Source organism: Dermacentor variabilis, chromosome 4 (genome assembly GCF_050947875.1).
Source record: "Dermacentor variabilis isolate Ectoservices chromosome 4, ASM5094787v1, whole genome shotgun sequence".
NCBI classification, from domain to species: Eukaryota; Metazoa; Arthropoda; class Arachnida; order Ixodida; family Ixodidae; genus Dermacentor; species Dermacentor variabilis.
The window spans coordinates 205193594-205470867 of record NC_134571.1 but is presented as its reverse complement, the minus strand read 5'-3'; the positions used below and the strand labels follow the sequence as shown (position 1 = coordinate 205470867).

General features: G+C 46.7%; 3 protein-coding genes, 1 long non-coding RNA gene and 2 pseudogenes across 10 annotated transcripts; 2 read left to right on the top strand and 4 right to left on the bottom strand.

Annotated features, from left to right (window-relative positions):
- Nucleotides 1-41237: 41237 nt before the first annotated feature.
- On the bottom strand, nt 41238-43237 carry LOC142578507 (uncharacterized; annotated as a pseudogene).
- Nucleotides 43238-67005: 23768 nt separating this feature from the next.
- LOC142578139 (uncharacterized) lies at nt 67006-126339 on the bottom strand. 7 transcript variants are annotated; one of them, XM_075687547.1, is made up of 11 exons: nt 126191-126275; nt 122353-122454; nt 119440-119562; nt 96188-96277; nt 95228-95326; nt 92328-92426; nt 86111-86209; nt 85723-85882; nt 83467-83604; nt 77374-77465; nt 67006-67243 (listed from the first exon to the last, which is right to left on the bottom strand). In XM_075687547.1, the coding sequence occupies exons 2-10, from the start codon at nt 122383-122385 to the stop codon at nt 77389-77391; spliced, it is 918 nt and encodes a 305-aa protein (XP_075543662.1). In that variant the 5' UTR covers nt 122386-122454; nt 126191-126275; the 3' UTR covers nt 67006-67243; nt 77374-77388. The 7 variants fall into 7 exon arrangements, with proteins under 7 accessions (XP_075543662.1, XP_075543658.1, XP_075543659.1 ...); XM_075687543.1 differs by lacking the exon at nt 122353-122454 and having other exon boundaries at nt 126176-126339; XM_075687544.1 differs by lacking the exon at nt 122353-122454 and having other exon boundaries at nt 126191-126339.
- LOC142580076 (uncharacterized) lies at nt 107717-110650 on the top strand. The gene is made up of 9 exons (XM_075690846.1): nt 107717-108206; nt 108284-108461; nt 109299-109331; nt 109410-109463; nt 109552-109593; nt 109677-109727; nt 109932-109973; nt 110048-110125; nt 110208-110650. Exons 1-9 carry the CDS (start codon nt 108080-108082, stop codon nt 110458-110460), a joined length of 858 nt encoding a protein of 285 aa, XP_075546961.1. The 5' UTR covers nt 107717-108079; the 3' UTR covers nt 110461-110650.
- Nucleotides 126340-147277: 20938 nt separating the features above from the next.
- LOC142578506 (uncharacterized) lies at nt 147278-225716 on the bottom strand. Its single transcript, XM_075687885.1, has 10 exons — nt 225248-225716; nt 224372-224617; nt 219378-219485; nt 206452-206596; nt 195726-195883; nt 165063-166129; nt 164140-164270; nt 158528-158671; nt 153941-154078; nt 147278-147385 (listed from the first exon to the last, which is right to left on the bottom strand). Exons 6-10 carry the CDS (start codon nt 165538-165540, stop codon nt 147278-147280), a joined length of 999 nt encoding a protein of 332 aa, XP_075544000.1. The 5' UTR covers nt 165541-166129; nt 195726-195883; nt 206452-206596; nt 219378-219485; nt 224372-224617; nt 225248-225716.
- LOC142578505 (uncharacterized) lies at nt 166393-171136 on the bottom strand (annotated as a pseudogene).
- Nucleotides 225717-234897: 9181 nt separating the features above from the next.
- Nucleotides 234898-236394, top strand: LOC142580075 (uncharacterized). The gene is made up of 2 exons (XR_012827558.1): nt 234898-235047; nt 236262-236394. It is a non-coding gene; the product is annotated as an uncharacterized LOC142580075 (long non-coding RNA).
- Nucleotides 236395-277274: the final 40880 nt, after the last annotated feature.

The following is a 277274-nucleotide window of genomic DNA, read 5'->3' as shown; positions in this document are numbered from 1 at the left end:
AAGAATTTGGAATAAGAGTTAAGGGAGAATGTCTTAGTAACTTGTGATTCGCTGATGTTATTGCCTTGCTTAGTAACTCAGGGCACCGATTGCAATGCTTGCTCGCTGACCTGGAGAGACAAAGAAGAAGGGTGGGTCTAAAAATTAATCGGCAGAAAGCTAAAGTAATGTTTAGCAGCCTTGGAAGGGAACAGCAGTTTACGATAGGTATCGAGACACTGGAAGTGGTAAGGGAATACATATACTTATTGCAGATAGTGGCCGCGGAACCGGATCAAGAGACTGAAATAATCAGAAGAATAAGAATGGACTAGGTTGCGTTGGGCAGGCATTCTCAGACCATGAACAGCAGGTTGCCATTATCCCTCAAGAGAAAACCAGGTAACAGCTGTGTCTTACTATTACTGAGGTACGGGGCAGAAACCTGCAGGCTTACGAAAAGTGTTCCACTTAAATTGAGGACGACCCAACGAGCTATGGAAAGAAGAATGATGGGTGTAACGTTAAAGGGGGGGGGGGGGATAAGAAGAGAGCACATTGGATGAGGGAACAAACGGGAGTTGAGATCTTAGTTAAATGAAGAAAAAGAAATCGGCACGGGCAGGGCATGTAATGAGAAGGGAAGATAACCGACGGTCATTAAGGGTTACGGACTGCATTCCTAGAGAAGGGAAGCGTAGCAGCGGGCGGCAGAAAGTAAGGCGGGCGGATGAGATTAGGAAGTTTGCAGGAACAACATGGCCACATTAGCCCATGAACGAGGTAGTTGGAGAAGTATGGGAGAGGCCTTTGCCATGCAGTGGGCGTAGCCAGGCTGATGATGATGATTAGGACGGTGATAATGTATGTATGTGTGTGTGTGTGTGTGTATGTGTATGTAGGTATGTATGTATGTATGTATGTATGTATGTATGTATGTATGTATGTATGTATGTATGTATGTATGTATGTATGTATGTATGTATGTATGTTTCTAACCGTGTTGCCACCTACCTGGGTCACTGGGTAGCTCTTGGTAGAATGGGTACCACATCGGACTGCTGCTGTGCTGAGGGAATAGGGCGCGAAACCGACCATCTGACTAGCTTGGATCCCTGAGTATATGTGGCAACGAGTACATATGTGCCGCTCTTCAACGAACCTATTGCACGCCGACACTGTAGGGACTGAGTAGGGACTGCTGTTCAATGAAACTCTTCGACGCCCACTTATAGCACCGAGTATGCGCCACTCGGTCTGTGCTGGTCTTCAGTGAACCTCTTTGACGCCAAGTTGGATCACGGGGTGCGTGCCGCTCTTCAATGAACGTCTCGGCCGTCAAATTCGGTAACGAATGACGCATATAAAATCAAGATATAATCAATCTCTGTTCCTCTTATTTTCAGGGCTCCTCGTTCACTCTGTGCAGCTGAAGAATACCAACAAAGGAAAATAAAGCAGTTAAACGTGACCCAATCTTTCAACCTTAAGTACAATAAACGACCTATGAGAGCAAGTAATGTACAGTGCGAATGGAACAAAAAAGGCGGCAAGATATATAGGACACTGCGCTCTGACCTGTCTCTAATTTTTTTTTCTGTTGTGGCATCAATGGGAGTTCTTGAATTAACACAGCAAGCTGAGCGAGTTCGTGAATGAACAAGTTCCTAAGGGTGAGTAGCGCAACCCGGACGAAGGAAAAAAGGAAGGGAAAGTTGCGAGCGCAGATTATAACTATTGGTTTATTTTTTCTAAACAATTTAATAAATATACAGCGAATGGGACCATGTGATGGAGAGACGCGTACAAGTGGTGAAAGGGTATTAGCCTATCTTGCCATTCAAAAACTTCGTTTCTTCATCCTGTAGAGAGATACAAGTCTGGCTGACGCAAGCGCTTGAGTTGACATGCATGAAGTAGGCTTCCACAATCTCGCGGTTTATTTGATTTCCACTTTTATACATTATTTCGGTTTTTTCCAACCGAGGTTTGCATGGTCAATTTCGACAATGCGCGGCCAGGTTCGAGCCTGTTGCATTCCTGATCGCAGCTTGCTGCTCCCTAAAGCGAATGTTAAGAAAGCGTCCTGTCTGCCCAAAGTACTTTTTGCCGCACGAAAGAGGAATAACGTACACCACTCCCACCGAGTATGCCACGAGCTGCCCCGTGTGTTTGATACGGCGAATGGCCTTGGACACCTGCTTAGGTCTATTCACGCTATTGCAAATCTTGTTTAACGATTTTTTTGCTGAAAACACGACTTGAACACCATATTTTATGGCTGTCTTTTTTAAACCATGCCCCATCTGATGTACATAAGGGATGAGTGCAGACTTTTTTACCATTTCGATCTGTTTCTGGGGTGCTTCCTTTTTTTTTTCTTTTCTTCATTAGCCCTTCACATTCTGATACGACAATGTATTTTGGAAAACCGGCCTTCTCTAGATGATTACGTTGTTGCGAAAAGCTGAGATTGGCGAGGTGGTGGCATGACTTTCCAAGTGCAGAACCTAAATATGTCATAGCAATGCCTCTTTTCAATAGCTTTGAGTGTGCCGACGCGTAGTTTAAAGCTGGTTTGCTTGTCCTGGGGTTATGTTGCCAACAAATATGTTGTACTGTTAATATTAACTCTAAGTCCAAAAATTGAATTTTATTATTAGTCAGCAGCTCATGAGTACACCCAAGACCCATTCCTTCTTTATCAAAGGCTGCGAGAATAACGCCAATATCTTTGGAACTTGTTTGCGAGTGGATAACTATCAAGTAGTCATCAACAAACCTAGAGCACTTGATCATTGTTCCCGCCAAGACGCTCTCGAGTGCCCGGTCAACGGTGCCGAGAAAGATATCGCTAACGTGCCACCTGAGAGCCGACGCAGACCCCCTGCGTCCGAATAATAACTTCGTTATCCCAGATAACGAACGTGGAATTTAAATAAAAAGCCGAGAGTTCGAGAAATGACCGAAACGGAACGCCACTCTCATTCCTAATCTTTAACTCATCGTTATCCATAATGAAATCTTTGATTGTCTTCATCAGCTAATTTCTAGGAAGGGAATAAAATAAAACTGTCACGTCGACGCTTAAGGCTGTGCTTGCTGGATGCACCCCTTCTTATAAAAACTTAACGACTTCTTCCGAGTTTTTACTTTGAATGGGTCGTCTACCCGGAGCTCTGTTACGTTCTTCTGACGATAACCAGACACTACGCGTTCCCAAGAGTTTCTCTCAGACACATTTTTGCGGAAAGTTTGCTCGGGTTTATGGGTTTTATCGTAAAGAAAAGATCAAGGTTCAACCCCTGACTTTTGTTTACTGTACTAGACAGAAGCTTCAGGTTCAATTCCAGACAATTTCTTTGCTTGATCTTTGACTTTCTTAGGTTCAACGTGTGCCTTCTTGAAGCTTTTTTTGAAGCGGTAGAGGTTTTCTCAGAAAAGTGCCCTTCCGTTAGGAGGACGAAGTACCCTTCTTCATCAGTCGTCAGTACTTTCACTTGGTTTCCTCCTAAAAGGTGCAGAAGGGGTTGAATCTTTTGCACTCTGCCATTCGGGTTTCCTTGAGATTTGACGAACACGTCAAAGCACTCAGGAATGCACCTGAATTGTTCTTTTCATCTTCTTCTCCTACATGCCTGGACACTGACCTAACGGCGGCTGTCTCATTGGCTCGGTCTAGGCGCGATTCTGGCCACAAATCGGGCCGCGCATTGTCGAAGTTGTCCATGCAAACCTTTCTTTGAAGAAAACCAAAATATTTTATAAAAATGGAAATGAAATCAAACGTGAGATTGTGGAAGCCTACATGATGCATGTCAACTCGAGCGCATGCGTCAGCCACACTTCTATCTCTCTACATGATAGAGAAACGAAGCTTTTGAATGGCATGATAGGGCTGACACCCTTTCACCAGTTGTACGCGTATCTTCATCACATGGTCCAATTCTCTGTGCAGTTAATCGCTTGTCAGCAAAAAATAAACCAGTTGTTAGTCTGCGCTCGCATCTTCCACTTCCTTTTGTGCTTCGTCCGGGTTACGCTGCCCACTCCTAGGAATGAATATGGGAGCTTTTGATACGATATAAGTGAACTTTTTGCACGGCCGGTCTGTAACGCGCGCCAGGAGTTTGAGCGGACGCCCGCTCGATACCGGCCATGGGTAGAGCTGCGATTTGCTAGACGCGTTGGCCGCAACGCCGCCATGCTCCTGGCTTTGGCGTCTCGCCCGGGACATCCTCCAGTTTCTGCTACCGAGCACCCGGAGGTGTAAGGACCTTCCTGACACCTCATTTGCCCGAACCTGCCGACCACCGTTTCACCAGGGCATCATCTTTGACCAGCCACGGGGCCGCCGAGCTAAGCCCAACGCTCGGCGCAACGCCACCTCGCCCGCAGCGCGCAGCTGCACCTAGCGCCGCACCGGCATCCACTGCGCCGGCACTCGCTCCCTTTGCCTCGAAGCTACCGATATGAAAAGTATAGTCGACGGTACACTCATCTCCCAACAAGAATTTGATGACGACCCACCCCTCCGGACCCGGATGCTCCAAGCCCACCTGCGGCCTATCCAAAGGAAGCCGTTTCAGCCACGAACGCCCACCTCAAGTCCGCCATGGCACCCCCGCCATCGCTGAAGACTCACCGCCTGCGCCGCCACGTCCCGCTGCCTCGACTCGCAGCGGAAGACTACAAGATCGTCTTCCGCCCTGGAGGTGGCCTCGACCTCCGCACAACCACCAATGGGGCCCTCCTTGCTTCACTCTGTTCTAGCACCAGCGTTGAGTACGCCGCCGCCCGTGGCGAGGACTGCGTACGCATAAACCCATACAACTCTTTCACCTTCAGTACGGCCTCGGAGCAACGCACCCGGCGGTACGCGCATACCTCTGAGCTGCGTCTCGCCACCCAGCTGTACCCACTGCGCGTTTATGTGGCCGCACCCGACAACGCCCTCCGCGGCATAATCTACAACGCCGTGGACAACCAAACCAAGAGGAGATAATCGAGGACCTGCAGGCTATGAATCCCAGCAGCACTTACGTCATCGCCGATGCAAGGCAGATGGGTCGCACCCGGTCCATCCTGATCACTTTCGTCGGCACGAAAGAACTCCCTCGCACCGCGGTGTTCAACTGCGGCCTCTTCATCTGTCACCCCTTCCACCCCAAGGCTGAAGCTTGTGTCAATTGTTGGAGCCATGGTCACCGTTCCGAAGTATGTACCAAGCCCAGGTCTGGACGCTACCCATGCTGCGGAGCTGTGCACGCAGCTAAGGACTCCCTGGACTGCACTCCTAAATTCATCTTGTGCAGGGGCACACATGTCACGGGGTGCCGACCGTGTAAGCTCCGCTTCGAGCGGGAAGGTCCCTCCCCACTCACATCCAGTCCCAAGTCAACGTCATCCAACTCAGCGCAGTCAACACCAAACGCCAAAGACTCCCGATAATCCCGCTCCGGTGTTGATCCAGCTCCCGATCAAGCCAGGACTGCAGCCCCCGCCACCGCTCAGTCTCATTTCCACTCCTCCAAGGGGCAAGACACCCCATCAACTGCTTCCCAGGGGAGCTGGCAATCGCAGCCTCCCACACCCGACCCCGAAACAGAAGAGCTCAAATCTCAAATCACAGCCCAGAGCAACGAGATTGCTCGACTAAAAGAACAGCTGCGGGCGCTGGTGCGCGCCCCCACCTCCCCACATCTTCCTCTCGCCAAACCTCATAACCCATCGCTGACCCTCCCCCACCACCACCACCTATGTCCCCTCCTCTATGTCCCCACCTATGTCCGCCTCCTCTTCGGCCGCGTCTTCTCCTGCCGCCTCCCCCTCCCGCAGCCCTCCACATAAGAGGCGCTCCTCTACCACACCTGCCCCCACCCCGGAGATGGAGGCTTTCATCCGCCACACGGCCTCCTTCCTCAAGGCACATAAACGACGCCTCATGGCCGCCATTACAGCTCTGCGTACGGACACGCAGACCTGGATGGCTCAAATTAACTACCGCGTGGCCAAAATTGAGGCCCGCCAGAGTTCCCTCGACGCCGATCTTGCCCAGATGATCATTAATGTCTCATCCCTCCTCCCTCATCCTCATTTCCCAAGCACCCTGCACCAGCAGGGGCACCCCGGCCTCAAGATGGCCAGACACCCCCCGCGCCTTAATTTCTAACAGTGGAACTGCCGCGGCTTCCTTGCAAAGCGGAACACGCTGCAGCTCCACCTCCAAAACATCCCTCCCTCCGACCTCCCCGCTATCATCGCCCTTCAGGAAACCTTCTCCCCAGTAAAACTACGTGACTACACAGCTCTCACCCTGCTTCCCCTTCACCTCCGAACGTTGCCACGCTACTTCATCGCGCCTACATTGCATTCGAGCATCCGCTCGACGTTCCAGAGTGCACTCACCTCTTCTTGGAACTCCTACCGCGGCGGCGGCAAGATGCCAGCCTTCTCGTCCTTAAAGGGAAGCTGAAAGGTTTTCCAGAAAAATTGAGTGAACATGTGTACATAATGGTTTTCAACCCTCCGAATTCGATTATCGTATCGAAATTGAGCGAAAGAAAGCGCAAATATATTTTATTTCGACGAAAAGTGCAGCAGCGGACACGCCCAGCTCGCACGTCTCGTTTCCGCCTGCGATTGGTCGGGCGCCTCGTGACGTCAACTCTAGTGACCGACCGCTGCCGCTACACATGAAGCGCAGTGCCAGGTAGTTTGGTGCTGTAATGGAAAATTAGGAGGCAATGGAAAATTTAGAGAGGCTGCGTTTTTCTGAGGAGTTCGGGGTTACTCCCTACATGTACGAGCCGATTGCGAAGAGCCGGCCTCTCAAGAAGCAAACGATGCTGGTGCGAGCAGTGCTTTCGACGCGAACGAAAGCGAAGTCTTGGGATCTCCTCGTGTTGGAAATGCTCTTTGGTGAGTATGTTTTTTTGCAAAGCGATCTAGTGATCTCGCTGATCTTTCGCCGATCTAGTGAGCTCGTTTCCGGTCAAACAACTGTAGTGTTGTGTTCCTGCATGCCTCCTCGTGGAACGTAAGCGGGGATGCGATCGTCGGCATTTGTGCACTGTCCAAAGCTGTCGGCAATCTACAAAGACGGTTTAAACGCGTGAAAAGCTTCCCGGTTCATGCAGTACGTGTAGTGACCTTCATCTGTGCGCCATCCGCACACTACTCGTAACCAAAGTCGTAAAGGCGGCGAATTCCGTCGGCTACGTGAGACGGTCGGTTTCTCGCTGTGCGCGAGAGAAGGGGGGAGCGTTGCGTCCTGGCGTGCGCCGGCTTTCCAGCACATGCAAACTCTACATTTGCACTGCGTTATGGTAGCTGCATGCAGGCTGTTTTACAACACACGTGCAAATAGAAAATTTGCGGCGCTTTGCGACGAAACCTGCGTCAAGGGCGGGAGATAAACATGCACCTTCCGTTCAGCGTGCTAACACGAGGGAGCTCGCAGTAAATCAAAATCCAGGTTTGGGCGAGTTCGTGTATTCATAAGGCCTTCGAACACCAGTTATCATCAGTCAGTGCGCACTCGTGCCGTCTTTGTTTTCTTTGCTCCGATCTTTTCGCGCTGCGTTTAGAAAGCCTGCTAGTGGCAAGTAGTCCTCTCTCATTCTGTGGCCATATACAGCAACTGCGCAGGCCGAATTGCAGGGCTGGCCGTATACTACCACTCTACATACACGCAGACGCACCAACAAAGGAATGTAGGGTCGATCGAAGCAGATTACGATTGCACGCACGCAGAAACAAGCACGGTCAGGCACGGTCGCGCAGACTGCAAAGGAACAAAACACTAGAGTTGACGTCACAACACCGCGGTTTCCGGTCTCCGCTCGCATCGTCAGCGTCAGCAGCAGCGCGCGGCATTCGACGGGGGGCGGAGCTACAGCGCAATTTTAACCGACGATTACGTCGCTCCTAATTGAAAAAAAAACCCAAATTTTACCTACATGGTTTATAAGGTTCCCGCATCCGTATATGAGCGTCTTATTGAATTCGACAGACTATTCAGCTTCCCTTTTTAATGCATACAGCCCTTACCGCACTACTGCAGCTCCCCTTCTTCTCCGCAATGCCATATCACGCGTGAGCCGGAATGCGCTCCTGCTTCTTGGGGATTTCAACGCTCATCACGCAAGTTGAGGCTACCCCAAGAACTGCAGGAAAGGACTGGCGTTATGGACCTTCGTGCAGAACGAACAGCTGTCCGTCCTTAACGATTTCTCGGAACCCACCTACATTGGCTCCAGCGTACAACGGAACACTAATCCGGGCCTTTCCATCTGCAAAAATGTCCCGGACGTGGTGTGCACGAGCACCTGGGTCTCCCTCGGTAGCGGCTACTATATCCTGTCCGTCTCTTTCTCCTTTCCCGCCCTATCTTCCTCCCGCATACGCCTGGTGCAGGTGGTGGACTGGGATCGCTTCCGCCAGTCACGGCAACAGGCCTCCACCTCCATCTCAGACCTTTCTCAGTTGACCACCAACCTGCTTCAGGATGTGTCCTCTGCCACCTCCACCATCCCCACCCCTCCTCACTCCTACACGGCTGATAGTCGCCTCCTGCACCTCTGGGAGGCGTATCACTCCCTGCACCTCCGCTGGCTTTCCCAGAAACACAACCGCTCACTGCGCCTCGGCCTTGCTCGCCTGGCAATGGACATAAAGGAGAACTGCTCCTCTCTCACCAGACAGCAGTGGGCGCATGGCTGGTAACCTCAGGCTGAGGGATAGATGGGCTCTCCTGCGTGTCCTCCTTGACCCATCGCATTTCAAGGCCACGCACCGCAGGGACATGACGCACCTCCTTCACTCATATCCACTCTCTGATTCCGGCTTTCTTCTTGCTCTTCGTGATCGTTATCTCTGCACCAACCCTCCTTCCTCTCTCCCTTCCTACACCGGCAACCCTAATTCTGCGCTCGACGCAGATATCACCCTCGGCGAGATTCGTGCTGCGCTGCATAAGCTCCGCGCGACCTCAACACCGGGGGCCGACCAAATCTCTAACAAGGCTCTCCGTAATCTGGATACCCCATCCCTCGAGGCCATCACTGACCTCTTTAGCAAACATTGGCATGAAGGCACTCTAAGAAGAAGAAGAAGTTTATTTTACCACATAAGTACACTGATATATACAAAGCGGTAGGGATGGCAGGATAAAAGCTGCATAACGGCAGCTTGACTAGTGCCACCTCCCCATGAACAACAGGCGGCAACATGGCAAGATATTCGTAGTACATACTTGTGGCAGGGTCAATATATACATATTCACAGACGCATATACACACACACACACACACACACACACACACACACACACACATATATATATATATATATATATATATATATATATATATATATATATATATATATATATATTTTTTTTTATTTATTTATTTATTTTCAATACTGCTGCTCTCCTTCGAGAGCGTGGCAGTTGGGCAGTACAATAATTCAGCTGTACAATGCAAGGAAATCAAAGTATAGATTATACAAAAAGTAAGAAAACGACATAAGCAGTGCAAGTTATACATAGTACTATACAAGTAAACCATGATAAGATTAAACGTAACAGTAAATAATAAAAAAAAGATGTAAAAGAGCAAGATGCTTTATAACAAAAGCACAGATATTACTAAGGGCAAGTAATAAAACAGAAATAACTAATAAACTACGTGTGTTAGGGAATCATTATGGCAAACGAATAAGCTGTCGAAAATTAGAGTATTTATTAAAATTTCCTAACAAATAAAGCAATCTGTGCCGGTGTCCCTGCATGCATAATAGGTACTGTTATTCACACACAGTTTTTTCTATTTGTGAGATAAATTCGGATAATGATTCAATGTTGGTGATAGTAGGATGAAGTTGGTTCCATTCTGCTATCGCGAGCGGGAAAAAAGAATACTTAAATGTGTCATTTTTGCATGTGTATTCTGTCAATGTGTGCGCATGCTTGTTACGTGTAGGTCGAGTTTCGGAGAATGAAATGTATCGGGAGGCATCTATTCTGTAGTTATTTTTTAGTAGTTGAAACAAGAATTTTAGGCGAGCGTGTTTCGCTCTTGTGGATAGCGTTCGCAAACCGGACTGGGTTAAAAGATGTGTTGGCGTGTCTGTACGTCTATATTTGTTATGGATGAACCTCACAGCTTTCCTTTGTATTAATTCTAGCTTACTTATGTTAGTCTGTGTATGCGGAAACCAGACTGTGTTAGCGTATTCGAGAACAGGCCTTACAAATGATGTGTAGGCTAGCAGCTTCGTTGACTTGGTTGCGAGCGCCAGGCTTCTTTTTAAGAAAAATAATTTGCGCAGCGCCTTTGAGATTATATTACTGATATGTTTGTCCCATTTGAGCTCCGAGGTTAATGTAACGCCTAGATATTTGTGTTCTACAACTTTGTTAAGTGGAGTGCCATTAATTGTGTAAACAAAAATTGATGATACCGTTTTCCTGGTTACAGACATGATCGCGGACTTTTGTATGTTTATTTGCATCTGCCATTTGGAGCACCAATCAGCTATGTTAGCTAGAGAATCATTTAATTTAATATGATCATTGTAATTGTTAATTTCTCTGTATATGACGCAGTCGTCTGCGAATAGTTTTATATTGCAATTGATGTTAGCTGTGATATCGTTAATATAGAGTAAGAAAAGCAATGGTCCAAGCACTGACCCTTGGGGGACTCCGGATGTTACTGCGACTGTGTTAGAAAGCGTTTTTTCGTAAACCACAAATTGCGAGCGGTTACTTAAGAAACCTTTTATCCAAGCAGAAAGTTCTCCTATACCAAAAACCTTTTCAACTTTAGCTATTAATTTGCTGTGACATACACAGTCGAAAGCCTTGGACAAATCGAGTAGAATCAAGTCAGTTTGACCGCGGTTATTAACTGTAACAGCAAGATCGTGGACTAGTTCCGTTAGTTGGGTTACTGTCGATAGACCACTGCGAAAACCGTGTTGGTTGGGTGAGAAAAAATTAATGCGCTCTAGGAATACGGTCATGTGTTTTAAGATTATGTGTTCTAGAAGTTTACATGACGTGCTCGTTAGTGAAATGGGTCTGAAATTTGAAGGTAAGCAGTGTCACCTCCCTTGTGGATCGGGATTACCTTTGCAATTTTCCAATCATGAGGTAGTTGCGAAGTCTTAAGTGATTTCCGAAAGACTAGGCCAAAATATTTACTGCACCACTCTGCATATCTTTTGAGGAAAGTATTAGGTACGTCGTCAGGGCCACTACTTTTCTTGGGGTCAAGTTTAAGCAGTAGATTGAAAATACCGGCATCCGTAATGTCTAGTTTAGCGATTTTCGCGTGATGTTGCGTTGCAAATGGGGGAATAATGTTATCATCTGTAGTGAACACTGACCGAAAAAAATCGTTATATGCGTTAGCCTTAGCAGTTTTTTCTTCGGGAAGAGAATGTGATGTAGCATTTTTATTAGTACGAAAGTAATTCCAGAACCTCTGAGGGTTATTAACAAGAAAATTAGGTAGTTTTACATCAAAGTAGTGCTGTTTAGCACGTTTAGCTTTAAGCTTGAATTCCGCGATGGCATCCGGTAATTTCTGAATTCTGGATTCTCCACAACCTTTTGTTTTTATTGCCCTACGTAACCTTTTCAAACGTCGCTTTGCTTGAATAACTTCTCGCGTGATCCATGGATTATTTTTTGGAGGGCGCCTTGTTTTTGTAGGAACGTAGTGAGTGATGCAGTAAAGCACAACCGATTTGAAGTGAAACCAAAGGGAATTTACATCTACTGAAGCATCGGAGCCAATTTCTGAAAAATGCTGGAATTCATGAGCGAGGTGCATTAGTATGCTGTTATCGTCAGCGTTTTCGAAGTCTGTTACTATAGATACAGAAGAATGAGTGGTTATGCTGCCACCAAGAGGCACGATGCACACTGGTACGTCGTGGTCTGATATACCATGAATTACATCAGTTTTTATGCGATTTATGTCGAAGTGGTTACTGAAAAAGATTAGATCTAGTATGTTCCGAGTATTTCCCTGTGAGCGGGTGGGGCATGAAACGATCTGATGAAGATTGAAGGTTAGCATGAGGTCAAACAATGCATCCGAAGCTGATGATGAGTAGCACATACTATTCCAGTTAATGTCTGGCAGATTAAAGTCGCCCAAGAGGACAACGCGGGAACCAAACACGTGGCGTTCTATGTAATCATGAATGACACTGATAGAAGCATCATCAGAGTTTGGGCTCCGATAAACACAACCTATGAATATGTTTGTGCCGTCACAAAGAAGTTTACAAAAAATGGCTTCTGCGCCTTGTACCTCTGGAAGGGCTATAAAGGAAAGACCCTTTTTTATCAATAACGCCACTCCACCACCACGTGTGGGGCGGTCCTTCCGGACCACAGAATAGTTGGGCGGTGCGAACTCGTGATCAAAAATATCAGGTGTGAGCCATGTTTCTGTTATGGCTGCTAGGTCAGGTTCATGATCAATTATCAGACTTTCAAGTGATTCCGTCTTGTTGATGACGCTTCTTGCGTTCACCGTGAGGAGTGTTAGTTCGCTAATTTTGCAGTGCGACGAGTAGTAGCTCCCTTTTTTGCTTGGTCGCTGGACGCACTCGCCGCCTTTCCTGTACCTGCAGTAGCTACTTCTATGCGTTTTTCATTAAGTGGTACCTTGTCCTCTTTCTCATCGCTCCAAACATATGCTCGATTATTTATATATAGCTTATCAAAGACAAGGGAAACTTTCTCATTTCTTTGTCGGTTTGTTTTCGCACTGTTCCAAAGTTTCCTTCGAGTATCGCGTACGCGTTTCGAAAAGTCTTCTCCAATAGATAGGCCTGTATCTTTAAGTTTGTATCCCCGTTTTAGTATTGAAGATTTGTCTCTTGAGTCAAGTAGCTTAAGAATTACAGGCCTAACCTTGTTCGGCGCTCCTCTACCAATTCGGTGTATACGTTCGATTGCTACTGGTTTTAATTCTAGAGTATCTACAATTATGTTTTTGTTCACCGCACTTTCAAGTATCAAGGGTGTCTCTCCCTCTACCTCCGGTAAGCCATATATTAACAGGTTATTTCGCCTGCTACGATTCTCTAGATCGTCGATTTTTTCTTGCATGTCTTTGATAAGAATATTCATGTTTGCTATTTGTTCTTGACAAGAGTCGACCTTTTCTTCTAGTTTTGTTAGTAGGTCTAATTTCTTGTCCATTTTAGCCAGGCGACTTTCCTTAATCTCTTTTATACCCGCAGCTATTTCCTTTAATTGTTGGCTGATTTCAGGGCCTGGATTCGTCTCAATGTCTCCGCCAAGCAATAAGAGTTCATGTACATGCATCGCATGCTCAATCACAACAGCACAAAGCCGTGGGCACGGCAGCACAAGCAAAAAGGGGTCATTTGAGCGGATACACTTTCCATATCGCCTCCTCACCTGTAGGATGAAGATAAGCGGATTGTTAGCTGACCGCATTCCGTGAGTGCCACCGTGCCCAATGGCTCGGCCTTGCTTGAGGTGGTCTTTTATAGCTGGGTTGAGTGGTGGCGCTGGGCACAGGTCATGCGCACAGCCCATGCTCCCAGCGTCCGCGCAGGTGGATGACGAGTGATGCAGCACGGGGTCCCATGACTTGAGCGGCACGGAATCTCGTTGTAGGTTGATAGCGGTGGCATTCACGACGCATGTTGTTCCGGCTTGTCCTGGTGGCTCGAAACTCGGACCGGCATAGAGCAGCAGTCCGGGCACAAGCTGTAGGATGAAGATAAGCGGATTGTTAGCTGACCGCATTCCGTGAGTGCCACCGTGCCCAATGGCTCGGCCTTGCTTGAGGTGGTCTTTTATAGCTGGGTTGAGTGGTGGCGCTGGGCACAGGTCTATATATATATATATATATATATATATATATATATATATATATATATATATATATATATATATATATATATATATACGCATACATGTATGCAAGAAAACCAGAAATGACAACTTAAAAATAGCAAAGAAATACTTTTCAACCGACAAACCAAAAAGTTAATTATTCACAGAAATTTTTGCAGTAATGTGCTCTTGGATATATGGCGTATGTTTACATCATTTAGACTATATTTGTTGAGTGTAGAGGGAAGACAGTAGGAGAGTGCTTGAAGGCCATAGTTAGTCCGAGGGCGCGTGACTTCCCAGTGTTCCGTATATCGATTTAGGCGAAAAGAAGGATTCCGCTGCAAGTTCGCGATGTTTATGATATGTTTAGTACCCTTAATCCTGTCACGTTTAAAAGAACACATAAGTTGATACTCGTAAAGGTGGTCTACACGTAAAATCTTGAACTTCCGGAATATGTCACGCGTATGTCCATCGTAAGGTAAGTCTGAAATAGCACGTAAGGCATTCTTTTGAACTGAAACTAAATTACCTAATGATTTCTTAGTACCATTTGACCACACCAGTTTACAATAGCGCAGGTGAGAAGCAAATAGTCCGTTATAAACCTCTGGCATCTGCGCAACATACCTAACGCTTTACTAAGTTTATTTCGTAAGTAATCGGTGGGGTGGCCCCATAGCATCAATTCATGAAAGATAACACCCAATGTTTTTGCTGTAGCGGAAAGTTCTATTTTTGTGTCATTGAGTGTGAGGCATTGGGTGAGATCACAAGGCGTGGACTTCGCTCTAAAGAGGACCGCTTTTCTTTTGGAGCAGTTTAACTGGAGAGAATTTTTTACAGACCAGTTATATATCTTGCGAAGTATTTCATTTGCAAAATTGATGAGTTGATCCTCCTTAGTTCCTGAGAAGAATAAACTAGTATCATCTGCGTAAATAATATATTTAATCGAAACATCAATATTAACAATGTCCATTTATATAAATGATAAATAGAAGTGCTCCCAATATGCTACCTTGAGGCACACCTTGCTTAATAAGTTTAAACGAAGATAATTTTCTATTTATTGATACGCATTGCTTTCTGTTGGTTATGTAACTTCTAATTAAATCTAGAACTATTCCGTGTGTACCATAACAATTCGAATTTTCTAATAGTGTGCCATGGTTAATTCTGTCAAAAGCTTTTGAGAAATCAAGGAATACTCTCAATGTTAGTTTCCTCGCCTCTATATTTTTCAAAATTAGTTCCTTTTGTTTAAGAAGAGCAGCTTCAGTCGAGCAGCCTGACCTGAAGCCATATTGACATGGTGTTAAAACAGAATACTTGTTAAAAAAGGCAGTCATCCTAAGGAGAATAATTTTTTCTAAACCTTTTGAAAACAGTGGAAGAATTGAGATTCGTCCATAGTTACTTAAGTTTTCCCTTTCTCCGCCTTTGTACACCACAGCTACCCTTGCAATTTTCATCTGTGGAGGAAGAATGCCAGAGGTTAAGGAAATGTTGTAAATGTGAGTGAGGCAAGGGGTGAGCAGGTCAATAACAAAAGGAATTGGTTGTATTTTTAATCCGTGCACATACTCACTTTTATATCGCCTAAAATTTTTGAACACATTTAAAACCTCAGTGTCATCAGTCTCATCAATATACAAAGAATGTTAAGGGGACTGGGCAAATACGTCAAGGCATCTTGATCATAAGTGTTTTCAACTAGAGAGGCAGAGCTTTCATTATATTTATTGGCGAGTGCTTCATCTTTAAGAACCTCATTACCAACCTTGAGCTCTTTAATAGTACTGGCGGGTCGCCTTGATGATATAACAGAATTCAGCTCATTTCAAGTCTGTTTTGCATCAACGATACCATCGAACATGGAGTAGTAATAGTCGCATTTAGCTTGTTTTTGCAGCTTAGTCAGGTTATCTCGATATTTCTTAAACTTCTTCAACTCATCTGGGTCACGGCTATTCAAGAACGCATGGTACAGCCTATTCTTTTCTTTTATCATTTTGATTAGCTTAGAGGAGATCCATGGCTTGCGAGCGTGTTTAGGTTTTTTTACGTGCCTGTAAGGAAAGTGTTTTTGGTATACTGTGCATACGATCTTAATGAAGCGGTAATAGGCGCTATCAGGTGATGAAGAGGAGAGTATGTCATCCCAGCTCAACGAGCTTATTTCGTCACGAAAGCAAGAAAGAGATTGTGAATTAATGTCTTGGAAATAAATGGCTGATTTCACCGGGTGCCTCTGTTTAATTTCAGCCGTAGTAATTGGGCAAATTGGCAAATGATCACTGATAGCGATACTTATTGCACCATGGTGTAGTAGGTTAGCAGAATTTGTTATGAATAGATCTATCAAGGTGGCTGTAGCAGCTGTAATGCGAGTTGGGGTAGTTATAACATTTGAAAGGCCATGCGAAAGAAGTAGATTTGACAGGTCAGTTTGTTTGCTAGTCTTTGTGAGCATGTCAATGTTGAGGTCACCTCCGAGTACTAATGTATAATTATTTTCATTAACAAACGAAAAGAATTCATCTAAAAATTGAAGAAAATTGTTGATGTTGCCGTCAGGAGGTCTATACACAACAGGAAATAGAGAGTTTTCAAATTTTAAACACAGAATTTCAATGTCTTCACAGCATCGAGACCATTCATCAATATACTGATAGCTGATACTTGTTTGCACATATATGCATACACCGCCGCCTCTAGTTTCTCTATTTATGTAGGCCACATTATACTCATCAATATGCACAATATCGGTGTCGTTGCGGTACCAAGATTCAGCCAACATAATGACAGAAAATTTAAATTTAAATTCATCTAGAAAATTCCACAATTCGTCTTCTTTAGAACGGGCTGACTGTATGTTCATATGCAGGAAACTCAGAGTCGATAGGCGCTGATGCGCAACACGCGTGCTTAATTCAGAGGGACTAGTACATTTCAGAGCCATTTTGAAACTTAATTCTCAGGGAAAAAAAGACAGCCATTGCAATGTAAAACAGTGCCGTTGGCATAGACGAATAAGATGCTATATATGCAAGACCAACTGCTGAGGAGAATATTAAGGGGAATTTTAATTTTTATGTGGGTGACGCCCTCAACCGCAACACTGTAGCAAGCAAGAACAAATGAGTGCAACACTGATGTACTATAGACTCTAAATTGTACAATATTGGTCAAAATGTTAACGTTCATAAACAGAACTTCTGTTTCCGACAGTAGTTTAGAGCTCACATACATAAAGACACTATCAGGCGCATTTGCTAGGTACGAAACCACATAGATTCGGAAAATGTGCGTGGGTGTCTGAAGAATCGCGCCGTTAACTGTTCTCAAAAATATCGAGAAAAGCAAGAAGAACCATAGGTTCCTAGATTATTTTTGAGCCATTCTATCTGTTGGCACCATGACATAAGTGGCTTTGAGTATGCAAGAGCGGGTAACCTAACGCACCTTGTCTAGGTCCGAGTCACAGGTAACATGTAGGACAGGCGAATTTTCAGACTTCCGCATCAGGATCTTTCCCTGTGACACCCACACAAACTTCCATTCTTTTTCTCGCCTCAGTTGTCGAGCTCTACCCAATAGACGCTTGTTTTCAACGCACAGAGGCTTATTGCAGGGGCGTAGCCAGGGGGGGGGGGGGGTCTCATGGGGCTTCAGCCCCCCCCCCCGTAATTTTTTTGTGCTGTCCATGCACCGCCGACCAAAGCAACCTGCGGCGCCGGAAATTATTCTGGATTTTGTCTAGAACGTCTTTTTTACGCTCGAAAAGCCATTTCACCGCGAAAATTGCGAACTCGGGCTGTATTTGGCGGCAACGCTCATGCACCGGGAGTAACATAACGCAAGCAGCCCCATCCGAGCTTCCAGTTTCAAGGATGTTTTGATGGCGAACGGGCTCGCCGCGGCATCTCGCGGAGGCCGCGGAATCTACACTGTATCATGGAATCTATGGAGCGCGTGGATGTCAATTTCGAAACATTATGGGTATAAAGTTCTCATAAACTTTTGATGTGAAAGGTGCATTGACATTTCCAAACGTGTGCTTTAGATATTCAATTACGGAACTTTGTAAGTTTAATGTTCCCATAATAATTTGACGCCAAAGGCTCATTAACTTTTCCAAAGTCGTACATCGGGCCATACAACGAGACAAGCCAAACCAACGCACTATCAGACAAGTTGACAAAGCCCGCAGCGAGGCCCCATGAGACGAAGCGTTGTGGTGGTTCATTCGTGCCGTCATGTAACATAAAAAAATGTCAACATTTTTTTTTCACCGGCGCCAAAGCATCCAGTGAAGGCACTAAAGCCAGCCAAGGTAACTACGTTCTTATTTAGTTTTCTACTTTGACTTTTAATCGCGAGGACACTTTGAGCTTCTTCAATTTTTTTGTTCTCGCTCCCCTACCCGCGGGCTACCAGAGCCAGCCAGAGCGCATGCGTTTTTCTCGTGTTGCCCCGACCACCGCGCGGCGCACTTCGGTGCGCGTTCGGTTTTCTCTCGCCGAGTGCATTTTCACTTGGCAGAGTTTTGGACGCTTTCTAGCTCGCAGACGAGAAAAAGAAACAATGGTCGCTCGCCGCCATCACCGTGGGGACTCGACGGATTGCACCGCGTTCGCTTGAGCGCAACCTCTGCAGAAACTCTTGTCTCCCCGTTGTAGGATACCGAGCAGTATGCGCATGGTTAGTTAGCCACATTAGTTGCCCAAAGTAGGCATTCGATTGTGACCAAGATACTTTCCTTTGCGTCTTTTTTTTTTCATTACGGTGCCCCCCCCCCCACAGAAAGAAAAAAAAACGTTGCGGCGTAGTAAATTGTCGCATGGTGAAAGTTCTATTTTGTTACTTATTTTGCGGAAAGTAATGTGCTACGGAACGCTTCAGCTGCCGGATACTCTTATTACATTATTGCGATAGCAATTATATGGACACTCTAGGCGAATTCCTGCCGTCGCCCTCATGTTCCGCATAAAGTCCAAGGCCGATAACATCGTGACCGCGCGCCGCATGCTGTAGGTGCGAGTGAAAGCGTGTGGGGGGTGGGGGGATGGGTGAGCCGACGATGGTGGCTCAGTCTTGTGTGCGCAAGGGGGAGAAAAGTGAGGAGCAAGCGCGCCGCCTTCCGTCGCGCGCGATACATCGGGGGGAGTGGATGGAATGGGGCGGAATCTAGGATTCTGTGAATCTGTGATTGCGCAACATGTTTATTTGCCTTGTTTGACCCATTATATACCGTGCCTTTTTCTTAGATACGTAGATTTATTGGAGACATATACATATGTTTAAATATCTTGTTGCGAGGTTTTGTGCATATGTGCAGTGAACTTTGTTTCCAGTGGCACTTGTTTTGCCCTTTATCAAGCTGTATCTTTGCATTTGTACATTCCATTATATCTTCGCATTTCCAATGTACGAGGGCGAGTCAAATGAAAGTGAGCCGACCCACCCTGCGCGATTATGGTTCTGTTCATTATCTGCAAGGCCTCCACGTAGCACACAGACATCTCCCATTTACAAAAGTGACACGCAGGTATGAGGATAAATGTTCTTTAATGCGCTCATACACTGGATTGAACATGGTTGCGTGACGTAATGGAGCCCCAGAAGTTGAGCAGCGTGGTGCCGTAAGGATTTGACAGCTGAAGGTGCTTCCCAAAAAGAAATTAGTCACCGTATGGCTGCCGTGTACATTGAACATTGCATTTCATTGGCCACTGTGAAGCGTTAGAACAAACGGGTCAAAGAAGGACGTGAAAGTTGCAGAGACAATCTCAGACCGGACCAAAGCCCATCGTGCAATCACCTCTAACAAAATTGTAAAGGTAGATGAGCTGATGACACAAGAACGGAGGATAAGCATCGATGAACTGGCAGAGCGTGTGAACATCAGTCACGGTTCGGTTCACCGTCTCAGTTCACGCCATAATTCATGAACATCTCGGTTATCGGCTTTTGTGTGCGCAATGGATGGCCAAGATTTTGAACCACTGCCAGAATACAGAGAAGTTCGGCGCCGCCTTTACTCATCTGATCCGGTATCACAATAAGGGTGACAATTTCTTGTCTGCAATTGTGATCGGAGACGAACCATCATACCACTACTACGAGCCTGAAACACGACGGCAAAGCTTACAATGGAAATATTCGAATTCACCACCCCCAAAAAAAGCAAAGGCCGTCATTCCGCCGGAAAGGTGTGGTTGACTTTTATTGTTCGATCATCACGGGCCATTACTGATAGAATTTGCTAAATCGTAAGAGACTATCAATTGTTTCCGATATTATGAAACGCCGGATCGGCTGCGTGTCGCAATCAAGAACAAACTACGTGAAAATTGACGAATGGGGTCATCTTGTTCCACGACAATGCCCGTCCCCACGTAGCTGATGTGGCTAATACAAAACTGGCAAAGTTCAAGTGGGAAACGCTGCAACATCCGCCATACAGCTCAGACCTGTTGCCTTGCGACTTACACATCTTGGGGCAACCGAAAAAACAGCTCAAGGGACCCAGAATTTGTCTCGGACGATGACGTGAACGTCAGTTCCAGACGTTTTGAAGCAACAAGCCAAGGAGCTTTATGAGACGGGAATTACGCGACTCGTTAGTCAATGGGACAAATGTCTAAATGCTCATGGAGGCTACGTTTAAATAAAGTACCCCGTTTGTCATATATTCACATTAGCTCACTTTCATTTGACTCGCCCTCGTACATTCTGCAGAACTCCTGCTTTTTACATGTGCTCCCTGTTGCGACTATAATTTCGGTGCAACTACTCACGATACACGACCGGTGACAGCTGTTCCTGCGTAATACAGTGGAACAAATGACAAAGTCATTGAGATTTTTCACTGACCGTTGCATATGTACAAGAATATAAACAAGGATCTTGAATGACAAAGTTTCATTAACATATTTGTCCTCAACGTGTTCATTTCATGGCCTTTACATTTTTCATATCAGCGGCATGCACTGCTTTGCTGGTTTCGAACTGATGTAGTTATAAAGTTCGTGTTATATTTTCTTTACTTACTAAATAGACAAAAAACATGGAATTATTGACATCAGTTATGTTGCGCACAATTTTTGGCACATAAGAGTATAATATTTTATGAAAAAATACATATTTTACTTGTATTGACAGTGCGTAGCGTTCAAGAAATCGTTTGCAGCATCTTTGGCAATTACAATGCGGTTATTATTCATGTATATGATCCCTAGGCAAATTGTTTAAGAGGAAGCTCTGGCTCGGGCCCAACTCCGACGAGATTAAACAGATTTAGATACGTAAAATACAGAACCACTTTTCTGAGATAACTCCTGAATCGCTTTTAATGAAATTTGTTACATTTGAGAGAGTAAGTTAAATTCTAGTGTCTGTTGGAAGCGGAATGTTGATTTAGGGCCCGAACTTTGTTTAAAATATTTTGAAGACTCGAAACTCCGAAAAAAATAAAATCATGAAGTTTACAAATTAATAGCTCTGCATCAAGAACAGATATCGCGGTTCCGTAAATGGCATCCATTACACTATTCAAAGCGTACAAATTCAATCTGTCTATTTGTATCTTACGTGATTTCGTTATGTTATGTACAAGGGTAGCGCAAAAGCTGTATTTTCACAATACTTAATTTTTTTAGACTCATGTGTAACATCAATTTTGTCCGCTGTAGATGTACTATTATGTGCAATTCACAGAATGGAGATATCAGTTTTCATTGCTGATTTACAGAGTTGTAAATTTCATTGTTTAGTTTTCTGAAAATTTTCGATTTTTGCCACTTATCAATAAAATATTGACGACCTAGATCGGAAATTCGAAACAAGCAATCACTAGAATTTAAGTTTTTATTTTAAATGCAACAAACCTCTTCAAATTTGGTGCAGTGGTTGCCGAGAAAAACGAATTCTCCTTCTACATGCATTTAGATAGGAGCATCCGACCTAATGTTTCCTCGTAGGCCGAGCTGCATTGTTAGCCCCCCCCCCCCCCCCCGAACGAAATTTCTGGCTACGCCACTGGCTCATTGATATATACAGGATTACTCTCTTCAAAGCCCAGGGTCCCAGTGCTTAACTTAGCGGTTCGCGCAGCAGAGAATACTCTGTCTCGTGCAGACCTAGTCGAAAACTTTATGATCACATTTGGTTTGTTTTTATCTTTAGAAGGGACACGATGGTACTACATCAATGTCGTTGTCCGTGACACTTGTGCCTATACATGTGGCAATTTGTCCAACACTTCTTCTCAGATCTTCGTTTGCAACTAACGGCAGTCCTTTAACCTCAAGGTTCATGTTCCTGCTGTATTGTTTCAGCTCAACTATTTCTCTCTTTGCTTCTTTCAGTTCTTTACTTAGTTGCTCATTTTCTCTTTCACATCACTGATTTTCAGCCGTCACTGCAGTCAGCTCACGACGGAGCGCGTCAACATCCTTCTTGAATTGTTCGAAACCATCGTTCATAAAGCCAATGGAGTCGCGAATGGCTCCAAGTTCACAGCGAATCTCTGTATTGGAGTTAGCAACACCACTGACGACATTTCTCATGTCCGTCGCAAACGCCTCAAGCTTAGCTGTCAGTTCTACCAACACTTTTGTGACTTCCTTTATAGTACCTGGCTGCTTATCAGCACGAGACTTTGCGACATCGCGCAGGCTTCCAGAGCCAGAACCCTCCATAGCCTAAAGGCGGCACAGATATGGCATATACGACACTATAACCAGTAGTCACAACAAGGTAAAAGCACTACAAGACTCGTGGCAGCAACAGCGACGACAGGGGAGGAGCTATGCTACAGCACAGAATAAGAAATGGCACCAACCAGCAAAAATCCAGACAAGTTGATTAAATGACGTGCGTACGTCGCCGCTGCCGCTGCCAGAGTGAAACCAGCTTTCCAGTGAAAACACCGCCCCCAAGACAGAAGCGACAGAAGGCCGTGGTTACAGTACAGTCACGCAGATGGCGGGACACGCAGAACAGTCCTGGTCCTGGTAAAGGCAAATGGAACAACGGTGAGTTGCTCACGTAGTCTTTTTTCTTGAGGAACAAACAGGCAGCCACGGCCCAGTTCGGATCCTCTTACAGATATCAGATGAAGCGCCGGCCTCTGCAAAAATCCAGACAAGTTGATTAAATGACGTGCGTACGTCGCCGCTGCCGCTGCCAGAGTGAAACCAGCTTTCCAGTCCACTCTGACTTCCGAATGGACCCACGCTAAGGTAACTTTCACCCCCACCCTGGCAAGCCAATAGACATCCAAAATATCCGCCCCATTTTCCTCACCTCTTCTCTCGGTAAGCTTTTGGAGCACGTTGTTCTCGACCTCTTGCGGAACTTTCTCGACGATATCCACCTTTTCCCCGATTCTATGTTCGGCTTTCGCCCTTCCCTTTCTACCCATGACGTCATGCTCCAGCTCTCCAAAGAGGTTCTTCACGCCAAGCGCATTCGTGCGGTCTTCGCACTGGACAGGATGAAAGCATTTGACAACGTCCTCCATTCCGCCATCCTAGATGCTGTTTCCACCCTTAACGTGGGTCCTCGCAGCCACGGTTATGTCACGGCTTTCATTGCCCGTCGCACGGCTGAGATCTCATTCGGCCCTTTCTCTTCTCCAAATTTCACCCTTGGAAATCAGGGGACCCCCTAGGGTTCCGTCATCCCTCCCCTCCCTTCAACATCACTCTTTTCCCCATGGCACGCGCTCTCGCTGCCATTCCTAACCTGCCCATGCTTTCTACGCCGATGATATCACCCTCTGGGTGACCACCGGAAATATTGGAGAGATGCAGGCCGTCCTCCAGGCGGGCGCGGTTGCCGGTCATGCTCGCGCTGTCGGGCTGGTCTGCTCCCCGTCACAGTCGTTGCTTCTGCTCCTCCCGGCTCGAGGCACGGCCCCCACCTCATCCCCCACCCTTAGCATCATTATTGACGCTCACCCCGTCCATTCTGTCTCCTGCCTCCGCATTCTGGGTCTCCTTCTCCAATCCAACGGCAAACACACTGGCCTCCTTTCCCGCCTAACTACCGCTGTCCACCAGACAGTTCGGCGTGTCGCTAACCGGCCCCACGGCATGCGCAAGCACGACCTCCGTCGTCTTGTCCAGGCCTTCGTTCTCAGCCTCTTTGTCTACTCCCTCCCCTATCTCTTTCTCTCTCGCACCGAGGAAGACAAGGTGAACTGTCTCATCCGCCAAGCCTACAAGTAGGCCCTTGCGCTCCCCACCTACGCACCCACTTCTCGTCTGCTGGCGATGGGCGTCCACAATACTCTTTCAGAGCTTGTGGAGGCTCATCGCACGGCACAAGTCGACCGCCTTCCTCGCACACCCTCTGCTAGAGCCCTTCTCTCTTCCCTCCGCTTGACCCCTGTGTCCCCTGCCTGTGTAACCCACCCCTTACCGTCCTCTGTATTTTCCATGCTCACTGTCAACCCTCTTCCCAGGAACATGCAACCTGAGCATCACGCCGCCCACCGCTCTGCCCGCGCCTCCACCCTCTGGCGCCAGTACGGCCCACAGTCTAATGTTGTGTATGTCGATGCGGCGCCATACAATTTCCACCCCGCCTATGTCTTTGCCACCACTTCCCATACACTTTCTCCGCTGACCGTTGCCACTATACCTCCCCCACCTCCACTGCCGCCGAGGAAGCAGCTATTGCGCTCGCAATTGCCACTACCCCGGCCCGTTTCATACTCAGCGACTCCAAAGCTGCAGTCCACAACTTTGCGAAAAGTCGCATCTCTTCCTCTGCACTCAGCATCCTTGAGCACTCTCCTCCCGCTTCTCGTCGTATCCAATTCCTCTGGGTTCCGGCTCACGCGGGGCACCCTGGCAACGAGGCGGCAAATTCCATCTCTCGTGAGATGACAGACCGAGCTCGCCCCCTCCACTCCGGGATGGACACGCGTGACTCCCTCCTCACCTTCCATGACATCACCCTTCATTACTGCAACTCTCGCCTATCCCTCCCTCCCCCTCACAAATCCCTGTCTAAGCTCCAACAGAGCACGTGGCGCCATTTACTGGCCCACACTTTCCTCTCTCCTGCCCGACTTTCCCTTATTCACCCCGGTGCCTTCTCACTCAAATGCACGCTCTGCGGACACCCACGAGCAGACTATGCTCATATTTTCTATTCATGCCCTAAACACTATCCGCCTTCCTCTTGGCATGTATCTAGTCCGCAGCTGTGGGAGGCTGCTTTGGCCAGCTCGGAGCCGGATCTCCAGCTACGGCTAACGCTCTGGGCAGCGGAAGTCGCCGCCAGGCATGATCTGGTGGCCACGACCGGCAGCCTGAAGGCCACCCACGGAACGGCGGCATCCTAATTATCTTTTCATTTTTTGGCCTTCACTAAATAAAGTTTGTACCACCAGCGCCGCCGCTACGAGCCGCACTTCGCTCGACGCGCCCGATAAGGCCAGGCGCGTGTTGGTCGGTGTATACTGCTCGCATGTTCCAGTTCAGTGTAAACAAAACAACAAACACTGAAAATATAAAAGGACGATAATAATAATAATAATAATAATAATAATAATAATAAGTTTAATTACATTTGTAATAACCATCGTCGTCAATGCAGTGTTTTATTATGGTGCCCAGGAATAACTTGGAGCCTTCATACTGGTGCACTGAAAAAGTAAGATGCGGAAGACAAATGGGGTAGACAAGATGTCAGGAAGCCAAACATATATAGTAAAAAATAAATGATAAGGCGGTGGGCATAAGAGTCAATTAATCATACAACATGATTATTTTTACGTGTACAGAACACAGGGAAGCAGTGGCGTACCAACTATTTCTTGTGTGGGGCGGCGGCAAACTGCAACCGATCTGACTTTCTCTTCTCCCTCTCTCTTTCTATCTTCCTATATATATATATATATATATATATATATATAATACCCTTATTGCCACTAATCAAATCAGTACATTCATACAGGCCTGCCAAAGCCTTTGAAGGCTTCAGCGGCAGCGCCTGGCAGGCAGCAAAACCATACACGGTACATTAATAGACCAGTTATAATCAGCGAACTCAAGTATAGAACGCCAAAAAAGGTTATTAAAATTTATACAGTGTCTATGAAAAGCATTTTCATTGAGCATAATGAAACACAGAAGCACAGCAATGCGTGTGAACAAAAATGACCATGAGATAATGCATAACCATATACCAGTGTGACCGTCATGGTGCAAAGGCATTGCACAATCACATGCACGAACACAAGCAATAACGGTTAACAAAAGGAACAAATACGCCTTTACAAACACATACACCTTAGCAGTCTCTTTAACTTGTATTTCGTTTTTGCACAGAAGGTGCTGTGCGCTAATTTATTGAAGTAGATGGGCACATAATGGGCGCGGGATCTAGTGCCGTACCTTGCGGAAGAACGTGGCCTCCAAAAGGAGTCCCTGGGCCTTAAGCAACGGGAAGCTGTGTACGGAACTAGGAATTCACTGGACCAGAAGTGCTTTAAAACAACCGTTTGCATTAAAAGATCGTTGAAATTCGGCATCGAAAGTACTTTGAAACGGTCTGTGTCAGCATTCAGGCTCAGATCATATGTTCTTTAAGAGGGAGTGCAGTATCGCATATATTCTGTTGTGCCATGTAAATTGTTGTTCCATACCGGAGTAGACTGTAGCCTAAAGCATGTGTTATTGCTTATATATATACTGTGAACTCTCACTTGAGTGAGCTTCAACGGACCCAAGAAAATAGTTCACTTAACTGAATGTTCGCTAAACTGAATATTCACTAGGATATTGAACAGCATAGGTCACAGCAGACATCGAGTCAAAAGTGTGAAATGAAATTTATCTAGTTACGTGCATCAATATATACGAACCACGTAACAGTTACGTTGCTGCATATCTCATATCGAACAAAAAATTAAAGTTTCATTTGCACTAGTGCTATTAAAACGCAAGAGGTAACAAAACTGTCCGGAGAGTCGATGTATTTGTGCCCTTCCTCTGGCACAGTCTGTTGCTGAGACACGAAGTCTCGCAACTTTCCATGGTAGCCTACAGTCTCGGCTAGAATTACAGGATTTGAATCTGGCTCTGCCAGTGCATCCTCCTCGTCACACTCTTCTTCGGGACTACAACACTGGACTCAATTTCCAGATCTGATAGCTCAGCACAGGTGACCAGTTCACTGCCACTCTGCACATAGCAGCCGCTAAAGGGGTGATTTGGAGGTGGCGGGCGTCGGCTACGCCAGCGCTGCAGAGCTCAAAACTTCGTCGAACTGATTTTAAAATTGAGCCCGTGTCCGCTGATCAAGTTCGTTCAACTGAAATATTCGCTTTGCAGAAATTTGTTTCACTGAAAGATTTTTGCATTGAATGCATGGGGAAACTGCCGGGGATTTTGTAGAAGTTCGTTATTCTGAAATATTCGTTAAACCGACGTTCGTGCAACTGAGAGTTTACTATTGCTAATTACTGTTACAATAAGGCACAAAGGCTGTAAATGCGTATGTACATTATTTTTATATTTAACATAGACGTATTTATCAGTCGCACATGGTGAACCATGGGGCCCCAAAAATTATTTGAATTTCCATTTCATTGTTGAAACTACATAAAATCTCTATATGATACAGGTACAAAAGGCAGTGAGTGCCTGACAGCGGTTCCTCATCCCGCCCAGTTGCAGCGATATAGCGCATATAAAGAATGAGCATATGCTACAACTTTACTAATAAAACAGGGTTTGGGTACGGGCTACTTGGCACTCCATTGTACTCCAGGGACTACAACGCGTACGTAGACAAAATGAGCGCTTGTCGTCGTCGTTCTTTCGGTCCTTTAGGCTATGTGCGCGCAGTAGTCAAATTTACTAATTAAACAAATAACTGTACTGGTGTTTAAGTCTTCAGCACAAACTTATTGCTAGTTAATGTAACAGTATTGTTGATGTTGTACACAACGGAGTACAATCAACATGAATTACTTGTAATATTGACAAGAAAAAAAAAGGCCGCAGATGAGTGCGACCTTGGACAATTACATACCAATTTACAGCGAAGCTGTTTCTTTCGAACAGTTGCGATAAAAGTTTGTTTCCTGTAATTATGTAGCATACGTTAAAAAATTGTCCGTGTATATAACTGTTCCGTTTGACACCTTACCCGCGTGTAATGCTATGGAGCACTTCTTGTCGGAATGCTTCATAAGCCAGTAATTCATCAACGCACATGTTACCTCGCCATTACATTTACCATAATGTCCTCCCTCCCACCTTCCCTTCCTCCTTCTCACTCCATTCAATTTTCGCTAGATTTGACATCCGTTGAGTTCACAGTTCTCCCAGGACAGGGGGATAAATTCTGCTTTGTTCGTAAAGCACATTCATAAAGCTGCGGATAGCTTGCATGCGTAATTTACTGCACATGTCATAAATGTAATTCCCTGTCTTTGAAGTTTACCTATTGCCCATACCGGCCCCTTTATTTTCGCCAAAGTGTCTTGTTTAGTTCATTGAGGGCATCGCTGAAACCAACTAGGAACGCATAAAAATAGAGGGGAAATAATGACTGCTCAGTGCTCATTTGTAACACTTCTAACTAGACCAGAAACGAAAAAGTTTTGTCGTGCATTGCACTTAGCATGCCCCCCCCCTTCCCCTTTCCACGAAATATAAACCTGTTGCAACCAACAGCTATGTCGGGATACTGACCAGCATAGCTGATTTCGGCCATGTCACATGCTCAATACTTGAATAAGAAATATTTTACATAGGTTGTGTTTGATCCAACCGCATTTAACTTACCACTGAGTTTTCAGAGCGTACCACCAATTTTCGCTAAATTTTGTCTTGGTGGCGTTTATATGTTCCTGCCAGGGCAGTGGGCTCTATTCCGCCCCGCTCGTTAGACGCTCTCTAGATTGCTTCCATGCGTAATTTACTCCGAAAGCCCCAATGACCCATCTATTTTGAACTTACGGACCTATGCATCCCACATTAACTTGTCCTTACAATCACCAAACATAACGAAACTTCCTCCTTTAGTTCAGTGAGGACACCAGGCCAAACTAAGATATCAAGCATCAAGACGTAAACAGAAAAATGAGGGTTCAATAATTATTCATAACCCTTCTAAATAAGCCGGAAATGTTAAATACACGCGACACATTACGCTTATTATGCTGCCTTTCCTTCAAGGTATAAGATATCTGAAACGCAGAGTTCTCTTGAGACATTGGGAAACCTCGCTAATAGTAGCAGCGTGATACTTTCGCACACTTGCTTACAACTTTTTTAACTCTGTAGTTGATCAACACACACTTACTATGGCACAGAAAGTTGGCGTATTCCCCTTATGTTCGCAGAATTTGACCTAAGTTGTAATTATGCCAGTGCGGACGCTTAAGTATTACACCACTCATAAAACACAGTAATAACGCTATAGACCATTTCCATACGCATTCTACTGGAAAATGTGCATTTAACCCATTTGGAACATTGCCTACACATTGACCCCATACCATGCTCTTAATTTTCTCTAGATATAAATAAGATACCTTGTTTAGCCTGCCGAAGACACCGGAGAAACAAGCTACGAATCTCGTACGATACACGAAAACAAATGAGAAAACGAAGGTTTAGTAATTCTCTGCAACACTCGCATTTAAAGCAGGAAGGTGAAGGATTCTCAACGCACTGCGTTTAAAATTCTCGCTACTTTCACGGAATTTGAAGCCCGTATCTCCCGCAGTCATTTTAGGAGTACGAGAAACATTTTGGCTAGCGGCAGTATGACACCCTGCAACACCTCATTGAGTAACTTTCTACAACGGCCGTGATGAACCTACACTGAATAAACGTACATCGGTCGTCACTCAGAGCACTGCTTCGTCCGTGGAATCAATGAACACGGTGTCTTGCATAGTTCACCTAGAATACCGGGAAAAAAAATCTGAATGCCGCGTATAATGCATAAATACTGTGAGAAAGGGAGCATTCGGCAACTGTTTTCAGAGCACATAAGCAACCTGCACAGTGCAAATTTTCGGTACACGTCGCTAAAAAGTGGCCTTCATTTCTTCAGAATATGAAAAATCTGCTGTTTTTGCTTCTGCCGGGAAGGAAGTAATAGTGCAGCTTAGGAATGGTTGTTTAATTTTTTTCATTTCATTAACGATTATTCATTCATCATTTAAGTCTTTAATCGATCAATCGCTTTCGATGTAGGGTGCTTGATCGATTAATCTCCTTAATCTACTTTTGTAGGACCCTATTTCAGTCTTTGAGAAGTGGTAGGAAGTGTGAAACACATGTGTATATAACTTTTTAAAGACTAGATGTAGTTGGTACCAGTTTCTTTTGAAAAAATAAACAATGCACTTTATAAAATGGCACTTAGTGCACACTTAAATGAGATACACGGCACTACAGTGAATCCCTGTACAGTACAGTTAAACAAGAAGCAAGGAAAATGGAAAAATTGAGAGGTCAAGTCCAATTGAAGCATGCAAGAAAATGTAATATTCACAGGGGAAAAGAAAATTGCTGGTTTACGACTTCTAACCACATGCTCTTTTCTACAGAGCGAAGGAATGTCAATTGGCTGGGATGTCGGGGTGAAGCCGACACCTTTTTTTTAATGGCCTCACAGCCAGCATGCGAGAATAGGTGATCGGACGCTACAGATTTGCGGGAGTCGACGTGAAAGCCATCGCTTTGTCAAATACAGGCTCCAAACCGGCGCGCATGCTGCGCCACGTCTTTGGTGAACTGGGAGTGGCACACAACGACTCGGTTCGCCATAGAGTGCCTTTAACTGCGAGCGCATTTGAAGCCTTCGGGCGGCGTGAGCGGTGTGGGTCAGGAGAGGGCGGCAGCGCTCGGAGAAACGGCACTGCTGCAGCCCCCCCACAGCCACTGCGCTGTGGGTGGGGCGTTACAGTACGATTTGACAATTTTCATGCCGCTGATGTCTAACTCTCGAAAACAACTAATCGAATAGGTCTAATCCATTAAATCGTACAAATGAAAGGTGGACATCGGTGAAAATTGATCGTGTTGCGCGATACATTTAATCGATTAATCATTCATCAATATTACCAACCCTAGCGCGGCTCTTACTCAAAAACAGCCTGAAAATGAAACCGACAATATCAGAAATGACGCATGCTTATAAAATTCATTTAAGTCAGTGTTCTATAGAGTTCTATTGTTATTGAAATGGCCCTGCACGTACCACCAAGGTCATTTCCACAAATGTCTCCACGATAAGTTGTGACAACACAGTGAAATTCTACGGTTAAACATGTAAGACGTTTGCTTAGATTTTTGATTGTGATAATATACTGAGACTGCAACGCTATGTAGATTATGTCAGGACGGATATTGAATAGTTCCAGCATTCGATAATGCAACGATTTTATGCCGAAAGGCACGACAATCGTTGAGCGCGGCTAATAATTGTAATTATGGGGTTTTACGTGCGAGCGCGGCTAAATATTATATTTATCCAGACCTCTCCCCTCGCCCGCAGGTTAAATGTAGCAAGCCGATTCTGTTTTCAAATATGGTTATCATGGCCCAACCAAACAAACAATAAACTGTCCATGATGCATGTAGTGCAAGGGGGCGTTTGTTAGGGAGTTACCTAGCGTCATGCCCTCTCCACAACGCCAGCGCGTATGGCGAATCCCGCACGTCGACAGCTAAAGCGCGTCCTGAAGCGGGACAAAAGAAAATCCTCGCTGCACAAGCAGAGGATACGTAGTAAAGAAAAGCATTACTAACATGACCACCGTATTAAGAAAGAAAATTTAGCTTCAGGTGTAATTTTGTTTCACTTTCCAGCGTGCAGCCGAAAATGCCGGCTTTCAAAAGGGGGGGGGGGGGGACATGGCATATTTTGCTTCCCCCTGCACATTTGACAGCAAGGGGCAAGTGCGCCCCCCAACCTTGGTCGCCCGGTAAATACGCCCATGCAGAGACGGAACTCTGAACCCCAGGAAAGGCGTTTCTGCCGCATTTATTTCAACATGTTTGCAGACTGAACTCGCTATGACAGCTTTAGGCAAAATTATTTAACTTGCCTAAATTACGCATCACAACGTTCTGTTATGAAGCTGACCTGCCGAGTCGTATTGCTCGCGCAGAGTGTTCCGGTCAGCCTTGCCACGCAAGCGTGCGTCTAAATGTCGTACAAAAATCCCTCACGTGACCTGATACTAGGTGCCTAGGTGCCTAGGGACCGGATCATTTAGGGATTTTTGAGAAGCCGCGATGCTGGCGCCGAGCGACGCCGTGGCATGTTCGCCCTCGGCGTGATCGTTCTCTGGATCGCGCGTTGTTCAACATTGCTCATGTGATTGTGCGTGCTTTGCTTCTGTGCTGGTTGTAGGTTCTACGTTACTTGGCGGAAAGCCGTGAGTAGTGGCGGTGCGGCAGTGCGGCGTTGGCCTCGGTGAGCTCTCGCAGTACAGGATCTGCGTTGTGTCACCCGTGCTTTCTTGAGAAGCCGGCGGTGGTGACAATTGATATATCGAAGTGGCTTAGCGCCTCCGCAGCGAAGTTCTACGAACCGCGATATGGCCTCGCCGTGTACGACTTTGCTTAACGCGCATCGAGGGATGTGCTGCTCGCTACAAGTCATGTAAATGCGACTGCGTCGACCGCCCACTGTTCAGCGCTAAATGTGTTTTCGGTGTGCTCTGCTTGAAACGAGTGGTGCAGCGGGTGTGGTGGAGGAGCAGAGTGGCTTAGGGGCTCCGTTTGCGCGTTCAGAGACATGTGCTCCCGTCTTGGTCTCATTAGCGGCTTTCGCGGGATTGTGGTGTGCTAGCTCCTTGCCGAGTATGGAGTTTACAACGCTAACACACAGCATGTTCACGTTTTTCCGCGCTATATGATAATTGCATGAAGACCGAGTTGAAAACGAGGCATATGTCTGTGTTCGCTGCGTTTGCGTTGTAAATGACTTTCTATTGTGGAATTGCTGGCAGTCTTATTATGCAAGGAGTACGAACGTAAAAATATAAACATATTTCTGTGTGCCTGAAGTTTTCAATTACTCATAATACCCTTTACGGTTGATAAGTGGGCTACAGAGCCCGTGTGAATCAGCTACCTTTTGTTGCGGCGCTCTTCCGTGTGGTAGACTGATGCATGGTGCGCGTTTATTTCTGTACTGTTGTAAAAACCATTTGTTTATTCATTCAATACAAAAGTACTGCTTCTTCGCCGCAGTACATTTCAGTTACGCGGTGAAGCATACTAAAAGTGGGAGGGGGCCGCTATTAGCCAGCTTAATATGTCCACTTAGGCGACCTGAGAGGCGATGGGTGCGCGAGTGTATAATTAAAGAACTCTTATTATGTCCATTGACAGTGGCCCCTTTTAACTTTTAGTATGCTTCAACGCAGTACACTGCCTAGGCTTCACCGCGAAATATTGGTGTATTGCGAGAAAGATAACCCTAAAAAGCCTAATTATGCAGTGTTTCTTTTGTAGCTTGCTACACCACAATACAGGGGTGTAAGTAAGAGTCGTCTAGAAAAAGCATACTAAGAGTGGAAACAGCACATAGGTTTACACTGTGTTCATTATTTTCTATTGTGACATAATTTGCAAGTGCGTCTGTGCTCGTGGTAAGCTTCATTTACAAATATTTCTACATTACAAATTCATATTACAGGGAAGCTTACTAAAGCACATTTGCCATTATGGTACGCGTTATTCACCTTCAATGCAGGAGCACAATGCGAATTCTTGCCCCTGCTTTTGGCTGGACTGCACATGCTCATTGAGAATTGATAATAATAATAATATTTGGGGTTTTACGTGCCAAAACCACTTTCTGATTATGAGGCACGCCGTAGTGGAGGACTGCGGAAATTTTGACCACCTGGGGTTCTTTAACGTGCACCTAAACCTAAGCACACGGGTGTTTTCGCATTTCGCCCCCATCGAAATGCGGCCGCCGTGGCCGGGATTCGATCCCGCGACCTCGTGCTCAGCAGCCCAACACCATAGCCACTGAGCAACCACGGCGGGTATTGAGAATTGAGTCATTGTTCATAAGTGACTGGTACTTTGCTCTAAACTGGATAGCTCAAGTTGATATGGAAGTACAATTTTTATTAAGGCGACAAGATGTTGCCAAGATGGTTGCAGCACAGCTTTTTTTTTCTTCCAGGCACCTTTTCTACTTGAAGCTTCCATTGCAGTGTTTCGAGCCTCTTTGAACCAGCACATAGCGTGTATAAAAATTGGACACTGATTGGGAACATCACATAAGTTCATGCCTATCTATAGTAAAAAGATGTAGCACGACCAGACAAAATAAAAGAAGGGGGCGGCCTGCAGCAATACTAAGTGTTAAATGGTGCTTTATCCTTTCCCTTGAGTTTTCTGTTCTTATGGATCCTTCACAGTAACCATGCGAGTGCCGAACTTGAGTTGTTGGTTTCAGGTCTCATGGTTGTTACTAACAGAACAGTGTGATAAACGAACAAGGGCTTGGAGGCATCCATTCACCTTGCTTGCCTCATGGTGTTGCTTCATAAGTACCGTGAGCATCCAGGCCAACTTGGAAGGGAGGTTTGTTGCAATCGCTTTTGAACTGTATTACCACCATACTACCTGCATACTACCTGGTGTTGCTGGCTTCCATGACATGGGCAGCTTACGTGGACGGCGCGTGTGACACCTTGCCGCATCACCGCTCGTGGATACACCTCCTGTCTGCTGGCGCTGCAGTCAGCGGCTATATATTGGCGTCATCGGGCTGCGCAGGGCATATTGGCAGCAGCAGTGGCCACGGAACCTACGCTCTAGAAACCGCTACTGTACTTTTACAGAACTACTCTGCGCACGGAGGGATCTACGCTACGACACGTGCTGGTTTCACGCCTGTTCCATCGGCGCAACTGAGCTGCTGCATACTACCTGGTGTTGCTGGCTTCCATGACATGGGCAGCTTACGTGGACGGCGCGTGTGACACCTTGCCGCATCACCGCTCGTGGATACACCTCCTGTCTGCTGGCGCTGCAGTCAGCGGCTATATATTGGCGTCATCGGGCTGCGCAGGGCATATTGGCAGCAGCAGTGGCCACGGAACCTACGCTCTAGAAACCGCTACTGTACTTTTACAGGTTTGTGCTTCACCTTGCACGCTCTATTTTGATTTCCTCTTGTTGCTACTGCTGCTGCCAAAGCTTGTTCTTATGTCTGATGTCACGAAGTGCTCCAACTGCGAAGAGCAGTTGGATAAGACCAGTGATACCGTATCCTGTAGTGTGTGCGAGGGTGTATACCATACTGGCAACTGTGCAGGCGTTTCTGAGGCGACATTGAAATCGAAGGGCGAGGTATACCGAAACAACTGGAAGTGTCAACAATGTAGAGCAGGAAAATCCCGCACAGAAAAACTTGAAAAAACGGAAGTGCCTAACCTACAGGCTGTGTGGTCTATGCTTACAAACATGAATGCAAAACTTGATGAGTTATTGCCACTAAAAGAGACAGTAGACGGTATTGAAGCGTCAGTTCAGTTCATGTCTGATAAGATGACTCAGTTGTTATCCCGTACGGAGCAGAATGAACGTGACATCAAAGATTTGAGGATAAGAATCGTAAAACTTGAGGCAGAAGACCGAAAGCTGGAAAGTCTTACGCTTCAACTCGATGACCTCGAATGGTGAAATAGACGACAGAATCTTGAATTTCATGGCATTGCGCAAACAAACAACGAAAACCTGTTAGCTAAAATGAATGAACTAGCCGCCAAAAATGAGCTGCCACCATTATCCGAGAACGATGTGTGCACTGTTCATCGACTGCCGTCAAGGAAGGATAGGATTCCTGGTATCATCTGCCGATTCACGAATCAAATGATCAGGGATCTGTGGTGGTCCAAAAGGCGTCTACACAGCAGTACCAATGAAGAAATACGGATCTTTGAAAACTTGACAAAGCGAAACCGGGAACTTTTGAAGGACGTGAAGGAATGGGCGAAGAGTGCAGGTTATAAGTATGTCTGGCACAACAATGGCAAAATTCTTATCAGAAAGACTGACGGCGCGACCGCAACTGTTGTATCTAAGGCAAGTGAGCTTGCTAGGCTTGTTTGAGCCATTTTGCTTTTTATTTCATACCCTTTAGCTAACAATGGTTTCCGTCTCTGATACATATGTTATCCCTAGTGACTTTACGAGTCACCTTGGCACAACCTTTCTTAAGTCTCTCAAATGCCTCCATCTCAATGCCCAGTCAATTAGAAACAAAATACCTAGTTTAACTAACCTGCTACAACAATTAGACGTGACATTCAATGTCATTATGCTAACAGAAACCTGGGCTACGGATGATTCAGAAGTTCCTAGGTTTCCTAACTATCAAACATTCTTCTTAAATCGTGATACAGGTCGTGGTGGTGGCGTCTGTTTGTTAATTAATAGTGAACATGAACCTGAGCTCTTACCACAGTTTACTCGGAGCACAGCAGATTATGACGTTCTATCAATACTTGCAGAAAACTTTCTTTTCGTTGTCTGTTATCGTCCTCCTCAGGGTTGCAATCCTATTTTTTTCGACTTTCTTGAATCGTTGTTTTCTTTTGTCTCCAACAAAAACCTTACACTGGTCTGTGGTGGAGATATGAACATAAATATGTGTGCTCATGACAGTTCGAAGAAAAGTTTTGACTTATTACTAAAGGCTAGCGGGCTTTCTAACATGATTCAGCTACCAACGCGCATAACAGCTAGATCATCGTCCCTTATAGATCTGTTCATAACAAATGTTGGAAATAAGTTATCTAAATGTGGTGTAATTATCTCAGACATCAGTGATCATCTGCAGATATTCTTGTGTTTGAAAGGAAAGCTCAAAAATAGAGACAAACAATCATTCTCTTATCAAGCGATCACGGAGGAAAGCCTTCTCGCTTTTAGACAGCGTGCATCTGAAGCTCATTGGGATACTGTTCTTTCGGAACGTGACGCAAACCTGGCTTATCAGGACTTCCTTGCTATTCTGAAATCAATTTACGCTGCTTGCTTTCCCATAAAGACATTTAAGCGAAATAAAAAAACCCGCAAACCATGGCTCACACCTGATCTTCTGCTTAAGATAGGAAAAAAGAATAAACTCTACCATAAGTTTATTAGAACGAAGGAAATGAGCGACTTGCATATCTTTAAAACCTATCGTAACCGCCTGAACAAGATACTTAAGAAAGTTAGGAATGAATATTTCATAAATGATTTCGAATCAACTAAATGGCGTAGTGATCTTGTTTGGAAAAAACTAAACAGCCTCATAACTAATGATACAAATCCTAGAGCAATTACATCACTGAAAATAAATGGGACACATGTGTCCGACCAAAATCTAGCGGACGAGTTTAATAAATATTTCCTTGGTCTTTCTTGTGACAGAGACGTAAATAACGACTTAAATGACGTCCCACTGTTAGACAAAACGATATATCTTAAACCTGTGACTGAAGTTGAAGTAATGACAATTTTCACAGAGCTCAAAAATACTACCTCACGTGATATAGATGGACTACAAATACGGCCCATAAAATCAATTCTGGATATTATTTTGCCCTACATTTCTCACATTATTAATCTCTGTATTGCAAATGCTGTATTTCCTCATGGAATGCAAGTTGCGCGCTGTTCTGTACTTTTCAAGAAGGGAGATAGGAACCAGTTAGGCAATTACCGCCCAATATCCATACTTCCAATATTCTCAAAGGTATTAGAAAAAGCTCTTCACAAACAGTTTACAGAATTTGAATCCAAACATCATATACTCACCAAATCACAATATCGGTTTAGAAAGCACCTTTCAACAGAATTCGCACTCTTAGAACAGAAGGAATACATACTAAAACAATTTGAACATAACAGTATAGTCTTGGGTATTTTCATTGATTTTACAAAAGCGTTTGACCTTATAAATCATGTATTAATTCTCCGGAAGCTTGAACGATACGGTTATCGCGGGCACGCAGCATCCATAGTCAAATCGTATCTGGAATATCGCCGACAAGCTGTAAGTGTAAATGGCTTCATCTCACAAACTCTCCCTGTCCGCTGCGGTGTTCCGCAAGGAAGTATACTCGGTCCATTTCTCTTCAATCTTTATATCAATGACATCGTCAACGTATTTCCCCTCGCAAAATTTATCATATACGCAGATGATACAAGCATATTCTTATCCGGCGAAAATGCCAATGATCTAATAGATTCAGCAAACTGCATGCTCAAACACCTAGACAAATGGACACAAAAAAATGCATTGCAAATTAATGTGAGCAAAACAAAAGCAGTTGTTTTTCGGGCCAAGAATAAACAAATTACTCTGACAAAAGAAATATACTTTAAATCTTGTCCGCTAGAAATAGTACCCCAGTTTAAAACTCTAGGCGTTGTGTTTAACCAGCAGATGTCCTGGGACGATCATGTGGCCCACATTACTTCTAAATTATCACAAATAATTGGTCTGCTCTATCGCAACCGTGAAATCTTACCCTCTTGTGTTATGATGTTAGTTTATTACTCTTTATTTATTTCTCGCCTTAACTATTGTAGCCTTATCTGGGGAACTACAACACAGGCAAACCTGAACAAATTACTTGTATTACAAAAAAAGCAATGCGGATTGTTAAGAGATTACCGAGGTTGCATCATACAAGAGAAATATTTTTACAACACAAAATAGTTCCAGTAACAAAAATCTACGACTATCGCCTCAGCCGAAGACTTAAACAAGAACATTTAAACAAAACATCTTTTATTCAAGCTCTTTCAGGCCTGAGAAGGCGTGAACAAAGCTACAACACAAGAAATAAGGATATGTGGGAAATTAAAACATTTCGAACAACATATGGGCTACAAACGTTAGAACACCGGCTTCCACAACTTCTTAATGACCTATTGAGACAGGATATAACACTTCAATATGCCACATTTCAGACACTCTTGGCTTACTTTCTTTCCTAAACCTTTTCTTGTTATTTCTTTATGCAACTAAAGCCAAATCGTTTTACAGAAGTATGGTGTTACTCGGTGTTATTTCTGTTTTTTCTGTTAAAGTGCCTTTGCCATGTCATTGCATTGTGTAAACCATTAAAAGCCTTCTTGTAATATGTTTATATATTGCTCTGTAGTGTAATGTGACCGCCGTGGGCAGTGCTTCTTTTTGTGTATTTTCTTTTTTTTGACTTTGTATGCTACTGCCAAATAAGGGGGGCCGTTGCTCTCTCAAGCTGTTGAAAGACAGCTTTTACTTCGGTCCCCCTGCATCATCATGTATGACGTGATGGTCGAAAATAAACTTACTTACTTACTTACTAAACCAACAGTGCTCTCAATGACAGCTTTTGGACAGTAGAATGCTTGCACCCAAAAAAGTCGTAAGAAGGAAGCATTCAGGATGTGCAAAGGGGGCTTTTGAAGCTGGCAGCATTGCTGAAGGGGCTTTGGCCATCTGCCCTCTTTATGGATACACAAAGATGATTTCCTCTTGGAGAGGGATTGTTTCAGAGGTCGTTACATAGCAACAGTACTGGGTGTTTAGTAGCAGAGAAGCTTGTCTTTGCCTACTGTGAATAATCTATTCCTTCTCCAGTGACCCTGTCAAGTGCATACATTTTGGACACAATGTGTCCTCCATGCATGCATGCATGTTTAGCTTGTGAAGAAGTCTATTAACCTTAGCCACAAGCTGGTCCTTGCTGATGTCACCCAAGAAGGTATTGGGGAGTATGGCGATGCACACTTACAAAACCCTGTTGATACTAGTGAAACGAAATTAATGGACCTGCTATTTTTTGTCCACTCCATTCTCATTACTTACAATCAGCAGCTTTGTCCGAACAGAAGGCATATGTAGTTGGTCGTGCATAGCCTGCACACTAAGACTTGGCGTGTTATGAGCTTAGCATAGTATTTATATGTAAAAACCTTCTGATTTGTTGATGACTTCCTTCTCTTGTTTCACACTTTGCCTGATGAAGCCAGCAACAGGGTCAACCAGATGTTCAACAGCCTTCCCACTAGCTTTCCCAGTCTCCTTTACCAGGGTGCTGCTCATAGATATCTGTTTTCTTGACCTTGCGCTGCACTTCAACCATGGCCACAACTGGTAAACCTATATCACGCGGTCAAAAAAGTGCTATACATCATGTTGCTCCAAACTCGTGACATGTTCTACAAGGCCTTGAGGAACACCCTCATTTATTTACGCCCTCGTCATACTGTATGAAGCTTCACATGATAAGTGCGACAATTAACATCTGCTGGTTTTGCAGCGTTATTCCTGTCCAGCTTGCTGAAGGCTATCCTGAGTGTTTCAAGAGCAAAAGACCGCTGATGGACAAGAAGTGCATAAAACGGGGTCGCTATAACCACATATGTCACAAAATGAAGAAGGCCACTGAGTATACAGGCGGTTTACTTCATATCCAAGAAGCTTGGTTCTCCCTTCGCAAGTGATTAAACTCAACTTGCCCCGAATACATGACCTGTGACAAACTATGTGCCAGATGTCGTTGCCCCTGCAAAGCTGAAGATGTGTATGAGATCTTGACACCCCACATCGGCTTCTACACTGGGCAAACAGGCTACTATAAAAACGACTGTCTTTACTAATATGCGAATATGCTAATATGCAGGTGCAAGCCACTCTTCCACCAGGTGTGTGTTGTTCACAGAAACTGGAGCTGTACAAATGCATATAAAAACAATGATGTTTGAAAGTAGTAGAGTTGAACTATATTCTGCACAAGCAGTGCTCCCTGCAGCGCTGGTACCTTACAGCCACTATTCATGCCTGCACCACCATGCAAAGGCACTATTCTTGAATTATTAACTTCTATTATATTTATGGTGACCATATATTGCAAGTACATATCATCCACATTGTGTGCAATATAGTTAAATGTCAATTATGACAGCCATTCCTAATCTGAAATGCAACAAATTGCAATTCAAGGAGGCAAAAGACAGCCAGTGCATAGGATAAGTGACAGACTTCCTTATATCGAGAAAAAAATGTCCCATTTGTCATGCCACCAACAAGTCTTAGTGGGTATCAATCTTTCAAACTTGGGTGACAGAGGCAAAACTTAGCAAAATGCTACAATCGCACTGTAAAATGGCCTTGGACACAAAAAACCGACATCATATTGTACAGAATGAATGAATGAATGAATGAAACCACGTTTATTTCACATTAAAATGCGTCGAAGACGCTGCGGTGGAAAGAGGAGGGGTATTATTGGAAAAGGGGAAGGGTAAGGCTGGCTCCGTTTTATTAATGAACGTCCTGGAGGCAGCTAAGTGGGGGCGGCATGACGCTTGTGGGTGTCGCGGAGCCGATCACCGACGGGTGGTGCTGCAGGGTCCAGAAGGAACAGCAGCAGTGCTTGCCAGAGCTCGATGGCATGGTCCGGAGACGTGGTATCCCGGCAAGCCCAAGTCCGGAGAGAAGAAGGCCAGGGTCCCCGCTGTATGGTGGCCAGGGCACGAAGCCTTGGTGGGATGTAGAGGGGGCACTCCCAACAAAGGTGGTTTAGATCAGCACGACATGTGCACATGGAACAGAACCCACTTACGGGTGGTGGTGTGCCACCCTTGTGGAAACGGTTCAACAAGTGAGGAGTAAGGAGGGTGCTTGTCTGGATTCTCCGAAGCAAGACTGACTCTCGCCGTGTGAATACCTCCGGTGGAAGTGACGGTATAGAGAGTGGATTGCCCACTGCTGCGAGGTAGGCGGCACGTCGTTGTTTGGTCGCATGCTTGTCTGCCATTGGGTCTGCTACCTCAGGTGTGGTAGCTAGGAGAGGATAAGGATTATCGGAGGCTCTGGCTAGCGCGGTAGAGAGATGAGCGCGGGCCAGTCTATGAGCCTTCTCGTTTCCGGAGATACCGCAGTGCACAGGGACCCAGTGAATGGTAACATCGCGACCGCATTCGCGGAGCAGGCGTGCCTTGTGCCGGATCTTCTGCAGTACGAGATCTGTGTAAATAATATTAGCACATGCCCGATGGGCAGCCTGGGAATCTGTGTACACATGATGGTGAACAAGGTCAGTTTGAGACGAAGTTGCGACGGCCCACTCCAAATAATCTAGGATGGCCATTAGCTCAGCGCGGGTGCTGGACATTGCTTCTGCTGATATATGATGGCGGTGGTTCTGATTTTCATTTGTCTGGTCGTACCACGCAGTCGCATAACAGGTGTTACTAACGTCGTCTGCAGGCAGTGCAACGTCCGTGTATACGATATGTTCAGTCAAGGAGAGTGAACTCGTAGCCTTAGCATGCCTCTTGGCATATGCAAGGCGCCGCATTCGCTGAGTAGAGTCCATATTGAGAGGAAGTGGCCTGCCATCGGTAAGAGCCGTGATTTCCCACGGCGGCGTGTTGTTGGGAAAAATCGGCATTTTGTGGACGTCATACCTACAGAGCATGAGTGTGTGTCGCCCGGCTTTTGTGGCGCGAAGTCTGCTCTGATGTGTATAGATGTGCATGTCTACGAGCTCGGACAGGTTGTTGAGTTTGCTACAACTTTTAAGCGCTTCGAGGCTTGTGTACCTGGGAGTCCAGTTACAATGCGTTTGGCTTCGTTAAGTAACCGGTCGAGCGCGTGCATCTGTGTGCGGTTGACTGGATGATACGGCAGCCCGTACATGATACGGGAGACAAGAAAAGCTTGAGCGAACTGCCGCATTTTACGTTCGTTTACTCCACGGGTGCGGGTAGAGATTCTGCATAAAGCGTGCAGGATTTGTTTGCTGGTCTTCGTAACGCATTGGAACCAAGTGTTCACTGTGCAGTTCTCGTCTAGGTGCATACCGAGTATTCGGATAGCAGATTTCCGTGTGATGGGTTGGTCACCGATGTACAGTTTAAAAGACTGCTTTTCTTCCTGCTTTCCAAAGGTAGACCTGTCACCATGAATGACGACAAACTCTGTTTTGTCTGGGGCAATGTGTAAACCCGTTTCCGTGGCATCGGCGTGAATAATGTCGAGAGCTCGTTGTAAGACGTCCTCCTGCTCCCCTATGCACCCTTAATGCGTCCACACGGTGACGTCATCGGCGTACACCGCGTGTTTCAGGCCCGATATGTCGGCAAGGCGCTTAGGTAGCTGATGCATAGCTATATTAAACAGCGTCGGTGAAATAACCGAGCCCTGGGGGACGCCTACGTGGTTGGTTCATATGGCACTGGCGTCGTGACAAACTTCGACTTGGTAGCTTCGCTCTTCAAGGAAACCCGCTATGAAGATGTACATCTTCCCTCTGATGCCAAGGGCACGTGCTTTGATCATGATAGTGTTATGTGGGACGGAATCAAATGCCTTGTGTATATGCCACTGCGACAACGGCTCCTGGGTGCACCGAATTAGAGTCGAGGACATCCTGTTTTAGGCGGGCTAGCACATCCTGTGTTGATAGCCCACGGCGAAACCCGTACAGTGTAGGAGCCAAAAGGTCTCGATCTTCAAGGTACCACATCAAGCGTGTGTTGACCATGCTCTCCATTACTTTACAGACACACGAGGTCAAATAGATCGGACGGAGGTTGGATAAGGTATGTGGTGGTTTACCAGGCTTCGGAATGGGCTTGACCACCGAAAACTTCCAAGTGGAGGGCAGTATCCCGGTATCCAAGACTCGATTAAGTTCTTCGAGAAGAGCGTGCTTGTGCTCAAGGGGCAGATTGCGTAGATGAGCCACGCCCACCGCGTCGACCCCTGGAGCACTACGTACGTTAGCACGCTGCAAGGCGTGCTCCAGCTCGATCAAGGTGAAGGGGCTGTTAAAGGGACCCTGAAACGTTTTTGACGATTTTCGACAAACGTACTGAGTCGTTAGAGTAGGTCCTTCTGATCATTAATTGACACATCTAAGTGCCCCGCGTAAAGCGTGTAATTTATTATAAGGTTTTAAAAAAGCACATCGCTGCCGATCGCAGCACACTGCTCGGCGGAATTTTAAGCCGCCCCTACCCATATGACCGAAATCACCCATACGACGTCAGTGGGGCGAGCTATCCGATTGGCTGACAAGGGCGCGTGATCGATAATTTTTCCAACTTTATGGTAAACAAATGATCTTCGTAATAGTTGGAATGTTAGTTTATTTGTTTTTATGAAAAGAAAGTAACATAAAGAGAATGCACAAGAACAATTTTACAGTACACTTCAGCTCTTCCGGCACACAGCAAGTGTCGTCTGCTTGTGTTACAACGTACTCCATATTGACGAGAGCTCCGCGGTCAGAGTCGGTCTCAGTCTTTTCGCGGGCGCTATGATTCGACTTTGTTGCCTTGTGGACTGCAAACGTAGCGACTGGCAATGTGTCAAGCTGCGACATCGTGTCCCTCTGCAAGGCAGCGTACGAGCGAACTGGCTGCTGCGCATCGGGCTGCCGCTATCCGATCGGCGTCGGGATTTGCGCGTTTGTGGCCGTCACTTTACACCGGAAGATTAATAACGGAATAGCGTTTCGCGAGTACGGTATTAGGGCAAACGCAAGCGCAAGGGGACACAGTCTGGCCTCTTGACTGTGCCGTAACCGGATGAGCCATGAGATGAGCAGAAGGGCAAATGTGAATGGTCTGCACGGTGCAGCCACCTGGTGGCACAGAGCTCAACCATACACAGTAGCAGCAACAAAGTGTATTCTTCTTTGCTGCTGGTGTGTATTTTTCGCAGGAGTGTAATCATCAACACGTTGTTCTTATAAATGTTTAAAATGTTTTGCACCTGGTTAGAGCAACATTAGCGCTTTGTTTGGACGGTTAAGCGCTGCGCCAACAAGTGTATGGACCGTGCAGACCGATGAGGCCGCTCACGTACGTCTACGCTAAAGTTCCTTCATCAGCTTGAGTTTATGCCTCCAGTCATTTGGCGAAATGACCAGCTTGCCTGTGGTTACCGGAATACAAGACACTTTCGGTGCTACGACAGAATGCTCGCAACGAACGCTGCTTTGATAGCTCTCACTTGGGGCCGACGGCCAAGCCGCTAGCGGAGCGGTGTCGCGCGGGGGGGGGGGGGGGGGGGGGCTCCAAAACAACCGGAAGTGGACGATGTGACGTCGCATCGTGACGCAAAACCAGTGAAGGCGGAGCTTAGCCCCGCTCGCTCGGCGAACGAGTTGAGGAGGAAAAGCATGGCTAGGGAGGAAGGTAACTTCTAATCACTTGCAGCTCCATTAATACGTAACGCTTCACTTGAATTGTGGTGCGAATGTTCTACTTAAGCTGTACCCTACGCGTCCACAAAATTTGTCCGAACCGTTTCAGGGGCCCTTAAGTGGTTCACTATCTTCAGAATGTACATCCTTCTGGTATGTCGTGTCTGTGGGGCGAGACGTCTGCGGGAAAAACAGTTCAGCGGCCTGTTCGGCAAGTTCCTGAGCGCTGATGCCTTCGCGGAGGGCCACACGAGCCGCGCCGTTGTTGGTCTTACGCTGGCCGAGAAGGGAGCGCAGGATGGCCCAAACTTTGGACTTATGAGTCTGTCCATTGATGGATTCGCAAATTCCCATCCAGCGGTCTGACGCGAGCATAGTCGTATATTCTTCGATCAAACGCTGTATTTTGCGCAACCGTGCTTTTTGGTGAGCAGTGCGACCAGACCGCCTGTACTGAGCGAGTATCCGGTGCCTTCTATTCCATAAGGTGAGCAGATGTCTATCAGGCTCTGGGTGGACAGAGGGAACCCGTAAGTGTTTGGTGGCTCTTCGCTTCGCTACGCACAGCTGTGATACCAGATGGTCAATGTTCTTGGCAGGAGACTGCTGCGGCAGTAACTCGCGGTATTTGTCCCAGTGTGTTATGTGGCTTAGCAGTGTAGTGGCGTGTGACTTCATTTTCGGATTGGCGTGGCTTGTGCGAAAGCGTATGAGGATCGGAATGTGGTCGCTCCCCATGAAATCGTCCAGCACCTCCCATCGAAAAAGCTGCGGACGAGTACTCCCGGTAAGATCTGGTGAGGTGTCTGCTTGGTGAACTGTCTGTCCCAGCCTCGTGTGTGCTTGAGGCATGTTGAGGAGTGTCAGCCCGTACTCCGAGGTATCTTGCATGATGCGCCGACCGTGCGGGCTGCATTTGTTCTATCCCCAGGCGACGTGCTGAGCGTTAAAGAACCCGCACAACAATATGGTGTCTTGCGGATAAATCTTCTTAAAGTGGGAATTGATGAGATGAACGAGTGCCCTAGTTGCCTTATTCCTTGTGTTCTCGGGAACCACGTAGACGCAAAAGATTAGCATTGTACGCTGTGTTGAGACTGCTAACCGGCACGCGACAACGCTAAGAGTAGCGCTGCACCACGGTTGCGTGTCTAATTGCACGTGTGTAGTTCCCCATCGCACGTACAATGCTGTCTTGGTGGGTTCAGCGACTTTTACAGGCGGGGCGTAGCCGTCATAGCCGATTATGCTCAGCACAGGGCCGTTGACTTCTTGAAGGGCAATGACCAAGGCACTGGTGTTATCTCGCTTGCTGGAGAACCGGGTGATCATGTCAGCCCTCTTGTTAGGAAGAGAACGACAATTCCATTGCAGGACAGTTGCCCACGGTGATGAATTTGAAGAGCTAGACATGGTGAGGCTGTGTTGCTTCAGCAGCAATGAAGCTTGGTGGTACCCAAGGCGTACGCATTGCTGGTGCTCCTGCGAGTGTTGGAAAGGTTGTGCCAAAAGGAAGAGTGCCGGAAAGCATGATGATGGTGTGGACACATATTTCTATGGCCCTGTTAATAAGCTGTTGGACGCTTTGATGGATGGACTTCTCTATTTGCGCCATACGATTTTCAAGACGCCGCTCGAGATCGTGAAGTGTCGTTGGGGGAGGAAGATATGGATTATCGCTGGGAGGTGTAAGCACCGTTGAATGAGCTGGGTCCCTGCGAGTATGCTGCGCTACTCCATCTGAGGGTGGTTGCAGCGCAGAGGAAGAGAGTGTTGAGGTTGAGGGAAGCGCTGTATTATTGCTGGAACTGATTGTTAGGTGCGCGTTCGCTTGTGTAACTACATCCGCGAAGGTGCCTTTTCCGCTGGCTTCTGACTGTGCAGCTGGGGATACCGGTGGCCCGGTGTAGAAATTCTGGCGCGTTGCCTTTAGCCTGGGTCTAGATGATTTTTGTTCAGTTACGCTCTCGGCAGAGCGGTGCTGACGCCCCTCTGTCTGCCATTTCCTAAGTGGCCTTTGGGCAGCCGGCTTGCGTTTTTGTTCAATTTTCTTGTTGACTTGTCGTCTTTTTGGACAGTTTGTGGCTGTGGCCAAGTGAGAACCACCACAGCTATGGCACTTCGGTTCTGCCTTCGGGCACTGTGTTCCCGCTTCGTGTTGCCGCAGACCGCACGTAGAGCATCTCGCTGCCAGAGTGTTGGGGCACTGCTCCTTGTGGTGCCCGATCTTGTGACATATGTCATAAACTGCCACTCGTGCACGGTACGGAAAGACACGGATAGTAAATGACCGCAGGCCGACCTTGTAGGGTAGGCTGTTACCTTCAAATGTGACCATGGCAGTACCTTTGTCACCAAGTGGGCGTGCTTGCAGGATTTTGCACGTGCGGCAATGCAAGGAGTTCATTAGTTCCTCAGAAGTCATGTCTTCAGCATTTGTAATAATGCCTCTGATTTGATTAAGACCAATGGCTTCGTATGCTTGAAAGGGCACATCCTGTCCGCGGATTGGCAGGGACGCTATTGCGAGAAGTGCGTTGCGCACCTCGGGTGCGGAAGCGTCGACAGCGAGCTGATTGCTCTGACTTAAGTGGCGAACCGAGAACTCCGGTATTTGGTCTTCCTTATAGAGGCCGAGATGAGCCGAAATGTGGCGCTTTATGACCTTGTCTAAACGTATGAACTGCTCATCCATAATGCGGCACGGCTGCTTAGGCCGAAGGATGACGGTGTGTTGATGTTTACGCGGGGCACCTGAGCTCGGCTTCGCCGCGTCCGTCGTGCGGTTCTGCTTTGTCCGTCGAGAATGAACAAGTACCCAGTTGTCCTCTTCGTCCTGGCGACTAACGGGAGCAGGAGGCATGCGACGTGCGCCTCCCGCACAGGGGTAATCCCTGGGTATACTCGTGTACTGTCGTTCGGGCGTCAGCATGAGCGAGCCTCGTGCACGTTTTTCTCCATTCCGTGCGGTGGAAATGACGCGAGCTTGGTAAAAAGTATTCGCAGACTTGCCTTCAATGCCATGCTGTTCCTCTAGGTCCATGAGTGGGGCGAAGGGGTTGGTGTCCGGCAGCAGCAGCACCCTTGAAGGTATAACAGCGGCGGCCGAGTTCTTCGTTAAAGTCAGGGGCGCAAACTAGGCAGCCTGGTTGTCCGGAACATGTGGGTCCATGTCATCGGGCAGTGGTACATCGTTAGGGAGCACGGGCTGCTCCGGCGAGGCCATCAAAGCACGAAACTTGGACGAGCAGCGATAGCCGCCGGCAGCAGGCCATGCGGCGGTATCGCTGGCGGGTTCAGATAGCAGCGAGCCAGACAGCTGTTACTGCGAGCGGGTGGTGTCGCCGCGATCCTCTGGTTGCGAAGCGTCGATTGATGTAATCCAGCCAAGCGTGCATTCTGATTAACGGGTCAAAACCGATGTTGAAAGCGGGAGCCGATCTTATTACATGTTCTTCGATGCTTCTTCTTCCTCTTCCCCCGTACAGAATGAAAGGGCAAGACTCCATCTAAGAACAGTCTATGCCACCATGTACTTGACATGGTGTAAAAAATGCTAACAGGCCCTACCCATAAAGAAAAAGCAACAAACACGGAAAACACGTTAAAATGCAATGTGCAGAGTGTGAAAGAAAGAAAAAACAACCTAAAAAAGGTTTCGCTAAGTCTTTTAATGATTAAAATTGTCACACTGTCTCATCACTTAATGAACCTGCACAGCTGAAAAGGAAGAAAAGAAAGCCCAATAGCAGGGCCGCAGAAGATGTCGCCAAATAAGTATACTTTGCTTGCCAAGGATACCTGTGGTTTAGTTGTGGTCTGACTTTGCACAATAATTGTGTATAAGCTTTTCTTATTTAGAATGGTTTAGCGGATAGGGAAAAAATGACCATAAGAGCACCAGGTGTATGCATAGTCTACGCACAAAAAGCCACTGCTTTCTAACTTTAATTTTTTTCTCTACTAGTATTCATGAGTATTTAAGTGCCTTAATAGCACTGCTAACATCCTACTGCAAAACACAATATTGGGCAAGTTGTGGCATAAAGAAAATTGCAGTTTCACTCATAATGTGAAACAATGATGCAGTGGCTGGTGAAATATGTGCAGGAAGCTTACTTCATGCAGTGTTTGTTGAAGTGAACACTTGCCAATGCAAGTCGGTAATCTCCTTTCAAAAAGTAAAATAAGTAAGAGTCCTATTTATTTGTGGGAGTTGTGCCTTCCGGTGTTGAAGTGGAAAGACTCGGCTTTTCTTCCTTCTCTTTCATATCGGGACTCGGCCACTGGTCTACACCAAAACAACCCTTTAGCTTCTTACTGCTGAATTCGTTTTGGTTTTCTCAAATCTATATTTGGGCTACCCATTGCTAGGTCTCGCGCTTTGCTTGAGGAAAACAAGACACCAACATCTCCATCCAGTAAATCTGAGAAGCCAAGCACTAGAAGAAGATTAATGAAGCAGGTGCACCCAATCATTGCCATCACATGTAAGAAGAAAATTTAACATAGGACTGCCTTCACAAGTGGGAACGTGATGTGTAAGAACTTTAAGGTGTGGACGCCAGCTCTATATACAGTACGCAAACACTGAGCAGGTGTTAGCCAATCATGGCACCTGTTGGCTAGATCACGCTCTCCGGGATGAGTATTCACCACGACTGTACCTTCAGCAGAGTGGCTGAAATGTAGAATTGTGGATGGCCAATCTTTTGATCGTATGTTTGAATCCTCGCAGCCCGAGAACATTATGTGCAATATTCTAGCAAGAAATTTGGGAATTCCAGTGACAACACCAGTAGACATCAGAACAACCAAGGGAGTTAGCCCATAGCAGCTATTGCTGTAAAAAAACAATTGGCATAAGCACAAGAATTGAGACGGGCACACCACATGCCTTTGTTCTGGTAATGGTCGACTACTTTGGTGCTACAGTTAATGATTTCGAATTAGTTCAAGGAGCAAGAATTTAGCCCAGAAAAAATATACCCTTACCAGCTGTATCTAGTTGTCATTTTGCCTATGCAGCTTTATATAACCCTGTCCACACTTACCTAAAGCACATGAGTGGCATCCTGAAAAAGAATGAGCTTTTGATATTGGTTTGGAGAAAATTCATCTGTTTCAGCCTAACAGTATATACACATAATGCACATAGCTGCATTCGGTGTACCTTATCACCAACTGTTAAGTCGCCTCCTTACCTCATCAGCAAACCATTCCTGCAACCAAGTGTGCTGGTCCGGGTTTCACCTGCATTTCCACCTGTGCAGATCGCAAAAGTCTTTGGCTGTCTGCAGTACTTTCGTATTTCAAACGTTTGGTTGCATAAGAGGCTTTGGCGACACTGGAAACCCATGTACCTGGACAGGCTTCACGAAAGGCCACCAGTACCTCCTCGTTGCAGACTGTGCTCAACATCCTTCTTGGTTCGACTGTGACTAAGAACCCATACATCTTTCCTCCAAAGCGGCTGGCATTGGCGATGGTTTGATGCAGAAAGAGGCTATTGTGGCACATGTCAACCTTAGGTCAGAAACCAATCTGGCACAGGTGGAAATAGTCTTGTCTTTCCCAGATGGTGGTTCAGCCTCGCGAGCCATATTCCTCCAGTCAATTTGCACACTGTCAATGTGAGTGAGACTGATGAAAGGTTGGCTATGGTGTCAGGTTTCTTGCCTGGTTTCGGTAGTGGCATAAATGGTTAAGTGTTTCCACTCTATGGTAATTTCCAATATTGCAGATTTCATGTATTACAAGCAGTAGTGCTTGCTTTCTCGTTTCGGCAAGATTCCTAAACATCTGCAATATGACTGAATCTTTGCTACGTGCGCTTTAAGTGTTGACATGCTCGAGAGCAATGACAGGTTCTGCCATCGTCAAGAGGCTTTCCATTCCTTATTTGGCAAGTGGTCATTAAGGTGCGTACAAGTCTGGTGACGGCCAGAAGCAGTGAGGTGGTCATGGAAAGCATCTGCAGCTTGTTACTCAAATTTCTCAGATGTGCACTGAAGATCGAGGTAGCACTGAAGATCAATATTATTACACTATTTGGTTCATCCTGTTAGAGCCGAGAATGTGTCGCAGCTTACCGAGCCCTATGCTCTCAAATTACACGCAGTCGTCCATCCACTAGTCTTTGGTAAGTTTCTTAACATGACATCTTGCCTGCTCAGTCTTGTGCAGAACATTGATCAGGGTTTGTTGCATGTGGGCACAGTTCAAGTATACAGCTTGGCTTGCTCACCCCAAAGTTGCAGCAAATGCTTGTCAGGGCTGGATGTTGTCTCGGTAAGCTCTAGTTCGCATGTCGCTATTTTTACGGTGAAAAGAATGCGTGTTGCTAGCGATTCTTCAACACGTTCACATTCTGCAGACTCAAGTGCATCACGGAGATGCTCCCAACCTGAAACCCTGATTTTGTGAATGTGGCACATTTTTACCCCTTGGTCAAATGTTATATTCGATAATGGTCGCTGCCTCTTGTGGTAGAGTCGCACTGACACTCTGGATGAAGGCCCCAGTTGGCTTTGCTAGGTAAGTGTACTGCCCTTCTGGTATGAATGGCGGGTGTGGCAGTTGGGATAGTTGGTGTCCTTTGTTAATTTGAGGTCGGCGGTGTCTGCTTCGTCAAGGTGGCATCCTCTTGGCCTTACGTCTTTGCATCCCCAATGTGGGTGATGTGCATTTAGCTCACTTTGAGTATTCTGTGCCAGGGAAAGCAAATTTACAGGTGTCAAAGCCAAGTGAAGTCGCCTCGGATGTGGTGCCTGGTTTTGGGACCAATGCCAAAATGGCTTCCTTTCGCTGCCTTAGCCTGCAGCACACCGCTACACCTTTCTGATGAGACATATGTTTATTCAAGCTGTTCTTTCCTTGCCCTAATTCAATAATAGCCAATTTTAGGAGCTGCAAATCAAGCTGACTTCTGAAGACTGCCTAGTTTTTAGCTACTTCTAGTAGCTTATTGCTTGGTTAATTTTCCAGTTGGGCATGACATGCTTCGTGCTTAAAAAATGAACTGTTTCAAGAATTATTGGAGTAATATTAGTACAGGCAACTCTAACTGAGTGATCACTGTTTTCGTCGCAAAATGCGGCAATGAGCCACGCAGATGCTGTCACGACAGCGCAGTGTTTAGGTTGTATGAGTATAGAAGAAACAAAATTGCAGTTGTGAAGTTCAAAGCCCTATTTCTACAGCCTCTCTTTATACTGCTGACATTAGAGAGCTTTAGATTAGTGGATGCAAGCAGCATGCATAAACAAGAACCCTGTCTGGGTATTTCTGGGACCCATGTGGTTTGCATAAACAAGCAGCACACGTGTCGCTTGCATCCTCTTATCCAATATTATTTTCATTGTAAAGCAACCAATATCGCAATAAGTCTGATCAACCTGCATCAATTTGCTAGATATATTTCAGCACGTAAGGTGTGTCGGTTGAGTGTTTAAAGCACTTCACCGCTACCTTGGCCACTAGACTTGTGCTTGCCAGTATTACTTGCTAATCAACTCTTGAGGTGTTTACATTGCTTTTCTGTGCTGTAAACTTAGTCGGACAGTCCTCATAAAACTGTTAAAGTGACGGTCTAGACTGTTATATTGGCCATGTCATTCTAATACTGTTAGGTCTCACACTGTCAAAGCATTCGCAGCCTTAATAAGCTTCACCTCACTACACATATGTATTGCGGTGGGACCATTCACAATGTGCAAATAAACATACCGACAAATAGAGAGTTCGACAGGACCCGAGATTATAGTAAAGCGGGCGGGGCAATATCGCCAGGGCACGGCTCCAGGGTAAAGGGGACATCAAAGCTGGAACTAGGGCTGCCATACATCCCATCACCGCAATACACTGTTTGCTTCATCGCATTACACAAATGTCCTGCGATGAAGTTATGGCAGACGCATATACACATTCATTCGTTTCAACTTTGTACAGAACCCTGCGTCCCATTGCTAAAACTAAGAGCGCGAAAACGGGCCGAAATGCAGCTGAACATCACCGGGAACAGTATTAAGCTCCACCTCACTGTGTTTTTCGCGCCCGTAGTACCGATAGTAAACATCTCTGCATTTTAGTTCGTGGAATCCTGGCAGACCATGTGATGTCACTAAAGCTCCGTTATGTTCACAGCACTACGTGATAATTGCCGCAAAGCCCACGATAAAAGTAAATCGCATGAAGTCACGGATAGCGCACTAGCGCTGAACACGATTGAAAACATGCGCTGCCCTATTTCAAGGACGCGTGGACAGTTGTGAGAAACACCACCTTAAGCATTATATTACTTACGTAAGTCGTGGCGAAAAACACTTGCTATACCTCCGCCTACGATTCCCGTCAAGTAAAGGTGCATGTACGATGTGATGACGCTGCCGAAAAGGGGCGAACACGACGACGCTGCTGCACAGCGTCGGTTCGCAAATTGCATTGCCGAGGCGCTACACCACTTGAATATTTCAATCGTAAGCACCAATGAATTCTTCAGAAATACGGATGTCACACCACCAGAGTTCACCGAGACTTAAAGCCGACATGCCACACCACTGCTACTGCGCGACTTTTAGCCAACAAATACTCAACCCACAGCGGAGACACACGACCAGCGGTCGGCGTGGGCCGGAGATTCAACGCACGCCACGGCATCGCGGTTCGCAGAACTTCGCTGCCCAGGCGCTAGGCCACTTCGACATTTCAATTGTCAAGGAAGCACGGGTCACACAACGCAGATTCTGTACTGCCAGAGCTCACCGAGGCGAAAGCACAGATGGCGAAAGCCGCACTGTCGCATCACCACTACTCGCGGCTTTCCCGCTAAGTACCTACAACCAACACACAAGTAACGCAAGCACAATCACATAAGCAACGTTGAACAACGCGCGGTGCGCGCCAGCCGGTGAATGATCAAGTCGAGAACGAACACGCCACGGCGTCGCTCGGCGCAACCATCATGCCTTCTCAAAAGCCCCTAAACGATCCTGTCCCTAGGCACCTAGGATCAGGTCACGTGAGGGATTTTTGTACGACAATTAGACGCACGCCCTTCTCTGCCACTTCCACACGCAGCGCTCTGCTCCGTGAGCTACTATTCGCCGCTAGGACGAAGTATGGGATGAAAGAAACCTGGGCGGGTTGGTCCCAGCCAGCTCTTTTCGGTTTCGTGATGAGTCGATTTGAAATATGCACGTCTTATCTAAGCCTGAATGATATTAATAGAGGCGAAGTGAGTTGCGCTAGCTCGAGGGCTTGGATTAACGACCCCCTTTAGGCAGCACTTTCGTCTTATGCGTGTTTGCGAATCGGAGTGAAAGGCAGGACGGTAACATGCCTTCCTGAAATGAAACATTCGGTTTGACGGTTGGACAAGGGCCCAAGATACGAACCACCTTCAAGTTGGTATCAACTTGCAAAAGGGGAACTCAGATGAAACGTTGTCAAGCGGATAGGTTTTGAATTATCATAAGAATTTCTTTATTGAATTTTTTTTACCACGAAGTGAAAGCCAACTAATAAGCACTTAAATGTTCTGCATTGTTAAGATTTCCTATTAATATAAGGTTGCTGTCTCTTACAACCTCCTCAATTAAAAAGTAAGTTATGAAAAATAAATTGTTGCGTTAATTGTGTAAACGCACACGCAAAAAAATCCTAGTCCATTTCCCAGTATTCACTCAGTAAAGATGTAGCACGTCTATACTGTCACGTTGTAGTGATGTGAAGAACAAAACAGTTCCAAAAGAGTGAGTCACAAATATAACGCATAACGCGAGCTTGCGCTGGAAAAGAAAATAACACCCAAAGCACAACGATCGCTGCGCCCAAAGTAGTGGTTCCTTTGAATCTGATATACGGATTAAGGCATCGGTTCGTCAGAGTGGAATGCTCCTACACTGCAGCGCAATTTCGGGTCCTCAAAGGTGATGAGAATGTACTTGGAATGTACGCCCGTATTCGCTTCACGCGCGCAACGTGATAAGGTAACGCTCTTTCGCTATTGAATCCGTGACAACATACTGGATATTAGAAACACATGCAGGCGCATCTTGAGCTAACCGATAACCTTGGAACTGTAGTTACATGCTAAAAAAAGCTATCCCCCTCCCCTCCAAAAAAAAAACAAAGTACAGTTGCTTTGAATATTAGCTGAAACAGTGCTCGCGGTAGAAAGGGCCCCCAAGACTGCACCGCGGCCCCGACATACCAAAAGTCAAGAGCTAAACACTTTCTAATTGCTGGTATTTATCAAACTAGCATGTCGTGGTTCAATGTAGCCGTGTATTGCAGGGGCCAGTTCCACCACGGTTACTCTGTCGGAGCTCATATTTCACGTGACTGTACGTATGTCAGGATTAATTGCCACAAAATCACAGGATTTTCTTTTTAAGGTCTTTACATTAGGCAGCGAAAATATATGCAGCAAAACCCTCATCCTAATGTTGTAATGATTTTCGTTCTAACTTACATGCCCGCGAAGTTACACATGTTACAAAGTACTGAAGATATTTCCGACGCTTTCCCGCAGACAGCTGTTTTTATTCTTAATAAGGACGCCAGGAAACCAAGCCTGATGCCACCAACGCTCAGAAATCTAATCGGGAGCGCGCACAATGTTCTCGCACACCTTGCGTGATATACCATATAGCACTGAGGTACTTCTTGTATAATGAAGTATAGTCCATTGAAAAGGTAGAAGTGCACGGTTGAGCACATGTGCTTAAGCTCATAAACATGATTTGCGCCAAGCAAACCTGTCCAAGCTTTCACACATGCTTTATAAGAAGCCTAAAGCACAAGCAATATACCAGCTGCTTTTAACTGCACCAAACAAAACTATTAAACCAACACGAGTATTGCTGACATCATTTTATCATTCGAGTGTTCACATTGGTAACCTATGGATGCGGAGTAAGTTCAAAAGTTGTGTGCGTAACCCGCCGGGGTTGCTCAGTGGCCAAGGTGTTAGGCTGCTGAGCACGAGGTCGCGGGATCGAATCCCGGCCACGGCGGCCATATTTCGATGGGGGAGAAATGCGAAAACACCCGCGTACTTAGATTTACGTGCATATTAAAGAACCCCAGGTGGTCGAAATTTCCGGAGTCCTCCACTACTGTGTGCTTCATAATCAGAAAGGGATTTTCGCGCGTAAAACCGCATAACTTTAAGAAAACTTCTGTGCGTAATTAGCTAAGCTACATTAATTAAATTTTCAGTAACTGATCTTAGGTGGCTAAGGAAGACGAGCAGTTTGGAGCCCGTCCTCGAGATTATCTCGCCGAGCGCAGAAATTTTGAGTAAACATGCTTCTCCAAGAGCTAAGCGAACGAAAACTTTGCAATTAAAGGGGGCGAAACCATTTTCTCCTATCGTGTGACATAACCGCCCATCCCCGTCCAAAACACTGCTTTAACGCACCACCAAGATTCAGACTAAGTGCCATAAATGCATATGTTTTTACAAAGGACTACCCTCTTGGCGCAGACAGTTGAAACTTGTTGATATATTAAATAAACTCCTTCGATATATTAAAATAAAATGTTCTAAAATTTCGCCCACTCAGTTACGCATGTGCATTGTCATGAAGTTCCACAGGATGGTGAAGGTGCGATATCCAGAATTCCTGAGTAGGTAGAAGAACAAGTCCCTCCGAGCGGCCGCTGCGTCTTCGGTGAGATATTATTTTCTGTTTTCTTCGAAAAATCAGTGCTGTGTTGAGACTTCGCTGCTGTCCAGAGAGAACAGACATCCCGTGGAACACCTATGTGCTAAAGATCACGCATAACATCGCGTTGTTTTGCTGCGCTCCACAGCGCATCTACCCCTACCACGGCTCATAGTACCTTGCTGGTGAAGCAGCGCACAAACACGGACACAGTGGAGACAAGCAGGAATAGACGACACTCGTCGTCTAGTGTCGTCTATTCCTGCTTGTCTCCACTGTGTCCGTGTTTGTGCGCTGCTTCACCAGCAAGGTACTATGATCACTCACCAACTAGCCCAACTTTTCACGTTACTGAACCTACCACGGCTGTAGGCGGCAAAGAAAACCGCCACGAGCCACATGTCCGACAGCGCGTTTCTAGGCGCATGAGTGCCACAGAATCAGCGCCGCACTCGGAAGTGCCACAACACGCGCTTAATGTCATCAAGCCGGTGACGCTAGTTTAAACGCTGCCCTACCTTCCAGCACACCTTCAGTGAATATGACTGAGACAAGCGAAAGTGAAGTCAAGAAACCACGGGTTGACGACGACAGGACATCTACCTATGAGCGAAGCGAGGATGAAGACATAGACTGCGATGAAACGCCGTTCTCCTTGGTAACGTATAAAAAGAAGTGGCCTGAGGTAATTCCAGTTGTTTTTTGACCCACACAGGAAGGATGCAACTTCTGGCAAGTGAATCCAAACCGAGCTGTGTCGGAAATTGTCTCCGCGGCAAAAGAAAAGGTACAGTCATTCCGCGTGAATAGAGATGGAAGTTTCTTTGTCAACGTTACTTCAGTCTCATCTGCAAGACATCTCTGTCGATGAGCGAAGTGGCTGGTTTGGAAGTCAAGCCATTCATTCCGGCGTCTTATACCAAGAATTTTGGCAAGATACGCCATGTGCCAGTTGAGTATACGGAAGCACAACTGGTTGACTTCCTGAAGGATTTTGGCGTTACATCTGCCCGTCGTCAGGCGCGCTACAATCGCCAAGAAGACGGAGCGGTAGAATCACACCCTCTGATAACCGTCATTCTCCATTTCAGGGACGACAAACCAATGCTGCAACGCGTGCATTTAGGATTCATGAGTCATCCCGTCGAAGAATATCATGGCCCTGCTCTGAAATGGCACAACTGCCAGAGATTTGGACACCTATCGAAGAACTGCCGCAGTCAGCGTCTCTGCAAGATATTCTCTGAAGACCACAACCATTCACAGTGCAAGTCTGTGTGTCAGCCAAAGTGGGCCAACTGTGTCGGAAACCATACAGCTTCTTACTCCGGGTGCCCTCAGAGCAGAGCTGCCTCAAGGTAACGCAGACATGAATTGAAATACGGAAGGCTGCCTCCCCGCAATGCGCCCCGACCTAACTTTGATGCTGTAAGATGCACGCATCCAGCTCCCAACAAAGAAAAACAGCAAGGGCTCAATATGAACTATTCTGCTGCTCTAAAGCACTCAGGTCGACAACGTTCTGACAGCGAGCGATACGATCCACCTTCAGAGAATACTACTCATCTTGCCCAGGCTTCGAGTGAAATTCGCCGACATTCTCAGCAACGCCCTCTGCTATTGACACAGCAACCTCGTCTAACATCTGAAAAACTACCTCAGCATACGCCTCAACCACACCAGTCATCCCAGCGACCATCTCAGTACGCTCTTCAGCGACCTGATTCGAGCACACATGGAGCTTCAGCGTGGTTTGGTGATTACGCATCTTTACCCGTGGCACAGATGATGCTATGCTATTCACAGCTCTGCGTGCAATTCTCAGTGCCATTCCACAGGCAAACAACCTAACAGAGGTAAAGCACTGCTTTCTATGGTATCATTGGTGCTTCCACAACCACCAACAGCTCCACGGCAGGCTTACACTGAATAATCGTTACAACAATGTTTTCATATTTCAGTTTTCATGACCATCTAAGTAACTCATTGGGCGAAAATTTGAACTTTCAAAGTTTTGTGAATATAGTGTACGAGTCTTACAAGATCTACACAAAGCAAGTCATTGTTCCAAATGATTACTATGCAGGCGACGGGAAATATGAATGTCTAAGAGCAATTAGAATACGCGCAGAACGGGCTTACCGCCGCAGTGGAAAGCTAGATGACTACAAGATGGCCCAGAAAGTTCAGTAAATTTCGCGCAGACGCTTACAAAAGTTAGGTACGAGAAGATGGCGAGAATACTGCGCGTCGTTCTCTCCATTTACTCCAGTTCCCAGAATATGGTCAGTTGTCCGATCTTCTAGTGGTCCAGTTACCCAGAGCCATCCCTTCTGAGCCCTTGCCGTAGCTCGAAGCACCCCGGAAACATCTGTTGCTGACGAATTCTGCCAACTTATACCCAGACCAGGAATTCTGTTTACTTGCCTACAACTTGCAAGTTCGGCAACACTAGCAGAACAGAAGGTTGGTGCGTACGTTGTGTCACAACAATGTCACCTTGAGCGAACGAACCCCGAGTACCCCACAAGAACGGGTAACTCGGTCAACCGCGACACAACGCCAGATCTCACTTTCATCCGCAACGTTCCACGCTATCAGTGGAACAACCTCTTCGAGGATCTGGGCAGCGATCATCACATTGTTGAGACAACAATCGACACCCCATCCAGAGGACCCAGAAAAATGACGTACGTCGATTGGGACAAGTTCCGCGAGTTCAGACACGAACGCCGAACAGGCAACGAAACAATGGAACAATGGACGTCGCAACTAAAGGCCGACATTAAGGCGGCCACGAAGGAAATAGAGACAGATCTTCCCGTTCAAAGCATGGACAGCCGACTGGCCCACATGCTCGAAGCCAAACAATCGCTCACCAGGAGATGGAAAGAACAAAGACACAATCGACGGCTCAGGAAAAGAATTTCTTCCCTCAACCGGCTGATTGCAGAATATTGCACGCAACTATCTAACCAGCAATGGAACGAGGTGTGCGACGCCGCGGACGGCCGCATCAACAGCGGGACGACGTGGCACCTGCTCAAACATCTTTTAGATAGAACCAAAACCAAAGCGGACCAGGGTCGTACGCTGAACAAGATCATGCACGAGGAACTCAAAATTACTACGGAAAATGAGCTCATTGACCGTCTTGCCGACAAGTACCTCCCGCTGGCCAAAAATGCTAGAGGCACGACCGCTGATGCATATCGCGGCAAAGCCAACCCAGAGCTTGATCGGGACTTCTCAACCGAAGAGATGCGCACGGCGCTTCAGAACCTAAACAGCAAGTCAGCGCCGGGGCCGGATGGCGTAACTAACAAGGCACTTAGAAACCTCGACGAAACCTCAATCGAAACCCTCACAGAGGAAATCAACAAAATCTGGAGGAATGGGGCACTACCAGAAGACTGGAAAACGGCCCTTATCGTGCTCATCCCAAAGCCTGGCAAGGCGCCCAACATCAATAACCTCAGACCTATCTCGCTGACGTCTTGCGTCGTCAAGGTAGCCGAGCATGCGGTCCTAAACAGGCTCTCGAAACATCTCGAAGATAGAGATGTCTGCCCCGCAGCAATGATCGGCTTTAGACCCGGGTTATCCACCCAAGACGCCATGAAGCTCCTCAAGCATCAGATCATTGACGCAGACACGAGAGACGCGAGAGTAATCCTAGGGCTAGACCTCGAAAAGGCATTCGATAATATATCACACGACTACATACTCGACACGATCTCCAACCTCGACCTCGGCATGAGACTCTACGCTTATACAAAATCGTTCCTGAGCGACAGAACGGCCACCCTCCGTCTAGGGGAAATCAAGTCCCAGAAATACAAACTCGGAGGCAGGGGCACCCTGCAAGGTTCTGTCATCTCTCCGACGCTTTTTAACCTTGCGCTAGCTGGCCTAGGCAAGAAAGTGGATCAAATCGAGAACGTCAAATACACGATATACGCCGGTGACGTAACGCTCTGGGTCCCCGGAGGTAGCCTGGGATCAATTGAAAGCGCTCTGCAGGAAGCGATCGACGTGATCGAGGAATACCTCGTTCCCACCGGCCTGCGATGTTCGCCTGCGAAGTCGGAGCTCCTCGTCTACAAACCATCGAGAAGCGGTCCCAAACCAAAGAACGAAATCAGAGACACACACGTCGTTACTCTCAGAACAAAAGACGGAGGAACCATTCCACACGTCAGCAAAATCAGAGTCCTTGGGATGTTCATTGAGAGCAACGGCTCTAACGCCGCTACAGTGGAGAAGATCGCGACAAAGTCGAATAATGCATTGAACCTCATACGACGCGTAGCCAACAGACAACACGGCCTTAAGGAAGAAAATCTTCTCAAGCTAACACACGCCTTTGCGCTATGCCACTTCACCTACGAGGCGGCCATGCACAGATGGAAGGTAGCGGAGAAGGACAAACTCAATGTACAACTGAGGAAGCTAGTCAAACTAGCGCTGGGAATCCCCAAGAACACCGAGACAGAGCTCCTGCTGCAACTGGGGGTACACAACACACTTGAAGAAATCGCCGAAGCTCAAGAACGGGCTCAATGGACAAGACTCTCTGGAACCAAACCGGGTAGAGACATCCTAGCCAAACTAGGTCATGACACCACAGTAATCGAGAATCTATATCAAGGCGTTCCGACGGACACACGCAACTTTTACACGGTTCGCCCACTGCCGCGGAACATGAACCCGGCGCACCATCAACCCAGAAGGCTGGCACGCGGATCGTTCATCCTGCGCGAAATACGTGATAAGAAGATCCTAGCCTGTTTCGTTGACGCGGCACAGTACCCAACCAGGAAAGCCTTCGTTGCCACCACGATCAATAAGCAAGGTCAAGTGAGAAACGCTCTCACAGTCAAGACCCACAAGTCCGAGATAGCAGAACAGGTTGCCATTGCACTCGCGCTCACAGACCCGACTACCACCCACGTCTACAGCGATTCACGCTCGGCCGTCAAAGCCTTTCAGAAAGGAGCAGTTGCAAGACAAGCACTACAAATAATCAATAGATCCGCACCGCTGCAGCATCACAGCATCTGCTGGTTCCCGGCACACCTCGGAGAGATCGAGGACGCCCCTCGCAATCTCAATGAGATGGCTCACAGGAGCGCGCGAGACCTCACCTTCCGCGACGCCCCCTATTCTGGTCGTGACCATCCCAGCGAGAATCGGGACCCTCCCTCCACATATAACGAGATCATAAAGCACTTTTATCTAGACCGCAGAATATACAGAACACCTCACAATAAGCTCACCAGGCCTCAAGCCCTGACGTTCAGACTGCTTCAAACAAACACGTACCCCACACAGAACAGACTACACCACTACATGCCTGACCTATACAAAACATCATATTGCGAAAATTGCCATAGAACACTAGACGTACATCACTTGCTCTGGCCGTGTGGTCGGACCCACGCAAACAAGGATCAAGACTCCGCCAGGCTACAAGACGCATTACGCAGCACGGACCTGGCGGAGCAGCTCTGGGCCGTCCAGCGAGCCCACGATGCGGCCAGGGAGTTACAACTCCCGGTCCCAACGTGGGAGTAGCCCGCTCTATGGGACCTTGCGCCCCGTAGCTCGCAGGACCTTTCTATAAAGTTACTCCATCCATCCATCCATGTCACCTTGACTGCGAGTTTAGTTTAAATGAATTGTAATCTGCTCTTTCGTCATGTCGTACTAAAGCAACCGCACGCCCAGATGGTGTCACGTATGTGATGTTAAAGAACCTAGGTCCAGTAGGAAGAATGACTCTTTTGGAGATAGTTAATGATATCTGGATAAGAGAGACTCTTCCATATTCATGGAAATTAGCTCGGGTAATTCCAGTACTAAAACCAGGAAAGACTCCCCTTTGTCTTGCCTCCTACCGACCCGTCAGTCTCACAAGCTGTTTTTCCAAACTAATGGAGATGATAGACAGTCGACTGCTATGGTGGTCTGAACACACAAATGTGTTTTCCAAATACATGACCGGTTTTCGACAAAATAGGTGTAGAATGGATGCAGTATTAGACATTGCCGCATGCGTCGAACATGAACGATTTCGTGGAAATGTGACAGTAGCAGTATTCTTAGACATTCAAAGAGCATTCGTCACTGTAAGTCACATACACGTCCTTGCTGGTATGTTAGAGCTTGGCCTACACGGTCGAGCACTGCGGTGGCTATCAAATTTCTTGAAAGATAGAAACATATTTAAGGAAACAATCGAAGGAGAGAGTAATTATTACAACATCACGCCGGGCGTTCCGCAGGGCAGTGTTCTCAGTCCGTTTTTATTCAACTGTGTCATGGCAGCCTTGCTACAAAAACTCCCGTCTGGTCTACAGCATTCTTTGTACGCAGATGACATCTCCATATGGGCCTCTGGATCACATATACAAGACATTCAAACAACGCTGCAAGAGGGTCTTGATAGTATCGACACCTTTTTAAAAGAAAGAGGCATGAGTCTTTCATACGCAAAGACAGCCGTGCTTCCTTTCACTAGACGACAGCTGAATAATTTCCAACTTACGGTTAAAGGGCAAACTTTAATGTTTGTGAAAGAGCATAAAATTTGTAGAGTTATTCTTGACCGCCAGCTAACATGGGCTGAAAAGCAGACCAATGCAGTAATAAACGTACTTCGGCGACTCGCTGGTACAACGTGGGGGGGATCAGTCTCTTCACTATTACAGGTTCATAACGCACTCATAAAACAAAAAATTGCTTACTCGGAACCGATTCTCCATGGTTTATCGCAAACTTCTGAGGAACGTCTTCAACGTTTACTAGCAAGGGGGCTACGAGTGTTTTGGGGTTCCGCAGGCTACCTCCAGTTCTCTAGTGATTGCTGAAGCTCGTCATCCACCATTTCCAGTCATACGAACGGTTGAAACATACCGACATATTTATCGCCTCTTAACCCAACACGAGACGCATCCATTAAACTTCGCGCTTACCGAAAGAAACAAAAGCAACATTCACGGTGTTGTTCGAGAACATAAAGCGATATTACCAAGATTTAAACTATGCAAAGTGGATGTTAGTTACCCTCCCTTGATGCTAACATGTCCTAAAATAGAATTATCGGTAGACGGGATTATATCTAAGAGCGATATGTTCATAATAGCGGCACAACAACTGGCACTCTTCCAAATTTACTCAGTATATCCCCAGTATATCCACGTTTATACAGATTGTTCGTGCAATAAAAACTCCTCCACTTCAGCATTCGTCATTCCACATTTAGCGTTAGAGCAAATATTTAAATTATCCCGAGAGACATCTTCCACCGTGGCAGAACTGTTTGCAATCATGTGTGCTTTCCGTTTCATAACATCAGAAAAGCATTCGCAAGAATGGGTTATCTTTAGCGATTCGCAAGCCGCTCTCACATTACTGCAGAATAAGAAAAATTCTTTAAACAATGTGGGATCCAATGTGGGATTTCCCGGAGTAAATCTCAGTTGAAGTCCCGCGCCTGTCCTGTGTGTTTCCTTCTTTGTCCTTTGTTATTTGCGCGGTTACGTGATGCATTCCAATAAAGACCACCAACTAGCCCGCCTATCCCTGTAAAATATGTTCTTTAAACACTTTGCTATTGTATGAAACGCCCAAAAAACTTACAAAAGCAAGCGCGATGAACCACGTAATTGCATTTCAGTGGATACCAGAGCACTGGAACATTCCTGGTAATACTGCAGCGGACGCAGCTGCGAATCGGGCGCACAATAACGCAGAGACAACCAATCTTCCCCTATTGCGTAGCGAAGTCCGTCTGATCCTGAGACAGATTTCCTGTCGCCTCAGCGAAACTACTTGGTTTTATCAGCAAACTAAAAACTCAGAGTTATAGTTTATAGACCCATGTATAAACTTATCAATGCCGGAAAATCTAGGAGACATTAGAAAATTTGAAACATTGGTACACAACCTACTTCTTGATACTGCATTTACGAAACACTTCTTGTACAGGATAAAACGTGTCTCTAGTTCGCAGTGTTCTTGTGGCCATCTAGACGAAGATGTGCATCATCTTCTTCTCGAGCGCACAAAATACGATCCACAAAGAAGGGTACTGCAAGCAAATTTATTGATATTAGACAGAAGACCATTCAGTCTAAAAAACATACTTGGCCCATGCCCAACTGCGGGCCTTCAGAAAAGAGCACTTCTTTGCTCTGAAAAAGTTTTTAGAAGATACCAACATTTTGGGAAAATCTGAAGTTTCAGATGATCCGAATAGGCTAAATGAGTATTATAAAAGCTTTCCGTGGTTCATAACTGGTTTATTTGGTGATCACAACTTTTACGCAATATGTATAATTCTGTTCTGTACTTGCAGTGTATTACATGTGTTGTGTGTTTTGGCTGTTCAAAATATACGACTATATAATGCGTAAGTATACTGAACTCATGCATAAAACTTTGCGATTCATATACTGTTGGACAGTATATTTTTTATTCATGCAGTGTTCTACTGAGTGTCATATCTTGTGTCGCTATTCTCACTTTTTACACAAATTTGTTTCCTTTGCGAAGTGACGAGGAGTAGCCGGTGTCACCATAAAGCTGTCAACATCTTCTAATATTCATTTCAATAAAAAAAATCATGAGTATGTTCATTTACAAGGCATGATAGTCTTTTTTAACGTAACACAAAGACATGCGCATGCTTGTGGTTATGTTGTCCAAGGAATAAAATCTTATAATAAAAACGATCACTTAACAAATAAGCAACGCACTGCTACGTTTTAGGAAGCAAAAATGCAAAATATAATAATTGATGAGCCCTCCTGAAGAACGCAATACTGAAGCCAAATTTTGTGCTTCGTTGTTTCGGCCATCTGGTGGGAGACTGTCAAGCTCAGTCTACGTGGCGTTAATAAAGGAATCACGCAGCATGGCATCGAAACTCTGCCAGTATGACGCGGAACGATAGATGCGAGCGATTAAACGATTCGGCCACGGATTCCAAAGCTTCCGCACATAATATGCTCGGGTTTTTATAGATACCACATGAACTTGCATGACGGTGTTTCGCTTTTGGGAACAATGTTATGATATGTGTAGAAAGTCAAGATAGGCATCAAGCGAAACCTGAGTCTCCGGTCTGCATACATTGCAGTGGCTAGTACGGTAGACGCCGTAGTTTCATCACAGCTACCATTTTTGTCTGAAAAATTGAGTACAAATTTTCGTCGTTTCCATAGGTTTCTATTGCTGAATCTTTCACCGCTGTGGGAACAAAATTGTTGCTTGGCACACCGTGATCACTGCATTTGGTTTGTGTGGATTCTCTTCCAGAACATGTCTGTCACCTGCCTTTTTCAATAGTTGACCTGCAGCTTTTGCTTTCGCCAGAAACCCGCTCATTCTATTGAAAACGCGCTAGCTTCGTGCCAGGGCCGCTTAGAGCGCTAGTTGGTACGTGTCCAGAAAAGCTGGATACGGGAATTTGAATGTGCTAGCGAAATATGGACATAGCTTTACACCAGTTGTGTTGCGTGCGCCTTCACTTGAATGGCCTGATGGAAGAAGACGAAATAAAAATGAAAACAGGCATACATTGTCGTGGCTAGCAGCAATGGGGCTACTGAACTCCTTTTCTCGAATTCAGTGAAATACACATGCCAGATTCCACGCGGCGTTTTACAGCCAAGCTGTACAACTCTACCCTACAATGCATTTGTCGTGTCCGTGGACAAAAGGTCAACAAATCACAGCGAATCCGCGGCAGCACCGGCCATGCGGGGGAACACAAAAAAAGAACCAAAAAGCTCTCCTCCGGGCATAGTGTTGGCCGCAAGCGTTTCCCAGTAAAGATTACGGTTACATAAGATGCAGTTGCCGGAAAACAGTAACAAGCATACGGAGCAGGGAGTGACGTAACCACACTTTCAAGTGTAAAAGGAGAACCCAACTAGCAACTAATTTCATTTGTGTTCTGATAGTTCTGTGGAAGGCCACGCATAATTAGTACTCTCGAAGAGCAGTGTGAACCCGATGAGCCGCGGAAGGAAAGGCAACGTCACTATGCACAATGGCGTCCTCCTCTGGCTAGGCAGGACCCAGTTCAAGGCTACATCGCATTGGTCGTTCGAATCACGTAATAGCACGTAGGTTCGCTGGCCGCCCACCTTCACATCGTGGATTGGAGATTTTTCATTTCAGCCTGAGGAAGAAATAGCGGTCACACATTTTCAAACGCACGAACGAACTCGCAGGGGCTTTGCCCTTTATTACGTACGCCCGGAATCAGCGAGCTCAACATTACTATCGTCCGTCTGACAGCAGATCTACACGCAAGGAACTGTACTTTTTCACGGGATAAACATTTGAAGGGAGAAAAAATAAATATAACATCGAAGCTTTCTTGCCAGTCACCTTTTATGCCGAAACATATGTCTTGCCTCGAGAAGCACCAGCCTTAGGGTAGGCAATCTGCGAAAAAAAAAATAACGATGCAGGCAATAACGTTTCTTCTTGGAAGACGTACACGAAATGTTCTTACTAACCCAACGTACCTCGTAGAATAAATGGAGCGCTAGGATATTCGGATGGGCATACATGCAGCCCTGAGAGAGAGCTTCACCTCCAGGCCAATTCCACTTTCCTCGTTCGAATGCATGCGAAACGCTCAAACACACAAATTTGACACGCAGTTTCATGAACCTGTGTTGCATTTAATAGAAAAAGCTCATTTCTACAATGTTCTGAAAGCAAAAACTCCGATTAGTCACGTATTTCTTAAAGCAACCTGCCGATAGTCAAAAAAATTTTTGGATTTCTTGTAATATAATCGCAAAGTTAGCGACTCTGCTACGAAAACAGATATTGCGATAGTGGAAGCTGAACCACATTTGTTAAAATTGAACAAATACAAAACATTATTGTAGAGCTTGCAGTATATTGCTGCAAAGCGCAAGTTTTTCAAATGCTATATTCACAAATAAGTGTGATTTTAAGGAGCAGTCTGTATTTTACGAGTATATATATATATATATACTCGTATATATATATATATATATATATATATATATATATATATATATATATATATATATATATATATATATATATATATATCGTGCGCCGGCGGCCAAATCGCGTTTCTTCCGCTGAACGCCAGATAATCGATACCCTAATTGCCGAAATGCTGAAACGTAGCATAATCCGCCGAACCTCAAGCTCTTGGTCGTCACCTGTCGTTTTGGTGCGTAAGAAAGACGGCTCAGTGCGATTTTGTGTAGACTACCGTGCCTTGAACAAAATAACTCGCAAAGATGTATATCCACTGCCCCGAATCAATGATGCGTTAGATTCATTACAAGGCGCGGAGTATTTCCCCAGCCTTTATCTACGCTCCCGATACTGGAAGATACCCATGCACGAAGCAGACAAGGAGAAAACCGCCTTTGCCACACCCGATGGACTTTATGAATTTAATGTAATGCCGTTCGGCCTGTGTAATGCTCCTGCTTCATTTGAGCGGATGATTGACACCATACTACGGGGCCTAAAGTGGAAGACTTGCTTATGCTACCTCGACGACATCATCATTTTTTCGACCTTCCATCAGCACTTGCAGCGCCTCGACGAAGTCCTGACATGCCTCTCAGCTGCTGGCCTTCAGCTGAATACAAAAAAGTGCCACTTCGCCAGCAAAACCATTAAAGTGCTCGGACACCTTGTCAGCAAGGAGGGCCTTCGACCCGACAAGACTACCGCTGTCCTCCGCTCCCCCAGGCCTCAACGCGCGAAAGACTTGCGTAGCTTCCTTGGCCCACCTTCGTATTTTCGGCGCTTCATACGTAACTTTGCCAGCATTGCGGCGCCGCTCCATCAACTCCTTCCTTCTGAAGCTCCCTCTGTATGGTCGGACGAATGCCAAACTGCTTTTCACGCCCTCAAGCCTCCCTCACGTACGAACCTGTGCTTTGCCATTTCGACAACACCGCACCCACATCTTCTACATACTGACGCCAGCGGACACGGTATCGGCGCTGTCCTTCTGCAATGTCAGCAAAACTCTGAAGTACGTGTGGTTGCATACGTAAGTCACACCCTAACAGCTGCAGAGAAAAATTATACGATTACCGAGCAAGAGTGTCTCGCCGTTGTTTGGTCCGTCCAAAAATTTCGGCCTTATCTGCACGGCCGCCACTTTACGGTCGTTACTGACCACCACGCCTTGTGCTGGTTGGCGACGCTAAAGAATATATTTGGTGTACATGCTGGGCAGTCCCTTTCCTCGTACTGGAGCTCCGAAGTCGTACTTTACCATCTCCCGATGCAATGACTGAGGACGCCTCTACCTCTCAAGTCATACCCACCCCCGCGCCTGCCATGTGTGCTGGCGGGGTTCGTCAGCGTGGTGCTCCGACATTCAGCGGTGCTGCCGATCGCGATATCGAAGACTGGCTGTCCGAGTATGAACGCTGTAGCGCTCATAACAAGCTGGATGGCGCTGCCGCGCTGAATGACGTCATCTTTTACCTGACTGATGTGGCCAGCTTATTGTTTAATAATTATTAAGCCGAATTCACAACCTGGTCGGTTTTCACGGTAGCCCTCACTTCGTTGTTCGGTCGGCCAGCCGTGCGCAAGCTTCGCGCTGAGCACCGCCTGCGGTATCGCTGGGCATATTGCGCGCCGCTGTCGCCGCCGTGTAGGGTACTTTCATCACGTCGCGCCCCGCTTTGAATACACACCTCAACGACCAGAACACCGTCTTGACGCTGACCGCTTCAGACTCTTATTCACGTCGTGCCATCTTCAGCTCGCGTCGGCCGCCTTCACCTCGCCGCCGCTCCATTTCCCCCACGCTTCGGTGGTCCAATTCTCCGCTGAGGGAAAATTAACAGCCGTAGTTCCTGAGGCAAGAAGTGCGCTGTCGTCGAAATTTTCAAGGCCTCATAGTTTGCCCCCTAATGAACTCGCAGTGTTTATCGATGGTGTCGCGACCAAAGCTCTTGTCGACACAGGAGCTGCTGTTTCTGTGATAAGTGAACTACTGTGCCGCAAACTGAAGAAAGTGACGATACCGGTTCCTTACCTCTCCTTACGGACGGCGAGCTCGCAGCACGTTAAGCCTTTGGCCGCGTGCACCGCTCGTGTTGGGATTGAAGTATGTCGTCGAATTTGTCGTCCTCTCGCTTGCGTCGCATGATGTTATCATAAGCTGGGACTTCTTCTCCGAACATCATGCTGCAGTCGACTGCGCTCGTGCATAACTGACCCTGTATCCGTTCAGTACGATAATCGCAGACCCTACGTGCCCGTCTGCTAATGTGATTGTCGCTGCCGAAGTCGTCATTTCTCCGTTCTCGGCCGCCTCAGTGTCCATCCGCTGTGGCTCTATCACTGATTCAAGTGCTTTTTTTACGCCGTCTGAAGATTGTGCCCGTCGCTGGAACCTCGTACGTCCGTTTGCCGTCAATGAAGTTGCTGAAGGTTCTGGAGCAGTTTACGCGTGCAATCCCTTTCCCTGCCCTTCAACTTTATTACACAGCGAATGCCTCAGCCATCTGGACACATTATCAGCGACCACGTCGACGATATGAGGAAATGTGACGTGATTCCAGAATCCCACAGTTGGGCTTCTGCGTTCATGTTGGTGCGTAAAATGGGTGGTTCGATCAGGTTTTGCGTCGATTACCGTCGACTTAACAAGATTACACACAAGGATGTGTATCCACTACCGCGCAGAGTCCTGGATTGCCTTCAAGGAGCCGAATATTTCTCGTCGCTGGATCTGCGCTCCGGCTACTAGCAAGTGCCCATGGCTGAATCCGACCACTCAAAAACGGCTTTTGTCACCCCTGATGGTTTATATGAATTTAATGTGATGCCTTTCGGCCTTTGCAACGCGCCTGCAACTTTCGAGAGGGTGATCGACTCTATTCTCAGAGGATTCAAATGGCAGACCTGTCTGTGCTACTTAGGTGATACAGTAGTGTTTTCTGCAGATTTTTCCTCTCACATCACTCGCCTCGAACACGTTCTCGAGTGCCTGACTGCCGCAGGATTACAGCCAAGCTTGAAAAAATGTCATTTTGGCGCCCGCGATCTTACGATCTGAGGCCACGTAGTCTAGAATGAAGGCATCTTACCGGATCCTGCGAAGCTTCATGCGGTTGCCGACTACTCCAATACTTGCACTTTAGCTTCATCGGCTTGTGCTCGTATTTGCGGTGCTTCATCTGCAATTTCGCCTCCATTATCGCGCCCTAGACGCACCTTCTTGCCGGCAGCACTGACCTCTCGACTTGGAATCTCAAGTGTGATGAGTCATGTACAACGCTTCACCGACTCCGCACATCCCCTCCAATACTGCGTCACGTTGGTCCTACCACACCTACTGAAATCCACACGGACGCTAGTGGTATCGGACTTGGTGCCGATATCGACCAACGTAAGCGTGGCTTTGGCGAGTATGTTGTGGCATATGCCAGCCGTACACTAACAAAGGCAAAGTCAAATTACTCCCTAACGGAAAAGAAATGCTTGGCCATTGTTTGGGCAATCGGTAAATTTCGTACTTACTTTTACGGTTGTCAGTTTGACGTTTTCCCCGACCACCATGCCCTGTGTTGGTTATCGTCGTTGAAAGATCCCACTGGACGCCTCGCTCACTGGGCTTTACGCCTTCAAGAATATGATGTTAGTGTCATTCATCGCTCGGGAAGAAAACACTCGGACGTTGAAGCCCTCTCCCGTTCGCCGCTACCGTCTGAACCTGTTTGCTCAACCACTTCCACCTGCGATTCATCATCCCTTACCATCACCGAGATGCCGGCGGAACAGCGCTAAGGCACCTGGATCGCTTCGCTGCTTGACCATATATCTCGATCTTCCCCTGACTCGCCTTCACGCATCCTTCGTCGTCAACCTCCACACTTTGCCGTTCGTGAAGGCTTGTTGTACCGTCGTAATTACTTAACCGACGGCCCCAGGTGGCTCCTCGTTATTCCTCGTCATCTGCGCTCGGACATTTGCAGCGTGTTACACGATGACCCCCAGTGTGGCCACGCCTGCACATTCAGGACGTACTCCCGTCTTCGCCTACGGTACTACTGGCGCGACATGTATCGCTACGTTTGTCAGTATGTTCGGTCATGTCTTACGTGTCAGCGCCGCAAAAGACCTCCTCCCAGCACCGCCGCTCCTCTACAGCCATTGCCTTGCCCTGCCCGACCGTTCAACCGCGTTGCAGTCAATCTTTTCGGTCCTCCTCTGAACACTCCTGACGGCAATCGGTGAGTCATTGTCACCGTTCACCACCTCACACGGTATGCTGAAACATCGGCGCTGCCAACCGCCAACGCGAACGACGTTGCTTGCTCCCTTCATCGCGTCATTCTGCGACATGGTCCACCACGTGAATTGCTAAGCCACCGTGGCCGGGCGTTTCTCTAAAACGTCATCGAAGCCCTCCTAGAGGAATGTCAGATTGTAAATCGCACCACCTCAGCCTAGCATCCTCAAACTAATGGCATGACCGAAAGTTTCAATCGTACCCTTGCCGGCATGCTGGCGATGTACGTGTCCGACGATCACAGGAATTGGAACCGGATACTTCCATTCATAATCTGTGCCTATAACTCTGCCACCCAAGCTGCCAATGGTTTCTCACCTTTCTTTCTTCTCTATGGACGTGAACCATCATACTGCATAGACTCAATTCTGCCATACCGACCTGACGTTTCTGAAGCGGCTGCTTATGCAGAAGAATACCGTCAACTGGCGCGTTCGTTTACCACAAAAGAACAGAGTGTCGTCAAAGATCTCGCCATGACGCCTCTGCATCTACTGCCCACTATTCCCTCGGAACGCTGGTTTGGCTATGGGTTCCATCTACCACTCTCGACCTTTCTACTAAGCTCTTGTTCAAATACCACGGTCATTACAGAGTCCTAGAGCAAACGTCGTCCGTGAACTATGTCATGGAGCCGATCGAGCCAGCTCCCGACAATCGCTTCCGAGGGCGCGAAACAGTTCAATTCGCCCGGCTTAAACCGCGCAACGACCCGCCTGCGCTGTCTTCTGCCTAGGTCACCAGGTTGGCTCCTTTCTACCCGGGGAGTGTTGTACCGGAGCTCCAGTTCTGTGCCGGCACAGCGAAGGTTGACGTTCGTGTGTGTCTCGCTCTGTCGGTTTTTCGGGCTGTGGCTGGCTAGTGTTAGTGGCCCTTTTCCAGACGCTGTGTCCACGTTGCTGAGACGAACACGCCTGTTACAATATATATATATATATATATATAAAGGGTGTTATAGCTAACTTAAGCCAGAGTTTAAAAATATGCCGATACATTATAAGACGACGCGACCAAAAGCAAGTTGCTCATTTTTCTATGTAATGTGTCACGCTATATTTTGTATTTTCCTTAATGAGATAATTAGTCAGGATTAATTAACCAACTTCTGAAGCACCGAAGCTAGGAAAAAAATTCCAGTTAGAAAGTTGCGGAGCGGTTTGCATAACGTCCGATTATACGGTTTCTAACTTTCTATTAAGTATTAGTGTTTTTAAGCTTACTGCGGATGCCCGCGAAATAAAAAAAAAAACACCACGTGACATGCCCGCTTACGTGTCGTGGTTATCTTAGTGAATATTTTATATAATATTCGAAGTAATCTGATGGGTATATAATTTTTCAATTCTTTAACGCCTTCCTTTTTGTGGATTAGTACAATTTGGAATTCTTCCAGTTCTTTGGGACCTTTGAAGTCGATTGGCAGTTCGTATAAAGGGTCCCTAGTTTTTCAAGCATTATGTCTCCTCCATCTTTGATTAAATCGACTCGTAGTCCGTCTTCTCCTGCCGCTTTTCCCCGTTCCACGTCTTGCAAGGCCCTTCTAACTTCATCGCTAGTTATAGAAGGAGCTTCTATAACCTGTTAATTGCTACTTCGAATCGTGGCTGCTTTGGGTACAGTACAGGTCAGTATAGAATTCTTCCGCTGCTTTTATTATATTTTCTAGATTGCTGTTGATAGTACCCTGCTCATCTTTTAGTGCATACATCTTGGTTTGTCCAATGAAATGTTTCCTTGTCACTGATTTGAGGCTACGTCCATTTTTATTGCTTCCTCAGTCTTTCTCACGTAATAATTTCAAATATTCCTTATGTATCTATCTGCGAATTCTATCTGATCTCATGAGTCGGACACTTTAATTTTTTGTCGTTTCTTTTGATGTCCTTTGTTACTTGGAAGAGCTTGGGAGTAAATTTTTTTAAGGGAGAAAAACTTTTTGAACTGCGAAATCACAAGGTTGCGCGCTGCATCTCATGACTTCGCCTTCACTGCACAGTGTGTGTGTGTGTGTGTGTGTGTGTGTGTGTGTGTGTGTGTGTGTGTGTGTGTGTGTGTGTGTGTGTGTGTGTGTGTGTGTGTGTGTGTGTGTGTGTGTGTGTGTGTGTGTGTGTGTGTGTGTGTGTTTGTGTGTGTGTGTGTGTGTGTGTGTGTGTGTGTGTGTGTGTGTGTGTGTGTGTGTGTGTGTGTGTGTGTGTGCGCGCGCGTGTGCGTGCGTGCGTGCGCGGACAAGGTTTTATTTGGCGACTTCCGATTGATTTAGGGTTTGTGGGGTCTGGGTTTCTGGCCAATTCTGACTCGCAAATTATACGATTTGAGTCGTTTTAGCGCTGGTAGGACAAAGTACACACAGACGGACACATAAACACAGACACACACACACACGCACGCACGTACGCACGTACATACACACACACACTTGAGGGGGTCCCAGTTAACACGAACCAAGCGTTACACATACGGATCACTTCGCACGAATGAAACTAAGTCCACATTGTTCACAACCGAGTTGAGAAACAACCGGTAATTCTTTGTTAGTGACCCTCAATAAGATATTAAAATTAATTACCTAACTCATCCTTTACTATCGTAATTGACAAGCCGTCAATTCAGTAGTTTACTCGAGGGCGCTGATCTCTAATGCGGGTGCGTCCATAACCACTGGGTATTTTTTATTGCATCGCGGGATTTTTTTCTTCAGCGGAAAAAAGTTAAGCACGTCAACTTTATCTCCCTTAACACATCCCACTTCGATGATTGTGATAAGCGTCTACAGCTTCTTTATAAACGTCTTGCTGCTTAGGACCATAAGTAACGAGTTAGCGAAACAACTGTAATCAGAATCGAGTGCACCGATTAAAACTTTACTGGTGGCTTCTGAATTGGATTGTGAACAATGCGCACTTGCATTAGTATTGATGCTTGGACTAGTTGGTACACATTTCATCCTGGTGCACTGGTGCGAAAAAAAAAATGTACGCCACAAGTGCTTGTGGCGTACATTCGATGTGTCGTTGTGTCCTCTTTTTAGCACCATTGCATCAGGAATAAGTGTGCACTTAGTTTCGTTAGTGCCTAGTGACTTATCTTTAAAAAATACACGGCGTGGTTGCGTAGTGGCTATGGTATTGGGCTGCAAAGCACGAGGTCGCGGGATCGAATCCCAGCCACAGGACCGCATTTCGATGGGAACGAAATCCGAAGGCACCCGTGTACTTAGATTTATGTGCACTTTAAAGAACCGCGGTCCGTCCAAGTTTGCCGAGTCCCACACTATGGCGTGCCTCATTATCAGATGGCGGTTTTGGCGCGTCATCATCATCATCAGCTGCTTAAGCCTACTGCAGGGCAAAGGCCTCTCCCATACTTCTCCAACTACCCCGATCATGTACTAATGGTGGCCATGTTGTCTCTGCAAACTTCTTAATCTGATCCGCCCACCTAACTTTCTGCCGCCCCCTGCTACGCTTCCCTTCCCTTAGAATCCAGTCCGTAACCCTTAATGACCATCGGTTATCTTCCCTCCTCATTACATGTCCTGCCCATTTCTTTTTCTTGATTTCAACTAAGATGTCATTAACTCGCGTTTGTTGCCTCACCCAATCTGCTCTTTTCTTATCCCTTAACGTGTCACCTACCATTCTTCTTTCCATAGCTCGTTGTGTCGTCCTCAATTTAAGCAGAACCCTTTTCCCAAGCCTCCAGGTTTCTGCCCCGTACGTTAGTACTGGTAAGACACAGCTCTTACACACTTTTCTCTTGAGGGATAATGGCAACCTGCTGTTCATTATCTGAGAATGCCTGCCAAACGCACCTCAGCCCATTCTTCTGATTATTTCAGTCTCATGATCCGGATCCGCAGTCACTACCTGTCCTAAGTAGATGTATTCCCTTACCACTTCCAGTGCCTCGCTACCTATCGTAAACTGTTGTTCTCTTCTGAGACTGTTAAACATTAGTTTTCTGTAGATTAATCTTTAGACCCACCCTTCTGCTTTGACTGTCCAGGTCAGTGAGCATGCATTGCAATTGGTCCACTGAGTTACTAAGCAAGGTAATATCATCAGCGAATCGCAAGTTACTAAGGTATTCTCCATTAACTCTTATCCCGAATTCTTCCCAATCCAGGTCACTGAATACCTCCTGCAAACACGTTGTGAATAGCATTGGAGAGATCGTATCTTCCTGCCTGACGCCTTTCTTTATTGGGATTTTGTTGCTTTCCTTATGGAGAACTACGGTGGCTGTGGAGCCGCTATAGATATGTTTGAATATTTTTACATACGGCTCGTCTACACCCTGATTCCGTAATGCCTCCGTGAATGCTGAGGTTTCGACTGAATCAAACGCTTTCTCGTGACAATGAAAGCTATATATAAGGGTTGGTTATATTCCGCACATTTCTCTATCACCTGATTGATAGTGTGAATATGGTCTATTGTTGAGCAGCCTTTACGGAATCCTGCCTGGTCCTTTCGTTGACATAAGTGTAAGGTGTGCCTGATTCTATTTGCAATTACCTTAGTAAATACTTTTTAGACAACGGACAGTAACGTGATCGGTCGATAATTTTTTACGTCTTTGGCGTCCCCTTTCTTTGGCACGTAAAACCCCATAATTGCTTATTTTTTTTTAATCATCGGCCCATGTTAGTTGCTACACAATGTATATATATTTCTTGACTGTCGGCAACTAGTGCAAAACATATTGAAGGTTTAACTAAAAAAGAACACACATCGCTGCCAGCCTTTGCTAGGTTCTCTTTTATATGTAAGAAACATCTTCAATGTCGCTTTTATTGATGCCCAGAAAGATTACTTCACCGGTACCGTTTGCGCAGGACATTTCGACGTAATTACTAGTATATTACTCTTAGGCATGCATATTATTCATGCATATATATTCATGCATATATGCATACATATATGCATGCATGCATATATATTCGGATATTAGCACTGCGTCGTTTTCGCTTAACGTGTGGCCGAAGAGTTAACACTATCACGAGAGATGCAATGGCGCGTTGTGGGTTCGTAATTATGCCCCATGAATGCGCACGCGTGTAGGCGCGCACTTGGCTTCGGGCAGTCCACGAAGCCCGTGAATGTGGCGCACGCTTTGTATGCCACGACTCCACCGAGTGTAGTCTGGCCTGTCGTATACTTCCCCGTTTATCGCATGTTCTGCGCACTACTGTAGACCACCGAGAGAAGGATTCCTGTGCTTAATGTCTCAAACAGTGGCCGCGGGCCCTTACCTCTCGTATGGCTCTTCAGAGGCGTCCGCAGCTTGCCTGGCAGGAAGCGTACGGATTGGAGCCGCTGCTCATCCGAGCCCGCTTGCCGCAGACTGCACAGGCGAAGCAACAAGCTTCAATAACAGTGCTTGCGACTCTCTTCACTCGGCAGCGTGCAACAGCCGGACTGTATGCTGCAACGGTTTGGTCTACCACACCGGCGTTGCTAGAGCCCGCAGTTTGGCTTCTGTGAAATGAAACAGCTGACTCTGGCACTCGCCAATGCGTTTGCTCTGTTCTCTTAACGATGCGACGAACCCCGCTCCCCCTCAGCGCGAGCCGCACGCCGTCGTGCCCTCTGCCGCCGCTGCTCCCCCTCTCCACAAGAGGCCTCCGCTAGTGTTTCTCTCCTCCTCTTCTCAAGACTTCTAGCACAAATACAACGAACCACGTGCCGTCGAAAGTGCATATTAAACACTGACCTTCACCAGCGGCTCTTACGCGGCCGAAGGAGGCCGCATAGTCGACGACACGAAAATAACGAAGCTCCGTGTTGCAAGTTTGCATTGCTCAGTTTATTCGTAAATGTTGCCAACCTAAATCTATTGCTTTCATTCGATAACTACTTCTCTCGAGCGTTTGTCATACTGCGCATTTCGTCGCGATGCGCGGTACTATAATGTTAGTCGTCTTTTGAGTTGTCAGCTGGCGCACATTGGTTTTCCCGTGTTTTGTGAACTCAAAGGCGATCTCGCGTCACACATGTAACGATTTTAGGTTGCTAAACTCATTCGGTGGTGGATTAGCACAGTCATGAACTATTTCGTTCTAGGATGACTGTGCAGGTACGACAAAGGAAACAAAAAATTTCCTCTGCGTGCTACTTACGATCAAAAGTGGGGTACTCCCCGATCACTGAGTGGAGTACGAATGTTCCTAAGAGCTGGTTTTGTGTTCCTAAGAACAGCTCTGCGAGACGGAATATACATGACTGTTTAGTTTCCGGACATAGCGATCTTCTCTCTTTCAATGCTGTTTCCAGCGACGTAATAATCCGTACCCTTTTTCAAAAATGTCGCAGTTTCGGCGGCGAATCGCCGATTGCGATAACAGGTTAGCAGATAGCTATACGATTAGTGAGGGCAGTAAACTCCGTATAATCTTGTAAACATTCGCTAACTAAATTAACAATGGTAAAATGTGTAAGCGTGACTGAACGCCGATGTAGAAAGAAACAGACACACAGAAACAACGCTGCCTCTGTGTTTGTTTACACGTCTTCGTTCATTCGCGCTTGCACATTCTAATATGGTTGCAAAACAACTAACCCACCAGCGTGTTTTATCTGAATTAACAAGCACGGTGTCACGCGCGCACAGGTTAACATGACCACATCTTGCTCGATGAGCGCGGAAACGCCGTCAAAATGCTGGAGTGAGTAATCGCGGAAGCAGCAGCGATCCAATTTGCCTTCCTGTATCTTTCGCTTGAACGCGAACGAAACGTCGAAAGCACAGCGCACACGAAGCTACCGGTACTACGCGCTCTGCAAACATAGCGTACCGCTTTGAAGATGAAGCCAGCGCAGGCGCGCACTTTGGCCACTACGCAGATCACTTTCAAGATACGGTGCCCGCACGGCCGCGCCGTAAGCAGCAGCCCCCCCCCCTTCTCCCTCATCTCACCTGAACCCCTTGAACTTCGTAAAGTACCGCCACGCTTTGAAGAATGCCGCCTCCTCCTCGCGCGCTTCGGCCGTGGCCCACGCCGGGTCGCTATTGGCCTAATAGCATCACGTGTACCCTCGCGCCGTGCATCAGCGCCATTTTTGTTCGAGAAGCGTCCACGAAGTGGCGAGGAGCACAAATTGGCGCCGTTGCTACGCTCGAGCAGTGTAGGCGGCGCCACGGTCGAGGAGGGAGCGTGAAAGGGAGGAGAAACAAGGAGGAGTGAAGGCGGAGGAGGAGAGTGTCACTACTTTACGAAGGTTAAGGGGATTTTAATCTCAGCACCGTGCCTTGCGCACTACAGGAGAGGGCGCGCTTCAGGCTCGCATTTCTCGCTCGCACACTATTGAACAACACCACCTAGGTAGCTGGTCTTTCTTGGATAGGCAGTGGATAGGCGGCGGTTTCTTGGATAGGTGGCGTTGGATTTAGCTGCATTCGCCGGCTCACCCTCCCACGCTTTCACTCGCACACACAGCATACGGCACGCAGCGACCATTTTATCGCCCTTGAACTTTATACGAAAGCTCATGGCGACGAGAACGGCAGAAATGCACCTGGAGTGTCCATATAATTGCTATAGCAATAATAATCTTTTTGCCATGAATGCATGTGAAAAATCTTGCAACAGCCTAGAATATCCGATAGTTCGTTTGCTACTAATAGCGGGATGGAGGCAGTGAGAGCTTCGTTTCGATAGTTTGCGTGGCTTGAAATGTAACCAGCTTTCGCCGTAAACAGAACCAAATTCATTTAGCAGTCGTTGAACGAGAACATTTATGCACGCTGATCGTGGCAGCGAGCACCTGAGCGTCTGCAGCGTGAGCCTGCCATCCTTTGGCCTTTCTTTGTTTCTGCCTCTGCCTTTTTCTCTTACACGTGCGCAAACTGAACCTAACCTATTTGGCACCGAGACGTTTTTCAGTCCATGAGATAACGCGTGAAGATATGGGACTCACTACAGCGACAATCTAAGTTATTTTTCTGTAATGCAGTGATTTGGGCTTATTTCTCACTGTTTCTTTATTGCCGTCTCGGCTCTTTCCTAACTTGATTTATGGAGTGTTTAATTAAGTTCGTGGGATGCAACGCGTGTAGAGATCCGTTTAGCGAACCTGAAATGATAACCCACTGGGACGCTAAAACGAGGAGCTATCCAAACTGCTTCTGTTCCATTCCTGCCATTAGCCCTTTTTGCGCGCCACCGTCACTTCGTCTTTCTGTCACGTGACGTCGCGAAAACTGCGCAATAACATCGAAAATTTGATATGACGTGTACACACTGAATATGCATTATCATGCTTAACAAAAGAAAAATCATTTACGGTTCAACGCCTTTTTCGTCATGTGCTCTACTTCGTGATCAAGATTTTCGTGCTGCGCCCACTTCTCCTGTGTGTCACACCACGTGTTAAAACCGCAAGAGCTCACACGTAAGTGTGACGTGTACACGCTAAAGACGCATCAATATGCTGCACAAAACTTGTTTTAGAGTGCAGCTCATAAGCGTTGGTTCTTGCGTTGAGCGTCGACGTGCCTCGACGTCATCGGCGTAACCAAGCGAACGAGCAGAACGAAGGATGAAAGAGCGAACGCGGAGCGCAACGTCGTTGAAAAGCGAAGACAGCGCGAGGAGGAAAGCGGAGGAGGAGGCTACAGTGAAAACATGAGGCGGAAAGTGGAGAAGGACGGTATGACGAAAGCGTGAGAAGGAAAGCGCAGTGCCGCTCTGCGGCGATGTTGGCTACGAGATGGCGCCAGAGTAGCGCGCTTCTATTCATCGATGGCATGCGCCGAGCGTGTCCATTGATATCATATATGAAAACAAAGCGCTGCATTAGCGGAGGTCTGTTTGAGGCGGCTGCTGCGAATCACGCCCACGCGTCACCCACGCGCTGTCTCTCGCGATATCCCGATTAGCGAGGCAGTCGCGCCACACTGCTGAGATGCAAAACAAGAAGACAGCGCAGAGAGAGCCCTTTGTCGGTTAGGCTCCTAAGGAGCGTGGTGGGGAAGAGTAACCTGACAACAAACGTGCAGAAGTGAAGCAAGATCTTCTACGCTGTAGACGTGGGCGCTATCAAGTAACGATCGTTAAGTAGCGATGAGTGAAGAATAGAAAGGCGGAATGCTATATTCTCTTCGTTGTCGTTACGCTTCTAGGACTGTGAAATATGGCGAAGAAAAAATGTACCGTTGCGGCGAAGGATGCCACTACCATGCTTCGGGACGGGTTTCTACATCAAGTTTAGGGAAGCGTTCCCTAGTGGACTCCTTCGGAGTTGCGTTCGGAGGCAGGCAAGCGCTACCAGCGGTCGCGCGAGCACTTATGGGAAATGTGTGCATGCCGCAACAGCCGCAGAGACCACCCGGAGGAGGCTCGCACCTTCGCTTTGTTTCTGCACCATACGAGCACTTTGTCAACAGTCATATAACTCAAGTAAATTTGGCAAAGTGAAACATGTTATCACCTGAATCAAGCACGAGCTTCTTGTTTGTCTAGCTGCAACGGTCTCTACAGCCTCTCTGCGATTCCCGAATGTCTAGTATTCCAGCGCTGAGCCAGCCACCACCGGAGTGGTTCCAAAACTTGACTGTTTCTCACAGATACACTTGGAATCAACATCCACCGCTACTGCTAGCACACGCAAGGTGACATTGTCATATTTAAGGAAACGTGAGAGAGCACAGCCGGCCTTTTGTGAAATCATATACTTTGATTAGACAATGCACGCATCGTTTACATCGTAGGAAACGAAGGATAAGCTGCTATCACCTTTCATCGACATTGGCTGCAGGTGTTGCATTTTACCAACACGGTTGCGATTTCGCGTGTTTTGCCTCACAGCCGAACACATGGGGCATATGTTTGTCTCGGTGAAAGCGCATGCCCTCGGAGATAAATTGAAATGTTACGAATGTGCGAACAGACATGAACTTCCAAAACTCCAGTAGTGTTGGACGATTGCGTGATCGCACATTTCAGACTTACCTTTATCTTCCGAAACTGTCGGTGAAAAAACGACCCAATATCTGTTACTTTGGTACATTACATATACCACTTATCATTGTGTCATTTTGTATCTTTTAGAAAGTTTAGATGGTCCCAACGCAAAGGCGGAGGAGATACACGTGCTGCGTGCTCGGCTGCTAAAAGATAGCAGAGGCACATTTCTGCTGCGGCACAAATTCTTCTTCAAGGCGACAATTTCTTCTTCAAGGCGACATATGCTTTCCTCGCCACAGCATATATATACTGTGGCGAGGAAAGCATATGTCGCCTTGAAGAAGACAAGTCCACTTGTCGAAACGTTGGCTCCTGCATTCACCTTGTTCACGTTTTGCTCAGATGTACAGAAATTAACACAAGAAACTTGTACGCAGCAGGTAGAGACTAGGTCGAGGTGATCACGCCCATAGTTGTCACCTTGTTCACGTTTTGCTCATCGTCTTGAATTTCCATCTCCCGCATTCCTCGTCTTCTCTCTGGATTTCTGTACATATGGAGTTCTAAAAGCAACAACTCGTATAATTACCCAAAATTAGCGTGTATAGATAACTGTTTCCCGAAGGAGGTCTTTAAAAATCTGAACCTATTTTCATCCCTGAGCTATTCCACCTTATCTCCGATACTTCTTGGATAGTCGATGCCATGGTATCCAACTATATTTCTCCAGCCTGCTTTGTAAACTATTCTGGGTGATGTATGACTTGAATGATTTATTCGCAGCCCAAGAACCCTCAACATGGCGACGTTTCCGCATCGAATGTCACGGGGGGGAACAGCGGGTGCACTCGCCTCGACTACAGCTACATACGACCCCTGCGCACTTGAACCCTTTTTCACGAATGCACCTCGACTCGGAGCTCTTACACGAGTTCGTGACGACAATATGAGCGTACCATTAGAAACGGGCTAGGGACACATGTCGCCAAGTTCGTTCATGTAAACATTTTAGTGTATCCCTCCCCCCCCCCCCCCCCCCCATTGGCGTTGTCCTCCACCGACTGATGCACAGCGTCACCCCTCGACCACAGAGCACACTGCAACCCAGTGACTCCCTTGGGGGATTCCTGCGACGAGAGGTTCTACTGAAAAAGACATTCCTACACTTTAATGTAATGAAGTGGACGTCGGCACATACAGTTGCAAAGTGTTACTCTTGCCTTGTTACAAAATGTTCGCTTACTAATCGCCGGGGAGTGACGATGAAGCGCTGCGACCACCTTAGTGAAGTGGGCGCTCTGCCATCTGTCCTTTAGTTTGTTTGTTCATTTGTTTCCTTTTTGGTTCAGTTCTATTTGTTTCCTTGCTGTTCTAGTCGGGGTAGAGCGTCAAGTCGAGAAGGCGTCCTAGACCACGGCGTTTCAGTGGCGCCCCACTCACCGAGGTCTCGGACGATGCACCAGTCGCAGCACTCGCACTTGCTGTCGAATGGCGGCGCCCCAGTCAGGCACCAAGTGTCGTTGATCGGTCCGCACGCGATCTTCGAGCAGGACTCTTCCGAGCACTTCATGAAGTCATCTGAGTTTTCAAGGAGTGAAGACAACAGCCCGGGATTGCTGAGGTTGAGGGCATCTGCCTTACGCAAGCCATTGCCTTTCTTTGTTCTCTTTTTTAAAAAGCTGAAACGTTCGCTTAGATTCCTGTATTGCACCCGCGCACAGATTTTTTTTCGTTTCTTTTTCTAGTACTTAGCTTTCGTTTGCTTTTCATTTCATGCTTATGCTGTTTAATGTACGAGCGACTGGCGTAATCGCCTACATAAATAACAACAACAACAACAACAACAATAATAATAATAATAATAATAATAATAATAATAATAATAATAATAATAATAATAATAAGTAGAAGAAAAAGGGCAAAGACGTAGAAAGAGAAGTAAAACGCTAGGAAGAAGTACAAGGACATGGAAGTGCAAAACCCACTATCATTTAAGTTATACTAGACAAAGCGTTTGTGTTTTTCCAGAAGTTAAATACGACGGAAAGCGCCTTCCCAATGTTCTCTTTCTTTGCTCCAACTGTCTTCATCAACATAATTATCAGCCTATTTATGTCAACAGCAGGACGAAATAATCTCGCACCGAAATCCAATCGCCCTGCCTTGCCCTAGCTGAACCATCTTATTTGTGCCTGTAAATTTCCTTATGCCTGAAAATTTCCTGAAAAGATGCGTTGAGCGTACACGAGCTCGGGGATACAGTGCGCACGGAATCGAAAGTTTGTAAGGGATTAGAGGTATACAAAATTTTAGCGGAAACTGCCTGAGCGGCAAGTGTCCAAGTTAAGCGTAACATTATATGGCGGTGGGCGTCGTACGAAATGTGTTATGCGTGGCAATCATGCGTGTGGCGATTTGCTGATGTAGTATATGCGTTATTTACTTATACATGCGCGAAGGAGTACGATAAGAGATGCACATATTTATATGGCCGGACATATACATTCCGCACCAAGCCAACCTCCATATCATCATCGTCGTCATAATTTATTAACCCTTGCCCCTCCTCCCATCATTACATGATGGGAGAAGGGGCACAACAAGAACACAGACTAGTCATGATAACAAAAGTGACATGGACAATTAAACGCAAAAAAAATAGGTAGGACGGGCACCGGTGTGAGCAAGGTGATTAGGTTTGAAAAGTGACCGTGAGCAACCGCTTAAGTTAGGACCATCGCGCTCATTAGCTATTGACTGTGGCAGCTCGTTCTAGTGATCCCTCGTGATGGGCAACAATTATTTGTGGAATGCGGTGGAAGTTTCACACGCTCTGACTAGAGCGAACACTTTCACATGCTCGGACTAGAGCGAAAAAAAATTGGCGCAGTCACACGCGTCGCACTGTGAGTTTTAGAGGGCTAATTTCACACGATTGGGTGAGAAGGTGCACCACACGGGTGCAAGTACAGGGTAGTACAAGGATGACGATTGCTGAAGCGCGAAATCCGATGTAAGTAAAAGTTCTCGCTCAGTTTGCCTCACTCGTATTATACGTGGACGAAACTTTTTTCGCTTTCCACTATCCTCAAATCTCGCCTGGTATTTCACCATGCAAATCTCACCTCGTCTTTTTCTTTTTAGTCTCGCCGATTTACGATGCCGAGCAGCATGCGCATAATGGTCTGTGGACGAAGCCTTGCGCTTTCTTTTTATTCGGTCGGTCTTTGGTCGCGGCGTCAGTTGCCCAAGGTATACACGCGCTTGTGGCCAACACAAATGCCTTCCGTTTCGATCCTTTCATTCTGTATTGCCCAATCAAAAAAGCGTTTCTGCTGCGCAAGGGCTTGTTGTCACGTGGTCAAATTTACATTTTGTAATATTGCGTTCTTCTGCGACTGCCCAACCTTAACCCCTCTTCCCCCGTCGAACAAAATTTGTGGCTACGCCGTTGGGGTGAAGTTGTGGGGCTAGCGATGGTGGGTCGCTCGCTATAGTTTCGATTCTGTAACCGAGCCCTTCTTTGTTGCTGCGTTAAAGAATAATGCACCTTTCTTGTTTCTTTATAGTCGTGGGCGTTCTTTGGGGGAGCCCCTCGTTCACCGCTTCATTGGCTTATCGCATAATTGCTGCACAGTTGTGCAGACGTGTTTCCGTTAAGAGCGCATCGCCGGCCGTGTGCTCGGAGATGCTCACTCTTGAGTCGGTTCGTCCTCCAGGAAGGCACGTCGCCGCAGAAGCGCGGGCTCTTGAGGCGCCTCGCTGTTGCGGGGGTGCCGAAGGTGTACACCAGGATGACCGCCACGGCGACGGCGACGAACGCCATGGAGCACGCCAGGAACAGCAACACCGACGGCTGCGGAAAAGCCCAGGCTCAAAGACAGAGCAGGCACTGTCCGGCAACAACCTCAGATTCAATATACCCACGCCAAACTGGCAAAAATCTGTTCGAGTAGAGACAAGGACACCCGAAGACAAAATGAACGTTTAGTGAATGTGGCATGCGTGCGTGTGCGTTTACAATGCATACAATCTTCTCGCAATACATACTGATAGCCAACAATGAACGATCAAATGAGCTCACCTTCCTCTCTCGTGGCTCTGCCGCCGCTGTGTGCTGCTGCTGTGCCCCGTCGGCCGGATCCACAATCTTGGCAGCCCCTTGCCTTGAGTCAGGTGCTTCCTTCGCGTGAAAAACAGTGCTCCGTGTTAGAAGAGATGCAAGCAACCGTAATGCAATGACGCTAATGCTGAACTTTTTTTTTTTTGATAGAGCGATCAGGCGAAACTCCGCGTGGGGTGCACGGTGTTCTCCCGTGAAGGACACACTTGTATAAAGGTGAAGCACGCCCTCAAATCGGTGGGAAACAAATTCAGGTAGCTGGATCAGTTGATACAGTGACATCTCACGTTGATTCGTGGCCCTCGCCTGCACCACTCACTATCTCAATTGCCAAACCACGATTGTTCCTCCCGGGACAACGGGCGTTCTCATGAAAAACGCTTAGCAAACCTATGCTCACTCTCATTTGGCAAGCATGAACAGAGCCACACCATTAACCTCGTATTTTCCCCTAACGTAGTCTTTACGACTGATGCTTGAATCTTCACACAGTACTCAAGAATGCTGAAAATCACGCGAAGAACGTCGGAAACTTTGAGGAGAAGGGTCGAAGATACGCAACGCACAGGGGAAACGACCCAGAAAGAAAAAAGGAAACGGGATGAGACAAAGCAGTGACTTTAAACAAATTTTAATGATAGGTGACGTAAATATATTACATAACCAATACGCATTCTCATGTGCAGAAACCTCAGGGCTATGGAAATACATGAACAGACCATTGTGTGATAAGACAAAGTAGCAGAAGCAAGAAACGATTTAAAAAATTCTGGGTTCTTACGAGCCAAAACCACGATCTGATTATCAATCACGCCGTAGTGGGGGACTCCGAATTAATTTTGACCACTTGGGTTTCTTTCACGTGTACCCAATTCAGGCTACACGGGCGTTTTTTTTTTTCATTTCATTCACATCGAACTGAAGCAATAAATGAAACCAAGATGACAAAAAACACATGCGAGTTTAGAATTAACTGTCCCGAGACCCCACCGTTGGTTGGGTAGGGCCACGTTGGCATGGGTTAAAAACGTGAACTCATTATCCGAAAAATTCGATGTACGGTGAACAAGCACGCGGGTTTCTTAACGTGGCTATTTCCGCAGCCTGAATATTCTTTTTCCCTGGTTACCTGTCAATCACAACGCACTTATCACAGAAAGGCGCACGCCCACAGTTTCTGTAATGGAAGCTCAAATTGCCAGTGTTTTGCGAGGTATTCAAATGCTCGCGAAGTCTAACATTTAAACACCTGCCGGTCTGACCAATCTACCGCTTGCCGCAGTACAGCGGTAAAGAATGAATGACCCCTTTGCAGCGAGGGACAAACGGGCTTGTGGTGTTTTCTTTCCCACACTGTTTCGAGCGTCTTTCATAATAGCTGGCCCTGCATAAGCTGGAAACCATATAAGTTGCCTTAAAGACGACGCAGATGTTGGCGCTATTTGCGATACATTTTAGCCGATGCGACACATCGTGTATACACAGGATAACCATAATGCACCGCCTATTTCGGGTGCGTTCCGTCACCGATACCGCGGCGACCATCGCCGCTGCATCTTGCGTGAGTATTGCTACAGAAGTAGACACCGATGTTCTGCCTCGCCTCTGTTCTTGCGTCGTAACAGTTAGCGGGAGTGCATAACAGCTGCGAAGGTAACAATGATAGTTAGCTGTTGTACATGCCAATGAGAGTGGTGGGGGGGCTATATTATCGTGTAAGTGTCGAAACTGCCTTTGTTTCCTCCTCTCTAACCGTGGTCGATAGCGGAATGGCTGGAGATGGCGACGCTCTGTGAGCGGAGGATAAGAAGCCACGCTCGCCACATCGCGGACGGCTTCCGGTGCCAGCCTGACCAAAATTCTCTGGGTGTCCATTTTTACCCGAACTATTACCAAAAACGGCAAACAAGCACAGACCACCCATCTCTTACAGCAACTTTTTTTTCCGCCCGACGGCAGAGCATCGCGGGCGGCCATGTAGCCCGCCATGGTCAGCGTAAATTTGACGGTGATGATGATAATGATGATAATTATTATTATTATTCCTTATTGACATCTCTTCTTAATTGGTATGTCAATAAGTGGTCACCTCGACTACTTGAGATCATTGTGCGTTTCCCATATTGTAATCTGTCATTCCATTATATCTCGCACCTTTATTATGCCCCGTGACAATCCCGTTCACGTGACATGATGGTATAAGCATCCGCGATTTTTCACAATGACACAGACCCACATATACATTCCAATCGCCTCTTCCGATCGGCTCCCAGCACTCGCCGCATGCTGCAGAGATGGCGCTCGACAGCGCGGTCGTGCTCGCGCATGGACGGCGCAAGGAGGCTGCGCTCTGCGTGGCCGCGAAGCGCTGCGCGCGCAACAGCTCGCGGCTCCGATCGCGTCGCGTCGAACCGCGACGTGATCGGCGCGTCGAAACGTGAAGGGACCCGCCGGCGGCGCTGCGCCGATCTCGAGCGCCCGAGAAGCCTGCTTGCGCGGCGGCAGGGATCTTTCTCTCGCGCATGCACAGCTCGTCTCGCCTAACTCATCCGCGTCGGGACGGCGATGCATGCTGCTGCGGAAGTGGTGCTCAATACCTATGCCTGCCACGTTCCATATTCCGTGCCAGGCTTCAGGTACAAGGGTGTTAGGCGTGCTTTTTTTCTTCTTCTTATTTTATTATCTCAGTTTGGCACTTCGAGAAAGGTAGACAAGAGTAAACTATCGCACGTATTTCTAATCATCGCCACCCTAGAAACGCAGCTCGACAGCAGCTCAAGCGTTTTCGCCGAACATGTTTAATATACGCATAATGTACGCTCTGCAGAGTCGGCCGGGCGCTAGGCTCCTCTGTTTCATTCGAGAAACGTGACAAAGTCTAGACGAACCTTGTCATGCACAGTCGGCCACAAAGGTTTGCGGTGCAAAGGATTTCCGGCGGGAAAAGTTCAACTGCCGGGAAGCGCGCGCACGCTGCCTCGAATTCCCAGTACCTGTCAGCAGAAGTTTTTTTGCGACTTTCTTCAAGTTGAAAAGGACACGGCTTAACAAAGCAGGAATTCAAGCCTGTCGTGGAGCCCCTATCTCCTCAAGATTTGTGATTGACTCTACGATTCTTGTCTTTCTTTTTTTTATCAGTTTGCTTTTATTCAGAGGCTCTACTACGTACGTCTGGATAGCAGAGCTGTGCCGCGCAAAACGCAACGGGAAACGCGTATCACACGCAGCCCACGTGACCTAAGCAAGAGCAAACGTCACAAGCATCCACGTGTACGCTGTTACGTTGGGGCCGCCACTGGTGCTTTCCTGTGCGCTTCAACGCGCCCACGTGGCACTCATAAAAATGCTAGAAAAAGAGAGCAGTCATTTGCAACAAATCGCATTCCACAACAATGGGAAACAACAGAATATTCCACAACAGAATATCCGATCTGTTATACGACTAGTACAGTATAACCAGAAACACACGCAACAAAGTTCCGCAAGTTTTCAACCTTTTCATCATCATCATCAACGTCAGCCTATTTGTGTCCAATGCAGGGCGAAGGCATGTCTCAGCGATCTTCAATTGCTCTTGTCCTGCGACCGGGTTATGCCTGCACATTTCCCAATTTCATCAGGCCACGTAACTCCCTGCCATTCTCAGCTGCGGTTCCCTTCGCTTGGCACACACCATTCTGTAACTCTATTAGCGCACCGGTTATCTGCCCTACGCATTGCACGGACTGGTCAACTCCGTTCAGTCCTCCTGCGATGCCCGCCAGAATGTCGCTAATCCCCAAGCTACGCCTGTCATGTTTCATTTCAACGCTGCCCACAATTCCTGGTCCTTTATTTCGCAAGTTTCTTTGTTAACCTCCATGTTTCTGCCTGATGTCCTAGCACAGGCAGGATGTATCGATCGTGCATTTCCTTTTCAATTATAGCGGTAAGCTACCGATTATGGCTTGATAACGCACTCCCGCATGCGCCTCAATCCATATTTTATTGTTCTGCAGATTTTCTGCTGATGACCTAGGTCCCTTGAATAAATTTAGCCTAGATTAACGCACTCTTTTTCCGACTCTAGAGGCTGACTGCCAATCACAAATTTTCGTTATTTTGCTAGCCTAATGATCATTCGCTTAATCTCGCCGCCCCCTACCGCTCTCAAGTGTACGCGGTCTGGACGCGTGTTCATCTCTATTTCTTTCTATCTCTCCCTTCCACTCTCTTTCTATCCCCCTCCACCCTTCCTCCCGTGCAGGGTAGCCAACCAGAACGACCTCTGGTTAACCTTCCTGTCTTTCTAGGCATCCTTCTCTCTCTCTCTCTCTCTTGTGCATATTATTCTTCAGATCTGCTCTTGGTCTGTTAAGGTCTCAGTCATGTGTTGCAAGTCATCTACAGCATGTTACGCTAGTCAGCACCAGGAAATCGGGCAAACTGGTCAAAGCTGACCGTGTATAACTGTAGCACAATAAACACGCGTCACAAGCAGAGCTGGCACACACCCCATGTGGATGCCCATTGATCTGCTTGGTATCTGCATTTATTTATTTATTTATTTATTTATTTATTTATTTATTTATTTATTTATTTATTTGCGCCCTAGCTACGCATGTTAAACAGGCAGGAAAGCCATGTTTCCAAAGCCGCGTCCGACGGCTTTCATCAAGAAATACTTTTTTGCAAGATAGTTAATTCATACTGAAATTCTTAACATATTTGCGCGAAACAATCACCGTTACGTGCTGAAAGAATAGACATGATAAGAAAGAATGCGGGCTACCAACTCTTTATTTCTAGGAGATCCAGTAAGACAGCGTAAAGGCATGGTACAATTGAGCTACCTGGAGACAGTCCTTCTTGTTTAAAAAAAAAATTCCTTCATTGATGCACATATCTTGTCTGCCTACGACGCGTGCATAAAGGTCATTTCATACGAGCAACCCACACGTGTTTGCAATGGTGATAAAAATTTGCTTGTGACATCAAACAAAACTGCAGGAATAAGCAAATGCTATTACATAATGCGGTTACAAAACCCATGAAGCATTGAAAAAATATTTTCTAAAACCAGAAACTAAAATTCTACAACGAAAACGCAACGATTTAAAAGAAAACAAAATATGAGCACAAAGGCTTGTTCACAACAACACCTTGAGTGTGATCAGATCAAACGTGGCATTGGTGTAAGCACGCCATCGGTTTCATTGACAGAAAGATAGCCTTCCTTGACGGCCACGTTCGAAACTAATCACACTCAAGCTTTCCGTGTCAACGCGCCTTAGCACTTCAATTTTGTTTTCTTTTGAATTGTTTTTTAGAACTTGTCCCTAGTTTTATCAGATGTTTCTTTTTACATGCTTCATGGATTTTGTAACCACATTTAGGCCATGTATATCAGGGGTCGCAAGGAAAGTTTTATCACCACTGCAAACACGTATGGGTTGCTTGTATCAAATTATCTTTATGTACGCGCAGGCACACAAGATATGTCTGCCTTCACGTATCAATGAAGGAATTTTTTTTCTTTTTAATGAAGAGTTCTCTGCAGGTGGCGCAGTTGCATCATGCCTTTAGATTGACTTGCTGATCCTCCCAGAAATGAGCAGTTGATAGTCTACGGTCTTTCCATTTCATACCCAACGGCGATTGTTTCGCGCAGTACGTTAAGAACTTCTGTTCGCTAAAATTGCCGCATAGGAATCTGAGTAATGCACCGCACTATCTCGGATGCAAATACTAGTACTTGCACCTGGTATAAGTTTCCTGCATTAATCTGTGCCTCCGCTTCAAACAAATACTTTTTTTTGCTTTATATGCAGCTGTAGCTAAGCTGAACTTTCGAAGTGCCTTACGCAGCCGCACTATGCCTTTAGCGCGCGATACGCTCAGGAGGCAACCACATTCAACGCATTTCCGGCGGCGTAGCGTCACCCGGCACCCGCTCGTAAATATTGCACTGCGTATTCATCGCGCTGTACTATACCGATCCACGTGCATCCAACATGGTACGCAGAATAAGGCGGGCGCACCGAAGTACGCACTTCAGCTGGATACCTTCGCGCTTTATGGCGCAAAGTGAAGGAGGCAGCGCGCCGAGCCCCGCCGACGCCGCTCTCAAAGCGCGTCGGCGGTTACGTCGCCCCATGTGTTTGCCGCTTTAAAGGCGACCGAGACGCTTCGCCCGCACCTTTCCTCTCTCTGATCTGGACGGCGTCGCGGCAGGCAGCTTGGGCTCCGGTCCAACGCCGCTCTCCTCCGCCTCCCGGAGAACTGGACGACTGGCCCTCTGCGAACGGGTTGGACAGGAATCTAGAGCGCCAGTGCGGTTGGCGCGGCACGGTATCGTTACACAGCTCTACGAAACTTCACCGTACTTCTTTTAATAAATGAAAGCAGTCAACGCTCTCCATGCGAATAAAGCAAATGTATCCTCTCAGCCGCCATTTGGAGAAGCCTATTCAGAGGCAGGAAATCCGGCCTCTGTTTTCCCAGATGGGTAAGCCCGTTACTCTCGGAGGTGTTGGCAGACAGTGGCGCTGCATGATGTCACTCGGCCGGCAGCGAGGAAGCCAGGCTGGTGGTTATGCAGCCGTAGTGCGCTGCACGGAATTAAATTGTGAATGTGTCATTAATCGCGCAAGAATGACCTGAGGCCTTACTCAGAAGGTGGGGAGAGGAAAGAAGACACGTCCAGGATAATATTGACTCCGTAGGTCGGCTCCGATGACAAAGTGTTCACGGCGTGATTACAGCGCCGCGTGCAGCGAGTGCGAAGTACAGCCAGCCGTTGAGAACCCGCACTGTCTTGGACGTGCACTGACCACGGAGTCCGGCGAGCCTTGAACACTCCCAGAGAAAATGGCCAAAATTTACGCGGCTGTCCATGGAACAGTGCACAGAGATGGTGCGAGTACCGAGGAGCTTTAAGAGGAGCACTTCTCATAAGTGCATGCTGCTTGCCTTCATTCTTGAAGAAAGGGCGTTAACCGAGGGGCCCGGTTTTTATTAGTGATATCATCAGAAGCCAACAAACACTGGAACCAAGGACAACATATAGGGAAATTACTTGTACTTAATAAATGAAATAAAGAAACGATAAATTCATGAAAATGAAATTCGATGAAAAAACACCTTGCCGCAGGTGGGGAACGATACCACAACCTTCGCATTTCGCGCCAACGTCCGTAAGTGGTGGCACTGGCTAACACTTACCTCTTCGACTTCCTTCTCAGTTAGTTCTTGTGCCCTCATAATGTCCACAATGCTTTCTTTCGCCTTGCCGCGGCAACTGAAATGCCCATCTCCTGACAAACATCAAGAAGGTCCTGTATCCTGAGCTTCTCCATCGCGACCTGACGGCTCGTCTCTGGTTTTGCCTCTCAATTAGCTTTGCTTCCGAAGCCGGAAATTTATGCAAGGCCTGAAGTGAACTAAGACAAAAGCACTACAACCCTTTCAGAATACTTCAGCCATGGTCCTTAGCATTTACGTGTGCGACGAAGTCTGGCGATGCGAAAGGCAAACGTCAGGCACTCGCTCCTCCAAAGTATATAGCTGACGCGGGTGGTCTTCGTGGCTGCCGTTGAGCGGTGTAGTGGGCGTTATCTGGCCTCGAATCCCACAGCTTGCCATCCATTGTTGTGACTTCGGGGTGGAGGACGAAAGAGGACTCTTTCCGCAGACGAAGAAGAAACGAAAAACTGTATACAATATTTACAGATAGTGGATGATAGCGTACGGGTAGCAGTAAGAGCACATCACACCGACTGGGCAGCTGCAGGCGACTCTCTTCTCACAATGGGCCGGTTCTCCCTTAAATCCCTTTGGCGACTCCTCGTCGGCAGGAACCAGGCGGGGAAGGATGATGATGTCACCTGCGTCGAATTCTTGATTCGTCGCGGAGTTGGCTGGGTGCTTCTTGAAGTCGCCTCCTGGGTCGAATTCTTGATTCGTCGCGGAGAAGTCGGAGCTCCCGTCGCCTCACTGATATGCACGTGGTATGGCACAATAACGGTCACATTCCCGCCTCTGCTCTCGCAGTCATTCCTGGTACATTCGCTGTTCCTCGGGCGTGCGAACCACTCGCGGCCGCCCCATGGCAACGTCGAAGTGAAAATGAGCCTCTATCCTCATATATCCGCTCCGACACTGACAGGTGGTATCAGACACAGGTAGCTTCTACAAACGCGCTTTTGTGCGAGAGCGCTCTCTATCCTTTTGTGGTTTCACGTTGGAGCCAGCTACGTCACAGACACGTGGTTTCAGACAAAGAGAGAGAGAGAGAGTGAACTTTAATGAGCACCAGCAGTTTAGTCGGCTGGGCCTAGGAATTCCATGATGGGACGTCGAGGTCTTGCCTCTTTGCCACTTCGTAGGCCTGGTGGGTCACCCAGAGTTGGCCGTCGAGATGGGAGCTGTGCAGGGAGGCGTGCCATCTCGACGAAAGGGTCATAGGGTTAAGGTCTGGGCATTGATGTTTGCACTCCCATAGCATGTGGGGGAGTGTTGCTGATTGAGTTCTACAGATCTTGCACGTCTGGCTCGAGTAGATGTCGGGGTATACGATGTGATAGCGTGTGAGGGAGGAAAAAAATTAAATTATGCGGTTTTACGCGCCATATGATGTGACAGCGTGTGAGGGGGAAAAAATTTAATTATGGGGTTTTACGTGCCATAACCGCGATCTGATTATGCGGCACGCCGTAGTGGCAGACTCCAGAAATTTGGACCCCCTGGCATTCTTTAACGTGAACCTAAATCTAAGTGCACGGGTGTTTTCACATTTCGGCCCCATTGAAACGCGGACGCCGTGGACGAGATTTGTTTCAGACACAGGTGGTCGCTAAAACCGCGCTTCGATGCGAAAGAGACGGACGTTCTCCTTCCCTTTTTATTTTCGCGTCCTTACTTTCGGTTTCGCGCTCATGAGCGCGCCTTGTGGAGGTCTGCTCGCTAACAAACGGTTTGCCCTAGCGAAAGAGAGCTTCGCTGTAGAAAAAGGAGGCGAAGATGTCATTACGAAATATTGAAGCATTTTATAAAACACCCGGCATACGCATTCCAAACCTACGCTCAGTGCACGCGTACCGTCCTCGGTGTGGCTACCGACGGTGCGCCGGCGCGCTCTATGTACCGGCTGTCGCACGCTGGCCCTGTGTCCACAGGACCCGCTTGACGGATCTGCTGCTGCAATAGAGGAACACAATGTCCACTGTGTTACACAAACCAACTGACGAATCTGAAGGAACGAAGAAAATTTCTCGGGACAGGGCTGGCTGTTCGTAACGTGAAGGCGACCTATAGGCGTCGCTGTGGTGCACCAATAAGCTAGCGCGCGAAAGCCGCGCTGAAACATTATAACGGTAGAGTGAACGATGGCGCAAAGCTAGGCGGACGACAGAGAGTATGGCTGTAAAGTGGAGCTTGTATAGTATGTGTTGCCGCCCTTGCTTGGTGCCGTATGTTTAATTGTCATTACATTGCCTAACTTGAACCAATTAGCCCAACTCTGTACACTCGAGCAGCACTTAGGGTGAGCGAATTATTGACCAGTAAGTGAGTAAGATTGGAGTTTGGAGTGAACTTGTGAAATAAAGGCGCCATGCACTTTAGTTTTTTGGTGTTAAGTGCTTTGGCATCCAGTGTGCCATCGATGTCTCCACCAGCAGTGCGCATGAAGACGTCTCCCTAGACAGCAGCGTAAAAAGGATCGCGTTCGAGTGCAATAAGTTCATTCGAACACTAGGATCCGAATGTTGCTGTGTGCCTTGTTCCCACCACGCAAGACTAAGTTCGATCGAAGTAAGCTTCGACATCGGTGGGCAGGCGCCACCCGGCAAATATAAGTTTCGCGGTTCGTTGGGAGCAGATACATGGATTAGCTTTAATGTAAGTATAGTATATCTAAACCACGCGGTTCACAAGCTGGTTCTCCAGTACAGCCACAAGACCTTCGAAAGTTATGTCATCACGTACGCACTGCGTACAGCTCTGCACACTTGTTGATCACCATTCGGTTAATCGACACGAGTAGAGAAGAGCACTCACCCTGCTTTTCGAAGCTCGCTGCGGCTCAGCGGAAGGAGAGCACTCTTCATAAGGCGGGTACTGCTGCTCATAGCCAATGAAGCGGGGACCCTATTCAAGGCAAAAAAAATTCATTTCTCTAGTATCTCTGCACAGGTGGGCCACTGTTCCGCCATTGTTCCTCCATGTTCGCGTTTTCGGCCAATTAGGGAAGCCGTAGCAGCTCTACAGTTCAATCGGAGCGGACATGGTGGCGAATTCAGCAGCCTACTGTAATTAGCACACTGAATAGAACATCATCATCATCAGCCTATTTTATATCCACTGCAGAACGAAGGCCTCTCCCCACGATGTCCAATTACCTCTGTCCTGTGTCAATCGATTCCGACTAGCACTCGCAAATTTCCTAATTTCGTCGCACCACCTGGTCTTCTAGCGTCCTCTTCTCTTGATACCCATTCTGGCACCCTACGGTTATCCAACGGTTATCTATTCTGCGCATTACATGAATTGCCCAGCGCCGTTCTTTTTCTCCTAATGTCAATTAGAATATCGTCTATACCCGTTTGCTCTCTGATCCAAACAGCTCTCTTTCTGTCTCTTAAAGTTATGCCTAGCATTCTTCGTTCCATCACTCTTTGCGCAGTCCTTAACTTGTTCTCAAGCTTCTTTGTCAGTCTCCAAGTCTCTGCCTCATATGTCAGCATCAGGTAATATGCACTGATTTTACGCCTTCCTTATCAATAATAACGGTAAGCTTCCAGTCAGGAGCCCACGATGTCAGCCCTTTGGGATCCAAACCATTTTTAGTCTTCTGTGAATTTCCTTCTCATGGTCAGGGTTCCGTGTGATTAGTTTACCTAGGTAAAGGTACTCCTTCACAGACTCTACAGGCTGACTTGCCATCCTGAACTCATGTTCCCTTGCTCGGTTATTCTTCATTATCTTTGTCTTCTGTAAATTAATTTTTAACCCCACACTTACACTCTCCCTGTTCAGGTCCTCAATCATTTGTTGTAACTCGTCTGCAGTGTTGCTGAATAGGACAATGTCATCGGCAAACGGAAGGTTGCTGAGATATTCACCGTCGATCCTTACTCCTAAACCTTCCCAGTTTAATAGCGTGGATACTCCTTCCAAGCATGCAGTGAACAGCATTGGAGAGAATGCGCCTCCCTGTCTGACCCCTTTATTTATAAGCATCTTCCTACTTTTCCTGCGCAGAATTAAGGTGGCTGTGGAATACCTGTAGAAATTTCCCGGGTATTTACGCAAGCGGTCTGCACTCCTTGATTACGCAATGCCTCTATGACTGTTGGTATATCTACTGAATCAAATGCTTTTTCGTAATCTATGATAGCCGTATAGAGAAACTTATTGTACTCTGCGTATTTCTCGATAACCTGATTAATGACGTGGATGTGATACATTGTAGAATATCCCTTCCTGAAGCCAGTCTGTTCCCTTGGTTGGCTAAAGTCCAGTGTTGCCCTTATTCCATTGCAGAATATTTTTCTAAATATTTTATATAATACTGGGAGTAAGCTAATGGACCTATACTTTTTCAGTTCTTTAACGTCTCCCTTTTTGTGGATTAGTATAATGCTTGAATTCTTCCAGTTTTCTGGGACCCTTGCAGTCGATAGACACTTCTTATAGAGAGCCGCCAGTTTTCCTAGCATTATGTCCCCTCCATCTTTGATCAAATCGACTGTTATTCCATCCTCTCCTGCCGCTTTTCCCCATTTCATGCCTTGCAAGGCCTTTCTGAGCTCATTTCTAGTTATAGGAGGAGTTTCTGTATACCGTTCATCATAGTTTCGAATGGAGTACTCCTGAGTCCTCTGGGTACTGTACAGGTCAGTATAGAATTCTTCCGCTGCTTTTATTATACCTTCCAGATTGCTGCTGATATTACACTGCTTATCCTTCAGTTCAAGCATTTTGGTTTGTCCTATGCCAAGTTTCCTCCTCACTGATTTCAGGCTGTGTTCAGTTTTACGACTTCGTCAGTCTTTCTCACGTTATAATTTAGAATATCACTTATTTTCACCTTGTTGATCAGTTCTGACAGTTCCGCGAATTCTATCTTATCTCTGGAGTGGAGCACTTTCATTCTTTGTCGTTTCTTATTAGGTCCTTTGTTAGTTGGGGGAGCTTGCCTGCTGATTGCCTTGGTGCCTTGCCTCCCACCTCAATTATTGCCTCTGAAGCCAGCCTTGTTACGGTTTCATTCATTACCTCGATGTCATCATCATCATCATCATCTCTCTGTTCTAAGGCTGCATATTTGTTTGCAAGTACCAGCCTCAATTTGTCTGCTTATACCCTTACTGCCTCTAAGTTGATCTTTTTCTTCTTGGCCAATTTTACTCTTTCTCTGTTCAAATTGAGGTGAATCCTAGCCCTCACTAACCTAGGATCACTGCACTTTACCGTACCTATTGCTTCTACATCCTGCACTATGCTGGGATCGGCCGAAAGTATGAAATCAATTTTATTTGTTGTTTCACCATTAGAGCTTTTTCATGTCCATTTTCTGTTACTACGTTTTCTTAAAAGGTGTTCATTATTCTCAGCTTATTCCTTTCTGCGAATTCTACCAGCATCTCTCGTCTGGCGTTTCTAGATGCGACGCCGTAGTTGCGAATTGCCTGTTCACTCGCCTTATTTTTCCCACTTTTGCATCGAAGTCACCGATTACTACTGTATATCGAGTTCGCACTTTTCTCATCGCTATTTCAACGTCTTCACAAAACTGATCTACTTCCTCATCGTCGTGACTGGATGTTGGAGCGCTGGCTTGCACTACGTTTAATCTATACATTTTATTAAATTTGGTTTCGACTGCTGCTACCCTCTCATTAATGCTGTAGAATTCGTCAATGTTGACCGCTACGTCCTTATGGATTAGGAATCCTACCCCGTATTACTTCTTATCAGGATCTCTATAGCAGAGGACATGGCCGTTATTTAGCAAGGTATAAGCCTCACCAGTTCTTCTCATCTCACTAAAGCCGATAATATCCCAAACAACGCCTGATAGTCCTCAAAGAGTCCTGCTAAGCTAGCCTGTCCGGACCCATAGATTGTTAGCACCTTCTGCTAAGTTATGGGTCTGACCGCCGCCTTGGTCAGGTGCTCTGTAGCTGCTGAGGACTAAGGGCCGTGGGTTAATTGTCGATATCATCAGGGAGGTTGCGGTCGAACACTACACCAAGGAGACGAATTCCTGTTCTGGTGAGGGAGTGTCTTTGCTCAAGCTGAGTGGGCCTTCCTAATTTTGTTGTACCTTAATTAGTATAGTCCCACTCGCTCTCCGCATCTTTCGCCGGTGTCAGGCGTTACTGCAAGCCTGCAGATGTAGTGCACTGGTGAATGTCAAATTCAGATACACCATCGTGTATCTGAAAAAGAACAAGGAGAGATCATACACAACGAGAGAATAGCACAACGAGAGATCATATACTTTCTTCATCCGGTCTTACATGTCCTTTGCGCCAAATCATGGTTCACTTCGATTCCAACAGATAAAGGGTAACTCTGGCGTTTTTTAAACCATGTCAGGATAACGCAAATTTAAAATGGCATTGACGTGCCCTCTCACCGGTAGGTAGATACTCTTCAATAATTTGAGCGGGCTCGGCCGCAGCAAATCAGGCGGAATGCCGAACTACCCTTCCTGCTTTCTACCTCAGCGATGACCGGTGTTTATTGCTACTGCCCTGCCCACTGTTTGCTAAACGCACTTTCATGTGCTTTCCTTAGTTTGCCAAATATCTGTTGGTATGTGGTGATATATTGAGTCTGTTCTGATTGAAGAATAACTGTTGATGCAGCTGTTAGCCGGCCAAAACAAAATCTGTGCTACCTCGCAGATTGCTCAAGTCAACCAAAAAGAAAGAGGGGAAGAAATGACTACTTTAACTCAAAGAATGGACGGGATGGTACAGCAGCTTTCCTGCTTTAATAAATTAGCAATTCAAGTAAATGATATGGAAAAAGTTATTTCGGATCAAAAAGGTACATTAGCCTCGGACATTAAAGAAAGTAGATGACTTCTTACACGTGGAATGACGTGAAACACAAAAAGTTATCTACGAACTAAGAATCCCATAAATCACCAATAACACGACCCTGCCCGTCATTACGAATCCGAAACACAATCTGCAGAAGCGTATTAAACAAAATCGCTTGACTGAAAGGCTTATTTTCTCATAATCCGGATATTTTATTTCTAACCGAAACATGGTTGTATGATTTGGTCTTCGATAGTAAATTTGTGCCAGTTCGTTTCAATGTATTCTGGAAAGATCGCAGAGCTAGACGAGAAGTTTGCATTCTTCTTAAAGATTCTTTGAACCTTATTAAAATGCCTGATTTACCTAATGTCGGATCACTTTTCTGTAAAGCTTATCGCCGAAATGTTAAGTGCATTATTTGTGTTGTTTACAGGCCACCCTTCTCTGAACCTACCGTTCTTGTTGAATACCAAAAGTATATGAAAATTCATCTAAAACAAGGGGACCGGATTATATTATCTGGCGACTTCAACGTACAGAACACTGACTGGAACTCATTGAAAGTTAAGATGCAAAACGACAGAGCAGGCGAAGCAATTATTGACCTGGTCTACGACCTATAAAAATTGATCACTTTACTAGGATACAAGGCCCTACTGTATCTATACTTGACTTGTTTTTATACGTGGCATTCCTGCTGCTTGGGCTAAATGTGAAATTCATCCCCGCATCTCTCATCACCAGATGGTACCACTAGCGCTCTCTGGTGTTTCTGTCACTGCAAATCGAACAAACTGTGATTTTCCAAACTTTTCCACATCAGATGATGCTTCGATAATAGATATGTTGTCCTTGCATTTTGATATATTTTGAAGCAGTGATGCCTGTGTAAACAATCTCTGTGGCTATTTAAAGGATATTACATAATTTATCTACCGATTTGAGCCCAGTATTGTAAAAAATACGAAAAGTGACGATGATGATGCATGGGGTTTTATGGCGCGAAGGCCAGATATCGCCACCAAGTGCCATCAAAATACGAAGGTAAAAACCCTTGGAGAGCTCGGTCTACACGCTCAAAGAAAACTGAAAAGACTAAAAAATAAAAAAGTCACTCTAGCGAATTTGCCAATAAAAGAAATATCACCTTAGCCGTTCAACTTCAAGGTCAAGTTGCGAAAGATAAGCAAAATTACCATGGATTACTATGGCCGCATTTTATTTCGGCATCCCAAGAAAAATTTTGGCGATGGATTTCTCCTTCGTCATGTTGCTGCAAGGCCTTCGATATTTATGGCTCCATTACTCAAGACCCTTCAGAAATAGCAAACGCATTTAATGATCATATCGAATCTGTCTACACTAGAGACAAAATTTAATGCGAAATTTCAGCTCCTTCCTTCCGCCAATACCAGATATTGTCATTAGTGAACAGAGCATATTTAATATTCTCTGAAATAACGATATCGAAAAATCGCGTGGACCCGATGACATCCCGAATGAATTCATAAAGCGGCATGCTGAGCGTGTGGGAAAGTACAGTGAACCACAAACTTTTACGAAACACGACGTCTGACAACGCAGCTTAGGGGCGCTATAACGGAAAGCTATGCAAGCTTTTCTATTCCACTTCTGCAGTCAGCCCTGTACAATCGGGAAAAAAATTTCGGGCCACCGCCAAATTGCGGGTCTGTCCGGCGACGTCACAAAAACAGCGATAGATCCCCATCTGATCAGACATGTACACACAGATTATACATGATTACACAAAAGAAAAGAAAAATGATTATTTCTAATCCTGCGCCTCTTCGCCGTTAGCCTTCTGCCATTGCTCAAAAGTTTTCGGGCTGCACCTACTTCGCCTGTCTGTCACGCCATGTCACGTCACAAAACCGCCAAAGCTCATAGCGTCAAAGTGCTGTAGGCGTTAAAGATGCATTAATATGCAGAGCAAAACTGCTTTCTTTTTTTCTGCATAGCCAGAGACCGCCCCATTACGGAAGGAATACAAGGTGGCTGCCCGCCGATCGCTCAGGCACTGGCTACTCGGAGTGGCCGGGGAGAATGCATGTATTTGCGTATAATAAACATTCCTCGCGGTGCACTATAACGTTGTCGAACCCTGTCGGCACGTATGCAACATCGCTCTGCCAACTGTTCTTTGCTAGGGATCCGTTTTAGAGGCACTCTTAACCTCCCGTTGCACGCGGCCACGATTTTCGACCAGCCACTGCAATCTAAGTAAGAGAATACGGGGAAGCGCGTCAATCGCAGACGCCGGCACCACCATCCGCAACCGATTACCTATTTTCATTAGACAGTTTAGCGTATGCTGTATCATTGCGCACGCTATAAAATAGCGGGTCGTCACTACGCATGCGCAGAACGCTAGACGGCCCGTAGCGCATAGCGTACGCACCCTGTTTCTCAGATTAAGCGTTACCGTCTTTGCGTGGTTTGCGTAGTTTACGTAAAACATGGCGGTGGTCCCGGCGGCCCGCTTGGAATCGAATTTCGCATTGCTTTTTATAAAATTCATTTCGTTCGAAGCAAATGACTGTGTAAGCGGCTTTCACTCAGTCTCAGGCCGCTTCAGCGACGAAGTATTGTGGTATTATTGATAATCTTGTGGAGTTTTCGAGGTCGCTTCTCGTTTCCAACGAGTGGAAGCCTAACGAGAGAATTGGATGGATGGATGGATGGATGGATGGATGGATGGATGGATGGATGGATGGAAGGATGGATGGATGGATGGATGGATGGATGCTAAGAGCGTCTCTTTTGCAACGGGGCGGTGGGTTGCGCAACCATACTCTCGTTATTATATTGCTTAATGCCCTACCTAGGTTAAATAAAAAAAAAGAAGACCTCACGATGAATTCCCATAACCAATCTTTATGAACCACTGTTGTGAACTTTGTTTTTGCACGCCGCCGTTGTTTGTCGTTTCCCTACTACCACCAGTCTTCCCATCGCCTCTTACTAATCTCTCCTGTGGACATATAGAAATGAATGGATGGATGTTATGACCGTCCCCTATGAAACGGGGTGGTGAGTTGCGCCACCAAGCCCTTGCTATTATACAGCCTAATTTCCTCCACCAAGCCCTTGCTATTATACAGCCTAATTTCCTACCTAGGTTAAAAAAAGAAAAAAAGGAAAGGATAAAAACCCACGATGAATTCCCATAACCAACTTTTCTGACCCCCTATTGCGAACATTGTTTTTGTACGTCTCCGCTTTTTGTCGTTTCCCTACTTTTCTTCCACCAATCTACCTATCGCCTCTTACTAATCTCTAACGCGGACATATTTACTTTCCACCTGCTCTCGCTGAACGCAAGGGCTTCAAGAAGACCAGTGGTACCTAAATCGACCGCTTGGCAGATATCTTCGCCTTCTAATAAAACATGCTCCATCGTTTCCCTAGCTTTACCGCAGCAAGCACATGGTTCTTCTTCCTTCTTAAATCTCGCTTTAAAGTGCGTATTCTAAGGTATCTTCATCTCGCTTCGAGAAGTAATGAGCTTGCTTTTGAGTTTTCATAAATTGTTTCTTCCTTAATTTCGTTTTTTTCCTCTTAAGTAGTTACTGATGGCCGGTTTCGTTTCCATTGCCGCCACCCACGAGATTATTGCAGCCTCTCTGACTTTCCGCTAGACGTTCTTTGTTCTGTGTTAACCACCCTATATGCCGCATAGTTGCTGGTAAGCTTCCTAGTTCTTTTCCTCCACTGTGAATCAATGTTTTTCCTGTAAAAATATCTCAACACTCTCCCAGCCCATTTACTTTCTTCCTTAATCCTCAGTCGTTCATCATAATTAATATTACGGTGAGCTTCCCTCATTTCAAAACTTGTCCAGCCCATATCACCCTGCACAGCTTCATTTGTAGTCTTCTCGTGACCGCCCAATGCGAGGCGTACCACTGACCTTTGGTTGCCATCGAGTCCTTATTCTACAGATGATTTCCAGCAAACAACCTTATTTCCAAATGTAATTCCTCGAACCATTGTACATTTCCACATACCCCGGAGCACCTCGTACCTATTGTCTCCCCATAGCGCTCTGTGTCTCATTATGACTGCATTTCTATTCCCCTTTCCTGTTATTGTTCTTTTCGGTTTTTCCACATATCTATTGTCTTCATTTATTCATATACGAAGGTATTTATATTCTTTTACCCGAGGTATTTCCTGGCCCTGTAATGCCAGTGTCTGATTACCATAACACCTGATTCTTTAATGCTGAATTTCAAACCTAAATTCTCGCATTCCTGTCCACAGACATTAGCCAGACGTTGCAAATCACTTTGCTTGTTGCTGCTCTACTGCTGTACCCAAATGTTTATATGAGAGATTAGAACCGATATTACTTCCTTCTAGCGCCATCTCCATCCTCACCATGTACATCATAAACAGCAGTGAGGATAAAAGGCATTCCTGCCTCAGTCTCTTGTTGATATCAACTTTCTCGTCGCTCCTCGTCCCTTGTCATTCAGCGTAAACAGTATTTTCTAGGTAAATCTCTCTCAAAAGCTGTAGACAATTGTCGCCTAAGCCTTCCCCTTCCGGAATATCCCACAATATGTTGCGTTCTACGCACGTTGTCATACGCTCCTGTTGTGTATAAAAAGGCCACATATAACAGTCTGTTTTGTACTCTGGATATTTCAATAGACTGACTAAGAACAAATAAGTTATCTTCCAAACGCCTGCCTAATCTGAAATTATCCTGAAGTTCTCCGAAAATGCCACTATCGTTTTCCCATGATTGCAGCTTTAATTTAATTACCTGCATTGCTAACCTGTATATTACGGATGTAATGGTCAACGGTCTATACGAGTGAATTCTATCTTTCTCCCCCTTACCGTTATAAATTAAATTGATTCTACTTTATCGCCAACTGTCTGGTATTCGTCTATCTTTTAAAGTTTTTTCCACTGCTTTCACCAGAGTTTCCTAACTTATTGGTCCTAGTTCATTAATCAGGCTAAGGGGACTTCGTCTAGCCCTGTGGCTGTGCGCTTAGGGATTTTTTCTTCCCCTTTCTTCCAGTTGAAGTTAGTCAGCACCAGCTCCTTTTCCATCTGGTTCTCTTTCAAGCTCTTTTTTCTTCAAATAAAACCTCGTCATTGCCTTGGGAACATTCGGCTGTTGTTTTTCAGATGTAATTTAATGTCGCTTCCCCTTCCAGTTTGTTTCCATCTTCGCCTAGGATATGTGTTGTATTGTTGTTTGCTTCCGGCCTAATAATTTTATGTGGTTCCAAAATATCCTAGGCGCGGCCTTCTTTTTCTCACGTATTTCTGACAATCAACGTTCAATTTCACCTTCAATTTCATCTTTGCTTGAATCAGTATTTGAACCAAATATTTTTTTCTCCTGGTATATTTCCCATTTACTGGCTACTTCATCCTGCAGCAACTGCGCTTTTCTTGCCTGCCTGTGCTCTCGGGATGTTTTCCGTCGTTCGGCGATCGCTTCTCGTACTTCCCTGTTCCACCAGCTTTTCGGTTTCTTTTTTTTTCCTTTTCAACAAATATGTTGTTTCTATTTCCGTATTTCTGTCATTATTGCACTTAGAGGCTCACTATATTCTCACTCCTTACTTGGGCATTTGCCAAGTTCTCCCTCGACTCTTGTGGCTATATTTTTTCTTTGTTCAGCGTTGAAATTTGGACTGGCCATTTTGCATTCCTTGCTTTCTTTCCCAACTACATATCCCATTTTCAAAATGACAGATTTATGGTTCCTCCCTATGCTGCTATACCCTTCCTCGTCAATGACCATTCCTCTCAACATGAATTCCTTCTGTCACCAGACAACAATCAATGGACGATTGCCGGTTTCCCACTTCCCACGCGGTCTGCCCTTCAAACTTAGGCCCTGTATTCACCTTACAAATAGATGGATGGATGGATGGATGGATGGATGGATGGATGGATGGATCTTATGGGTATTCCCTTTGGAACGCGGTGGTGGGTTGCGCCACCAAGCTCTTCTTAATATATTGGCTAATGTCTAAATATATTAAAGGAGAAAAAAAGAAAAGGAAACAAAATCCACGATGAATTCCCATAATCAACGTTTCTGACCCCCTTTTGTGAACTTTGTTTTTTACATCTACGTTTTTTGTCGTTTCCCTACTTTACGTCCACGGCCAATCACCTCTTACTAATCTCTCTTGCAGACATGTTTACTTTCCCCTGCTCTCGTTGAACCCAAGGGCTTGAAAGAGGCCAGTGTTGCCTAAATCAACCGCTGGGCAGATATCTTCACATTCTAATAAAACATGCCATGACATCTCGAAACCTTCGAGATGTCAGCGCCACCTATGGGCGAAATCGGAAGATAGCAGCGACTACGACATATGGCCTCTGACATTGGAAGATCTTGCAGGCCAGCTTAAACTTATAAGCATGCGCTGCTTGGCGTGCGCTATTGGGGGCGATCTCTACCACTGGAAAAGCTAGCGCCGCCGTTAGCGTGACGTGTAATGAGGGATCGCGTGGACACAGTGGCCGCGTCGGCTGCTTTCGAAGCGCCGAAGCGAGCTGAAAACGAAAGTTTAAGGTTCCACCTGCGCCGCGGTTCTGACTAAGTGGTGAGGCTTTACAGCCTTTGGTGTCTGCTTGACAACATTTAAAAGTACCATGCTAGGTAGTGGCTGCCTTTGGAGGCGTGCAGCATGGTAGGCTACTGCTCGATGCCGCAGTGCTGGACGTACGCAACGGAGCCCGGTGTCAGCCTTAAGGCCAGAATACATGGAGCGAACTTTCACGACGAAGTTCGGGCGGCAGAAAATCTGCCACGCCGCGACGCCGTATGTTCGGCGGGCTGCGCTACATGTAGCGAAGACACGGCGGCCGCCTCCGGTGAGTCGCTGCGTTGTTATCGGTGTGGCTAGGCAGTTTAATTCGCGCTAAGCCACTACTTCAAGTATAGACGAGGCAAATGCGCTGTAGTGAAACACATGAAACAAAAAAAAGATCTTTAACGACAACTATTATCGCTTTTGAATTGCGGAACACTCTAAAAACGCGTAAAATTTTGTTTAGAAATGATTTCTAATGTTTTTTCTGTGTTTGAGACATTCATGTGCCGATGTAGTTTAAAGAAAGCGGCGATGCTATGCGTTGTAGCAACACTGGGCGGGTAAACAACTTTCGCCTTTCTAACTCCGCGGCTCTGTACTGTGGCTCAACGCGCGCGTGGCCGAAGCAAGCAGACCCGAAAGTAGCGCACATGAGCTTGTCTAACCATGGCTGTTATTAACTTATTAACCGCTTTGGATGCCATGAATACGAAAAGCGAGAGACCGGTGTGAACGATAGAGCGGGATCGGAATACGCGGACACGCGGGGAAGCCTAGCCGGAAGTGGGGGCGGATAGTGAGACCTGATTGGCTCGCTTTGGGGCGCCGCTCGTTTGACGCTTCCGGTATCGTGGCCGCCCGACGAACTTTTCTGCGCCAGCTGGATCGGCGGCGAACGACGTTTTCTTCGCCACCGCGCGTCGCGCTTATGGTACGTCCACACTAGCGACAAAAACGCGCGCGACACGCCGCGCGCGGCGAGCGGTGCTGTCGCGCGCGGCAAGATTCACGAAAAGCGGCAGCAACGCGCGGCAAACGCGCGAATGGGTGCGAGACCCATTTTTCGCGGCAGCCGCAAAACGACCACCAATCAGAAGCGAGCCGCTTTACGAGCCGCGCTGTTGTGGCGCCACCTGTGGCATGCGCTAAGAACCATAATCTATGGGCTCCGTGACACGCACGCCGTAAATCTCAGACACGCACGCCGTAAAATCTCAGAGGCCATTTCCAGTCAAGGGGGCTGTTTTTGTTAAGCCTTCCCACACTGCCACCGAGACATCGTCGAAGAAGTCGGAATGGAAGCGTTTTTGGAAACTGTGCGCGCCTATCCATGCCTGTATGATAAATCCAACGCCGACTTCAAAGATAAGGACCTGCGCGCCAACCGCTGGCACATTATCGGACAACAGTTTGGGATGACAGGTGAGTAATTGGTGAAATTTTCTTAATATTTCTGGAACATGTGTGAGCATGTCATTGTGTTTGTACATACCATGCAGGCGAGCAGGCAGCAGGGAAGTTTAAAAACTTCCGCGACCGGTGGCTTAAGATAGCGGTGGAGAAAAACAAGGCCTACAAGAGTGGTGCTCCCGGCAAGGAAGGGAAAGCCAAAACGGAGTGGACTTACTATTACATTCTTGACAGTTTTCTGCGGAAGACGCCATACTACGCGGAAAAGTAAGATGCACTTGTGAAGTCTGTTTCACCTGTGTTTCCGCTCGCACAGGTCTGGTGCATATATTGGAATATTTGCTCCCTGAGTGAATGTATGCTCGCTAGTGCATGGGTGCATTTACTACCGTATTCAGAAATGCGACTTAGCTTTGCCGTGGCTCACGTGAACGGCTGATGCGCCGAAGGAAACGAAATGGCCCTCCCGGGCATGTTCATTACAGACGATTCTTTAATCTTGTGTTGACCAAGTCCAGCCGCGACATTAATTTCTGAATACGCCCGCTCTCTTATCATAATGAAGAATGGCGCTGTACTGTTCGATACATTGAAGAGGCATGTGCCTACGCGCCGTGCCCGAGGCGCATTCGTGCGGCGCACGGCCGGACGTATTTCTGTATTTCTTCGTTAAATAAGGAGTTTTCATCCTAGAACACATTCATGCATGTCATTTTTACGTAGAAATAATAAACTCGGTTGCTCGCGGTTTTGTTTTCTGCCGGCCGTGCGCTCGCCCTTTCTCCATGTAAAAAGCGACTGCATTTGTTGCCACATACCTACCACTGCAATTTTCAACATTTTCCTGCCCCCGTCTGATGGCTGCGATATCCCGTGCTTGCAAACTCATATTTCATTGCTCTCGCATAGGCGGCATTATCGAAGCAGTTATTATAAAACTATTAAATTACTCTCACTTTTACGTTTCATTATTTTGTTGCTCGGGGGTTTTACGGTACGATGCAGGACAGCGTTTATTATTTGCATATAGCCGCATAATTGAGAAATGTTAACCTACGTGTGTGTATCGTGGAATACAACACTCGCTGTGTGGTTGCTTTCCAGATTAACCACAAATATCCCACTGCCACAAGATGGGTAGGTGCTGATCCTATATTTACCTATGTTCTTGAATGCTTAATTTAGGTGTTTACATAATGATTCCTGCCCTCACAGACACCTGCAGCAGGCTGAAGAGGCACTGTCAACTAGCAGTGCCGCAGGCGATTGGTATTTTGTTTCTTTCTGTTTACGTACTGGGACCTGCATGTGGTACTCTGACAAATATTCATTCAACATAGATAAATCTTATATGCAGTTGGCCCAGCCCATCGCCTGCCGAAGAAGTGCTGGATGAAATGTATGCTTTGTTACATTTTGTTAGCACTATACCATGTATCACGTCTACAAACTTCTGTTTATTATTTGTTGATGTCAATGCAGATGCTCTGGGAGAACACCTGTGTTCAATTCAGAGGATGAAGAGAGCTGTGGGTGGGTACTTGTGAATTTATTGTGAATGATCAATCATAGAACACACATGCATGAAACACACTTGCTAAATAAAATAATTTATTACTTACAAAGACGGATAATGTATTGCATAAATTGTCTTGCTGGCAGTAAAATGTTGTGCACCACATACTGGACGTTTCATATCCTGTTGTCTCATCGAAACACATTCTCTATGTATTTCAGCTTGCTCAGTCCAACCCCGACTGAGGCTGCAGCATCTTCCGGGTGAGCTTGTCTCAAGGCATGTTACATTGTATCTCTCTTAACAGATGATGTTTTTCTTTTCATGCGTCACCCAGGTCCAACAGTGGCACAAACAGAGCCCAGCCGCCAGCGCAGCCTTCCCAAGTGCGACTGTCCTCGACAGCACAGTCTCGGTAGCTCTGCTGTTCATTTTTCCTGCAAAACATTTTATGTGTGTGTTAACTCGCTATGAAAACTGCGGCATTGTCATTACAGTAAAAGAAGAAAGAATGACTCATTTGAAGAAGTTGTACAGGAAGCACTGGGTAGCTGCAGCAGCACACTGAACAGAATCGAAAGTACTAGGAAGCTTGGAGTACCCATGAACGAAAGCCCACCAGACGAATGCCAGGAGGCGGCCAACTGGATGGCCACAAAGCTGCGAAAGTTTCCCGCAAGGAAACGTTCAGAGATACTATTTAAGATCCATTCACTTATTTTTGAGGCGGAAATGGAGCTGCCCGAATGAATACCGTACTACATTCCGGCAATAAAGAATGCTCTCCAATTTGTGCAGCATTATTGTGAATTTTTCCGCCTACAAAATATGTTTTGAGCAAATGATTGAAAACTGCATCATTACCTGTATTCCCGCGCGGGTCACTATCCTCTCCTGCCATGGCACCCGTCCTTCATTCATAAAGTATGTTGCCAAGTGGTTGCGCATATCCATAGCTGTCCTGCAAAAGCAACAAAATGCAGCACCATCAGTGGCCAAACAAGGGAATCCTGATTGGGCATGCTTTCACTTGCGAGATAGTTTACCTTGCTGAATGATAACCAGACATAGTGATGAGGTCCCCCATGCCTGGCAGACTGTCATTGCCAGCTCTCCAGGATCCTTCTACAATGTTGCCTTCCCAGTCCTCATGATCAGTGAAACCCGGTGGGCTGTATGCAGATCGCGATTGCGGCGAACTTAGGAGAAAGTTGTGCAATACAACACATGACTTCACAATATTTTGTGTCGTTTCCTCCGATGCCCGAAATGGTCGCCGCAAAATTCTCCATCTGCTTGACATGATTCCAAAGGCATTTTCAATCAACCGTCTTGCTCGGCTCAAGCGATAGTTGAATGTTGCCCTTTTCAGGTACTCTTGCCGCTGAGCTGGGTCATTCCTGAACTTCTGCAGTTCTGAGAAAAAGGAAAACAGTACACCTCAAGCAATTCTTCATTTTACTATATGTGCGAAGTGGCTAAACCAGTGTTATCTATCGTGCAGACTTATATCTCACTGATTTATGTCAACTGAAAGGTTTGCAATTTACATGCAGAGTTCAATGTAGCTTTAATGAACATTATAGAAGGATCAGAACACCATACTTTACTTGAAAAGCAGCATAAAGAGTGTGTTAAAGGCAGAGATATCAAGTGGAAATAACTTCCAACTGACCTCGTCTTGGATAGGGCCTCATCATGAATGGCTTCAGTGGAAAAGCTTCATCGCCAACCATGTGGTATGGAATGGGACCTATAGAGCCAATGCTCCTAGGCTGAGGAATGCCCAGCAAACCCTTTTCCAGCACTTCGAGCAGAGGTGATCGCTGAAAGATCCCGCTGTCACCTTCACCGCCGTAATGGCCAATGTCTACATAGGTGAACCTAGAAGTAGACACACATTAGTACAATAAAGAATACACCCCTGTACATTCTCTATTTATTTTACAGTTGCCTACGGAATTGGGTGCTGAATTTGTTATTTTAAGTTTATAATAAACACAAAGTTTGCAAAGGCTTCTGTTGCAAATTGGAGCACACTGACAGTTGAGCTTGCTCTGGTGACATGAGACCTCTTGAGTGCAAGCTGAGGAAATCAACACAGTACAGTAAAGTTCCAAGCATTGAAAGAATTGACTTACTTGTAATGTGCATCACACACAGCTAGGAGGACCACACTGAATGTTTTCTTATAATTTAAATTCATCGATCCTGAGTTGTCTGGGCATTGGATGTGCACATGTTTACCGTCGATGCTTCCTATGCAATTGGGAAAGTGCCAAAATTCTTCCATGTCTGCAGCGATCTGAAAATAGCAAAGGCAAACCTATCACCCATACTACGTACTCGACCATTACAAACTCGTGATACAGAACGATGTCATATTGAACTATTGCACGGTATCCTTAGAAACCACTGCTATACCTTGTTTACTCAGATTTCAGACAACATAAATTGCACAGCTTCTCTGCTTACCTTTAGCCACTCCTGGGAAGTTGCCGGAAACCTTAAATATGTTGACTGAAGAACGTCCCAAAGGGCGGAAGTTGTTTGTCTGACAATTTCACATGCCGTTGACCTCCCTGTTAGAAAATTGTACGATAAGCTCCTGAAGGTGTCTCCGTTCGCAAGGAACCTGTAAAAAATTCATATAAACCTTTATTTTGAAATTAACACTCAACACTGTGCTCTACAATATATTATCTGGGTATTCCACACTAACAATGCAAATATAATTTCAATAACAACATAAACAGTTGGGCAAATAATTGCTGACTAGCCTGTTCATTTTCGCACAACCGAAAATACTGAATGATGATAAACTCGGGCTTGAGGTGCGAGAACAACGAACTGATAATGTGGCACGCCATAAGTAAGCGTGTGCGTGCGTGCAGAAGCGGGAGGGGGGGTAGGGGATTTTTGGTCGCCTGCGGTTCTTGAGCGTGCACCAATGCACGGGACAGAGGCATTTCGGTGCGTTGATTTCGCACTGAAACCACGGGCTGTGCGCTAAGCTTTCCGTGCGTAAATAGGATTCCATATAGGTGTCGGTACAAGTGTAGCATAGACATTCGGTATTCCTGCATTACAGAAAGAAATAGGATTAAAATAAATCTTACCGTATCGTCATTGCTAGTCGATCATGAGCAGAAATGGGATCCCGGAACGGTGTCGCCTGCCGCTCAATCAGGGGCCGCACGAGACCGAGCAAAGTGTCGAAGACACTCGGCGGCATTCGCAGGTAGCTACAAGAAACGGCACAATCATTTGTGAGACTCTACGATCTGCAGGTGGCACGCACCTAATAGAAGAAGTAGTTATCGATCCCACTTACTCTCTGAAGTATCCTTCGTCTCTCGCGCGCAGGCGGGGAAGCAGAGTACGCGCCTGGCCCTCGGTGTCCCTGTACCGCCATATAGGGCGCACCCAAAACCTTCTCGTCCGCTTTCTGGCACGTCGGCGACGCACAAGTAAAGCACAAATAAGTATTATAGTGTTCACAGTCACGAGTAGCTCCTCATCCGTATCCGACATGCCTGAGCGTGGTCGGCAGTGGCGCAAGAAAACAGACACTTCCGATGGAACACGAAATCGGCAGAACGGAGAGCGCGTTGTCACGAGAAGTATCGAATGGAACGAGACAGCGCGTGACTCCACGCGCCGTTGCCGCGTGCCGCAAAACGCGACTGTGGACATGCCCGCGCGCGTCTGCCGCGCGGGCGCTTGCCGCGTGCGGCGTGTCGCGCGCGTTTTTGTCGCTAGTGTGGGCGTACCATTACGCCGCCGGGCGTCGAACGCCGGCTATTCGTCGCTTATTCGCTCCATGTATTCTGGCCTTTATTCACACGTAGCCGCAGGGCAAGGAGCTGCGTGAAGCTTGGCTGGCGAAACTGGCAGACAGATATCGTCTACAACTCGGGTATGCAGCAAGCACAGAAGCGAGGAACATTTCTGCTACGGCGCCGGAACTGCGCGATGTTCGGTGAGCAGCAGAAAACGCGCACTGAGACGCTCGCCCACGCCCGCTGCCCGGCTAACGTCATGGCGGTTTGGTCTATGAACTTGTTGATGCTAGATAGTGGCAAGCTCACTGGAACGGATAGGGAGCGGTAAGACGCACATGAAGAAAAGGCATGGCATATGGTCATGTTTGTGTTATGAATTAATGCACTGGATTAAGAAAAAGAAGCAGAGGGAAATCGCACGGTGAGGAGACCGATAAACGTACAGTGCGATGCAACTTGAGAAATAATATTGAAATGTCCAAGAATTTAGAAGACAAAAAAACATTGAATCGTCGCGACGGCACATCACAGTCGCTGTAGGCGTCGACGTCTCTATAACGAAATTATTTTTGAAGAGTTCTGATAGCGTCCACGCAACAATGGTTGCGTGGACGCGAAATGCTCATATGATGCGGCCTAAAGCTCACGGCACGGTGCGAACACGCGCTCACACCGAAAGCAAAACAGTGTTCGCGGACATGCATGCAGACGCGCAGTCGGTCGCTTCGAACCCATGCGATCGCTGCATTGAGGCTTCATTCTGTTATGCCCCATTTGCTTATACAGATAAGCAGATACAGATACAGATATATAAGAACATATTTCACATAGTTTACTTTCAGCGTTTGCATACCTTGCACGCAAGATGCCGGTTTGGGAGACTCCATCGCGGCGACCGCGCGCGCAGTAGCGTTCACTGTGCGTATTCGGTAAAGAGATAGCATCTGTAAACGATTCTGTGCTTTCAGTTTGCCCAAGATTATTATATCGACAGTCAAAAACTTCCCTCGTTTTTAGAGTACCCACATAAATGTCCTGGAGGGCTGCCGCGTGGTGTTTTTATTGAGCGCCGTAAGCGAAACCTATGAGGGGCGCGTCGCGTGATCCCTCATACTACGCTTCCGACAGATGGCGACAAAAGCCCCTTAAACTTCATAAAGTAGTGCCACTCTCCTCCTCCGCCTTCACTCTTCCTCGTTTCTCCTCTCTTTCGCGCTCCCTGCTCGACCGTGGCGCCACCTACATTGCTCGAGCGTAGCAATGGCCCCAACATGCGCTCCTCGCCACTCCGTAGACGCTTCTCGAGCAAAAATGGCGCTGAAGCAAGGCGCGTAGGCCCACGTGATGCTATTAGGCCAATAGCAACGCGGCGACGGCCTCGGCCAGAGCGCGCGAGGAGGAGGCGGCATTCTTCAAAGCGTGGCACTACTTTGCGGAGTTTAAGGGGCTTTAATGGTGACTCCCTAACTCCTCGCCACCAATAGTTGCGTACGCTATACTATAACTATCTATTAGACAGTTTTAGTTTAGGGTACGCTATACCATTTTGTACGCTATAATATAGCGGGTCGTCACTGCGAATGCATGCGCAGATCGCTAAACGACCCATAGCGTATAGCGTACGCACGCTATTTCTCAGATTTAGCGTTAGCGTCTTTGCGTGGTTGGTGGAGTTCACGTGAAACATGGAGGCGGTCCCGGATGCCCCCTTCGAATTGGACTTGCCGTTGCTTTTGTAAAATGCAGTTCGTCCGTAGCAAATGACTGTGTAAACAGCTTTCGCTTAGTCTTAGGCCGCTTCGACGAGAGAGTAATATGGATAACCTTGTGGTGTTTTCGACATCGCTTCTCGTTCCCAACGAGTCGAAGCCTAACCAAAGAAATGGATGGATGGACGGATGAACGGATGGATGGATGGACGTTATGAGCGTCCGCTTCGTAACCAGGCGGTGGTTTGCGCCACCAAGCTCTTGCTATTATACTGACTAATGTCCTACCAAGGTAAAACAATAAAAAAAGAAGAAAAAAACACTATGAACTCCCACAACCAAATTTTCTGATCCCCTATTGCGAGCTGTACTTTTGTACGTCCCCGTTCTTGGTCGTTTCCCTACTTTTCTTTCACAAATCCTCCAATCGCCACTTACTAATCCCTATTGCGGACATGTTTATTTTTCCACTGCTCTCACTGAATGAACCCAAGGGCTTCAAGGAGGCCAGTGGTGCCTAAATCGACCGCTGGGTAGACGTCTTCACATTCTGATAAAACATGCTCCATAAACATGCTCCGTTTATATATATATATATATACAAATGAGATGACAGAGGGTTAACTGAGGGTCCCAATTTTTATTAGTCATCATACGAAGCCAACAAACACTGACACCATGTACAACATAGGGGAAATTAATTGTGCTTAATAAATGAAAATAGAGCAACGATAAATTAATGGAAATTAAAGTGGATGAAAAAACAGCTTGCCGCAGGTGGGAACCGAACCCACCAACTTCTTCGCATTTCGCATGCGATGCTCTACCACCAAATGGCCAACAGTCACCATATATATATATATATATATATATATATATATATATATATATATATATATATATATATATATATATATATATATATATATATATATATATATTGTCTTGCAGCATGACGAAGAGAAGCACCGGTTATCACATCGCTCAATATGGTGATTGTTGGCCGTTTTCTAGTGGAAGAAAGAATCCAGCTTTGCCGTTTCAGAAACCTAGACGACGCGTCCATTGGCAAACGAACAGAATAGATCAACGAGTGCTGGAAACAAGGAAAGATACCGCAGCAGTGGAAGACGGCACAAGTCATCCTAATACCAAAGCCTGGCAAGCAACTACAACTCGGGAATCTAAGACCCATATCTTTGACTTCCTGCGTGGCCAAACTAATGGAGCATGCCTTCCTCGCGAGGCTCACCAACTACATAGAAGACGACGACTTACTCCCAAACACGATGATAGGATTCCGAAGAAACATGTCTACACAATACGCCATGGTGCAAGTGAAGCACCAAGTAATAGACGAACCTGGGCGATCGCCTCGAGCCATCCTCGGGCTAGATCTCAAGAAGGCATTCGACAATGTGGCACACCAAACCATACTGCACCAAATCAGCAGCCTTGGCTTGGGCGAGCGGACGTACAACTATGTACGAAAATTCTTAGCGGATAGAGAGGCAAAAATCACGGTAGGAGATCTGACGTCAGAGAAAGTGCCTACTGGCAGTGCAGGCACACCGCAGCGATCGGTTATGTAGCCTATGCTCTTTTACCTGGCTCTGATTGGTCTTCCTAGCAAATTACAAAGAATCAAAGGACTTAACGACACAATCTATGCAGACGACATCACACTATGGATAAATGATGGCAGTGATGGATCGATTGAACAAAGACTACAAGAAGCTGTTGAAACAGTCGAGAAATGCCTAGAAGGCACCGGTCTAACATGCTCGGCCAAAAAATCTGAGTTGTTGCTGTACAGACCAACGCTAAAGGGAAGACCTCCCAAGAACTACAACACACAAACCTACAAATACATACAACTCATGACGCAAGATGGACAACCCATACCCAAAGTCGAGAAGATAGGGGTGTTGGGAATGATCATAGAAGCCAAGGGCGCCAACGGAGAAACTATTCGCAAAATCGAAGCCAATTCTCAGACGATGCGATTGATCAAGAAAATCACCAACAGGCACGAGGGAATGAAAGAAGCAAGCGTTATGACAATCATCAAGGCGTTCGTCATAAGTCAGATCACTTATGTGGCGGCATACTACAGATGGGGCGCCGCAGAAAAGAAGCTAGACGGCCTGATTAGGAATATATATAAACAAGCGACTGGACTCATGATAAGCACGAGCACGGCGAAACTCCTAGACCTGCATGGGACTGCACAACACGCTAGAGAAGCTCATAGAAGCGCAACGTATAGAGCAATACGAACGCCTCTCCAAGACGATGGCGGGCAGACACATCCTAGATAAATTAGGGATCCGCTACCCCACACAACACGGAGACAAACGGGACATGCCCAAGGAAATAAGGGCCAAACTCACGGTACCTCCTTTACCCAAGAATATGCATCCTGTGCACCACGAGGGCAGGAGAAAAAAAGCAGGGCAAAGAACATGGCGAAGAACTACGGAAGGAACAAGGACGCGGTCTTTGTAGACGCTGCACGTTACAAACACAAACGCAGCTCTGTCGCAGCAGTGCTTAAACACAACAGAGAATGCTGCACAAGCTTGACTATAAACACGACACGCGTCGAAACGGCTGAAAGAAGCGGCTATAGCGTTAGCCATAGCCTAAACCGACGCATAGTATATAATCAGCGATTCCCAGAGGGCAGTACGCAACTTCGCGAACGGCCGCATCTCAGCTGAAGCGCTAAACATACTCATAAAAGGCAAACCAACAAGGGAAGACAGGTGCGTCCAAATCCTATGGATACCAGCCCACACCACCGACTCAACGGGAGAGGACAACCCTAACGCGGCGGCACACAACGTAGCTCGAGGACTCACTTTCCGAGCCGCGACGAACGTAGACCCCTCGACAGGGCCCTCCGAAGTATGGGAATGGGAAGACAGATTGACCAGGTTCAGCGAGGTCACCAACCATCACCAGATGCAAAGATGCACTTATCCTCCACCCCATCCACAACTCAGTAGATCGCAAGCTGTCCAGTGGCGACAACTACAAACCAAATCATACAAGAGCCCGATACTAATGCACGCTATATATCCAGACATATACACAACAGATAGATGCAGAATGTGTGGCACCAGAGCCGCACTAGAACACATGGTATGGGAATGCCAGGAACTAATACAGGACAATGCGAGCGTAACCTCCGTCGACAGCCTCCGCGCGCGATGGCAAGACGCGCTGTTCAGCTCGCACCGAGACCAAGTCTGGGTACTCCAGCGGGCCAAGCAAGCCGCCGAGAGGCAAGAACTCTTGGCCGTAACCTCGGCGGGTGCCCCAGCCCACTAACTCGCCGGACGCGAATCGTTGTGATTCGAAATAAAGTTTTCTCACCCACTCACTCCTTTCTGGGCTAATGGTAGTGTATTCTCTGACGTCACAAACACAGGGCGGCCAGTAAAATGTCATACATTCGTGGGAATAAGTCAGGAACACGCAACGAGTCTTTAAAATTGATTTTCAGGGAAACTAAATCACTTGTAGCCACATCGTTTGGCACAGACAATCGAAGTGAAAAAAGAAAGGGAACGGATATTACAAAATTTTATTGAGGTGAGTGGACGTGGAAAAATCGCCTGAGTTGCCCTTTAAGCGCCCAAGTCTCGCGCGTGTCGCTTTCAGTTAAACGTGGCTTGCAGCGGCACCGGACATCTCCGTGTTATCCTTCTGAATTAGTTAATCATGGCATAGATGCTTCGGCATATACCTTTTTTGCCAGGCAAGAGATGACAGGGGACGAAATAAATTGCCGTCGTGCGAACAACGCCCACATCCCATGTGCTTGGCATTTTTTAATACCCCTTCGCCTTTCCTCATTACAGAGTTAGGCTCTTGGCAGTCCACCACAACACTTGGCGCTCCCAGCCGCCGCCTCACTGGCTCTGGAGTTGCACTGCTGAGCACAAGGTCGCGGGTCCGAACGCCGACGTATTTCTATTCTACGGGTCTCGAATGCAAAAAAACGTGCAGTGGATGCACGTTAAGGAATCCCAAGTGGCGCAAAATAATCCAGAGTCCACCACTATATATAATGGTGTGAAATATTTACGGCACACCTCATATTTCCATCGTAGTTTGGGCACGTGAAACTGCATATCTTTCTTTTTTACTTTCCGATGCCCCACTACGGGCCCGCACCTTCTCAACGGGACACTCGTGATACGCGTTTTGTGCGCTCGTGAGCCTACCGGTTTGTAACCCCTGGGAGCGGCGCTGCGTTGTGGTGTCGGCTGCCAGTAGATCTGGCCGTCGGCCGCCATGAAGCACTGACCGCTGGGCTTGTGATCCTCACCGCTCACGGCGCTCGCCCTCTGCGTGTGCAGAGAAAAAAGAAAGATTATGCAGATCCCACGCACTGTGGGAATCGACGTAAACGAAGCTTTCTGCACTAGTTGCTTTGATTGACGGTAATTAGAGGTGATGTTGACGGCGAAAGCTTAATTTCTACAACGTTTAGTTTAACACGAGTGTGGCGAGTTGATGTTAAACGTCAACTTGAGTGCACCACTGCTGTTTATCTGCGTAGTACACAGAACACACAGGGAGACGTGTTTGCTTGAGGCGTTCTTGTGCGTCATATTTTATAACCTCTGAGAGGCTTGAGCATTGTCATTTCCTCACATGACACATCGCATCGTGGCAGAAGCATTAAACATGAATTGGATTATGGGGCGCTGTACGGGCCAAAAGCGCAATCCGATTATGAGGCAGGCCGTACTGGTGGACTCCGTATTAATTTTGACACCGTGATGTTCTTTAACGTGTACGAAAATCTAAGTGCACGTGCGTTTCCTACTTTGCCACCGTCGAAATGCGGCTGCCGCGATTGGGATCAAATCCACGCCTTCTAGCAATCACACAGGCGCAAAGCTATCGCGGCGAGCACAGAAGTGTTGGTTTGACGGTGGATCACTTCCGTGGTGTTGCCTGGACCCTGTGGTGCGTTTTAATTAATACGGCTCTGCTTCTGCACGCCCTTCGTAATTGGTCCACTTGACATATTTGCAAGGTGTTTATTTTTAAGAAACAGCAGGAACGTACTGTGCCGTACCTTGCAGTTAAGCTTGTCCAGTTTCCCCGCAGGCACGGTCGTATAATAGTAGGGTTTCCTTGCCTCCCACGTCACCTCCACCCCCTTTTATGGGAACTGCCTCTTCTCCCCCCTCCTCTCTACACTTCTACCTCTGGACTCGCACGTTAGTAGAAGGGGAAGCGCTGCAGTTTCTACAATGCTTTTGAGGGGGGTCATGGATAATTACAGCTGTCAAGAGGCTAATGTGGCGACACCCAGGGAGCTCCAGAGGGCATTGGGCACATTCGACGTGGTGGGGTCCAAACGGGTTTTTCGCGCCACCTTTCCTCTGTGACTCGCTTTCGTCATGTATACAAAGGCTCTGAATCACCTGCCGACGCGGTGTACCAGACAGCAGCAGCAGTGGGAAAGTCGAAGGAAGAGGCAAAGAAAGCTTCCCTTTAAGCCCAGACCACACGTACGCTTGCGGACGCGCGCAAGCTCGCGTTCACGCGCCCACGCATGCGCCGACGGTGCGGCATGGCTCGTACGCGTCGAATCGCGGTGTGATCTCGGGGAACAGCTCCGCTCTGTTATCGAGCGCTTCGGTTGACTCGCGTCGGCGCGCCTAGCTACGCATCTACGGCGCGAAACGTTCATCTCTCGGTGAAGCAGATTTATATCATGCAAGAAAGTGGTTATTCTTTCCTTTTTACGCTGCTCTAACAGCTATAAAAATATTACAATTACGTTTATATACATTGAAGCATTTTGAAACACTGTCGATAACAAAGTACGAAGCGGTGCCTATCAAGGCGTCTGTGAGTGAGCCCAGTGAGCGCGCGCTGTCGCGCGTCTTTGTGGATGCAAACCGCCATTACTCGCGAGGCACGGCAGGCGCTAGGCGCGCGGACGCGAGCTTACGCGCGTCCGCAAGCGTACGTGTGGTCTCGGCTTTAGAACGCCACGGAAACGCAGCTGCTGCTTCTGCATGCATTCACTCCAACGCGAGGGACCACGCCTCCTAAATTGATCGCGTTTACGTTTGCTGTGAGCGTCAAATCGCGGATAGCGTGTGGTCCCACAGCTGCAGGTCGTTGACTCACTAAAAGCGTCGCATTTGTCAAGCGTGCTTAACTCATATAATATCAAACAAATTAGCTTTGTGTTCTAAGTGAAAGCGGCTGAGAAGTACGACCGCTGTCCATGAACAACGCAGAGTTCGGGGCTCTGGTGCATCTGTGGAGTAACCATAGTATGCGATCACGTGATCTCGGGGATCTCTGATGTCAGTGCGTTCTAAAAGTCGGCTTCAGAGCTGATGCTATCGCTAAGTTACGCTATTCTGTCTCGAGTGATGGCACTTGGTGGTTTTTGATTCCTACCTTGACTTTTTTTTATGGCAAGAACTAATGAAATCAAAGTTTAGGGACACCAAAGAAATTCGGTCAATTCGGCTGACAATAAAAGTGTAATTATAGGGTTTCACGTGCCAAACCATGATATTATTATGATGCCCGCTGTAGTGGGGGACTTCGGATTAATTTCGACCGCCTGGGATTCCTTACCGTGAACCCAGTGCACGATACACGGATGTCCTTGCATTTCGCCCTCCTCGAAATGCGGCCGGCACGGCGGGATTTGACCCCGCGACCTCGGGTTTAGCAGCGCCACACGAAATCCACAACGCCACCACAGCCAGCGACGGCTCCAATCATTAGGTGCTTCGCTTTTACCCCCGTTGAGCGGAACCTCTGAAAGTGCTAAGCACTTAAAATACAGGATGGCTCATGCATATTTATATCCCCAAGGCGCTTCCAACGTGATCGCTCACAGACGTGTTCTGCGCGCACGTTTGTATAAGTTGCTAATGCGTTCCCACGCCTGTGGCATGCTTGCTCATTGCTATTATTGGCCGAAAATACGCCGTAGCAAACAGGCGTAGTATCGCTTGGTGGCTAGAGCCTTTCTCTGTTCCTGCTAAAGCAAAAGGAAATGCATTTAGGAGAATCTTAAGCCCTGTAACAATTAGTCATTGGTACGAGTTGTTCCTCCGCCCGCAGAGACGAAGACGACGGTATCAACTTACCCAGCCACCGGCAGCCGGCTGCCTCGATGACATTGTTCTCAAGACAGCAGAGAATCACCTCGACGGAGAGTCGCAGGCTTAACCACAACCTGTAGGTTCCACCTGAAACATATTGTAAGAACTTTCAAGGCGATGGGCGACGTTCAATTTGCGGTGCGGATACGCAGTGCGTCGATTCATAATGGCGGCCAATAGAAGCCGCTTAGCACACGTAATAATGCAATGCGAAGGGATTCATCCAGTGAGGCCCGGAGATGGAGTACTCCACCATCCAGAAGCGCTTGGATTTAAAGTGGGCGGGAGCATCAACCGGTCGCCAGTCGAGATAAACGAGAGACGTTTACAGTATTCGTGGCAAAAAATGCAGGGAAGAAACTGATGTGACCGGATAGGTTACAGAAACAGGTAGCGGTACACGGTAGACAGAGAGGTTTTGAGGGGGGAAAAAATAGATAATGTGATGTATACAAATATCCTAGAAAGAAAAACACGTACAGTATACCTGATTAAATCAACAGGCTTTGTGACTATTTATCACCGCTTCGTTTCAAAGGGGATTCCAATAAATAATCATCATCAAAGACATTTTACAAGCTCAGATACCGCAGAAGACTGCGTTCGGAATTTCGATAAAGGCCCGGTAACACTATAGGCCTACACGACGCCGATATTGGTCGGTCGACTGCCCAGGACAGCTCTCTTCATAATGTCGATGCCAAGCCACGCTGCGCAGACAGCAACAGTCAACAGCTGACCTACGCCGATGTCGGCAGGAGCTCAGCTGGTCGGCCTTACGATTTTGCTGTCGCAATGGAACGACATGACGACCTGCACCACCGTAGAATCTTCGCCTAATTCTAAATGGGCTCCTGGCTTTTTTTTTTTAGGTATTAACTTAGAGCACAACTTTCCGCGTTTGAATACGAATTAACGAGAGCGGCGCCATCGCTTGCATTTGCAGGTGGTGTCGGCCCAATGTGACCGGGCCGCTCGTCGCAAGTGAAATGACGACTGATGTCAGCGGGCTCCGCCCAGTCGAATCGGCAACGGATCGAGCGCTGCGCCCTGCGTGACGCAACCGCCAGTACAGTGTTCCCGCTTAGCGGCATGCCCACTTTTGGGAGCTGTACACCCGTCTGCGCGGATCGGTCTCCAAAGGCTGTGCTAAGCCTGCCTGTCAGCGTAGGCAGTCCATGAATGACCAACACTTCTTACGAAGGGAGTATGTTTAGGGAGTTAGCCCCCTGCTTTCAAGATTGCACAACAGCGTCACTTTTTAAGTGCTCATCCATGTTTAAGGGATAATTACGAATAATCCACATATAGGCATGTTAATACAATTAGCGTATCTAAAATTCGCATGCAGTAAAAAGAGCATGTGCATGTATGCTGATGGGTCCCTTGCAAAATATTGCAGGCCGTAGTTGGCGAAACCGCGATGGAATTTAGAATCGCTGGCAGCCGCACTCAGCTGCCCATAGCCTTCGATGACTACCACTCAAGGCATCACCGCAGATTTTATTGGTAAACTTATTTACAAAGAGTCCTGACAGGCAGGAAAGAAGACGTGTTTGCGCGAAACTGTGTGCAATAATTAATTATTAAAGTTGAATTGATACCTGTTGCCGCAGGTGGGTAGCGCGTTGTAATATTTTCTAACAGTAATCATGCAAACTTGTTCAAATATGGCCTCTCTGAGGGCTCAAGCACCAGCTAAAATTTGCGTTTGGAAATTGTTGTGGGCTACGCATTTACTTTAATTATGCTTACTGAGAATGTGCGTATCTATCGGCAATTCCTTTATCTGTTTCTACACATGTTCTGCCTTGCATCTCTTCGTCCAATATTATGGCATTGAGGACATTATGTTTGAGAAGAAAGAACAAATATTACGCGCCTCGCACGGCATTCATGAGGCGATATACGGAGGACATAACCATCGGACGGCGTACGTCCAGTCCAGTATACGTGACGGTGCTGAGAAATGGCGGATACACTGCTTCTTGTTATGGACAATCAGCAGTATATTCTGCTACGGGACAGTCTTCATTCCTTCCTCCTAAACGAAGAAACGTCATCGGGTCCGCCTTGTGTCTCGGTGCGCGCCCAACGCGTAGAGACGTCATTCGAGATCTGCTGTCAATCTGGCCGAGCTTTGTTGCTGCTCTAAGAAAAATGCCTGTGAAAGCGGCAGTACGTGAGCACTTAGTCTAAAAAAACCTGCCGTTGGTTCCTGTCGAGGTTAAATGCAAAGCGAGCTTGCGGCGAGCAAATTTTGGCGACAAAGTATCTCGTCGTCGTCCACTGTGGACGTGCTCTCGGACAAGGACAATTCTCGAAAGCGTGCTTAAAGGTGTGAAATGAAACAGTTATTAAAATGAAGACTATGCAAGATTGATTATGGACAACGCATTTTATAAATTACTATTGCGGTATCTCTATAAAACCGGCATGCATGATTATATTTAGTTTCATACCGACGTGTGCGAAAATCCAAGTGAAAAAAAAAAAGGGGGGGGGGGGGTTCGTCGTCTGTTTCGAAGGGGTCAGTATATAAAAACAAGTTGGTAACTTCGTGATGTCGAGTAATACAGCGTAAACGTCCATTTTCTGTTTAATAAATGCTTTAGATGGGGGCGAAATGCAAAAAAAAAAAAGAAACGCCCGTGTGCTGTGCATGGGTGCACGTTAAAGAACCCCCGGTGGTCAAAATTAACCCGGAGACCCCCACTACCGCGTGCCTCGTAATTATATCACGGCTTTGGCACGTACGACCCCGGAATTCAATTTATAAATTAAATAAACGCGCCAATTGAACTTAATTGGATGATTATTATACGTTACTCTGTGAACCTCGCGCAAGCACTGCCCATTTAAAAGTCGAGTTTCACTAAGTAACATGCAAATGAGAAACATTTACCTTCATGGGAGCAACTGCGAGGGGCTCATCTCCGGCGAACTAGTTCCAGTGAACCAACAGTTCATCCTCTCGCAGTCAGCCACCAATGTTTTTCATGGTCGTCCCAGATTAGTTTGTTTGTAGAGGTCTTTCACGCTCCCCCTCCACCTCCCCGGGTTTCTTCTTTTTCTCTTTCTTTCTTAAAGTTAGCAGCCCATTAACATTTGCACTTAAAGGTCTTAATTTTTCTCTTTCGTTTATTTGCAATACTGCCACTCGCAGTTGAAAGCATAGCAGTTGGGCACTGCAACGGATTACAATATATAATCGTCATTTAATGGAAAAATAATCGAAATTTGAGACATACGCATTGTAAACAAAGACACACACACACACACACAATAAAGGAATCACATTCACCGGAGTAGGATGAAAGAAATAGATATGCTCTAAGTAGTTTTCCGTGTAAAAAAAACATCGTAGATAAATTATAACAATGTACAATCACGTGCATTGTGCACACACCAGAAAAGAACAAAACAAGAAAGAAAGACTCGAAATACCCACTTAATCAAGAACAGAAAGAAAAGAAACTTTAGACAGAGCATTTGTAGCAGACGCCATAAAGAAAAAAAAATTGCCACTTCGATAACATGAGCGTTGCGAACACGAAACGAAGTACAAATACTGAGGACGGGTTGTAACATGAAGCGTTTCCGTGTGCGAGCACGAAGGAGTTACGGCATTTGATTACAAGGCATTGCGTGATAACGGCTCTACGCCTGAACGCTGAGTGTCTGGTCACCTCGGGTGCAGATATCGTTAGCATTCGCCCCTGTCGGGTTATGCGCGCTGCGGGCGTTATTCCAACGCGAGAACAGAGCGGCGGCGTTCGACGTAGCGAGTACAAGAAGTGGCAATCACGAACAAGCACCTCACCTGTGCGGCCTTCTTTCTCTTCTTCTGCCTGCTGCAAAACGCCACTCCTTCCTCCTCCCCTCGCCTCCGACCAAGCTGGAGTGGCGTACACGTGTGCTGACGCCAACGCGTCGAGCGCACAGTTGCCATTCACCGCGGCTTTCTGCAGTTTAGAGAACCGCCGCTGCTGAAGTCATTTTGATTTTTGTTCAATAGCCGTTAGAAGATTTTATTTAACATGTTTATGGAGCGTAGGCACCTGAAGTTGATGTAATGGAACTGAGCAGCATGTTAACTTCTTTCCTAGTGATATCATAGGTTAAAAAAACAACAGAAAGAAACGAACATACTTAAATTTCTGTACTTTCGCGTGCTTGTACTTTTGTTCCTTGCTTTGTCGTTCCGCTGATTGGTTTGTTCACGACAGCTTAGTCCTATACTATAGGCAAGAAAGGCTACATTTCACGAAATAAGCATGAACTTCTGAAGGCGGCTAAGAATGTTTGCATTATCACTTATAAGTATTGGCACCGTTTAACTCTTCGAGTTAAACAAATCTGATTTAGTGATTCCGTATAGGAAAAAATGAGTCTTGAAAACTACCAAGGCTGAAAGAAATGTAAAGAGTGATTGCTCGTTCTTAACTATAACCTACGGGTGCCGTATGAGCAACATGAAACAAAGAAATGGTTTCAGAGTTATACACACACACACACACACACACACACACACATATATATATATATATATATATATATATATATATATATATATATATATATATATATATATATATATATATTTAATTTCTCGAGAATCTGAACACCTGTGATGAAGTTGGTGAAAATTTTTAACGTAGCCTGTCATTGTCATTGTGAGTCGTAAATCACGGAAATCTACTGAAAACAGCCTCAATATGTCAAATTCATAAAAGAAGTGCCTATATAACGCGATAAAACGTGATAAACGGGCTGATGTTCTCTTATAATTTGTCTTTGAAGTTATGTAGCGGGTAAAAATGGCGCTCTAAAAATGCCATAAAATTGACCTCGCACTAAATTATACTCGATACAGATTTTTTGACTATAAATTTTTGTATATATAAGCTATGAGCGTACCGAATATGGCGTTTAGGCATAATAGTTCCTAGGCGATGCGCAAATAACGCTAATAACGTTAACGTTACCGCTAATTATGTGAGCCCCGGAAAGATAATTAACAAATATTTGTTAATTAACTCTTTTAGAGCCTTGGGACCAGTTGTTTATATGGCAGACTTGGAGACAGTAACATTTAATTACACCGCCATTTTTTATCAGTCTTGAAAATCGAAAACTAATTCATTCAATATATTCTTCATAGAATTTTAACGCTTAATCTAGATCGCTTTAACGTCGCATGGAAACACCTGTGATGAAGTGTACGGCGAATATCGAGGGCTGGCATGTCGCAGGCAAAGCGTGCCGTATCAGTAGCTGCCGCGACTGGCCGCGACGTTCCATTGGAAACTCTGCCCTGGTTTTCGTCACGGGGCGTTTCCGTCTGATGCGACAGGGGAGCCACCTTTCGTACGTTCTCGGCGCGATCAGTTTAGATATTGGCTGAATTGCACGTAGAAATTGATTAAGAATGTCATGAATTCGAAGCGACATTCAAAGTCTTTAAAGAAGGGTATGTAATAAAATGTTACTCCATCCAAATTCGCCATTTATGTAACTGCCTCCAAAGGAATTCATAAAAGAGCAAATAATAAATTTTTGCGAATTTGTATTCTGAAGATCACATTATTAGCGGCAAGGTGTCTCCACCTTGCTTAGGAATTCCTCTGCAAAGTGTCATGTTAGCTATTCTCAAAGCTTTTTATTTAAGAAAGCGTGTGTCGTGAAGGAAAATGTGACGCAGAAACTCCTCTGGTAGTTGTCTAAGTATGCGTAAGCAGAACTGTGCCACTTGCTCAGCTCCACGCAGCGTGGTGCCATTAATGCTGTTGTGGAAACTTATGCGACCAGTATAAACACTTATCCTCCCTCATCGGTTGTTCGCTTATCGTGTTCGATAGCTTAGCTTAGCTATCTTTTCGATACATGATAAGGCATGGTTTAATTACGATAGAGTTCATTACGGCACTCGAACCCACAACCATTAATGTTTATTAAGGTTAAGTTAATTAGCCACAGTTAGTTAACATATAGTTAATTAAGGTACTCATACCCACGACCTTTGGGGTTAATAAACGGGAATTAGGGTTAATTTAGCGAAGCTGATACGAAATCACCACTACAGTTGCTTAGGGGGGTGTGCAATGTTTTATTGATGGTTCGCATGCTTGTGTTCAGCTTGTGCTTTATTGGAACGTATGTAGATCTGTGTTTTGTGCGGGTGATTTCAATTAATATGTGCACTGTTCGGTTCATTTTGCGGAGCGCTTGCAGCCTCTGCCTTACGTGGGTATCAGCCATTGTATATTTTGCTAGCTTACGGAGGTATGAGCCGTTGCTTCAAGTGGTATGAGCCATTCATTGTCTTACGTGACGGACAAATTTCGCTTTGGGTAGGCGTAGAAATGCTCACGCAATTAAAAAACAAAGACGAAAACACCCTATTAACTGCATCAAGCTCAAACAGGGGTTGCTAGTCTACGTGCTACCAGAAACCATCCATCTTCAACACACTTCTCGCGGTGCATGTTTGCTTTTCTTTAGAGTTAAACAAAGAGAAGAAAAAACAAGAAACAACATTTTACAGCAGTATCGACGCGTGGGATCATGGCTAAGGGATGATGTGTAACCACAGTGAGCCACATTGGCCCACATCAATGGTTGAATATTGTGAGAGCTGCCAAGCGTATTCACTGCCGCGGCTGTGGTTGCGGACCTTGTTGGACCAATGCAACGTGTTGGCAAAGCACGAAGCGCAGCTAACCGGTGATATTATCGGCGCCGAAATTATAAAATAAGCTAGGTGACATGCGGGTCTGAGTGCACCTTCCGCTGCACTTCCAAAACATAAATTCAAACACCTTGCAGAGCTTTGAGGCAATCGTGGGCATGTGTTTGACAACGAGAGTTAATTTCCGAAATCATGTGACGTTGTTATTCTTTTCGGTTTATTTTTTTTACCGGTGCGTGAATATTCACTTCTTAATGCAAGTAAAATCAGTTGTAACTCGACGTTATTTCACTCGATGCCGGTCTGTTATTTGCATTGTCATCGGCGCTGTCCCAGAACAAATGAGTTGAGACAGAACAGGTAAAGTAGACATTGCACTCTTTCTATATTCGTTCATAATAGGCCTTCTCAAAAATATTCAGCAATATACTCCATAAAAGATGTCACACTCATTCAATTCTGTCGCTAGTTACTACAAAAGGTACGTGGTTCCGGCACCCTCAAGACTGCTTCCGGAAAATCACGGTAGTAGTACTAAAAACTACTACCACTACTACCACTACTACTACTACTACTACTACTACTACTACTACTACTACTACTACTACTACTACTACTACTACAATACTACTACTACTACTACAATAATAATAGTAATAACAATAATTAAAAATTTGCAAAACGTATCTCAATGGGACTGTCAATGGTAATTTATTTTATTTTCAAATACAGCAGCCCTATTCAGGGCTATTGCAGGAGTGGAGTATAACAAATACAAGAAACATACAGAAAGGTAGTTGAACATAGTGCTTCTACAAAATCTGACAGTCCCAATTCGAGAACAGAAGCGGATAACTCGTTGCAGCTGTCAACTCTCGCCAAATAACTGTGTTTGAACATGTTAGTACGTACAAAGAAAGGTTGAAGCTGTGACGATGTCTAGTTCGATAAGCACTGGCATGCGGGATATGATCATCATCGGATAGTCGACAAGACGAGTAAATAAATGAATGTAATAGCCTCATGGAATCGATATGGCGCCTTCTGCATAGAAGAGATAAATTCGAAGAATTCATTGTGGACGAGGGCGATAAATCACGACCATAGCGATGACAAATGAAACGAACAGCTTTCCTTCATACCAACTCAACTTTGTTAATGTCCCGCACTTTCTATGGGTTCCAGATGCGTGAAGCGTACGTATATACAGGCGAATTAGTGTTTTATACATTAGTAATTTAGTGTATTTTGGTGAATTAGCTAATGTTCGTCTTAAGTAACCTAATTTCCTTAGTGCAATATATGTAAAGGGATCAATATGTTGCGGCCACTGCGCGTTGTGTGCTTCAAGATAATTTCTGGGTATTTATACAACTGTGCCCCGAAAACTATTGTGCTGTTAAAAGCGGACACATACTGGGAAGAAGAATGGCGGTTTGTAAATGACACTACTATGGTTTTTTGAAACTTAATGCGCATCTGCCAATCCGTACACCAGGTGCAAAATCTGTTGAAGGAATCCTGAAGTAAGATTGATCACTAGGAGAAGAAATTACCTGGCATAGGATGCAGTCATCAGTATAAAGACAGACTTTTGATTTAATATTGCTGGGAAGGTCATTTCTAAATATTGAAAATAACGAGGGTCACAGAACAGAGCCCTGAGGAACACCTGATGTTACATTTACAATTGAGCACGAGCTGGAATTAAACGAAACGAATTGAGAGCGAGAGTTAGGAAAGCTAGCTATTTAGTCGACCAGTCGAGGATTATTTAAAATTACGTTTAGCTTACTTAGTAGCTTGTTGCATATAACCATGTCGGAAGCTTTGGAAAAGTCTACAAATAACGCATCAATTTGATTGCCAATATCAAGATTGCTAGTGATATGTGAAAATTTCACCAGTTGTGTTGTGCTGAAACCACGACGAAATCCATCTTGTATGTTAGAGAGAAGGTTATTCTGTTCAAGGTATTCTTTTATATGCTTTTGTATAAAATGCTCCAGTAGCTTACCGGATCTGGAGGTAATCGATACAGGTCTACAGATAGAAAAAGATGCTTATCTCCAGATTTGCGCACAGGCAGGACCTTGGCTAGCTTCCAGGACTGGGGGACAATGCCTGAAGCCAAGGATGTGTGAAAGGTGACCGCCAAGTAGGGTGAACACAAGAGAGAGTATCGTACCAGAAAGCTGTTGGAAATAATGTCAGGACCAGTGCACTTCTTTGTGTCCAAACTGAGAATCAAGTTTGGGATGCCGTTTTCGCTGATTACCACATCGCCAATAGAGAGCTCAAGATTAGTATTCGTGAACAGTGGGACAGAGTTATTGTCATGCGTGAACACTCATTGGAAGTAGACATTAAAAGCATTAGCTATTTCAGAGTGGTCTGAAATAGCCGTGCAATCTAATGTAAAGTGCAGCAGATTTAGTTGATGCGATAGAAGTCCGGAATTTGCGCGGGCTAGAGTGTAATAAACCTGGTAGTTGAGCTGGAAAATAAAAATTTTTAGTTGTTTGAATTTTGATGCGCAGTTCTTGCTTAGCAGTGTTAAGGCGAATGATACTGTTAGGTTTTACATGTCTTTTTCAGTCGGCGCAGACGACGAAGACGACGTGATGTTTGCAGTATGCTGCAATTCATCCATGGAATCTTAAGATTTCTCTTTTTAGTCTCGAAGGGAAAGAAATTATCACTGCATAGTTTTACGAATCGCTCAAACGCATCGACCAATGTAGCAACGTTATCATGTAGACCAAGTGATTGAAAGGAATCAAAGTTAGAAGCTAAAGTGTCTGTTATCGATGGGTCCTCAGCATGAATGAAGTAAAAAAACTGTGTAGTGTTGACACCAGTTTAATAAACGAATAGGGAAAGGAAACGTGCACAGCTGTGTGTTCAGAAATGCCATTGATTATGTGGCACTGAAAACCAGTTTGAGGAGCTGAGAACCGATAACAATCAGGTCTAGGAGAGAGTTATTGCGGGTTCGAGCTTGTATGATTGTATGTATGTAAGACCAAGATACAATGAGAGAGAAGAAAGCTCCCTACAAATAGAAGGGTCGCGACCAGTGCAACTCAGGGTTCGCTAGTTAATACCCGGTACAATAATATCCCCCTTGAACACAAAGTCCGAGGTAATGCGTTTAGCATTGAATCACGATAGCCACACAACGTATTGGCACCGTCAAAACGAGCTATGTACGAGGTGTGCACTGTAGCGGGACTCTTCTTTCAAGTTTCTATGATGATGATGATGATGAGAGTAATGATGATTTGTTGGCATCCCCTTTGAAACGGGGCGGTGACAAATAGTCGCCTGGCCTGCTTAAGTTAATCACGCATGCTATAAATAAAAATACATAATTTTCACTGTCGGACTTTTGTATACATTTATTTAATCTTTTTTTTTCTCTTCCTCTATGCTTCTCTGTCGACCTTGTACTGCTACCTATGCCTGTTAACGGAACCTGTAGTATCAAATATCTCCCCTGATTTTTTTTTTTTTACTCCCACCACTACTCTAAACATCTCTTGCTTATCTTGACTGCTGAAAAGTAGATGCTTCCGTGCACTTTAAATCCAAGCGCTAATGGAAGGGGTCTCACTGAGGGAATCCATTCCTATTTCACTGGGATGCGCTGAGTGATCTCCAAAATTTTGCTACAGCGTACCTACCCTATTATGTTGCGAATATCTGCTCCGGTATATTTTTGTCTTCAGGCAACCAGCTCGAGCCTCCAAAAGCACAGCACTTCGTGTTATCGCACAGATTTTCCATTTTAATTTCTTTCTTCTCGTTCTTCTAAAGCTTCTTCTAAATGCTTCAATTCTTTGCATCCAATTCACCTTCTCTGATCCTTTTACTTTCTTTCTGATGACTCCTGGTTGCCTGTTTACACTTTCAATTACCTTTTACTTGGTTGCCAACTTTCTTGACCTCATCCACCATTTTGCATCAACGCTTTTCAGGTATAGATACTTGTACTCTTTAGCGGCCCATTTATTTTGATGCATGTTCCTGAGCATTTGTTCAAAATTAATTTTGCTCCGCACTTCTCCGACTTGAAATTAGGCTCAACCCCTTTCACCTTGCACTGCCTCATTTGGGGTTTTGCCGCGGGCTCCCAAAGCAAACGGGCCTGCAGATGTCTGGTTATCTTCCAACTCCGACAATATTTCTGATTTTAAGCACAGAATGGGCATTTGCGGACGCTAGCGCTGGCCCCATTATTTCTTACCAAATTCCGCGCACGACCATATATTTCTTATGGCCCCTGAGTGCTCTGTGTCATTATTGCTACATCCCGCTTCCCCTTTATATTGAGATTATCTTGGTGGGTATGACTACTATGGCTATGACTAAGGCTAGGTTATGGCTACGGCTATGACTATTATGACTTGACTATAAGTTTGACTTGCAGTTGAATTGACACCACGTAATTGCTCGTCTCATCAATAAAGATCCCAAATCCCGATTTCTCTGTACTAAACATTAATCCTAGATTTGACGCTGCGTTGCCACACATATTCACAAGTGTCACTAAATTTTTTTTGCTTTGTCCGCTAGTAGCATTATGTCATCCGCATACATCAGTTGATCATCTGGGGACCTTCCGTTGCGCCATTTCTCCATTACTTCTGTATCAAACTCTAATTGACTGTTTTCCCGTCGTCTTTCTATGCCCTAACATAAAGCGTGAACAACAATGGAGACAGACGACATCCTTGCTTAAAGAAGCTTTAGCTCGGGCCCAACTCCAATGCGGCCTATTCAAATACATGTAAGACGCAAAAACGCTTTTCTGAGAGAAACCCTGGACCGATTTTAATGAAATTTGTTGTATTTGAGAAACTTGTATTCTAGTGACTGGTGGAAGCATAATTTCGACTCAGGGCCTGAATTTTGTTAAGAAACTTTTCAAGAATTCACAAGTTCGAAAAAAATAGACGCACGAAATTTGTAAATGAATAGCTCTGCAACAATAACAGATATCGCGCTTCTGTAAACGGCATTCATTAGATCATTCAAAGGGGACAAATTAGACATCTTAATTTATATCTTACGTGAATTCATGACGTTCCTCCTCTACAGACTCGAACCGTGTTTCCTTCCAATTCACCGACGACTCACAAACTTTGCATTTAGCCTTCAGTTGCTTGACCGCCTTAGCAGCACTGTATTGTCGCTACCACAAAACCTAGAAAAAAAAACACTTGCAACCACGTGCTCAAAAAAAATCTGCCTACCGCAAAAAGCCGATCACCTAGAAAAGAATTACCAACTACCTGTCTAAACTACTTAACCCAAAAATGAGCCCCGCAAATCTATAGCTGCCGGCCGGAAAGGACCCGGCCGTTAGGTCACTGACCTGCTCTTTCGCGATCACTTCACCTGACTAGCCTAGATCTAAAAACTAGCTTAAATCCAAATTCTCAAAATGTTAAAGGAAAGAGCTCATTTATTTGTCGTCGTCACAGCGCTCTCGCAGTCGTCCTTCCGTCCTTGTCACCACGCGTAATCCGAAGAATCCGTAATCCTTCCCCACGAACACGCAGCGCCGCATAGCGGAGCCGCCGCTAAGCCAGCACGTGGCCTCAGAAATGCATGGCGCGCCGGCGCGCGCGAACACTAAAATACACTTAACCCTTTACTGCACCTTGTTGCATTTACGCAACATTCCGGTGAACGGCGTTAAAAACAGAAGCAAAGTCTGATCGGAGCTGCCTGTACACGTTGTTGCATTTCCGCAACATTCGTCTTAAAAAGCCGCCTCTGCTGCCATCTGTGCTCATCCTTCGCATCTTCTGGCAAAACAAACGGGGCAGAGGCTGCGCGCGCCCGCGAGCAGTGGTACAGGTAAGTTCTGCCAATCGTAAATGTATTTCTCCATAAGGCAAAGCGCAAAATAAAATTCTTACGCTAAGCTCCACATCCTCCCGACTCTGTAGATTCAAAAAAACTTTGTTTTCTCGGAATTGTTTGTTCGTGGCGACGGAACGTTGCTATGTTGCGCAAATGCAACAACGTGTGCATGATTTACTTTCTTCGGAAAAGTGAAATGGCTCCCAAACATTTTTATGGCCGAGCAATTCCTCCTGACAGTGAACGCAGCGACCCTTCCAGGAGTGACGATAACCAAGAGTGTAAGTAGGTCTCGATTCAACATGTGGGCAAGATATATTCTGGTCGAATTTCCTTTTTTTTTTCAAAAGGATACCGTGCATCCACACGCTGCCGTGTCCCGTCGTCAAGGGCCAAACCTTACATCTGTGCTCCTATCTTCTAAATTTTGATAATAACGCGAAAACACTGCATTGTTTCCTGGCTGCACGGGGATCTGCATGACATACTACACGAAGTGTGAGAACCACCTGTGCTGCACAAACAAAAACAATTGCTTCATTTTGTTCCACACTAAAACATACGTGCGCCAATGATCGTCACGTGCAAATAAACATCTGAGTATTTATTTATTTATTTATTTATTTACAATACCCCTAAAGGCCATCGAAGGAGGGTATTACATAGGGGGGGGGGGGGGGGGCTACAAGAAAAAACACAAGTGTACATTCAAGTACAGCATAAAAAAAAGAAAAACATTTACAAGACATTTTTTCCCCGCTCAACAGGGCAGTGTAGTTATCATATTGAACGAAGAAACCAAAAAACAAACAAAGCAAAAAAGACAAAAAAAATAAACGTACATAAAAACATCAGGAGCGAGCAACAACTCACAAAGCATCAAAAATATCAGGGAAACGCACGTAATCAGAAAACAATATTTTTTAACAGCGCGTCACAGTAGTGCATATTGTTTCCTTAAATTTGGCTATGTCAGTTTCCATGGCTATGTATGAGGGTAAATCGTTCCAATCGATGATAGTTCGTGGTAAGTGATAGTGCGTATGAATCGCACAAAGCCCTATCTTTCATTTTAAACTTCTTCCTTATTTGCACGTTGTTGCAAATATGCAACACAATATTTTTCTGCAAATTCAAACCACAGAATTTCGCTAAATTTAGTTTCCAAGGGAGTGCAGCTACATTTATGCTTCCCTACAACTCTATGAATAACATTTTGAGGAAACAAAAAATTGTGCAGTAAAGGGTTAATGTGGCAACAGGTCTCCTCTCTCGCGCTTCGTTCTGGACATACTGCGCCATCTGGTGGCGCTGCCGAGAAGTCCGTGCGTGGCCTCCGAGAGTATAAGTGTGGCGCGCCGGGGCCTGCAAACGCTGAGAATGGTTCCCGCACTTACCGCTCCGCCAGTGGCACATAATCAGAGACCCAAGTTGTCGAGAGGTTCACTGAAGAGCGGCACATACCCAGCGCATTCATGGCGCAGCTCGCTAAAGCGTTGGCGTGAAAGACGTTCATTGAAAAGTGGCACGTATATCCAGTGGATTTGTGGCACAGCATGCACACGCGTCGGGTTGCTGTCCTTCAGGAGCACTTGTGACGTGGGTTCGATACCGCTCAGCATAGGAATTTTCGTCTTCTTATAGCCACACATTCCCAGCAGCACATACCTAGTTACCTGAGAAGGCCTCAAACGTGTTCATTCAACAGCGGCACACATCTACTGGCTCATACCCACTGACTCAAGTAGGCATCAAAGAGGTTCATTGAAGACCAGAACAAGTGGCCCATATCCGATGCTCTAAGTATGTGTCACAGAGTTTCATGGAAACAGTAGTACCTTCCTGCAGTCCAGCATCTACTGTGACCCGTGTCGGCGAGAAAGAGGTTCGTGGAATAGCGGAACGGATGTACACATTGCCACCTACACACTGACTAAGCTGGCTCAACGGTTGGTTTAGAGCCCCATTCCCTCAGCACACCTGCCCAATGCGCTATTCGCTCGACCATGGCTTACTCTGTGACCCAGGTAGATGGAAAGACGGTTAGATACGTGCATACATAGCCAAACCCCGAAAAGGGCGTCAAGTAATCTAAGAATGCTAATAAATTAGTGTTTTTAATACGATTAGCATTCTTAAGGATAGTTCACGCACTTACCGGGGGCTATGTATGTAGGATGTTTGTTTCTTTCTAACAGACGCACAGTAAAGAAAGCCTTGGGAGCTATGCAAAGGGGGAAGGCAGCTGGGGAGAATCAGGTAGCTGCAGATTTATTGAAGCATGGTGGACAGATTGTTCTAGAAAAACTGGTGCATTCTGTACACGCAATGCCTCATGACCTCGAGCGTACTGGAATCATGGAAGAACGCCAACATAATCTTAATCCATAAGAAAGGGGACGCTAAAGCCTTGAAAAATTATAGAATGATCAGCTTACTATCCGTTGCCTACAAAGTATTTACTAAGGTAATCGCAAATAGACTTAGGAACACCTTAGACTTCTGTGAACCAAAGGACCAGGCAGGATCTCGTAAAGGCTACTCAACAATAGACCATATTCACACTATCAATCAGGTGATAGAGAAATGTGCGGAATATAAACAACCCTTATATATAGCTTTCATTTATTACGAGAAAGCGTTCAATTCAGACGAAACCTCAGCAGTCATGCAGGCATTATGGAATCAGAATGTAGACGAGCCTTATTTAAAGGGACACTAAAGCGAAACATTCAATCAGTTTAGACTAATAAAGCATTGTTTGAGAACCCTGCAGGCAGTCATTTCGAAATAATAGTTTGATTATTAGATGATAAAATGAAGGTCGAAGTATCAGTAATTGAATTTCGCACCGCAACCCCAGCGCCGGTACGTCAGTGTGACGTCAGGGATTCCAAAGTATGAATAAAGGTTCTCGAAACTTGCCATGTTTATTATTTAGTTCCTTTAGAACACAGTGTAGTCAATCTACACCGCTATATGTAATTAGTAGGCCCTAGAAGATGCCATCAACATCCAAGACGTCACAGCCTCTAGGTGCGGGAACTTAAGTAGGCGTCGCCACCCGTATTTCGTTCTTGCGGTTTTTCTGGCTTACCAAACGTCTTATCGTTGTAAGAGTGTTGTTTTTGGTGTTGTAGAACGGTGATTTACTGATGCAGAAAAAATCGTTTTTCACTTTAGTGTCCCTTTAAAGATGCTGAAAGATATCAATAGCGGCTCCACAGTCGCCGTAGTCCTCCATAAAGAAAGCAACAAAATCCCAATAAAGAAAGGCGTCGGTCAGGGAGATATGATCTCTACAATGCTATTCACAGCGTGTTTACAGGAGGTATTCAGAGACCTGGATTGGGAAGAATTTGGGATAAGAGTTAAGGGAGAATGTCTTAGTAACTAGTGATTCGCTGATGTTATTGCCTTGCTTAGTAACTCAGGGCACCGATTGCAATGCTTGCTCGCTGACCTGGAGAGACAAAGAAGAAGGGTGGGTCTAAAAATTAATCGGCAGAAAGCTAAAGTAATGTTTAGCAGCCTTGGAAGGGAACAGCAGTTTACGATAGGTATCGAGACACTGGAAGTGGTAAGGGAATACATATACTTATTGCAGATAGTGGCCGCGGAACCGGATCAAGAGACTGAAATAATCAGAAGAATAAGAATGGACTGGGTTGCGTTGGGCAGGCATTCTCAGACCATGAACAGCAGGTTGCCATTATCCCTCAAGAGAAAACCAGGTAACAGCTGTGTCTTACTAGTACTGAGGTACGGGGCAGAAACCTGCAGGCTTACGAAAAGTGTTCCACTTAAATTGAGGACGACCCAACGAGCTATGGAAAGAAGAATGATGGGTGTAACGTTAAAGGGGGGGGGGGATAAGAAGAGAGCACATTGGATGAGGGAACAAACGGGAGTTGAGATCTTAGTTAAATGAAGAAAAAGAAATCGGCACGGGCAGGGCATGTAATGAGAAGGGAAGATAACCGACGGTCATTAAGGGTTACGGACTGCATTCCTAGAGAAGGGAAGCGTAGCAGCGGGCGGCAGAAAGTAAGGCGGGCGGATGAGATTAGGAAGTTTGCAGGAACAACATGGCCACATTCGCCCATGACCGAGGTAGTTGGAGAAGTATGGGAGAGGCCTTTGCCATGCAGTGGGAGTAGCCAGGCTGATGATGACGATTAGGATGGTGATAATGTATGTATGTGTGTGTGTGTGTATGTGTGTGTGTGTGTGTGTGTGTATGTATGTATGTATGTATGTATGTATGTATGTATGTATGTATGTATGTATGTATGTATGTATGTATGTATGTTTCTAACCGTGTTTCCACCTACCTGGGTCGCTGGGTAGTTCTTGGTAGAATGGGTACCACATCGGACTGCTGCTGTGCGGAGCGAATAGGGCGCGAAACCGACCATCGGACTAGCTTGGATCCCTGAGTATATGTGGCAACGAGTACATATGTGCCGCTCTTCAACGAACCTATTGCACGCCGACACTGTAGGGACTGAGTAGGGAATGCTGTTCAATGAAACTCTTCGACGCCCACTTATAGCGCCGAGTATGTGCCACTCGGTCTGTGCTGGTCTTCAGTGAACCTCTTTGACGCCAAGTTGGATCACGGGGTGCGTGCCGCTCTTCAATGAACGTCTCGGCCGTCAAATTCGGTAACGAATGAAGTGACCGCATATAAAATCGATATATAATCAATCTCTGGTCCTCTTATTTTCAGGGCTCCTCGTTCACTCTGTGCAGCTGAAGAATACCAACAAAGGAAAATAAAGCAGTTAAACGTGACCCAATCTTTCAACCTTAAGTACAATAAACGACCTATGAGAGCAAGTAATGTACTGTGCGAATGGAACAAAAAAGGCGGCAAGATATATAGGACACTGCGCTCTGACCTGTCTCTCATTTTTTTTTCTATTGTGGCATCAATGGGAGTTCTTGAATTAACGCAGCCAGCTGAGCGAGTTCGTGAATGAACAAGTTCCTAAGGGTGAGTAGCGCAACCCGGACGAAGGAAAAAAGGAAGGGAAAGTTGCGAGCGCAGATTATAACTATTGGTTTATTTTTTCTAAACAATTTAATAAATATACAGCGAATGGGACCATGTGATGGAGAGACGCGTACAAGTGGTGAAAGGGTATTAGCCTATCTTGCCATTCAAAAACTTCGTTTCTTCATCCTGTAGAGAGATACAAGTCTGGCTGACGCAAGCGCTTGAGTTGACATGCATGAAGTAGGCTTCCACAATCTCGCGGTTTATTTGATTTCCACTTTTATACATTATTTCGGTTTTTTCAAACAGAGGTTTGCATGGTCAATTTCGACAATGCACGGCCAGGTTCGAGCCTGTTGCATTCCTGATCGCAGCTTGCTGCTCCCTAAAGCGAATGTTAAGAAAGCGTCCTGTCTGCCCAAAGTACTTTTTGCCGCACGAAAGTGGAATAACGTACACCACTCCCACCGAGTATGCCACGAGCTGCCCCGTGTGTTTGATACGGCGAATGGCCTTGGACACCTGCTTAGGTCTATTCACGCTATTGCAAATCTTGTTTAATGATTTTTTTGCTGAAAACACGACTTGAACACCATATTTTATGGCTGTCTTTTTTAAACCATGCCCCATCTGATGCACATAAGGGATGAGTGCAGACTTTTTTACCATTTCGATCTGTTTCTGGGGTGCTTCCCTTTTTTTTTTCTTTTCTTCATTAGCCCTTCACATTTTGATACGGCAATGTATTTTGGAAAACCGGCCTTCTCTAGATGATTACGTTGTTGCGAAAAGCTGAGATTGGCGAGGTGGTGGCATGACTTTCCAAGCGCAGAACCTAAATATGTCATAGCAATGCCTCTTTTCAATAGCTTTGAGTGTGCCGACGCGTAGATTAAACTGGTTTGCTTGACCTGGGGTTATGTTGCCAACAAATATGTTGTGCTGTTAATATTAACTCTAAGTCCAAAAATTTAATTTTATTATTAGTCAGCAGCTCATGAGTACACCCAAGACCCATTCCTTCTTTATCAAAGGCTGCGAGAATAACGCAAATATCTTTGGAACTTGTTTGCGAGTGGATAACTATCAAGTAGTCATCAACAAACCTAGAGCACTTGATCATTGTTCCCGCCAAGACGCTCTCGAGTGCCCGGTCAACAGTGCCGAGAAAGATATCGCTAACGTGCCACCTGAGAGCCGACGCAGACCCCCTGCGTCCGAATAATAACTTCGTTATCCCAGATAACGAACGTGGAATTTAAATAAAAAGCCGAGAGTTCGAGAAATGACCGAACCGGAACGCCACTCTCATTCCTAATCTTTAACTCATCGTTATCCATAATGAAATCTTTGATTGTCTTCGTCAGCTAATTTCTAGGAAGGGAATAAAATAAAACTGTAACGTCGACGCTTAAGGCTGTGCTTGCTGGATGCACCCCTTCTTATAAAAACTTAACGACTTCTTCCGAGTTTTTACTTTGAATGGGTCGTCTACCCGGAGCTCTGTTACGTTCTTCTGACGATAACCAGACACTACGCGTTGCCAAGAGTTTCTCTCCGACACATTTTGGCGGAAAGTTTGTTCAGGTTTATGGGTTTTATCGTAAAGAAAAGATCAAGGTTCAACCCCTGACTTTTGTTTACTGTACTAGACAGAAGCTTCAGGTTCAATTCCAGGCAATTTATTTGCTTGATCTTTGACTTTCTTAGGTTCAACGTGTGCCTTCTTGAAGCTTTTTTTGAAGCGGTAGAGGTTTTCTCAGAAAAGTGCCCTCCGTTAGGAGGACGAAGTACCCTTCTTCATCAGTCGTCAGTACTTTCACTTGGTTTCCTCCTAAAAGGTGCAGAAGGGGTTGAATCTTTTGCACTCTGCCATTCGGGTTTCCTTGAGATTTGACGAACACGTCAAAGCACTCAGGAATGCACCTGAATTTTTCTTTTCATCTTCTTCTCCTACATGCCTGGACACTGACCTAACGGCGGCTGTCTCATTGGCTCGGTCTAGGCGCGATTCTGGCCACAAATCGGGCCGCGCATTGTCGAAGTTGTCCATGCAAACCTTTCTTTGAAGAAAACCAAAATATTTTATAAAAATGGAAATGAAATCAAACGTGAGATTGTGGAAGCCTACATGATGCATGTCAACTCGAGCGCATGCGTCAGCCACACTTCTATCTCTCTACATGATAGAGAAACGAAGCTTTTGAATGGCATGATAGGGCTGACACCCTTTCACCAGTTGTACGCGTATCTTCATCACATGGTCCAATTCTCTGTGCAGTTAATCGCTTGTCAGCAAAAAATAAACCAGTTGTTAGTCTGCGCTCGCATCTTCCACTTCCTTTTGTGCTTCGTCCGGGTTACGCTGCCCACTCCTAGGAATGAATATGGGAGCTTTTGATACGATATAAGTGAACTTTTTGCACGGCCGGTCTGTAACGCGCGCCAGGAGTTTGAGCGGACGCCCGCTCGATACCGGCCATGGGTAGAGCTGCGATTTGCTAGACGCGTTGGCCGCAACGCCGCCATGCTCCTGGCTTTGGCGTCTCGCCCGGGATATCCTCCAGTTTCTGCTACCGAGCACCCGGAGGTGTAAGGACCTTCCTGACACCTCATTTGCCCGGACCTGCCGACCACCGTTTCACCGGGGCCTCATCTTTGACCAGCCACGGGGCCGCCGAGCTAAGCCCAACGCTCGGCGCAACGCCACCTCGCCCGCAGCGCGTAGCTGCACCTAGCGCCGCACCGGCATCCGCTGCGCCGGCACTCGCTCCCTTTGCCTCGAAGCCACCGATATGAAAAGTATAGTCGACGGTACACTCATCTCCCAACAAGAATTTGATGACGACCCACCCCTCCGGACCCGGATGCTCCAAGCCCACCTGCGGCCTATCCAAAGGAAGCCGTTTCAGCCACGAACGCCCACCTCAAGTCCGCCATGGCACCCCCGCCATCGCTGAAGACTCACCGCCTGCGCCGCCACGTCCCGCTGCCTCGACTCGCAGCGGAAGACTACAAGATCGTCTTCCGCCCTGGAGGTGGCCTCGACCTCCGCACAACCACCAATGGGGCCCTCCTTGCTTCACTCTGTTCTAGCACCAGCGTTGAGTACGCCGCCGCCCGTGGCGAGGACTGCGTACGCATAAACCCATACAACTCTTTCACCTTCAGTACGGCCTCGGAGCAACGCACCCGGCGGTACGCGCATACCTCTGAGCTCCGTCTCGCCACCCAGCTGTACCCACTGCGCGTTTATGTGGCCGCACCCGACAACGCCCTCCGCGGCATAATCTACAACGCCGTGGACAACCAAACCAAGAGGAGATAATCGAGGACCTGCAGGCTATGAATCCCAGCAGCACTTACGTCATCGCCGATGCAAGGCAGATGGGTCGCACCCGGTCCATCCTGATCACTTTCGTCGGCACGAAAGAACTCCCTCGCACCGCGGTGTTCAACTGCGGCCTCTTCATCTGTCACCCCTTCCACCCCAAGGCTGAAGCTTGTGTCAATTGTTGGAGTCATGGTCACCGTTCCGACGTATGTACCAAGCCCAGGTCCGGACGCTACCCATGCTGCGGAGCTGTGCACGCAGCTAAGGACTCCCTGGACTGCACTCCTAAATTCATCTTGTGCAGGGGCACACATGTCACGGGGTGCCGACCGTGTAAGCTCCGCTTCGAACGGGAAGGTCCCTCCCCACTCACATCCAGTCCCAAGTCAACGTCATCCAACTCAGCGCAGTCAACACCAACCGCCAAAGACTCCCGATAATCCCGCTCCGGTGTTGATCCAGCTCCCGATCAAGCCAGGACTGCAGCCCCCGCCACCGCTCAGTCTCATTTCCACTCCTACAAGGGGCAAGACACCCCATCAACTGCTTCCCAGGGGAGCTGGCAATCGCAGCCTCCCACACCCGACCCCGAAACAGAAGAGCTCAAAGCTCAAATCACAGCCCAGAGCAACGAGATTGCTCGACTAAAAGAACAGCTGCGGGCGCTGGTGCGCGCCCCCACCTCCCCACATCTTCCTCTCGCCAAACCTCATAACCCATCGCTGACCCTCCCCCACCACCACCACCTATGTCCCCTCCTCTATGTCCCCACCTATGTCCGCCTCCTCTTCGGCCGCGTCTTCTCCTGCCGCCTCCCCCTCCCGCAGCCCTCCACATAAGAGGCGCTCCTCTACCAAACCTGCCCCCACCCCGGAGATGGAGGCTTTCATCCGCCACACGGCCTCCTTCCTCAAGGCACATGAACAACGCCTCATGGCCGCCATTACAGCTCTGCGTACGGACACGCAGACCTGGATGGCTCAAATTAACTACCGCGTGGCCAAAATTGAGGCCCGCCAGAGTTCCCTCGACGCCGATCTTGCCCAGATGATCATTAATGTCTCATCCCTCCTCCCTCATCCTCATTTCCCAAGCACCCTGCACCAGCAGGGGGACCCCGGCCTCAAGATGGCCAGACACCCCCCGCGCCTTAATTTCTAACAGTGGAACTGCCGCGGCTTCCTTGCAAAGCGGAACACGCTGCAGCTCCACCTCCAAAACATCCCTCCCTCCGACCTCCGCGCTATCATCGCCCTTCAGGAAACCTTCTCCCCAGTAAAACTACGTGACTACACAGCTCTCACCCTGCTTCCCCTTCACCTCCGAACGTTGCCACGCTACTTCATCGCGCCTACATTGCATTCGAGCATCCGCTCGACGTTCCAGAGTGCACTCACCTCTTCTTGGAACTCCTACCGCGGCGGCGGCAAGATGCCAGCCTTCTCGTCCTTAAAGGGAAGCTGAAAGGTTTTCCAGAAAAATTGAGTGAACATGTGTACATAATGGTTTTCAACCCTCCGAATTCGATTATCGTATCGAAATTGAGCGAAAGAAAGCGCAAATATATTTTATTTCGACGAAAAGTGCAGCAGCGGACACGCCCAGCTCGCGCGTCTCGTTTCCGCCTGTGATTGGTCGGGCGCCTCGTGACGTCAACTCTAGTGACCGACCGCTGCCGCTACACATGAAGCGCGGTGCCAGGTAGTTTGGTGCTGTAATGGAAAATTAAGAGGCAATGGAAAATTTAGAGAGGCTGTGTTTTTCTGAGGAGTTCGGCGTTACTCCCTACATGTACGAGCCGATTGCGAAGAGCCGGCCTCTCAAGAAGCAAACGATGCTGGTGCGAGCAGTGCTTTCGACGCGAACGAAAGCGAAGTCTTGGGATCTCCTCGTGTTGGAAATGCTCTTTGGTGAGTATGTTTTTTTGCAAAGCGATCTAGTGATCTCGCCGATCTTTCGCCGATCTAGTGAGCTCGTTTCCGGTCAAACAACTGTAGTGTTGTGTTCCTGCATGCCTCCTCGTGGAACGTAAGCGGGGATGCGATCGTCGGCATTTGTGCACTGTCCAAAGCTGTCGGCAATCTACAAAGACGGTTTAAACGCGTGAAAAGCTTCCCGGTTCATGCAGTACGTGTAGTGACCTTCATCTGTGCGCCATCCGCACACTACTCGTAACCAAAGTCGTAAAGGCGGCGAATTCCGTCGGCTACGTGAGACGGTCGGTTTCTCGCTGTGCGCGAGAGAAGGGGGGAGCGTAGCGTCCTGGCGTGCGCCGGCTTTCCAGCACATGCAAACTCTACATTTGCACTGCGTTATGGTAGCTGCATGCAGGCTGTTTTACAACACACGTGCAAATAGAAAATTCGCGGCGCTTTGCGACGAAACCTGCGTCAAGGGCGGGAGATAAACATGCACCTTCCGTTCAGCGTGCTAACACGAGGGAGCTCGCAGTGAATCAAAATCCAGGTTTGGGTGAGTTCGTGTATTCATAAGGCCTTCGAACACCAGTTATCATCAGTCAGTGCGCACTCGTGCCGCCTTTGTTTTCTTTGCTCCGATTTTTTCGCGCTGCGTTTAGAAAGCCTGCTAGTGGCAAGTAGTCCTCTCTCATTCTGTGGCCATATACAGCAACTGCGCAGGCCGAATTGCAGGGCTGGCCGTATACTACCACTCTACATACACGCAGACGCACCAACAAAGGAATGTAGGGTCGATCGAAGCAGATTACGATGGCACGCACGCAGAAACAAGCACGGTCAGGCACGGTCGCGCAGACTGCAAAGGAACAAAACACTAGAGTTGACGTCACAACACCGCGGTTTCCGGTCTCCGCTCGCATCGTCAGCGTCAGCAGCAGCGCGCGGCATTCGACGGGGGGCGGAGCTACAGCGCAATTTTAACCGACGATTACGTCGCTCCTAATTGAAAAAAAAACCCAAATTTTACCTACATGGTTTATAAGGTTCCCGCATCCGTATATGAGCGTCTTATTGAATTCGACAGACTATTCAGCTTCCCTTTTTAATGCATACAGCCCTTACCGCGCTACTGCAGCTCCCCTTCTTCTCCGCAATGCCATATCACGCGTGAGCCGGAATTCGCTCATAATTCTTGGGGATTTCAACGCTCATCACGTAAGTTGGGGCTACCCCAAGAACTGCAGGAAGGGACTGGCGCTATGGACCTTCGTGCAGAACGAACAGCTGTCCGTCCTTAACGATTTCTCGGAACCCACCCACATTGGCTCCAGCGTACAACGGAACACTAATCCGGACCTTTCCATCTGCAAAAATGTCCCGGACGTGGTGTGCACGAGCACCTGGGTCTCCCTCGGTAGCGGCTACTATATCCTGTCCGTCTCTTTCTCCTTTCCCGCCCTATCTTCCTCCCGCATACGCCTGGTGCAGGTGGTGGACTGGGATCGCTTCCGCCAGTCACGGCAACAGGCCTCCACCTCCATCTCAGACCTTTCTCAGTTGACCACCAACCTGCTTCAGGATGTGTCCTCTGCCACCTCGACCATCCCCACCCCTCCTCACTCCTACACGGCTGATAGTCGCCTCCTGCACCTCTGGGAGGCGTATCACTCCCTGCACCTCCGCTGGCTTTCCCAGAAACACAACCGCTCCCTGCGCCTCGGCCTTGCTCGCCTGGCAATGGACATAGAGGAGAACTGCTCCTCTCTCACCAGACAGCAGTGGGCGCATGGCTGGTAACCTCAGCCTGCGAGTGCATGGCTGGTAACCTCAGGCTGAGGGATAGATGGGCTCTCCTGCGTGTCCTCCTTGACCCATCGCATTTCAAGGCCACGCACCGCAGGGACATGACGCACCTCCTTCACTCATATCCACTCTCTGATTCCGGCTTTCTTCTTGCTCTTCGTGATCGTTATCTCTGCACCAACCCTCCTTCCTCTCTCCCTTCCTACACCGGCAACCCTAATTGTGCGCTCGACGCAGATATCACCCTCGGCGAGATTCGTGCTGCGCTGCATAAGCTCCGCGCGACCTCAACACCGGGGGCCGACCAAATCTCTAACAAGGCTCTCCGTAATCTGGATACCCCATCCCTCGAGGCCATCACTGACCTCTTTAGCAAACATTGGCACGAAGGCACTCTAAGAAGAAGAAGAAGTTTATTTTACCACATAAGTACACTGATATATACAAAGCGGTAGGGATGGCAGGATAAAAGCTGCATAACGGCAGCTTGACTAGTCCCACCTCCCCATGAACAACAGGCGGCAACATGGCAAGATATTCGTAGTACATACTTGTGGCAGGGTCAATATATACATATTCACAGACGCATATATATATATATATATATATATATATATATATATATATATATATATATATATACGCATACATGTATGCAAGAAAACCAGAAATGACAACTTAAAGATAGCAAAGAAATACTTTTCAACCGACAAACCAAAAAGTTAATTATTCACAGAAATTTTTGCAGTAATGTGCTCTTGGATATATGGCGTATGTTTACATCATTTAGACTATATTTGTTGAGTGTAGAGGGAAGACAGTAGGAGAGTGCTTGAAGGCCATAGTTAGTCCGAGGGCGCGTGACTTCCCAGTGTTCCGTATATCGATTTAGGCGAAAAGAAGGATTCCGCTGCAAGTTCGCGATGTTTATGATATGTTTAGTACCCTTAATCCTGTCACGTTTAAAAGAACACATAAGTTGATACTCGTAAAGGTGGTCTACACGTAAAATCTTGAACTTCCGGAATATGTCACGCGTATGTCCATCGTAAGGTAAGTCTGAAATAGCACGTAAGGCATTCTTTTGAACTGAAACTAAATTACCTAATGATTTCTTAGTACCATTTGACCACACCAGTTTACAATAGCGCAGGTGAGAAGCAAATAGTGCGTTATAAACCTCTGGCATCTGCGCAACATACCTAACGCTTTACTAAGTTTATTTCGTAAGTAATCGGTGTGGTGGTCCCATAGCATCAATTCATGAAAGATAACACCCAATGTTTTTGCTGTAGCGGAAAGTTCTATTTTTGTGTCATTGAGTGTGAGGCATTGGGTGAGATCACAAGGCGTGGACTTCGCTCTAAAGAGGACCACTTTTGTTTTGGAGCAGTTTAACTGGAGAGAATTTTTTACAGACCAGTTATATATCTTGTGAAGTATTTCATTTGCAAAATTGATGAGTTGATCCTCCTTAGTTCCTGAGAAGAATAAACTAGTATCATCTGCGTAAATAATATATTTAATCGAAACATCAATATTAACAATGTCCATTTATATAAATGATAAATAGAAGTGCTCCCAATATGCTACCTTGAGGCACACCTTGCTTAATAAGTTTAAACGAAGATAATTTTCTATTTATTGATACGCATTGCTTTCTGTTGGTTATGTAACTTCTAATTAAATCTAGAACTATTCCGCGTGTACCATAACAATTCGAATTTTCTAATAGTGTTCCATGGTTAATTCTGTCAAAAGCTTTTGAGAAATCAAGGAATACTCTCAATGTTAGTTTCCTCGCCTCTATATTTTTCAAAATTAGTTCCTTTTGTTTAAGAAGAGCAGCTTCAGTCGAGCAGCCTGACCTGAAGCCATATTGACATGGTGTTAAAACAGAATACTTGTTAAAAAAGGCAGTCATCCTAAGGAGAATAATTTTTTCTAAACCTTTTGAAAACAGTGGAAGAATTGAGATTCGTCCATAGTTACTTAAGTTTTCCCTTTCTCCGCCTTTGTACACCACAGCTACTCTTGCAATTTTCATCTGTGGAGGAAGAATGCCAGAGGTTAAGGAAATGTTGTAAATGTGAGTGAGGCAAGGGGTGAGCAGGTCAATAACAGAAGGAATTGGTTGTATTTTTAATCCGTGCACATACTCACTTTTAGATCGCCTAAAATTTTTGAACACATTTAAAACCTCAGTGTCATCAGTCTCATCAATATACAAAGAATGTGTAAGGGGACTGGGCAAATACGTCAAGGCATCTTGATCATAAGTGTTTTCAACTAGAGAGGCAGAGCTTTCATTATATTTATTGGCGAGTGCTTCATCTTTAAGAACCTCATTACAAACCTTGAGCTCTTTAATAGTACTGGCGGGTCGCCTTGATGATATAACAGAATTCAGCTTATTTCAAGTCTGTTTTGCATCAACGATACCATCGAACATGGAGTAGTAATAGTCGCATTTAGCTTGTTTTCGCAGCTTAGTCAGGTTATCTCGATATTTCTTGAACTTCTTCAACTCATCTGGGTCACGGCTATTCAAAAACGCATGGTACAGCCTATTCTTTTCTTTTATCATTTTGATTAGCTTAAAGGAGATCCATGGCTTGCGAGCGTGTTTAGGTTTTTTTACGTGCCTGTAAGGAAAGTGTTTTTGGTATACTGTGCATACGATCTTAATGAAGCGGTCATAGGCGCTATCAGGTGATGAAGAGGAGAGTATGTCATCCCAGCTCAACGAGCTTATTTCGTCACGAAAGCAAGAAAGAGATTGTGAATTAATGTCTTGGAAATAAATGGCTGATTTCACCGGGTGCCTCTGTTTAATTTCAGCCGTAGTAATTGGGCAAATTGGCAAATGATCACTGATAGCGATACTTATTGGACCATGGTGTAGTAGGTTAGCAGAATTTGTTATGAATAGATCTATCAAGGTGGCTGTAGCAGCTGTAATGCGAGTTGTAGTAGTTATAACATTTGAAAGGCCATGCGAAAGAAGTAGATTTGACAGGTCAGTTTGTTTGCTAGTCTTTGTGAGCATGTCAATGTTGAGGTCACCTCCGAGTACTAATGTATAATTATTTTCATTAACAAACGAAAAGAATTCATCTAAAAATTGAAGAAAATTGTTGATGTTGCCGTCAGGAGGTCTATACACAACAGGAAATAGAGAGGAGGAGGAGGAGGAAAGAACTTTATTGGGTCCTGAGGAACCCCTTCCCACCCACTCTTGGTTTAGTGGTCGGCAGGGGTCGCGGGCCGCACCCACGTTGGGACGGGAAGCCCGTGAGCCTCCGCCCTTTCGTGAGCCCTCTGGACGGCCCGGAGCTGGGTCTGGTGGTCGTCGCTTCGCAGGGCGTCCATCCAGTCTTCTTCTTTGCGGAACACGGTGCCGCTTAACGCGGAGCATTGCCAAAGCATGTGCGATAGCGAGCAGTACGATTCGCCGCAATCCGGACATTGCGGCTCTACGTCCGATGAATAAAGGCTCATTCTGCCTCTCGAGGGGAACGACCTTGTTTGCAACATTCTGAATATAGATGACTGTGGTCTAGTAAGTTTAGCGTGGGGGAGCGGGAAGGTCCTCCTCGACAGCTGATAATGCGTGGTTATTTCGTTGAAGGTGAGCAGCGGGTCTCGGTGCTCCCCTCCCTCCCCGCCACTTCGCTCGCCACGATCGCCGCGGTGCGTGAGTCCTCGCGCGCGTGCGTGTGCCAGCTCGTTGGCGTTGGGAAAGTCGGGGTGCACGTCGGCCCCCATGTGGGCTGGGAACCATTTGAGGATGTGATGACCCGCGGCTCCCGCACTGCCGAGGATGGCCGCCGCTTTCCGCGATATCGAGCCCGAGGCGAATGCTCTGGCCGCCGATCGCGAATCTGTGTATACGTAAGGGCGTTCGGGGTCCCTCATTGCCATGGCTATTGCCACCTGCTCGGCCACCTCGGACGTTACCCCCTTGACCGATGCTGCGTTGATGATCGTGCTATCCCAGCGTATCGAGACGGCCGCGTACCGGTCGCTGCGCCCGTACTGGGCCGCGTCTACAAATGCCGCTAGTCCCGGACAGCTGGCGGTTGATTTCAGCAGTGCTCGGGCCCTCGCCCTTCGGCGCCCCTCGTTGAATTGCGGGTGGACGTTTCTCGGAAGCGGTTCTACCTTGAAAGTGCCCCTGACCGCCGCGCTGAGCGCGACGCTGCGTGCGGTGCACTCTGCCTCGGCATTTATTCCTGCTTCTTCTAGGATGCGTCTGCCGGCCCTGGTGGTCGACAGCCGCACGACCTGTGCCTTGGTCTGTGCTTCGATTATTTCTGCTAGCGAATTGTGGACCCCTAGCCGATCGAGCCGCTCCGTGCTTGTACTGATCGGAAGACCTAGCACCCTCTTGATGCTCTTGCGCATCAGTGTGTCTATCTTGGCCGCGTCTCTCTTGGTCCATTTTAGCGCCGAGGCTATGTAATTTACGTGACTCATGAGGAAGGCGTGGTAAAGTCTGATGAGATTGCTCTCGCTGAGCCCTCCCCTGCGGTTGGTCACCCTGAGGATCAGCCGGAGCATGTTCTCCGTTTTGGACGTGAGACTCATGACCGTTTGGGTGTTACCGCCTTTAGCCTCAATTAGCAGCCCCAGGATTCTTATAGTGTCCACTCTGGGGATCGGCTGGCCGTCACTCGTGTGTAATTTGATTGGTATTTGATCGATCGGCGTCAAATTCCGCATGCCTTGTTTCGAGGGCCTGTAGAGCAACAGTTCCGATTTGCTGGGTGACAGACGGAGTCCCGTTTCCTTCAGGTACTCTTCCGTTGTGTCCAGCGCTTCTTGAAGAGCCCGCTCGACTTCTGCGTCGGACCCTCCCGGGCACCACACCGTAATATCGTCTGCGTACAGGGCGTGATTGACGTTGGTCACTCTCGTCAGCCGGTCCGATAGCCCTTTCAATGCTAGATTGAATAATAGCGGGGAGAGCACCGCCCCTTGTGGGGTGCCCCTCGCGCCCAGCGTGTACCAATCGGACGTGGCCTGTCCTATTTTGATCGTGGCTTTCCTGTCTCTGAGGAAGGAGCCTATGTAAGAGTGGAATTTCCGGCCGAGCCCCATCACCGAGATCGTTTCCATTAGAAATCTGTGTTTCACCGTGTCAAACGCTTTCGTTAGGTCCAGGGCCAGTATGCCCCTGGTGTCTCTGGTTATGCCGTCGATTATGTGCTTTTTGAGTTGTAACATTACGTCCTGTGAGGAGAGGCCCGGTCTGAAGCCCACCATGTTATGTGGGAAGAGGCCCTCTCTCTCTATGTACCGCGATACTCGGTTGTGTATGGCATGTTCCGCCGTCTTGCCTACGCACGAGGTCAGCGATATTGGCCGCATGTTTTCCGCCGAAAGTGGTTTACCGGGTTTCGGTATTAGTATGACCGAGGCCTCTTTCCAGACCTCTGGTACTTGTCCCGTTCCCCACGCTCTGTTGATTTCTTCGGTGAGCTTCTCGACCGACTTCCCGTCTAGGTTTCTTAACAGTTTATTCGAGACCCCGTCAGGGCCCGTCGCGGAGCGTCCGTTGAGGCCTTGTAAGGCATCCCAAATTTCCGATTCCGTGAAGGGCGCGTCGAGTTCTTCGACCTCTGTGCCGGCGTATTGCGGATAGTCGCCATCGCCTGACGGGCCCAGTGGCAGATACGTCTCCGCCAGCTCCTTTAGGAACTCGCTCTCCGTTTTGCCCTGCTCCTTTTGTTTGTGTAAAATCCTATCAATTGCCAATCTCTGATTGCCTTTGGATTGCTTGTCGTCTAACAGTTTCTTTAGGAGGTTCCATTTGCGCCCGGTTCTCATTTGTCCGTCTACCGACGCGCACACCTCGTTCCACTGTTGCTTGGAAAGCTCGATCGAGTGCGCTTCGATTTCCCGGTTTAGTGCCGCTACTTTCTTTCGCAGTCTGCGATTTAGTCTTTGCGTTTTCCACCTGGCCGTGAGGGAATTCTTTGCCTCTAATAGGTCTCGATGCTGTGAAGACATTGAAATTCTGTGTTTAAAATTCGAAAACTCTCTATTTCCTTTCCAACTGAACTGAACGTGGAAAGGAAATAGAGAGTTTTCGAATTTTAAACACAGAATTTCAATGTCTTCACAGCATCGAGACCATTCATCAATATACTGATAGCTGATACTTGTTTGCACATATATGCATACACCGCCGCCTCTAGTTTCTCTATTTATGTAGGCCACATTATACTCATCAATATGCACAATATCGGTGTCGTTGCGGTACCAAGTTTCAGCCAACATAATGACAGAAAATTTAAATTTAAATTCATCTAGAAAATTCCACAATTCGTCTTCTTTAGAACGGGCTGACTGTATGTTCATATGCAGGAAACTCAGAGTCGATAGGCGCTGATGCGCAACACTCGTGCTTAATTCAGAGGGACTAGTACATTTCAGAGCCATTTTGAAACTTAATTCTCAGGAAAAAAAAGACAGCCATTGCAATGTAAAACAGTGCCGTTGGCATAGACGAATAAGATGCTATATATGCAAGACCAACTGCTGAGGAGAATATTAAGGGGAATTTTAATTTTTATGTGGGTGACGCCCTCAACCGCAACACTGTAGCAAGCAAGAACAAATGAGTGCAACACTGATGTACTATAGACTCTAAATTGTACAATATTGGTCAAAATGTTAACGTTCATAAACAGAACTTCTGTTTCCGACAGTAGTTTAGAGCTCACATACATAAAGACACTATCAGGCGCATTTGCTAGGTACGAAACCACATAGATTCGGAAAATGTGCGTGGGTGTCTGAAGAATCGCGCCGTTAACTGTTTTCAAAAATATCGAGAAAAGCAAGAAGAACCATAGGTTCCTAGATTGTTTTTGAGCCATTCTATCTGTTGGCACCATGACTTAAGTGGCGTTGAGTATGCAATAGCGGGTAACCTAACGCACCTTGTCTAGGTCCGAGTCACAGGTAACATGTAGGACAGGCGAATTTTCAGACTTCCGCATCAGGATCTTTCCCTGTGACACCCACACAAACTTCCATTCTTTTTCTCGCCTCAGTTGTCGAGCTCTACCCAATAGACGCTTGTTTTCAACGCACAGATGCTCATTGCAGGGGCGTAGCCAGGGGGGGGGGGTCTCATGAGGCTTCAGCCCCCCCCCGTAATTTTTTTGTGCTGTCCATGCACCGCCGACCAAAGCAACCTGCGGCGCCGGAAATCATTCTGGATTTTGTCTAGAACGTCTTTTTTACGCTCGAAAAGCCATTTCACCGCGAAAATTGCGAACTCGGGCTGTATTTGGCGGCAACGCCCATGCACCGGGAGTAACATAACGCAAGCAGCCCCATCCGAGCTTTAAGTTTCAAGGATGTTTTGATGGCGAACGGGCTCGCCGCGGCATCTCGCGGAGGCCGCGGAATCTACACTGTATCATGGAATCTATGGAGCGCGTGAATGTCAATTTCGAAACATTATGGGTATAAAGTTCTCATAAACTTTTGATGTGAAAGGTGCATTGACATTTCCAAACGTGTGCTTTAGATATTCAATTACGGAACTTTGTAAGTTTAATGTTCCCATAATAATTTGACGCCAAAGGCTCATTAACTTTTCCAAAGTCGTACATCGGGCCATACAACGAGACAAGCCAAACCAACGCACTATCAGACAAGTTGACAAAGCCCGCAGCGAGGCCCCATGAGACGAAGCGTTGTGGTGGTTCATTCGTGCCGTCATGTAACATAAAAAAATGTCAACATTTTTTTTTCACCGGCGCCAAAGCATCCAGTGAAGGCACTAAAGCCAGCCAAGGTAACTACGTTCTTATTTAGTTTTCTACTTTGGCTTTTAATCGCGAGGACACTTTGAGCTTCTTCAATTTTTTTGTTCTCGCTCCCCTACCCGCGGGCTGCCAGAGCCAGCCAGAGCGCATGCGTTTTTCTCGTGTTGCCCCGACCACCGCGGGGCGCACTTCGGTGCGCGTTCGGTTTTCTCTCGCCGAGTGCATTTTCACTTGGCAGAGTTTTGGACGCTTTCTAGCTCGCAGACGAGAAAAAGAAACAATGGTCGCTCGCCGCCATCACTGTGGGAACTCGACGGATTGCACCGCGTTCGCTTGAGCGCAACCTCTGCAAAAACTCTTGTCTCCCCGTTGTAGGATACCGAGCAGTATGCGCATGGTTAGTTAGCCACATTAGTTGCCCAAAGTAGGCATTCGATTGTGACCAAGATACTTTCCTTTGCGTTTTTTTTTTCATTACGGTACCCCCCCCCCCACAAAAAGAAAACAAAACGTTGCGGCGTAGTGAATTGTCGCATGGTGAAAGTTCTATTTTGTTACTTATTTTGCGGAAAGTAATGTGCTACGGGACGCTTCAGCTGCCGGATACTCTTATTACATTATTGCGATAGCAATTATATGGACACTCTAGGCGAATTCCTGCCGTCGCCCTCATGTTCCGCATAAAGTCCAAGGCCGATAACATCGTGACCGCGCGCCGCATGCTGTATGTGCGAGTGAAAGCGTGTGGGGGGTGGGGGGATGGGTGAGCCGACGATGGTGGCTCAGTCTTGTGTGCGCAAGGGGGAGAAAAGTGAGGAGCAAGCGCGCCGCCTTCCGTCGCGCGCGATACATCAGGGGGAGTGGATGGAATGGGGCGGGATTTAGGATTCTGTGAATCTGTGATTGCGCAACATGTTTATTTGCCTTGTTTGACCCATTATATACCGTGCCTTTTTCTTAGATACGTAGATTTATTGGAGACTTATACATATGTTTAAATATCTTGTTGCGAGGTTTTGTGCATATGTGCAGTGAACTTTGTTTCCAGTGGCACTTGTTTTGCCCTTTATCAAGCTGTATCTTTGCATTTGTACATTCCATTATATCTTCGCATTTCCAATGTACGAGGGCGAGTCAAATGAAAGTGAGCCTACCCACCCTGCGCGATTATGGTTCTGTTCATTATCTGCAAGGCCTCCACGTAGCACACAGACATCTCCCATTTACAAAAGTGACACGCAGGTGTGAGGATAAATGTTCTTTAATGCGCTCATACACTGGATTGAACATGGTTGCGTGACATAATGGAGCCCCAGAAGTTGAGGAGCGTGGTGCCGTAAGGATTTGACAGCTGAAGGTGCTTCCCAAAAAGAAATTAGTCACCGTATGGCTGCCGTGTACATTGAACATTGCATTTCATTGGCCACTGTGAAGCGTTAGAACAAACGGGTCAAAGACGGACGTGAAAGTTGCAGAGACGATCTCAGACCGGACCAAAGCCCATCGTGCAATCACCTCTAACAAAATTGTAAAGGTAGATGAGCTGATGACACAAGAACGGAGGATAAGCATCGATGAACTGGCAGAGCGTGTGAACATCAGTCACGGTTCGGTTCACCGTCACAGTTCACGCCATATTTCATGAACATCTCGGTTAACGGCTTTTGTGTGCGCAATGGATGGCCAAGATTTTGAACCACTGCCAGAATACAGAGAAGTTCGGCGCCGCCTTTACTCATCTGATCCGGTATCACAATAAGGGTGACAATTTCTTGTCTGCAATTGTGATCGGAGACGAACCATCATACCACTACTACGAGCCTGAAACACGACGGCAAAGCTTACAATGGAAATATTCGAATTCACCACCCCCAAAGAAAGCAAAGGCCGTCATTCCGCCGGAAAGGTGCGGTTCACTTTTATTGTTCGATCATCACGGGCCATTACTGATAGAATTTGCTAAATCGTGAGAGACTATCAATTGTTTCCGATATTATGAAACGCCGGATCGGCTGCGTGTCGCAATCAAGGACAAACTACGTGAAAATTGACGAATGGGGTCATCTTGTTCCACGACAATGCCCGTCCCCACGTCGCTGATGTGGCTAATACAAAACTGGCAAAGTTCAAGTGGGAAACGCTGCAACATCCGCCATACAGCTCAGACCTGTTGCCTTGCGACTTACACATCTTGGGGCAACCGAAAAAACAGCTCAAGGGACCCAGAATTTGTCTCGGACGATGACGTGAACGTCAGTTCCAGACGTTTTGAAGCAACAACCCAAGGAGCTTTATGAGACGGGAATTACGCGGCTCGTTAGTCAATGGGACAAATGTATAAATGCTCATGGAGGCTACGTTTAAATAAAGTACCCCGTTTGTCATATATTCACATTAGCTCACTTTCATTTGACTCGCCCTCGTACATTCTGCAGAACTCCTGCTTTTTACACGTGCTCCCGGTTGCGACTATAATTTCGGTGCAACTACTCACGATACACGACCGGTGACAGCTGTTCCTGCGTAATACAGTGGAACAAATGACAACGTCATTGAGATTTTTCACTGACCGTTGCATATGTACAAGAATATAAACAAGGATCTTGAATGACAAAGTTTCATTAACATATTTGTCCTCAACGTGTTCATTTCATGGCCTTTACATTTTTCATATCAGCGGCATGCACTGCTTTGCTGGTTTCGAACTGATGTAGTTATAAAGTTCGTGTTATATTTTCTTTACTTACTAAATAGACAAAAAACACGGAATTATTGACATCAGTTATGTTGCGCACAATTTTTGGCACATAAGAGTATAATATTTTATGAAAAAATACATATTTTACTTGTATTGACAGTGCGTAGCGTTCAAGAAATCGTTTGCAGCATCTTTGGCAATTACAATGCGGTTATTATTCATGTATATGATCCCTAGGCAAATTGTTTAAGAGGAAGCTCTGGCTCGGGCCCAACTCCGACGAGATTAAACAGATTTAGATACGTAAAATACAGAACCACTTTTCTGAGATAACTCCTGAATCGCTTTTAATGAAATTTGTTACATTTGAGAGAGTAAGTTAAATTCTAGTGTCTGTTGGAAGCGGAATGTTGATTTAGTGCCCGAACTTTGTTTAAAATATTTTGAAGACTCGAAACTGCGAAAAAAATAAATTCATGAAGTTTACAAATTAATAGCTCTGCATCAAGAACAGATATCGCGGTTCCGTAAATGGCATCCATTACACTATTCAAAGCGTACAAATTCAATATGTCTATTTGTATCTTACGTGATTTCGTTATGTTATGTACAAGGGTAGCGCAAAAGCTGTATTTTCACAATACTTAATTTTTTTAGACTCATGTGTAACATCAATTTTGTCCGCTGTAGATGTACTATTATGTGCAATTCACAGAATGGTGATATCAGTTTTCATTGCTGATTTACAGAGTTGTAAATTTCATTGTTTAGATTCTGAAAATTTTCGATTTTTGCCACTTATCAATAAAATATTGACGACCTAGATCGGAAATTCGAAACAAGCAATCACTAGAATTTAAGTTTTTATTTTAAATGCAACAAACCTCTTCAAATTTGGTGCAGTGGTTGCCGAGAAAACGAATTCTCCTTCTGCATGCATTTAGATAGGAGCATCCGACCTAATGTTTCCTCGTAGGCCGAGCTGCATTGTTAGCCCCCCCCCCCCCCCCGAACGAAATTTCTGGCTACGCCACTGGCTCATTGATATATACAGGATTACTCTCTTCAAAGCCCAGGGTCCCAGTGCTTAACTTAGCGGTTCGCGCAGCAGAGAGTACTCTGTCTCGTGCAGACCTAGTCGAAAACTTTATGATCACATTTGGTTTGTTTTTATCTTTAGAAGGGACACGATGGTACTACATCAATGTCGTTGTCCGTGACACTTGTGCCTATACATGTGGCAATTTGTCCAACACTTCTTCTCAGATCTTCGTTTGCAACTAACGGTAGTCCTTTAACCTCAAGGTTCATGTTCCTGCTGTATTGTTTCAGCTCAACTATTTCTCTCTTTGCTTCTTTCAGTTCTTTACTTAGTGCTCATTTTCTCTTTCACATCACTGATTTTCAGCCGTCACTGCAGTCAGCTCACGACGGAACGCGTCAACATCCTTCTTGAATTGTTCGAAACCATCGTTCATAAAGCCAATGGAGTCGCGAATGGCTCCAAGTTCACAGCGAATCTCTGTATTGGAGTTAGCAACACCACTGACGACATTTCTCATGTCCGTCGCAAACGCCTCAAGCTTAGCTGTCAGTTCTACCAACACTTTTGTGACTTCCTTTATAGTACCTGGCTGCTTATCAGCACGAGACTTTGCGACATCGCGCAGGCTTCCAGAGCCAGAACCCTCCATAGCCTAAAGGCGGCACAGATATGGCATATACGACACTATAACCAGTAGTCACAACAAGGTAAAAGCACTACAAGACTCGTGGCAGCAACAGCGACGACAGGGGAGGAGCTATGCTACAGCACAGAATAAGAAATGCCACCAACCAGCAAAAATCCAGACAAGTTGATTAAATGACGTGCGTACGTCGCCGCTGCCGCTGCCAGAGTGAAACCAGCTTTCCAGTGAAAACACCGCCCCCAAGACAGAAGCGACAGAAGGCCGTGGTTACAGTACAGTCACGCAGATGGCGGGACACGCAGAACAGTCCTGGTCCTGGTAAAGGCAAATGGAACAACGGTGAGTTGCTCACGTAGTCTTTTTTCTTGAGGAACAAACAGGCAGCCACGGCCCAGTTCGGATCCTCTTACAGGTATCAGATGAAGCGCCGGCCTCTGCAAAAATCCAGACAAGTTGATTAAATGACGTGCGTACGTCGCCGCTGCCGCTGCCAGAGTGAAACCAGCTTTCCAGTCCACTCTGCCTTCCGAATGGACCCACGCTAAGGTAACTTTCACCCCCACCCTGGCAAGCCAATAGATATCCAAAATATCCGCCCCATTTCCCTCACCTCTTCTCTCGGTAAGCTCTTGGAGCACGTTGTTCTCGACCTCTTGCGGAACTTTCTCGACGACATCCACCTTTTCCCCGATTCTATGTTCGGCTTTCGCCCTTCCCTTTCTACCCATGACGTCATGCTCCAGCTCTCCAAAGAGGTTCTTCACGCCAAGCGCATTCGTGCGGTCTTCGCACTGGACAGGATGAAAGCATTTGACAACGTCCTCCATTCCGCCATCCTAGATGCTGTTTCCACCCTTAACGTGGGTCCTCGCAGCCACGGTTATGTCACGGCTTTCACAGCAAGGGGCAAGTGCGCCCCCCAACCTTGGTCCCCCGGTAAATACGCCCATGCAGGGACGGAACTCTAAACCCCAGGAAAGGCGTTTCTGCCGCATTTATTTCAACACGTTTGCAGACTGAACTCGCTATGACAGCTTTAGGCAAAATTATTTAACTTGCCTAAATTATGCACCACAACGTTCTGTTATGAAGCTGGCCCGCCGAGTCGTATTGCTCGCGCAGAGTGTTCCGGTCAGCCTTGCCACGCAAGCGTGCGTGTAAATGTCGCACAAAAATCCCTCACGTGACCTCATCTTAGGTGCCTAGGGACAGGATCGTTTAGGGATTTTTAGGAAGCCGCGATGCTGGCGCCGAGCGACGCCGTGGCGTGTTCGCCCTCGGCGTGATCGTTCTCTGGATCGCGCGCTGTTCAACATTGCTCATGTGATTGTGTGTGCGTTGCTTCTGTGTTGGTTGTAGGTTCTGTGTTACTTGACGGAAAGCCGTGAGTAGTGGCGGTGCGGCAGTGCGGCGTTGGCCTCGGTGAGCCCTCGCAGTACAGGATCTGCGTTGTGTGACCCGTGCTTTCTTGAGAAGCCGGCGGTGGTGACAATTGATATATCGAAGTGGCCTAGCGCCTCGGCAGCGAAGTTCTACGAACCGCGATATGGCCTCGCCGTGTCCGACTTTGCTTAACAGACATCGAGGGATGTGCTGCTCGCCGCAAGTCATATAAATGCAACTGCGCCGACCGCCCACGGTTCAGCGCTAAATGTGTGTTTGGTGTGCTGTGCTTGAAACGAGTGGTGCAACGGGTGTGGTGGAGGAGCAGAGTGGCTTAGGGGCTCCATTTGCGCGTTCACAGACATGTGCTCCCGTCTTGGTCTCATTAGCGGCTGTCGCGGGATTGTGGTGTGCTAGCTCCTTGCCTAGTTTGAAGCTTACGACGCTAACACACAGCATGTTCACGTTTTTTCCGTGCTATATGTCATTTGCATGAAGACCGAGTTGAAAACGAGGCATATGTCTGTGTTCGTTGCGTTTGTGTTGTAAATGACTTTCTATTGTGGAATTGCTGGCAGTCTTATTACGCAAGGAGTACGAACGTAAAAATATAAACATATTTCTGTGTGCCTGAAGTTTTGAATTACCCATAATACCCTTTACGGTTGATAAGTGGGCTACAGAGCCCGTGTGACTCAGCTACCTTTTGTTGCGGCGCTCTTCCGTGTGGTAGACTGACGCATGGTGCGCGTTTATTTCTCTACTGTTGTAAAAACCATTTGTTTATTCATTCAATACAAAAGTACTGCTTCTTCGCCGCAGTACATTTCAGCTACGCGGTGAAGCATACTAAAAGTGGGAGGGGGCCGCTATTAGCCAGCTTAATATGTCCACTTAGGCGACTTGAGAGGCGGTGGGTGCGCGAGTGTATATTTAAAGAACTCTTATTATGTCCATTGACAGTGGCCCCTTCTAACTTTTAGTATGCTTCAACGCAGTACACTGCTTAGGCTTCACCGCGAAATACTGGTGTATTGCGAGAAAGATAACCCTAAAAAGCCTAATTATGCAGTGTTTCTTTTGTAGCTTGCTACACCACAATACAGGGGTGTACATAGATAGATAGATAGATAGTACTTTTATTCATGTCAATTTTCGTACACCAAAATCAGGCCTACCAAAGCCTCACCAAGGGCTTGAGTGGCAGCGCCTGGCAGACAGCAAAACAAAGGAAAATAGAGATGTTGCAACGAACTCGACAAACAAACAAAACAAAAAAAGGAAAAATTTAACAACTCAGAGAGACAGATATAGAAACATAACTATTACAACAGCAAAAGGATAACAGTAATGCGAAATTAAGACAGTAACACTCGATTAAATCATTATGGGGCAGGAATTAATGCGGAGACAAACCGCAAAATTTTTTTCAGGGTGTATTTTGTTGTCATGCGGAGTACACTAGGTGGCATACTATTGAAACAGGCAGGTACGTAGTATTGACGTGTGCGCTTTCCGTATCGGGTTGAGGAGCGAGGAATGCAGTAACGGTATTTTGGTCTTAAATCACGTGCGGGAACATATGGAATGGTGAACTGACTGTACCAGAAATGTTTAAGCACAATAGTTTCTGTTAATAAAGCGTTAAAATTTGGAAGCTTTAATCTTCTAAAAATATCAATGTTATTACCAATGGGCAGGTCGTAGGCAATATTCTTTAAAAGTAAACGTAGAAGCGAATTCACCCTGCGCTGCCAGCGAACCGTGCAGTGACCATAAACAGTGATTCCGTATCTAAGCACACTATAGGCTAGAGCGTGTGTAACACATTTACGGACAGAAAAAGGCATAAAATATCTAATATTATACAGGACACAAGATACAGCGCGAAGTCTTTGACAAACAAAAGAAAGGTGCGAGTTCCAAGACAGATCACTGTCGAAGATCAGGCCAAGATATTTGACCGAATGCGCATATTTTACTGGTACACAGTTACAATGAGAACAGGAGGAAGTGTGCAAATAAACAGGATGACTCAACTCAATTTTTTTAAAGGGTTATGAAAACATATAAGTTGCGTTTTTAGAAGTATTAACATTGATAAGGTTAGACTTAAACTAGTCCATGGCTTTAATAGCTGCCATCTGTAATGCTGTAACAGCATCAGTGTATTTCTTTGCGCACGCAACAATGACAGTGTCGTCAGCATACTGGAACAATGAAACAGGCACATTGTTAGCAAGATCATTAACGTATAGATTGAATAACAAAGGACTCAATATAGAACCTTGCGGGACTCCGGAAGTAATTGCCGTGAAATCGCTGTGGAATCTTGAAATCGACACATATTGGCGCCTATCTTGTAAAAAGTTAGTAAGTAAGTGTAGAAACGAACCTCGAAATCCCAATGTAGAAAGTTTATCAAGCAGAAGAACGTGGCAGATGCTATCAAAGGCCTTGCTTACGTCAAGAAAAAGAGAGCATACGACTTCATTCTTATCAAAAGCTGAATTTAGTGTGTCAGAGAATTCTTCAAGAATATCTGTTGTTCCTTTTCCTGGTATGAAGCCATACTGACAAGGTGATAGAACATTGTGCGTATTCAAAAAATTCGTCATGGTAAGTAATAGATGCTTTTCAAAAATTTGGCCAATGCATGGCAGAATAGAGATAGGTCGATAATTACTCATCATGTTTCTGGAGCCACCCTTATACAAAGGTATAACTTTAGCAGTTTTCATTGAAGTCGGTATTATACCTGTGGAAATGATACTATTAAACATAACCAGTAGGACACCCTTAATCGCTTCAAAATTTCTGCACAGTTCAGAAACATTGAGGCCGTCATGACCAGGAGATTTACTACGTTTAAGACTGAAAAGTATACACCTTAAATCGCTTTCGGTAATGTCAGGAAGGAAAGCAGATTCCATCACACTGGGAGGCATAGGACAGTCGTTAGGCGGGGTACGAGATGCGCCAGAGACCAGAGAAAATAATTTGTTAAAGTCATTCGCAATGCTCTGTCCATCTTTATGGAAATGAGATATGAAATATGTATCATTATAAATAGCAGCGCTCACTCCTTTCAGGTTATTCACCAATGACCATGCTTTCTTGCGGTTAAAACGTGCGTCGTTAAACTGAGACCTAAAGTGATTGCGCTTGGCCACACGGATCATGGCATTAACTCGGTTTCGTTCATGTTTAAACTGCAGTCGTAGTTCAGAACAGTTTGGAGCACGTCTTGATCGAGTCCAGAGTAGATCTTTCTCTTTGATGGCTTCCAGTATTACGGGTGACATCCACTTATTGTCTAAATTTCGTTGCTTAACGATCACCATGCGTGAAGATTCGGCTTTGTGTGAACGAACAACCTCGACGAAACTGTCATATAAGTCTGTAGGGGACACATTGTCAATAAAAGAATGCCAATCGTACTTTGCTATTCTTTCATCGAAACGCTTATAATCAAGTACTGATACGTTTTGCTGGCTGCGCAAAGGTGCAGGGTGGCAAGAACCATCCGTTAACGAGCAGCAGACGAAATAGTGGTCTGCAAGCTTGAGTTCAACAACAGCAGACCGCACCAGCAGGTTTTGAGAGCGCACGTTTATGTGGTCGATGCAAGACGAGACTAGCTGCCCAGATAAGTATTCCTCACGTGTAGGGCTGTGGATTTTAGTCTCTAGTCCCCACTTTGATAAAGTGTCAAGATAATCTGCGACCGTTGGCACAGTTGGGCGTAGAATATCGATATTCATATCCCCGATAATGCACACGTGTTCTTCACTGGAAAATGATGATATTGCAGAATCAAGCTCAGCTAAAAAGATTCAACCGTTACAACACGGAGGGCGGTAAATTGCGAGTAGAATCAGCGACAACCAAGGTGTATTTAGGCGGAGCGCAACTACTTCTGCTTGAGTAAAAGGAATTCTAATTTCGGAAACGGACGAAGAATCTTTAACAAAAACTGCGATTCCTCTTCCTGTTCGTTGTAGACGAGTATAAGAATGTAATTCGTAACCTGGCAGCGAGAAATTTGGTAACACATCTGACGAAACGTTCACTTCCGTGAGAGCAACAACGTCAAAATTTGAATGAAAAGGGTGAATCTGCGCACAAAAATGGTCCCAATGCTTCCGTACACTGCGAATATTAACGTGAGTAAACTGAAAGTAATTGCCTGTGTGATGCTGAAAGAACTGCTGGGCTTCAGAAAAATCGGAACGCTTCACGAAACCAATGTCAGACATGGTTATGTTAGTTTTTCAAGATCAGAAAGCTTGTTGACACGAATGAGAGGCGCGCCTTCGGACTGTTTTGCAAGGATCTTCCCATTTTTGGTCCAGATGAACTCAAAACCCTTTTCTTTGCCACGAGACCTTGCTAGACGGAACAACTCGCGATTAGCCCGAGACAGGTTATCGTTGAAAAACAGCCGAGGACACATATCGTCATGCACCAAATCAGGAAGGCGCCTCCGGGCCCCGAGCCATTTCTGCTTAACAGAAATTGAGCGAGTTTGCACTAGAATTGGTGGAATATAGTCGCCTCTGGATGGCAGCCGATGCACTGCCGAGATATCTGCTTGTTGAAAATCGTTTATGTTTAGCTTGCCTGCTAAAGTACTTAAGAAAGAGTAAGTTTTCATCAGATTTGACAGGAAGGCCGTGAATCTCGAAGTTACATCTTCTGCCATATTGTTCGAGGTCATTTATTTCCCCACTCATCCTGTCAATCACCTGTGTCTGGGAAACTACTGTTGAAGAGAGCGATTGAACTTGTGATCGAAGGTCTGCAAGCTCATTCTGATTAGTGGCCACTGTAGCAAGCACCGAGTCATACTTTGACGAAAGGAAATCAATAGTGGACCGAATGGCCTCGACTGCCGAAGCAACCTTTTCACTAGCTTCCCTGACCAACAATAGTTCCTCAATTTTCACCATCAGTGTTGAAACAGTTGTAGTCAAAGAATCTAGTTTCATATTCAGAGCAGACAGTTGCTGTGAGAATGAACTATCACCTGGGTTGGATGCCTCGTCTGGTTGCTTAACCGAATCAACCTTGCATGAAGGACACTTCCACGTGTCACTGTACTCATCTTCTTGTAGGCGTTATCAGAAACTGACGAGCAGTTTTTCCCCAGGTGGAATTTGCCCTCACAGGTAGAACAACTCATAAATCTTCCATCTCTCGGTATGGCTTTTGAGCAAGAAGTACATAAAGAAGACATGGTGCAGTCAGCGGCAAAACACTGAAAAGTGATGAATTACAACAGGTGTAATCAACACTCACCTGCCAAAAACGAAGCAAACGTTTAGTCTAGGACAAAGGTTTGCCGCTGACTGCAACGATCCACGAAGTTGACGGCCTTTAAATAATCGGTGATCGACGCCAGGGGGACATTACTGGCAGGTCCTGAGTCAATGAAGTCAAGGATGGCTTGCTACGTCGAAACTGCAGCTTCCCCGAGATCCGCATGCGTATATCAGTCACCAGGAACAGTTGCGAAGATGATAGCCATTGAAGATACGAGCGGTTTTCCAGCTGATACTGTCCCACAGCTTGCAGAGCCTGCCAAAAACGAAGCAAACGTTTAGTCTAGGACAAAGGTTTGCCGCTGACTGCCATAAGAATCGTCTAGTTAAGCATACTAAGAGTGGAAACAGCACATAGGTTTACACTGTGTTCATTATTTTCTATTGTGACATAATTTGCAAGTGCGTCTGTGCTCGTGGTAAGCTTCATTTACAATTATTTCTACATTACGAATTCTTATTGCAGGGAAGCTTACTAAAGCACATTTGCCATTATGGTACGCGTTATTCACCTTCAATTCAGGAGCACAATGCGAATTCTTGCCCCTGCTTCTGGCTGGACTGCACATGCACATAGAGAATTGAGTCATTGTTCATAAGTGAACTGGTACTTTGCTCTAAACTGGATGGCTCAAGTTGATATGGAAGTACAATTTTTATTAAGGGGACAAGATGTTGCCGAGATGGTTGCAGCACAGCTTTTGTTTTCTTCCAGGCACCTTTTCTACTTGAAGCTTCCATTGCAGTGTTTCGAGCCTCTTTGAACCAGCACATACGGTGTATAAAAATTGGACACTGATTGGAAACATCACCTGAGTTCATGCCAATCTATAGTAAAAAGATGTAGCACGACCAGACAAAATAAAAGAAGGCGGCGGGCTGCAGAAATACTAAGTGTTAAATGGTGCTTTATCCTTTGCCGTGAGTTTTCTGTTCTTATGGATCCTTCACAGTAACCATGCGAGTGCCGAACTTGAGCTTGTTGGTTTCAGGTCTCATGGTTGTTACTAACAGAACAGTGTGATAAACGAACAAGGGCTTGGAGGCATCCATTCACCTTGCTTGCCTCATGGTGTTGCTTCATAAGTACCGTGAGCATCCAGGCCAACTAGGAAGGGAGGTTTGTTGCAATCGCTTTTGAACTGTATTGCCACCAAACCAACAGTGCTCTCAATGACAGCTTTTGGACAGTAGAATGCTTGCACCCAGAAAAGTCGTAAGAAGGAAGCATTCAGGATGTGCAAAGTGGGCTTTTGAAGCTGGCAGCATTGCTGAAGGGGCTTTGCCCATCTGCCCTCTTTATGGATACACAAAGATGATTTCCTCTTCGAGAGGGATTGTTTCAGAGGTTGTTACATGGCAGCAGTACTGGGTGTTTAGTAGCAGAGAAGCTTGTCTTTGCCTACTGTCTATAATCTATTCCTTCTCCAGTGCCCCTGTGAAGTGCATACATTTTGGACACAATGTGTCCTCCATGCATGCATGCATTTTTAGCTTGTAAAGAAGTCTATTAACCTTAGCCTCAAGCTGGTCCTTGCTGATGTCACCCAAGAAGGCATTGGGGAGTATGGCGGTGCACACTTACAAAACCCTGTTGATACTAGTGAAACGAAATTAATGGACCTGCTGTTTTTTGTCCACTCCATCCTCATTAGTTACAATGAGCAGCTTTGTCCGAACAGAAGGCATATGTAGTTGGTCGTGCATAGCCTGCACACTAAGACTTGTTGGCGTGTTATGAGCTTAGCACAGTGTTTATATGTAAAAACCTTCTGATGTGTTGATGACTTCCTTCTCTTGTTTCACACTTTGCCTGATGAAACCAGCAAGAGGGTCAACCAGATGTTCAACAGACTTCACACTAGCTTTCCCAGTCTCTTTTACCAGGGTGCTGCTCATAGATATCTGTTTTCTTGACCTTGCGCTGCATTTCAACCATGGCCACAACTGCTAAACCTATAGCACGCGGTCAAAAAAGTGCTATACATCATGTTGCTCCAAACTCGTGACATGTGCTACAAGGCCTTGAGGAACACCCTCATTTATTTACGCCCTCGCAATACTGTATGAAGCTTCACATGATAAGTGCGACAATTAACATCTGCTGGTTTTTCAGTGTTATTCCTGTCCAGCTTGCTGAAAGCTATCCTGAGTGTTTCAAAAGCAAAAGACCGCTGATGGACAAGAAGTGCATAAAACAGGGTCGCTATAACCACATATGTCACAAAATGAAGAAGGCCACTGAGTATACAGGCGGTTTGCTTCATATCCAAGAAGCTTGGTTCTCCCTTTGTAAGTGATTAAACTCAATTTGCCCCGAATACGTGGCCTGTGACAAACTATGTGCCAGATGTCGTTTCCCCTGCAAAGCTGAAGATGTGTATGAGATCTTGACACCCCACAGCGGCTTCTACACTGGGCAAACAGTCTACTATAAAAACGACTGCCTTTACTAATATGCTAATATGCAGGTGCAAGCCACTCTTCCACCAGATGTGTGTTGTTCATAGAAACTGGAGCTGTACAAATGCATATAGAAACAATGATGTTTGAAAGTAGTAGAGTTGAACTATATTCTGCACAAGCAGTGCTCCCTGCAGCGCTGGTACCTTCCAGCCACAATTCATGCCTGCACCACCATGCAAAGGCACTATTCTTGAATTATTAACTTCTATTATATTTATGGTGACCATATATTGCAAGTACATATTATCCACATTGTGTGCAATATAGTTAAATGTCAATTATGACAGCCATTCCTAATCTGAAATGCAACAAATTGTAATTCAAGGAGACAAAAAACAACCACTGCATAGGATAAGTGACAGACTTCCTTATATCGAAAAAAAAAATGTCACATCTGTCATGCCACCAACAAGTCTTAGTGGGTATCAATCTTTCAAACTTGGGTGACAGAGGCAAAACTTAGCAAAATGCTACAATCGCACTGTAAAATGGCCTTGGACACAAAAAACAGACATCATATTGTACAGAATGAATGAATGAATGAATGAATGAATGAATGAATGAATGAATGAATGAATGAATGAATGAATGAATGAAACCACGTTTATTCCCCATTAAAATGCGTCGAAGACGCTGCGGTGGAAATAGGAGGGGTGTTATCGGAAAAGGGGAAGTATAAGGCTGGCTCCGTTTTATTAATGAACGTCCTGGAGGCAGCTAAGTGGGGGCGGCATGACGCTTGTGGCTGTCGCGGAGCCGATCACCGGCGGGTGGTGGTGCAGGGTCCTGAAGGGATGCCCTGAAGGGCATCGAGCTCTGGCGAGCAGCAGTGCTCGCCAGAGCTCGATGGCATGGTCCGGAGACGTGGTATCCGGGCAAGCCCAAGTCCGGAGAGAAGAAGGCCAGGGTCCCCGCTGTATGGTGGCCAGGGCACGAAGCCTTGGTGGGATGTAGAGGGGGCACTCCCAACAAAGGTGGTTTAGATCAGCACGACATGTGCACACGGAACAGAACCCACTTACCGGTGGTGATGTGCCACCCTTGTGGAAACGGTTCAACCTGTGAGGAGTAAGGAGAGTGCTTGTCTGGATTGTCTCCGAAGCAAGACTGACTCTCGCCGTGTGAATACCTCCGGTGGAAGTGACGTTACAGAGAGTGGATTGCCCACTGCTGCGAGGTAGGTGGCACGTAGTTGTTTGGTCGCATGCTTGTCTGCCATTGGGTGTGCTACCTCAGGTGTGGTAGCCAGGAGAGGATAAGGATTATCGGAGGCTCTGGCTAGCGCGGTAGAGAGAGTCTATGAGCCTTCTCGTTTCCGGGGATACCGCAGTGCGCAGAGACCCAGTGAATGGCAACATCGTGACCGCATTCGCGGAGCAGGCGTGCCTGGTGCCGGATCTTCTGCAGTACGGGATCTGTGTAAATAATATTAGCACATGCCCGATGGGCAGCCTGGGAATCTGTGTACACATGATGGTGAACAAGCTCAGTTTGAGACGAAGTTGCGACGGCCCACTCCAAATAATCTAGGATGGTCATTAGCTCAGCGCGGGTGCTGGACATTGCTTCTGCTGATATATGATGGCGGCGGTTCTGATTTTCATTTGTCTCGTCGTACCACGCAGTCGCATAACAGGTGTTACTAACGTCGTCTGCAGGCAGTGCAACGTCCGTGTATACGATATGTTCAGTCAAGGAGAGTGAACTCGTAGCCTTAGCATGCCTCTTGGCATATGCAAGGCGCCGCGTTCGCTGAGTAGGGTCCATATTGAGAGGAAGTGGCTTGTCATCGTTAAGAGCCGTGATTTCCCACAGCGGCGTGTTGTTGGGCAAAATCGGCATTTTGTAGACGTCATACCCGAGGAGCATGAGTGTGTGTCGCCCGGCTTTTGTGGCGCGAAGTCTGGTCTCTTGTGTATAGATGTGCATGTCTACGAGCTCGGACAGGTTGTTGAGTTTGCTACAACTTTTAAGCGCTTCGAGGCTTGTGTACCTTGGGAGTCCAGTTACAATGCGTTTGGCTTCGTTAAGTAACCGGCCGAGCGCGTGCATCTGTGTGCGGTTGACTGGATGATACGGCAGCCCGTACATGATACGGGAGACAAGAAAAGCTTGAGCGAACTGCCGCATTTCACGTTCGTTTACTCCACGGGTGCGGGTAGAGATTCTGCGTAAAGCGTGCAGGATTTGTTTGCTGGTCTTCGTAACGCATTGGAACCAAGTGTTCACTGTGCAGTTCTCGTCTAGGTGCATACCGAGTATTCGGGTAGTAGATTTCCGTGTGATGGGTTGGTCACCGATGTACAGTTTAAAAGACTGCTTTTCTTCCTGCTTTCCAAAGGTAGACCTGTCACCATGAATGACGACAAACTCTGTTTTGTCTGGGGCAGTGTGTAAACCCGTTTCCGTGGCATAGGCGTGAATAATGTCGAGAGCTCGTTGTAAGACGTCCTCCTGCTCCCCGATGCACCCTTAATGCGTCCACACGGTGACGTCATCGGCGTACACCGCGTGTTTCAGGCCCGATATGTCGGCAAGGCGCTTAGGTAGCTGATGCATAGTTATATTAAACAGCGTCGGTGAAATAACCGAGCCCTGGGGGACGCCTACATGGTTGGTTCGTATGGCACTGGCGTCGTGACTAACTTCGACTTGGTAGCTTCGCTCTTCAAGGAAACCCGCTATGAAGTTGTACATCTTCCCTCTGATGCCAAGGGCACGTGCTTTGATCATGATAGTGTTATGTGGGACGGAATCAAATGCCTTGTGTATATCCACTGCGACAACGGCTCCTGGGTGCACCGAATTAGAGTCGAGGACGTCCTGTTTTAGGCGGGCTAGCACATCCTGTGTTGATAGCCCACGGCGAAACCCATACAGTGTAGTAGCCAAAAGGTCGCGATCTTCAAGGTACCACATCAAGCGTGTGTTGACCATGCTCTCCATTACTTTACAGACACACGAGGTCAAATAGATCGGACGGAGGTTGGATAAGGTATGTGGTGGTTTACCAGGCTTCGGAATGGGCTTGACCACCGAAAACTTCCAAGTGGAGGGCAATATCCCGGTATGCCAGACTCGATTAAATTCTTCGAGAAGAGCGTGCTTGTGCTCAAGGGGCAGATTGCGTAGATGAGCCACGCCCACCGCGTCGACCCCTGGAGCACTACGTACGTTAGCACGCTGCAAGGTGTGCTCCAGCTCGATCAAGGTGAAGGTGCTGTTAAAGGGACCCTGAAACGCTTTTGACGATTTTCTACAAACGTACTGAGTCGTTAGAGTAGGTCCTTCTGATCATTAATTGACACATCTAAGTGCCCCGCGTAAAGCGTGTAATTTATTATAAGGTTTTAAAAAAGCACATCGCTGCCAATCGCAGCACACTGCTCGGCGAAATTTTAAGCCGCCCCTACCCATATGACCGAAATCATCCATACGACGTCAGTGGGGCGAGCTATCCGATTGGCTGACAAGGGCGCGTGATCGATAATTTTTCCAACTTTATGGTAAACAAATGATCTTCGTAATAGTTGGAATGTTAGTTTATTTGTTTTTATGAAAAGAACGTACAGAGTCGTTAGAGTAGGTCCTTCTGATCATTAATTGACACATCTAAGTGCCCCGCGTAAAGCGTGTAATTTATTATGAGGTTTTAAAAAAGCACATCGCTGCCGATCGCAGCACACTGCTCGGCGAAATTTTAAGCCGCCCCTACCCATATGACCGAAATCACCCATACGACGTCAATGGGGCGAGCTATCCGATTGGCTGACAAGGGCGCGTGATCGATAATTTTTCCAACTTTATGGTAAACAAATGATCTTCGTAATAGTTGGAATGTTAGTTTATTTGTTTTTATGAAAAGAAAGTAACATAAAGAGAATTCACAAGAACAATTTTTCTGTACACTTCAGCCTTTCCGGCACACAGCAAGTGTCGTCTGCTTGTGTTACAACGTACTCCATATTGACGAGAGCTCCGCAGTCAGAGTCAGTCTCAGTCTTTTCGCGGGCACTATGATTCGACTTTGCTGCCTTGTGGACTGCAAACGTAGCGACTGGCAATATGTCAAGCTGCGACATCGTGTCCCTCTGCAAGGCAGCGTACGAGCGAACTGGCTGCTGCGCATCGGGCTGCCGCTATCCGATCGGCGTCGGCATTTGCGCGTTTGTGGCCGTCACTTTACACCGGAAGATGAATAACGGAATAGCGTTTCGCGAGTACGGTATTAGGGCAAACGCAAGCGCAAGGGGACACAGTCTGGCCTCTTGACTGTGCCGTAACCGGATGAGCCATGAGATGAGCAGAAGGGCAAATGGGAATGGTCTGCACGGTGCAGCCACCTGGTGGCACAGATCTCAACCATACACAGTAGCAGCAACGAAGTGTATTCTTCTTTGCTGCTGGTGTGTATTTTTCGCAGGAGTGTAATCATCAACACGTTGTTTTTATAAATGTTTAAAATGTTTTGCACTTGGTTAGAGCAACATTAGCGCTTTGTTTGGATGGTTAAGCACTGCGCCAACAAGTGTATGGACCGTGCAGACCGATGAGGCCGCTCACGTACGTCTACGCTAAGGTTCCTTCATCAGCTTGAGTTTATGCCTCCAGTCATTTGCCGAAATGACCAGCTTGCCTATGGTTACCGGAATACAAGACACGTTCGGCGCTACGACAGAATGCTCGCAACGCACGCTGCTTCGATAGCTCTCACTTGGGGCCGACGGCCAAGCGGCTAGCGGAGCGGTCTCGCGCGGGGGCGGGGGGGTCGGGGGGGGGGGGCGGGCTCCAAAACAACCGGAAGTGGACGATGTGACGTCGCATCGTGACGCAAAACCAGTGAAGGCGGAGCTTAGCCCCGCTCGCTCGGCGAACGAGTTGAGGAGAAAAAGCATGGCTAGGGAGGAGGGTAACTTCTAATCGCTTGCAGCTCCATTAATACGTAACGTTTCACTTGAATTGTGGTGCGAATGTTCTACTTAAGCTGTACCCTACGCGTCCACAAAATTTGTCCGAACCGTTTCAAGGGCCCTTAAGTGGTTCACTATCTTCAGAATGTACATCCTTCTGGTATGTGGTGTCTGTGGGGCGAGACGTCTGCGGGAAAAACAGTTCAGCGGCCTGTTCGGCAAGTTCCTGAGCGCTGATGCCTTCGCGGAGGGCCACACGAGCCGCGCCGTTGTTGGTCTTACGCTGGCCAAGAAGAGAGCGCAGGATGGCCCAAACTTTGGACGTATGAGTCTGTCCATTGATGGATTCGCAAATTCCCATCCAGCGGTCTGACGCGAGCATAGTCGTATATTCTTCGATCAAACGCTGTATTTTGCGCAACCGTGCTTTTTGGTGAGCAGTGCGACCAGACCGCCTGTACTGAGCGAGTATCCGGTGCCTTCTATTCCATAAGGTGAGCAGATGTCTATCAGGCTCTGGGTGGACAGAGGGAACCCGTAAGTGTTTGGTGGCTCTTCGCTTCGCTACGCAAAGCTGTGATACCAGATGGTCAATGTTCTTGGCAGGAGACTGCTGCGGCAGTAACTCGCGGTATTTGTCCCAGTGTGTTATGTGGCTTAGCAGTGTAGCGGCGTGTGACTTCATTTTCGGATTGGCGTGGCTTGTGCGAAAGCGTATGAGGATCGGAATGTGGTCGCTCCCCATGAAATCGTCCAGCACCTCCCATCGAAAAAGCTGCGGACGAGTACTCCCGGTAAGATCTGGTGATGTGTCTGCTTGGTGAACTGTCTGTCCCAGCCTCGTGTGTGCTTGAGGCATGTTGAGGAGTGTCAGCCCGTACTCCGAGGTATCTTGCATGATGCGCCGACCGTGCGGGCTGCATTTGTTGTATGCCCAGGCGACGTGCTGAGCGTTAAAGAACCCGCACAACAATATGGTGTCTTGCGGATAAATCTTCTTAAAGTGGGAATTGATGAGATGAACGAGTGCCCTAGTTGCCTTATTCCTTGTGTTCTCGGGAACCACGTAGACGCAAGAGATGAGCATTGTACGCTGTGTTGAGACTGCTAACCGGCATGCGACAACGCTAAGAGTAGCGCTGCACCACGATTGCGTGTCTAATTGCACGTGTGTAGTTCCCATCGCACGTACAATGCTGTCTTCGTGGGTTCAGCGACTTTTACAGGCGGGGCGTAGCCGTCATAGCCGATTATGCTCAGCACAGGGCCGTTGACTTCTTGAAGGGCAATGACCAAGGCACTGGTGTTGTCTCGCTTGCTGGAGAACCGGGTGATCATGTCAGCCCTCTTGTTAGGAAGAGAACGACAATTCCATTGCAGGACAGTTGCCCACGGTGATGAATTGGAAGAGCTAGATATGGTGAGGCTGCGTTGCTTCAGCAGCAATGAAGCTTGGTGGTACCCAAGGCGTACGCATTGCTGGTGCTCCTGCGAGTGTTGGAGAGGTTGTGCCAAAAGGAAGAGTGCCGGAAAGCGTGATGATGGTGTGGATGCATGTTTCTATGGCCCTGTTAATAAGCTGTTGGACGCTTTGATGGATGGACTTCTCTATTTGCGCCATACGATTTTCAAGACGCCGCTCGAGATCGTGAAATGTCGTTGGGGGAGGAAGATATGGATTATCGCTGGGAGGTGTAAGCACCGTTGAATGAGCTGGGTCCCTGCGAGTATGCTGCGCTACTCCATCTGAGGGTGGTTGCAGCGCAGAGGACGAGAGTGTTGAGGTTGAGGGAAGCGCTGTACTATTGCTGGAACTGATTCTTAGGTGCGCGTTCGCTTGTCTAACTACATCCGCGAAGGTGCCTTTTCCGCTGGCTTCTGACTGTGCAGCTGGGGATACCGGTGGCCCGGTGTCGAATGGCGTTGCCTTTAGCCTGGGTCTATATTGATTTTTGTTCAGTTCCGCTCTCGGGAGAGCGGTGCTGACGCCCCTCTGTCTGCCATTTCCTACGTGGCCTTTGGGCAGCCGGCTTGCGTTTTTGTTAAATTTTCTTGTTGACTTGTCTTTTTGGACAGTTTGTGGCTGTGGCCAAGCGAGAACCACCACAGCTACGGCACTGCGGTTCTGCGTTCGGGCATTGTGTTCCCGCTTCGTGTTGCCGCAGACCGCACGTAGAGCATCTCGCTGCCAGAGTGTTGGGGCATTGCTCCTTGTGGTGCCCGATCTTGTGACATATGTCACAAACTGCCACTCGTGCATGGTACGGAAAGACACGGATAGTAAATGACCGCAGGCCACCTTGTAGGGTAGGCTGTTACCTTCAAATGTGACCATGGCAGTACCTTTGTCACCAAGTGGGCGTGCTTGCAGGATTTTGCACTTGCGGCAATGCAAGGAGTTCATTAGTTCCTCAGAAGTCATGTCTCCAGCATTTCTAATAATGCCTCTGATTTGATTAAGACCAATGGCTTCGTATGCTTGAAAGGGCACATCCTGTCCGCGGATTGGCAGGGACGCTATTGCGAGAATTGCGTTGCGCACCTCGGGTGCGGACGCGTCGACAGCGAGCTGATTGCTGTGACTTAAGTAGCGAACCGAGAACTCCGGTATTTGGTCTTCCTTAAGGAGACCGAGATGAGCCGAAATGTGGCGCTTTACGACTTTGTCTAACCGTATGAACTGCTCATTCATAATGCGGCACGGCTGCTTAGGCCGAAGGATGACGGTGTGTTGATGTTTACGCGGGGCACCTGAGCTCGGCTTCGCCGCGTCCGTCGTGCGGTTCTGCTTTGTCCGTCGAGAACGAACAAGTACACAGTTGTCCTCTTCGTCCTGGCGACTAACGGGAGCAGGAGGCATGCGAAGTGCGCCTCTCGCACAGGGGTAATCCCTGGGTATACTCGTGTACTGTCGTTCGGGCGTCAGCATGAGCGAGCCTCGTGCACGTTTTTCTCCATTCCGTGCGGTGGAAATGACGCGAGCTCGGTAAAAAGTATTCGCAGACTTGCCTTCAATGTCATGCAGCAGGCCAGGCGGCGGCATCGCTGGCGGGTTCAGATAGCAGCGAGCCAGACTGCTGTTACTGCGAGCGGGTGGTGTCGCCGTGATCCTCTGGTTGCGAAGCGTCGATTGATGTAATCCAGCCAAAGGTGCATTCTGATTAACGGGTCAAAACCGATGTTGAAAGCGGGAGCCGATCTTATTGCATGTTGTTCAGTGCTTCTTCTTCCTCTTCCCCCGTACAGAATGAAAGGGCAAGACTCCATCTAAGAACAGTCTATGGCACCATATACTTGACATGGTGTATAAAATGCTAACAGGCCCTACCCATAAAGAAAAAGCAACAAACACGGAAAACACGTTAAAATGCAATGTGCAGAGTCTGAAACAAAGAAAAAACTAACTAAAAGAGGTTTCGCTAAGTTATTTAATGATTAAAATTGTCACACTGTCTCATCACTTAATGAACCTGCACAGCTGAAAAGGAAGGAAAGAAAGCCCAATAGCAGGGCCGCAGAAGATTTCGCCAAATAAGTATGCTTTGCTTACCAAGGATACCTGTGGTTTAGTTGTGGTCTGACTTTGCACAATAATTGTGTATAAGCTTTTCTTATTTAGAATGGTTTAGCGGATAGGGAAAAAATGACCATAAGAGCACCAGGTGTATGCATAGTCTACGCACAAAAAGCCACTGCTTTCTAACTTTAATTTTTTTCTCTAATAGTATTCATGAGTATTTAAGCGCCTTAATAGCACTGCTAACATCCTACTGCAAAACACAATATTGGGCAAGTTGTGGCATAAAGAAAATTGCAGTTTCACTCATAATGTGAAACAATGATGCAGTGGCTGGTGAAATATGTGCAGGAAGCTTACTTCATGCAGTGTTTGTTGAAGTGAACACTTGCCAATGCAAGTCGGTAATCTCCTTTCAAAAAGTAAAATAAGTAAGAGTCCTATTTATTTGTGGGAGTTGTGCCTTCCGGTGTTGAAGTGGAAAGACTCGGCTTTTCTTCCTTCTCTTTCATATCGGGACTCGGCCACTGGTCTACACCAAAACAACCCTTTAGCTTCTTACTGCTGAATTCGTTTTGGTTTTCTCAAATCTATATTTGGGCTACCCATTGCTAGGTCTCGCGCTTTGCTTGAGGAAAACAAGACACCAACAGCTCCATCCAGTAAATCTGAGAAGCCAAGCACTAGAAGAAGATTAATGAAGCAGGTGCACCCAATCATTGTCATCACATGTAAGAAGAAAATTTAACGTAGGACTGCCTTCACAAGTGGGAAAGTGATGTGTAAGAACTTTAAGGTGTGGACGCCAGCTCTATATACAGTACGCAAACACTGAGCAGGTGTTAGCCAATCATGGCACCTGTTGGCTAGATCACGCTCTCCGGGATCAGTATTCACCACGACTGTACCTTCAGCAGAGTGGCTGAAATGTAGAATTGTGGATGGCCAATCTTTTGATCGTATGTTTGAATCCTCGCAGCACGAGAACATTATTTGCAATATTCTAGCAAGAAATTAGAGAATTCCAGTGACAACACCAGTAGACATCAGAACAACCAGGGGAGTTAGCCCATAGCAGCTATTGCTGTAAAAAAACGATTGGCATAAGCACAAGAATTGAGATGGGCACACCACATGCCTTTGTTCTGGTAATGGTCGACTACTTTGGTGCTACAGTTAATGATTTCGAATTAGTTCAAGGAGCAACAATTTAACCCAGAAAAAATATACCCTTACCAGCCGTGTCTAGTTGTCATTTTGCCTATGCAGCTTTATATAACCCTGTCCACACTTACCTAAAGCACATGAGTGGCATCCTGAAAAAGAATGAGCTTTTGATATTGGTTTGGAGTAAATTCATCTGTTTCAGCCTAACAGTATATACACATAATGCACATAGCTGCATTCGGTGTACCTTATCACCAACTGTTAAGTCGCCTCCTTACCTCATCAGCAAACCATTCCTGCAACCAAGTGTGCTGGTCCGGGTTTCACCTGCATTTCCACCTGTGCAGATCGCAAAAGTCTTTGGCTGTCTGCTGTAATTTCGTATTTCAAACGTTTGGTTGCATAAGAGGCTTTGGTGACACTGGAAACCCATATACCTGGACAGGCTTCACGAAAGGCCACGAGTACCTCCTCGTTGCAGCCTGTGCTCAACATCCTTCTTGGTTGGACTGTGACTAAGAACCCATACATCTTTCCTCCAAAGCGGCTGGCATTGGCGATGGTTTGATGCAGAAAGAGGCTATTGTGGCACATGTCAACCTTAGGTCAGAAACCAATCTGGCACAGGTGGAAATAGTCTTGTCTTTCCCAGATGGTGGTTCAGCCTCGCGAGCCATATTCCTCCAGTCAATTTGCACACTGTCAATGTGAGTGAGACTGATGAAAGGTTGGCTATGGTGTCAGGTTTCTTGCCTGGTTTCGGTAGTGGCATAATGGTTAAGTGTTTCCACTCTATGGGAATTTCCAATAGTGCAGATTTCATTTATTACAAGCAGTAGTGCTTGCTTTCTTGTTTCGGCAAGATTCCTAAACATCTGCAATATGACTGCATCTTTGCTACGTGCGCTTTAAGTGTTGACATGCTCGAGAGCAATGACAGGTTCTGCCATCGTAAAGAGGCTTTCCATTCCTTCTTTGGCAAGTGGTCATTAAGGTGCGTACAAGTCTGGTGACGGCCAGAAGCAGTGAGGTGGTCATGGAAAGCATCTGCAGCTTGTTACTCAAATTTCTCAACGTGCACTGAAGATCGAGGTAGCACTGAAGATCAATATTATTACACTATTTGGTTCATCCTGTTAGAGCCGAGAATCTGTCGCAGCTTACCGAGCCCTATGCTCTCAAATTACACGCAGTCGTCCATCCACTAGTCTTTGGTAAGTTTCTTAACATGACATCTTGCCTGCTCAGTCTTGTGTAGAACATTGACCAGGGTTTGTTGCATGTGGGCACAGTTCAAGTATACAACTTGGCTTGCTCACCCCAAAGTTGCAGCAGGTGCTTGTCAGGGCTGGATGTTGTCTCGGTAAGCTCTAGTTCACATTTCGCTCTTTGTACGGTGAAAAGAATGCGTGTTGCTAGCGATTCTTCAACACGTTCACATTCTGCAGACTCAAGTGCATCACGGAGATGCTCCCAACCTGAAACCCTGATTTTGTGAATGTGGCACATTTTCACCCCTTGGTCAAATGTTATATTGGATAATGGTCGCTGCCTCTTGTGGTAGAGTCGCACTGACACTCTGGATGAAGACCCCAGTTGGCTTTGCTAGGTAAGTGTACTGCCCTTCTGGTTTGAATGGCGGGTGTGGCAGTTGGGATAGTTGGTGTCCTTTGTTAATTTGAGGTCGGCGGTGTCTGCTTCGTCAAGGTGGCATCCTCTTGGCCTTACGTCTTTGCATCCCCAATGTGGGTGATGTGCATTTAGCTCACTTTGAGTATTCTGTGCCAGGGAAAGCAAATTTGCAGGTGTCAAAGCCAAGTGAAGTCGCCTCAGATGTGGTGCCTGGTTTTGGGACCAATGCCAAAACGGCTTCCTTTCGCTGCCTTAGCCTGCAGCACACCGCCACACCTTTCTGATGAGACATATGTTTATTCAAGCTGTTCTTTCCTTGCCCTAATTCAATATTAGCCAATTTTAGGAGCTGCAAATCAAGCTGACTTCTGAAGACTGCCTAGTTTTTAGCTACTTTTAGTAGCTTATTGTTTGGTTAATTTTCCAGTTGGGCATGACATGCTTCGTGCTTAAAAATGAACTGTTTCAAGAATTATCGGAGTAATATTAGTACAGGCAACTCTAACTGAGTGATCACTGCTTTCGTCGCAAAATGTGGCAATGAGCCACGCAGATGCTGTCACGACAGCGCAGTGTTTAGGTTGTATGAGTATAGAAGAAACAAAATTGCACTTGTGAAGTTCAAAGCCCTATTTCTACAGCCTCTCTTTATACTGCTGACATTAGAGAGCTTTAGATTAGTGGATGCAAGCAGCATGCATAAACAAGAACCCTGTCTGGGTATTTCTGGGACCCATGTGGTTTGCATAACCAAGCAGCACACGTGTCGCTTGCATCCTGTTATCCAATATTATTTGCATTGTAAAGCAACCAATATCGCAATAAGTCTGATCAACCTGCATCAATATGCTAGATATCTTTAAGCACGTAAGGTGTGTCGGTTGAGTGTTTAAAGCACTTCACCGCACCCTTGGCCACTAGACTTGTGCTTGCCAGTATTACTTGCTAATCAACTCTTGAGGTGTTTACATTGCTTTTCTGTGCTGTAAAATTAGTCGGACAGTCCTCAAAAAATTGTTCAAGTGACGGTCTAGACTGTTATATTGGCCATGTCATTCTAAAACTGTTAGGTCTGACACTGTCAAAGCATTGGCAGCCCTTAATAAGCTTCACCTCACTACACATATGTATTGCGGTGGGAACATTCGCAATGTGCAAATAAAGATACCGACAAATAGAGAGTTCGACAGGACCCGAGATTATAGTAAAGCGGGCGGGGCAATATCTCCAGGCCACGGCTCCAGGGTAAAGGGGACATCAAAGCTGGAACTAGGGCTGCCATACATCCCATCACCGCAATACACTGTTTGCTTCATCGCATCACACAAATGCCTTGCGATGAAGTTATGGCAGACGCATATACACATTCATTCGTCTCAACTTTGTACAGAACCCTGCGTCCCATTGCTAAAACTAAGAGCGCGAAAACGGGCCGAGATGCAGCTGAACATCACCGGGCACAGTATTAAGCTCCACCTCACTGTGTTTTTCGCGCCCTTAGTACCGATAGTAAACATCTCTGCATTTTAGTTCGTGGAATTCTGGCAGACCGTGGGATGTCACTAAAGCTCCGTTATGTTCACAGCACTACGTGATAATTGCCGCAAAGCCCACGATAAAAGTAAATCACATGAAGTCACGGATAGCGCACTAGCGCTGAACACGATTGAAAACATGTGCTGCCCCATTTCAAGGACGCGTGAACAATTGTGAGCAAACACCGCCTTAAGCATTATATTACTTACGTAACCTACGTCGTGGCGAAGAACACGTACAATACCTCCGCCTACGGCACCCGTCAACTAAAGGTGCATGTGCGATGTGATGACGCTGCCGAAAAGGGCGAACACGGCGATGCTGCTGCACAGCGCCAGTTCGCAAATTGCATTGCCGAAGCGCTATGCCACTTGAATATTTCCATCGTCAGCACCACCGAATTCTTCAGAAATACGGGTCTCACACCACCAAAGTTCACCGAGATCAGCCGACATGCCACACCACTACTACTGCACGACTTTTCGCCAACAAATACTGAACCCACTGCGGAGACAACACGGACAACACACGACCAGCGGTCGGCGTGGGCCGGAGCAGCGGCTGGTGATTCAACGCGCCACATGGCGCCACCTTCTCAAAAGTCCCTAAACGATCCTGTCCCTAGGCACCTAGGATCAGGTCACGTGAGGGATGTTTCTACGACACTTAGATGCGCGCGCCACGCAATAGCAGTTCGCCAAGCGTGCGTCTAAATGTACAAAAATTCCTCACGTGACCTGATCCTAGGTGCCTAGGGACGGGATTGTTTAGGGACTTTTGAGAAGGCGCGATGATATGGCGCCAAGTGATGCCGTGGCGCGAAAGTTGGTTTGTGGCGCGTTGAATCTTTGGCCCACGCCGTCCGCTGGTCGTATGATGTCTCCGCAGTGGGTTCAGTATTTGTTGGCGAAAAGTCGTGCAGTAGTAGTGGTGTTGCATGTCGGCTTTTGGTCTCGGTAAACTCTGGTGGTGTGAGACCCGTATTTCTGAAGAATTCAGTGGTGCTGACGATCGAAATATTGAAGTGGCGTAGCGCTTGGCAATGCCATTTGCGAACCGGCGCTGTGCAGCAGCGTCATCACATCGCACATGCACCTTTACTTGACGGGCGTCGTAGGCGGAGGTATTGTACGTGTTCCTCGCCACGACTTACGTTACGTAAGTAATATAATGCTTAAGCTGGTGTTTACTCACAACTGTTCATGCGTCCTTGAAATGGGGCAGCGCATGTTTTCAATCGTGTTCAGCGCTAGTGCGCCATCCGTGACATCATGTGATTTACTTTTATTGTGGGGCTTTACGATGGTTATCGCGTAGTGCTGTGAACTTAACGGAGCTTTAGTGACATCACATGGTCTGCCAGAATTCCACGAATTAAAATGCAGAGTAGATGTTTAAGGGCGCGATAAACACGGTGAGGTGGAGCTTAATACTGTGCCTTTATGTTCAGCTGCATCTCTGCCCGTTTTTCGCGCTCTTATATTTAGCAATGGGATGCAAGGATCTGTGTAAAGTTGGGACGAATGAATGTGTATATGTGCGTCTTCAATAACTTCACCGCAACACTTTTGTGTAATGCAATGAAGCAAACAGTGTATTGCGGTGACGGGATGTATGGCAGCCCTAGTTCCAGCTTTGAAGTTCCCGTTACTCTGAAGCTACTGCCCCGCCCGCTTTACTATAATCTCAGGTGCTCTTGAACTCTGTATTTGCCGTATTTTTATTTTCACATGTTGAATGGTCCCACCGCTTACATATATATAGTGAGGTGAAGCTTATTAAAGTTGCCAAATGCTTTGACAGTGTCAGACCTAACAGTTTTAGAATGACATGGTCAATACAACAGCCCAGACCTTCACTGGGCTTCGCTTCACCAGACCTTCACTGAATGAAACCGCAATTTTCTTTATGCCACAACTTGCCCAATTTTGTGTTCTGCAGTAGGATCTTGGCTGTGCTATTAAAGCACTTAAATACTCGTGAATAGTAGTAGAGAAAAAAAATAAAGGTAAGAAAGCAGTGGCTTTTTGCGCCTAGACTATGCATACACCTGGTGCTCTCATGGCCATTTCTTCCCTATTTGCTAAACCATTATAAACAAGAAAAGCTTATACACAATTATTGTGCAAAGTCAGACCACAACTAAACCGGAGGTATCCTTGGTAAGCAAAGTATATTTATTTGGTGACATTTTCTGCGGCCCTGCTATTGGGCTTTCTTTTCTGTTCAGCTGTGCAGGTTCATTAAGAAGTGACGAGACAGATTGACAATTTTAAACATTGAAAGACTTGTTGAAACCTTTCTTGTGTTGTTCTTTCTGGGTTTCAGACTCTGCACATTGCATTTTCAGGAATGTTTTCCTTGTTTTTGCTTTTGTTTCAGTTAGTTTATGGGGAGGGCATGTAAACATCTTTTATATCATGTCAAGTGTGTGGTGCCATAGAGTATTCTTGTATGGAGTGTTGCCCTTTCATTCTGTACACAATAATGTCTGTTTTCTGTGTCCAAGGCCGTTTTATATTTGAGTGTGAGTGTAGCATTTTGCCAAGTTTTACCTCTGTCACGCAAGCTTGAAAGTTTGCTGCCCACTGCTGATGCCATACTCGCACATGAATTTTTTTTCAATAGAAGGAAGTTTTTCACTTATCCTGTGCACTGGTTGTCTTTGTCTTTTTGAATTACAATTTGTTGCCTATTTTCGCTCTCTTGTTGCATTTCAGATTAGGAATGGCTATCATATTTGGCATCATTTAACCATATTGCACACAATATGGATATGTACTTGCATTGTATTGCCATCATAAATATAATAAGTACAAGTTAATCATTCACAAATAGCCCCTTTGCATGGTGGCGAGGTAATGGATTGAGGTTATGAGGTACCAGTGCTGCAGGTAGCGCTGCTTGTGCAGAGTATTGTTCAACTCTAAAAACACTGCTTTAAAACATCCTTGTTCTTGTGATCAACACACATCTGGTGGAAGAGTAGATTGCACCTGCAGTTGGGGCCAATAAATAGCCCAATTTCGGCCCGTTTTCATGTTATTAGCATGTTTGTCAAGGCAGTCGTTTTTGTAGTGACCTGTTTGCCCAGTGCAGAAGCTGCTGCGGGGTGTCAGAATCTTGTGCACATCTTCAGCTTTGCAGGGGACAAAGCATCTGGCACATAGTTTATCAAAGGCCGTGTCTTCGGGGCAAGTTGAGCTGACCCACTTACAAAGGGAGAACCAAGCTTGTTGGATATGAAACCGCCTGTACACTCAGTGGCCTTCTTCATTTTGTGTGACATATGTGGTTATAGCGACCCTTGTTTTATGCACTTCTTTTCCAGCAGCGGCCTGTTGCTTTTGAAACACTCAGGTTAGCTTTCAGGAAGCTGGACAGGAATAACACTGAAAAACCAGCAGATGTTAATCATTGCACTTATCATGCACATCTTCGTACAGTATGATGAGGGCATAAATAAATGAGGGTGTTCCTCAAGGCTTCGTAGCACATGTCATGAGTTTGGAGCAACATGATGTACAGCACTTTTTTGATCACATGCTATAGATTCAGCAGGTGTGGCCATGGTTGAAGTGCAGCGCAAGGTCAAGAAAACAGGTATGTATGAGCAGCACCCTGGTAAAGGAGAGGCTGAGAGAACTAGTGGGAAGGCTGTTGAACATCTGGTTGACCCTGTTGCTGGCAAAGTGTGAAAGAAGAGATGGAAGTCATCAACACATCAGAAGTTTTTTACATATAAACACTGTGCTAAGCTCATAACACGCCAACAAGTCTTAGTCTGCAGGCTATGCACGACCAACTACATATGCCTTCTGTTCGGACAAAGCTGCTCATGGTAAATAATGAGGATGGAGTGGACAAAAAAATAGCAGGTCCATTAATTTCGTTTCACTAGTATCAACAGGGTTTTGTAAGTGTGCATCGCTATACTCCCCAATGCCTTCTTGGGTGACATCAGCAAGGACCAGCTTGAGGCTAAGGTTAATAGACTTCTTTACAAGCTAAAAATACATGCATGCATGGACAGCACATTGTGTCCAAAAGGTAGGCCCTTCACAGGGGCACTGGAGAAGGAACAGATTATTGACAGTGGGCAAAGACAAGCTTCTCTGCTACAAACACCCAACACTGTTGCCATTTAATAACCTCTGAAACAGTCTCTCTGAAAGAGGAAATCACCGTTGTGCATCCATAAAGAGGGCAGACAGGCAAAGCCCCTTCAGCAATGCTGCCAGGTGCAAAAGGCCCACTTCGCACATCCAGAATGCTTCCTTCTTAGACTTTACTGGGTGCAAGCATTCTACTGTCCAAAAGTCATTGAGAGCACTGTTGGCATGGTGGCATTATAGTTCAGAAGCAATTGCAACAAACCTCTTCCTAGTTGGTCTGGAGGCTAACGGTAATCATGGAGCGACACCATGAGACAAGCAAGGCGACTGGATGCCTCCAAGCCCTTGTTCGTTTATCACATTGTTCTGTTAGTAACAACCATGAGACCTCAAAGCCAACAAGCTCAAGTTCGGCACTCGCGTGGTTACTGCGGAGGATCCATAATAAAAAGCACAAGAACAGAAAACTCAAGGGAAAGGATAAAGCACCATTTAACACTTAGTATTGCTGCAGCCCACCCCTTTTTTTATTTAGTCTGGTCGTGCTATATTTTATTTTGCTATAAATAGGCATGAACTTCTCCTGTGCACAGCTTACTGCGGAGAGCATAGGTGATGTTCCTTAGCTAGATTAGTGTCTGATTTTATATACACTATGTGCTGGCTGAAAGAGGCTCGAAACACTTTAATGTAAGCTTCTAGTAGAAAAGGTGCCTGGAAGAAAAAAAAATGCTATGTTGCAACTGCCTTGGCAACATCTTGTCCCCTCAATAAAAACTGTGCTTCCATATTAACTTCAGCCCTCCAGCTTAGACTAAAGTACCAGTGCACTTATGAACAACGAATCAATTCTCAAAGAATATGTGCAGTCCAGACAAAAGCATGGGAATTAATCCGCATTGTGCTCCTGCATTGAAGGTGAATGATGTGTTCCATAATGGTGAATGTGTTTTCGTAAGTTTCCCTGCAATATGAATTTGTAATGTGCAAAGAATTGTCGAAGCTTACCACGAGCACAGATGCACTTGCAAATTATATCACAATTGAAAATAATGAGCCCAGTGTAAACCTATGTGCACTTCCACTCTTAGCATGCTTTACTGCACGATCCTTATTTGCACCCCTGTATTGTGGTGTAGCAAGCCACAAAATAAACGTTGCATAATTGGGCTTTTTAAGATTGCCTTTCTCGCAATACCCCGATGTTTCGCGGTGAAGCCTAAGCAATGTGCTGCGGTGAAGCATACTAAAAGTGGAAAGGGGCCACTGTCACTGGACATAATAAGAGTTCTTTAATTATACACTCGGTCACCCGCCGCCTCTCATGTCGCCTAAGTGGACATACTATGTTGGGTGATAGCGGCCCTCTCCCACTTTTAATATGCTTCACCGCGTAACTAAAATGTACTGCGGCAAAGAAGCAGTGAATAAACAAATGGTTTTTGCAACAGTACAGAAATAAACGCGCACCATGCATCAGTCTTCCACACGGAAGAGCGTCGCAAGAAAAGGTAGCTGGTTCACACGGGCTCTGTAGCCCACTTATCAACCGTAAAGGGTATTATGGGTAATTCAAAACTTCAGGCACACAGAAATATGTTTATATGTTTACGTTCTTACTCCTTGCGTAATAAGACTGCCAGCAATTCCACAATAGAAAATCATTTACAACACAAACGCAACGAACACAGACATATGCCTCGTGTTCAACTCGGTCTTCATGCAAATGACATATAGCACGGAAAAACGTGAACATGATGTTTCTTAGCGTCGTAAACTTCATACTAGGCAAGGAGCTGGCACACCACAATCCCGCGACAGCCGCTAATGAGACCAAAACGCACATGTCTGTGAACTCGCAAACGGAGCCCCTAAGCCACTCTGCTCCTCCACCACCCCCGCTGCACCACTCGTTTCAAGCACAGCACACCAAACACACATTTAGCGCCGAACAGTGGGCGGTCGACGCAGTCGCATTTACATGACTTGTAGTGAGCAGCATATCCCTCGATGTCCGTTAAGCAAAGTCGGACACGGCGAGGCCACATCGCGGTTCGTAGAACTTCGCTGCCGAGGCGATAGGCCACTTCGACATTTCAGTTGTCACCACCGCCGGGTTCTCAAGGAAGCACGGGTCACACAACGCAGATTCTGTACCGCCAAAGCTCACCGAGGCCAAAGCCGCACTGTCGCACAACCACTGATTACGGCTTTCCGCCAAGTAACACAGAACCTACAACCAACACACAAGCAACGCAAGCACGTGCAATCACACGAACAGTGTTGAACAACGCGCGGTCCAGGGAACTATCACGCCGAGGACGAACACGCCACGGCGTCGCTCGGCGCCACTGTCGTGGCTTCTCAAAAATCCCTAAACGATCCTGTCCCTAGGCACCTAAGATGAGGTCACGTGAGGGATTTTTGTACGACATTTAGACGCACGCGTTCGCCAAGCCCTTCTTTCTGACTATTGGGGGCGAGCTCCGCCACTGGAAAAGCTGGCGCCTCCGTCGGCGTGACACGTTGAGTGATCACGTGGACACAGTGGCCGCGTCGCCTGCTTCGGAAGCGCCTTAGCAAGTTGAAAACGAATGTTTAAAAATCCATTTGCGCTGCGGTTCTGATATATTTGAGAGGTTCTCGCGCTTCGGGTGTGCGCTTAACACTTGAAAGCCCTAAAATAGCTAGTGGCTGCCTTTGAAGGCGTCCAATGTGGTCGGCTACTTCTCGGTGCCGCAATACCAGACGTACACAAAGGAATCCAGTGTCAGCCTTGTCAGGATTGGGGTCAATCCAACCGTTCGTAACTCCTTGTCAAGATTGGAGTCTGGCATGAATTAGAAGGTAGCTGGCCCATGCCGTCGTCCAACTTATCCACGCTAAGGACGTTGTTGAAGGGAAGGACTGCTTCTCATCGAGAACGAGGAATAACGGTTTATTTGCAGTATCTACATCAGTCTAGCATAACTGCGAGAGCAAGTACATCAGTCTAACATGACTGCTTGAGAGAGTGCATCAGTCTAACATGGCTGCTTGAGGGAGTACATCAGTCTAACATGACTGCTTAAGAGAGTACCTCGAGCATCCGCACAACAGCGGTTTGTAAACACTCGGTCCCCCCTCGATTCCAAGGTGACGGAAACGTTCGTCCAGTCATCGTAAACAAGCCGCCTCTCCGCGGGACAGCTTACGCACACGCACGCACGCACACACACACACACACACACACACAGGTTCACGGTCCGGAACCGACGTCACACGGACTTCGTAGAACTCGTAGCTGATCCCCGCAACGCGCCCGGTAGCCCATTGTCTTGTGTCTTGAACGGCGCGTGGGAAGAGGCATCAGTAGACGTTCCCGCGGGCACTCCCCCGCTCGCGGCCGACCAGGTTGGCGGTGGCGGGCTCAGTAACAATAGTTGGTCCGCCGACCACGTTTAGTCACAATAGCGACGAGGCTAGAGCGTAACGGTGGCGTTCCAAGCAAAGGTTGCCGCCGCTGTCGCAACTGGCTGGCAAAACTTGCACCTGAGCAGGCCGTTCTTAACAGCCTTCACACGTACCCGCGGGAGCTGCGTGAAGCTTCGATCGCGAAACTTAGAACCAGCAAGCAGCCATCGGCTACAACTCGGGTATGCAGCAAGCACTTCCGTGACGGAGATTTCTGCTATATACGGCGTCAAGGCTGGTTTACTCGGTGAGTAGCACAAAGCGCGCACTGAGACGCTCGCCCACGCGCGCTGCACGGCTAAGGTCGTGCAACTTTGGTCTATGAACTTGTTGATGCTAGATAGAAATGGAACGGTAGAAAGCACAATAAGAAAGGCGTGGCGTATGATCATGCTTGTGTAGCAGCAAACAATTAAATGTACTGGATTAAGAAAAAGAAGCAGCGGGTAACTGCTCGCTGAGAAGACCGATAAAGATGCAGGGCCACGCAACTTGAGAAATAGTGATATTGAAATGTTCAAAACTCTCGAATAAAAGAAAAAAAAACTGAATCGTCGCGACTGTGCAAGTCGCCGTCGTAGGCGTCGAAGTCCACTGATTATTTTTGAACAGCTGTGATGGTTTCCACACAAGAATGGTTGCTTGTGTACTGTCGAATGCTCATATGTTGCGGCCTAAAGCTCACGGCAGTGAACGCGAAACAGTGTGCGCGGACATCCATGCAGGGGCGCAGTCCGCCACCACGGAATCCGTGCGATCACTGCTTTCTCTTGTGCTTCGTTTGGTTATACATTTGGTTATACCCAGAACATATTTTTGCATTGTTTGCCCTCAGTGATTGCCTCCCTTTCACGCAAGAAACAGGTTCGGGAACTCCATCGCGGCGACCGCGCGCAGTGGGCGTTCACTGTACGTATTCGGTAAATATATGGTGTCTGTAAACCATTCTGTGCTCTCTGTTTGCCCAAGATTATTATTTTGACAGTAAGAACTTCGGTTGTTTCGAGAGTACTTGCAGAAATGTCCAGGAGGGCTACCACGTGTGGTTTTTATTGAGCGCCGACAGCCAAACCTATTAGGAGCGCGCCGCGTGATCCCTCATACTATGCGCAAGCGAGGCGCTACCGACACACGGAGACTCCGGAAGTCCTCGCCGCCAATCCGTTTATAATGGCGTGTCAACGACGTCCCACAGACTTTGCGAAAGCCAAGTACCTCTCACATTGAGCTGTACTTTTTCACAAAACGGAGCGGCGCGCAAAGTGCCCGTGCTCAGGCATTATTAGCAGTACACTCCCGGCTTAATATTCTTACTTTCAGATTCAAAAATTAATTTTGTACATTCGTTCATTGATGGTGTTTAAAGTGACTTACAACCAATTTTTATGACACCCAATTTTTTCTCTTCTTTAGTCCAATGGAAAGCTTACCGGTCGGAGTGTCGTATCATGCAGCGGTAGCGCGGAAAACGCCGTGGGACATTTTTCTATCAGAATTTTTCCATCTGCAATAAGGATTAAAATTAAATTATGGGGTTTTACGTGCCAAAACCACTTTCTGATTATGAGGCATGCCGTAGTGGAGGACTCCGGAAATTTCGACCACCTGGGGTTCTTTAACGTGCACCTATATCTAAGTACACGGGTGTTTTCGCATTTGGCCCCCATCTAAATGCGGCCGCCGTGGCCGGGATTCGATCCCGCGACCTCGTGCTCAGCAGCCCAACACCATAGTCAATGAGCAACCACGGCGGGCGCAATGAGGATGTAGGCGTTCACTAAAAGCATGCTGTAAAGAGTGATAGGTGCGCGATAGTGATTTTTGTTTATCAAGCCAATCTTCCTGCGGCCCATGTTTACCGGAGTCGTAATTTATTTCTACAGCAATAGCTAGGTGCTTTCGTGGTTTCCTGTCCACCAGTTTTGGCCATTAGCAACTCAAGGATGTTCTTTTTTTTTAGCCAAGCCAAGTTCTCTAAAATGAAACTCGGCTTTCACACGTGATACGCAGTTGAGCATGTTGCCGTAGACGCGCGTGCGCTTTTGATTTCCGAAGCATGCCGTATCTCGAAGACCTGAGCGAGCTGCAATAAATGATTTTAGCGCGCGTACAGCAGCAATCTCCGCCCCGCATTGAGGGGCGAGAGCGCCGCTCGTTAGCGTGGACTTTTTTTTTTTTACTTCGTAATACGCCTAGAACAAAGCGCGAAAGGCCTAATAGTATGCGAACTGCAGTTTTAAGCAATAAGTGTGCGGTAATAATAACAGCCAGTAATCTCACATACTACGTCCGAAGTACCAAAGCTTTACCACCAGTTCACGCTACTTGCTGGTGTTTGAGACTTTCTTTGTGAAGCTAAATTTGTAATTCCTACCTAAATCACGTACGGCGTGCTCGATTCTATGGCTATATATCATGTTCATTTCATTTCCATAAACGCCTAATAACACATTTCGCACAGTTGTCAGTCCTCTTAGCGTCCTAACATGTGGCTATATGAGAGACCGCACTAGGAGAGGGCTTCGGAATTTGCAACGTTATGCTTGTCAGAAAAAAACGGCGTGGCCACTGAGCCACCACGGTGTATAAAGAACATTGTATCAGCAAATCCAGTAAACCCTGACGGCTACAAAAAAGAAAATAAACCCTGTGGACTCATATTCGTAAGTTCTCCATTCAGATATGGTGGGTAAAGAAAAGATTAGTTTAAAACCTCCCCGAATAAAAAAAAAATTCTTATCTGTGGTAGCTAAGCATCCCCTTGCAGAACAGTCTGTTTTTACTGCCATCACAAAGCACTTATTGTAGACCGTAACCGCCAACTTCTATTGTGTCGGTGGACGATACGGTGTCACTGTATACGATATGGCTGTTCTTTCGGCTTAGAGAAGCCGTCAGGCCTTCAAGAATCCTGAGGATATGGCGCCTGTTTGAGCTTAGATCGCTCGCGTTGCATTGAAGCAACATTTTCGTTCACTGTGCACGAATAACGTCTTCGGCACCCAACGTTTTTTCACTCATGCGTACGTGTTTGCAGTCAAAAGAAATGCCGAGAACCTTACGCAACGCGATGGTTTGCTTCTGCTAGTCTCGTACGTCCGCGTCGGCAGGGAAACAATATAACTTTATTGTTAATCTTTTAATGAATCGTACCGACACGCAAGTACGCGACACATATTACGCATTGTCGCTGTCACGAAGCATCGCTGTCACTGCACGGGGAGAGATGTACGGTGCTATAAGACTTGGAAGGCGAACAACTACAAGCAGCAACGAACGATTTTACGCGTAAATAAAGGAAGTACCAGCTGACCTTATAGCAAATCGGTTCAAAGAAAATAAATAGGATTTTAGAAACACGGTGCAAGACACTATTCTAAGACCTACGGTATTCGGTCGCCAGGCCTCTGAAGACCGTACACCGTAGGTGTTATAATCGTATATGGCACCGTGTTTTTTTTTTATCTTCTTTTTTTGTCTTTGAATTATTTGGCTAGCGTTAGCTGGGACACGCGGTATACGTAAGTGCGGCGTACAACCGTTCTCTAGCTGTCTTTTGTGCATGGAGAAGTCCGAAGTGTACGTTTTGGAGCCGGACTCTGTTACAAATGCCGGTCAACCTTGAAGCGAAAATACTCATTGGAATAGTTTCGAAATCGTTCGAATTTCAATTTTTTAGGACTGTTCTGAGTGACATATTGCACGTTATACCGCGTATGCGACTCGCGTTGTGCATGCGTCGATTTATTGCGATGTGTGCGAGCCATGCCTTTCGTATGTGGGACTGGCTTGGCGCCTGTTGGCCTGCCAGTTCCAGCTGCAGTACGGATTTCTGCAAGGCGTGTCCAGCGTGTTTGGCGTGACGTGGCGCGCGGTTGAACGCCGAGTCACGGCCTCGCCCAACTGTGGAGAACCTGTTGAGGTCGCGTCGACGAGAAGAAAGGACGTCCTGCCGACGAGATTGTCTTCGGTCTTGACAATCACAAGGCGGCAGCGAGCGCCCCTCCCTCAAGCACAGCGGAAAGCAGCGGCCGCGCGGAGCGCTGGTGACGTCGATCGCCCTCTGGGGGAGGTTTGAGAACGTTTCCGCCCTGAGTCATCACCGTGGGAAAAGGCGCGAACTCTTGCCCCCGGAACAGCAAAAGCGGTGTTTGAAAATCGATATAAATTTGTTCTGAACGCGTTCAATGAGGTCAGTACTAGATTCGCATTTTCCGCTCCAAGCTTAAGACACATACTGCAGCAGCGGAAGGCACGCAGTAGAATAAGTTTTCTGAAAGGCAGCAGGCGAGTGGAATTGATGCGATATTCGACAAAGAGTGCCAAAAGCGCAAAGGGCGCTTTGTTTCACATATTTAGCGAGTGAAGGGAAGCTTAGCGTTTTGCCGAAATGGATACCAATATATTTCGTTTCATCGATCCTGGGCAATGGCGCATCCCGAAAGGTGTATGAAAATTACGCATACTGCGTTTTCCGGGTATAACTGGGTATAACTTAATACCGTAATTTTCGAAGCATTTGGGAACAGCTTGTTGTCTCTGTGCCAGTTTGAGAGAAAAAATGTCTTTTTGCAGGTCAATGTAATCGCGAACACTGTTGCCAGTCTTAAATAGCTTTATGTCCTCGAAATAGAGAAGGAATGAAGAGTTGAATTCCTGACGAAACGTCATTTGCAAACAGTGAGACAAAGAAAGGGCGCCATGAACGGATCCTTAATTCAGGAACTCTACTAAGTGATCTCGTAACTAAGAGAGTTCTATCCGCTATCGCCAACGAAGTACCATCAGCTGCTTATGTAATTAGGTATCAGGGCAGTGATGGAAGAGGTATGTCCATCAGCTGAAACCTTGTAATAAGAAGCTCGTGGCAAATCAAATCAAATGTCTTGCTAAGGTGAAAATAGATCACGTCTAATTTGCGCCTATACTACGTAAAAATCAGGAATCATCGGTCATAAATGTAACCAAGTTCCTTATTGTGAAGAGCCCCGATAAAAAGCCGTGCTCTTCGTTCATTAAAAGGCTCTTAGCAATAACAGAGAGCAGGGAATACAGTCCGGATTCAAACACTTTTGAAGCAGCGAATATACTAGATCTATAGGCCGGTAGTTGGTAACAGCACTTCTAGCCCCCGATTCGTGTACGGGCACTGCCCACGCTACCTTCAAAGTTTTTTGAAGCTACTGGGAGAGTATTGCTGATTCCGTCTCTGTTGCGCCGTAGTTTGTTTGACCTCTTACTTTACATTCCCGGGTACGTTGAAAAGATTCCAGAGCCCTGCAGTGACGATCTGTAGCGTCCACTTCCCCCCGTTCTGGGGACAGTGCGCAGGATAGAAGAGGGACAGTGCGCTATAGTACGTGAACTTCAGGGCGTGAAAGAAAAGCAGGAAGCAACTGAGTGTGAAATTAGGCGCTTAAGTGAAAGGGTGGCACTGGGGGCGGGCAATGCTCCACTCGCATCTAGCGAAAGGACCACGACTGTCTCTAATGTTTGTCATCGCCAATCAGTTAAAAAGCATAATGTCATTTCGAGTTATCCGCCGATAAGCCCCGAATTGATAGAGCGTCATAAGTTTCTGACTTCTCAAATTACTAGGCTGTTTTATCTACACGGAAGCTAGGCCGAACGGGGAACACGTGCGTTTGCAAACAACCTTCCATACCTGCCATCACTCTGTCATTATCAGTATCATTCGCTAACATAAGAAGGCTTCTGCATAAGTATGATCAGGTCTAGTGATTCCTTGATGACCGCCGATCAGACGTCCCTTGCCCTCACCGGTCATAGCGGGCAACACCAGGACTTGACACTGAACATGCTTTCACCCTTGTTTATTCAGCATTTGTTCTTCGGTTCAGCCGGCATAAGCTTGAACACGTGCAGCAGATACCACTGGTCACCGCTAAACACTACCGCCCCCGCCCGTGCACATGACGCACCGAGACTCAGCTGTCCCCTGCCTGCCACGTCGGTTGGGGTGGGACGTCCCCGTCTTCTGCAGCTATAAAGGAAGACCTTCACTCCTTTGCCTTCACTGGGCACGGTGAGCTGCACCAAGACTTGACACTGTACATGCCCCCACTCTTGTTTATTCAAGTTTATTGCTGTTCTTGCCTTAGTGACGATCCTATGTTATTGGTCCGACTGTGCCCAACGCGTTGCCTTGAAATGACGTATGAGTGTGTTCACGTATAGAAACTTCTCTAACGTGGTAACGTGGAAAGCAATCTGGCGCCCATTGTTCAAAACATGTTCGTTTAATTTATCGAAACGCAGAGCTAAATGCAAAAAGATATTTCTGATTTGAAAGCTTTTCAAGGAAAACTGGGCGAACCCTTAACACTCTGGCCGCTACACTCGAACGAGTAGATCTAAGTGTTGTCGATTTTACAATCAGCATTGACAGGATAACGGAAATCGAACAGCACGTGAAATCTATTCACCAGTTCTTTAACGTACAACAGTGGAAGGTTACTGATATCGAAGACTGCAGCAATCGTCTGAATCTGATTATCCATGGAATTCCTGAAGATAAAAAACAAAATGAAAAAAGCTCAGAGTAAGGTGCACATCGATATATTTCAGAAAATTTTAGGTGTGCAAACTCCTCGGTGGCTCCAATTTGCAGGCTCAGCAAAACGAGTGATAAGGAACGTCCAGTTGTCCCTTGCTTACAGGACTATGCAAAAACAAAAACAAAAACAAAAACGTATTTTCCAGTGTAATAAAACTAAAGGGGACCGATTATTTTATCACGAATGACTATTCGAAAGAAACCTTAAGCAAGCTTAAGTTACTTTCGGAATCATCTAAAGCAGAGAGGAAAAATAAACTCGAAGTAAAGGTCATAAATGACAAGCAGACAGTTAACCAAGAGACATATGTATTGGCGCTACAAATGAGCGGGTTCTTCTTCACATCATGATGCAGATGCTCGAACCCTGAATTGACGCACCGCCTCCAGAAGCCCGAATCCTTCACACTTCTTTTTTTAAACAAAAATGTGCAGAGCATAGTTAATAAAGCGGAATCACTTGGAATAACTTTACTTACCCACAATCCGCACGTAGCCATCATAACGGAGACTTGGCTACACCCTGATATAAGTAATCGCTGCGTCTTTCCTCCATAGTGCTCTGTTTTCAGGCGTGACCAGGGACCGCGTAGGTGGTGCCACAGTATTATTGAAACAGAACATTAAGGCCGCACTCCTGCAACAAATTGATAACCATTAAAGTGTCTTTCTAGAGATAACGTGTCATGACCACATATTCATACTATGCGAATTATACAGAGGACCAAAATCTTAAAATGAATCCCTGCGTAGGCTTCAGCATCATCTTTCGTCGTTAGGCAGGAAGAACATAATTCCTGCCGGCGACTTCAGTGCTCCTAGCATTGATCAGTGCAATGAAAATTTCGTATCAATGCATGACTCCATTGTTAGTTGTGATATTATGTTTGCTCATAACCTAAAGCAACTCGTCCTGGAGCCAACTAGAGTAGGTGGATCTGCTAGCTCTATGCTTGACCTTGCGTTTATTAACAACAGCACTTATGGACACCTCAACCACAGTATACGAAGGCATATCTGACCATAAGATAGTAGTAGTATCCTTCGCTCTATTGAAAGGCAATCGACCTAACACAGTAATACATTAGATCATAAAGGACTACTCAAAAGCAAGAGACGAGTCGGTACTGAATTACTTAAATGTAGCATTCGAAAATTTATCAGCTGGGAATGTGCTAGAATTATGGGCAACTTTCAAGGAGCACTGCCATTTTTGCATTATTAACCTTATTCCAGATCAAAAGATATGCACGACGAAGATAAATCTGTGGATTAGCCAGGACATTATCCCCGTGAAAAGAAAAATAAAGCGTCTAAAAAGCGCTAAGTCCCGAGGTACTAGTTTCTTAGAAACATTGACGGTTCAATTGTCCGCAAGTATCCCTTCGGCGAGGCAGCGTTATTTTACTGAGACCCTCCCATAGTTTATACAGAACAATCCAAGTAAATTTTGGAATCATATCCAGGATTCCAGTCAGCCTATTAAACAGATAGTTGTAATTGACAATGTCATCACATGTCCAGAAGAAATGGCAGCGTGCTTAAACTCCTACTTTCATTCTGTGTTTTCCAGTGGCGATTATGATGTTAATAATGACAACAATTATTGTGATTCCTCATGCGAACCCGTTATTTAATTTCTCATGAGGGCATTGTGGAGATGCTTCTTAGACTCGATCCAAAGGGTTTACTGGTCCTGATGGTATACCTAATGCTTTCTTAAAGTGTTATGCAGAATCCTTAGCCCAGTTCCTAACCGAAATCTTTCCTGAGTCACTATTGTCAGCTTCATTACCCCCCGACTAGCTTACAGCCTGAATTGGGCCTATTCACAAGACCGGAGACCGCCTTTTGGTAAGGAATTACCGTCCTGTCTCCTTAATCTGTTCCTCCTGTAAAATCATCGAACGCATCGTCGCAAATCATATATTGCAGATTCTAAATACAAGTTCCGTGCTCAGTCCATGTCAGAATGGCTTAAGAAAGTGATTTCCAGCCGTTACTCAATTAACAAAGCTGTTCGTACCCTTAGTTCCATATTGGATAATTCCGGACAAGTTAACGTATTTCGATTTCAGTAAGGCATTCGACAAGGTTCCTCACGATAGACTACTTCTGAAGCTTAAAATAATTGGAGTACCCGCACCACTCATAAAATATATTGCTGCTCACTTAAAACATATAACACATTATGTGAAAACTGACGGTGTTTGTTCCCCTTCAATTGAGGTCACATGAGGTGTGCCCCAGGGAAGTGCGCTTGGACCTGTGTTGTTTTTGGTCTATATAAATCAATTGGCCTCCTTTATTGATTAAAACATCAAAATTAACCTTCTTGTCGATGACTCCATGTTGCTTAAAGAAATACGTTCTGTTTTAGATCAAAATCTGCTGAGTACTGCTTTGAACGATGTTTTGTCTTGGTGGGACAAATGGGGGATATCACACTGAACTTTGAAAAAACAGTATTTATGACTATGACTAGGAAGAAGATGCCTCTTACGTTTAACTACACCCTCAACAGTGCATCTGTGACTGAGGTCACAAAATACTTAGGCGTAATCATTAACAACCTGCTTACTTGGAGTGCTCACGTTTGCTTTATAACCTCATCTGCTATGAAAAAAGCTCGGGTTTTTAAGACACAAGTTAAAGGAAGCACCTGCCAGTGTGCAGAAATTACCTTATTAATCTATTGTTAGGCCAAAACTTGAGCATGCCGCCGTGGTTGGGGATCCTCACACGAAAGAAGACATTGCACAGGTTGAGAAGCTTCAAAGGTGCGCTGTGCGATTCATCTACAACAAATACAGGAAATCTGACTCGCCATTTCTCCTCATAAAACTAATAAAATAAAACTTATCTGTACCAGGAGAAAAACAGCGAGGATAGAATTTTTGCACTCCTTGTTACATGGAAAGCTCGACATCCCGGCCACGCCATATGTCGTGCCGGCTTTAACCCGCAAAACACGACACACACAAACAATTATAGCTGAACTCCTCATTTCGCAAAAACGAATTCCCACAAGTTCTTAGTTTTTCGAAAACAATAACTGACTGTAATTCACTATCTGAAGAACTTTTCACGTGTGGAAACTTTAAAACGACCATTAATGATATTTTTTAACCTCTACCGGAGAATTTTTTGCCACTTGCATTGTGATCCTTTTGGTGTTGCCAGATCTGTATATGTATTTGAAAGTGTTTTATATCTACATGCATCCATCTTAACATATATGCACATTGCTGCTTGTACACTGCATTGTATTCCTTCTTTGAATTTGCCCTTCTTGCTTTTAGCAAAGGTCTGCAGTGTCATGTAAATAAAATTAAAGTGAAACAGAGCCTTGGCTGCATCGAGGACAATGAATTACTAATCGATAAGGCCTATATCATTTATCGGTATAATCGTACACAAAGGAGGGGCGGATGGGCACTGCTGGCCATTATGAAAGCAGTCCGATCATTTAGTATTGACACAAATTCTAACCTAGAAATAATATGGGCTACGTGCAAGGCTCGCGCTGTTAACCTGCTAAGAGGCGTTTGTTATCGTCCATCTGACGCTAGTCATTTGTTCCTAGAGGACTTGCGAAGCAGTATCTCCGCCGCAATCAAGAGCTGTCCTGCGGATGCCGTTTATCTTTCCGGAGATCTTAATTTTCCTAATATTGACTGGTCACTTTTTTCGTCGTCCTACTATACTTCAACACATTTCGTTAACCTTTTGTTGGATTTTAACTTTACACATCTGGTAAATGACCCTACACGTGGCAATAACATTTTAGATTGAACGCTAACCACAGTTCCTGATACGGTATACCCAACTGAATACTGCGATGGTTTTAGTGACCACAGACTACTTCAACTTACTATCCTCAAACCGGTACGAAACATATGATCTATAGCTAATCAATTCATTCGTAACTGCAATAAAGCAAATTGCAACAGCATTAAAAAGGAATTGTAGGTGTTTTTCTATCCGTCTTTTATACCAGCTTTTCAGCAACACTCTGTGGATGAAAACTGGCTGGCTTTCAAGAATGAGATGTTAGATTTAGTTGACAAGTATGTGCCTCTTATATTCCATTTCAAATCAAATCAAATCAAATCTTTATTTTCCATCAGGTGCTACAGATAGAGAGGCTACGGAAAAAAAAGCTGCCACTTGGTGGCTTGACGAGTCCGCAGACCCATGTATAAGGCAGCGTCTAGGCAGCACCAGAGCATAAACAAGCGATAAACAAATCAAGGCACTTGATCAAAGCAAAATAAAAGAAAAAGTCCTGAGCCAGATCAATCAAACGCAGTCAACACAAAAGAATGAACGAGCGATAAGCATATCAAGACACTTGATAAATGCAGAAGAAAAGAAAAAGTTTTGAGCTAGATAAAACAAACACCAGAATAGATGAACTCACGTTAGTCACTGAGCAAACAGGTCTCTAAGTGTAACAGTGGAACAACTAAATAAATCAAAATTCAGTGACTGATCATAGCTTAAAAGAGATGGCAGAGAAAAACACAAACGCTCCATACCAGAATTCAAGCGTGGTACAGCAACCTTCCAGTTTACTCCACGTCTAGTAGTATAACATTTCTCATTTCTTTATAATGTGCCAAGGCATCGAGGCTATGAATATTTTTTTCACTTCATACTTAAACCGAGCACTCAAACGGTAGCGGTATAGCTTGTGAGCTGTAATAACATGTGCCCTGTGAAAGAATTCTGCAGTGGTTGCATTATAACGAGCATTGTACACGTGGCGTAGATACCGCTTTTGCATATGGAATATTTTTTTTGTGTGTTAGAGAAAGTAGTTGTGCCCCAGACAAGTTGGCAATAGTTGACCTGTGCATAGAAAAGAGAATTATAGACCAATATTTTTGTTTTAGTAGAAAGCATGTACCGGGGACGACCGACTACACCGGTTATTCGAGCAAGTTTGGCTAATACAAAATTCACATGCGATTGCCAGGACAGATTGGCAGTGAATATAACACCTAGACATTTAAACTGGTCAACAATGTCAGCAGAATGATAGTTCAAAAGAATATTGGCATGAGGAGGAACAGGCTTATTTTTCGTCCGGAAGACAACTGCTTTTGTTTTATTTTCGTTAATCTTCATGTAATTGGATAAGGACCATTGCTGCAGTTTGACTATGGTATCATTGCAATCAGTGATAAGTTTATCGATGTTATTACCAGAAAAAAAATATGCTGGTATTATCTGCATATATAATAAATTCGGCGTGCTGATTAATGTTAACAATGTCATTTATATATAGGTTAAATAACAAGGGGCCCAATACGCTGCCTTGTGGAACACCGCAAGGCAGTGGCAGCACTCGTGATCGCGTGTTGTTTATTTGGACTACTTGACATCGATGACATAAATATGATTGCAATAACTGTAATCCACACCCTCGTATACCGTAAAAGTCCAGCTTCTGCAGCAGAACATCATGATTCACCAGGTCGAATGCCTTGGAAAAATCGACAAATAGGCTGAGTACTATTGCCTTGCGTTCCAACTGAGTTAAAATATACTCTTTCTGGTGAAGCAGATCTAATTCTGTAGACATATTCTTCCTAAACCCAAACTGGTGTTTTGTTATTATTTCGCAGTGATGAACAAAATTTACAAGCCTACAGCGTATTATTTTTTCAAGGGGCTTAGAAAGTATAGGTAAGATAGGCACCGGACGGTAATTGCCCAATTCATTTCGGCTTCCCATTTTAAAAAGCACTACTACTTTTGCGGTTTGCATTTGCACTGGAAATGTCGATGTCGTCAAACATTTATTAAAAATATGCGTTAGAACTGGTGCAATAACATCTGCGACATACTTTACTGGTTTTACTTGAATTTCGTCGATATCTCTACTGCTGCTGTTCTTTAAATTTTTTATTGTTGAAATTACTTCCTGTACATTCACTGGCTGTAGAAATATTGATTTTTCATTCCGCGTGCTGATATATTGACATGCATTTGAGGGGCTTCCTGGCGTAGTAATATTTGTAAAAAAATACTGAAAGCATCAGCCAGTTCCGCCTCGTGGAAAACTTTGCCATCAATCGTTAGTTTAGAAATGCAGGTACGTTGATTATCGCGACGCAATAGCGTGTTTAATTTGTCCCAGAGCAACTCACTCGGCACATTTTTGTCGTCCAAAAAACGTGAGAAGTACTCTTTACGTGCAGTACGCAGTTGTTTCGTTAGTTGGTTCCGATACCGTTTAAAGACGGCCAAATCATCAGGATTGCGGGTGTTTAAGAACTGTCTGTGGAGCTTATCTTTTGCTCTCATTTGTTGGTACAGTTCATGTGGGACCCATGGCTTTCGAATTTTGCTACTCTTTTTACGTCTCTTAACAGGAAAATGCGCATTGTACAATCTTTTGAAGGTATCTAAAAAACATTGTAGTCATTGTTAGCATCATGTATATTCAGGACTTCACGCCAGTCTATTTGAAGCAGCTCATTCCTAAACGCGTTAAGAGCCGTATCGGTTACTGGCTGGTAAAGGCTGTCAGCAGACGAACAGTTTAGAGTGCGGGCAACTTGTAAACAAAGGAACACGGGAAGATGATCACTAATGGAACATGATAGGGCACCAGCTATTATATCTTGCGATGAAAGGTTTGTTATGAAAATATCTAGTACTGACTCACATTCAGTTGTTATTCTGGTTGGTTCTTTAATAACGTTGTCAAATCCATATGACAAGAGAAGGTTGTAAAAATTTGTACTAGTAAGTGTGTTAACACCCATATCAATATTATAATCACCTGCGGCGATCATCTTATACTTGTTTTCTACAACAAATAAAAGAAAGCCTTCATGAAAATCAAAAATGTTGAAATATGCCCATTTGGCGGCCGATGACAGACCGAATATATTTCCTTATCTGCAATTAAAGTTAGCACTTCATAGTCTGGAGTCACTATGCTAAATGAATCAAGCAGTTCACAGTCCATTTGTTCCAAAGTGAGAATTGCAGTGCCACCTCCGCGACCACAAGGGCGGATGATGTAGCCTTTCATTCTGAAAGCGTCACTCTCGTTCGTGCTCCATGTTTTGCTGAACATAATAATAGAAAAGCTAAAAGAAAATAATGTTCAGGTCATCTGGTGAGTAAAAGGTGTGCTCATACATCTTTGCCCTCTTCCCTTAAGTATAGCACTCAGTACACACTTCATTTCCGCTGAAGGCGATGAAGGCCCTCGAGGCATTTAATATGGATTGCGTTTGCCGCATCCGTCATTCGCACAAGAACCTTCTCATGGGTATACCATACATACTTGAACTTGGCCTCTTTCGCCCGTTTTTTTTTTTTTGTTGCCAGACGCAGTTCTCGGTTGTGTCTGGTTAAGTTTTCTTGGATGAAGATGTTTGGCTTACTGTCTTTTAGGTGGTTCTTACTCAACCACGATTCCCTGATCGCCTGCCTTGTGAAGCGCACGATTATGACGGGTATCTTATCTTTCCGAGCGGGCAGCCTGTGTGCCATTGTGTGCCATTTCACATGCTAACAAAAATCCTTGGTTCAACTCGTCACTGCGCAGACTACGAAACAAAAAGAAACGGTTTTATACAGCTCCCAAGGTTCACCCATCTTCCTGGAAAAAGTGCTATGTATGCCTGAAGGAATAATATTTAGCTACATGCACAGCTAAATAGAAGTATGCTACTTGTGTGGCCTTCCCTCCCTTTTACACTCAAATCCAAGAAATATCTTGAAAACCATATCGCCTGATAATGCATCGCAACAAATTTGTCTTTTCAGTCACAACATTCCCTTAACGGAAGCGCAGTGCCCATCTGAGTTTAAGAAGTCTTTTTCATCAGTATTTGCTAAGGAAGATCGTCTAACTGTGCCCCAGAAATTCTGAAACTAGATTATCCTTATATGGAACCCATAACGGTCACGGCTGAAGGCATTGCATGTCTCATAAAAGACCTCAAACTATCTAGGTCTGGCGGTACAGATTAGCGAACTTAGCGATTAGCGATTAGCGAACTTTCTCACGCATTGAAGATAGCAGCGAAAACGGCTAAACAAAAGTACTTAGATGAAACCTTAAATAACTTCATTCAAAATCCCCTCATAAATTTTGGCACTATCTCAAATCTAGGGTTCCGAAGAATAGCAGCTTATTGCCAACAGAACCCTTAACCAAGCCTATCCAATTTAATCAATTTTTCCAATCAGTTTTCACAGTTGACAATAACACTATCCCAAACAAGGTCGCACAGACAAGTGACATAGGTGAGGCACCATGTGAGCTAAATATAACGAAAGCGGGCATTCTTTATTACTTAATCTTGATGTCAAAACATCCAGCGGCCCAGATAACATTCCAAATACTCTTCTCAAAAAGTACGCTGAATGGTTCCAAATACTTATAGCTAATTTTTACAAAATCCGTGCAAACTTTTGAAGTTCCTCAAGAATGGAAAATTGCTAAAATTATTTCGATACATAAATCAGATGATGCTACAAATCATTTAAAGTTCCGTCCTATTTCACTCACTTGTACAGCGGGGAAAATGTTTGAGCATTTAATATTAAAACACATCGTAACTTTTGTTGAAAGTCATTCTCTAATTAACCCTAACCAACATGGATTTAGGAGTGGTTTGTCTACAACAACTCAAATATTAGAAACTATTCATGACCTAGCATTAACAATCGATAAGCGAGGAGAGGTAGACATAATTTTTCAATACCTATCAAAAACCTTTGATCCGGTATCGCATCCAAAAGTAATCTATTAGCTGCAATGAATTCTGTGACACGCTACTCTTACAAAATGGTTAAATGCATATTTGTCGCGACGTCAACAATTCGTTCATTTCGAAGGGCAATTCTCAATCCACGTTGAAGGTCTAGCCGGTGTGCCGCAGGGCACAGTTCTAGCTCCCATTCTCTTCCTTCTTTTCATCAACGACATAGCAAATGGCATTGACGCAACGGTACGCATGTTCGCAGATGACTGCATTATTTATAAAGCAATACAGACCAAGGATGATCATGTTGTTTTGAATGACGCACTTAAAAAGATAGCGAAATAGTGTCAGGACTGGCAGGTGACGCTAAATGCAGAAAAAACGGTCCGCATGACAGTCACGAGAAAGAAGGCACCACTAACCTTTCCATACCAAATTCAGCAAAGAAAACTACAAAGGGTTAAAGAATACAAGCATTTAGGTATCATTATTTCTTCCGATCTAAAATGGAACAAACGTGTGTCATACGTGGCAACAAAATCGCTCTCAGCGCTTTCTCCCCTGAAACAGTCCCTCAGATACGCTTCACCCAACACCAAACTACTCGCGTACACGTCACTCATTCGCTCCGTTATAGAATACGGCGCCATATGCTGGTTCCCATACACTGCATGTGCCATAGCGAACTTAGAGAGTGCACAAAGAAAAGCAGTCAGATTCATTTATAATAAATACCGTCCTCATGATTCCCCAACTGAACTTCTACGCTTAGCCGGACTCCCAACAATTAGCGATCGTGCTAGATATCTCAGAATAAAATTCCTGTTCATTATCAAGAGCAATGCCCTAAAAAAAGACAAAAACAAGTTCTTAGTACACTCTAACGCTAGAATTTCAAGAACGAAGCACAATAAACGATTATCTGAATATGGATTTCACAATGACACATTCAGGTATTCATACTTCCCACAAGCTATCAGAGAATGCAGTCTGTTACAACAAGAGGTTGTCGATTGTAAGACCCTCAATTCTTTTTTGTTTAAGCTGTCTGACCATATCTTTGTTGCTACGTAATGAAATGTGATTTTTACATTGTGTTATATTGTCACCAAGAATGTGCGTTGTCTATATCGCTGTACGTGTGTATGAACAAGGTTGTTTTTAAACCAAAGCCAAAGCCTCTTGTAAACGATTATCGTTGAACCCTGTGTAAATGATGTATTTTCCCTTTTATGAATGTACCCTTTCCTGCCAAAGCCTTCGTTAAGGCTAGCAGTATGTACCAAATAAATAAATATAGATAATCTGAACGCAAGAATATTAAAAAATACCCTACCCCTATCTAGTAAATTTTTGTGTTACGTATTTAGGCAATCATTGTTGACCGGCCATTTACCTCCACACTGGAAGGTGACTAAAGTAATTCCAGTATTCAAAGGCGGAAATAAAAAGGTACCAGATCACTACCGCCCTATTTTCTTAACATGTACGTCTTGCAAGTTGCTGGAGCATATTACCGCATCGCACATCTACAGCCACCTGGAGTCTAATAATTTCTTTTTCATTAATCAACATGGCTTTAAAAAACATCTGTCCTGCGATACGCAATTCCTTGAATTTACAACCGACTTGCACTTACCTACTATAACTTACCATAACTTACCAACTGACAGCATTTTTCTTGATTTTTCCAAAGCTTTCGACCTCGTTGCTCATTGCCGGTTATTTTCAAAATTAGCTTCCATCAGACTAGGCTCTGCTAGTTTATCTTAGATTAGAAATTTTCCATCGTCTCGTCAACAATTTGCATATATTAATAACTGTGCTTCTTTCCGGACTGACGTAACTTCTGGAGTCCCTCAGGGCAGCGTCCTAGGCCCTTTACTTTTCTTGATCTACATTAATTATCTACGCGCTTACATGTACTCCAGTATAAGACTATTCGCTGATGTTTGTATCGCATACAGAAAAATAGCTTCTCCCGATGATCACGTTATCCTGCAAAATGACATTAACGTAATAAGTAGGTGGTGTAGTAAATGGCAAATGGTTTTGATTTGGGGCAAATGCAAACTCATTTCTTTCAGTCGCAAACAATCCAACTCAAATTTGACCTACTTTATTAACAACTCTGCCATATCTCGTGTTCAGTCATACAATAAGTACCTAGGAATTCACCTAACTCGCAATCTTTCATGATCCCATCACATTACTCATATCTGGGCTGAAGCGTCCAAAACGCTTAGGTACACTCGTCACAATCTGAGTAAATCGCCATCTAACATTCGCAAGTTAGCGTACCTAACGTTAATTCGCCCACAGTTTGAATTCGCGTCCTCTATCTGGTCCCCCAACCAAGATTTCTTAAGGACCAACTTAGAACGCGTACAAAACCGGGATGCCTGGTTCATTTCTGGAAATTATGACCGCAAGTCCAGCGTTACGAAAATGAAACTTGAAAACTCACTGCACGCTCTTGCAATTCGCCGTTCCGCTTCCCTTTTTTGTTTGCTTCATGGATGCGTTAACCACATCAGGTCATCTGTCCTATCCTTGGAAATTCCATTGCGCATGCCTCGACGGCTCCATAATCACGTTAGCATCAAGCGTATCTGCGGTAAAACACAAGCGTTTAACTCATCAGCGTGTCACTTTGTAACAACTTTTCTTGCGATATCGTCTCCATTACAGATCGCGAAGCATTCCATGACCGCCTGGAGGAACATCTCATGCATAAATAGCGTTCTAACTATTCAATACTCTTCGAATACCCAATTTGCTTGTTTCTGATGTGTTCTCCAGCACTTTGCTTTTGCCTTGTTGAATTTAATTTTATGTTAATCCTCGTACAACTTGTTTTAATCTATCTATCTACATTCTCGCTTGACCACGAGCATTGTGAGTATAATGAGCATTTTTGTCGTGCACAGTTTAGCCTATGTTCTTGCTTTTCGCGTGTTATGCTGACTGGTGTTTACACTGTCGCCTTGCTTTATACCACACATGTGCATATTTTTTCGTTTGTCACGAGATGTTATAATTGCTATTCTCCGATAAGACGTTCTTCAGGTACTTTGAACAAATAAATTATTAAATAAGTACTACCAAACGTCCTAAACTTTAGGTAACTATTGAAGGTGGCTTAAAAGTACGTCTTGTTGGGCGAGTTGGTCACAATTCATCTTGGGTGTTAGTCGCGAACACACACAAGACACAAGGAAGGAGACGGGACAGAGCTTGTGCCTTGTGTCTTCCTTGTGTCTTGTGTGTGTTCGCTCCTAGTACCCAAGATGAATTGAAGGTGGTTGTGAGAACAAGGCCAAGTATGTCCCCATACCTCTTAAGCAGTGTGGACGTAATATATCAGCGCCACAAGAAAGGGAAGGTTTCAGGCGCTATATACAATTCAAAAGAAGGTCTTCATCGGCTGATAATGTGAGCAGCATACCAGACAGAGAAGGAAGGTCGCTCGAGGTCGAAACATCTTTTATACCACATACAGAAAAGAAATGCTTTGAAAAGGCATAAGCAGCTTTCGAAACAACATTGCCATTTTCATCGACACGATATACATGCTCGGTGCTCATGTTATAAAAGTAAGGACAGTGCGTAGCCCCAGAAATATTTTGAATTACGTGTCATGCTGGCTTCAACACAATCTGAGGTTGTAGGGATTAGTGTTATCATAAAATTTGCAAAGACAACATTTAAATTCAAGTTTTCACTTATGTAGTCCCGTACGTCCCGGTTTTATGTGTGCGTGGTCTTTCGGTGTTATAGGTGTTTTTTTTTTTAATTGTGTGGTTTTACGCGGCAAAAACACGATCTCATTATGAGGCACGCCGTAGTGAGGAACTCCGGTAATTTTGAGGACCTGGGGTTCTTTAACGTGCACCTAAACTTAAGTACACGGGAGTTGTCGCATTTCACTACCACCGAACTGCGGCCGCCGTGCCCGGGATTCGATCCCGCGACCTCGTGCTCAGCAGCCCAACACCCTAGCCACTGGGCAACCACGGCGGCTATATGGCTGTTTTTACTTCTTTGGAAAACCAATGACGAAATGCCGACCTTTCGAACGTGTTCGCATATATGAGTATGCGCCTGCCATCTTCATGGCTTTAGTAAGGAAACTTTGGACCCGCCGTGGGGGCTTAGCGGCTATGCGTCCGACTGCTAAACACGAGGGCGCGGAACCAAGTCCCGGCCGCCGCGGCCCCGCTTCGATCGGGGCCGAAACGTGCACCCGATGCCTGCCGTGCATTGGGCGCAAGAGCCACCCAATAGGACGTGGCTCATCATCAGATCGTGCTTATTGCGCGGAAAATCCCATAGTTTAATTTGTGTTTTTTTTTCTTGTTTTTGACAAATTAACGTGTTCATCAGCAACAGCTGACCTGTCTATACCAACGACCAGTCATTGTTTTTAAGGTATTGGTACAAGTCATATATTCTCCACGGGAAAAGCTGCAGCTGCACAGCTTCATCGGAACGATTGCGGCGTTTCTATGGCGTCAGGTCTAAATAAATTATTAAAGGAGGGTGGAACTTTTCTGGCGCCATCAGTTGAACGTTGCCACGTGTGACGGAAACCAATATTCACGAGACGAATATCTAAAACGCTGCCACAACAGTTGTTGTAAAGTTCAACTGCTGCAATGAATTAAATGAGACAGAGTCAAACAAGGAGTGACATTTTCGAGAAATGTAAAAATGAAGTATAAAGGTTAACAATAACAATAATAGTAATAATAATAAACTCTGAATAAGGATTCACGCCCGCTTTAGCCGGATCTCGTCACCTGTCAGGTCTTCACTTTATGGACATAGGTTATGGGAATAGGCTCTACGGAACGCACGCACTCATGAACTTCCGGGGAGAGGGAGCCGCTTATCCGACTCGTGTCCGCAGGAGAACACCACAGCTACCCGAAGAGAACGTACGTGCCGTCGGCGCGCACTCCGAAGCGATCCGACGTGAGCTTTCCCCGTCGCCCCCTGCTTGGGCCTCCCGAGGCGCGAGCTTTGCCCGTCGCGCCCCGCCCGGGCCTCCCGAGGTGCCGTGCGCTCTGTGTCCCAGCCACCACGGAATACGCACGAATCCCCTCCGTTTGCACCGCTGCCGACAGCTGAACCTACATCCGAACCTTTTTTTTGAACGCATCGATGTCGGAAAGTCTGCTCCTGGCCAGCCGCCGCGCTGGGTCTTGCCTCGCTAGAGGCTAGGCCTATCACTGGTAGCGCACCCACCCCCAACAGCCATGGAGGTGCAATCGCAGGGCGACGACCTCGACCCGACAACGTTCAGACCCACTGAGTGCACCACGATACTCCGCGCGTACAAAGGAAGCAAATCAAGCCCGCAAACGCTGGTTGTGCCTCCTCATGCAGCCCTTGTTCGGGATAAGCCTACCGCGCCCGGCGTCGGTGCTCCGGCCGACACTGCCCCTGCGACCTTCAAGCCGACATACCGTGCTCAACAACAACAGCTGCGCGTGAAGCACGCAATCGCATTGCGAAATAAACAACTTGCTTCACTCCCTCCCGGCGCTTTAGGGTAGTCTTACGACCAAGAGGAGGCCTCGCTTTGAACGGAGCCATGGCGCAGCCACTCATGAAAGTTCTGCGAGTCACTGCCGCTGACCGGGACCTAGGAGAGTTTCACCTCCGCATTCGCCCTACGAATAACACCTTCACGGTCGCTACACCTCACGAGTCAACGGCCCTTCACCTCGTCCAACTCAAAGAAGTGGTCCTTCAAGAAACCAGTTACCCCGTCACCGCCTACATCACACCGCCGCCCGCTGCTGCGCGCGGAGTCATCTCGCAAGCCTACTGGGCGGAAACACCAGAAGCCTACACCATAAGGCATGGGCATGGAAGTGCAAGGACAATGCAGACCGTGCCAACACCTTTCCGTTTTTGATGCAGATGCTGATTGTTGGATCCATTTGGGATCTATCGTCCGGCTTCGTGAGTGCGCAGCTCTGCCAGCCGCAATGCGCAATCCAGGGCGCTGAAAACTGCCACCGGCTACCGACGGTGAACTCGCCTCCCTGTCAAGCGCCAGCGCTGTTTTTGTTTGCGGTACAACAGCCGGAACTCGACGCCTTGCTGTCCGCCGCACCGAAAGCTACATCAGCAACGCGCTTTTTAAGCGACCGCTTTCCCGTGGATTTCTTCAGTGGGCATGGAAGTGCAAGGACAATGCAGACCATGCCAACACCTTTCCGTTTTTTGATACAGGTTGGTCGCCCCCTTTCACTTTACAGTAGAAAGTCAAACGACCTTTCCTTACTTGTACTTCCATGCCCAAATGTTTTGTTCGCTTTATTCTGCGAGTGCGTTCACGTTGCTAGGCTGTTGTTTATGTCTGGTGATACTGAGTTAAATCCAGGGCCACCTAAGGAAGATCCCTCTGGTCAGCAATACAGCCAGCTTGTTGCTCTCATGAAATCGCTGCATGAAAAAATGGATGAAAAACATGATGAATTCATGAGTGCCCTTAACGAGCTGAAAGAGGCTCAGCAATCACTTGAGGGGCGTGTTTCCAACATAGACAGCAGGCTTCTCACAGTTGAAACTAGGTTATCATCGGCCGAAACCACAGTCGTACAAAGCTCAGCAGCCGAAGTAGTCGCTGTTAACCAACGACTTGATGATTTTGAGGACCATTCCCGCAGGGTTAACCTTATATTTCATGGCATTACTGACAACGGCGCGGAAACATGGGCTCAGTCAGAGGACAAGATTGTTTCCCTTCTGAATTCCACAATGAATCTAAACCTAAATCGCAGTGACGACCGCCTGTCTTGTGCGCACCGACTCGGCAAATACGTCCCTGGGAAATGCCGACCTATTATTGTTAAATTTATTTCACTGAAACTTCAGACAGTATCCTAGCGGCAAAGCGTAATCTGAAGAAATCTGGAGTGGATGTGACCGAAGACTTTTGCAGAGCGACAAGAGCTATGTGGAAAAAATTGTTTGATTATGGAAAATCTTCTGGAAAGCAATTTTCAATCCGTCATAATAAGCTCTATATCGGCAAAAAGTGCTACGTTTACTGTTCAGCTACCGACCGTGTTTGCGTCCTTGAATCTAGTAATGGTGCTTCCGTTTTGACAGATGCATCACCTGCATCGACGTCGGCTTCTGACAATCAGTTGTTATCCTAACTAAAAGCCCCGCTACTCACCGTGATGTATCTTTTTTATACACGAATATTAGAAGCATCGTCAATAAACGTGAGGCACTGTCATCAGTCTTGGACGCATGCTCCGCCGATGTAGTTCTACTTACTGAAACCTGGTTATCGTCAAGAAATGACAGCTCTGAGCTATTTGAGTGTGAAAGAAAGTGCGCGGTTTATCGCTGTGATCACTCCGACAAACACGGTGGTGGCGTGCTCATTGCTGCGGCCGATAATCTTGTATCCCATATGATTGTAACTAACTCTGACTTGGAGTTTATTTGTGTTTGCATTTCCTTAAACCACAAAAATTTTCTTTTTTGCGCATGCCACCGCCCACCAAATGCTGCTTCAGATTTCTGTGAAAAATTACATGATGTGCTTAATTACCTGGTTCTACAATTCCCACGCTCTCCATTATTTCTCTTGGGTGACTTCAATATGCCTAAAATGAACTGGTCTGGACCTGTTCCGGTTGTATCTGAAACATTACCTGGTGTTTCATCTTTTGCTACCTTATACTTGGACTTCAACTTCACTCAGATCGTTTCCCAGCCTACTAGAATTGGTCCTACATCGGCTAACACTCTTGATATCATCTTAGCAACAGCACCTAGACTTGTACACTCGATTTCATGCATGCCTGGTATAAGTGACCACAGCCTTATTCATTTCGTTATAACAACTTGCAAGACTTCGACAACAAAAACGTTTAGAAATTACGAAAAGGGAGATTATGTCTCAATTAATAAGGAGCTTGAACTATTCATGGATGGCTGCATTCCAACATTTTTCGATTGTACAGTGGAAGAAAACTGGATTTTCTTTAAAAATGAAGTTACAAGTCTCATTAACAAACACATACCGTTACAAAAAATTTCAGGTAAACAACGGGCACCTTGGTTTACCGCAACCTTAAAGAGGCTACTGTACAAAAAAAAGCGCCTTCTTCGTTTCGCGAAGTCTACAAACAGTCTTGCTCGCTGGCGTGTATATCGTGATAGTCTGTGCTCCTATCGCATTGCTATCAAACAGGCAAACAGGCATCTGGAGAGCACACTCCCTTCTCTTCTTTCCACCAACCCTTCCAAGTTCCGGAACTTTGTTAAACCTGCACAAAGCCGTGCCATTTCTCTTGTTGACTCTGCTGGGCACGTGCTGCGCAATGAGGAATGTTGTACTGTCCTGAATGACGTCTCCGCGGGTGTGTTTACAAAGTCACCTGCCGTTGTCGCCCCGCAGCTGCATAATTGCGATTTCTTTCCTATGGATGCAATTGTAGTCAACTTTGAGGGAATAGCTAAATTAATTGAGAAACTAAAGCTTTCGTCTTCATGTGGTGACGATGAAATTAATGCAAAGTTTCTGAAGAACACGAAAGTTTACTCTTCAGTTTTCCTGTCATACCTCTTCATGCAGTCCATTGAATCTAGTATGCTGCCATCATATTGGAAGGTCGGGAAAGTGGTGCCACTTTTTAAATCCGGGAACACGCATTCTGCTCTCAATTATCGACCAATTTCTTTAACTAGTATCCCGTGCAAACTTTTACAACATGTAATTTACTCTAATCTAGTCTCATATCTTGAATCTAATGACTTTTTTAGCTCCTGCCAACATGGATGGATTCCGGAAAAACTATTCCTGTGAAACAGAGCATCTGTTATTTACTAATCATATCGCAGCAGCTCTAGACCGAGGCTCGTTTCTTCATACTGTTTTTCTTGAGTTTTCTAAGGCTTTCGACAAAGTACCTCATCAACTACTTCTACTAAAAATCAGCACTTCGAAAATTCACCCAAACATCCTCAAATGGATCGAATGTTTTTTATTTAACCGAACCCAATATGTTATCGCTAACAATCACGCTCCTCTCCTTGTCTTGTTGAATCTGGCGTCCCTCAAGGTTCCGTTTTAGGTCCACTACTATTCCTGATCTACATAAATGATCTTCCAGATAACATTAACTCTAGTATAAAGCTGTTTGCTTACGACTGCGTTATCTATCGCGAAATAAATAACCCTAATGATACACTTGTCCTTCAATCTGACCTAAATAAAATATGTGAATGGTGCAATAAATGGTTAATGACCCTTAACATCAGTAAATGCAAGCACATGACATTTTCGTGAAGCACTAATGCCTCAATGTCTTCAGAATACAGAATTAATGACATCGGACTGGAGCGCGTGTCTGCCTACAAGTATCTCGGTGTCTACATATCTGATGAATTGTCATGGCATACTCGCATTGACTACATCATAGGTAATGCAAATCGCACTCTCGGTTATTTCCGACGCAATTTTTTCCAAGCTCCACAGCACCTAAAATTAATGCTTTATCAAACTTTCGTTCGTCCGAGACTCGAATACGCGTGTGCAGTTTGGGATCCGGCACACCGCACTCTTATTCAATCCATAGAATCCCTTCAAAATCGATCAGCTCGTTTTATTATGTCGAACTATTCAAGTACCGCTAGTGTCTCGCAGATGAAATCGTCACTTACCCTTCCTGACCTTCAAACTCGGCGCAACATCTCGCGCCTTTGTTTATTCCACAAAGTGTTCCATCACCATTCATTGAATCAGCAACTCATTTCGCAGCCAGTGTATCGATGACAGCAATAAGTTAGCTGTTCCTCTTTGTCGCACTGAAATGTTCCTGCATTCCTTTATGCCCAAAAACCTGTTCTGAGTGGAACCGCCTTCGCTCTTCTACGCCACCTTAGCCGATGCGTCATCATTCAAGACCGCTGTGACCAGTCATCTCTTAAAATCACTGGAACTTCGCTGGTTTTCTTTTTATTTGCTGCTCTAACTGTGTGTTTATCTTGTCCTTGTGTTATACGCTTGAATGCCTTTTTTTTGTAAACCATGTACCCACCCCTTCTGTAATGCCCATTGGGCCCTGAGGGTACAATAATAAATAATAAATAAAAGAGATGCTACAGGACCTCCAGAGTCGCAACCCGGAAGCTGATATCATCGCATCCCGCAGAATTGGTAGGACCCTTTCCATATTGATCACATTTGCGCATGGCCCAGTTCCTCACACCATACACTACATGAGTGTAGTGTATAGATGCACGACGTACAAGGGAAGTCCAGACGCGTGCACAAACTGTCGTCGACCGGGCCACAGATACGACGTGTGCCCCCACCCCAAGAGTGGTCTCTGCCCGCGGTGCGGGGACAAGCATGAGCCGCAAGATGTTCCCTCCTGCATGCCTCCTGCATGAAATGCCACCACCAAACGACTTAGCCCACCGCCCCAGAAAACAAAGTGCCCTACCAAGAAGGAATTTCCCCCGCTTAGCACGACCCTCCCGTCTACCTCTACATGGGCTTCCAAGGCTGCCAAGACGAACATCATGACCTCCCAGGGCTTGGACGTGAAGGCTCTGCGGGATGAGGTAAGGCAACTCAAGGCAACCCTCGCTACCTCCACCCCTGCTCTGCCCCCCCTCCACCATCCCCATCTTCTTCATCCACCCCGTCCGACCAACCTCCCCAGAAAAAGCGGAGGCCTGATGAGAGCCCAGTCCAACCTATAGACCTGGAAGCCAAATTTCAGGACGTCGCAGAAAACCTAGAAGGCAAGTTCATAGGGCGCATTACTGCGCAGGTCACTGCACAGTGCCCAGACTGTGATTGAAGCTACCATTACCGGTATAATGGATAGGGTCATATCTAGCATCATGGCCAAGGTTGACGAGCGTTTAGCTAACCCTATGCCTGGACTCTCAGCGGCCTCTCCTCCCGCTGTCCCACCTGCTGCACTCCTCCTTCGCCCCGCCACCCTTCAACATGGCTCCTCCGAGGCACCATATTTCCTTACAAACTATTCAATGGAATTGCAGGGGCTTTCGGCGAAAGCGAGACCCTCTGCAGCAGATGATCGCCAATTCTTTGTCCCCACCAGACATTACCGCTATCCAGCATGCCAATTTTTGCAGGTAACTGCCAGGATACGCTGTTATCCCCTCTGACCCCACTGATCTTGCTCGGGTGGTTACATACGTCTGTAACACCTTGCATTACGCGGATCACGACGTTACCTCCCCTATTGCTCACACCTTCATCGAAATTTTGCCCCACAGCCCTGCACAATCTCCCCTGTTCATTCTTAACTGCTATCTTCTCCCACGACAGCTGATTCACCTACTCGCTCCACTCCTCAAATCCGTAACCCAAATGGCCGGATCAAACCCCCTACTGGTTGCCAGCGACTTTAACTGCGCTCGCGTGGACTGGGGCTATCGACGCACCAACCACAGAGGCAGTTTTATACAATAATACGCTATTACTTCACCCGACCATCTTTAATGATTTTAGTCTACCTACGCGGGTTGGTAACAGTGTTACTGCCGATACTAGACCTCACGCATGGTAAAACCTTGGCTCACCTACAGTGGGAAAGAACGCAAGCCACACTAGGCAGCGACCACCATCTAATTCGCATAGCGGTGAACTATCACCGACCTCAGCGCAAATTTACCGCTAGGCACACTAATTGGGACCAGATCCGCAAATTTAGGCAAGCGCAGCCAGCACGGGCCCCCTTCGACTTAGACACCTTCACTACTCAGTTAAGAAAGATATTCGCCAACATACTCAAACGCTCGATACTACCCCCGTTATCCCCGTTACCCCCGTTATCGACAGTAAGCTCGCCCACCTTCTTGAAGCTCAAAAGAACATAACGCGAAGGTGGAGAACTCAAAAGCACAACAGGAAACTAAAACTAAAACTCACCCAGCTTATTCCCAAACAGAACACCATAGTGCCACTCTTTGCAAAGCTAACTGGGCTCAGGTTTGTGACGGCCTCCGAGACAATCTCTCCACAACCCTCGCTTGGCACCTGTTACGCCACATGATCGATCCCACGCAATCTAAAACTCAGACGCGTCTTAGCATTCGCCGCCTCACTCATAACCATCGGCAGGACGCCGACGCCTTCCTCGCGTAGGTGAAATGCACCTATACCACACCAGGTCCTCCTTGCAAACATTCCGAGTACACGGGCTCACCCCAGCCACAGCCTGACGCTCCTATTACAGAATCTGGATTTCACGCAGCCCTATTGAAATTGCGCAATACGACACCCGGCGAAGATGAAATTACGAATGCTGCTATCCGAAATCTTGATGATGTCTCCATATCTCACCCAGTTGCCTACTTTAACGAGTGCTGGGAAGCAGGTACCCTCCCTGCCTCCTGGAGGCATGGAAACATTATATTTATCCCAAAACCCCACAAGCCCATTCCCCTCGAGAACATCCGCCCCATTTCTCTTACATCTTGTCTCGGCAAGACCTTTGAGCACATAATCATTGCCCGACTGACAACGTACATGGAAGAAAATCACCTTTTCCCCCACAGTATGGTGGGCTTTCGTGCGCATCTATCTGCGCAGGATGCCCTACTTCAAATTACGCACGATTTGCTTGATAATACCATCCCCCATCTTACTAAAGTCATCCTGTCGGTTGACCTCAATATGGCATTTGACAGAATTCGACACGGTGGCATCTTACGGGAACTGCAGGAACTACATGTAGGCCCTAAGACCTACAACTACGTTCGCGCCTTCCTCTCCGGCCGCACTGCCTTCTTGAACATTGATCAGCTCAGCACACCCTCTTATACACTCGGCGAAATTGGAAACCCGCAAGGCGCGGTCCTCTCCCCCTTATATTTAACATTGCTGTCATCCCCTTATCCCAGAAGCTCAATCTCATCCCACACCTAAAACATACTCTGTACGCTGATATTACCACGTGGACCACTCATGGCTCAGACGGGGAAATTGAGAAAACTCTACTTAGCAGTCGACACGATCTCCGCTCACGTATCATCTATCGGACTCGAGTGTCCCCCTCTAAGTATGCGCTCCTCCTAATTAGACCAAAATCTGCCGCTAACTCACCCATCCAAATCACTTTACAAGGATCCCCTATCCCCATCACTCCCACCCTGCGCATCCTTGGCCTCTACCTGCAAGATTCCGGACGCAATGACCATACCCTTAAAACAGTCAAGGTCTCCACGCAATCAGTGTTGCAGTTTCTACACGGCGTAGATTCCCTGCACAAGGGCTTAGACGAAGCAGACAACATGAAAGTTATACATGCTTTTACGCTTAGCCGCATTCTGTACGCCACCCCATATCTTAAGCTGAACAGCACGGAAACCGAGCGCGTGAACGCCATGATCCGCCTTTCAACTAAGGCAGCCCTAAACCTACCTCGCAGTACTAGCACAGCCAAACTCCTTGCACTGAGCATGCATAACACTCTTCCTGAATTAGTTGAGGCGCACCTTCAGACGCAGTACTTAAGACTTGCCGAGAGCGCCACTGGCCGCCATATCCTCACCTTTCATACATTCATACACCCCTTGTAGTGAAACCCCTTCCTAGAAACGTCCAACCCCAGTACCACATCTCTCGCCGCGTAGCTCGCGCAAATGCCCTCCACAAGTATTACGGATAAGTCGAGAAAGCCATCTGGGTAGACGCCGCATGTACAACGCATGAAGCTGTAGCAGTTGCTTCCAACCCAACCTTACCCCGACCCCTAACTCAACATCTTCCCTCGGGCTCTACACCTGAGGAATCAGAGAAGACCGCCATCGCCTTAGCCCTTGCCCTTTCGGATGCTGAATACATCTTTAGGGATTCAAAGACTGCTTTGTCCAACTTTGCCAGAGGCAGGATTCACAACTCTGTCTGGAACTTGTTGAACATCCCCACCCAGAATTTACCACGCAGGGTGGAGCTCCGGTGGGTGCCGGCTCACTCTGGGAACCCCGGAAACGAGGCTGCCGATAAATTCGCCCGAAGTTTAACTTGCCGGGCTCAGGAAAGCCTCGATCCGGGTTTCTGGAGGGAGCGGGCGCACAGCTTTGCGGAGCTCACGCGAATACCCCGTTTGGACCGTCGGACATACCCTGCTCCCCACCCCTCCCTGACCCACTCCCAACAGATCCTCTGGAGACGCCTCCAGACCCACTCTATCCCATCCTCTCAGCTGCTATCACACTACTGTGGCCCCGCAGGGGTGTCTGCGTCAGCAGGCGCTTGGTGTGTTGCGACACCACGTACCCGAGCACACGAGGGTTGGACCCTCCCGCGTGTAGCCGTGCGCGGCTTAGCCGTGTCTGGGGAAAGGGGGATCCTGGAGGTTGAGCCGATGCTGGGTGTTTGGACCTTTAAGGCCCCCCGGCGGAGGCAACACACCTCTTTGGCCTCTGCTTCACATAGACGGCACCCCCGGACTGACCCACCCGGGGGAAATCGGCAGTCGCCTTTTCCTGTCCCCCTCTCTATTCTTTTTTTTTCCTATCTCCTTTCTTTTACTGTCCTATCATCTCATCTCTTCCGTCACTTCCTAAATTTTCTAGGCGGCTAGTGTTAACCTTGTGTATGTGCCCTCCCTTGGGTATGTTATATTAGGTTATAGCTGCAATGCACGGCTGGCGTCTGTAGCCTTACACGTTAAGTGATAGAGCGTCCCCCTGTTGGGCTCCATGGTGGGTGGCCGCCATTGCCGCCGAAAGTGACCGAAATATTATGCGAACACCTGCTTTTCCACGTCTGCTTGATCGTCACCCTCAAAAGAGGGGACGCACCGATGAAATTCTAAGCCTCTTCAAACCAAAAGAAATTTTCCCCCGATTCCAAGTTGTTCACAGTGAAAAAACAGAAAAACCAGCTAGAACCGTATCTCCTTTCCTTGTTGCAAAAGGCTTGACTGATGCACTTGGCCCAGGATATAAGGTCACCAAAATGTCGAGCGGGGACCTCCTCCTTGAAATCCATGATAAAGAACAGCACAGCAAACTAAACAAACTTGTGGCATTTGGAGATATTCCTGTTACCGTTTCCCCTCATCGATCTATGAACACAGCACGCGGTGTAGTATCTGATGCAGATCTCATTGACTTGTCCGAAACAGAGCTGTTAGAGGGCTGGAAAGAGCAAAATGTCACTAACGTACAACGAATCATTATCCGAAGAGAAAATAAAGAAATTCCTACAAAGCACCTGATCCTCACATTTGCCACTTGCGATTTGCCACAAACAATAGAAACTGGATACACAAAGATAGCTGCCAGATCATACATCCCTAATCCAAGAAGGTGCTCCCAATGTCAAAGATTTGGCCACGGATCGCATAGCTGCCGTGGTAAACTCACATGTGCAAAATGTGGAGTCCAAGGCCACGCCTCAGATAAATGTGAAGCAACACCTCACTGTGTAAACTGTGAAGGTGAGCATCCAGCATACTCCCGATCTTGTCCCAACTGGAAAAAAGAAAAGGAAATAATCACCCTAAAAGTACAAGAAAACATCTCTTTCAAGGAAGCACGAAAAAGGTGCTCGCCATTCCACACCACATCCTACGCCGATGCGACGCGTCAGGGGGCAGCGCCGCACCGGCCTGCGCCACCTGCCCGGCCCGCGCACAGCGAGCCGTTGGCTGTGGCATCGCCCGCCCCCGAGGTGCGGCACCTACCACCTACCACTGCCGCCTACCTGCGCCACCTACCAAGACACAGAGGCCGGCTACCCCGGGTACGTCGGGCCTCAAGACCACGCCTCGCCAGGCGAGGTCTGACAAACAAACTAGAAGCCCGCACGCGCGGGCGTCCAGTGCTTCCCAGGAGGCAATGGACACAACACCGGCACGTTTGGTGCCGAAACACCGGCATGGCTCTCTCGAGCTCGCCAATACAAACAAAAAACCCATAACAGGGCCAGACGACGGTCCTGTTACCTAAAGTACACCACTACACACCTGAACACGGAACATATCTCATCCTAATAAAAGGGCTGTACAAATTATTGATTGGAATGCCCGTGGCATTCTAAACAACTTAGATGACATCAAAGAAATAATACAAGAGTTTAATCCAAGGCTGTTCTGCGTTCAGGAAACACACTTGAAAACATCAAATACAAATTTCTTAACACAATACACATTATTCCGGAAAGATCGCGATGATGACCATGCCGCGTCTGGTGGCGTGGCTATCTCAGAGGTCAGTTGCTTGCCAACACCTCCACCTTCAAACTAATTTTGAGGCAGTAGCGGTTAGGGCGATTCTTTTCGACAGGTTGGTTACGGTCTGTTCCCTCTACATACCACCCGAACATCGCTTGCAACTAAAGGATCTTGAAACGCTAGTCAATCAGCTTCCGGAACCATTCATTTTAACAGGTGATGTGAACGCCCATAATACGCTATGGGGCGACTCGCGCTGTGATGCAAGAGGGCGTACTATAGAAGACTTTCTTTTATGTACCGGTGCAGTTCTTCTGAATAAAAAGGAACCCACCTTTTATAGCACTACACACAAATCATATTCTTCAATAGACCTAACCATAGCCTCTCCATCTCTAATGCCGTACCTTGATTGCAAGGTCCTGAAAAACCCGTACGGAAGTGACCACTTTCCTATTCTCCTAAATTTAACAAAACGCGCTGAATGTACTCCACAGATTCCCCGATGGAAAATCGACTCGTCGGATTGGGAACTGTTTCAGGAGATCACATATTTACAGTACGATGATTTGAGCTCTTTAAACATAGATGATGCTGTGGCATATTTAAGAGTTTTTATTATTGACGCCGCTGAAAAATGCGTAAAACAAACAAACGGACTTGCTAATAAGCGTCGTTTGCCTTGGTGGAATGACGCATGCAAAGAGGCACGGAAAAAACAAAATAAAGCTTGGAGCCTGCTTCGCGACTCTCCAACTGCGGAGAACCTCATTAATTTCAAGAAAGCGAAATCACAGGGCAGAAGAACACGACGACGTGCTAAGCGAGAAAGCTGGGAAAGGTACATATGTAGAATCAATTCTTACAAAGATGAGGGTAAGGTATGGGACAGGGTGAACAGATTAATGGGCAGGGAAACACAACCGCTTCCTTTAGTAAACGCTCAAGGCGACACCATGAAAGATCAGGCAGACTTCCTGGGTAAGCATTTTGAAGATATTTCTAGTGCATCACACTATGCGCCAACTTTCCTAAAGTTCAAGGAACGCGTAGAGCGAGAGCGCCTTGAACGAAAATGCGCAGCAGATGAACCTTACAACTGTCCCTTTAGTCTCGCTGAACTGAAAGCTGCTCTCATTTCTTGCAGCAACTCAGCACCAGGTGGTGACCGCATAATGTATGCCATGATCAAGAATATGCATCCATTGAACACACTTCTGTCCCTTTACAACACCATGTGGGTATCTGGGCATATTCCATCCTCATTTAAAGAAGCGATTGTCATCCCAATTCATAAGCAAGGCAAAGACCCCGCATTAGCCAGTAGTTATAGGCCAATAGCACTAACAAGCTGCATGTGTAAGTTATATGAAAAAATGGTAAATCGGCGTCTAATCTATTTCCTGGAAAGCAACCGTCTACTTGATCCCCTTCAATGTGGTCTCAGGGAGCGTACGTCAACAATAGACCACCTTGTTCGCATTGAGGCAAATATTAGAGAGGCTTATATACACAAACAATTTTTTCTCTCTCTATTTCTGGACTTGGAGAAAGCCTACGACACAACATGGCGATTTGGAATCCTCCGAGACCTCTCTGCGATGGGCATACGCGGCAACATGCTAAATATGATACAAAACTACTTGACTAACCGCACGTTCCGTGTTAGAGTGGGCAATGCCCTGTCCAGGCTATTCACTCAAGAGACTGGTGTGCCACAAGGAGGCGTGCTTAGTTGCACCCTCTTCATTGTGAAAATGAATTCCCTCCACAAAGTCATTCCATCCTCAATGTTTTATTCAATATATGTAGACGATGTGCAATTAGGATTTAAGTCTTGTAACCTTGCTGTCTGCGAGCGCCAAGTCCAACTCGGACTGAACAAGGTCTCACAATGGGCAAATGAAAATGGCTTCAAGCTAAATCCCCTCAAAAGCTCCTGTGTACTTTTTTCTAGAAAGAGAGGTTTCATACAGGATCCTGATATTATGCTGGACAACACATACCACTCAACACTGAACATAAATTTTTAGGCATAATACTCGACTCAAAACTAACCTTCATTCCTCATATCAAGTATTTGAAAGCTAAATGTCTTAAAACAATGAACATCCTGAAGATACTGTCACATGCAACATGGGGAAGCGACAGGAAATGCCTCATGAACCTCTACAGGAGCCTTGTACGATGGCGGTTAGACTACGGTGCCGTTGTGTATCACTCAGCAACACCCAGTGCTCTTAAGATGCTGGACCCTGTGCATCATCTTGGTATCTGCCTCGTCACCGGCGCCTTTCGGACGAGTCCGATTCAAAGCCTCTATGTCGAATCGAATGAATGGTCGCTCGATCTGCAGCGGTCATATTCTACATTTAATTATTTTCTGAAAATACATGCTAACAAAAACCATCCTTGTTATCCCACCATAAACGATATGACGTCTGCAACACTCTTTCATAACAAACCTACAGCCAGAGAGCCATTCTCGATCCGTGTGACAAAGCTGAGCGAGGAGATGGATGTTCATATTCATGAAAATAGACTAATGGCTTCTGCCAAGCCGTTTCCACCGTGGTTGTGGCGAATCAATGACTGTGACACGTCATTTGTGGAGGTAACGAAGCATGCTCCAGAGGCGCACATTCATATGCATTTTCTGGAATTACAATTTAAATACCCTTGTCCAGAGTATTACACAGATGCATCTAAATCACATGCTGGCGTGTCATACGCAGCCGTCGGCCCATCCTTTTCCGAGTCCGATGTTCTGCACCCTCAAACAAGCATCTCTTACAGCAGAGGCGTATGCACTGTGGTCGGCTGCGAAACACATCAAACAGTTAAAATTACATAAGGCGGTCATATACACAGACTCATTAAGCGTTGTGAAAACATTGATGTCATGATTCAACCACACAAATCCAGTAATTGCAGATCTTTTCTCTCTCCTCTGTACTATGTATGCCTCTGGCCAACATGTAACGATATGCTGGGCGCCTGGACACAGAGGTATTGAAGGTAACGTCCTGGCAGACCGAATTGCTGCCTCGTTAGACATAAAAGCTTGCAACATGTCCGCAGCCGTTCCGGTCTCAGACCTAAAACCATACTTACGGAAACAACTCAGAACCTACTGGCAGCATAAATGGGACTCTGAAACCCTTAATAAACTCCACATTGTTAAGCCATATTTAGGATACTGGCCATCACTGACTAAGTCCGGACGAAGTGATGTCCTATTCTGTCGTCTCAGAATAGGGCACACTTACGGTACGCATAGCTTTTTGTTGAGTGGCGGTGAAGGTCCAATGTGTAGTAGATGTGGGGAGACACTCAGTGTTCAGCATGTCTTCCTAGAATGCCGCGAAACACAAGTCGAGAGGAAAAAACACTTCCCGTTAGCATACAGTCAGTGTATACCACTTCACCTGGCACTGTTTCTAGGCAGAGAACCGCTATTTCACATGCAATCTACCTTAGCCTTTTTAAACGACATTGACACGCTCCACGTTTTCTGTGCAAGAAATTCGTAACACGGCCTCTTGCGAGAGGCCACGGTTGCGATGTGAACCTTTGTTATAGTACATGCCTCCAGGCCCTTGTACTCAAGGTATCAGCTGAGGCTGTTGTGCTATTTGTCAACAACAATCACCTGTCCATTTTTATTCATGTAATGCTATTACACCATTGTTGTACATCCTATACTTATAGCATACCCTACTTCAGCCATTCTCATATTTTTATTCCTTGTGTATTTTATGCAACTTATAGCTCTCAGTTTTAGGCCTCTCTACAGCCACATCACATCAGCCATTAGTCCATTCAATACTCGTCACCACTGCCTTGGCGCTCTTTGGCCACACTTGGCCCTTGCGCCAATAAACACTACATATCATCATCATCATCGCACTACTGTGGCACGTCGCCTACATGCTCCCTATGCGGAGACCCTCACGCCACACTCTCCCACATCCTTTTTGGCTGCCCCGCTGATCCTCCTCCGCAGGGACAGCCCGCCATCTCAAGCTGGGAGGACTGGGAAGTCCTGCTCTCGTCTACGGACCCGACATCGCAACTTACCGCGGCGGCTCGGGCTGTCGACGTCATGAACAAAATGAGCATGAACGTCTCGACGTAGAGCGGGACCGTGCAGTGGTCCAGGGACCCAGAGAACTCCAAACTCACCTGCTATGAATAAACGTTTTCTGTCTGTCGTGTCCGCACGGCAGTCTATAGCTGGTGCTGCTCGAGCCCGTGCTGCCATTCCATCAGAGGCTGGCCTCGAGCTCCGACGGCCGCCGACTTTCCGCGCGCGCTCCCGGCACAGGACGACGGTCAGCCCGTGGCACGGCACTCGGTGCGACGACGCCGGGCCACACGAGCAGAGGCTCCCGCGATGCCTCTTCCTCGGAGCCACTCGGATGGTAGCAGCTGCGACGACAGCATACGCACCTCCGTGGAGGCTAATCGATCTGAACAAGACGTTCACTTAGCTTCGCAAGTCTTGATTTCTGTTTATTTGTTCCTTTTTATCTTTCTCTCTCTCCCCCTCTCCTTTTATTTTATTATTATGTGGTTTAAGGAAGTATAGAGAACTGACAATGGTCTTCTGCCAAGGCTGGCGCCTCAAAAGATGCTATATTTTGCTTGTTTTTCCGCACTTTCGGGAAAAGCGACCTCGTGTCTTGATGCTCGCCGAACCGTCATTTCCGCGCGAAACTCGCACAAGCCCCCAAAAAGTCGCTTTGTGCGTGCCACTATAGGGTGCATGCGGTTTCCGCATTCCGTAACACAGGCACCGTACGATGCGTTCTTCTTTCCTTGCTCGTGTTTGCCTTCGAAAACATATACCACTGTACTAGCCGCATTTCCTTGGAATTTGGAAGCGGGATATTGCTCGCACTATATAGGTGAAGCTACCTATATGACCTATATGTCCTATATGACCTGGTGTAAAACAGATATGCGCCAAACTCGGTGTAAACAATAAGCCTACAACTTCTATACAGCGGCTCTTGCAGTAAGATCGGATTCGAAGAGAAACCATTTCGCTATACTTACCCATGAAGCAGCGAACCATGCATCTTTCTTTCTTTTTTCCTTTCTTTCTTTCTTTCTTGCTTTCTTTGCACACGTGTCCTGGGAAATAAAAACAAGGGCATATGATGAACCATCCCTTTCAATGAGGAATTCATTTTGTGTTAAAATAAAAGAAAAGAATCAACGCGATATTGCTTCTCGATCACGGCACGTTTGAACCACTGAGTGGTTTGATCCAATGCCATTTTTATTACTTTTTCATTTCTTTAATTGTTTTTGTAAGAATAAGTGAAACATAAAAGGAAAATCAAGCCGCGAAATACAACTTCCTAATGTGCTTTTAAATGATGGTCCACCCTTTCCCAAAGTACAGCCTACGCGTATACAGACATGAACAAAGTAATACGGGATGTGGGATCGCGTGCCAAATTGCATTCTTGCGCCCTCTGACGAAGCAAGCGCCTTCTGTCCAGGTATGGCACTGCGCATACGCGTCCTTTCTTGTTCCTGTGCATAGGCGCCGAAGGTTTGAATTTTTCCGGGGGAGGGTAAGGGCGGTTGGGGCCTGGCCTGACCAGCTGTTCGAACCCCATATATATATATATATATATATATATATATATATATATATATATATATATATATATATATATATATATATATATATATCCTTTAATAGCAGTTGCACTTGAAACTTCATACGATCTCGAAGATTCGTTCACTGAAATGACGGCCTTATATGAGCCGGAGTCCTCTCGCACCACCAACAATATGGCGTCTCTCGGGCGTGTGAATCGTTCTATACTTCGCTATCCCTAATGCTGCTTCGCCTTTCCGGAGAAACTGCAGCACCTCTCTCTCTCTCTCTCTCTCTCTCTCTCTCTGTGTGAATCCGAGTATAAGCGCTGTTCGCATGACTGCTGTTGATTCTGATTTCGAGTGAATCCGCCTATGGCTCATTTCGGTTACTCAGTGAATTATAAATGGTGCCCCAACTATCATGCACCAAGACTTAAATAAAGAGCAGTTGCGTTACTCGAAGAAAACTTAGTGCATATTGTTTCGGGGAGTAGCCGCCAGTAATTCTTTCGTTCCTGAAATTTAATTTGACAATTGCAATTAATTATCTAATTCAAGAAGTACTGTCCTAATTATGAAAGTGTCAATGAGGCATTTGTAGGCACCCCCAGGCACCCCCAAATGACATCAAGCTGTTGTGTTTTCAGCTACGTACTAATTGCGTGCATTTTTTTCCGACTGGCAGACAAACCCCACGAAAAATGAAAAATACCACGCGACTGCGCTCCCACCCGCGTTAAAAGGCAGCGCACTCAAATACGCTGATTGAAAGCAACTGCATTGCCTGTTGCAAAACCGTACATAGAGCGCATCACCTCGGTAATGGTACGGAATGAGCACCAACAGCAGGTTTCGCGGCTTCACAGCTATTCCTTCCTCTAATTTCTACGTCACACTTACTATCCGTCTCTCAAGGCTGACTGATCACATTGATAACAAATTCCCCTTGATAACGCGGCCGAAGCGCCGCTATGACCACGCACGGAGCGCGAAAAGCAATGGAATAGGCACAGAATGTTTCAGAATCCCGGCTCTGCTCGCACCGCATCGAAAGAGTGCGCGCGCAGCTATATTTGGTGCCAGAAACTTGCTTCGGACCAAAGCGAAATTAAAGTGATCGTTTTATTTTTCATTATAGTGTATATAGGTGTTGCAAAAACAGGTTCGTGACAAAAAAATAAAAGCCAAATAAACAGACCTGGAGTCGACTCACGTGTAAAGAAAGGGCAAAACCGATGTATTCAAGAAAGTAAATGTCTTTAAAAAAAAGTCTTCATTCTCACTAACTAATTACTGACACGTTACTTGTCCCAAAAAGCTTTACCTTCTTAGTAAATGCAGGTAGTAAAATGATGTCCAGTACTTGCGCTACCTGCTGAAGCTAGCAAAAAGCGCTAACTTAATACTACCTAAATGCTACCTCGGTAGTGGATTTACTAACGCAACTGAAATATAATTACCAACAATACAATGGGGCATGTACGATTCAGAAGTGCCGCTTGCATTGGCATACGAGGTCGATGGCATTGTAAAAGCATAAGAAAGTAAAATAATAAATTTATATGAAAGAAAGATAATCACGTGCTTTCGCTATACATTAAGGCATTGATTAAGGGTATAATCTTTAGCAGGGACATTAAGGCGCACTGATTCCGGGTAAAACTGTGCTACATATATACAAGTAACGATATGCACGAGCCCACATACAGAACGACAAAGGCCGACACTTACTCAACCAGGAACTTCAACAGTAATTGTAGCTCTAATTTTAGGAAGCACATGTTGCACCGATAAGCACTTATGTATTGGGTTAAATAATCAAGCCTTTGTGCAGAAATTTCTAAAGCCTACTGTTTTCGTATATGTGTGCGACGACGTCACACGCGACTGTTAATCCAACTTAATGAATAACACTACAGTTTATCTGAATTTTGCATATGTGTGTCAGAATCCCAGCGTAGTAGGCCATGACCAGACGAAGTAGTAGTGGCTTAGTAGCTACTTTGTGAAAACTACTAAGTAGCCTTTCTGGCTAGTAAAGGCAGCACTTACTAGCTTTACTAGCCACTGGCTAGTACTGAACTATTGAGAAGGTAGTAAAATAAGTAGTAATGTAGTAAACTCGTGCATTTACTAGCTATTTCCTAACTTTATTTTTAAGAGTGCACTTCTAAATGAGCCCAATTGGCAATCGGAATGGCTGTACACAAAAAAATCCACGCAGAATTTTCTCTGGCATTTATCCGAATGATGCGTAACTACTTCGTACACTCTTAGGCAAAGTTACACCGTTTGGCTTGCCCCTTCTGCCACACAACAATAATCGTTATCTGCCTTGATGCGTTTCCTTTCTTTAACGCTACGAGACCGGTACTTTCCAGTAACGAACGGCACGCGCGTTATCAGCATAGAACAGTTTACACCCTTTGGAGTGCCCCTTCTCATAACGCGCATGCCGTTCGTTACTTCGTTACTAGAAAGTTCCGGGCTCGCAGCGTTAAAGAAAGGAAACGCATCAAGGCAGATAACGATTATTGTTGTGTGGCAGAAGGGGCAAGCCAAAGGGTGTAGTCATAGAGAAAGAAATTCAACAAGAGGGGACACTCTTCAAAAACGCGTGCGTCTAATTGTCGTACAAAAATCCCTCACGTGACCTGATCCTAGATGCCTAGGGACAGCATTGTTTAAGGATTTTTTAGACGGCGCGATGCTGGCGCCGAGCGGCGCCGTGGCGTGTTCGTCCTAGGCCTGATCGTTCTCTGGACCGCGCGTTGTTCAACGTTGCTCATGTGATTGTAGTGCGTTGCTTGTGTGTTGGTTGTAGGTTCTGTGTTACCTGGCGGAAAGACGTGAGTAGTGGTGGTGCGGCAGTGCGGCTTTGGCCTCGGTGAACTCTGGCAGTACAGAATCTGCGTTGTGTGACCCGTGCTTTCTAGAGAACCCGGCCCGGCGGTGGTGACGATTGAAATATCGAAGTGGCCTAGCGCCTCGGCAGCGAAGTTCAGCGAACCACGATGTGGCGTCGCCGTGTCCGACTTTGCTTAACGGACATCGAGGAATGTGCTGCTCGCTGCAAGTCATGTAAATGCAACTGCGTCGACAGCCCACTGTTCAGCGCTGAATGTGTGTTTGGTGTGCTGTGCTTGAAACGAGTGGTGCAGCCGTGCGGCGGGGGTGGCTGAGGAGCAGAGTGGCTTAAGGGCTCCGTTTGCGCGTTCACAGACATGTGCTTCCGTCTTGGTCTCAATAGCGGCTGTCGCGGGACTGTGGTGTGCTAGCTCCTTGCCTAGTATAAGGTTTACGACGCTAACACATAGCATGTTCACGTTTTTCCGCACTATATGTCATTTGCATGACGGCCGAGTTGAAAACGAGACATATGTCTGTGTTATTTGCATTTGTGTGTTGTAAATTACTTTCTATTGTGGAAGTTCTGGGGGTCTTATTACACAAGGAGTGCGAACGTAAACATAAACACGTGTGTCTGAAATTTTGAATTACCCATAATACCCTTTACGACTGATAAGTGGGCTACCCGGCCTGTGTGAATCAGCTACCGTATGTTGCGACGCTCTTTCGTGTGGTAGAATGATGCATGGTGCGCGTTTATCTCTGAACTGCTGTAAAAACCATTTATTTATTCACTCAATACAAATGTACGGCTTCTTCGCCGCAGTACATTTTAGTTACGCGGTGAAGCATACTAAAAGTGGGAGGGGGCCGCTATCAGCCAGCATAGTATGTCCACTTAGGCGACCTGAGAGGCGGAGGGTTCGCGAGTGTATAATTAAAGAACTCTTGCCCCTTTTCACTTTTAGTATGCTTCACAGCAGTACATTGCTTAGGCTTCACCGCGAAATTTGTGTATTTGCGAGAAAGAATCCTAAAAAGCCTAATTATGCAAAGTTTCTTTTGTAGCTTGCTACACCGCAATACAGGGGTGTAAATAAGCATCGTGCAGTAAAGCATACTAAGAGTGGAAAGGGCACATAGGTTTGCTCATTATCTTCAATTGTGATATAATTTGCAAGTGCATCTGTGCTTGTGGTAAGCTTCATTGACAATTCTTTGTACATTACAAATTGATATTGCAGGAAAGCTTACTAAAGCACATTCGCCATTATGGTACGTGTTATTCACCTTCAATGCAGGAGCGCAATTTGGATTCTTGCCCCTGCTTTTGGCTGGACTGCACATGTTCTTTGAGAATTGATTCATTGTTCATAAGTGCACTGGTACTTTACTCTAAACTGGAGTGCTCAAGTTAATATGGAAGCACAATTTTTATTAAAGGGACTAGATGTTGCCGAGATGGTTGCAGCACAGCTTTCTTTTTTTCTTCCTGGCACCTTTTCTACTTGAAGCTTCCATTGCAGTGTTTCGAACCTCTTTGAACCAGCACATAGTGTATATAAAAATTGGACACTGATTGGGAACATCACCTAAGTTCATGCCTATCTATAGTAAAAAGATGTAGCACGACCAGACAAAATAAAAGAAGTGGGTGGGCTGTAGCAATACTAAGTGTTAAATGGTGCTTTATCCTTTCCCTTGAGTTTTCTGTTTTTGTGCTTTTTATGGATCCTCCGCAGTAACCATGCGAGTGGAGAACTTGAGCTTGTTGGTTTCAAGTCTCGTGGTTGTTACTAACAGAACAGTGTGATAAACGAACAAGGGCTTGGAGGCATCAGTTCACCTTGCTTGCCTCATGGTGCTGCTTCATAAGCACGGTGAGCATCCAGGCCAACTAGGACGGTAGGTTTGTTGCAATTGCTTCTGAACTTTATTGCCACCAAACCAACAGTGCTCTCAATGACAGCTTTTGGACAGTAGAATGCTTGCACCCAGCAAAGTCTTAAGAAGGAAGCATTCAAGATGTGCAAAATGGGCTTTTGAAGCTGGCAGCATTACTGAAGGGGCTTTGCCCATCTGCCCTCTTTATGGATACACAAAGATGATTTCCTCATTAAGAGGGATTGTTGCAGAGGTCGTTACATGGCAACAGTGTTGGGTGTTTAGTAGCTTGTTTTTGCCCACTGTTAATAACCTGTTCCTTCTCCAGTGCCCCTGTGAAGTGCCTACTTTTTGGACACAGTGTGCTTTCCATGCATGCATGCATTTTTAGCTTGTAAAGACGTCTATTACCCCTTGCCTCAAGCTGGTCCTTGCTGATGTCACCCAAGAAGGCATTGGGAAGTATGGCAATGTACACTTACAAAACACTGTTGATACCAGTGAAACCAAATTAATGGAGTTGCTGTTCTTTTTTTGTCCACTCCATCCTTGTTAGTTACAATGAACAATGTCCGAACAGAAGGCATATGTAGTTGGTTGTGCATAGCCTGCACACTAAGACTTGTTGGCATGTTATGACCTTAGCACAGTGTTTATATGTAAAAACCTTCTGATGTGTTGATGACTTCCTTCTCTTCATCATACTTTGCCTGATGGAGCCAGCAAGTGGGTCAACCAGATGTTCAACAGGCTTCCCACTAGTTTTCCCAGAGTCTCCTTTACCAGGGTGCTGCTCATAGATATGTTTTCTTGACCTTGCACTGCACTTCAACCATGGCCACACCTGCTAAACCTATAGCATGCAATCAAAAAAGTGCTATACATCATGTTGCTCCAAACTCGTGACATGTGCTACAAGGCCTTGAGGAACACCCTCATTTATTTACGCCCTCATCATACTGTACGAAGCTTCGCATGATAAGTGCGAGAATTAACATCTGCTGGTTTTTCAGTGTTATTCCTGTCCAGCTTGCTGAAAGCTATCCCGAGTGTTTCAAAAGCAAACGACCGCTGCTGGACAAGAAGTGCTTAAAACAAGGGTCGCTATAACGACGTGTCACACGAGATGAAGGCCACTGAGTGTACAGGTGGTTTAGTTCATATCCAACAAGCTTGGTTCTTCCTTTGCTAGTGAGTAAACTCAACTTGCCCCGAATACATGGCCTGTGACAAATTATGTGCCAGATGCTGTGTCCCCTGCAAAGCTGAAGATGTGTATGAGATCCTGACACCCTGCAGCGGCTTCTACACTGGGCAAACAGGCTACTATAAAAACGACTGCCTTTACTAATATGCTAATAACATGAAAACGGGCAGAAATTTGGCTATTCATTGGACCCAACTGCAGGTGCAAGCCACTCTTCCACCAGATGTGTGTTGTTCACAGAAACTGGAGCTATGCAAATGGAGGTAAAAACAATCATGTTTGAAAGTAGTAGAGTTGAACTATATTCTGCACAAGCACTGCTACCTACAGCGCTGGTACCTTATAGCCACAATTCATGGCTGCACCACCATGCAACGGCACTATTCTTGAATTATTAACTTATATTTATGGTGGCCATATATTGCTATGACATATCATCCGCATTGTGTGCAATATATTTAAATGTCAATTATGATAGCCATTCCTAATCTGAAATTCAACAAAAGAGCAAATATAGGCAACAAATTGCAATTCAAAGAGAGAAAAGACAACCAGTGCACAGGATAAGCGAGGCTTCCTTTTATTGAAAAAGAAATGTCACATGTATCATGCCACTAGCAGTGGGTAGCAATCTTTCAAGCTTGGGTGACAGGGGCAAAACTTAGCAAAATGCTACAATGGCGCTGTAAAATGGCCTTGGACACAAAAAACCGACATCATATTGTACAGAATGAAAGGGCAAGACTCCATCCAAGCACCACATACTTGACATGGTGTAAAAAATGTTGACATGCCCTACCCATAAAGAATAAGCAACAAACACAGAAAACACGCCTTAAAATGCAATGTGCAGAGTCTGAAACCAAGAAGGGTTTTGCTGTCTCAATTATTAAAATTGTCAAACTGTCTAGTCATTTAATGAACCTGCACAGCTGAAAAGGAAGGAAGGAAAGCCCAATAGCAGGGCTGCAGAAAATGTCACCGAGCAAGTATACTTTGCTTACCAACGATACCTGTGGTTTAGTTGTGATCTGTGTATAAACTAATTGTGTATAAACTTTTCTTGTTTAGAATGGTTTAGCGGATAGGAAAAAAATGACCATAAGAGCACCAGGTGTATGCATAGTCTACGCACAAAAAGCCACTGCTGTCTTACTTTTTTTTCTCTCTACTACAATTCATGAGTTTTAAGTAGGACTGCCATTTAAAATTTAACATAGGACTGCCTTCACAAGTGGGAAGGTGATGTATAAGAACTTGAATGTGTGGATGCCAGCTCTATATACAGTACGCAGACATTGAGCAGGTGTTAGCCAATCATGGCACCTGTTGGCTAGATCCCGCTCTCCGGGATCAGTATTCACCGCGACTGAACTTCAGCAGAGTGGCTGAAATGTAGAATTGTGGACTGCTACTCTTTTGATCATATGTTTGAATCCTCGCAGCACAATGAGAACTTTATTTGCAATATTCTAGCAAGAAATTCGGGAATTCCAGTGACAACACCAGTAACATCAGAACAACCAGGGGAGTTCGCCCATAGCAGCTATTGCTGTAAAAAAGAAGACTGGCATAAGCACAAGAATTGAGATGGGCATACTACATGCCTTTGTTCTGGTAGTGGTCCACTACTTTGGTGCTACAGTTAATGATCTCCACTGCCACTGGACATAAGAAGAGTTCTTTAATTATACACTCGCGCACCCGCCGCCTCTCATATCGCCTAAGTGGACATACTATGCTGGCTGATAGCGGCCCCCTGCCACATTTAGTATGCTTCACCGCGTAACTAAAATGTACTGCGGCGAATAAGCTGTACATTTGTATTGAGTGAATAAACAACTAAAATGTACTGCGGCGAATAAGCTGTACATTTGTATTGAGTGAATAAACAAATGGTTTTGACAACAGTACAGAAATAAACGCGCACCGTGCATCATTCTACCACACGAAAGAGCGTCGCAACATACGGTAGCTGATTCACACAGGCCGTGTAGGCCAGTTATCAGTCGTAAAAGGTATTATGGGTGACTCAAAATTTCAGACACACATGTGTTTGTTTACGTTCGTACTCCTTGCGTAATAAGACTCCCAGAACTTCCACAATAGAAAGTAATTTACAACACACAAACGCAAAGAACACTATATGTCTCGTTTTCAACTCGGCCGTCATGCAAATGACATATAGCGCGGAAAAACGTGAACATGCTGTGTGTTAGCGTCGTAAACTTGATACTAGGCAAGGAGCTAGCACACCGCAGTCCCGCGACAGCCGCTAATGAGACTAAGACGGGAGCACATGTCTGTGAACGCGCAAACCCTAAGCCACTCTGCTCCTCCGCCACCCCCGCTGACAGGCTGCACCACTCGTTTCAAGCACAGCGCACCAAACACACATTCAGCGCTGAACAGTGGGCGGTCGACGCAGTTGCATTTACATGACTTGCAACAAGCAGCACATCCCTCGATGTCCGTTAAGCAAAGTCGGACACGGCGACGCCACATCGTGGTTCGCAGAACTTTCTGCCGAGGCGCTAGGCCACTTCGATATTTTAATTATCACCACCGCCGGGTTCTCAAGAAAGCACGGGTCACAACGCAGATTCTGTAGTTCCAGAGCTCACCGAGGCCGAAGCCGCACTGCCGCACCGCCACTACTCACGGCTTTCCGCCAAGTAACACAGAACCTACAACCACCACACAAGCAACGCACGCACGATCACATGAGCAATGTTGAACAATGCGCGGTCCAGAGAACGATCACGCCGAGGACGAACACGACACGGCGTCGCTCGGCGCCAGCATCGCGCCTTCTCAAAAATCCCTAAACGATGCTGTCCCTAGGCACCTAGGATCAGATCACGTGAGGGATTTTTGTACGACAAATAGACGCACGCTTCAAAAACTGGCAACAGGAAACACGTCACGCCTAGTTTCAACAACGTCCGTTAGTTGACGCGAGCATCAGAAAAAAAGAATGTGAAATAAACTTCCAGACAACGTTTTATTTTTTTTATTCTTTCCCACTAAAAGTGAAAAAGTTTTGCGTGTAAATTAACTTATACTTTGCAACTTTTTGTTGCGTTGCCTAGCAACAAGCTAGCGGCACGCCAGACGCGCGTGCATACGTCATGCGCCAGACAAGCCGCAGGAGTGAGCGAGGACGGTCGTACGTGCGAAGCTCGCGTACTCGGCGACCCGTCTGTTTTGGATATAGCCCATTTTTTGGGGGCTCCCGGCCTTCTCTTGCGTGTCGTCTGCATTTCCACACGGCACCACTGCACTACTGGACTACGGCAAGGTGAGAAATTGTGTTTACAGTGTGCGGCGCATTTTAATCACATTTAGGCTTAGTTCGAGTAGCGCAGTTAGCGAAAAACAGCACCGCCGTCCTGGCGCAGATAATTTGAGTTAATGCCTCGTCCTGGGAGATGTTTGCGACGCTTTCTATGAGCCGCAACATTACTGTAACTTATTTCGGTAGTATTTGGGTACGCTTGCCGCGCCCGGCTTATTGACGCAGTAAGCGAAAACCGGCTCGGCCGTGTGAGGCATTTGCGCGTGTGCATGCGTGCACTACGTCGTAGCGCCTGAGACAGACAAGTTTTCGCGCATTCTGTGGCCCCCAGCATTATTGTAACTAACGTCGTTATATTTGGGGTAGTTTAGAAGCACGGTTGCCGCGCCCGGCTTATTGACGCAGTTAGCGAAAAGCAGCTCGGCTGTGTGCCGCAGTTTCGCGTGTACTGAATCCTACTGGTAGAAGTTCGTGACGCATTCTCTGACCCGAAAAAAGTATTGTAAATTATTTGGTAACTTTTTGGGATACCTTGATGCTTGCTCGCCGCGCCTGGGGTTGTGAAGCTGTTAGCGAAAAAAGCAAGCCGCGGCCACAGTTAGTTTTGCGTGTACTGAATTTTAGTGGGACAAGTTTGTGAAGCATTTTATAGCCCTGCAACAACATATACATTATTGCGGTACTCACGCTTCTCGAAAACGCGACGAGCGATTGCCGAGAGTGATAACACGGGAGTGTTGCATGCGCCGGCAGGACGCGTAAAAGATAACACGGAGGAGCTCAAGAACATGACATTTATGTATTCTGAGCGACTGAAAACAGGCTTTGCACCGACGAGTCTGACTTGAGTGCGATTAGAAGGCATTCTGCGAGCGTGTAACATGGTCTGGCCTAGCCTGTGTTGTAGCTACCTTTGTGTACTTGGCGTACCATCGTGTCAGCCGAGGCCAAGTTGTTTTGGAAACGCGCAGTCACCCGTGTATTTGTGCACTTAAAGTGCAGGAAGTAATGCCCGGGAAAGGAGGGGTGCTTGAAAATCGGATGTTCAGATTTTATGGCATTGTTTCGGAGCAGTCTTTGCTGCGAAATGTACGTAAAAGTGAATTTATCTGTAATGACGCTCATTCACCACTTACGCACGTTTCGCCTCTACACGCAATACTCCTGTTAGGTCAATATACGGAAATCATACATGCTTGTAATTTACTTTCTTTCAGCTGATGGCATCCGGTGGAGCATCGTACGGCAATGACTGCTGCTTACCTGGTGCCACAACTTTGGATGAATGCAGAAGAAGCCCGGAACGAGCATTTATATAGAGCAAAATAAACATTCCATCATTTCAGAAGACGTCTTTCGTTTTCTTTATGAAATTGCACCTGACAGATTCGGCGCAGTCTTGTAAAGGTCAATCGCAATCGTTTCTACGTAAATCCATTCCACGCGAAGGCCACGCGAGGTTCAGCAGAAGCGAAAAAAAAAAAATGAATGCCGCGCCGAGCAGCGGAGCCGGCGCGGCGTGTACCAACTGGTTTTCAAAACGCGCGCGCCTAAAACCGAAACCGGAAAGAGTCAACAACATCCGCTTGGTGTGCTACAGTCAATTCGGCCGCTGGGCTCTATGGGAGTGTCCGCTCTTGTTGAAATTTCTTTCTCTATGGTGTAGTACTGACGTTGTGCTTCGTGGTAGTGTGCTGCTGTGTTTCGTGTAACTGCGAGAACGACCGCGAAAGAACCGTGAAACGGAGAAGCGCTGTTGCAACGCTCAACTGTTAAGTGAGATCTGCACGAGACGACGTAGAAGAGGCGAGTAGAAGCAATGTTCACTGGTGTTGTAGATAGCCCGCAGCAGATGTGGACGCCGGATGAAATGACCAGGGAGATGTAGCAAATGAAAGAAATATATGCGACATTTATTAGGTACACTGAACCATTAGGAACCGTGATCAAACCTGTTCCGGCTGCGGCTACGTCTGGCGCGGAGGCGCGGCCCGTATCTGCGAAAGCGACAGAGTTCGACGTGTGCTACCGCGAGCGCTGTGTTCTCGCCGCTTCGTTGGCGTTGAAGCGGGAGGCAGCACCCGCGTGAATTCGCTCGCTACTGCGGGCGCTATGCTGAAAGTGGTCGTCTTACGGTTTTACCCAACCTATCCTACCCTACCTATCCTTACCCAACGGTTTTTTCCATTGGGTAAGGATAGAAATGCATTTAAAACCATCAGATTTCAGTATGCCCTTATTATCTATGAATTCGTAAGCGCCGTTGAACATGAGCTGCTGCCTATAGGACGTGTTCGAATAGGCGTCGTTCTGCAGCTAGGCAGTACTGTGTCCGCTTTATTACATCTTCTGTGGCTTTCTTGATAACCGATGCTGGAATTCTATGGCAGACATCCGTTACCCTTGCCTTGAGGTCATCTGACGTGCGTCTCGGTCACGTAAACCCGATCTTCCACATTACCACAAACAAATAAATCGAGTGGAGAGGGGTCAATTGACCTGGCCGGCCAGTTTACAGGCCTTCCAATCTGTTGCCTTCCAATCTGTTGCGCATGAAAAGTCACATCCAGCCAGTTTTGCGCTCCGCTGCTGCTGTGTGCTGGCTCCCCCCATCTTGCTGATAACACAGAAGGTGAAGACGTGACAGCGAGACTTCGCTGAGAAACTCATCCACCACTCCTTCAAGGATATCATCCACGTAACGCTGTCCAGTCAGTGTGTGATTGAAGATGGGACCGATTATAGCACCGGAGTAAATTCCGCACCACACATTGAGCAACCACTGGTACTGCTGTCGAGTGCGCTTTACTCAGGGTGGATTGGAGTCCCTCCAATAGTGTGCATTACGCAAATTTGCCTAGGCGTTTCTGCGAAAATTGGCTTCATCTGTGCACATGATGTTGTTCAAGAAGTCCGGCGGCTCATCGGCTCTTGTGAGGTAACAATTCGAGAAATCTAGACGATTCTACGGGTCCCTATCTTCCAAGCAGTGGCTATGGTGTTGGGCTGCTGAGCACGAGGTCGCGGGATCGAATCCCGGCCACGGCGGCCGCATTTCGATGGGGGCGAAATGCGAAAACACCCGTGTGCTTAGATTTAGATGCACGTTAAAGAACCCCAGGTGGTCAAAATTTCCGGAGTCCTCCACTGCGGCGTGCCTCATAATCAGAAAGTGGTTTTGGCACGTAAAACCCCAAATATTATTATTATTATCTTCCAAGCAATGGTGCTGGTTAAGGTGGTACGGGTGAAAGGCCGAGCCATTTAGAGTCCTACAAACTGATGACGTAAAAGTGGTACCTGGGCGACCACGTCTCGCATGCTAGCATGAGGGTTTGACGCCATAAATGCTGGAACATCCGTGCGTAGGCTCGGACTCAAAGGTGGAGTCCTTCACCGCTGTTCCTGGAAGCTGCCGGTTTCTCTCAGGTTTTCATAATTTCTTATGATAGTCGATGTGCTTGGTCTACCGCCACATTTCCATGACTGATATATATTTGCGGCCTTCCTCTTGTTGCCATTTGCAGATCTAGGGCAGGATCATGTTTACCTTCTGCTCATTATAGAAACACATGGCGACTGGGACGAAACAAAAGACACCTTTATACCTTTGCACAGACGTTGTCAATTCGCTTTTGTGGTGATAGGTTTTGTGGCAAAATAAAAAGAAAAAAACAATTTCGTGTACTTTATCTACGCTAAGACAACAGCTGTTACGGCTTGTTTCAAACTAACACCAAACGCGACGTGTTACTTCGGCCGCGACACGGCAGGTAAGGAACTCGATCAATCACGATGTTTTTCTTAATTTGCTTTATTTCGTTCTTGGTATCTCAGAGCAAGCTTGTTCGAAGGCGCTGAATCGAGTGGGAGCGCCGTCGCGTGGTATTTCTCATTTATCGTGAGGTTTCCTTACCAGCCGGAAAAAATTGTACGCAATTAGTACGTCGCTGAAAGCACCGCAGTTAGGTGTCATTTTGGGGTGCCTGCTAATGCCGCACTGACACTTTGATAATTATGACAGTACTTCTCGAGTTAGACAATTGAATGAATGCATGAAATTATTTCCATAAAATATACAAGTTCATGGAAGATATAAGGAAAAAAGTTGCAAAAGAGCAACTTGACTAGTCCTTAAACCTTCTCGTGACAGCAGCAGCAGAAACCAACACATGGCGCAATTACAATTACCAAATTAAATATCCGTAAAGAAATATTACTGGCAGCTAGCTACTCCACTGTACCGAAAACAATACGCACTAGGTTTTCCTCGAGTAATGCAATTGCTTTTTCTTTAAATATCGGTGCATTATAGTTAATTACGACACCCTGTATATATTTGTGACCTCGCGTGCACGATGTTTCTATCACTAATAAATGTTGTAAATTATTACAAGAGCTTTTTTTTTCATGATTCGTTAGCATTGCTTACTGGAAAGAGAACCAATACTGTGGCACATATCATTCACGTGCATTTCACACACCGTTCATAAAGGACTCTGCCGAAGGGGTCAATGATGTCTGCAGGCTTTTTCAGGGGCATAAAAGCACGCAAAGCAATTTGAAGCGTGGTCAACATACAGCAACAAATTCATTCTCTAGGCATAGGCTATCCATACCTTTAGAAATAATTTTTATTTGGCTACCTCCATCTCTTTCAAAAATATTGTCACGTGGTGGTGAAGTTAAGAACACAGTAGCAATACTGTGAAAGGCAAAACTAGATTTTATTGGGCGAACCTGTGCCCACAAAACAGGCTACACTTATAGCACAACGAAAGCGGCGAACAGAGTCGGCGATCGTCGGAAATCTGATCAGCGGGTCAAGCGCGTCGGCTTTTATAGAGCAGTCGTCGAATGTTCCAGACTAATCGTTTGGACCCGCGTGCCTTCCACAAAGTTCTACACCATTCGCGTTACGCGATGAAATCAGATAACACAAGGTTCGGCGACAACAGACAGCCGGGTAGAAGCATCGATAACTTTCCAGAAACGTCGGATACATGCAGGCGCGTCCGTCGCTGTGCGATTACAGTTGTTAAGCGGCGAAACGTGGTCGCCCGATAAAGATAAGCACACGTGTCAATACCCCCCTCTTAAAAAGCATCGACCCGATGCTGCATACAAACGAAAGTAATAAAGAAAAACACCCGTAGCAAAGAAAACAATAAAATAAGGAAGTTCGTCAGCGTCCGTAAAAGGGTTTCAGACGCACCACGTGGACCACTTCAGATCGTGCGCGGCGCCGCTGTGAATGCGAAATTCCGTCTGGCACGACCTCATAGTCCAGTGCGCCAATACGTCGAATGACCTTGTAGGGTCCGAAATAGCGGCGCAATAGTTTCTCACTTAGACCTCGTCGGCGTATCGGTGTCCAAACCCAAACACGGTCGCCGGGCTGGTACTCGACGAAGCGTCGTCGGAGGTTATAGTGTCGGCTGTCGGTCCTCTGTTGGTTCTTGATCCGTAGGCGGGCGAGCTGTCGGGCTTCTTCGGCGCGCTGCACATAGCTAGCGACGTCAACATTCTCTTCGTCAGTGACGTGGGGCAGCATGGCGTCGAGCGTCGTTGTCGGGATCCTGCCGTAAACCAGCTTAAACGGCGTGATCTGTGTTGTTTCTTGCACTGCCGTGTTGTAAGCGAAGGTTACATACGGCAGGACCGCGTCCCACGTCTTGTGCTCGACGTCGACGTACATTGCTAGCATGTCGGCGAAGGTCTTGTTCAGGCGCTCCGTGAGACCATTCGTCTGCGGATGGTAGGCAGTTGTCCTCCTGTGGCTTCTCTGGCTATACTGCAGAATGGCCTGGGTGAGCTCTGATGTAAAAGCCGTTCCTCTGTCGGTGATGAGGACTTCCGGAGCACCATGTCGCAGCAGGATGTTCTCGACGAAAAATTTCGCCACTTCGGCTGCGCTGCCTTTTGGTAGAGCTTTAGTTTCAGCAAAGCGGGTGAGATAGTCCGTCGCCACGACGATCCACTTATTCCCGGATGTTGACATCGGAAACGGCCCCAACAAATCCATCCCAATCTGCTGGAATGGTCGGCGAGGAGGTTCGATCGGCTGTAGTAATCCTGCTGGCCTTGTCGGTGGTGTCTTGCGTCGTTGACAGCCTCGGCATGTCTTGACGTAACGGGCGACGTCGGCGGTCAGACGCGGCCAGTAATACCTTTCCTGTATTCTCGACAGCGTCCGGGAGAACCCCAGGTGCCCAGCGGTTGGATCGTCGTGTAGGGCGTGCAGTATTTCTGGACGCAACGCTGAGGGTACAACAAGAAGGTAGCTGGCGCGGACTGGTGAGAAGTTCTTCTTCACGAGCAGGTTGTTTTGTAGCGTGAACGAAGAAAACCCGCGCTTAAATGCCCTAGGGACAACGTCGGTGTTCCCTTGCAAATACTCGACGAGGCCTTTTAGCTCCGGGTCTGCTCGTTGCTGTTTAGTGAAGTCTTCCGCGCTTATTATCCCAAGGAAGGCGTCGTCGTCCTCGTCGCCTTGCGGCGTGGGATCGATGGGGGCGCGTGATAAGCAGTCGGCGTCGGAGTGTTTTCTTCCGGACTTGTATATTACCGTGACGTCATATTCTTGTAGTCTGAGGCTCCACCGCGCCAGCCGTCCTGAAGGGTCCTTTAAGTTAGCTAGCCAACACAACGCGTGGTGGTCGCTGACGACTTTGAATGGCCTGCCATAGAGGTAAGGGCGGAATTTAGCTGTAGCCCAAATGATGGCGAGGCATTCCTTTTCAGTCATAGAATAAATGCTTTCCGCTTTCGACAGCGAACGGCTAGCATACGATATCACCCGTTCAAGTCCTTCTTTCCTCTGAACTAGGACGGCACCGAGGCCTAGGCTACTGGCGTCAGTGTGGATTTCGGTATCGGCGTCCTCGTCGAAGTGTGCAAGTACCGGCGGCGACTGCATGCGTCGTTTGAGTTCTTGAAATGCCTTGGCCTGCGGCGTTTCCCACTTTAACTCGACATCACATTTGGTTAGGTGTGTTAGCGGCTCCGCGATGCGTGAAAAGTCCTTGACAAAGCGCCTATAATAGGCACACATGCCAAGGAATCTGCGCACTGCCTTCTTGTCGGTTGGCTGCGGGAACGTTGCGATGGCAGCTGTCTTCTGTGGGTCGGGGCGTACTCCTGATTTGCTGATGACGTGGCCTAGAAACAAAAGCTCATCGTAAGCGAATCGGCACTTTTCCGCCTTCAGAGTGAGCCCTGATGACTTGATGGCCTCTAGTACTGTGGCAAGCCGCCTAAGGTGATCGTCGAAATTTGCGCCGAATACAACGACGTCATCCAAGTAAACGAGACATGTCTGCCACTTCAATCCTGCTAAAACCGTGTCCATCACGCGCTGGAACGTTGCAGGCGCCGAGCACAGTCCAAATGGCATAACCTTGAACTCGTAGAGGCCGTCTGGGGTGATGAAGGCGGTTTTCTCGCGATCTCTTTCGTCGACTTCTATTTGCCAATAGCTAGACTTGAGGTCCATCGAGGAGAAGTATTTAGCGTTGCAGAGCCGATCCAGTGCGTCGTCTATCCGTGGGAGGGGGTATACGTCCTTCTTCGTGATCTTGTTTAGACGACGATAATCGACGCAGAAACGCAGGGTTCCGTCCTTTTTTATTCACCAAGACTACAGGAGATGCCCACGGGCTTTTGGACGGCTGGATGATGTCGTCGCGCAGCATTTCGTCGACTTGGTGCCTTATAGCTTCGCGTTCTCGCGTCGAAACTCGGTATGGGCTCTGGCGGAGAGGTCGAGCGCCCTCTTCGGTTATTATGCGATGCTTTGCGAATGGGGTTCGTCGAATCCTTGATGACGTCGAAAAGCACTCTTTGTATCGTCGAAGTAGGCTTCTGAGCTGTTGTTGCTTAATCGCGGGGAGACTTGGATTTATGTCGAAGTCTGGCTCGGGAACTAAGGTCGTCGGGGTAGGTGCGGCGGAATCCGAGAGGACAAACGCATTGCTGTTTTCCAGAATTTCCTCGATGTATGCGATCGTCGTGCCCTTGTTGATGTGCTTGAACTCCTGGCTGAAGTTTGTCAGCAACACTTTCGTGTTTCCTCCGTGCAGTCGAGCGATCCCTCTTGCGACGCAAATTTCACGGTCTAGCAGTAGGCGTTGGTCACCTTCGATGACGCCTTCTACGTCAGCGAGTGTTTCGGTGCCGACCGAAATAACAATGCTGGAGCGAGGCGGGATGTTCACTTGATGTTCGAGCACACTCAAGGCGTGGTGACTACGAGGGCTCTCCGGCGGTATCGCATGATCTTCCGACAGCGTTATGGACTTCGACTTCAGGTCGATGACTGCGCCGTGTTGGTTGAGGAAGTCCATGCCGAGAATGACGTCTCGTGAACACTGTTGGAGGATAAAGAAGGTGACAGGGTAAGTGCGGTCGTGAATGGTAGTTCTTGCCGTGCACATTCCTGTCGGCGTAATCAGGTGTCCTCCAGCGGTCCGAATTTGAGGGCCTTCCCATGCAGTCTTAACCTTCTTTAACTGGACGGCGATGTGTCCACTCATGACTGAGTAATCGGCGCCTGTGTCGACTAAGGCGGTGACTGCGTGGCCGTCTAGAAGCACGTCGAGGTCGGTGGTTCTTTGTCTTGCATTGCAGTTGGGTCTTGGCGTCGGATCACGGCTGCGTCGTGTTGAACTGAAGCTGGTACGTCGCATCGTCAAGTCGTCTTTCGTCTGTGTAGTCTTGGCTTCCTGACTTCCTCGGGACGGCGGCGTGTCGTTATTATGTCGTCGAGATGGTTTCTTCGGCGTCTTCGTCGGCGGCGGAGGATCTTCGTCAGTTCGACGAACAGCAACCGCACCTCCATCGGTTGCTGCCTTTAGTTTTCCGGATATGGGCTCGCTGACCGGCCCCGGGCTGGGCCAGTGTATAGTCGGCGCTGCGGCGACAGGTAGCGGCCTGGTGATGGCGAACGCGACGGTCGTCGAGAGCTCCACTGAGTAGCGGCGAGGTAGTCGGCGATATCCCGGGGGCGTTCACCTTGCTGCGGGCGCGGAGCGTTCACGGCGAAACCTCGCAGTCCCATCTCCCGGTATGGACATCGTCGGTAGACGTGACCCGCTTCTCCGCAGTGGTAGCAGAGCGGGCGGTGGTAAGGAGCGCGCCAAATGTCTGTCTTCCTCGCGTAGGTGCGCTGGACGACGGGTGGTCGTGCTGGCTGCGGCGGCGGCGGACGACGGAACTGCGGCGTGACAGGGCCCTGGCGCGGTCGCGGAGGGGGACCTTGACGGCGCGCGACGGCGGCGTAGGTCATCGCTTGCGGCTCAGGCTGCGGCGATTCAGGGGCTACTCCAAGCTGTTGTTGGAGCTCCTCACGCACGGCGTCGGCAATCGAAGCCACTTGAGGCTGTGATGATGGGAACAGCTTTTGTAGCTCCTCCCGCACGACAGCTCGGATAGTCTCGCGTACGTCGTCGGTGGCCAGTGATTGAACCCCGGCGTAGTTTGTATAGTTCGTGCGGCGATCGAATTGCCGGTTCCGGATCTCGAGTGTCTTCTCAATGTTCGTCGCCTCACGAAGAAACTCTTCGACGGTCTTCGGTGGGCTTCTTACCATCCCGGCGAAAAGTTCCTCCTTTACACCACGCATCAGTAAGCGGACTTTCTTCTCCTCGGCCATATCCGGGTCGGCGTGGCGGAACAAACGGCTCATTTCTTCCGTAAAGATGGCGACGTTCTCGTTTGGCAGCTGCACTCGGGCGTCCAGCATAGCTTCAGCTCTTTCCTTGCGCACGACGCTTGTAAAGGTGCGTAGGAAGCCGGTACGGAACAGGTCCCACGTTGTCAAGGTCGATTCCCTGTTCTCAAACCAAGTTCTGGCGGTGTCTTCTAAGGCGAAGTAGACATGCCGCAGCTTCTCGTCGGGGTCCCAGTTGTTGAATGTTGCGATTCGTTCGTAGGTCTCCAGCCATGATTACGGGTCTTCAGTCGCTGCTCCATGGAAGGTTGGTGGGTCCCGAGGTTGTTGTAGGATAACGGGGACGCTGGGGCAGCCATTGGGGTTGCCTTGACCACGACCTTCTTTGTCGTCTCAGGTAGAAGTCCGTGCTCTGGGGGCAGTCCTTGCAGTCTGCGGCTAGCACGCTGGTCTTGGGCGATGTTGGTTCTGTCCTCGGGCTTCGGGCTTGGATCGCGGCTTTGCGGGGGCGTTCGGTACATGAACGCACAAGCACCTCCACCAGATGTCACGTGGTGGTGACGTTAAGAACACAGTAGCAATACTGTGAAAGGCAAAACTAGATTTTATTGGGCGAACCTGTGCCCACAAAACAGGCTACACTTATAGCACAACGGAAGCGGCGAACAGAGTCGGCGATCGTCGGAAATCTGATCAGCGGGTCAAGCGCGTCGGCTTTTATAGAGCAGTCGTGGAATGTTCCAGACTAATCGTTTGGACCCGCGCGCCTTCCACAAAGTTCTACACCATTCGCGTTACGCGATGAAATCAGATAACACAAGGTTCGGCGACAACAGACAGCCGGGTAGAAGCATCGATAACTTTCCAGAAAAGTCGGATACATGCAGGCGCGTCCATCGCTGTGCGATTACAGTTGTTAAGCGGCGAAACGTGATCGCCCGATAAAGATAAGCCCACGTGTCAATATAATAAACTGTGTCATGTGTGTATATTTAAATATATTGTGTATGTACATGGTGCTTACAGTGTAAATTGAAAACAAAATGTTGAAGTGACAAAATACGGATGAAGTAGCCGCCGCTAGTGCTTCCAATGCGCGTGTCCTCCTATTGTCAGGATTAGCAGAAATAAAGCGAAACAATGAATTAAAAGCCGTGCACGTCCGTGCCAACAATGGTGTAGTAAGCTATAAGCCAGAGTAAAATTTCAAGTGAAAAAGTCAACGAAAGTCAAAACAAACCTCAAATGATGTAGGTGACAACGCTCTGGTAATGACACTTTAGGTGTGCGTGTGGGGGTGGGGACTTCGGCATCGCCCGGAGGAGGGCTTGAGGGCTGAACTCCCCCCTGGTAAACTCCAGAAAGGGCTCGGGCCCAGGAGAACCCCTCCCCCGAAGTTGGTACCTATGCCCACGGTTAACCCCCTTTCTTCTCGTTCATTAGATAACGAGGGTCTCGAATCCGGCAACATTGATGCGTTCAGGTAGCGCCTGTGGGTTTATTGACCAGTTGCCTTCACCCAAAAAGATCACGTACTCCTGACGCCTGCGGCACAAAGGATGTTCCAGATCCGCCGCCGAAGTTTGTGAGTGGTTGCACTGGCTAACACTGCCCGGATTAATTTTAGTAATAACATATAAATACCCCAGAAAGTGGATGGGATGACGACACCACGGTAGCTAAATTGGTAGAGCATCGCACGCGTAATGCGAAGACGTGGGATCGTTCCCCACCTGCGGGAAGTTGCTTTTTCGTCCACCTTCAATTCCGTTAATTTATAATTTCTTTATTCCAATCATTAAGTACAAGCAATTTCCCCTGTGGTGTCCTTGGTGCCTTTGTTTGTACACTTCTTTAATACTCTTACGCGAAGGACGAGTCGGCAGGACGAGCAACAATTTACAGGTTATATTTACAACAGCGGTTGCAACACTGACCGGTTACATTCACAGCGCGAGCCCAGTTCGTTCTTCCTCCTCTTTTTTCGAGTGATGGCGCCCACGCGCCTCGTTCAAATAATCAAATATCACACGCGTGTAGCATAATCCGCCAGCGGCAGAAGCGACGTCCCGGAGCGTCTAAATGTCATCACTGGGAGGCTGATACTGCTGGTGAGTCGTGTAACGTGCACGATATCCCTTGATTGGGAAGCACATGGGGCGTCAGGGGCGATCTCGTAGGTGGCGGGAGTCACGGCACTAAGCATTCGGTATGGGCCTGGGTAACGAGACAGCAGTTTTTTTCTGACAGGCCGACCTGACGCAACGGAGACCACAGAAGCACCAAAGAACCAGACGGGAAGTGCACGTCTCGGTATCGCCGGTCGTACAAACGCCTTTGACTCTCTTGAGATTTCAGAAGGCGGTCACGGGCAATTTACCTTGCGTGGGCACAGCGGGCGATGGCGTCAAGTGCATATTCACTGGTCGGTGCCGCGTGAACAGGCAGGGTTGTGTCGAGGGGCAGTGCTGGTTATCGGCCAAACAGAAGGGAAAATGGGGAATAACCGGCTGTGTCGTGGCGCGAGCAATTATAAGCAAATGTGACAAACGGTAGAGCGAGGTTCCAGTGAGTGTGGTCTGAAGTGACATATTTCGCGAGCATGTCTGTGAGAGTGCGATTGGGACACTCCGTGAGGCCATTTGTTTGCGGATGGTATGACGCGGATAGCTTGTGCCTCGTGGCACAGGACTGCAGGACATCCGCGAGAACTTTTAGTAGGAATCTCCCACCACGGTCTGTGAGAAGTTGTTGCGGAGCTCCATGTAATAAAATCACGTCGCGTAGAAGGAAATCGGTGACATCTGTGGCGCAGCTTGTAGGAAGCGCGCGGGTGATGGCGTAGCGCGCGGCGGAATCCGTGGCCACAGCGATCCACCTGTTCCCAGAGGTAGAAAGAGGAAAAGGCCAAGTAAGTCCAAACCAACCCGAAAAAATGGTACCGCGGGAATGTCGAGTGGTTGAAGGTACCCAGCAAAGAGCGTCGATGGTGTCTTGCGTCGCTGGCATTTCTCACACGCAGCTACGTATCTTCGAACGGAGCGAGCAAGCCCTGGCCAAAAGAAGCGTCGGCGGATCCGGTCGTAAGTACGTGACACACTCAGGTTAACCGGCAGTGGGGAGGTCGTGAAGTTCGTGGAGAACAGCAGAGCGAAGGTGTTTAGGGATCACAAGGAGTAATGCAGGGCCGTCGGGATGAACGTTGTGGCGGTAGAGTACGCCATCTTGAAGTGTTAATAAGCGAAAGGAACTGTCGGCAAGGGACGATTCCAGGCGGCCAATGATGATACGCCATGACGGGTCACGGCGCTGCTCGTCGGCGACATGGAGCAGTGGAAAAACAGAGAGAACGCAGACGTCGGTGTCAGTATCAGACGTAGAGGTCGCGTCTTCGATTGGCGTCCCGATTTCTAAGTCACTGTTTAGGGATATTCTTGTAGTCGGAGGGCCCAACGACCGAGCCGGCCAGTAGGATCCTTGAGCGACGAAAGCCAAAAGAGCGCATGATCTGTGATTACTGAGAAGGGCTTGCCATATAAATATGGGTGGAACTGTGAAACAGCCCAGACGAAAGCAAGACATTCGCGCTCGGTAATCGAATAGTTGCGCTCTGCAGTTGTCAGAAGCCGGCTAGCGTAGGATTTAACGCGGTCGCGTCCGTGTTGGCGTTGCGATAAGACGGCGCCGATTCCATAACCACTGGCATCGGTTCCGACCTCTGTAGGTACGGACGGGTCAAAGTGGGCCAAGACCAATTGATTGGTGAGAATCGTGATAAGCCTTGAAAATGCGGTAGCCTGAGGGGAATCCCACGTAAAAGGCGCGTCTTTCTTCAAAAGTTCAGTGAGTGGTCGAACGATTGCTGCGAAATCTTTCACGAACAGTCGGAAATAAGAACAGAGCCCCACAAAACTCCGGACGTCTGTGACAGACGGAGGTACAGGAAAAGCCGTTACTGCTCGAACCTTCTTCCGGTCGGGTTGTACACCGGAAGCATCGACGAGATGGCCTAGCACTGTAATCTGTCGGCGCCCGAAGTGGCACTTCGATGAGTTTAATTGGAGCCCAGCCTTGAGGAAGACGTCAAGGACAGCTGCGACGCGCTCAAGGTGCGTCTCAAATGTAGGAGAAAACACATGGATGTCATCGAGGTAACAAAGGCAAATTGACCATTTGAAACCTTGAAGCAGAGAGTCGATCATCCGTTCGAACGTGGCGGGGGCATTGCATGAACAGAACGGCGTAACCTCGAATTGGTAGAGGCCATCTGGAGTGACGAAAGCGGTCTTTTCTTGGTCTTGCTCATCGACGGAAATCTGCCAATAACCAGATCGAAGGTCGATGGACGAAAATTATTTGGCACCGTGAAGACAATCAAGAGCGTCGTTGATTCGTGGTAAAGGGTAAACGTCCTTTTTAGTAATTCGGTTTAGGTGGCGGTAATCAACGCAGAAACGCCACGTGTCATCTTTATTTTTGACGAGCACGACCGGCGACGCCCAAGGACTCGACGAGCGCTCAACAATTCCTCTGGCGAGCATCTTGTTTACTTCCTGCTTAATAACTTGCCGTTCTGCCGTGGACACTCAATACTATTGGCGGTGAATGGAAACAGCATCACCAGTGTTTATCCGATGCTTAACAAGTGACGTCTGATCAAGTGGTCGATTGTCAGTATCAAATATGTCGCGGTAAGAAAGCAAATCGCGGTATAGGGCAGCTGCTTGGTCAGGTGCGAGGTCCGGAGCGACCATGGGACGTAATTGGCCATCGAGGTTCAAGGCATCCTGCGGGTAATCAGGAGGATCTAGAGATGCGTCGGCTGCAAAAGCCATGACATGGTCGTCTGTCACTGACCGAAGCGCGGCCGCCACTATGCCTTCAGGTAACACTTGCTTCGTCAAGCCAAAATTGATAACGGGGAGACACATCCGATTAGCGGCAAGGGTTACGACGGAGTGTGGCACAGAGATGTCGCGCGCGCCACGAGGACATAACGAATAGGTGCAACGACATAGTCGCCATCAGGCACGGTTGCCGTTGAGGCCAATTCGACGAAGGTTAGGGCTTTTGGAGGTAAGCGAACAAACGCTGTAGTGCAGATGGTGTTCGGTTGTTCGGGGCGAACGTCTGAAAGAAGAGGAAGCTCGAGGCACAGCGTACCGGTGGAACAGTCGATGAGGGCAGAATGGGTCGTCAGGAAGTCGAGCCCGAAGATTAGGTCATGAGGGCAACTGGTCAGCAAGGTGAACAGGACTGTAACTTGGCGGCCAGCAATTCCTATGCCAGCAGTGCACATACCCCTGACGGCAACAGTGGCGCCATTAACGACGCGTACGGCTCGAGTGATGGCAGGCGTAAGAACTTTTTTGAGGCGACGACATAGGGTTAGCGCTCATTATGGACACTTGGGCTCCAGTATCAATTAATGCCGTCAACGGAACACCATCTACGTCTACTTCAATTAGGTTCATGTTGCTGAAGAGCGTCAAAGGAGGATTTAGACAGGACTAACGTGATGCAACACTACCTCCAAGAGCTGCATGGCCTAGTTTTCCGTCCGTCGCTTTGGCGAGGAAAATCGGCGAGGTTGGAGTGACGGGGAGCGACGTCGTTGAGATTTTCGGCGATCGCACGGAGGAGCGGCTGTCAGGGGCATCAGAAGTAGGGTACAGACGGCGAGGTGAATAACAGCGAGCGTCGGCGTATGGGCGAGGGGCAGGGAATGAGCTACGATACGGCGGCATCCAGGTGGTGCGGCAGTGGTGGGCTACATGATCAACGCGGTGGCAGTGGAAGCAGGTCTGTTCGTCGTCTGGGGTTCGCCATACAGCAGGATTGCGTGGTCTATGAGCGAAATAAAGGTCATTACAGGTTGTGGACATAGGAATGGGTGCCGAATCAGATCGGGAGACAGAGCAGGCGGTAGGGATGCCAAGGTTTGCAATTTCTTGCCGCACAACTGCTTGAATAACGGAAATAGTGGGGGCCGCGCTTGGTCAAAGCTACGGTCAGGGGGTCGTGGATGAATGGGAGCCGGACTCACCGCCTCAATCTCACGGCGAACGATACGTGTGACGTTCTCTTGAAATGGTCGTGTGGCGGTAAGAGCGGAGCAGGAGGACGCACAGGGGTATTTGGGAGCCGGGAAAACTGTTGGACGACGCGGCGGCTTTTGTCTACCTCGAAGCAACGGCACTCTTTGACGATGGCGTCGACGGTAGGAACGTCGTTATAGAAGAGCGAATTGAAGGTGTCGTCCGCCATGCCTTTTAGGATATGGCCCACCTTGTCAACCTCGGCCATGTGCTCGTCGACTTTCCGACGAAGCGCGAGCACTTCCTGTGTGTAGGAGACGTACGATTCGGTCGATAACTGGACACGGGTAGCAAGCTCTTTTCGCGCAGCCTGTTGGCAACCTGACAGGTTGCCGAATAGGTCGCGAAGCCACTCTTTGAAAATGTCCCAGCTGGAGACCTCGTTCTCATAGGTGCGAAACCAGACACGCGGTGTCCCGTCCAGATAAAAGATCACATTAGCAAGCATGACGGTAGGGTATCAGTGGCGGCTTCGGCTAACACGTTCATACATGCTGAGCCAGTCGTCGACGTCAACGTCATTTTGGGCGGAGAATGTCCCAGAATCACAGAGACTAGCAACCCTAACGTACGTTGTGGTTGGCGCCGCAGGTGTAGATGGCAACGGGGTGCTTCCGTCGGAAGCCATGGCTGAGAAGACGGCGGTGCGGCCGCTTGGGAGCTCCGTGGCGATGGCGGGGAACGTTCCACATCCGCCACAATGTTACGCGAAGGACGAGTCAGTAAGACAAGCAACTATTTACAGCTTATATTTACAACAGCGGTTGTAGCGCTGACCGGTTAGATTCACAGCGAGAGCCCAGTTCGTTCTTCCTCCTCTTTTCTCGAGTGATGGCGCTCACGCGCCTCGTTCAAACAATGAAATACCACACGCGTGTAGCAATATTGTTGACCTGATAGTCAGGCATCGTTGGGCCGAGGAAGGGAGAAGACAATGAAGCGAGCTATTCAGTTTATTCTGTCCTTGTATGCTTTTAACGTATAATGTACAGACAATGGGATTTTTATTCTTAAGACCTGTTTAAATGAACCTTCAGGACACCTTGTACAGTAGAGTAAGATAAAGCAAATGTGTTATCTTTCTGAAATAGGAGTCAGCCCTTGGGTACTTCTGGAGTAATCCTCTAATGGGAATTTTCTAAGTTAACTTTAAATAACTAATCGCGCAGGCCTAGATTTGGTGCATTTTTATGTGTGGCCGTGATATATATTTATTATTATTATTTTTCATAGGTCGCATCCCACTAGCTTCAAAGTTGACATTGTCCATGCATTGCCGGACTTGGTAGCGTCCTCTAATATTTCATGACCTTGTTTATAGTGGTTTACGTGAAGTTTACCTTTCAGTTGTTTTTGTTTTTCTAAAGGGTACTTGCACCGTGGGTTGCAAATAAGCTTTGACGTGTATGTCGACCGACCAGGACAACAAAGTACTTGCAAGATTTTGTAAAATGCCAATTTCACTTTCCGCGCGGTATTGCAGATAACCCTGAAACTTCCCCAGCTAGGAAATGGCTTCAGAAAAAGAATATTACTGTCATGTTTGCGTATACGATTAGACACTATAAAGATGACATTTTATTCTAGGATGTCTGCAGAAGTTTGCTGAATGAATGCGATTTAAAATCAAGATCCGACTCTATCCGATTTCTCATTGCACTGCGTGACTATATCCTATTTGACATTTTTTACTCATAGTGCTACATAGCATGACTGAAATGCAAGGACAGCTTTCGAATGAGTGCATTTTATGCAGATGATTATGCACATTGCACATATTCAATTACGATCATTGTCAGCGACATTCGCATCCACTTTTCATTAGGTGTTTAGTTTTAACACCTTCCTAACTTATGTACTCTTTGTTCTCTTGACGTTGAATATGACCATGTAATGCTCAAAACAGTGTATAGAGCTGCTGTACATATTTAATTTATGCGTATTGCAATAATAACTGCGAATGAAAAATAAAAAAGGGAAAACGGGGTCGAGCGGTGTCTCAGTCGCTTCAAAGCTACGAGTTAGTTTAGGGGCTATTTACGCTCGAGCCACCCGTCCCCGCACCGCGCACATGCGGCCCGCCATTAATGGCAGTGCTGAGGCCACGAGGAGCAGTCGTAAAGTTTTGCCTGTGCGCTCGCCATCTGCGGCAACCGCAGAAACATGGTCCCGGTTCGAAGCGGAGTGCAAGGTCTAGGCCTCTAAACTGCAGCTTGTTTCTTTTTTTGTGATCATTAGAGAGGCTTAGCTTGTCCGGTATTCGGTTAAACGCGAGTGTAATCGTGTTGCTGCCAAAAAAAAATTTAACCACGCGGCAAAGTAAAATGCACTTGGTTACTGCAATGTTAGAGAGCTTTAGAATAGGGGCCCCAATCGTTTTGGGGCCCCAAAGAAATGGCGTCGATGTCCTTGCGCATACACGAGACGCAAAGTGCGTTTGAGTTTTGCGTCGGGCACGCTATTTCACTTATTTAGCTGGAGCCCCAAAAGTTACCCCAAAGGATTTGCGTAAACAAACATGGCGGCACCTATAGAAGCGGTGGTTCTAACATAGCGCCAAACTGAGCTCGATTTGTGGTAACGCGTGAACTTCGCAAGCTAGGAGAATTAACTGCGGTTATCGTTTTCTCTCAACTAGCGTGTGTTGTGAAGATTGGTCCATTAGACGCCGCTGATTACGAATTAAATTGTGAATATTATAGCTCGTAGGATTAACACGGCTTAGCTTGCCTGGTGAAAGCACATAAAGTCGGTTACTCGAAACTAAGCGGAACTAATTGCTTGCTGCTTACAGAATAACCTCTAAATTGTAATTGCATGAACAGGCCTGGAGTGCGGCCTGATCCCGGTAACAAGAACCGGTAACGCACTCCCTCACCAGAGCAGGATTGGCCCCCTTGGTGCAGTACTTGGCCGCAAACTCCAATACTGGAATACGCTTGTACTATCTGGGACCCGTGGACTGCGACAGACATGAGGAAACTAGAAAGAGTACAAAGCTTAGCAGCCCGTTTCGTGGTTCAAAATTACACTCGGTATTTTAGCGCATCCCAAACAAAGGAAACATTAAGCTGGAATACACTTCAAAATCGTAGAAAAACATTCAGATTAAAATTTTTGCACAATATATATCATTCTACAACCGGCCTCAATCGTGATAGCTACATAAGGCCACCGGAGTACACTTCTGGCAGGCGCGATCACCTACTTAAGATTAAAGAGTAAAGATGTAGAACGGAGCTTTTTAAGATGTCATTTTTTCCTAAGACGGTCAGAGAGTGCAACAGGTTGCCCAGCGATGTTGTATCGCTATCTTCAAGTGATGCCTTTGCTTCAGATGTATAACTTGCATTTTTTTTCTCTGTACTTTGTGCTTGCGTCAACAGAACCGCTTTGTTTCACTTCGCGCATGTACTGTTATGCTCTGCTTCTTTTCTTCTTCTTTTTGTTGTGTTGGCGATTTGCCTTTTTTTCATGTATTCTATATTAACTGCTTTCTTGTCAATCAAATATGTACTTCTCCCCCCCCCACTGTAATGCCAAACTGGCGCTGTGGGTACTGTGATAAATAAATAAAAACCTCCTATATGAATACAACAATCATACCCCGGCCCTCAGTCCCCAGCAGCTGCGAAGCAAATGAGCCCGGCGGCGGTCAGACCTGTGACTTAGCAGAGGGTGCTAAGAATCTCTAGGTCCGGACAGGCCGCCATTGGAATCTGAACCTGGCAACGTTCAACGCTAGAACGTTATCTAGTGAGGCGAGTCTAGTAGGGCTATTGGAGGAATGAGCAGACAGTAAATGGGATATAATAGGGCTCAGTCAGGTTAGGAGGACAAAAGAACCATATACAGTGCTAAAAAGCGGGCACGTCCTGTGCTACCAGGGCTTAGCGGAGAGACGAGAACTAGGAGTCGGATTCCTGATTGATAAGGACATAGCTGGTAACATATATGAATTCTATAGCATTAACGAGAGGGTGGCAGGTCTTGTTGTGAAACCTAATAAGACGTACAAATTGGAGGTCGTACAGGTCTACGCCCCTACATCCCGTCATGATGACCAGGAAGTCGAAAGCTTCTATGAAGACGTAGAATGGGCGATGGGTAAAGTCAAAACAAAATACACTATACTGATGGGAGACTTTAATGTCAGGGAAGGCAAGAAGCAGGCTGGAGACAAGTCAGTGGGGGAATATGGCATATGTTCTAGGAATAGCAGGGGAGAGTTATTAGTAGAGTTTGCAGAACGGAATAATATTCGGATAATTAATACCTTCTTCCGCAAGCGAGAGAGCCGAAAGTGGACGTGGAGAGCCCGAATGACGAGAATATATACATATATATATATATATATATATGTGTGTGTGTGTGTGTGTGTGTGTGTGTGTGTGCGTGTGTGTGTGTGTGTGTGTGTGTGTGTGTGTGTGTGTGTGTGTGTGTGTGTGTGTGTGTGTGTGTGTGTGTGTGTGTGTGTGTGTGTGTGTGTGTGTATTGCTACGGAACAGCCACCACAGTAGAGTGTTTTAGTTGAGCGTCTTTACGGTACGCTCCGCTCTGAGCTGGCCCGGTAAGCCACAGCGGAGCGGCGGGCGATTTTCACGTTTTAGTTATACGTTTAGCGTAGCGGAGCGGACCTTTCGTAGTTGCAGCGCCCCCTGGCTAAATTCAGGGTAATGAAAGAAAATAAAAACACTTTATGATCACTCCTATACAGTAAAACGTATAAACGTACAGTAAAACGTCTAGGTACTTCTCCATGAAGTACCTAGACGTGCGCTTGTAATGCGTTACCGGTCCATTTTATCCAATGTAAAAGAAAGCGCCGTCTTGGGGAACGCCACGTGTTAGCCAGCGCGCTTGCTTTCTGCATCCAATCCAATCCGTTCTGACGCCAACGCTAGCCAAAGTGCTGCGCGGCACGCTCCGCTCAGGCAGCTTCTTAGCGGACCGTGTTCTTCGCTCCGCTAGCCCGCTTACGGCTAAGCGGACGGCGCATGCGCATTCGCGCTTCCGCTCCGCTTAGCTGCTTAGCGGAGCGTAAACACGCTCAACTAAAACACTCTAGTGTGGCTGCACTGAGGAGGACGAAGACGACGTGGGTGCCCGTTTGATATAGCGTCACCATTTTGGCCTCCGTGAGCTTCCCTGTAAATAAATCGTAAATAGTATTAGGCTTCGGCTTCACGTAACATTAATTTGGTGGAGGTCGACGTTCCCCGTACCCGTCATGGAGCTTCGCAGCGGTCGCAACGGCGACAATGCAACTTTGGCTCCTGCTGGCGGCACTTCATCTACGCAAGCGTCTCCGCCTGCAGCCCCGACCTACGTCGCCGTTTCCCCACCTCGGGATCCTGGTGTTTTCAACGAAGTCGGCAGTCCTGATGTTGACGACTGGCTCCGCTTATACGAACGTGTCAGCACCAGCCACAGGTGGGATCCGACTATTATGCTTGCCAATGTACTTTTCTACCTCGACGCAGCTCCATTGGCATGGTTCCAGACTCACGAAGAGGAGATCTCGAGCTGGGATCTCTTCAAAGAGAAGCTCCGCGACCTCTTTGGCAATCCGTTCGGTCGCCAAGTCAATGCCAAGAAAGCCCTTGGCACACGTGTACAGACGTCGACCGAGTCCTACGTGTCGTACATTCTCGACGTCTTGGCCCTTTGTGCCAAGGCTGACCCGAACTTGACTGAGGACGATAAGGTTAATCGCGTCCTCAAAGGCATTGCTGGAGACGCCTTCAATTTACTGCTGTTTACGAACGTCACCAGCATCGATACCATCCTCAAGGAGTGCCGCCTTCTCGAGCATGCTAAAAGCCGCCGGGTACCCCAGCACATCACGCGACTTCCCAACACAGCTGCTACGTCATCCTGTGGCGACCTCTTCCACCAGCCGTCTTGATGTGACAACTTGACCCCCCTCATTCGTCGTGAGGTCGAAGCGGCACAACCGGCGGCCCCTTCCTTCCCATTACCTGATCATTCTCCGGTGACAACCCCCTTGATCCAGGCCATCGTCCGTCAAGAGTTGTCCAACGTCGGCCTGCAATCCATTCGTTCCGTACGCTCGGAACCTTTGTCTCCACGCACGTCCCCACCGCGCTGTTCTTACTCCTCTTATGGACAGCGCAACCCCTCCGAATGGCGAACCGTGGACGACAAGCCGATCGGTTTTAACTGCCGACGCATTGGACATGTCGCTCGTCACTGCCGCAGCCGCTGGACTTCTCCGGTGCGCTATTCTCCTGATTACCACCCTCGCCCCTCTAGCGCATCCTTTTCCTTCGCCCCTTCTATGCCCGCTCCATCATATGACCATGCGACACCTTTGACACGACCCCGCTACTCCCGCTCGCCTTCTCCCTCCCATCGCCAATCTCGTTCGCCCCCGCCACGCCGTGCTCCTTCTCCGACCTACTCGCCGCACCCCCGACCAGAAAACTAGACAGTGCAGCTTCTGGAGGTGAAGCTGCATTGACGACATTGGCACAAAATCCTCGCTTCACCTTACCTACGAACAAGAATTTTTTGGACGTTCTCGTGGACAATGTTCCTGTGTGTGCGTTGATTGACAACGGGGCGCATGTGTCCATTATGAGGGCTGCTCTTCGCCGTCGGCTCAAGACAGTTCTGACGCCTGCCCCGAACCGAGTTGTACAAGTCGCCGACGGAGGGACTGTCGCTATTGTTGGCATGTGTTCTGCCCGACTCACCATTGCTGAGAGACACAACGTCGTTCTCTTCACCGTCATCGAGCATTGCCCTCACGAACTCATTCCCGGTCTGGATTTTCTTGCCAATCATTCTGCCCTCATTGACTGTTCGGCCGGCTCACTTCGCCTTGACTTGCCTCTTCTTGCCGACCCTGTGGATCCGCCTCCAAGCCATCTGAGCTGCATGGATTTTATTCGCCTACCGCCTCACTCTGTGACACACGTCGACTTGTCCTCACCAGCTGTACCTGACGGCAATTACGCGGCCGTACCAATTCCGGCCGTTAGGCTTACACATGGTGTTACCGTGCCACACACTGTGCTGAAAATTACTGGCAACCGCACCTGCCTTCCACTTGTCAATTTCGCACTAACCGCGCAAGTTCTGCCTCAAGGGATCTCCTTGGCTATAATTAGCGCTTTGCAGGAAGATGAGGTCGAGCCATTCACAGTGAAAGATCGTTACAGCTCAGACCATACCGTGACGGTACTGACGTCGACATTAAGAAGATGGTTTCCTCTGACCTTACAACTGCTCAAGCTGAAGCTCTTTGCCGCGTTCTTGAAGGCTATCGCGACATTTTTTTTACTTTCACAATAGACCCTTAGGTCAAACGTCCGTCGTGACCCATCGCATAAATACTGGCGATGCGAACCCTATTCACCGACGTCCATATCGTGTTTTTGCGTCGGAACGAGCTGTTATCCAACAGGAAGTCAAAAAGATGCTTGCAAAGGACATTATCGAGCCTTCCTGTAGTCCCTGTGCATCTCCCGTCGTACTTGTCAAAAAGAACGACGGAACATGGCGCTTTTGTGTAGATTATCGCCACCTGAAAAAAATCACAAAAAAGGACGTGTACCCTTTGCCACGTATTGATGACGCTCTAGACTGCCTGTACGGTGCCACCTATTTTTCTTCTATCGACTTACGGTCCGGCTACTGGCAGATATCCGTCGACGACATGGACCGAGAGAAGACTGCATTTATTATCCCTGACGGCCTTTATCAGTTCAAGGTGATGCCTTTCGGTTTCTCTAACGCGCCCGCCACCTTCGAACGAATGATAGACTCTTTGCTTCAGGGGTTCAAGTGGTCCACCTGTTTGTGCTATCTGGACGACGTCATCGTTTATTCGTCCACATTCGACACGCATCTAGACCGTCTTTCAGCGATTCTTGACGTGTTCCGCCGCGCCGGTCTCCAGTTGAACTCGTCAAAATGTCACTTCGCTCGCCGCCAAATCGCCGTCCTTGGACACCTCGTAGACGCCAGAGGCGTGCGACCCGGTCCGGACAAAATTCGCGCCGTTACCAAGGACGTTACCAAGGAAGTCTACCAAGGACGTTCGTAGTTTTGTAGGGCTACGCTCTTATTTCCGACGCTTTGTGAAAGATTTTGCGACCATCGCACGCCCCCTTACAGACCTCTTGAAGAAAGACGCCCCTTCTTCTTGGCATCCTGACCTTGCCGCATCTTTTTCGCAGCTGACTACTCTCCTTACCACGCCTCCAATTTTGACCCACTTTGACCCGCGTGCCTCAACGGAAGTTCGAACTGATGCCAGTGGTTACGGCATAGGAGCAGTGTTAGCACAGCGCCAGCGTGGACATGATCGCGTTATAGCCTAAGCCAGCCGACTTCTATCACCCGCCGAGCGCAATTATTCAATCACAGAGCGCGAGTGCCTCGCTCTTGTGTGGGCTCTTGCGTAATTTCGTGCATACTTGTACGGACGCCCCTTCTGTGTCATCACTGATCACCACGCTCTCTGCTGGTTATCCTCGCTCAAGAACCCCACGGGACGACTCGCTCGCTGGGCGTTACGCCTGCAAGAATATACCCTCTCCGTGGTATATAAGACGGGACGTTTGCACCAGGATGCCAATTGTTTGTCCCGCTACCCCGTCGACGAACCGACTGATGCGGACGCCATCGCTTGCGTTTTCTCTGTGTCCCAGTTGCTTCAAATCGGCAACGAGCAACGGCGCGATCCTTCATTACGAGTCCTCATCGACCGTCTGGAGTCAACTTCTGGCGACGCCTCTCTCCGGAGGTTTCTCCTTAAGGAGGGGGCATTATACCGCCGCAATTTAAATCCACACGGCCTTGACCTTCTGCGCGTCATTCCATCGCACCTGCGTTTGACTGTCCTCCAGCAACTTCGCGATGCTCCCTTGGCTGGACACTTGGGTGTCTCGCGCACATACGACCGTGTACGCCGTCGATTCTTTTGGCCGGGTCTCGCCCGCTCCGTGCGGCACTACGTTGCCGCTTGTGAGCCCTGTCAGCGCCGGAAGAAGCCCTCCACTCCTCCAGATGGATGTCTCCAGCCGATCGACATCCCACCCTAACCCTTTTACCGTGTTGGTCTAGACCTTCTTGAACCATTTCCTCTCTCAGGCTCCGGAAATAAATGGGTCGCCGTCGCTACTAATTATGCTACGCAATCACCAGAGCCCTTCCGACAAGTTGCGCTACTGACGTTGCTGACTTTCTGCTCTATGACATCATTTTAGTGCACGGTGCCCCGCGCCAATTACTCACTGACCGTGGCCGCAGCTTTCTGTCGGCAGTCGTTGAGGACATCCTCCGCTCCTGCTCGACTAAGCACAAGTTGAGCGCGTCCTACCACCCACAGACCAACGGCCTCACGGAGCGCCTTGACCGGACCATCACCGACATGCTATCCAAGTACGTTGCGACCGACCACCACCTTCACTTACCATATGTGACGTTCGCGTATAATTCATCGCGTCACGATACCGCCGGCTATTCACCATTCTATCTCCTGTATGGCCGAGAACCCGCGTTATGCTTAGACACTTTGTTGCCCTCGGCCACACGTTCAACCACTGAATACGCCCGCGACACGATCGCACACGCCGACCACGCGCGCCAACTCGCCCGCACCCGTCTCGAGGCCTCACAGGAGCATCAGAGATGCCTCTATGATTGCCACCATCGTGACGTGCACTTTTCTCCGGATTCTCTGGTGCTTCTCTGGCCACCCATTCGACGTGTGGGTCTTTCCGAAAAGCTGCTGTCGCGCTACACTGGCCCTTACCGTGTGGTGCGACAAGTGACCGATGTCACGTATGAAATCATCCCCGCCGATCTCTCAGCGTCATCATCAGCTGCAAGTGACATCGTTCACGTGGCAAGACTAAAACCATACCATACACCTTTCACCGCGATGTGTAGATTAAGCACCGGGACGGTGCTTCTACAGCCGGGGGTGATGCTAAGGAACAGCCGCCACAGTATGGCTGCACTGAGGAGGACGAAGGCGACGTGTGTGCCCGTTTGATATAGCGTCGCCATTTTGGCCTCCGTGAGCTTCCCTGTAAATAAATTGTAAACAGTATTCGGCTTCAGCTTCACGTAACAACAATATATATATATATATATATATATATATATATATGGACTTCATACTCTGCGCTAATCCTGGCATCACACAAGATGTGGACGTGCTCGGCAAGGTGCGCTGCAGTGATGCAGTGACCATAGTATGGTAAGAACTCGAATTAGCCTAGACATGAGGAAGGAACGGAAGAAACTGGTACATAAGCTGCCGATCAATGAGTTAGAAATAAGTGGGGAAATAAAGTAATTCCGGATCAAGCTTCAGAAAAGGTATTCAACTTTAACTCAGGAAGAGGACCTTAGTATTGAATCAATGAAAGACAATTTTATGGGCATCATTAAGGAGTGTGCAATAGAAGTCGGTCGTAACTTTGTTAGACAGGATACCGGTAAGGTATCGCAGGAGACGAAAGCCTCTAACCCTACAGCTAGAATGGAACTAGCAGTACTTTATAAGATAGACCGATCAGCTTACTGTCTGTTGCCTACAAAGTATTTACTAAGGTAATCGCAAATAGAATCAGGAACACCCTAGACTTCTGTCAACCAAAGGACCAGGCAGGATTTCGTAACAGCTCCTCAACAATAGAACATATTCACACTATCAATCAGGTGATAGAGAAAAGTGCGGAATATAACCGACCCTTACATATAGCTTTCATTGATTACGAGAAAGCGTTTGATTCAGTCGAAACCTCAGCAGTCATGCAGGCATTACGGAATCAGGGTGTAGAAGAGCCGTATGTAAAAATACTGAAAGATATGTATAGCGGCTCCACAGGCGCCGTAGTCCTCCATAAGGAAAGCAACAAAATCCCGACAAAGAAGGGCGTCAGGCAGCGAGATGCGATCTCTGCAATGCTATTTATAACGTGTTTACAGGAGGTATTAACTCGGGATAAGAGTTAAACAAGAATACCTTAGTAACTTGCGATTCGCTGATGATATTGCCTAGCTTAGCAACTCAGGGGACCAATTGCAATGCATGCTCACTGACCTGGAAAGGCAAAGCAGAAGGGTGTGTCTAAAAATTAATGTGCAGAAAACTAAAGTAATGTTTAACAGTCTCGGAAGAGAACAGCAGTTTACAATAGGTAGTGAGGCACTGGAAGTGGTAAAAGAATACATCTACTTAGGGCAGGTAGTGACCGCGGATTCGTATCATGATCCGGATCGGAAGAATTAGAATGGGCTGGGGTGCGTTTGGCAGGCATTCTCAGAACATGAACAGCAGGTTGCCGTTATCCCTCAAAAGAAAAGTGTATCACAGCTGTGTCTTACCAGTACTGACCTACGGGGCAGACACCTGGAGGCTTACGAAAAGGGTTCTACTTAATTTGAGGATGACGCAACGAGCTATGGAAAGAAGAATGATGGGTGTAACGTTAAGGAGGGGGGGGGGGGGGATTAGAAGAGAGCAGATTGAGTGAGGCAACAAGCTCGAGTTAATGACATCTTAGTTGAAATTAAGAAAAAGAAATGGGGGCATGGGCAGGACATGTAGTGAGGAGGGAAGACAACCAATGGGCATTAAGCGTTACGGACTGGATTCCAAGAGAAGGGAAGCGTAGCAGGGAGCGGCAGGAAGTTAGGTGGGCAGATGAGATTAAGGAGTTTGCAGGGACAACATGGCCACAATTAGCACATGACCGGGGTAGTTGGAGAAGTATGGGCGAAGCCTTCGCCCTGCAGTGGCGTAGCCAGGCTCATGATGATGATGATATAGTTATACGCGAAAAAACGAAACTCGAAATATACTGTTCTTATCATGAAATGTTATATTTCATTTTTTTCTAATAGCTTTGCTTTGACGCCGTAGTGGCGCTGTCAGCGCATGACGCTATCCGCAAACGCAAAGCCCTATTCTAAAGCTCTTCCCTCCTGCGTGCCCCAACAGCTAACACCCGCACAGTTATTTGGGGCCCCAAACTATTGGGGCCAATATTCTAAAACTCTCTATTAGCTGTTTTTGTCTGAGCTCGGCGCCACCAGGTGGGTGCACCATGCAGGACGCTCCCATTTACACCTCCGCCCCAATCCGCCTGCGTTTACCCGAATACCGGACAAGCTAAACCTCTCTATTATAAGTTATCCAGCACCCACAAAGATATTTGTCGAACGCAGCAAGCCACTGTGCCCTTCCTGGCCTCTTCAGTGCGTGCGATCGCCAATCATAGGTCGGTGCACTCACTCACACTCACTCGCACTGATTTTAAAGTCGTGAGTGCGAGTGTGAGTGAGTGCCAGTGAGTGTGGGCGGAGGTGAGTGCAAGTGCGAGTGAGAGTGGAGGTGAGTGCGAGTGTGAGTGAGTGCCAGTGATAGTGAGTGGAGGTGAGTGCGACTGAGTGCAAGTGAGTGTGAGTGGAGGTGAATGCGAGTGTGAGTGAGAGTGACTGGAGGTGAGTGCGAGTGTGAGTGAGTGCCAGTGAGTGTGAGAGGAGGTGAGTGCGAGTGCGCCTGAGTGCCAGTGAGAGTGAGTGGAGGTGAGTGCGAGTGTGAGTGAGTGCCAGTGATAGTGAGTGGAGGTGAGTGCGACTGAGTGCAAGTGAGTGTGAGTGGAGGTGAATGCGAGTGTGTGTGAGAGTGACTGGAGGTGAGTGCGAGTGTGAGTGAGTGCCAGTGAGTGTGAGTGGAGGTCAGTGCGAGTGCGCCTGAGTGCCAGTGAGAGTGAGTGGAGGTGAGTGCGTGTGTGAGTGAGTGCCAGTGATAGTGAGTGGAGGTGAGTGCGACTGAGTGCAAGTGAGTGTGAGTGGAGGTGAATGCGAGTGTGAGTGAGTGCCAGTGAGTTTGAGTGGAGGTGAGTGCGAGTGTGAGTGAGTGCCAGTAAGTGTGAGCGGAAGTGAGTCTGAGTGAGTCCAGTGAGTTTGAGCGGAGGTGAGTGCGAGTGAGTGTCAGTGAGTGTGTGTGGAGGTGAGTGCGAACATGACTGAGTACTTTGACTATGAGTGGAGGTGAGTGTGAACGTGACTGAGTACTGTGGTGTGAGTGGGAGTGTGAACGTGAGTGAGTGCCAGTGAGTGTGAGTCAGGGGCGAAGCCGGGGGGGGAGCTTATGGGGCTTCAGCCCCCCCCCCCAAAAAAAAATTTTTTCGAGCTGTCCATGGACCGTCGACCAAAGCAACCCCCGGCACCAGAAATCATTCTGAATTTTGTCTAGAATGTCTTTTTCATGCTCGAAAAGACATTTCACCGCGAACATTGTGAACTCGGGTTGGATTTCGCGGCAACGCCCATGCACCGGGAGTCACATAACTGAAGCAGCCCCATCCGAGCACAAAGTTTCAAGGGCGTTTTGATGTCGAAAGGGCTCGCCGCGGAATCTACGGAGCGCGTAGACGTCAATTCCGAAACTTTATGGGTATAAAGTTCTCATAAACTTTTGAAGTGAAAGGTGCATTGAGATTTCCCAACTTGTGCTTTAGATATACAATTGCGGAGGTTTGTGGGTTTGATGTTCTTATAAACATTTGACACCAACTGCGCATTGACTTTTCTAAAGTCTTAGATCGGTACATACAACGAGACAAGCCAAATCAACACACTATCAGACAAGTTGACCAAGCACGCAGCGAGGTCCGATGAGACGAAGTGTTGTGGTGGTTTATTTGTGCCGTCATGTCGCATAAAAAATATCAACATTTTTTTTCACCCATGCCAAAGCATCCATGTCAAGACACTGAAGCCAGCCAGGGTAACTACGGTCTTATCAATATTTTTCTACTTTGACTTTTATTCGCGAGGACCCCACATTGAGCCTCTTCAATTTTCTCATTGTCGCTATCTTATACCCGCGGGCTGCCGGAGCCAGCCAGAGCGCATGCGTTTTTCTCGTGTTGCCCCGACCACCACGCGGGGCAATGTGGTGCGCGTTTGGTTTTGTCTGGCACAGTGGATTTTCGCCTGGCAGAGTTTTGGACACCTTCTGGCTAGCAGAGGACAAAAAAAAACAATGGTCGCTCAGCCTCATCACTGTGAGGACTCGACGGATTGCACCGCGTTTGCTTGAGCGCCACCTCTCCGGAAAGTCTTGTCTCGCCGGTGTAGGATACCGAGCACTATGCGTATGGTTATCGATGGACCAAGCGTTTCACGTTTTCTTCTATATTCATTCGGATATAGATGCCCAAAGTAGGCATTGGATATTGGCCAGCTTTACTTCCTTTGCATTTTTTTTTTCATTTCGGTGCCCCCGCCCCACAAAAGGAAAAAAAATACATTGTTGCGGAGCAGCAAATTGTCGCATGGTGAAAGTTCGATTTTACTTTTTTTTTTTTGCGGAAAGTAATCGGCCACGGGACACTTCATTTGCCGGATACTCTTATTATCTTATTGTGATAGTAATTATATCGACACTTCAGGCGCATTCCTGCTGTCGCCGTCACTCTCATGTTTCGTATGAAGTCCAAGGACGATAACTTCGTGACCGCGCGCCGTATGCTGTATGTGCGAGTGAAGGCATAGGGAAGGGGGGAATGGGTGAGCCCACGATGGTGGCTCAGTCTTGTGTGCGCAAAGGGGAGAAAAGCGGGGAGCAAGCGCGCCGCCATCCGTCGCGCGCGATGCATCGGGGCTAATCGATGGAATGGGGGCGGGAACTAGGATTCTGTGAATCTGTGATTGCGCAACATGTTTATTTGCCTTGTTTGACGCATTATATACAGTGACTTATTCTTAGATACCTAGATTTATTGGAGAATTACATGTATACTTAAATATCTTGTTACGAGGTTTTCTGTATACGTTCAGTGAACTTTCTTTCCAGTGACAGTTTTTTGCGCTTTATCAAGCATTTGTATATTCCATTGTATCTTCGCATTTCTAATGAACGAGGGCGAGTGAAGTGAAAGTGAGCCTGCCCATCTCGCGCAATAATGGTTCGGTTCATTATATAAGAGGCATGCGCGTAGCACACAGGCATCTCTCTTTTACAAAAGTGACACACAGGTGTCAGGGTAAATGTTCTTTAATGCTTTCATACACTAGGTTGCACATGGTTGCGTGACGTAATGGACTCTTCAGAAGTTGAGCAGCGTGGTGCCGTTAAATTTTTTACAGCTGAAGGTACGTGTTTCCCAAAAAGAAATTAGTCGCCGTATGGCTGCCATGCACGTTGAACATTGCATTTCATTGGCCACTGTGAAGCGTTGGAGTAAGCGATTGAAAGAAGGACGTGAAAGTTGCAAAGAGGATCCAAGACTGGACCAAAGCCTTCGTGCAATCACCCCCAACAAAATTGCAAAGGTTGATGAGCTGATAAGACAAGAACGAAGGATAAGCATCGATGAACTGGCAGAGCATGTGAACATCAGTCACGGTTCAGTTCACGCCATAATTCATGAACATCTCGGTTATCGGCTCTTGTGTGCGCAATGGATGGATAAGATTTTTAACCATCGCCAGAAGACGGAGCGGTTCTGCGCTGCCTTGACTCGTCTCATCCGGTATCACAATGAAGGTGACGACTTCTTGTCTGAAACTGTGATCGGGGACGAACCATGGTGCCACTACTACGACCCTGAAACACGACGGCAAAGCTTACAGTGTAAACATTCGAGTTCACCACCCGCAAAGAAAGCAAAGGCCGTCGTTTCCGGCGGAAAGTTGTTTTTGGCTTTTTTTTCTCGCTCGTCAGGGGCCATTACTGATAAAATTTGCTAAACCCGGAGAGGCTATCAATCGTTTCCGATATTGTGAAACGCCGGATCGGCTGCGTGTCGCAATCAAGAACAAACGACGTGGAAAACTCACGAATGGGGTCATCTTGTTCCACGACCTGGCTATGTTCCACGACCTGGCTTGTTCCACGACCTGAGCACGAGGTCGGGGGATCGAATCCCAGCCACGGCGGCCGCATTTCGATGGGGACGAAATGCGAAAACACCCGTGTACTTAGATTTAGGGGCTCGTTAAAGAACCACAGGTGGTCGTAATTTCCGTAGTCCTCCACTACGGCATTCCTCATAATCAGAAAGTGGTTTTGGCACGTCAAACCCCATAATTTATTTTTAGTTGTTCCACGACAATGCCTGTCCCCACGTCGCTGATGTGGTCAATACAAAACTGGCAAAGTTCAAATGGGAAACGCTGCAACATCCGCTATACAGCTGAGACCTGTCGCCTTGCGACTTCCACATTTTGGGACAAATGAAAAAACAGCCCAAGGGAAACAGATTCGTGTCGGACGATTACGTGGAAGAGTCAGTTGCAGGCTTTTTGAAGCAGCAACCCAAGGAGTTTTATGATACGGGAATCACGCGACTCGTTAGTCAATAGGAGAAATGTCTAAATGCTCATGGAGACTACTTTTAAATAAAGTACCCGGTTTGACATATATGTGCATTGACTCACTTTCATTTCACCCGCCCTCGTATATTTTGCAGAACGGCTTTGTATACGTGTTCTCTGTTGAGACAATAATTTTGGGGCAATTACTCACGATACAGGACCGGCGACAGCTGCTCCTGCATAAAGCAATGGAATAAATGATAGCGTCATTGAGGTTTTTCACTGGCTGTTGCATATGTACAAAAATGTAAACCAGATACTTGATTGACAAAGTCTCATGAACATATTTGTCCTCAACATGTTCACTTCATGGCCTTTACATTTTTCATATCAGTGGCATGCACTGCTTTGCTGGCTTCGAACTGATATAATTCTAAAGTTCGTGTGATACTTTCTTTACTTATTAAATAGACAAAAACACTGAAGCATTGATATCAGTTATTTTGGGCACAATTTTTGGCACATACGAGTATATCTTCTAATGAAAAAATACATATTTTGCTTGCTTTGACAGTGCGTAGCGTTCAAGAATTCGTTTGCAGCATCTTTTGCAATGACAATGCAGTTATTATTCATGTATTTGATTCCTCGACAAATTGTTTAAGAAGAAGCTCTGGCTCGGGCCCAACTCCGACGAGGCCTATTCAAATACATGTAGAACGCAGAAATGCTTTTCTGGGATAACCCCTAGATCGCTTTTAATGAAACTTGTTGCATTTGAGAGCGAAATTTAAATTCTAGTATCTGTTGGAAGCAGAATTTTTATTTAGAGCCTGAATTTTGTTTTAAATATTTAGAAAAATTCGAAAGTGCGAAAAAAGAATAGAAGCACGACGTTTAGAAACTAATAGCTCTGCATCAAGAATAGATATCGTGGTTCTGTAAACGGCATCTGTTATAAGAGTCAAACCGGACAAATTTGGTATGTCAATTTGCATCTTACATAACTTGGTTACGTGGTGTACAAGGGTTCTGCAAAAGCAGTATTTCCATAATACTAATTTTTTTTTAGATTCATGTGAGGCATATCAGCTTTGTCCGCTATAGATGTACTATTAGATGTAATTCACAGAATTGTGATATTATTTTTCATTGTTGAGTTAGAGTATTAAACGTGATAGTTTCGTTTCCTGGAAATTTGCGATTTTTGCCAATTTTTAATAAAGACTTGACAACCTAAATCAAAACTTCGAAAGCAGAAATCACTAGAACTGAACTTTTTCTTTTTTACTGCAACTAACCTCATCAAATTTGGTGCAGTGGGTGCCGAGAAAAACGAATTCATTTTCTACATGAATTTACATTGGAGCACCCTCCCCCCCCCCCCCCCGAACGGAATTTCTGGCTACGCCACTGGTGTGAGTGGAGGTGAGTGCGAGTGTGAGTGCCAGTCAGTGTGAGCGGAAGTGAGCGTGAGTGAGTGCCAGTGAGTGTGAGTGGAGGTGAGTGTGAACGTGACTGAGTGTGAGTGCAGCTGAGTCTGAACGTGAGTAAGTGCAGGCAGAGGCGTAGCTAGAACTTTGATAGGGAGGGGGGCTTCGCGTTGCAGCTCGGCCTCCTCGATATGAATTTGGCGAGGGATCAAATACATTAATAATAGCTGCATTGCCATTGCTAAAGGTGCTGCAAACAATTTCTTGAACGCTACACACTGTGAAGACAAGTCAAATATGTATTTTTTCATGAAAGAATACACTCGCATGTCCCAAAAATTGTACCCGAAATAACTGATATCAATATGCTTCCGTGTTTTTTTTCTTCTATTTAATAACTAAAGAAAATATCACACTAACTTAAGAACAATATCAGTTCGATACCAGCAAAGCAGTGCATGTCGCTATTTGAAAAATGTAAAGGCCATGAAATGAACAAGTTGACGACAAATATTTTAATGAAACTTTGTCATTCAAGAACCTTGTTTACTTTCTGCACAAATGCAACGGCCAAGGAAAATCTAAATGACGCTGTTATTTATTTCAATGCATTACGCAGGAGCAGCTGTCATCGGTCGTGTATCGTGAGTAATTGCACCGAAATTATTGTCCCACCAGAGAGCACCTATATAAAGTCGTTCTGCAAAATATACGAGGGGGAGTCAAATGAAAGTGATCCGATGCGAATATATGCGAAACGGTGTACTTCATTTAAACGTGTTCTTCATGACCAGTTAGACATTTGTCCAACTGACTAACGAGTCGCATGATTCCAGTTTCATAAAACTCCTTGGGTTGCTGCTTCAAAATGTCTGTAAGTGACTCTTCCACGTCATCGTCCGACACGAATCTGGTTCCCTTGAGCTGTTTTTTACAATTGCCCCAAAATGTGGAAGTTGCAAGCGCGAGGGGTCTGGGCTGTATGGCCAATGTTGCAGCGTTTCCCACTTGAACTTTGCCGGGTTTGTATTAACCACATCAGCGACATGGTGAACTGGAAGGTTGTGGAGCAAGATTACCCCATTGGTCAATTTTCCACGTCGTTTGTCCTTGATTGGAACATGCAGACGATCCGGCGTTTCACAATATTGGAAAAGATTGATATTCTCTCCAGGTTTACCAAATTCGATCAGTAATTTCCCCTGGCGATTGAAAAAAAAAAGTCCACAATACGTTTCCGGCGGAAATGACGGCCTTTGTTTTCTTTGGGGTGATGAATTCGAATGTTTCTACTGTAAGCTTTGCCGTCGTGTTTAAGGCTCGTAGTAGTCGCATCATGATTCGTCCTCGGTCGCAATTGCAGACAAGAAATCGTCACCCTCATTGTGATACCGGATCAGATTAGTCAAAGCAGCGCCGAACCTCTCAGACTTCTGGCGGTGGTTCAAAATCTTAGGCATCCATTGCGCGCACAAGATCCGATAACCGAGATGTTCACGAATTATGGTATCAATCGAACCGTGACTGATGTTCACAGGCTCTGCCAGTTCATCGATGCTTATCCTGCCTTTTGTCTCAGCAACCTTTGCAATTATGTTGAGGGTGATTGCATGGCGGCAATGGCCCGGTCTTGGATCGTATTTGCCTCTTCCCCGTCCTTCTTTGAACAGTTTGCTCCAATGCTCCACAGTGGCCAATGGAATACAATGTTCAACGTATACACAGCAGCCATACGGCGACCAATTTCTTTTTGTGAAACACCTTCAGCTGTCAAAAACCTCAAGACACCACGCTGTTCAACTTTTGGAGTGTCCGGTATGTCAGGCAACCATGTTCAATGCAGTGTATAAGAGCATTAAAGAACATTTATCCTCACACCTGCGTGTCACTTTTGCAAATGAGAGATGCCTGTGTGCTACGTGCATGCTTCGCAGTTAACGAGCTGAACCATTATTGCGCGGGATGGATTGGCTCACTTTCATTTGACTCGCCCTCGTACATTAGAAATGCGAAGATACAGCTTGATAAATGGCAAAAAGTGTCACTGGAAACAAAGTTCACTGCACGTATACAAAAACCTCGCAACAAGATATATAAATATACGTATGTCTCCAATAAATATGCGTAGCTAAGGAAACAAGGCAAATAAACATGATGCGCAATCACAGATTCACAGCTCACAGAATCATAAGGCCTGCCCCTCCTCCCGTCACTCCTCCTGACGTATCGCGTGCGATGGAAGGCGGCGCACTCCTTCCCCGCTTTTCTCCTTTGAGCACACAAGACTGTGCCACCATCGCCGGTTCACCCATGTCATCCCCCCTACGCTTTCATACACACACCAAGGTGGTTATACCAACGCGAGGAATGACACTGCGGTTCAAGACATCGCATGTCACGACCTCAACGGCGGCAGAACTAACGGCCCTGCGTTGAGCACTGGAATTCATTCATTCTGAAAGACCAAGAAAATGGGCTGTGTTCCGTGATTCAAAACCGGCATTACAGTGCACGCAGTCAGTTCTCCGACACGGATGTCATGACCAATTGACATACGAAGTCGTGAAACTTTACCATGATGTCCAACAAAAAGGCCACGAGGTCGTTTTTCAATGGGTACCTGGCCACTGTGGAATCAGTGGCAATGATTCCGCCGATAACGCTGCTCGCACAGCACATCGAGAAGAGCACAGCGTTCCAATTCCGCTTTCGAGGACTGACGCTGCAAGGCAGCTTCGACACCTGGCACACAGTCTCACAGTGACCGAGTGGAACTCGCCAAACTTACGATATACACGACTGCATCGACTAAACCCCTCCCTGCAGCTCCGACCTCCACCCAGACTTCCTCGACGTGAAGCTACGCTTCTCTGTCGCCTTTGGTTAGGAGTGGCCTTCACAAAGGCATACTCTACATTAATTGGGGTGACTGACAGTGCAGCATGCCAGGTCTGTGGCACCGAAGAAAACATCGACCACCTGCTGTGCCACTGTCCAAGATATGCCCTAGAGAGACAAGAACTTGCCAAAGCTTTCCAAAAACTGGACAATCGGCCGCTTTCGGTGCAGGTGCTGCTGGAACACCGCCCCCATCGCCCATCGGCCCATAAAGCGGTGAAGGCGCTTTTGTGTTTCTTAAGGACGACGGGTTTGTGCGACCCTCTGTGACTATTAATGCGATTTTTGTAAAACCACACGCGTCAGTGAACTTGCCACAATTTCCGTCTTTCCTTCCCTCCTCTCTCTCTGTGTGATCTTTGTTTTCCCCTTTCCCATTCCCCCGGTGTAGGGTAGCCAACCGGACGTTATTCTGGTTAACCTCCCTGCCTTCCACTTTCCTCTTTCCCCTCCCCTCACACACACATACAGCATGCGGCGCGCGCTCACATTATCGCCCTCGGAATTTGTACGGATCATGGCGGCAATGGCGACGGCAGGTATGCGCCTGGAGTGTCCATATAATTGATATCGCAATAATATCATAAGAGTGTCCGGTAATTGAAGAAACCCGTGGCCCATTACTTTCTGCAAAGCAAGAAGTAACAAAATTGAACTTTCACCGTGCGACAACTCGCTGCGACGCAAGAATGACCTCTTTTCTTTTGTGGGGCGAGGGCACCGAAATGACAAAACCCGAAGAAAAGCATGTTGCCAACAATCGAATGCTTACTTCGGGCACCTAATGGGACTACCCAAGGAATATTGAAGAAAACGTGAGACGCTTGGTTCACAGAGAACTATACGCATACTGCTCGGTATCCTACACCGGCGAGACAAGACTTTCCGGAGAGGTTGCGCTCAAGCGAACGCGTTGCAATCTGTATGGCAATCTGCAAAATATCGCTTTTATGGTGTATGCATTACACATGATTCAGCGAACGTATCAAATAATAATTTCCGGGGTTTTACTTTCCGAGGCACGCCGCAGTGGAGGACTCCGGATTAACTTTGAACACCTGGGGTTCTGGCGTTCCGCCCCCGTCGAAGTGTGGCCGCAGCAGCCGGGGATCGAACCCGTGTCCTCGAGCTTACCAGTGCTAATTTTAAAATATAATGACGCTTGGCGGAACCACAAGAATAGTCTCCAACGATAGCACAAACACAAAAGCCAACGGATTCCAATATGCTCACTTCGACGAACCTACTGGTGTAAATTCTAGGATTACAGGTATTTTGGGCTGTTCACAATGTTTGTGATATTTCAGCCCAAAACTGCTTTGGCAGCAAAGTGAAAGAAAGAAAGAAAAAAGAAAGAAACAAAGAAAGAAAGAAAGAAAGAAAGAAAGAAAGAAAGAAAGAAAGAAAGAAAGAAAGATAACTAATGAAAGAAATGTTCCAATTAACTAGTTTCCTCAGGGCTGAAAAAACTAAGCGTAGAGACATATCTCCTCATCCCCAATGCCTTGCGGGCTTCCTCGCGTCACTTGACACTCGCTCTCCTAGTTTCGGCGTTGGGGAGGCGCAGAGCAGCTTCCATAGAGTTACACGAGTTGAGGCATTAAATAGCAAGTTCTGCTGTTTGCTCATGTGTTTTTGTCGTGCATTATATTGTGTAATACTTGAGAAACAATGAGAGAGCGCTGTTAACCTGCCGGAAGCAAGTTATTTTAGTGCATTTCGGCAGAACATCTGCATTTCTTTTTTTTCTTTTGTCGCGTCGTTTTGGCTGTCTGCTGCTAGTCGGCAGTGATATAAAGCCAGGTCACTTTCGGCAGCCCTGCGAAACTTGCACGTGACACATTGCTGTAGTTTATGCGGTTTTTTCGTGTTCTCGGCATTTATTGTGCGAATGGCTCTTCTGCTGAATTCTCGTTATTGGGCGGGCCAACGATGGAAAAATATTTCCTTTCCTGCAGCGAGGAGAGCACGGACTGAACGCCCTCAAACAGGCGAAAGGAAGTCGCGCAGCGTGTATTTATTCTTTTAGGAATACTGCAGATCTCACAAGAGATCGTTGCAGGCAGGGCCTACATATAAATGTAGGCCCTGCATAAATGTAATTTATGCAGGGGAAAACACTAAAACACTAGCAGAATTAATACGTGACATTATTAGTAGCAGTACGATTGGTAAGAGCAAAAAAATTGAAATCACGAGAACTACAATGACAGGATGCGCGATGGTGCGATCAGATTATGCAACCAAAATCCCGATACAGTTTTTTCTTTTTTTTAAGTTGTTCACAGGAACTGTTCAGCAAGGACATTAATTTCCACCATAGCTAATGTTACGCGTCGCTTGCGTGGCAACTGTTAGCGCGAGCGCAAAGCGCAGAGACATTCAAACTCAGGCATGGGAGGACCTTTGCCGACGGCGCCAAAGGTCCGGGAAAAGGCTCCTCGGCTGGCATCCTCCGCCGGCGTCGCCCACGCTTTTTAATACATGCGCGCGTTTGCTGGGGGCGTCGAGTTTGAGAGGTTTTCGGGCGCGTTACGATTGCCAGGTAGGAGATGGCAGGCGTTCAGAAATGTTTCACACTTATCTTTTGATTTCTAATATCAGAAAATCAACCCACTACCCGCTCCTGTACTGGCAACATGCGAAATAGCAGCGCAACCACCACGCGACGCATTTCTTTATTTTATTTATTTGAAATACTGCAAGCCAATGATGCCACCATCATCATCAGCAGCAGCAGCATATTCTATGTCCACTGCAGGACGAAGGCCTCTCCCTGCTATCTCCAATTACCCCTGTCATGCGCCAACCGATTCCAACTAGCACCCGCAAAATTCCTAACTTCGTCGCACCACCTAGTCTTCTGCCGTCCTCTACTGCGCTTCCCTTCTCTTGGTACCCATTCTGTCACCCTAATGGTCCAACGGTTATCTAATCTGCGCATTATACGACCTGCCCAGCATCATTTTTTCTCTTCATGTCAATTGCAATATCGTCTATACCCGTTTGCTCTCTGATCCAAACAGCTCTCTTTCTGTTGCTTAAAGTTATGCCTATACCATTCTTCGTTCCACCGTTCTTTGCGCTGTCCTTATTTGTTCGCAAGCTTCTTTGTCACGCTGCAAGTCTCTGCCTCATATGTCAGCACTGGTAAAATGCACTGATTGTACGCCTTCCTTTTCAATGATAACGGCAAGCTTCCATTCAAGAGCTCACGATGTCTACCGTATACGATCCAACCCATTTTTATTCTTATGCGAATTTCCTTCTCATGGTCAGGGTTCCCTGTGATTAGTTGACCTAGGTACACGTACTCCTTCACAGACTCTAGAGGCTGACTGACGATCCTGAACGCTTGTTCTCTTGCACGGTTATTCATCAATATCTTTGTCTTCTGCATATTAATCTTCAACCCCACTCTTACACTCTCCCTGTTAAGGTCCTCAATCATTTGTTGTAACTCGTCTGCAGTGTTGCTGAAAAGAACAATGTCATCGGCAAACCGAAGGTTGCTGAGGTATTCGCCGTCGATCCTTACACCTAAATCATCCCAGTTTAATAGCTTGAATACTTCTTCCAAGCACGCAGTGAACAGCATTGGAGAGATTGTGTTTCCTTGCCTGACCCTTTCTTTATAGGTATCTTCCTACTTTTATTTTGTAGAATTAAGGTGGCTGTGGAATCTCTGTAGACATATTCCAAGGTATTTACGTAAGCGGTCTGTACTCCTTGATTACGCAATGCCTCTATGACTGCTGGTATCCTTGCTGAATCAAATACTTTTTCGTAACCTATGAAAGCCATATAGAGAGGCTTATTGTACTCTGCGGATTTCTAGATAACCTGATTAATCACATGGATGTGATCTATTGTAGAGTATTCCTTCCTGAAGCCAGCCTGTTCCCTCGGTTGACTAAAGTCCAGTGTTGCCCTTATTCTATTGGAGATTATTTTGGTAAATATTTTATATAATACTAAGAGTAAGCTAATGGGCCTATAATTTTTCGGTTCTCGAACGTCTCCCTTTTTTGTGGATTATGATAATGTTTGCATCCTTCCAGTTTTCTGGGACCCTTGCAGTGGATAGACACTTCGTATAACGAGCCGCCAATTTTCCAAGCATCATGTCTCTTCCATCTTTGATTAAATCGACTGTTATTCCATCTTCTCCGACCGCTTTTCCTCGTTTCATGTCTTGTAATGCCCTTCTGACCTCACCTCTAGTTATAGGAGGAGTTTCTATATCCTGCAGAAGAGAACGCATTTGTGATGATTGGTTCATGATTACGAGCAGTAAAACAGCGCTAAACAACAGGACGATGAGCGGGACACAGACAACAGCGCTAACAATTATTGTTGTTAGTCAGCGCTGTTGTCTGTGTCCCTTCCCTTGTCCTGTTTAGCGCTGTTTTACTGCTCGTGTTCTGTATCCTCTTCATTATTGTTTCGAATGGTGTTCTGCCGGATACTGTACAGGTCAGTATAGACTTATTCCGCTGTTTTTATTATACCTTCGAGATTGCTGATTATATGACTCTGCTTATCTTTCAGTGCATACATCTTGGTTTGTACTGTGCCAAGTTTCCTTCTCACTAATTTCAGGCTGCGTTCATATTTTACGGCTTCTTCAGTCTTTCTCACGTCATAATTTCGAATATGAATTATTTTCGCCTTGTTGACCAGTTTTGAGTTTCGCAATTTCTATCTTAGCTCTTGAGTTGGACACTTTCATTCTTTATCGTTTCTTTAGTAGGTCTTTGGTACTTGGGAGAGCTGGCCTACTGGTTGCCCTGGTGCCTTGCCTCCCACTTCAACTGCTGCCTCTGAAGTAAGCCTCGTTACGGTTTCATTCATTACCTTTAGGTCATCATCGTCATCATCTCTCTGTTCTAAAGCTGCATATTCATTTGCAAGTGCCAGCCTAAATTTTCTGCTTTTACCCTTACTGCCTCTAAGTTGACCTGTTTCTTCTGGACCAATTTTACTCTGTTGAAATTGAGGTGAATCCTAGCCCTCACTAACCTATGATCACTGCACTTCACACTACCTGTCATTTCTACATCTTGCACTATGCTAGGATCGGCAGAAAGTATGAAATCAATTTCGTTTCTTGTTTCACCATTAGGGCTTTTCCAGATCCACATTCCGTTGCTACGTCTCCTGAAAAAGATGTTCACTATTCTCAGCTTATTCCTTTCTGCGAATTCTACCAGCATCCCTCCTCTAGTTTTTCTAGAATCGACGCCGTACTTGCCAATTGCCTGTCCACCCGCCTGCTTTTTCCCCACTTTTGCATTGAAGTCACCAATTACTACTTTCAACGCATTCAACGGGCATCTGACGTTCAACCTTGCCTGCAAGTTCCAGGGTTTGATCCCGCGCTCGCTGCGTCTTCACAGACCCGTATCGACGAGATTTGGACTAAGTGTGTTCCCAAGGCGGAACGGCATTTTTTGCAAGCGAGGATCATGGATTGCAAGGACCAAGTACGAAGACTTAGGAATGACGCGTTCTTTTTTTCCGCGGCGTCTCGAGGCTCACTGCCCAGAAGAGGTGGCACGCATACAACTGCATGCAAATTTTCAAGCCAATCTTCGCGCTCGGAAAGATGAGCGATGCCACGACAGAAAATTCGAAAGACTGAAGCAGTGCCGCATAGCATGTCCGCCAAATGCGCTCAAAAACTCTGTGTACAACTTGTCCTCATACCAGCCTGACGGCTACGAAATGGCAGTTCTAAATCTCGGTCTCAACTTCAACACGGGACCTGCAACAGACACGAGGAAATTAATATGCGCCGCTGAGCGCGCTGTGAAC

What these genes read in the sequence shown, in the direction of transcription:
- LOC142578139 (XM_075687543.1), bottom strand. Translation starts at nt 126,319, where the DNA reads ATGGCAACTGTGCGCTCGACGCGTTGGCGTCAGCACACGTGTACGCCA. An exon ending in AGCGAGCTTCGAAAAGCAGG is followed by an intron (nt 95,327 to 96,187) that starts GTGAGTGCTCTT and finishes CCTCTATTGCAG; the next exon opens with CAGCAGATCCGTCAAGCGGG. An exon ending in CAGAGCCACGAGAGAGGAAG is followed by an intron (nt 85,883 to 86,110) that starts GTGAGCTCATTT and finishes GCTTTTCCGCAG; the next exon opens with CCGTCGGTGTTGCTGTTCCT.
- LOC142580076 (XM_075690846.1), top strand. Translation starts at nt 108,080, where the DNA reads ATGGAAGCGTTTTTGGAAACTGTGCGCGCCTATCCATGCCTGTATGAT. An exon ending in GAGGCTGCAGCATCTTCCGG is followed by an intron (nt 109,974 to 110,047) that starts GTGAGCTTGTCT and finishes TGCGTCACCCAG; the next exon opens with GTCCAACAGTGGCACAAACA. An exon ending in TCCTCGACAGCACAGTCTCG is followed by an intron (nt 110,126 to 110,207) that starts GTAGCTCTGCTG and finishes TTGTCATTACAG; the next exon opens with TAAAAGAAGAAAGAATGACT.
- LOC142578506 (XM_075687885.1), bottom strand. Translation starts at nt 165,540, where the DNA reads ATGAAACTAGATTCTTTGACTACAACTGTTTCAACACTGATGGTGAAA. An exon ending in GCTTTGAAGAGAGTAATCCT is followed by an intron (nt 154,079 to 158,527) that starts GTATATATCAAT and finishes GTTGAAAACAAG; the next exon opens with CGTCTATTGGGTAGAGCTCG. An exon ending in GTGACTCGGACCTAGACAAG is followed by an intron (nt 147,386 to 153,940) that starts GTGCGTTAGGTT and finishes TCTTCTTCTTAG; the next exon opens with AGTGCCTTCGTGCCAATGTT.